General features: G+C 35.8%; 13 protein-coding genes and 1 long non-coding RNA gene across 17 annotated transcripts; 6 read left to right on the top strand and 8 right to left on the bottom strand.

The window, feature by feature from the left end:
- Window positions 1-5760: 5760 nt before the first annotated feature.
- On the top strand, window positions 5761-37934 carry LOC110379278 (attractin). Its single transcript, XM_064040114.1, has 27 exons — window positions 5761-6089; window positions 9842-10054; window positions 11579-11745; window positions 12079-12159; window positions 13176-13401; window positions 13776-13916; window positions 14600-14745; window positions 15211-15329; window positions 15966-16115; window positions 16644-16752; window positions 17197-17308; window positions 17768-17875; window positions 18712-19105; window positions 19410-19479; window positions 20008-20120; window positions 20632-20742; window positions 21308-21393; window positions 22131-22245; window positions 23829-24067; window positions 24303-24466; window positions 26096-26245; window positions 26787-27012; window positions 27181-27195; window positions 29585-29795; window positions 31812-31917; window positions 32673-32888; window positions 33780-37934. The coding sequence occupies exons 1-26, from the start codon at window positions 5857-5859 to the stop codon at window positions 32873-32875; spliced, it is 4008 nt and encodes a 1335-aa protein (XP_063896184.1). The 5' UTR covers window positions 5761-5856; the 3' UTR covers window positions 32876-32888; window positions 33780-37934.
- Window positions 37935-39589: 1655 nt separating this feature from the next.
- Window positions 39590-48020, top strand: LOC110379284 (serine/arginine repetitive matrix protein 5). Of its 2 annotated transcripts, none has more exons than XM_021338893.3 (14): window positions 39590-39770; window positions 40379-40527; window positions 40796-40881; window positions 41309-41390; window positions 41598-41679; window positions 41970-42141; window positions 42554-42779; window positions 43036-43276; window positions 43607-43802; window positions 44178-44319; window positions 45049-45843; window positions 45965-46014; window positions 47341-47404; window positions 47910-48020. In XM_021338893.3, the coding sequence occupies exons 2-14, from the start codon at window positions 40390-40392 to the stop codon at window positions 47994-47996; spliced, it is 2361 nt and encodes a 786-aa protein (XP_021194568.3). In that variant the 5' UTR covers window positions 39590-39770; window positions 40379-40389; the 3' UTR covers window positions 47997-48020. The 2 variants fall into 2 exon arrangements, with proteins under 2 accessions (XP_021194568.3, XP_021194567.3); XM_021338892.3 differs by having other exon boundaries at window positions 43604-43802.
- A 5674-nt stretch (window positions 48021-53694) lies between these two features.
- Window positions 53695-60497, bottom strand: LOC110379283 (vacuolar protein sorting-associated protein 16B). The gene is given in 12 exon segments (XM_064040086.1): window positions 53695-53926; window positions 55127-55252; window positions 56206-56361; window positions 56718-56807; window positions 57373-57509; window positions 57955-58105; window positions 58191-58218; window positions 58498-58634; window positions 58988-59066; window positions 59068-59176; window positions 59880-60027; window positions 60339-60497. Coding segments are annotated over 12 exon segments (1251 nt in total). The 5' UTR covers window positions 60408-60497; the 3' UTR covers window positions 53695-53905.
- Window positions 60498-63190: 2693 nt separating this feature from the next.
- LOC110379279 (facilitated trehalose transporter Tret1) lies at window positions 63191-67873 on the bottom strand. Its single transcript, XM_049849238.2, has 7 exons — window positions 67684-67873; window positions 67215-67370; window positions 66362-66560; window positions 65737-65930; window positions 65011-65390; window positions 64424-64535; window positions 63191-63499 (listed from the first exon to the last, which is right to left on the bottom strand). The coding sequence occupies exons 1-7, from the start codon at window positions 67724-67726 to the stop codon at window positions 63228-63230; spliced, it is 1356 nt and encodes a 451-aa protein (XP_049705195.2). The 5' UTR covers window positions 67727-67873; the 3' UTR covers window positions 63191-63227.
- Window positions 67874-72656: 4783 nt separating this feature from the next.
- On the top strand, window positions 72657-77618 carry LOC110379280 (facilitated trehalose transporter Tret1). Of its 2 annotated transcripts, none has more exons than XM_021338887.3 (7): window positions 72657-72794; window positions 73492-73647; window positions 74023-74225; window positions 74511-74697; window positions 75882-76258; window positions 76563-76674; window positions 77231-77618. In XM_021338887.3, exons 1-7 carry the CDS (start codon window positions 72743-72745, stop codon window positions 77521-77523), a joined length of 1380 nt encoding a protein of 459 aa, XP_021194562.3. In that variant the 5' UTR covers window positions 72657-72742; the 3' UTR covers window positions 77524-77618. The 2 variants fall into 2 exon arrangements, with proteins under 2 accessions (XP_021194562.3, XP_063896155.1); XM_064040085.1 differs by lacking the exon at window positions 72657-72794 and adding an exon at window positions 72844-72992.
- Window positions 77619-79841: 2223 nt separating this feature from the next.
- On the bottom strand, window positions 79842-90861 carry LOC110379286 (facilitated trehalose transporter Tret1). Its single transcript, XM_049849235.2, has 7 exons — window positions 90720-90861; window positions 86339-86494; window positions 85653-85858; window positions 83966-84152; window positions 82675-83063; window positions 82201-82309; window positions 79842-81306 (listed from the first exon to the last, which is right to left on the bottom strand). Exons 1-7 carry the CDS (start codon window positions 90772-90774, stop codon window positions 81005-81007), a joined length of 1404 nt encoding a protein of 467 aa, XP_049705192.2. The 5' UTR covers window positions 90775-90861; the 3' UTR covers window positions 79842-81004.
- A 7896-nt stretch (window positions 90862-98757) lies between these two features.
- Window positions 98758-104742, bottom strand: LOC110379287 (facilitated trehalose transporter Tret1). Its single transcript, XM_064039969.1, has 6 exons — window positions 104489-104742; window positions 103213-103403; window positions 101005-101263; window positions 100582-100711; window positions 100203-100314; window positions 98758-99785 (listed from the first exon to the last, which is right to left on the bottom strand). Exons 1-6 carry the CDS (start codon window positions 104740-104742, stop codon window positions 99517-99519), a joined length of 1215 nt encoding a protein of 404 aa, XP_063896039.1. The 3' UTR covers window positions 98758-99516.
- Window positions 104743-108497: 3755 nt separating this feature from the next.
- LOC110379292 (facilitated trehalose transporter Tret1) lies at window positions 108498-113144 on the bottom strand. Its single transcript, XM_064040031.1, has 7 exons — window positions 112948-113144; window positions 112493-112648; window positions 111935-112133; window positions 110723-110916; window positions 110059-110447; window positions 109688-109799; window positions 108498-109324 (listed from the first exon to the last, which is right to left on the bottom strand). The coding sequence occupies exons 1-7, from the start codon at window positions 113024-113026 to the stop codon at window positions 109059-109061; spliced, it is 1395 nt and encodes a 464-aa protein (XP_063896101.1). The 5' UTR covers window positions 113027-113144; the 3' UTR covers window positions 108498-109058.
- Window positions 113145-117690: 4546 nt separating this feature from the next.
- On the bottom strand, window positions 117691-118946 carry LOC110379288 (uncharacterized). Its single transcript, XM_021338898.3, has one exon. It carries the CDS (start codon window positions 118789-118791, stop codon window positions 117910-117912), a length of 882 nt encoding a protein of 293 aa, XP_021194573.1. The 5' UTR covers window positions 118792-118946; the 3' UTR covers window positions 117691-117909.
- A 627-nt stretch (window positions 118947-119573) lies between these two features.
- LOC110379291 (uncharacterized) lies at window positions 119574-120788 on the bottom strand. Of its 2 annotated transcripts, none has more exons than XM_021338900.3 (2): window positions 119968-120788; window positions 119574-119746 (listed from the first exon to the last, which is right to left on the bottom strand). In XM_021338900.3, exons 1-2 carry the CDS (start codon window positions 120581-120583, stop codon window positions 119598-119600), a joined length of 765 nt encoding a protein of 254 aa, XP_021194575.1. In that variant the 5' UTR covers window positions 120584-120788; the 3' UTR covers window positions 119574-119597. The 2 variants fall into 2 exon arrangements, with proteins under 2 accessions (XP_021194575.1, XP_021194576.1); XM_021338901.3 differs by having other exon boundaries at window positions 120040-120785.
- Window positions 120789-121360: 572 nt separating this feature from the next.
- On the top strand, window positions 121361-123043 carry LOC110379282 (small ribosomal subunit protein mS25). The gene is made up of 2 exons (XM_021338889.3): window positions 121361-121778; window positions 122526-123043. Exons 1-2 carry the CDS (start codon window positions 121457-121459, stop codon window positions 122705-122707), a joined length of 504 nt encoding a protein of 167 aa, XP_021194564.1. The 5' UTR covers window positions 121361-121456; the 3' UTR covers window positions 122708-123043.
- A 121-nt stretch (window positions 123044-123164) lies between these two features.
- LOC110379285 (ornithine carbamoyltransferase) lies at window positions 123165-128452 on the bottom strand. Its single transcript, XM_021338894.3, has 7 exons — window positions 128283-128452; window positions 127682-127811; window positions 127077-127225; window positions 126347-126500; window positions 125763-125888; window positions 124461-124634; window positions 123165-123790 (listed from the first exon to the last, which is right to left on the bottom strand). The coding sequence occupies exons 1-7, from the start codon at window positions 128390-128392 to the stop codon at window positions 123614-123616; spliced, it is 1020 nt and encodes a 339-aa protein (XP_021194569.1). The 5' UTR covers window positions 128393-128452; the 3' UTR covers window positions 123165-123613.
- A 14777-nt stretch (window positions 128453-143229) lies between these two features.
- On the top strand, window positions 143230-220019 carry LOC110379294 (octopamine receptor 1). Its single transcript, XM_049849237.2, has 5 exons — window positions 143230-143313; window positions 197851-198289; window positions 208243-208471; window positions 214316-214499; window positions 219089-220019. Exons 2-5 carry the CDS (start codon window positions 197890-197892, stop codon window positions 219650-219652), a joined length of 1377 nt encoding a protein of 458 aa, XP_049705194.2. The 5' UTR covers window positions 143230-143313; window positions 197851-197889; the 3' UTR covers window positions 219653-220019.
- On the top strand, window positions 165816-167022 carry LOC135118363 (uncharacterized). The gene is made up of 2 exons (XR_010277537.1): window positions 165816-166563; window positions 166720-167022. It is a non-coding gene; the product is annotated as an uncharacterized LOC135118363 (long non-coding RNA).
- Window positions 220020-228069: the final 8050 nt, after the last annotated feature.

The following is a 228069-nucleotide window of genomic DNA, read 5'->3' as shown; positions in this document are numbered from 1 at the left end:
AACACAGAGTTTTCAAAATAAGGTCATCAAAAACAAAAAAGTTTCATTTTATCTTAAAAGAAGCATTACGAATTTTAGTGGATTATTTTATTGAATTCTTTTGGTAGCTAAAATTACCATTAAAAAATCAAAAACTTGCATCAACTTACAAAAATCTGTATCTTAACCAATCAATCACAGTAGACCTAGATTTGTTTATCTCCAGAAAAGGTCATCAACCTATATACATAAAAAATAAGTCACTGACCCAATGACCTAACTTAACAATTTAGATGCACTAGCCAATTCAACAAAACGAGGGTCAAAGCATTTAGTTGCGCATGAGTGGACCCTGAAAATGTACCAAATTACCACTATTATTGATGAATTGTGTGATGGGGTCGTAAACCTCAATCTGAATTGATTTATGACAGTGGTTTTGTCAATTCAGAAGGTTGTGCAGCATACTAATGTATTGATTAAGCGGAGTTGAGTGCAGAATCAAAATAAATACCCTATACCTAGGCATACTTTTGACCTTTCTACTTATAGGCAGGTAAGGAATTGGGAAGAAGAAAGAAAGCAAATATCCTTAAAATTCGTAGTCAAAAATATTGGTAGATAGATAGTAGTAGTACATAGGCAATCCTGAAACAGAGTTCAAAACTCCAATTAGACGTGTCTATTTGTTAATAACCCTTGTAAACCCTTACTTTAATAAGTAGATATAAGTAATAAGTATACCTAAATACGAATCTGTCCGGCTTTCACGCTAACACTACTCTAGTCAAATCATTTATTTATATATATCAAAGTTCCCACTAAAATACCTATATAACACATTATTTCTTAAAATCTACTAATTACGTAGATAGCTTGAGGAAAGACACCCACTACTCTTATCACTAGAGACGCGAGTGAAACCTCAAAGAAACACCTAGTTCCTCTACAATAATCATTCAACCCTAAAACCTACAACTATACAGGAATCTATTCACCCGCTTCATCCTCACGTCACCATCTAACCCGTCCCCCGGTGCATATTTAGCACAAAAACAACAATTAAATGTACCCAACAAACGTCAGACACGCGAACATGCTTCTGTAATACGAAAATTACGGGCAGGTGACCGCTTTTGGTTCTAGTTTGTGTAAAAACTATTTTTCTAACTAAGTACTTAGCGAGTGCATCAAACTTTATAGTTCTGTGTAGGATGTAGGTATGTGTGTTGCCAAGTCATGGTATGAATGTAATAACAATTATATAAAATATATTCTTTTATATTGATATAATTATAATAAAGAGGAAAAATCAATTTTGTTAGCACTCTTAAGTCTCCAAACCAACTGCTTTAAAAAATTATTTCACTGTCGGAAGATGCATTATCCCTGAGTAGCATAGGCAAGAGTCTACATATATGTATTTTATCTAGATACTGGCAATAGTTTCCATAAGACGCGAGTGAAACCACGGGAGAACGGCTAAGGAGTTTTAATATAAAAATAACTATCCATATCTACTTATAGAGGTAAATAACTTTACCTAAGCCCAAAATTAAATAACATTTATAATCAATTTGACTAACCGATAAAATCAAAATTAAACCTCATTAAACAGCAATTAAGTACAATTTTCATCTATAACCTTCCACATACCCGCCAAAACGAGCAGCCATATTGAAAAAAAAAAACTTCAATAACACTAAAAACGCAAAGAGTATTAGTATTTCCAACGAAAATGGTAACATTTCAGCTAATGTTCGGGGTACATGCAATGATAACTAAGGCACGTTAATTTTTAGGGTTAAAAACGTATAATTGAAACTATTTGAGTGCTTTTTAACTCCATTTTTGTTAATTATTGTATGGTTTAGGCAATTATGGCCTCGAATTATTCCTTGACCTGAAAAACACGGTAATTTCATGGAAACCTTCATGATTAAACTTTTACAGTTATGTCATAAATATTTTTAGGTGGAAAATTGTTATGTAAGTGTAATTAGTCACGGGAAAACCACGAATAGGTCCATAACTCATCTATACTTCTATACTTATATAATAAAGACTAACATTTTTTATTTGTTTGTTGGTACCCTGGTTCCGAAACTGCAGAAGCGATTTGAAAAATTATATCACAGTTAGAAAGCTACATATTCCCTAGTAGGTACGCGGGGGAAACGGGAAAACAGCTAGTTCTTTATAAATCTATTTTGAGGTCAACTTATACACCTAGGTAAGGATAAAACCTAGGTGTCCTAAATATTACCTACCTTCCTAAAAATAACTAAAACAAATAATAATACAGAAAGGTTTGTATGGATTTCGGACGATTCTATAAAACCTTATAAACTTCAAAATGATGATGATGGACCCATTTATTTATATGGAGAATACCGTTAGGCTCGATTACTGAAATCCATCATTACTTTTTTATCTGTAGGCAAAGTTAACAGTTATAATTTTAATAAATGGCTGAAACCATAATTGAGGAGCTATTATTTATTTATGGCCATCATTCAAAAAGTTTCAATTAAAAATTCAGTTGATTAAAACCAGAAAAAAAGTTTAAAAAGTCGATAAAAGCTAAAGATTAATTTAAAGAAATGGATGAAATGATGATCTTAACTTGTACATAAATATTGCAATCTTCCGCTAAAGTTTTATGTCTTTAACATTAGCTATTCATCATCTGCCTAGCCTTTTCCCATTTATGTTGGGGTCGGCTCCCAGTCTAACTGAATTCAGCTGAGTACCAGAGTTTTACAAGGAACGACTGATTAACTGACCTCCTCAACCCAGTTACCCGGGCTTCCCAATACCCCTATGTAAGACTGGTTGTCAGATTGGCTTCTACTACCTGTAACGACTGCCAAAGATGTTCAAATGACAGCCGGGACCTACAGTTTATCGTGCCGTCTGATCATACAAACTTATTCTAGGTACGTCTATTATATTAGCTAATAATAACGGCTAAAACAAAAGGTCGCAACATATTTAGTTCATTAACTAAAATATCAAAATGACCTTTTAGTTTAGGTTAAAGCTGGAAGTACTTATGTCGGAATCCCTCTATTGCGGGGACCTATTCTAAAGTCCTTAAGTCGAGCGCTCGATAAATATTAAGATTAGATAGAATGCATAGTCCTGGTAAGGGCTAAGCATGAGCGATTGCTAGTAGGCGAACTCTTTCCTGCATGAGAAAATCCGGAGACGAGAAGAAACAGCAATTCGCGAAAGTATCTAGCTTCAAAATGGACAGTCAGGAAACAAAACAGCTAGTTACGAAAGGGCCAGCTTCTACATCCCGGTAATTGAGTCGTAATTTTAGAAAAAATAACTAGCCTTAAAGGTCCTGTATTTAATGTGAGTAAATATTATAGTATCTCAATATATAGATAGGTGCGAGCAACGAGGGCAAGAGAGGCGTCGGAAAAAATTATGACTGTAATGGTAAACTTAGGTACTTACGGGAGTGAATCGGCATCATCTCTGTCGAGCGGCTATTCTGGCTGCTATAGACAGAGTGGAGCACAAAAACAGCCAACCTTCAGGAATGAGGAGGTAGGTACTGAAAGAAAAAGAAATAAAAGTTTTACATCTTAAACTGACTTTTCACTTTACAAGCCACCAAATAAATAGGCACTACTAAGGTACCTATCAACTCTCATGTGAATATTACTATTGGTCTTGCTACAAAAAAGCTAAACAGTCTTTTGACACGTGTCTTTGGGAAATTCTCCATAAAATTTTTTCAACACCTGACGAACGTCTCTTTAACCTTTTTGTAGTAAGACCAATATGAGCTTAACCTACCTAGATGAATAAATATCACACGATATCAACATTATGACTTGACTCCTAGCTGAATAAATATCACACAATATATCGTAAACTACTCGAATAGCCCCCGTCCACCACGGCGGGTGGCAAGCGACACGCGACGCGCGCGTTAGCATCACATATCCATGTCACAGCATATCTGATGGTCTACCTGCTTTTTAACGGGTTTTTGGCGGATTTTTATCGTTAACGCCACTCTGGGCTGTTCGTGCTATTATTAGAATTTGATATTTTCAAGCGATTATGTTAGGTAGGTAGTGTTTTAAATGGTGCATTTTGGAAAATTAGATCGAATAAATAATTATTAGACGGAACACGAGTACGGTCAATGAGATAGAACAGCAATTCTACGAAAAAGAGGAGAGGAGGTCCAATAGAAGCCTTCAGAACTTTTCTTAAGATTTAATTCCAATTCCTTCATATTTAAGTAGAAAACACGTTGTTAAATAGATTAAACTTTCGATACCTCTTTGTGGGTTATTACAAGTAATCCTAAATCCTCTTGTTTGTACCTATTGTAGGGAGTAACTTACTAAAGAGTAAATATACTTAGTTCTAAATTCATATAAATATTTAGAAAGCTTACTTACCCATTTTTCCTCAACGCGATTCTCGTTTATAAAGAAAAATAAAAACTTTAAATTCAAGTAGGTAGGGTACCTAGGTACTTCTAAGACAACGTACCTACCCATCTTATTTGAATTTTAGTTCGTGCCAACATTAGCACACTATAGAAGCCATTCATTTTAATTTAAGTGCAGCAACATTCAACTAATTAGGTGCCGCACTTACGAAAACAAACAAAGAAAAATCGCAGTTGAAAAATAAAAATCTCCACAAAAGAATTTGCTGTCATTCATCTTTTCTTCGCAAGCCAAGTAAAAAGTAATGGACGAATGTTTTTTATCTTCAGTGAGAAACTCGCCGAAGATAAAAAGTGACACAATTATTAATGAAAAAAGTAGCAAGACTGAAGAAACTACACCTTGTAAATGAATTTTTAAGTAAAAGTTGAGAATAATTTTGACGAGTAGCGCCATCTATTACACTTTTACAGAACTTTTTGATTATGTTTCAGTATATTGGTAACAGATGGCGCGCAAGTACCTGTGTACATAAAATATGTAAATATTTTTATTTTAAAATGACATTATAATTTACTATTTGGTATTCATTTATTTTCTTACAAATTTTTAAATTATTATGGCCAGCTCATACTCGAAATGCCACCACCTGCATCAAAACAGTGAACGCATCCGTAATTCGTTTATTCCCAGCTATACCTAATGTCAATTTGGTGTTACCACTATTATAATTTTTACCCCAAAGCTACCAATTTATGCAAAAATATGGGGAGTTATTGGGTGTTATATCACTGGAGTAAAAAAAAGGAAATATACATTATGATATATTTTCAATCATATCGTATATTTATTTTTATTTTTCGTAATCCTTATAGTATATACGGCTAATCAAATAAAGTACATTTTCTTCGGTAGTCAGTGCTTAATGAGTGCAGCTGGGCTTATTCCGCCACTGACTTCTGCGCGACCAATTTTAGACCGATTTGCCTGCAGTATTTTTTTGCTTTCAGTGCTTTTTGAAGACTTTTTTATTTTATTGTGAAAAGTTATTTATATTTAGTGGATGAATACACCTTTCTCCTGACAAATACTGTGCTAAGCTTCGCATCAAAAACAGTTAAGTCAGGCGATATAATCTCGCACATAGAGGCATACCATCCATCTGTCCGTCTTTTCCCACTGTCGTCATTCCAGTAGTCTCCTGATCCACTCTGGCTATGTGTCGCTTTATTGTACTACTTACAAACATACAGGTCAAACTGAGAACCTTCTTTTTTGAAGTCGGTTAAAAATAGGACATGATAACATTTCACCAAATGTTAACTGTTTTAGTTCAGGTAGTTTATCTTTCATAGTATGACAACCCCAAATTTAGTACCGTACGAAACTACGCGACGTCGAAACCGCTTTTACGTCCGCGCTAATAAAACTCGTTGAAAATGCATACATCAAAATGGTAGAATCGCTACAAATGTTTTTATTTCTATTTAAATCTAAATACAGACGAAAATGTTCATGGTTCTCGCCATTCCTGTGTTCAGTGCTCATAGTGTTATTGTTCTGTGATGGTGTCCTGTCTAAGTGTGGTGATCATACTTGTGTAAACGGTGTGTGTAAAAATGATATGTGCGTGTGTTACGAGGGTTGGCAGGGTCCCGAGTGTCAGTACTGCGGCGGCAAAGTCAAGTAAGGGTCTTAACTGTCCACTAAACGGTCGTGATACATTTTGGTTTGTCTAGTTCACTGACCTCTTTTTGAGGCGCGCCTTACTGGCTCGTAAGTAGAATTTGCAAGAGAAAGCCCGCGAGGATTATCCAATTATACACTTTGGCTTCTTTCCTCCATCCCGAGCGGCGCTCTGAAGGTCGAAGTCGGCGTTACGACATGGAAATGGATATTGTTATCGAGTTGTTTTCTCTGACCAACAATTGTAAGACTAACCTTTAGAATGTTGCATTCGGATTTCAAAAGGACAATTCAGGGGCGAATTTGCGCAAAATACACCACAGATTACACAAACATTGTTGTAGATTAGTTTTAATTATATCATCTGGAGGAAAAACTCATTATTTCCTGATATCAATTATTTATTTACAGTTTTTTTTCCTTAAATCAGCTGTGTTTCGTTAACCTTTTAATTTGTAGGTTATCAGAGCAGTTAGTTGCGTTTTGTCTTTGATTGATGACTAATGAAAAGAGGTTGTATATGTGATTATCATTTGATTGAATCTTACTTGACTATAAAGATAATACAGTTCTTATTATAGCAATAGTTAGTAGAAAATAAAGAAACACTTTTTAAAATGACTTGATAGTATGAAGTTGATGATAGTAAAGCGAATGCTTGTTTTACATAACATTTGTTGGAAATTATTCCATGTAAACATGACTGAGAGTAAATAGGTATAATGTGCATTCATAATCTTTATTTGTGTCGCACAATGTAGGCTTTATAGCTATTTTAAACTTACTTGTGATGTAAAAGATAGTCTGGTTTAATTATAGAACCTTTAAGACGCAACTGGAGGTTATAATAATGATTATGAAAAGCCACCTCTGTTACGCTAGGCCATCATCATCTGCCTAGCCTTTTTTAAGAACTATGTTGGGATTGGCTTCTAGTCTAACTGGATGAAGCAGAGTACCAGTGTTTTACATGGAGCAATTGCCTGTCTGCCCTCCTCAACCCAGTTACCCTTGCAAACACTCCTTGGCAAGACTCGTTGTAAGACTTACTGGCTTCTGATTACCTGTAATGACTGCTAAAGATGTTCAATGACCTCGCTTCTTGTTTGTTTGACTGATTCTCTTGAATGATTAAGTCTTACTTCAGATTTCTCAGTTTAGAAATATTCTAAATAAACTTAATACCTTACCGATCACCTATATTCTAAGCTGTCTGATTATTGTTTGCTTTTGCTTGCTAAGTTATCCAAAGAATATTTAATGGAACGGGTACTAAAAGTCTGGTAGCAATATAGGTAGTTAAGTAAACCAATTTGACACATTATGTTAGTATAGTATTATAAACCAGTCTTACCTGAGGGAATTGGGTTGCCCAAGTAACTGGGATGAGGAGCTCCAATAGACAGTAGTTTCTTGTAAAACACTGGTACTCAGCTGCATCCAGATAGACTGGAAGCCTACCCCAACTTAGTTGGGAAAAACACTAGTCAGATGGGGATGATAATGGTTAATGGTAGTATGATATTTTTTTATCTAAGCCCAATAAGGCTGTAACCTAAGGATCTTACGATTTTTAGTTATTAGGTATTTTTTAAGTATGCCTGCAAACAAGGAAAATGAACCCAATACAAACAACATCTTTAAAAAGGCTTGTTGCTATCAATATTTTAGTCAGAATGATAATAAGCTTTGGGCCACTGGGCTTTGGCAAAGGTCACCAGAAAAACAGGTATATCTTGAAAAGCTTTCTTGCAAAGTACAGTAAACTGCACATCAGTGGTAACTGTCATGCACCTTAACTCAATAGTAATAAGTACGATTTTCCTATAAAACTGTTACCACTGACCTGAAGTTGACTGTACAAGAATTAACATTATTAAGAAAATTGATGATAAAAACCTTTTTGAAAAACTGAAGGAAGATAACAACCAGGATGTTGATTACATTGTAAACAATAATTAATTATTAATGTTGGTTCGCCTTGAAACTCACGTTGCCATAAATAAATAATGAGTAACTGGTGAAAATACCAGTTGTATCATTTATGCATACTTTTAATCTTTAAATATGTTAATTTTGATCCAAAAGTTTTATTTATGTATGGAAATTAATTACGGTGACACACTCTGATAAAATGTTTTGAGAATATACCTATTACAGTTTTTAAAATTAAGTGGTATGAAGCTATACATATCATTTAATACACTTTTCAACTTTATTTAGTGTGGAGAATATGGAACCGAATGTACGAAGCAATATTCCAAAGCATACTTAATTTTTTTTACATAAAATTCTTGAAAATGTTATTTTCACATATATTTTAGACCATCTATAAAATTCTGTGTAGGTACATACCTCATTTACAAAGTTTCTATGATTTTTCATCTTAGGTATTGTTTTTATTATTATCAATTTTTGTTTTTATGAGATAATTTGATTCATTTTCCACCATAACTTCCACATTGGAAATTTAAATCTAGTATTGTTTTTCACAATGTTATTTAAACAATACCATGCTTTTATCGCCAGCAATCAGTTCAAAAAAAATTGTTTTTGTTTAATTCATGTGAACTAGTGACAAAATTTATGTTCACATGATGTTTCAGATTTACATAATTAATCTCTTTGATAATGGTCAGTGACCATAATTATGTGTCTATCAAAGCTTTTGATGATCATAATATTGTTTATTTATAACAATAAGGATGTCAGGTTTTTTATTAACAGTTAATGTATGATTTTACCTTATAGCAGGTCAATATACTCATGACCTTTCTGAGTAGGTAATTGATCAACTGTTATGGCTTGTCTAAGTTGCATTTAAAAATCTTACTCTAGTATGCAATTTATGATCCTAATAACCAGTTTAAATTTTTCCTTTTTTTTATTTTTGTAAATACGTACATGTAGATTTAATTTGTAATATATTGAATTTCTAAGTTGGTATGTGCTTTCTAATTATACCTTGGACACCAACGGCTGATAAAAAGGTGAAGGAAAACATCTCGAGGAAACTTGGATAGTCTGAAATCACCAACCCGCATTGAGCAAGCGTGGTGATTAATACTCAATCCTTCTCCGTGTGAGAGGAGGCCTGTGCCCAGCAGTGGGACAGTAAAAAGGCTGTAACAGAACAGATATTGAATAACAACTAAAACCAAAAAAAAGTATTATCCTTATCTCATTAATTTTTAAAACTGGTGGTCAGTTTTGCTAATTGACCTTTTCCTGGATTGAGTCATACTATATTAAGTGGCAATTAACCAGACAAATATGAGCTGGAACTTTTAATTAATTTGGCTCTCTATCTAGGTACATACAGTTTGACTCAATAGAAAGGCACATGGTTGCCTCAACCACTAAAAAAGCCAGTAAGGAAAACTTCAATGAGATTCTTTTATCAGGGTGCTTATTTTAGCAATAATGCTGTTGACAACCATTTACAAACCGAGAACGGAAAAGGTATCCACAAAGGTACTTCTGCCTCTCTTCGTTACAGCCTTTTACATGTTTTAGTCCTAATGCTGAGCTACGGCTACCTTTCACACAACAATTAAGCATTAGTCACCATGCCTGCTCAATGCGGGTTGGTGATTTCAAACTTTATAGGTTTCCTCAGATGTTTTCTTTCACCTTTTCATTATCGTAACTGGCCTATTTTTTCTCAAGTTGGAGTTACCAACATATGATTTAAAGAAAATTAAGGTTTTAATTCTGTTTGATTTTAACAAAATTCTTTCCACATTTTTCAGTTTAACGTCCCCAACGGGCTACATAACGGACGGGCCGGGTAACTACAGCGTGAGCACACAATGTTCCTGGTTGCTCACGCCGCCACGTCTGGGTCCCACGCCGCCACCCCTGCGGGTGCGCCTCGAGAGCTTCGCCACCGAGTGCGGGTGGGACCACCTGTATGTGTACGACGGTGATAGTGTGAGAGCTGAGAAACTGCTCGCTGTGTTCAGGTGAGGGAATTTCGACCTTAAGTTGTAGGTGGTAAGGTTCATATTATAGGCAAAAGGCAGGTAGATAGAATATTGGGGACTGTTGTGAGACAGACCAAGCTTGTTTAAGCTGTGTTCAGATGAGGGACCTTTTTTTATGGGAAATCATCAAATGACCCCTCCTTCTGTGGGTTAGCAGCGTGAGGGAGTGTTAGACTGTCACTGACTAAAACCCATCATGTTCCATCTTAAGCCCTGTATGGCCGATGGAAATCTTTCGAACAATACCGCAGCTCCGGTAGGCCTTAGCCCTGGTTTGCCCCGCGGGGGTTGCTGACTCTCCTTGAGTTCCCTCAAGGACCGTAAGTTGGGGGTGATAAGGTTGAGTTTTGAATGCAGCTGGTTCTTGTCTAAGATATATGGCATGGCACAGATGATAGAAGGTAACTTCTGCTACCGAGGGCGGGTGGAACCATCTGTATGTGTACGACGGTGATAGTGTGAGAGCTGAGAAACTGCTCGCTGTGTTCAGGTGAGGGTATTTCGACCTTAAGTTGTAGGTGGTAGGGTTCATATTATAGGCAATAGGCAGGTAGTTAGAATATTGGGAACTGTTGTGAGCAAAACCAAAAACAGCCAAATCGGTCCAGCCATTCTCGAGTTTTAATCAGACTAACGAACACCAATGCATTTTTATTATAGCAGATGAGGAAGTAACTAGTTAATTCCACATTTAGGTTTTTAGCCTAATATCAACCATCATCAGACTATTCACTATCATATATACAAAATATACAGAACTGACAAAGCTTCGATGTTTTTTAGGCAAAAACCATTGTATTAAAATTCTGAGTACACATGGGCTATCTATAATCTATTTTTTAACTGCCCTATTCAGTTCTGTTTGGTAAAAATACTATGTAGCTAAATGAATCAAGTATGTGTCAGAGTTCAGTGACAATTTCAATAGATTACATTGTTATTTCAAAGAATTTTAGCTTTCCAACAATTTTCCTTGTTTTATATTGACTCATTCGATCAATAAAATGCGACATGCGAAACAAGTTTGTAACCCCATGTATTCATTTACATAGCCCTTTTTCCGACTATGTTGGGTTTGGATTATGTGTAATCTTATGTATTTTGATTCAAAAATATAAGTCGCCGAAATGCAAGTGTGTAGGATCCGAGGAAAAATAATTAATCTGCTCTGATAATAAAGAAGGCGTTCTTTCAAACCCGCCCATTTGTAACATCATAAACCGTTGACACACGTCTCAAAAGACCCGAAAGCCTCGTTAGTCCTTTTAGGAGCTCCTTGCGTCCATATGCCTTTCTTTTATTTTTTTGGGCAATCATCAAATGATCCCTCTCCGCTGTGGGCTAGCAGCGTGAGGGAGTGTCAGACTCTTTCTTACTGACTAATGCCCGCCATGTTCCTTCTTAAGCCCTTTATGTACCAGACCCGCGGTAACTCTTTCGAACAATCCCGCAGCCCTTTATATCAATATGTTTTGTATTAAATGACCTTCTCTTAAATTTCAGTGGTGTACTAGAAAATGGAGAGTCCAGTTGGACTAGGCAAGTGATAGCGCGTTCAGGCAGCGCGTTGCTGCATTTCTTCAGTGATGATGCATATGCCATGGAGGGGTTCAACGTGACGTATGCAGCTTATTCCTGCCCTTCCAATGATCATCGGACTAATTGTTCTAGTAAGTATTATTTTATTATTGTGACTGGTCGATAATCTGGTGGCCAAGAGCAAAATAACAAGGGATGTCCCTGTCGATTGATTTGGGTTCAGGGATTGCACAACAACTTTAATATACAGAAACCATGTAAAACGTTGATAGATGCCTTAACTAAAGTTTCTCCATGTGGAAACCGCCTTAGTGAGTTACAGAACAAAAATAATAATATAAAGAAAATAATTTAAGAGTCTGAAGGTCCCGTAATCTACGAATCTTGTATCGATCTTCAAGAACCTGAAATTCAAAGCTTCTTGTCTTTCTTTGAGTCTAACAATAAAAATTGATATTTTTCAGATCATGGTGAATGTGAAGATGGGTCGTGTAGATGTGAACCAGAGTGGACAGGGGTAGCCTGTGATCAGCCTTTATGTCCAGGTAAATACGCCATCATATGCAACCAGTCTAACCCCAATATACTGAAACGTTACTTAACTTTAAGTCCCTTTATCACAGCTATTTATGTAAGTGATAAAATTCAGTGACATTTCAAAATTCTGCAGAAATTACAGAATTTTGAAAGCTAGATGATTTGTTATAGTAGTTAGCTTTAACCCAGATAAGAGGTAGAAGCTGATGTACAAGCTACATTGTAGCCAAGTTTCATCAAAGTTGTTCATCTGTGAAAACAAACATACACACTCATAATTACTGTGAAAAATGGCTCATATTACATATAATGCAGACCATAACAAAACCAAATGTGAATAAATAATTAACATTTGTTTTACATTTAAGCATATCTTGACAGCTATCTGTCAACGCAATACAGAGCTATGATAAATGATCACTTGATTACAATGTGTAGTCAAATATATGAGTCGGATGTGCAGTGCATGCAACTTGCATGCATGAAGCATGTTAATATATAGTGTTAGATTGCGTTAATTGGATAATTAGCGTCATTGATACTTGTTAAGTAGATTAGTAGTTTTATTGATTGTCTATCTGATATGTCTGGGTTTTGTCTATGAGTTAGCTCGACGAAACAATTCTGGATGTAGGCTAACGGTTCAAAACTGATGACATTTTTTTTAATGTAACTTTAAGTGACTAACTTTCCTGAAAAGATAGGTAACAATCTGTCATATAGGTATAAGAAATAGTTTTTATTTTTTTCCTACTTATGTGTATAAAACTGGCTTTCGGATTAACTAACTGATACTACTGGTCTAGAATATTTTATACATGGAAGTACCTAACTTTTGGTAGTTCTTTAAAAACTTCAGACTTATTCTTCATTCATGAATGAACCTATATGGTTGTTTAATTTTGTACGCCTATCCTAGGTTTAACATGTAAGGGCCTAATATTTTTTATAAAATATATTTTAACCAAATAAATTATCAACTTTAGCCAAGGCATTTTGAACTCATAAGATTTTTTTACCACAGAGGAATGCAACGCAGCATACGGCGGCGGTACCTGCACTGCCACCGGCTGCGTGTGCTCCGCGCTCCGTCGCGGAACTTCATGCGCTCGCGACGCGTGGCGCGCGGGCTGGGCGGCCGCGCGGACCGGCGGAGCGCCGCCCGTCGCCGCGCATGCGTTACTGCAGTATGGCGACGATCTACTCAGAGTAGGAGGGGAGACGTTCGCGCATTCTGAGTTTTTATACAAGTATGTAATAGTGATGGAACATCTAAAACCTGTACTATGTTAGAGGATATATAAAATTGACGGCTATGATATCAAAATAAATATCCAAAACAATTGTCGATCAAAGGATCACAGGACAGGTTTACGTTTTTATCATTTTTGAACAGGCACCATAGTTCATGAATATGTCTTTGAAATTATACATATTTATTTAGTTACTGGTTTCAGCCCGCGGTTTTACCCTCGTTCTGAGGGAGGTACTTCCCGCAAAGTATATTAAAATTCATGATATTCATAAATTCCGTAAAGAGAAAAAAAAAGCATGCATACTTTCAAGTTTATAATATACTTCCGTATATATCCCAATATTTACATACTTTTATTCTTATTCCCAGATATAAGACGGCAGAACAAGAATGGGAGGTGTTACCTACATACGAGAGTCCGGCAGCACGGTTCGCGCATTCCGCCGTGTTATACGGACACGAACTCATAGTGTATGGAGGGGTCGTTATATCTGATGAGCCGGAGAGGGGGTAAGTGGTACATTAAACTGGTTTTATCCTGTTAATTTATATAGTTATCGGCACGAATCTTGAGCTCTGACCTTCACCTGCGCAAAAGTAATTTATTGGGTCCCTTTTGTGGTGTGAAGTGAGGCGCGGGGCGGGCTAAAGCGGTGATTGAACCGCAATGCATCGCGTCATAGCCGTCACTCGGGATTGGTTCTTTGCTAACAAATCACTTCTGCGCAGATGTAGGTCAGATCTCAAGATTCGTGCCGATAACTATACTTCATTTGAGTAGACACTACAGTCCCAACGGAGCCCTCCAGGGCCAAGGCCTGTCGGGGCTGTTCGAAAGAGTTACCGCGGCTCTGGTACATAAAGGGCTTAAGAAGGAACGTGATGGGTTTTAGTCAGTAAGAGTCTGACACTCATTTGATGCATCATCATCCCCAGAGCCTTTTCCCAACTATGTTGAGGTCGGCTCCTAGTCTAACCGGATGCAGCTGAGTGCCAGTGTTTCCAAGGAGCGACTTCCTATCTGACCTTCTCAACCCAGTTACCCGGGCAACCTAATACCCCTTGGTAAAGCTGGTTGTCAGACATCTTCTGAGTAATTTGTGTCCTTTATTTTAGGGTTATATAAAAGACTAATTACTTTATTTAATTCATCATGTCTATTATGGCTTAATATTTTTTTCATTTTGTTCCAGTGGCGGTCTAGCAGGTTTAGAAGGTCGTGCCGGTGAGGTGACGAACGAGATCTGGCGAGTTCGCCTCAACAGTGAGAGGCCGCAGTGGCATAATGCTACGCCTGTCACCTGTTCGCCTCATAGACAACCGCCGTTGAAGCATTGTGGTGAGATATCTTGGGCATACATACGTACGGTAGACTGCACATCAATGGTAACTGTCATGCACCTTAACTCAATAGTAATGAGTACGACTTTCCTATAAAACTGTTACCACCGACCTGAAGTTGACTGTACTAAGATGGGAAATAAGGAAACCATTTTGTGTATGGACTGAAAGGGAGTGGCAAACTCAGATACCATACATTTTGCTGACGTTGCTTAGTTTTTATCCCAAGCCTCTAAAATATTGCGTTCGAATAAACAAACAGTTGGCAAACAGTGTGTTGCAGAGTTCTGAATACGAAGCAAAGCACTTGTTTCCAGTAATATTCCTGTTTATCAACTAGTGCTCAACAAAATATTTTCCATAAAAACTTAGTTGTAAACTATATTCTTCTAGTAAAGTTAAATAGTCCCTATACACAAAACTTATTTAATGTTTTTTCTACATACATAAGTTTTCATTTCAGGAGGTCTCCACGTATCTGGTCACACAGCAGTACTGGTGTATTTAGGTGCTACAAAGAAGCCAGTAATGTTGGTGTTCTTCGGACATTCGCCGCATTACGGATATCTACATCTTGTGCAGGTTTGTAATAATACTAATTAAATCATTTTAAGCTTGTGAAAAAAGAGTTGAGTAATTGATGACTCATTCATAACATAAAAAAAAAAAAAAACACAAAAAAAAACGCACGCATAACGGGCCTACCTCGCTTAGCATGATGCTGCCATTCTATCCCAGCGGCAGTCGAAACTAACGTTATGACGTCAAACAATTGATTAAATAAATAAAAATATAATATTGTAGCGAGTCAAATTTATCGAAGCTAGCATTGGTAGCCCCGTGTTCTAAGCGAGTCGTCGCCGCCCGCATCGTAAAATACGCGCCTGAACTGGTTATAACCAGCGCTCGCCTTTCCCTTTCTGTCGGTTAAAAAAATACAGAAAATACTATTTTAGTATTATTTGTTGTCTTATTTTGAGGGTGTTTCACAGAAAGATCGCGGAGGCCCAAAACTTGCTACGCTATCACTGACGCCATATCTTTTTACATATAAAAATGAATTGCTGTTCGCTAGTCTGACTAAAACTCGAGAATGGCTGGACCTATTTAGCTTATTTTGGTTTAAAATGTTCCTAGTGGTCCAGGCAGGGAGGTTTAAACGATACGAAGTTTGCCGGATCAGCTGATAAAGTATCTATCTATCTATCTATATTCCAGGAGTACTACGTAGACGAGGGTGTATGGTCGGTGGCAGGCACGCGCGGCTGGGCGGCTCGCGCGGGCTTCGCGCACGCGGCGGCGTGGGACCCGCTCTCACGGAGAGTCTACGTGCACGGGGGCCTGGTGTCCGAGTCTGAGGCTACACAGGTATGAAGGCTGGGAACTTTATGTCGGCAGAGCAAAGTGTGCTAATAATATTACATTATAGTACCTATCAGCCACGGAGTAAGGAAAGATGACCAGAGATGCCATAATACAGGTAGGTCAGGTGCCTTCTTCTAGGTCAAATTCGAATTGTGTTCTTGAAGCAAATACAGTTACGAGTGAACTAACAAGGCGTTCTGGTGCTTTGAAACATCTGTCAACGATTTTTGGTATTATAAAAAATGGTTGAGTCTAAAGAAGGCGAATAAGGGTGAGGACAGTAATGTTCCTTGTCCGACGATTAAATTTAGACAGTATTGCATAAGTGATAAGGTTCAATGTAGTCTCCATATTGCTGGAAGAAGTCTAAAACTACACAATGCTCTTACTGCAAACTGTCATGTTGCCAATGTAAACTACATCTTAAAGTCCAATACTTAAGGTCCATAATATTAAAATAATATTATTTTACTATCCATAATACCTTAATTCTTTATAGTTTTACTTATACAATGTTTTATATTATTTTAGGCGCCTTCAGCATCGTTATTTGAGTACGACCCGGAGCTAAGACTGTGGCGCCCTCTGCAATCTGCGCCTACGCCTAGATATTTACATTCTGCTACTTTTATTACTCCAGGTTTGTACAGAATAGTATTATTAATTTCGTTGTGAGTACTTTAGACATGATTAAAAGACGGATACTTTGTTTTAAAATAAAATTGTGAAAATTTGACAAACTAATAAACGCAAATTGATGACTCAACTTTCACTGCACCATTATATACTTTGATAATCTCAGGTTTACCATTTTTAAATCAATGTAAGCATTGAAAAATTGCAATAACTTTAAGTAAATCATTTTAACTGAGAACAATTTTATCCCAGTATTTTGATAAAAAATACATTTTGTCCCTGATTTTCCAGAGATTTTTATCTACCTATTTCCCAAAAAGGAGGAGGTTCTCAATTCGCATTCTTTTTTATGTTTGGTCGCGTATAAATCCGTCGTTTTAAGACAAGAAATATTGAAAAAAAAATAACTGTAAAACAATTCTAAAATATAACCGTACTATTATTGCAGGTGTAATGTTAGTGTTCGGCGGTAACGCACACAACGACAGCGCGGCCGCGTTGGTGTCCAACCCCGCTGCTTCCAAGTGTTATTCTGCCGGAGCACTGCTGTATGATGTTAGGTGAGGATAACTGGGAATATAGTATGAATATATTATCTTTACTTATGTTATAAATTCGAAAATAAGTAAGTTGGTCATGCTTTCACGTTAAAGCTACTCTGCAATATATTGGAATGAAGGTACAAAGATGGTCTAGTTTAGAGCCTGAACAGGATTTTTACCTGGTTGAGGGAAGCGGTTACCCGGGATGTTGGTGAAATCAAATCTTGGCGAAATCTCAGGGAACAGCTAATAAGAAATTGATTTTACCGTTCAAATGTTGATGTTGGGTGTTTCGTAAAAAAACGTAGGTTGTGATTTGAGAGAATTTGAGCGTGTCGTTAATTCTTCATAATGATAATTTTTCATCATTGCTATAGCTGGTTTTTCATTATAATATAAGACATGTTTTTAATTAAAAAATAGAAGGTTCTCAATTCGACAGATATTTTTACAATAATACTATTACCTCATGTACAGATGCGGCACGTGGTCGGCGGCGGCGTCGCTGGGCGGCGGTGCCCGCGCGGCGCACGCGGCGGCGCCCATCAGCACCAAGGACAGGCGGGCCGTACTCATACATGCCGGGTATGTAATATTTTACAAAAAAAACCGGCAAGTGCGAGTCAGACTCGCGCACGTAAGGTTCCGTACCATCCAAACTAATATTCTATATATATACATATTTATGGATATCGAGCAAAATTAGCAAAAAAATCACGTTTGTTGTATGAGAGCCCCCCGAAATACCTATTTATTCTATTCTAATTTTCAGTATTTGTTGTTATACCTGTAACAGAAATACATCATCTGTGAAAATTTCAACTCTTTAACTATCACGGTTCATGAGATACAGCCTGGTGACAGACAGACAGACGGACAGAGGAGAGAAAACAATAGGGTCCCGTTTTACCCTTTGGGTACGGAATCAGAACCCTAAAAAGCATGCGGTGTTCGCCTGTAAATAGGTTATGCATTTAGCTTGTAACTTATTTACATTTATCAATTTTTCCTTTACTTAATGTAGTAACTGTTGGCATCCCAAATAAAAAAATAAATAAAAATATGTATCAACCGATATCGGGCACAGTGTCCAAGGTACGCCGGTGCTGCTTGTTGTTGGGATTGTTCGAAAGAGTTACCGCGGCCCTAGGACATAAAAGGCTAACGAAAGACCATGATTGATCCAGTCGCCTAACGAGAGCGAGGGCCAAGTCTTCAGGCCCGTTGGCCGCAATTGTTATTATTTAAAAAATGCGATCCTGATAAAGAATATGGCCGCGCTCAAATGCTCCCGACCTCTCGCGAGCACTCTCGACCCTTGGGCGCAAGCGTGTCATCTTGGCCACTTTCGCGTGAGCTCGTGCGTCTTCTCTCGAGCGCTCGTATTATGAATAATTAATTTTACTGATTTCTCCCCACAGTTTCGACGGTCGCCTCCGTTCCGACTCGTTAGTATTCGAGGCGGGTGAGGGATGTACTCGACACACGAGCGAGGCGGCCTGCCTCACCGCCGCGCATCATACTGCTGTAGCCTGCGTGTGGCGGCAGAGGGATAGGGCTTGTTTACCTGTAAGTATATTCGAGGCGGGTGAGGGATGTACTCGACACACGAGCGAGGCGGCCTGCCTCACCGCCGCGCATCATACTGCTGTAGCCTGCGTGTGGCGGCAGAGGGATAGGGCTTGTTTACCTGTAAGTATATTCGAGGCGGGTGAGGGATGTACTCGACACACGAGCGAGGCGGCCTGCCTCACCGCCGCGCATCATACTGCTGTAGCCTGCGTGTGGCGGCAGAGGGATAGGGCTTGTTTACCTGTAAGTATATTCGAGGCGGGTGAGGGATGTACTCGACACACGAGCGAGGCGGCCTGTGTCATTTTATATCTTGCAACAAAAAAAAAATACCCACACTGTTCAAGGACAGTTAATCACATTCGCCCTAAAATGGATTCTATAGAAATACTATCCAAAAAGTGCTTTATTTTGGTTTTACATCAAAAGTCAAACAAACAAATACTTTTTGCAAATAACTTCCAATCTACCGAAAACAAATCCAAGTCCAAATCGCCTCCTAATCAATTAACATGACCTATGTTTTGACCGATGTTATTTGTTACAGCTAGAAGAAGTGGGTTGGAAGGAGTCGTTCGACGGCACGGTGAAGGCGTGTCTAACAGAACCTAGGTTTGGTAAGGGTAAGCATGGTACTATACTATCTCTTCTTCTAGTTTTTGACTGGTGATATAAAACGGCCAGTTACCTCAACATTATACTTAGGCACTTCTTATGACGTATCCTGGCTGTCATTTGCTCAAATATGCAGAAGCTAGAGAGTATGAAGTCTAAGCAAGAGGGGTCGGGATGCTTAGTTAACTGGGCTGAAGAGGTAAATTGGGAAGAGGCTAGTTAAATGATGATTACACAGTAGGTACATCTAGAATGCGATACTCTTATCGCCAAATCTAATCTTAAAACATTAAGGGAGCCAAATTAGATTTGAATATCAATCAAATGGGATTCATTACTGAACTTGGGAATGTCAGGTTTCTGAATACCATGTAACTGTAGTGAGATGACTAATAGATTCAGCTAAAGAAAATACTTAGATGTAGCTTATTATTTTTAAATTTTATATAGGCTCACGTTTGAACACCATTTCACTGGATATTTAGCGACGACGTTGTTTTAATCATAATCCAAATTATAATTACTTACAGATGAACGTCGTTGTTCGCAAGCATCGTCTTGCGCGGCGTGCACGGCTGCCCGCTGCGCGTGGTGCGGCGCCTGCCATCCTTCAGCCATGTATTGTGTCAGACATACACATCAGGTATTAAAGTTAATCTTAATTGCTTTGATTGAGTAGGTACAGGTGCTATAAAATAGGTACAGCATATCTATCAGCCCTTTTGAGCATTATGTATAATATAATTTAGGCCCTGTTAAGCATTGGTAAGTAATTACAGAGTATAAGTATACAAATAATAAATTGGCAAAATATTATAATGAAAGCTACAACATGTGTGTAGTAAATTCCCTGAGTCGCTTGAGTTTTTTGTTAGCTTCTGTGAACTGCTGGACATTAGGAACATTCTGTGAGCTTCTAGACAGATTGAGATATGTACTGTATATGTATATCTTTTTCATACTTGTGTATTTCTGCCTTACTGACATAACAGCGTAATACCTTCTTTACCTTATTGATAGAAGGTACTAGAACTCACATATATATCGCTACCGATCATAACCTTGTATATCAATTTTGTAATCTTTATTTTACCACCGTCGTCCTACCCACAAATTATTTCCCAACATCACAAAATGTCCGTTTTATCTACCAGATGGCGTTATCAATAGAAGAATGCGGATCGGACAGCGAGTCGCCGCGGGAGGCTTGCGGCCGGTACCACTCCTGCGCAGCCTGTTTGGCGCATCAGCATCATCATACACATGTACGTAGTTTTCGTTTATACAAACAAAACCGTTTATGGCGACATCGTTTAGTCTAAACTTTAGTACGAAATACCGGTTAAACTGACCAAAATCACAGGTCCTGGCTGAAAGCTATATGATGCTATACCTGTCACTGGTTATTACAATTAACCATTTTTATGACTGAATGTGAGTAGTATCTTCGATGTTGTTATAACAGATTTTGACTGTATTTAGATTTATATGTAGTGGTGAAATTAACATATAAAAAGTTATTGTACCTACAGTATTTTTGGAAATATGTTTTTTTTCAATAGCAGTTTTACTATTCAAACTAACTTCTAGATTAACTTACACAATTCCAGAAACCTTTTTCTTTTGTATCTTTATTTACATCAAATTTAAAAAAATATGACTCGATATTTGTAGACATTATTATTGTTAAGAACTTTAGATGCATTGCACCATGTGATTGTGTTAATCAAAACCCTAACCAGCCGTCAAATCAGTTTAAAGTTATTATTACTTATGTATAAGGTATATCTCTTTTATTGGACCTTATGAAATATGTTTTTTGTTCATTAGGGATCTGAAGAATTAAGTCAGCGGGCGTGTTTTTGGGATTACGACACGATAAAATGTAAACCAGTGAATTCGTCCGAAGATATTAGGTAAGTCAATAGTTCATCATCTATTATAATATTTATTCTAAATCCTGTAAAACCTTACGAGTTTTAATTCAAAATTGTGTTTGCATTGAATTTTCATAGTTGCTCAGCTTAGCGCAATTTTATTCGGTGTTGCGCTATTTAGCGCAATTTTTGCGCAATAGTCCCTGTTCATAAATTTTGTTCAACATGCACTTCTGTATACAATACTAGCTGGTGCCCGCGACTTCGTCTGCGCAGGTTTAGTATTTCGAACAATATGTTTACAAATTGTAGCCTATGTGTAATTCTGATGTATAAGCTATATTATTGTAAAGTTTCATTAAAATCCATTCAGTAGTTTTTGCGTGAAAGAGTAACAAACATCCATACATCCATACATACAAACTTTCGCGTTTATAATATTAGTAGGATGTAATATATGCTGGACTTAACGCTAGTATATCACTACACAGTATAAAACAAAGTCGCTTTTTCTGTCCCTATATCCCTTTTGTACGCTTAAATCTTCAAAACTACGCAACCAATTTTCATGGGGTTTTTTAAATAGATAGAGTGATTAAAGAGGAAGGTATATATGTATAATAATATAATATGCATTAAATAGTGGGGAAATACTACTATCCCGAGCGAAACCGGGGCGGCTCGCTAGTCCTAAATAAAAAATAATATATAAAGCTATATAAAGACATAATATAAAATAAAGATAAACATAATATAAAGCTATATTTATCGTACAGAAGCGTAGCAGCGGCGGGTCCGTGCAGCGCGCCGTGCTCCACGTTCCAGACGTGTGCCAACTGCACCGCCGAGGAGTGCATCTGGTGTGCCTCCGCCGGACGATGTGTGGATAAGGTATGTTATATTATGTACTTGTGTTAATACTACTATCACTACATCAGTGGTAACTGTCATGCACCTTAATGCAATAGTAATAAGTACGATTTTCCTATAAAACTATTACCACTGATCTGAAGTTGACTGTACTATATGATGCTTTAGTTAAAATTACTAGAAAACTTTGTTGTCCTTAAAAAATAGTCCAAAAAATGTGCGGAGCGTGTTTTGTACTTTAAAAGGGCATATCTCCATACCCAGACCTGCTAGTGCATCTTTATGTTTTGTACTTTGATTACATATTAAATAATCTAATCTAAAAAAATATATACATATATTTCATCTTGAGAGGATAAAAAATAATAATTTGCAGACTGACAGTGAAAAAAAAACCATACTCTATCGGCAAGATTTTAACAGCAATAACCTTTGTGCAATTAAGGCGTTATATTAAACTAGCTTTCCGCCCGCGGCTTCGCCCGCGTGGAATTCGGTTATATTGCGGTATAAATCACAACTATAAGAAAACTTCTCATTCCCACGGAAAAATCTAAGAAGCGCGATGTAACGCTGGATACGATTAGTTGTTAAACCAAAACTGAATGGTACACTGTATTATACGTTTTCCCTTGTGGAGCAAAAACATGCAGATTTTGGGCACTGGAAACCTGGGAACACGCTACATAGAGCTGACCATGCGAAAAACAATGTTTTTCTAAGTGTACTCCAGCAACCCTTAGAGTTTGGCCTTGTGCTTTATTAATGGTCATTGCAAATGAAACCCTTATAGGAAATTGTAGTCTTTTAAATTGAAATGGGAGGTCTGTTGGAATAATCGGAATCCGAGGAATGAGTACACTTTCACCCTTTGCTGCGCCAGTTAAAATAGTGGCTATAATAATGTTCCGCCCAAGCTGAGTGACACGCAGCCTGGTACCATTACACAGTCTAGGGGCATCGAGATTACGCATGAGCATCACCGGAACACCTAGTTTTAGTTTTAATTTATGAGAAGGCACCCCAGATAATTCCAAAGAATTTAAAAACTCCACAGGATATGAGGCACTATGAAAGTACATGTAAAAAAAAACAGTTTAGACGATTAAACAAATTGTACATCATCCCTTGGGAATTCCTCATTTTCGGGGATTCATTATCGTATCATTTAGCTTCTAAATTTACATGTTTATATTCGTTTGCAATATATTACCTTGTTTTAAACGACACACAGCGCCATCTACAATCCATCCATCAAGCAAACAATATTTTTGTTTTAACTCGGGAATATCTATTTTTTCGGGATAAAAAGTACCCTATTATTTAATCCGGACTTCTAACTTTACGTCTGCAAAATTTCAAAGCAATCGGTTCAGTAGTTACGGCGTGAAAGCGGAACAAACAAACAAACAAACTCACTTTCCGATTTATAATATTAGTAAGGATTAGCCTCAATTGGCCGCGAGGTTAAGGAACGGCTTCCTCTTCTAGTGGAAGCTGTAGCATACTTAGTCTTTTGTTACAAATAAATAACTATATATGTTACTCAAATCTGTGTTACAAATTCTATAATACAATACAAAAAAACTTTCTCACCATCACAGAACGCATACGGCGCCTCCTTCCCCCTCGGCGGCTGCCGCGCGTGGTCTACCTCCGGCGGCGGCGGCGCCGCGGGCACGTGCGGCGCGGCGCGCGGCTGCGGCGCGCACGTGTCGTGCGCCGCGTGCCGCGCCGAGCCCGCCTGCGGCTGGTGCGACGACGGCGCCGGCGGCGGCAGGGGCCTGTGCCTCCCTGGTGGGGCTAGGAGACCGCATGCGCCTAGAGTCTGTGCTCAACATCGGTCAGTTGTGTTTCGTTTGTCCCACTGTCTTATAGCATGCACCAGATTTTTTTTTAACGACGTCAAAAATCATCAAATGACCTCTCCCGCTGTGGATTAGCAGCGGTGAGGGAGTGTCAGACTCTTACTGACTAAAAACCGTCGTGTTCCGTCGTAGGCCTTTTATGTACCAGGGCCGCGGTAACTCTTTCGAACAACCCGCAGACACCTGACTTAACATGAGTTTTGTTTCTAGGTGGCACTTCACAGCATGTCCGGCATGCCAGTGCAATGGACACTCGGTATGTGATGCTGCAGCGCGTTGTATGCAGCCGTGCGCCGGCCGCACGGTGGGCGAGCACTGCGACGTGTGTGCTGCCGGACACTGGGGGAACCCGCTCAATGGGGGAGTGTGTCAACGTAAGTATCACTCGGTATGCGATGCTGCAGCCGTGCGCCGGCCGCACGGTGGGCGAGCACTGCGACGTGTGCTGCCGGACACTGGGGAACCCGCTCAATGGGGAGTGTGTCAACGTAAGTATCACTCGGTATGCGATGCTGCAGCCGTGCGCCGGCCGCACGGTGGGCGAGCACTGCGACGTGTGCTGCCGGACACTGGGGAACCCGCTCAATGGGGAGTGTGTCAACGTAAGTATCACTCGGTATGCGATGCTGCAGCCGTGCGCCGGCCGCACGGTGGGCGAGCACTGCGACGTGTGCTGCCGGACACTGGGGGAACCCGCTCAATGGGGGAGTGTGTCAACGTAAGTATCACTCGGTATGCGATGCTGCAGCCGTGCGCCGGCCGCACGGTGGGCGAGCACTGCGACGTGTGTGCTGCCGGACACTGGGGGAACCCGCTCAATGGGGGAGTGTGTCAACGTAAGTATCACTCGGTATGCGATGCTGCAGCCGTGCGCCGGCCGCACGGTGGGCGAGCACTGCGACGTGTGCTGCCGGACACTGGGGAACCCGCTCAATGGGGGAGTGTGTCAACGTAAGTATCACTCGGTATGCGATGCTGCAGCCGTGCGCCGGCCGCACGGTGGGCGAGCACTGCGACGTGTGTGCTGCCGGACACTGGGGGAACCCGCTCAATGGGGGAGTGTGTCAACGTAAGTATCACTCGGTATGCGATGCTGCAGCCGTGCGCCGGCCGCACGGTGGGCGAGCACTGCGACGTGTGCTGCCGGACACTGGGGAACCCGCTCAATGGGGAGTGTGTCAACGTAAGTATCACTCGGTATGCGATGCTGCAGCCGTGCGCCGGCCGCACGGTGGGCGAGCACTGCGACGTGTGCTGCCGGACACTGGGGAACCCGCTCAATGGGGGAGTGTGTCAACGTAAGTATCACTCGGTATGCGATGCTGCAGCCGTGCGCCGGCCGCACGGTGGGCGAGCACTGCGACGTGTGTGCTGCCGGACACTGGGGGAACCCGCTCAATGGGGGAGTGTGTCAACGTAAGTATCACTCGGTATGCGATGCTGCAGCCGTGCGCCGGCCGCACGGTGGGCGAGCACTGCGACGTGTGCTGCCGGACACTGGGGAACCCGCTCAATGGGGGAGTGTGTCAACGTAAGTATCACTCGGTATGCGATGCTGCAGCCGTGCGCCGGCCGCACGGTGGGCGAGCACTGCGACGTGTGTGCTGCCGGACACTGGGGGAACCCGCTCAATGGGGGAGTGTGTCAACGTAAGTATCAGTTAAACTGTAGGTCCCGGCTGTCATTGAACATCCTTGACTGTCGTTACGGGTAGGTCTGACACCAGTCTAACCAAGGGGTATCAGGTTGCCCGGGTAACTGGGTTGATGAGGTCAGATATGCAGTCACTCCTTGTAAAGCACTGGTACTCATCTGAATCCGGTAAGACTGGAAGCCGACCCCAACATAGTTGGGAAAAGGCTCAGGAGATGATGGATATACCTGGAGCTCGGCACTTAGGTATACCGATAAGATCGGAGTGTGTCAAATCACGGATAAAGATCATTCTCAGCTCAAAACTACCACTATCTTCAACCATCTAACATAATCCCCCTCTCTTCCAGCATGTGAATGCAACGCGCAAGCGGTAGCCTGCGCCCCCGACACGGGCCGCTGTTACTGCAGTACTAAAGGACTGGCGGGCGACCGATGCGACAAATGCGACAACACCAACCATTATCACGCCGATATATATAATAAGGGGGCTTGTTATTGTGAGTATTGTGTATTATATTGCTCGCTAAAGTAATAGACTCAAATTAAAATTTAAAAATGTTTATTTAATTGTATGTATTAGGCTTATAAATCAGTACTTTTTGGACATCAAAAAAATGTCCACCTGTCACTATTTCCTGTGTTTTTGCTGGGAACTTTCGAACTCTCTTATACATATACTCTTCTTATGTACTGTCTTATGTACTTTCGCATGAACTCTCCTATTTACTCCTCTTATGTAGGTACCCTTTTTATGTACTCCCTTATTATGCACGCCTTTTATTTACTCCTTTTATGAATCACTAACTATATTCTGCTAGATTAAGCAATAGTAGTTACATACTATAGTTAATGTGTCCTATTTTTTATAATTTAGTTTAATCTTATGTAATTTTTGTCACCTGATTGCCAAGAAAGGTTGTGTTTTTTTTAAATTATATTTTTAGTAGTTAATAGCCTCACTAAGTGCATCAGATTATTATATCTGTAACGTAAGTGATTGAAATGAATAAATAATTAAATCCCCCATTTTCTCCCCAGATGATTTAGCAGTAGACTACCAATTCACCTTCAACCTATCAAAAAAGGAAGACCGTCATCTTTCTGCCATAAACTTCCGCAACGCGCCGGTGAAGCCGGACGTGGACGCGGACTTCAGCATCACGTGCTCCGCGCATGCGCGCATGAACCTCACCGTGCGGACTCGCAGCGACGTCGCCGAGAGGACGCTGTTTAGCGACGTCAATTGTACCAACTTTAGATATAAGTAAGTGTTTTTTAATTATTATTAGCTTCCGCCGAGATAACTGCTTCCTACAGATAGTCGGATGGTGACAAAAACTTCTGTTCATCATAGAGAAAACAGCATCATTCTGCCGAATTCCGAAATGCCCCGGTGAAGCCGGATGGTGACAAAAACTGTTTTTAGACACAGGATATTCTTTTTTAGGTACACCAATTTTACATGTTTGATCTTATATCGACACAGTTAAAGTATTTAGGTGACATAAGGTAGGTAGGTATTGTTCATGATAAAGACCGACTTTCGGCCATAAACTTCCGCAACGCGCCGGTGAAGCCGGACGTGGACGCGGACTTCAGCATCACGTGCTCCGCGCATGCGCGCATGAACCTCACCGTGCGGACTCGCAGCGACGTCGCCGAGAGGACGCTGTTTAGCGACGTCAATTGTACTAATTTTAGATATAAGTAAGTGTTTTATAATTATTATTACCTTTCACCAGCGTCCCGAAACCGGATGGTGATAAAAACTTACTCATCATAAAGAAGATTTTGTCATATACTTCACCTTCTTAGCGACGTTAATCGCACTAATTTTAGATATAAGTAAGTTTTATTTAATCAATACTAGCTTCCGCCCGCGGCTTCACCCGTGCCCGGAGATAACTGCTTCCCGTAGCCGGATGGTGACAAAAACTGTTCGTTAGGTTATTAGGTACAAAAATTTTACATTTTTGATCTCATATCTAGTTAAAGTAAGTGACATAAGGTAGGTATTATTCATTATAAAGTAGACTCTCGGCCATAAACTTCCGCAACGCGCCGGTGAAGCCGGACGTGGACGCGGACTTCAGCATCACGTGCTCCGCGCATGCGCGCATGAACCTCACCGTGCGGACTCGCAGCGACGTCGCCGAGAGGACGCTGTTTAGCGACGTCAATTGTACCAACTTTAGATATAAGTAAGTGTTTTTTTAATTATTATTACCTTTCACCCGCACCCCGAAACCGGATGATGATGAAAACTTACTCATCATAAAGAAGATTCTGTCATATACTTCATCACCTTAGCGACGTTCACTGTACCAACTTTAGATATAAGTAAGTTTTATTAAATTATTATTAGCTTCCGCCCGTGGTTTCACCTGCATCCAGATACCTATAGCTGCTTCCTGTAGCCGGATGGTGACAAAAACTGTTCGTTAGGTTATTAGGTACAGCAATTTTACCATTTTTGATCTCATATCTAGTTAAAGTAAGTGACCTATGGTAGGTATTGGTTCATTATAAAGAAGACTTTCGGCCATAAACTTCCGCAACGCGCCGGTGAAGCCGGACGTGGACGCGGACTTCAGCATCACGTGCTCCGCGCATGCGCGCATGAACCTCACCGTGCGGACTCGCAGCGACGTCGCCGAGAGGACGCTGTTTAGCGACGTCAATTGTACCAACTTTAGATATAAGTAAGTGTTATTTAATTATTATTAGCTTCTGCCCGTGGTTTATAACTGTTTTTCATAGCCGGATGGTGACAAAAACTGCTTTTTCCATCATAAAGAAGACTTACTAGCTTCCGCCCGTGGTTTCACTTGCGTCCAGATACCTATAGCTGCTTCCCGTAGCCGGATGGTGACAAAAACTGTTGTTAGATAGTTAGCTATTCTTTATTAGGTACACCAAAATTGGTGATCAACATTTTTGATCTCATCTCTAGTTAAAGTAGGTGACATAAGGTAGGTTTTATTCATTATAAAGAAGACTTTCGGCCATAAACTTCCGCAACGCGCCGGTGAAGCCGGACGTGGACGCGGACTTCAGCATCACGTGCTCCGCGCATGCGCGCATGAACCTCACCGTGCGGACTCGCAGCGACGTCGCCGAGAGGACGCTGTTTAGCGACGTCAATTGTACCAACTTTAGATATAAGTAAGTGTTTTATAATTATTATTACCTTTCGCCGGCTGTTTATAACTGCTTCCTGTAGCCGGATGGTGACAAAAACTGTGGTTCATCATAAAGAAGACGGCATCTTTCTGCCATAAAAAGTAAGATTTTTAATTTAGTTCATCGTCAACATAAACGACTTTTCTTTAAAAAAAAAAACACAGTAAATAGTTCTGTTAAAGACGTTTATGTTGTCGCTGAACTTGGGGTTAACTAATTGTACCTCGATGGTGCTTAAAGGTTAGAATTATATGTATGTGATAGTTCAATTTTATTTGTCACTTAAAAAACAGATTTATTACAAACCTATAGTTTTAATTCTAATGGAAATTAGACATCCTGTAATAAACACATTGTGCGACATTATCTTCAAAATGATTATGTTTATTTAAACTTAAGTATGTGCCAACAAAGTTCCAAAATAAATGAACCAATTTCAACATGGTTTACTAAACTAATAATATCGATCATTTGTTTTTTTTCGCAGGAATTACATGATATTTTTCACATGCTCTAATTATAAGGTTTTCACTTTTTTTTTCTTTTTTTTCACTCGAAAGTTTAGTACATACAATTTTTTTTTAATACAATATACTTATAAAACACTAACACTAAATATAAGCTGATTATATGTCCCTATTTTGGTTCGTCAGGTTCGCAAAGTCCGACCACGCTTTCGGTGTCGAAGACAACGTGACACTTACGACGTTTTTCGTCTACGTCTACGACTTCCGGCCGCCATTGTGGATCCAGATATCTTTCTCTCAATACCCGAAGTTGAATTTACAACAATTCTTCATCACTTTCTCTTCGTGTTTTCTACTTTTGTTGCTCGTGGCGGCCGCTTTGTGGAAGATTAAGCAGGTTAGTGGGTTTTTTAAATTATATGTTCATATATCTTATCTTATAAGGGTGCTTACATAAAGAAACAGGTTGCCGGTACAGACAAACCTGTACGGGTAGGTACCGATCAGTGCAGGTATAATATTTCAATACAATCCTATTGACTCACTTATAAAGAAACAGGTTACCTGTTTACCTGTTTCATTAGAATATTATACCTGCACTGATCAGTACCTACCCGTACAGATTTGTCTGTACCGGAAACCTGTTTCTTTATGTAAGCACCCTTATCTAGTATCATTATCTCCCGAGCCTTTTCCCAACTATGTTGGGGTCGGCTTCCACTCTAACCGGATTCAGCGTACCAAGTACCACCCAAGTAGCATTTGGGGTTCTATATAAGATGTCTAGTCGTTCACATGTACTCTACAAGCTGTGTATGTCAGCTGTACATGAGCTGTATAGCTTGCTATAATGCTTTTATTGAACCAGTTTGGGCACAAATTAGACAGCCTTAAGTTCACTATGGCTGTACATTAGAAGTATAATAGCATTATAATAGCAGTTTAAGTAGTAACATCGGACTTAAGGCTGACTTAAGGCACTATATGGAACGCAGTGTGAACCATTCAACGTGCATGAGTGTAATAAAGAGTAATAAGTGGCTAAATACACAGCCTTCACAGTTAAAATCGGACAAAAGTACTCCAGTAAGCTACCTTAAATTCACTTGTGTCCTAAATTATTTCCACATTTTAATATATTAGTTTGTCAATTTTAAAAGGAGTGCATGGATTCGGGGCAAACTAACTCCGGCGGATTATTATTATAATATAACACGCAGTAGTACCTGTTTTATATACTATATCATGTTAATGCCATGGGAATGCAACTTTATCGTGAAATGTATACATATTGACAATTAAAATTTTCACGCGCCTCTGTAAAAACGCTTTATTCATTTTGAAATATTTAAAACTGGCTGAGAGGAAAATTTGCATCTTCAGTTTTTTATATTTTATTGGCATTATAATTATACTACGGTAATTAATTTTAACATGAAACCAAAACTCATTCGCTCAATCTGCGTATTTTGTGATAAATCTGCATTAATCTTGTAGATTTATTTGGTAAATATTTTAGGTTACGTAGAACAAAATGGTGGAAATGAAATACGGCTATGTGAACTGTTATATAGCCCTTCTAACAGCTTACAGTCCACATGTGAATCATTTAAACACCTCTGTACAGGTAGTAAAAAAAAGGTTATTTTAAGTATCACAAACAAGTCCTAATACAGCTACTGGCTGTATATCAGTCTCAGACAAGTAGACATAACAGCCTTTGGCTTTATAAATGACCAGAAGTGTTTTATTAAAATGCTAGCTCTATAACATCGAACAAGTAGGCCGTTAAACAGCGGTTGCCGTATCTCTACCCTACTATAATGCTCTTAGTCAGAAAGCTGACTAAAGGATAGTTGTTAGAGTATTATAACACCCATAACCGTATAAAAGTATTACTCTACACTCCTGTAAGTCCCTTAGACAGGCATAGGTGTAATTAATTACAATAATGCAGCTTATACATCACGAGTGAACTGTAGTAATGCTTTAAGTTCACATTGGAACTAAATGTGTACTCTTAAATGGAACAAAATGCTACTTGGGCAGTGTTTTACAAGGAGCGACTGCCTTTCTGACTTCCTCAACCCAGTTACCCCAGTACTCCTTGTTAAGACTGGTAGTGAACTTTACTGAATGTGGTGTGATAATTAATGAGGTGTTATTAATAATGTAGACTATAACTGATCGACAGTCATTTTATTCCTTTGCATCTACATAATGAAAACCTCTCATATTTGAATGTGTTCCTTAACGGAAATTAGTAAAATAAATAAGTGTTAACTATAAAACATATACCGTCGTACTTTCAAACACTTTTTTAGACAAGTATTCAAGGTTTTGTAGTAAGGCTGATATCGTTTAAATCTAATTCCTAGAGTATTGTCAGTAAAACCTATTCTTATTCTTTCAGAAATACGACATGTACAGAAGACGACAGCGACTGTTCGTCGAGATGGAGCAGATGGCGTCGCGGCCCTTCAGCCAAGTCTGCGTCGAGCTTGAGAAGGGTGGGGCAGGTTCGTACTAGTTTGTACACATTTGTATATATTCCGTTCAGAAATACGACATGTACAGAAGACGACAGCGACTGTTCGTCGAGATGGAGCAGATGGCGTCGCGGCCCTTCAGCCAAGTCTGCGTCGAGCTTGAGAAGGGTGGGGCAGGTTCGTACTAGTTTGTACACATTTGTATATATTCCGTTCAGAAATACGACATGTACAGAAGACGACAGCGACTGTTCGTGGAGATGGAGCAGATGGCGTCGCGGCCCTTCAGCCAAGTGTGCGTCGAGCTTGAGAAGGGTGGGGCAGGTTCGTACTTGTTTGTACACATTTGTGTATTTACTATCATATTGAGACTGTACTTTTGTCACATATCAATAATATTTGCGAATGTGGGCACATTCGCCAAAAAAATGTTATTGAAATATATTCTTTTAGATATACTTTTCAATGGTGTTGCCACTAAAGAATTACACAGTATTTTTTTTTTGAGAATGCCTGATTCAAATGCTTGCCGTAATAGCATTGTTCATACGACGAATAAGTGTCCATAAAATATGTTACAAAACCCCGGTCCGACCCACGAAGGTAACATTAAGTATTTGCTCGAGTTTCCATTGATGGAAATATCTTAACGATCCCATCGAAAAAAAAACTAAATAAAAAGAACTTCTAACGAATAATTGCGAAAATCATGTGTCGAAAAGATGGCGCTCATTTCGAATTTGTATACAACATGAATCTTAAGTGGACCTTACTTTTCATTTCAGGTTCAGGAGTACCAGCCCCCGTAGCACTAGAACCCTGCCGCTCCGGGCGGGCCGCAGTCCTCTCCCTGCTGGTCCGGCTACCGACAGGCGGCACGGGGCGGGCGCCGCCGCTGGGCGGGCTGGCGGTGGCGTCGGCGCTGGTGACGCTGGGCCACCACGCGCCGCATCAGGCGGTGCAGGCTAAACGTCCGCGCCATCACTGACCGAGCCGCACAGGTAACATATATTGTAAAATCATAACTTATCTTTTAATTTTCTCTTCCCTATCGCATCTCTCTAAGGTTTGCTGTTAGAGAACCCAGTTCTGGGTTAAACCCGGCTTTGTGTGTCTTTTAAATGATTTGTGTACAATAAAGAATAATAATAATAACTGATTTATCTAACAGTGCTAGTAAATACAACAAACTTTAGTAGTTACACATACAATAAAAGAACATAATAGAAATGAGCAAAGACGCCAGTCCATTCGCGTCCACATCGGTGAAAATCAGCGCCGCGACTCTGTCTTGCATAGGGCTGCTGTATAATATGTTGAGCGAGGACCATTTCGCGTGATTGTGACGCATATTTTCCCCCCATTTTTTTATTACCATGTTTTTTATGTATATTTGCTGGTTCTGTTTTGTGTTTGATGCGTCACAAACGCGAATAAATGTTTGACTTTGAGTCCCTGTGATCCAACCTCCCACCCATCAAACAAGCATTAGTCAGTCCCACTGGCCACGCAATGCCCTAAGTATGTGGGAGCTGCTGCGTAGTCTGTGCCTAAGTGAGCCGCATCGCTTACGGATAATTAAATTGCGCAGAAATCTACTCCGGCAAACCCTGACGCTACCTATAGAGCCTGCTATGTGCCCACCCGATCACTAATGTCATTTTTTTTGTCTAGCTTGTAGCCAAAAAAATATAACCAGCTTTACCAAAGCGTACCATGTTACTTAATTGAGGAATTGTGTCGAGTGGCAGATTTTCCATTTAAGTGGACTGGTTCTGATATGCTGGCAAGTCGACCCATAGGTACAATCTTGGAAGGTTTTATATAGGAGTAGCTTAAATTAGATTCATATTTTTCGTTAAAATAACACTTTTATTATTTCCTTGTTACAGATACGGACACCGATGTATATAGACAATGTATGTATTGAACTTTGTACATAGGACACTAGTAGTGCATTGCTCAAAGTGTAACATTATATAAATAATACTCAGTTATTCTATCGTTTGTATGACTTAATGCCCAGTTGGACAAACACGCGTGATCTAGCCATTTTTATATGTAGCGACACAAATTTTGTTAAAAAAATATCGATTCAGATAAATCGGATTTTTATCGATACTAAAAATCGATTTTATAAATATTATAAACTTGATAAATATGACTGTAGTATCTTAAGCAAACGTGTTCTCGTGCTTAAACAAAATAAATAAAGACTGCTGAAATATATCGATAAACTAACATTATAAATCAAAATACAATATCGATAAAAAATTCCCCAACACTATTGTTTAACAAAATTTGTATCACTACAAAAGCCACGCTACAAAAATCATCGACAAAGTTGTTTTTTGTATAAAATGATACTAATTAAAAAACATAGTAGTCTTAAGTACCTAACCACACTTCCATATATGAAAGTTGCCAAAATACTCTAATTTGTATCACTTTTGAACGTTCCACGTTTAGGAAGCTAGTTGCAGTTTGTATTGGAAATTAACTGTTAAAAATATTATGATTTGGATATGTGGAGAGAAGATTTTTGGGTATCACAAATAATTATTGCACTGGTTAACATAACGTCCATATTAAAAATAAAAATTGGTTATGACAGAATTTCTGTTAAATATGTAAGTAGATTTAGTTTTATCACGTCAAATTATGTGACTATTTCAGATTCTTTTATCTTACTATTTAAAAATATTTTCTTATGAACTCACTTGTTTTCACGTTTATGTAATCGTACACCTAAGTTGGTAATCGTAAAAAGGGTTGGTAATCGTAAAATACATAAATATCTTAGCAACTTTTCACTAAACTTTTTTAGGCAAACATATTAAAATAATTTACAGTGCGTGTGAGGTATTTATGCGTCTTAACTTAGCTCTTTTGGCTGTGCAATAGAGATTTTATGAATAAAATTGTTTACTGTACAGCCTATCAGTTAACTCAAACTCTACAACATACTTCGGCACTAGTATATGTTTAATTAAAATGCCATCTTCTCTCCACATATCCTAATCATAATGCTTCGAAATTTCGGACCGGGTTCTTAGATTTAGAGATCATTGCATTTTCTAATTTATATTTCGTAATTTTATTTTTAAGGGCTTATAAATGCTGATGTGTTTTGCCAATATGTTGATGAAATTATTTATTTAAAAAAAGCAGCTTGTTCGAAATGTGTGGATGATAAAAAGGAAGTATAAAAAAATAATGAAGAATGAAAATATTATTTTAAATACCTGAAATTAATGTATTATTTGGCAACTTATTGAAATTCACTATTTCTTTTCTATGTAAATGGTGGGGTAGGCAGCTTTAGATTAAAAAATGTTAAATTACTTTTTATCCCATTTTTTTGCCATAAAGGCCACACTTTACTTTTCTAAATATTTATGTTTTGGCAGCTTACAAACATCCAATTAGGTATATTCTAGAGAGCAAAAGACCTGAGATATAAGGTATTAAGGCATTTATTTCGCCAAATTGTACAGCCATCATTTGAGAACCAAATCTGGAGTAAAATTATAAATAACAACTTGGCAAAACACACCAGTTAAATCGATATTAGTCCTAGTGTTGTCGCGTTGTCGATAAAATATCGATGACTTGTAATTTATATGATATTTATTTTCTCAATTTAATGTTTTAGCTAGCAAATTGAATGCTTGCAAGATTATATTAAAATGCGGCGTTTTGGAGGGTGATGTCGATCAAAATGAAATATAAATATTATCATTTATACACTAATATATTTATTAATTATTTAATTAATAAAAATGAAATACTGTTATACCTGCAATAACTGAATCAAATGCAAAATATTTTTAGTCGAAATGGGGAAGAAAATCTTCATACACTTAATTATTTCCTTTAGCAGATAAATTGAAAAATTATTGACATCATCCTACAAAATAACCACAAGATAAAAGACAAGTTTTTCACGTTAAAAAAACATATTTTGTCGTAGTAATTTTTTTATAATAGTTTTTGTAATGCGTTGGTCAGTGTTGAATGTTTGAAAACAACGATGTAATATATGCGTATCATCACAATTTATTGTTGGTTTAGAAGTTATACTTAATATCCTTTTTAGTTTAGAAAACCACTTCGGTTTAAAATTTTCGATTTGCTCATCTGTTGGCAGCTATGTTGAATAAGAATAGGTAATGCAAGAGAAAATTAGACGTATTAAAATATTTGTTAATTTTGGGGGGGCAATACCGCAAATGCCAGTGAACCACGACTTTATTCCTGTAACTCAGCATGTCTGTTTGTTTGTCGCGCTCTCACGCCAAAAATACTTAACTGATTTTAGTGAAATTCGGTAAACAGCTGCTCAGGGCCGGCGAAAGAACATAGGGTTCTTTGGGTGCAAAATGGATTCAAATTGTCAATTCAAAAATCCAGTTCATAACTTCTAAACCAACAATAAAATAATAATAAATAAGTAACATTATCTATACGTAAAGTCACTACTACATATATAATAATTAGATGTAAATAGTGTCGCTTGATATAAGATTACGGATATTCATATTTTTATTACGACTGACATGTAAATTATGTAAAATATAATGTATTTTATGTTTGTTTGTGTGAACGCATTTAGTTGGTGAATGTTGTGTTGGGTTTTACAAGAAAAAACTTAATAATACACGTAGGTATTCAAATATTAGTAACCAACTTCCCAAAAATAAGGTTCTTATTCAGCAAAAATATTTGAGCAGCATTCCTGTTAAATAATAGAGTGAAGGAGATAGATCTCACCAACAAGACTATGCCCACCTTATTATAAAACGTAGTTTTATGCAGTAGCGGAATTAGTGCTAGGTTTAGTCCATTAACTTAGTTCAGGTAGTTTAAACCTAGAACTAAAGCTGGTAATTTTCAAGACCACGTTTTATAATGGGATGGACTGAGTTTTAAGTTTCTATTAAACTCAATAATATACAAGAAACTGTCTTTGCAATATGATTGAAAATATTTTTTGTGGGGTTTTTCGATTTTGGGATCACCCCAAACTGAATTCGAAGTTCGAAGGGCTGAAATGTTATAATTTTACAGGTGACATTTTTAGCATCGATAGCAAAGATTTTTTTTTTCAAATGTTGTATAGTGATCTAGACACAACATTCACACACATTTTTGTATTATAGCCTTAGATGTAAAAGACGTATTTTATCTAAATAATAATAATTATTGATAATATGAGCTAACTTTGTACGCAACTTAATAAATCGTTTTTAGTCCAACATAAATATTTTTATGCCTTATTTAGTATTAATTAGTTATGATAGTTAATATCATCGCGAATTTGTAAAAAGTATCGATATTCTGAATATTAAATAAATAATAAGTGTAATATTTTTTTCTGCTTCTTTTTTTACTTTTTTATTGCAGCAATGAATTAATATTATGGTCATTTTGAAAAAAACATGGCGACCTATTGTTTTTAAATTAAATACTAATGAAATAAATAATTAACAGTCAAAATGATCTCAGTGTTTAAACAGAATTTTTCTTTTAATGGATAATTTGAATTGTTAATTTATTAAACTCAGTGGCAAAATGTTTTCACAGGCGAAATATTTAATTTTTATAAGAAAATTCAAAATGAAATAATGTTCTATTACCTCGAATATATTGTTTTTACCTAGCTGAGTAAATAAAGCTCTCTATTGCATGCCATTAAATAAAGCTCGCTTGGTAAATAAGTATGTAGTCAATAAATATTTCGCCTGTGCAAAATTATTTCTATGACTGAAGTTGTACAAAATACATAATGGAAAATAACAGAATTTTGTGAAACTAAGTTTAACACGGGTTATTGTAATCATGCGAACACGTAATCGTCAAATAAAATCGTAATCTCAAAATAAAGTTGGTAATCGTAAAAATGACGAAATATTTTTTCGTAAAAAGTTTGTAAAAAACAAAGTGCTTGATTTTTGTTTAATATTGAATTGTAATAACTCGTGTTAGAATTTTAGTAAATATAAATGGTATTTTACAATGGTAAATTCATGTAATATGACTTTTTTTTTTTAAATAAACACGACAGAGTTGCTATTTTAATTTTCTATGAAAATCGTATGATTTTAACATGTTATGTTGAACATGCATTTATTTAAATGTAATAATAAAATCTCACTTATTGATAATGTTTGAATAATTTAGATATTGACAATTTAATTTGAACTGTTTTAAAAATTTAAATCTTTCATTGAAGTGAATCATTGTTGTTTAAATTCTAGTTTTATTTTTTAAAACATATGTTTTTTTTCCTTTGCTTTAAGTAATTATTTATACCTAAATATATATAGTATTGTACACTTAAGTGAATTTCAGTGTTAAACAATTATTTTTTAAGATTTATTTCAGTTAATAAAAAGATTTAAATTATTAAAACAGTATTTATTTATTTGTTGGTTTTATTCAATTTCTTTGACAGCTAAAATTATTAAACTTCAACATTTTCTATTACCTAATGAACTATAGGTACTTATTAATGATTTGAGTATATAAAGACAGCAATATTTTATAACTAACAAAATATGATTGATATAAATGTCTTCGTCTAAACATTGATTCAAGACACAATAGCCTTTACGAGTAAACAGATTTTTTGATGAAATCATGACAGTTCTGGGCGCATTCCGTGCATGTACGGTAGACCGCACATCAGTGGTAACTGTCATGCACCGTAACTCAATAGTAATAAGTACGATTTTCCTATAAAACTGTTACCACTGACCTGAAGTTGACTGTACTTTCAACTAAAGTCCATTAACACAAAATTACAAAACACCGAACACTCGAATAAATAAGAAATGTAAAAGCTGTATTTCAATGTAGGTAAAGCTGCATTTCAGTTTTTTTTTGTAATTGTCTTTATTATTTTCTGTAGTCATGTCAGCTACTTATCTGATTGTGTAATGGACTTTGGTCGTCAACCGTACATGCGTTTGCTACTGTAAAAACAACATGCAAAAGATTTGCTATCGCTAACAAAACAATTACTAAACAACTATGTTAAACAGAATACTTGAATTGCTCTTAACTCTGAGATCCTATTATCAAAACAAGGCTTAAAAACGCTCTTTGTAAGCCACTAGATATCTACTCGCCTCATTAAAAATATTTACAAACTCATTTTATTTTTCTATCTAGTCTTTTTTGACAAGAATTATTATTTCCACACTGATAAAAAATAATAAAACTAACAATGAAATAATTGCATTATACATAATACAAATATAATCTAGGCTAAGGTTAAGATGTAAATATATGAAAATAAATTATTATTTGTAATTCGAAATAAAAATATCAAGCAGAATGTTTTTTGTTTATTTTTTTATAAGAAAATCTGCCTATTAAGTACTTAATAGTGATTTGAACAATATTTTCACACACATCCACCTGCCGAGCCTTTTTCCCAACTGTGTTGGGGTCGGCTTCCAGTCTAACCGGATGTAGCTGAGTACCAGTGTTTTACAAGCAGCGACTGCCCTATCTGACCTCCTCAACCCAGTTACCCGGGCAACCCAATACCCTTTGGTGAGACTGGTGTCAGACTTACTGGCATCTGATTACCGGTTACGACTGCCAAGGATGTTCGATGCAGCAAGGATGTGCAAGATTTTGCAGTAGGACCTTCTTGAAGAGTAGTTATAAAACTCTTTGCAATCCTCCTCCGTCAGAGTGACAATGTGTCAGTTTTGTAGGACATGTAAACAGCCGTTAATCCTACCGCTGATATAATTTTGATATATTTTTACGTGAAAGTAATGTAGTATTGTCACATTTTTGTTATAATATATTGCGTTTTTATTTATATTATTATGTGCTATTGCAGTTTTATGTTTCTATAGTAAATGGTGAGTTTTATTTTGTGTTGTGTTGTAAGATATGTTGGCTGAGGAAACCTAGTTGATTGAGCCAGAATAAGGGTCTGATCAGGTCCTTTAATGATAAGAACATCTACCGAACATGTTGACGGATAAAACAGTTCCCATTTTAGTCTGTAACTGGTTCACTTAAACTTTTCGTTTAGCAAGGACACACCATAAGAGCCCAGAGTTAGTAATTAGCACAAGTTTTAGAGATCCACATATAAGTGATATTTATCAATGCCAAGGACTTTTTGTGCGCCATACCTATGTGCCTTACTGCTACTTAGATACAATGCCCTCTGGAGTCGTAGTTTCACTGATCATAAAGTCCTTCACCGGTCCCTCATTGCACCATGAGAACTCCAAAAACCTGAAAGAAAGAATCAATTCATATAAATTATTCCCAAGAGACTCATCTGCCTATCTTTTTTCCGACTATAGTGGGGTCGGCTTCCAGTTCAACTGGAAGCAGCTGAGTACCAGTGCTTTCATGGAGCAACTGTCTGTCTGACCAACAGGCAGACTGAACAGTGGTGATGGTCTTACCAGAGGTCCCAGTAGTCTTCAACAGTCTATACTCTTTCTATCCCCAGCTAAACCAATCATGTGCCGCTTGTTACTGCTGTGGGTGTTTCTGATAAGCCTGGTGGTGGCCATACCTGAGGAGCATCAGTATTGCGCCGTCAGATACCGAAGACTTTGCCAGGGGAAGGGAAGACATGTTGCTTGCCAGTTTCCTGATGTAAGCTTCACCTGTTATCCGTCCCGTGGGAACTACTTTACGTTACTGGCCTAACCAATAGCCAAGAGTAGACTTTAGAGCCTTAGAACCTTACCAAACTATAGAGACTGAACGTCGTCAGCTCTGTTGGCCCCCATTGGCAAAGATGCGAGACCCCCTATACGGGCCCTCTTAAGAATAGCCACTCTTGGTATAATGGTACCTAATCTATAACCGGTCATGCATGTAAATGTTGGTGTGCTTAGTGTGTAAATTATGATGATTTCAGTCGGGCCCCGGACCGTCCTGCGAGCGCTACACACAAATTAAATTTACAAATGATTTAAAGCACTTCATTACACATTACCTCAACAGGTTGGTAACTATTATTAAAGTTTCAGTACCTAGACTAAAAGATTTGCCCTGCCATTTTTTGTTTTTGCTATTTTGTCGCCATCATTACCATGTAGAACAATCCAGTGCCATATGCAGTTAAATCTGTTGATTATTCACCAGACTTGGTAAATGATACACCTATTGATTTCTGACACTTACGCGAATATTAGACATTTAAATAAAACTACTTTTACGGATTTTATCGCGGACGTTTCGGATCCTTTACAGATCCGTGACCATGGATGCTGTAAAGGATCCGAAACGTCGGGATTAAATAATATAATATAACCGCGATAAAATCCGTAAAAGTAGTTTTATTTAAATGATACACCTAACTAATGATTTATGATCGTATAGAGATAAGTAGGTACCTATCTTACTGCTTATATGCTTTTGAATTTGTCAGACGTCGCCAACGCATCGCTGCCGGCAATGAAAGAGTCCGCGGTGGCGTGCACCTACCAAAACCTCAAGTTATGATGCTAGTGGTAAGTCAATCATTATTCAACATTAGTAGAATTTCGTCTCTTTCAGAGTTAGCCTCGTAGGCCAAACTTTGATTGGAAGTGTTACACGTCCCAGCTTAATAGGTTTTTAAGCTTAGGTTCAGGCGTTCGTTGGGCATTGTGAGGCACAGTTAGACTATTATTTTTAATTATTGTATAGCGTGATGTTCATAAAAGTTCGTGTTACAGGAATGGGATCGAGAGCTAGCTGTTTTAGCGCAAAGGCTAGCTGACCAGTGTCACTTCGTCCATGACGATTGTAGAGCCACAGGTACAATACCAATTATTTAATTTTAGTAACAGATATAAACTCTATTGCAGCGAAGATAGGCAGCATTTATTCCATATCTTAAACTGGGCTCACCAACACTCTTGCCCAGCGCGGTGAGTATGGTCAAATGCCCCCTAACTAAAAATAAACTATTTCAAGGCCTTGGTCCAACAGTGGCCGTCTTTTGACTGACTATAACCCATATTTTTTTAATCTATTACCCGCATTTTCCCACAAAGGAATGAAACAGAAACTCCTTAAGAAATCTAAAGCCTCCTTTTATCTTCCAGTCCGCTACCCATACGCGGGTCAGACTGTAGGCGAGGTCCGATGGCGCCGCTCCAGCGAGTCTGACGAGCTGAGCGCGCAACGGGCGATACGCCGCGTGCTCGACGCGTGGTGGGGAGAGAGGAGGCGGGTTCAGCCCAAACAGCTGACTGCGCCTTTTAGACTTACTGCCAAGTAATTTTGTAGTTTAACTCTGTAGTTGTAATCGTATTCAAGCGTTATCCCAACTGTAATAAGGTCGACTTCCAGACTAACCAGAGTCGGACAGATAACAGTGTTTTACATAGACCGACTGCCTGTCTGCCAACTAAATTACCCTTGTAATCTAATATCTATTGGTGAGACTGTTTGTCAGACTTTCTGGATTTTCACTACCCGATAAACGGGGCCCACAACTTAACGTGCCTATCGAAATACGGAGGCCACCCATCCACAGAACGAGCGACGGCACTAAGCGTTGCTTAACCTTCTGATCGATCGACTTTATTTTATACCCGTATTTCCTGAGATTTTAATTCCATCACCAGCAGTACATATTTATCTACTTCCACAGCAAACATCTACCTTTTATCCAAATACTTTGCAGAGGAACAGTATGGGGCCACTTCAGCCAACTAGCTGTATGGAATCTCCAAGCGGTCGGTTGTGGGGCCGTCCGTCACGGGGCTCACCAGTCGCGTCTACTCCTCGTGTGTGACTTCTCTCACACCAATATGCTGGGCCAGAGAACTCTGGTGTCAGGGTCCTTAGCACCCTGTCCTATTCACACGCAAAGAAGGCCTAGGACAGCATACCCTTTGCTTTGTGCACCGGTAATTTCGTACCCTTACTGTATATAGAAATAGTAAAAAAACTGATATTTAGATGGGTTTGGTCATCATCATCTGACGACCTTTTTCCCAACTATGTTGGGGTCGGCTTCCACTCTAACCAGATGAAGTTAACACACGCACATGGGTGGGTATTTTGCTTTGGTACATGCGCGAGTCGCTAGACCCGCATATCATGCGCAAACTACTTGCACCGTGTAGATGCACCCTTGATGACTCCATTCCAACTCCATTCTAGGTACGTCATCCTGTACCCGCGGAACCTGAAGAAATGGAACTCGAAGACAATTATGATGACGAGAATGAAGATGTGGAGGAGATAGCTGACATAGCAGAAGTAGGGGATGCCCCAACGCAAACCCCCTGGTCGCAACCCAGGACTGAAAGAAGACCAAAGTCCAAAAGTTCGAAAAAGAAATCTACAACAATCAGAGAGTTTCCTGCAGAGACTAGGAAGCTTGATACTAAAGTATTTAGAGGTACGATAATCTTAGAGTCCTAAAAATTCGTGCCTCGTCTTTCGTAAAGAAATATATACAATTTTACTGATAAATTAAGCATTAAATGTAACACCATATACCTACATCTAATGCCAAATTTGATTCGGTAAAGATAGCCTAAGACTAAGACAGCCAAAGTTCAAGCCAATATCGAATAAGTACTGAAGTACCTACATCTCTATACGTTCTTATTGAACTAGCCATTTCAAAGGCCCCTCATCTCATTTTAAGCCCATTCTAAAACTGTAATTGAGTCTATTTAAATGTAGCCCTATTACGTAATTACATTCCCTTCCCTTCTTATAGTAGCATATCAAACAAGTTCTACGCCATCAAAGGATTCAATAGTCCAGAAGTTAGACCGTGAGTTGGAGCAGAAATCTCGAAATAAAGTGAACGTCAATGTGAATTTCAAACAAGCTCACGCCACGTTTGACAGTAACCAGTTTGACACCCTCGTGAGGAGTGACTGGAGGACTAGGAAGAGGAACTTTGGGCAATGGCGGTCAGTATGAAAGCACTCTAATTCCACTAAAATGGCGTGGAGAAGCAAGAGACAAGCAATAGATTTGATCAGGAATACCTACTACCGAATGGGTCAGACTGAGTAACAGAATTCCATTGGTTGTTTAATGTCTTCTCCGATCTGCTCCACTTTGGTGAAGTCTGGGTCTTGTAGCACTGCTGGGAAATGGGGCTCTTTTTTCTCTCTTTTTATGAGGCACTTTTGACTACTCGAGTCCTGCTTGCCTTGCTATAACTTGGTAAATATCCTTGACGTCGATCACATTGGAAATATTTTTCAAAGAAAAAGAAATCTTTCTTCATAGATTTCTTTCTTAGTAGCGAATTTACAGAACTATGCTTTTACATTTTTCAGTCAAAGCCATGAAAATGCAGAGAACTTAGAAGAAGTGATACCTTTAACAGTTCCACACACTGATACGGAAACTCTTGAACCGACGATAGCTGAAGTGTATCGCCCCACAATGAGGGAGATGGAAATGGAAAATGAAAGGACTGTACGTCGATTCTATAAAATTCGAACAACAACTCGCATCTCACTTCACTTTTCACTTCGCTATTCACTCTCACTTGACATTCGGTTCAAATCTCATACTTTATCTGTCAAAATCTCTAGTTTAATTTAGTTCAACTCGCAAACACGCTCGAAAGTGTAGCGCTAGTGTAGTAACTCACGGCGGATTCAGATGTGAAGTTTAGAGTGAAGCTTATAGAATCACACTGCAGAGCATGTTAGTAAAGATTAGCATTTGTCAACTTCATCCTAAGTATTCTTAAGGATTATTTTTATAGTCATCAGACTTTTTATGGTCCCACTGCAGGCCACAGGCCTCTTCTCATACAAAGATCGTCACCATATTTGCACAAAACCGATTAAAAACTTCGAAGTCGTTGTTGATGTTTTCCTTCACGTTTCCTCAGTTATTGGTTTCCAAGATATAGGTAGTCATCGAAGAGCACGTTAATGTCGGCCCTGCGCCTGATCTCTTTCCGGTAGTGTCGGATTGCCGTCCCCTTGCCGGCTATGAGAGTGAATTAATCGAGAGTGCACCTGTGTCTGCGCAAATGCTTGTGCACTGTAATATGTCCTACGCAACTGGCTGATCTCTTTATATGAAAACAGCCGCCGTGGCCGACAATCGGCTAGTACGCATTTAGTAAAGATTACTGCCAATGAACATCTCATGGTTTTCCTATTTCAATTAATTTATTGTTTGATGTTACAGATACCGCGCACTGTGGTAGAAATTTATCGGCCCACCATCAGTGAAGACGCCACTGAACGCGAACGCGAACGTGAACAGGAACGCGATCATGATCCTGAGACCGTACAGGAACGTGAAAATGAACCCATATCAGAACCTGAACCCGTTCAAGAGCATGAACCCGTACACGAGCCTGAAGGCGAATCTGTAATCGAACGTGAACGCGAACGCGAACCCGCACACGAACGTGTACCCGTACACGGAAGGGAACGTGGACGATTACCGGAACAAGAACGGGAACGTCAACCTGCTCATGATCGGGAGCGTGGACGAGTACCGGAAAGTGAACCCGTCCACGATCGGGAGCGTGGACGAGTGCCGGAAAGTGAACCAGTCCGCGATCGGGAGCGTGGACGAATGCCAGAACGTGAACCTGTCCACGATCGGGAGCGTGGACGAGTGCCGGAACGTGAACCCGTCCACGATCGGGAGATTGGACGAGTATCAGAACAAGGACGTGGACGACTACCCGACCAAGAACGGGAACCCGTACGCGAACGTGGACGAATACCGGAACCAGAACGTGAGCGTGAAACCGTCCACGATAGAGTGCGTGGACGAGTCCCCGAACCGGAACGTGAACCCGTCCACGATCGGGAGCGTGGTCGAGTTCCGGAACAAGAACGTGAAAGTGAACCCGTACACGAAAGTGAACCCGTTCACGATCGGGAGCGTGGTCGAGTTCCAGAACAAGAACGCGAACCCGATCAGGAGCATGAACAAGAAACTGAACGGGAACACGAAACTGAACATGACGTAAGTATAGATTTTCTATTACACGACAGTGTGTGAGCAGCCTTGCTAAGGGGGTAGCCGGTTTGAGGAGGTCAGATAGCCTCTATGTACAGAGGCTTATAAATTTCGTTTTTTTTTTCAGGAAACCAATTTCCGTCCCCGGTGGAGACAGACCAGGTTAAGGCCACAACGGTAAGATTTTTCAAGACACCTAATTATTTTTGAAGAATTTGGTTTCCGTACCTGTTGTCTATTCCCTCTGGTTACAACCACGTCCCAAGGAGACTTCTTCTTTCTAAAGTTATACCTAGACGATTTCTACATTTATATTGACTGAGTAGTTTTGGTGCAGTTATTTTGCCATTTTATTATAATTTAAGTACTTACTATTATTTATTTATTGCAAAAATGTATACAGTTACAGAAATGCATCCTTATCCTAGGTATACATTACCCTGTTAGGGCGCAGCAAATTAACTTAAAACTATCTCAACACAACATATATATACTGTTTAATTCTTAACTTACATCTAAAGGGATAATATAGTTATTTATTTACATTACAATTGTGACTTAATAATTAAATACATACATAAATATGTATATATATATATATACACTCTTTTGCAAAAAAACGGGCACCTATGCGAAATCTTAGTTTTAAGGACTTTACGTGTATTTCAAAGGGTTTTAATGATTGCAGTATGTTTCTAGCACCAATAGGATTAGCCAAGCATGCGTGAGAGTGTATTCTAAATTTGAATTTTGTACAATTACTAAGAAATTGGTTAAACCTTGTTTTGTACTGATTGCTGGCAGAAAGTTCGTCGGTGTTTTGAAAAGTTTTGAAGTGATTTTCAGAAAAATGATAATGCAGTTTTAATTAGTGATTAATGTACCTTTCGGTTAGATCAAAACATTTTTGAAAAACTATGCGTATTTGATAAAATGTTCACCTGCTCTGTATGGACTACACTGATGATTGATGGCAATGTTAAGAGTTTCGGTATTTTAGTGTAAGCGTTCTATTGTTTAGATATTTTACCCACTTATTTTAAAATATCGCTTTATCATAAATAAACACTATTGAGAGGAGTATCAGTACCTTGGGCTGCGACAAAACCAATTTAAAGTAAGCAGTGCCGATTACAACTCGTCTCCTATCGGACTTTGACATTTTTAAAAGTCTTGAAATTCTACAAAATACAGAAAATAGCGCATATACTGTGAGCACGAGGTCTTAAGGTCTCGTAATCACTGATTTTAAACAACCTCGTATCTTGGGAAACTCCGTAGACCTCTGAAGATCAGATGTAGTTATTTATCACTTTAAGTCTCTATCTTCTAGGTATTTGGTTAGGTTGTGGTTGGTAGCTTTAATTAATCACTGGACTGTCACTGCCTTATTGTTGTTAACTTTACAGTTATCAATAAAAAGATTTTCTCAAATACTAAGGACTGGTAGCTAGTTCTAAAGATTGTTTTAAAAATCTTCTATTGAAATCATTTTTTTCTCAGGCCGGGTGCAAACGCTCTTCTGTCGTTCTCATCCACCAGCAAACCTCCTAAAAAAGAATTAATCGTAAGTCGAATTTATTATTTACCTAGGTAGGCATAGAGAGATCTTTATAAAAATAATTTGTCCTCACTCAAGTAGATATTAGGTATCCGCTTAGAGATACAATATGGGGAACGGAGCGGAGAAGTTTAGCGAAAAATAAATATGACCGGTTGCCCGGGTAAACTGGGTTGAAGGGGTCAGATACGCAGTCGCTCCTTGTAAAACACTGGTACTCAGCTGAATCCAGTTAGACTGGAAGCCGACCCCAACATAGTTGCGATAAGGCTAGGCAGGTAATGGTGGAATATGACTGTACCACATAAGAATAAAGACGCCTAAAACCTGACCGACTAACCATTACATGCAGAAATGTCCATTAAAGTTAAAACTTCTTTAAATCTATTGCTCACCTACTCTTTCTTTGTCAACAAGATAAAAAGTGTTAGCAATAGTAATTTAATGAAGCTTTACTTTTAATGGGTCTTTCTGCTACCGACGGTAAAAGCTTACCCATTTTTTGTTACAGGCATCACTAAATTTAGACAAAGAGGATATCGACCAGTTATTTCGTGACACTGGCTTCAACGTTAACTGGAGAAAGCATACCACGTGATTTACAATATACACACATTTTTTTAACTATTTCGTTTTATTGTAGTTTGTTATGACCAGAAGTGATGATTGAGTAGACCAGAAGAAACATCACAATACGTCATACCTACTGTTGGAATTTCGCTTTTGGCCCGGTTGTTCGAAGCTTGGTTACGTCAAGGTTAGGGTTAAATTCTAGTTACAGTAAAAATAACAGGGTTTAAATTCAAAAAGCGTTGTTCAACGTAAAAATTTCATAATAAAAATGTCAAATTAACCGTGGTCAAAATTGACATCGGTCAAATTTTAACTTTAACTTTACCGTGACGTACGAACAACCGGGCCTTAGGGAATATCATCAAATGATCCCTCACGCTGTGGGTTACCAGCGTGAGAGAGTGTCAGACTCTTACTGACAAAAACCCCCTTCATAAGCTCTTTATGTACCAGGGCGACGGTAACTCCTTCGAACAATCCCGCAGCCCCCGGCAGGTGGAATTTCTCCTCAAAAATACTTTCGTTGGACATATCCACCTCCACTCCAAAATGTTTTGCCATATCCAGCCACTAAGGAAGTTTTCCTAGTCTGCAGATTATCGATAGGTAAATAGTCATGAGATTTAAGACTTACCTGCTCTGGTACAAGAAGGGATCTAGAAAGCACAAGGGTAGATTTTACTATTTTAGTGAGTAAGAGAGTCCTTTCTGCTTGACCCAGAGCGGAAAGGATCGTTTGGAGACATTACTTAAAATACTTTAAAACCTCATTACACAATAACTGATTTGATCTATGCCAAGAGTCTACAATAGTCTTTGAATTTCTATCAGCTGTCAACATTCCAAAATTATTATTCTTGTAGACAGCTGATTTTTAATCTACTTTATTCATTAAATTCCCAAAGTACATTGCTATATACTCAATTAAATTTATGCATACCATTAAAACCTTTATTAATTAAATTTATCAACAGTTTAAATTTTAAAATCATGACGTGAGAGCTTACTGTGCAATTAAGATATATATTTTTACGTCGAATAGGTGCTTCAACAACAGTTGTTGTTAGCAGTTATGAGTTGTTGTTGCTAGCAGTGATGAACTGTTGTTGGCAGTGATGTGTTGTTGTTGTTGTAGCGGTAATAATGCATGTTGTCGTTTCTTACGTTGCATCTGTTGCATCTGGCTTTGCATCTGGTGTCTACACTTGTGCGGTTTTGATGATGTTTGTGAAGACTGTGATAGCGACTAGGTGCACATGAACTCTAATAAGTGCCAATAAACACAAAATGACTGCAAAAGTATACACACAGAGACCTTTGCCACATTCATATTTTTGGGACAGAAGAAAAGACTTTAGAAATGATTTTTCGGGACAAATCTCTCGGTGACAATGAGTGTTTTTTTACCGACTTCCCAGAAAAGGAAGCTCTCAATTTGACCGTGTATTTTCGTGGTGTTAATTGTATAAAATGTTTTTCTTCCTGAAAGTGTTTTTTTTTCTAGTAGATATACCTACATACCTATTGTGTAATAATGGTGCAAGAAGAATAACCACCTTGGACAGCAAAAATATTATTTTCATGAAAATCCCCAAATATACAACTACCTAGGCAGCTTCTGTTAGCGGTGTCATTCGCTTCTTGAGATAGGTACTACTTTCTACACCCGGATAAAAAGTAGCTTACATGTTGTAATGATGCCAAGTGTTATCGAAATCCATTGAGTAGTTTAAGTGCGAAAGAATAATAAACACACACACTTCCTTACAAATGCGTTTATAATATGAGATGTTCCTTCTTGTGCTGCGGGATTGTTCGAAAGAGTTACCGCGGCCCTGGTACATAAAAGGCCTACGACGGAACACGACGGTTTTAGTCAGTAGGAGTCTGACTCCCTCACCGCTGCTAATCCACAGCGGGACTCATTTGATGATTTTTGACGTTGTTAAAAAAAAGATGTTCCTTCTCAGGTGATATAATAAAACCAGATATCAACAAAATAAAATAATTTATTGAATGATCAATCATCAATGCCCTTCACACCACAGCAATAACATTTCCAACAGGTGCAATTACATTCAATACCACACAAATGAAACGCATATGCAAAGCATGTAAAACAGAAGATGCATCTAAGACTTCCGCAGAAATTGCAACAGCACATCAAAATTATCCCATAGACGTGAAGATTGCATTACGGAGCAAAATCCTTGGATCACCGTTGTGGTAGGAGACTGGTAACTCTGGTTTTGAAGGAATCATTTGTAGACTGGCTGAAATATGATGAATTGGAGAATAATATTTGGGTAATAAGCCCCAGCGTGTTGTTTTGGTGTATTTCTGTCAATGTCAATTGTCACACCTTTTTAAACAATGCTTAGTAGGGGTCAGAAATTGAAGAAGTTGTTAAAACTTTTTAATGCAATGGACTTCTTTGATTTGCTAAGACATTGATTAAAAGTAGAGCGAGTCCCCAGTGCTCCAGAAATCACTTATTTTCTCACACATGCGAGTGGCAATATGCTAGAGTTAGGTAGGTACCTACGGATGTTCTGTGTAAGTTTACTTGCTTATTGGGCAATTTATATAATACTACTTATTTATATACTTAATACTATTAGACATGTTAGAATAATTAATAACAATTTTACTATGAGCTAGGTATCATAATGGTAAAACCCAAGGCATTAATAAAATAAATAGGCAGTGTTACTGTTTACAATTTTCCCAATATGGTAACTCATAATTGAAATACCTATTGTGACGATCCGAAATTGGGATAACCCAAGCCACTTAGGTACGTCAGTATTAATATTATAGACTCATAAGTACCTAAGTCTGTCTGTCTGTCTGATAACAAATTGAACCAATTTTGATGAAAGGGATAGTCTTGTCATCTCAAGTGCTACCTACCTAATTTCATGCTTGCTACGGAAAGACTTTCCTTAGCAATAGCAACTGTTTTACTAGATCCTGTCACCAAATATAATTACAATAAATATGTATTTTAGCTATCTATTCCGGCAAAAGATGTATTAGTCAGAAATGCAGATACATATCTACCTATTTACTAGGAAAAGGAAATTCATAACCTAAGTACGTAGCTTACCTGTCTGTTATCATATTTACCTAGTTCACAAGATAATACTGATAAGTGAACAAAATTACGTAATGGTTAGATACTAGCACAAACAAATGAATGCGTCACCAGGTATCGTTTTCAAGTGATTCTACAATACATAAAATGTTCGTAACGAATGAATATTGTCTGAGTCAGTTGATCACTGCACAGGTGAACTGTTGTTCTGTGCAAAATAGGTCTAACAAAACTGTGCAAAATTGCCGAATATTGGGGAGTGAGAACTGTGCAGAATATACCAAATATTTTTAGTATTTTTTGGACGTTTTCTGAAGATAATTTTGTGGTAAAAAATGTGTTGTTCGTGCAGCTGTGACTGTGGTTCTTGTGGCAAGATTTTGAGATGTCTCCTATGTGTGACGTGCTTCGTCTTCCTGTTGAGAATGTGTGGCGTTGAAGTGGACGAAGGCTGTTGCTGTGGCGAAGATTCACAATAGTACCTACTTACCTCTATTTATCTGTAATTAAATGTTTAAGTTTTACTGTTTATTTTGGTTTTATTTTATCTTACTTGTGGGGGATCTATTTTATGATAAGGGGCGATATTTTTTTATAATGCAGTGTTATGAAGAAGCCTACGCCCAATTTACCTAATTATATAGTTCATAAAGCATTGTTCCTATTTAATATTCTCAAGACAGCTCTTTGATTATAGATATAGGAAAGCAAACTTGATAACAGATAGGTACACTAAGACCTAACTTACTTAAACAATTGAATCTTACTTTCGTTGAAGGCCGTGTGTATGTACCCACCTAAGTAGGTACTTTATTTGCGACGAGTTCAAAGACATCAGTTTCCTCAATGTTTTCCTTATCCTAACATAACAGACTTTAGAGTAGTCAGGTGCGGTGACTGCGGACAGCGGTGATAATATTTGTTAATTTACGATGTAAGTATTTAAATTACCTTTTTTTGTGTGGGCTGAGGAACATTAGTTAGTTAAATGATTTAATTCATTACTATGCTTAACTATGAAGGCTATTAAGTACCTACATTCTATTGTTATCAACTTGTTGAATGATAATTTAATTGCTTACTTAGGTAAAAAGTTAGGTAACTGTTGGAGGTAGAATCGGGCTTCGCCCCAGCCTGGGAATGAAATTAATCAATTTATGATTGTAATAACTTTTGTTACTAATTTGGGGAAATTAATTACATGGTTACTTAGAAGTCTCATATTTAAATAGGTATAATACCTACATACTTTCTTATTTCTTACCTACCTTTATGTTTTCAAGTATTTTATATATCTGCATCGTACCTAACTACCAAAGTCCCAATATCTATCTGTCTATCGATTTCCTATTATGATGCGTAGGTACCTATAGATAGGTCAGATACCTTATCTGATAACTGCTGTAGCAATCTAGGCCGGTACTTATATAAAATATAGCTAATAGTCAAAAGTATGTCATTGACTATCGTTATGCCTGTTTCGCATCTCTGACCTCGAGTGGCTGGCTATGGTCCAGTGGTTACAAACGTTAGGCTATCCTTACTTATCTAATTTTATAGATATTATGCGAAAAATGGGATGAGAGGGGAAGAGGAAAAGAAACTGGAGAAAGAAGGGATCATTACGTTACGCTTTCATGCTTAAACGGTTATGTGCCTAGCCCTTTTCCAACTATGTTTGGGCTTTCAGACTAACCAAATGCAGCAGGGTAGGTAGGAAGCAGTGTTTTACTGGACTGACTCGCTGTGTGAGCTTCGCATCCCAGTTACCCTGACATTCCTGATTACCCGTAGACGGCTTTCTGACTGTCAAAGATGAACAAAAGACTCGTCATGACAAGATAGTCACCCATCCACAAACAGACCTCGCCAAGTGTTGCTTAACCTTGCGGCTGTTAGGCCGAAGCTCCTTATCACTCTAGTCACGTAAATAAATAAAACACAAAAATGATTCACTAACAAAAATGGAAATCAACATTGAAGCATTTTCCTTTATCTTATGACTCATGGAGAGTGACACACTGTATTGACACTTAAGTATGTGAACGCCATAGGGTCGATTTTATCTGTATGTATTTTGTTTGAGTTCGGCCTGTGTTGTTAATTTGTCACAGGGTTTTGCGAAGGTGATTCACTATAGCCCTAAAGATACGTACAAATGTTATAAACTCGCCGATTCCAGCGGTTTTTCCTGTTCTGAGAGAACTACCTCTTTAGCCTTCCTGGATAAATGGCTTTTTCCGACGTTAAAATCATCAATGACCCTCCCGCTGTGGGTTAGCAGCGGTGAGGGAGTGTCAGACTCTTACTGACTAAAAACCGTCGTGTTCCGTCATAGGCCTTTTATGTACCAGGGCCGCGGTATCTCTTTCGAACAACCCGCAGCCCCGGCTGGATAAATGGCTTGCTTTAAGAATATGGATAGGGACAGGCCTGGGTTCATCCTCAAGATTAAGATTTGGTATAGATCACAGTCGATGGTACCTTATATTAAATGGTTTGAGGTTTTAAAGCAAACAAAAGATTAAAATTGTATTTCCTTTATTTTAGGTGTATTTTGAGTGAATATTTTTCATATAAATATGTATAATATTTGTAGTAAATAACTAAGTATACTATTGAAATAAATTCATAAGTAGTCTCATAATTAGTTCAATCATAACAACTAAAATAAGCGTAGGTATATACGTTTTTACATTTACAACTTGGAGTAAATTCTTCAATATTTAATCTTATAAACTAAGAAATATTATAGGTACCAGTTTATACAAATAGATACAAAAACTTAAAATACAGTCATGTTTCTTCTCTTCGGCGCGATGAGATTCACTTTACTGCTAATTCTTCCATTTTATTGACTGAAACAAAGAAAAACAATTTAAGAAATACATGACTCATACACAAAACAATTTATTAATTAAAATACTTTGAAAATCAACCACGAAATGAGTACTAATCGGTAAATTAATCGATCTACAAGTTACTCAGTTACATTTGATTACAAATCTGCTAACGCTATTTGGGTGAAGGTAAGAAACGTTATTTGATATTTACCAAACTTAATAAGATATGAGGCGTGGTCTTATCATTCACGGTAATAAATGTACTGCAAAGATAATTTTTCGATGTCTTTGTTTAACTCCGTTTTTTTTTTTACAATAAGACAAAATATGATGCTTGAAAGATGAAATGACAAAAAGTGTATGGTATATGAAGAGTGACATAAAATAGAAGCTAAAAAAACTTGTTTACAAAAAAAATCGCTGTATGTACTTCCCAGTATAATCATACACACCAATGACTGCATTTCGGATGGCATGTTAAACTGTAGGTCCCGGCTGTCATTGAACATCCTTGGCAGTCGCTACGGGTAGTCAGAAGCTAGTAAGTCTGACACCAGTCTAACCGAGGGTATTGGGTTGTCTGGGTAACTGGGTTGAGGGGTCAGATAGGGCAGTCGCTCCTTGTAGAGCACTGGTACTCAGGTACATCCGGTTAGACTGGAAGCCGACCCCAACATAGTTTGGGAAAAGGTTCGGAGGATGAGGATATGCGAAAAAGGTCCGGGTTGGGGTTCAGATAGGGCAGTCGCCTTTGCAGTGGGTTAGACTGGAAGCCGGCCCCAACATAGATGGGAAAAAGGCTCGGAGGATGATGACGGAGGATGATTGCATTGACCTCAACTGGCAACAGGGAACAGGTTTAGATAAACATATGTGATGTAATAAGGGTCGCAACTCGCAGGGTGTTAGGAAAGGGGCTGCGGGATTGTTTTTAAAGAGTTACCGCGGCCCTGGTACATACATATATTGATATGGATAACGTTATGTATTAGTTTATAAGTATTGTTATGTACTTTATATGTGTATTTGTATTTTATGGGCCCTTTGCCTGAAATAGAAGAATAAATAAATAAAAAATAATTAAGAAGGGACATGGTGGCCATAGTGGGTTTTAAAGTCAAAATTAGAGTGAGAGTCTGAAACTCCCTCACGCTGCACCCACAGCGGGAGGTCATTTGATGATTTCCCATAAAAAAGGGTGATAATAAGACTCACGTTATCTCTAAGAGTGTTGTCAGCCAGTATATACTCCTCGGACTGGGGACTGAGCGTCATCTTGTAGTTGGTGAGCGCTGCACGATCCTTCTGCTTCGCTAGAGTTTCTATTACTACTGAGTGGATCTGGGAACAATAGAATAAAATCATGTATACATATTTTTTTATATATTCCTTTATTTGACACATAATCGGCATCGGGAACATGGTCTGTTTTCTGCCGTTAGAACTTAAATTACCTACTACATACATAGTATTCAGATAAAGTAGATTTTACTTTCCTTAATTTTTTTTTCAGTTTTGCAGTGAAGGACAATGCTAGTAATGTGACGTTTAACAAAGACCTGAAATGGCTTATACTTACTAATGTTATAAATGTGAACGCAACTAATGTAACTATAGGTCTGTGCGCTTTTATGCCAAAATCACTGAACAGAGCCTGGTAGGAAAGTACATAGGATACCTGTTCGATCCGTGTTCAAAAAGTAATTACCTGGGAAACACCTAGTAGTCTATAATTGAAAACAGAAATAACTTTACCACATTTTCTTTGTTTTCTTTGACATATTTACCTTATAAATATGCGCGAGGCGCAGTCGGTCGTCGCTGCTGGCTACTCTGTTGACACAAGTAGCGAGTAGCTGCGTGCTCCCGCGCAGCTCGTGAAGCCGCGCTACTAGCGACTCTATGGGGATGTTCGACGATACTGTTGTACGTACATCAGGGACTAACGAGGCAACGGGCAAACCGATGACGATGAAATTTGGTGGGGATGTAGCTTAGAAATTGGAGAAGGATGTGGGGTACTTTTTATCCGGCTGCGGGAAGTTGTTTCTACTGGAAGCGAGTGGAACCACGGGGAACACTTAACAGACCATAACTCGAGAACTGCTGAACTGCTGAACTGCTGAACTGCTGAACTGTGGGGTGGTAGTCTAGTACTGCTAGAAGGATTTAAGATACTTCTTATCCGGCTGCGGGAAGTAGTTACCTCAGAGCGTGAGTTAAATCATGGGACACCTAAAAGTCTATATTTCATATTAAAAAACATATAGAAATTAAAAATGACAGCTATTTACCTTATAAATATGCGCGAGGCGGAGTCGGTCGTCGCTGCTGGCTACTCTGTTGACACAAGTAGCGAGTAGCTGCGTGCTCCCGCGCAGCTCGTGAAGCCGCGCTACTAGCGACTCTATGGGGATGTTCGACGATACTGTGGTGCGGCCGAACCAGTCCTGTAAATGTGAAAATCATATAAAATAGAAAATAGAAGACCTACAAAGGGAGAGTTGCACCATGTATTTGTTTTCTATACTACTACATTTAACAAATTATTTACACGTATTATCTAAAATAAAATTTATTAAAATAATAACAAAAAAAAAAACAAAAATCATTTATTCAAAATAGGCTGATAAACAGCACTTTTCGAACGTCAGGATAACATGAGACAGCCCCAAAACCCTTCACCACTGCCTATGAGGTATTACTATGTGTTGACAAATAATACCATGTTATCACCAGAAGTGTACTTGCAGCAAATTGCTCAAAATTAAATAGAGCAACAACGCACCATTAATTAATGACTTACTTTTTTAGTAAACAGAGATTCTACAATATCCCATTTCCCGGCTTTGGCGTGAACATTCAGAACTACCCAGTCGTATTGTAGGGGAGTTATCTGTAACAATAACAATTGAAATATAATGAAAGAAAACAGTACGGAAACGAGAGAATTTAGAACGTTATTTTCCCGCATTAAAAATTATGTATTAGTCTAAATTAAGTTACAATTGTCTCTTCCAGACCACGGAACTATAGAGTCCCAGATTTTTGGTAGGCGAACGTGGGGCCGAAGCCAACACGCTGAAGCCCTTTTGAGACAACATTAATGGAGTGGTGACACAAAACCATTATTGGGGGTAAACATTATTATTAAGATTTTTAGTACTGTACTAATTTGCGCATTATTATATTTATACACTCACTGTTGTTTATGTAATGTAAATTTTATTATTTGGTAGAGGTATGATAAAATCTTTTTTGCACTGATTTTGTGATTTGTGAAGTACCTGTATTAACTTCTGTCTTTCATAGTAAGATTCGTCAACCAATTTAAACTACTTACCTAAATGCAAACCCAAACTATGACTTAATTATGAATATTAAAAAATTGTCTGCAACAATTTATGAGCATAACATGAAACTATATATATCATTATATTTAATATCTGATTGATTGTTACCTGATGTCTTTGGCAAAGCGTGAGAGGTGACATCGCGTTCCCCGCGCCCTCGTGCCAATGGTGACTACAATTATGTGCAAGCCACTGTATCACTGATGTGTACTTCAAGTCTGGTTTGTTTATGTGTTTCTGCCATTCTGAAATATTATAATTTTAGTCAAATTTTACTTGGATAAAAAATCTATACTTCTGCTTCTATTATTAGAATCTAGGTATGTTAATATAATCTATAGGTACTAATATAATAAAGAGGCAACAATTATTTGTTTGTACTAAAGGCTCCGAAACCAAGAACCTATTTGATAAATTCTTTTACATTTAGGAAGTACATAGAGTACTTTTTTGTTTGTATGCTACAGGATCCAGGACTACTGAATCGATTTGGCAAATTCTTTCACTGTTAGAAAACAAGCTATTCCCAAATAGCATAGGCTATATTTTGTCCAGGCATTGGAAAACGTTCACCCGAGACGTTGGTGAAACCGCGGAAAACAACTATTATTGTAGTATATACATACTTACATAGTTTTGGAGTAATACCTAACACAAAATCCCAAAAAAAAAATAATGAGAATTACATACCCAACAACTTGATATAATCCGCGACCATTTTAGCCTGATGTTGGTCAACTCCGGGTTGGTTGAAATGGTTGGCCAACAAATTGGACAACTTTCTGAATAGCACATCTATATTGTTGCCTTGAGTCTTCACTGCATGTTGGAACTGGTACATCTAGAATAAAAAATATAGGTAAGAAATTGAGTCTGGATTTTTGCCTGGAAAATTGGTAGAATGCTTGCTTTTGGTGGATACTTACAGCTGCCTCTGGACTTCTGCCCAACATTCTGAAATTCAAGAAATAAGGGAAAGTTAAAAACATTTGATAGGTACCTACATATTTTTATCACGGACAAAGACTCATTATGATGATTTAATATTAACCTTATTATCATCAATGAAAGACATAATTTTATTAGTGTGACTTTGTAAACAAGAAAGGATAAACCTATTTGAGGCAATAACTACTGTAGGATCCAAATAAGAAGAAAAATAATATGGACAGACAGCATTGTAATCTGGACATATTTACATGTATGTATTTTTTTACTATATAATTTACATACGTGAGCAAATCAGTGAGTTCAGTAATTTTCCCTTCATTTTGTAAGAAGGCAATGTAGTGGTTTAATGCAACTGGTCTTGATGATAGCAGCTCATATACTAGCTTCTTATTTAATGTTTGTATTAGGAAAAGCACCACCTGAAAATAAAATAAGGAACTTTTTAGCAATAAATATTGCCTTACAAAAGTTGTGTCGTTTCATAAGAGCCTGCAAAGCCTATTTGAAAAAAAAAACAATTTGATTTTGATTGATTGATTTTTATTTTGAAAATAAAAACAATTTGTGCGTGTATTTGGAACTAAGGCAATCAGGGATTTTGATCGCTTTATTTTGAAATAATTTTTTTTTCAACTGATATTGGATTGCATACTCATCTTAATATCTACATATCACGAAAACAGGAATTATTTCAGCTTCCCCAGTAATCCTTCTTAGATAAAGAATTATTCAAATCGGTTTAGTAGCTTTGGAGCGTTCAGACAAATCTTACAGTAAGCACAGCATTCCCATCTCCGATAGCCAACGCTCCATCAAGCAGCTCAGTCTTACTCTTCATGCTGCGATGCACGTAAGGAACAGCTTCTACCCAGCGTCAGTCTCTTGAGAGTCATGGCTACCGTCTCCACTGGTTCCAGCTTTGTTTCCTTTGATGGGTCCTTGCCGGATTGTGCTAGGAGGACTGGAATGGTAAGGAAGTATCATTTAGTGTCAAAAGTGACATCATCCTCCGAGCCTTAACCCCAACTATGTTGGGGTCGGCTTCCAGTCTAACTGGATGTAGCTGAGTACCAGTGCTTTACAAGGAGCGATGCCCTATCTGACCCCCTCAACCCAGTTACCCGGGCAATCCAATAACCCTTGGTTAGACTGGTGTCAGTCTTACTGGCTTCTGTTAATGACATATAAGGTACACTAAAAGACCTTGGTGAAAGTTTCTATTTCAAACTTCATAACCATTTTATTGCTGAAAACTACTGTTCGAGTTAACCTGTGTCCCAAGGGAACTACTAATTGAATGTGAAAGTAACTATGTCTGTCACCCTCTAATGCTAAAACTAGTGAAACAATTTAAATAAAATTAGGTACACAGACAAGACACAAGCCTACGAAGAGACTTAGGTTAATTTCCATCAACAGGCAGTAGCTTTCTTGGGACGCAAGAATAACCAACCATTTCATGACCCTTGAGTTTGTTTCGGCGTTTCTTCGCAGAGATCAGTCAGTTAGGAAAAGCTGACCGCAGCGTTCTTAAAATGACATGTAAAAGTGATGTAATGTCCAACTTGCAAAATAAACTATTTCATTTCATTTCCATGGGAAAAAGCTAGTTCTTAAAAGTAGGTATTTCATCAAAATCTATTCAGCAGTTTTTATTTACTTACTGAGATCTAAAACTTTAGATGACACCAGGCTGTTGAGAGGGACGGCAGCTGACTTGACAGTGGTGATGTTCACATTGCTAAAGATGCTTTCTTCCTTCTGTCCCGGGTAAGAATTCTGACCAATGGCCAGAATCTCTTGCGTAGATAACTGGAATTAAAATAATAGCGATTTCGAAATAGTCATTGTAGTTTAAGATTTGTACTAGCTTCTGCTTGTGTTTTACCTGAGATTCAATGGAGCTGTGATGTTGAAATATAAATATTGTTTTGAAGCTATAAACGATCAGCAAACTAAGGCATAATAGAACATTCCTATAAAAAGTTCGATCCACTTATTGAATTATTTTGAAACTATCATTCGTAGAGCATTTTTATCTTCTACAGTATAAAATAATAATCAGAAAACTACAAGTTTCTAAACTGGGTTACAAAAATTCTTAGCATAAAGTTTTTACTTACAACATCATCATCAAAACTAAAAGCTTTGGCCTTTGTTTCACTGGTATTCCAATAGTCATCGTCTTCCATTGTTTTTTAATTATATTCTCGATTTATTTCTATCCAGTAATAAATAAACACAGTGGTTTTGATTTGTTTCTCTGTCAAACTGTCAAGTCAAAAATGGTGACATTGACACATTTGCCGTTTGCGTTTCGTTGCATCATTTCTGATATTCATGTTGCATAAAACATAAGTATCTGACATTTATGCATTAAATTACATAAACCAAACTTGTTCATTTTTGGATGCATTTGTCTAGCTAGTATTATTTATTTTAGTTAGATACAACTTTGAATGCCATGAACGTAAACTCACCAATACTATTGCATCCTCTGGTGGAATAATGTTTCCAGTAATAGGGCAATAAAAATGAGAACCAAAAGTTATAAAAACATTTAATATCACAGTTTATATACTCCCTTATATACTTTCCCTAAAAATCCCTTATGTACTATCTCTTCCCTATGTATCTACTACTATCCCTATGTACTTATTCCCTCCACTCCCTTACGTACCTATTCCTTTAATATTTCCCTATGTACTCCTTATCTTCGGCTGGACCTAACTACTGCCCAACATCTTTTGAATCTCCAACAAACTCTTCCCTTTAGTATCAGGTACAAAAACAACTCTAAAGAAGAAGGCTATTGCGCAAGCGCCCGCATATATCCAGAAAATGGCTGCAGGGCCAATGGCGGCCAGCTTGTAACCAAATGTAGTAGATACCATGAAACCGAACAACCAGCCAACAGTCATTGTAAAGGTTGAAGCGAAACTTCTGCAATCGTCTGTGAACATCTCCCCGATCAACGTGCTGGGAATTATGCCGAAACCTGGGAAAAGAATAAGTTGTTTAGACTTCTTGCTAAAGCGGAGTGAGTATGAGAGGCACCCTGAAAGTAACGCTAGTGATAGAAAAAATGAAAGGTCAGCGTTTGTCTGTCGTGGCATGACGGGTATGTGATGAGAAGGTGTAAAGTGCGAAACACCAAGATTTGGTTAAAATTGATGGGAAAAGGTTTTTTTGAGATAGTGAAAAAAAAATCACTAAATGTTTCCAACTGATAAATGAGAATGCTAATAGAATATGGTTTGCCATTTGATTAAAAAAAATCCCCATTTATTTTCCCCATCTTTCGAGAGTTCCCATGTCGTAGGTATTTCAGGGTCTATAAATTGGGCACTCTGGGATATTTAATTAATTATTCTGAAAAGAACACAATCATGATTTCAATAAAAATAATAAGGGAAAACACATATTCAAAAAGAAAATTACCTACGCATTGAAAAAACAGATAATGCATGATAAATAGATAATTCTGATACATTATAATGATATGCTTATTATCTTCACATGTGAATATCATACTTGTATAATCAAGGACTTCCCAAAAAGGAGGAGGTTTAGAATTTAATAGTTCGGATGTTTGTTTCAGATTGTAGGTAACGCAAGTAATTAATCCCTCTCTGTGTGAGAGTAGGCCTGTGCCATAAAAAAAGGCTGATGATGATGATGATGTAGTGAAAATATTGTGAGAATGCTAATCCAGCAATAAATAACATTTCAACGTTTTTTAAGGTGAAAAATTAGAGGTTATGAAGGAGATGAGCAAAAGAATAGGTCATGTCGAAGATAATTAATATACTTACCACTGAAAAGGCAATGAAATACACCATCAATGAAACTAAAGAGAGCCATTAAAGGTTGTCTACAGCCGGATGATGAGTTTCATACAAGTAGAAGTAAGTTCCAATAGCCAGCTGAAATACACCAAGAAAAAAACAATAAAGATGGCATATAGCTCACTCATAAGTGTCTTATGCAGATCAATTACCTCTTTGATCTCCCCAACGTAGTTCTTGGGGAACACTATGTCCCTTGGTAACTGGCTTTCATTCTTTTCCTGCCATTTGACTATATTCATCAGAAATCTTTTAAAATAATATTGACCTTATTGGCTCAATGGTCACCACGCCGGACTATTGTTCCCGGGTAACTGTTGGTCCCGGGATGGTTACCGATACGATCTACATATGTCTGATGAGCATGTTTGTATGCTGCGGTCTGGGTATCATAATAAGTATTTATCTACATTTAGAAATCCCGTTTAAATAATTAGGAAACATAAAAATTTAAATAGCTAAGCAAATACGGAACACGGAATCAATTATACTTCTTTGACCGATTGTTCTGATATACAGATTAGGATAAGTGATAAAACATTATGTAAAAATTCCATATAAAGACGGGCTCATATAGGTTGGCGAAGATCATTTATTTGCCTATCTATGCATGCTATGCATGCAGCTAAGTGCCAAACTCTAACTTACTAAAGCTTGCTTATCTCAGGAACTACTAGTCCGAATTCAGAATTCATTGAAGTTATTTGAAATATTTTATTTATTTATTTTATTATTTTTATTTATACCTTTAATTCAGGCAACTAAGGCCCATTTATTGAAGTAGGCTATACCTAGACTGATTGTCTGGGTTCTCAAAATTGTACGCTGGCAGTAGCTAGTGTTTTATTAATTGTAGTCAGTGATTAAAGGAATGAAAACTTCACAGACGTGAATACACGCCTTTAGACAGCAGAATATTATCAAGATGTTGATAAAGATGACAGCTTCTGCACACGATGTATTTTATTAATTAGGGTTTTGGTTGATCAGAACAAAACAGATAAGCTGAAACTACCATCTTTCGTATACGAAAAGGAATTTCAGATGCAGAATGGCTTTCATCACGATGTTAATGCATATGGAGCCGTGGCATTGTCTACAAAGTTCAAAATAAAAAAACCAATATGTACAAAAAATATATTTAATATCACAGCTATTCAGTATTCATTTACCACCTAACATCTTCTGTATTTCTAAGAAACTCTTTCCTTTGGTTTCGGGTACAAACACGACACTAAAGAAGAACGTAAAAGCGCATGCGACTGCATATATCCAGAAAACAACTGCTGGGCCCCAGGCTGCTAGGATGTACCCAAACGTTGAGGAGACTGCGAAGCCAAACAACCAGCCAACGGTGACGGTGAAAGTGGAAGCGAAACTTCTGCAGTTGTCTGTGAACATCTCCCCGATAAACGTGTTGGGGATGATGCCGAAACCTGCAAAGAAGAAAAAATACATTGTAGGTTTTTCAAATTAGACTGGAGTCTGGACATTGGTAATTTGAAACGCCAATGATGAGACAACTGAGAATTTGTCATCAAATCATCATTCTTTAGCCTTTATAGTCGTCGTTACAGACGAAAACAGTCCACCACTGGACAAAGGCCTCTCCTAAGCTGGTTTGCCCACAGTCACCGCACTGAGCGTGTTGGAAAGCCCATTGGTGCTAATGTGGTGGTTATACCGCCACCAGTAGATGGTCAGTGTCTCGTATGCTATTTGGCAGGCACCACGGGTTGGAAATTAAAGCAGTACGACGGTGGCTCGCCCTTATACAAAAGTTACCCTCTTTGCAGCCTTATCCTCTTTCCCAGGTTATCCTTTTGATTAATCTCAATCATCACCCGAAAATCTACGCGATAATTATGTCTTGACGTATTTTTATCTGGTACGATTGGCTTTATCAAATAGATGCATTAACACTCAATTTTGATAAGTAGCTAATCCTGTATACTGATAGATTAAAATATTTTCTGCACACAGTGCGATTTTTCCAGATTCTAATCGGAACGGTGGCTTATTCCACCTTCAATATTACATGATAGTGGTTCAGATTAAATATTAGGAGGAGATCCCACGGAATTTTTCCAGTTACAATATTCGTGAATACTTTGGATATTTTTAGTACGATTAGACTAGAAGAAATATTTCTGTATGAAACAGTCAGTATACCAGCCGAATCTCGCCTTTCTGTAACTAGCATTATTATGTACTCAATGATTTTGAATGACATTCTTTCACTTTAGGTAAATAAGTATTAATACTGAGAAGGGACCTTAAGCGGGTGGACCTTGTGAGTGGACCTTATGACTGGAACTTAAGAAGGCTGATAAAAGTGATGGAAACTAAATAATACTTACCGCTGAAGTAGGCAATGAAGTAAAGCATCAAGGATACTAGAGACAGCCACTGTATGCTGTCCACAGCTGGATGATCCGTGTTGTACATGTAGAAGTACGTTCCTAGAGCAACCTGAAACAGAACATCATAAAGATATATAAAAGACTGGCTACCAACAGCGTCCCAAGGAAGTAACTACTAGGCACACCAAGGTTAAAAGTATACATAACCTTCCTTGATGCATGAGCTATCTTACTAAGGATGAGAGACTATTTTAAACGAAAATAATTTTTCAAAATCGTTTTTGAAGTGAGAGTTCTGTTTACATAAAGAATTTCATCAGCTTTAGATTATTCAGAATAGATATTTCTAAACTTAGATCAACAGGAGCTATATCTACTGTTATTTAGTAGGATAACAATCTTCTAGAAGTCAAATCAGTATGATCTTGTTTGTCTTATTGGGGCTGATAACGTAAAAAATGGGCCGGACCTATTAATTGTTTAGCACAATTATCAAATCTAATTGCACAAACATTACCTCTATCTAATCTTACAGCTAAAAATAAACTCTTTAACAAAACATATGAATGTAAAGATAAACTTACCAAACTTATTGAACAAGCAGCCGTAGACACTAACAACAAAATTCGTCTTCCACTTCTATCTACAAGTACCGGAGCAATACTTGCTGCAAATACTTGAGTAACTCCAATAATAATTGTTGATATATGAGCTTCAATATTCGATCCAGTTAATTCAAATATGAGAGTCACGAATGAAATGATAGCCATAACACCACTTGCTTGTTGACAAATGTTCAAAACTATGATGATGAATAGGGCTTTTCTGTTAGTTTTGAGTGTGAACATTTCTGTAAGCTGTTCGAAGTTGGACATTGGTTTTTCATTGGCAGCTGCAACTACGTCATCTATGTCTCCTTTTCTGCCAAGTGATGTTAGGATAGCCATCGCTTCTTCTTTGTTTCCTGAAAATATAGTTTCATTTTAGAGCACACTGTCTTAGAATATTGCTATTTTGTGGAGTATATTTCGTAGTAGGCTGACGAGCTAAGTTATTAAGTTCTAAGTTATTTAAATATCATCTTGGACATCAATGACTGAGTAGTAGTGAATAAAGGAAAGATTTTGAGAAAACCTTATCGGCAATTCTTGCCTTGAGCATGCGTGATGATTAACGCTCATTCAGTAGAATATATATGTTCGATAGGTTCTGTTTGGCGCGGCTTTTTTAAGAGTTCGGCTACGTTGTGGAGTCTATAAAAATCTCGGTAGTCGGTATCTCATATTATATCAAAAATGTATATGTCTTACCAGCCATGACTTGATACGTAGCAGTTTCAGGTACGATAAAAAATATTCCAGCCAGATAAAGGACGCATAGCATTGCGGAGATCCAATTGGTCCAAGCATATGAGACAAATGGAGCTATTGAATACACAATCAGTATACCAAATGTATTGGAAAACCCTGTTAGAGTCAGCAAGGTGCCTCGGATTTTTGTAGACCTGAAATTGTAGAAATCATGATTTAGACGCACCTACAATAATACTATATTTCGTAGAAAAGTGGGATCATTTTCGTAACGTATTAAATTATTGTCTTTATGTTTGAGATTGAAGGAGTTTGTCATTTGCAGGTTTTGGGTGTAGAAACGGTATATTCAGGTAGATATTCAGACATGGAGGAAATAAATAATATTCTTTATACATTAGATAATATACAGTAGAATTTAATAGAACAATATTAAAAAATACAATATAAATCAATAGAAATGAAAGCATAACCAATGGGCCGATTTAAATGAATATTGGAACTCAGATTGTCTTAAGAAAGGACATAGACTATTCATATGGCTGTTTGCTTGAATGAAGTTCACCCAGAATGTGGGTGCAACCATGGAAAATAGTATGTGATACAGTCAGAAAAAAATACTCACGCCAACTCTCCAAGGTAGACTAGATTGGTTACAAATAAGATTCCGCAGCCGATTCCAGAAACTATTCTGCCTATATAAATCATAGATATGTGGACTGTGAATCCAAATATTACGAAGCACACCAAAAACATGGTTCCTCCGAGGAACAAGCAGGGCTTTCTGCCTATCACGTTACCCAGGTATCCTGAGATGTAGGGACCTGGAACATTTAAAATTAAAGAATTAGACTTTGGATTTTTTATATGTAAAGAGAACAGATTTGGTAATGGGACGTAGGGATGTCTTCTAATTGTTTTTCTTTCAAAAGGTAATGAAAATTATACACTAAGTTTAAGAAAACACTCCGTTTCATATTCATTTGCTCCCGATTCTCGTGGTTTGGGTATGTAACGAAGAGGATTGAAACACATGCCACAAAGAGTTTAAACGATGAAGAGGGACAGGAAGACAGAAGAAAAGGTGGTTTTCTCCTCATCGTACCACCAGCTCACTGGTATTACAACAAGGAATTTCAATTTCTCTTCATACAAACCACTGATAGAAATTTTAATATACCACCATGAAATATACTCCACTTACATTTTCTTCTATTGGTCTAGTAGTTCACGAGTATGGCTTCTCCAAGTAAAGGCATGAGAATAAGGGAAAGAATGTTATAGGATAACTGATTGAGAGAAATGGAAGCGGAAGACATATTGGACCTCAAATAAAATTGGAAACAGGACAGGAAGAAGAAGAAGACTTGAAACGGAACGGAATGATCTTTAATATGATGACTGACAGAGATACATTCTGTGAAACTCCAAATAAAACTACTAAAAGAACGAGGAAGAAGATGAATTTTATGTCTTACCTGTGAGGGTCCCAACGAATGTTATAGACACGACCCATGATGCTTCAGCATCGCTGATGACGCGATCCAGAGGCGTCTCTTCAATATTCTGCAGTTTGGATATGATTGGTGCAGTCCAGCCCATGGATATACCAACTATTATCTGCCCTAAGTATACTGTAATAAGATACGTTTTTGTCTGAATGATGCATTTTTTTGGTTTGTACTGTACTGACAATTTTTTATATACTTTTTAATTGAATTTATATTTTTTTCATTTAGAGGTGTTTTGTGTTTTTTTTGGACATTCGCGTTATTTATTTTAAAAAAACCCTCATGAAGTACACATTTTATTTCATTTGTATATAGGCATTGATTATTTTGTATGGATAGCTTTGACACAGAACTAAGACTTACGTAACTAACTAACGTACTATAACAGTTTTCGGATTTCATTTATCGTTTAAATAAACGAAAAATAAGTACTTACCACATGCTGCAATGGCAAATTGTCTTCCTAATTCACAATTCATTTTGATTTACTTAAATTATTTCACTGTACACTAAATAAATTACTTATAAAGTATTTTTTATAATATCATTATTTTGTAAAGATACTTAAATATAAATTGGCAGTGTTTCAGTTATTACTGTCTATACCTAATGAGTTAATCAAAACATTTCACGAATCTTATATTTATTATGAATCAAGCAATTGTAATTATAGATTGCGGGTTAGGGTTCTGTAGTACAAAAATAAAAACGATGTATCTTATCTACATCGGCTTGCAAATTCAACGGAATAATCCATTGGCGGCGGCGTCGTTTACAGTGTTAATTAAATAATGACCTACATTTTTTATATAAAACTAGCTTCCTCCTGCGGTTTCACCCGCGTCCCGAGACAACTGCTTACTGTAGCCGGATGGTCTACTTATGCCCCATGTTCTTCTCCCGGGTCTATGCTACCTTCCCTCTTCAGCTTTAACAGTTCAGCCATTATTGAGTTATAAGTAGTGTAACTCACACGACTTTTTTACATAGATTAATTTGTAGTATCTTGTGCTTTCTTCACATAAGCATAAAAACTTTTAAAATTAAATTAATAATGTTTGTATGGCACCGTAAGATATACAACTTAAAAGTATTTTAAATATGTACGGAACCACTTGTTATAAGTATCCTTTACTGATTACACTTGATACAAGATTAGGATAATCGATAAAAAAATATCATTATGTAAAGATCTCGATACTGATATTGTCTGCAAAATAAATGTCTTCTTTTCTTCCTAGTCTGTAGTGTAGGTCCACTACCTACTGGCGAATAAACACCAAAATGTATCTTAATATGGCACTGCTTATAAAGCTTTTTTTTATAGCCTTTTTATCGTCCCACTGCTGGGCCTCCTCTCTCACGGAGAAGGATTGAGTGTTAATCACCACGCTTGCTCAATGCGGGTCGGTGATTTCAGACTTTACAGTCCAGGTTTCCTCAAGATGTTTTCCTTCACCTTTTTATCAGCCATTGGTGTCTAAGATATTCTTAGAAAGTGTTAAAATAAAATAATTTTATTTCAGGTAAAACCCATAGAAAGTTTTAACTGTCGTAACAATAACATTATATTTCATCATATTCCAGTAAGTACCTACTCCTAGAAGGAAGTCTATTTATTTATTTATACCTACCCTAAAGGCTCAGAAACTACGGAATTGATAAAAAAATCATTTCACTGCAGGAAAGCTATCCTATCTGGACATGTTCCGGACAGATAGAGGTCCATTTTTATATGAATATATTAGGATGTTTTACCAGTCATACCAAGGGGTATCGGGTTGCCCGGGTAACTGGGTTGAGGAGGTCAGACAGGCAATCGCTTTGTGTAAAACACTGGTACTCAGCTGCGTCCGGTTAGACTGGAAGCCGACCCCAACATAGTTGGGAAAAGACTATTCAGCTGACGAGTAAGTTAGGGAGTTTAGAGCTTACGCCTAGAAAGCCTTGTAGTTGCAGAAGAATTTTTTTCATAATGCAGTTGAAATAAAAGTTAATCAATCGTAATTAACAATGAAAATTACCTACCACAACATTGTTTAGCTAAAAGATAAGTGACTTAAACGCCAATCACCAAAGGTGTGGTGTGAGGTGATAAAACTTTAATGCCTACTGTTTTTTTAATATGTAGGTGATCGTGTGATTTTAACTTTTTCTTACAAATCGGTTCATACAAAATCAAAATCAAAACTTATTTATTCAAACTTGGCTGCAAAACAGCACTTTTCGAACGTCAGAAAAAAATTACATAAGACAGTCCCCAAAACGCCCACCCTTCACGTTCTTACGTTATACGTTCTTCGCATTTCACTTTTCCATTCAAAATTATTTCTTCATTCTTTCAGTTACCTCCTTTTAACGAATGGGGGACTATATGCTTTAACATTGTTTAATACTAGCCGTTTTCCCCCCGGTCTTAAATGCATCCCGTGGGAACTACTGCACGTACCGGAATAAAATATAGCCTATGTATTCGGGAAGAGTGTATCTTTCTAACCGTCAAAGAATTTTTCAAATTGATTCAGCGGCTTCGGAGCCTCAAGGGTACAAACAAATAAAAATGTCTTTCCTTTTTTGTGTATAGATTTCGATATTTCTACAAAAAATGATTATAGAAGTAGCTAGCAAGGTGATTGATCTTGGCAAAATAATCCGATATATTTGCAAAATAATGATTTAGCAAAATTATCCAATAATGACTGACGTCTAAACATAAGAGTTGATAAAAATATAAATATAGACTTGTTAAGTAATTTAAAATGTCGATTCATGGGCTAGAAAAATAATATAATCATGATATTTTTTCACACGATACTAGTATGCATTAATGTTGAAAACTTACTCTGTCATGAAATACGTTGCGATACGTCATAAATGACAGAGTTATTTTCTAAGGGTGTGTCGTACGTGAGCAAATCAATGCGAAGCGATCCGGTGCGAATTTAAATGGACGCTGCAATGTACTGTAAAAATCGAGTGTATGCCGTTTTCGCTCACATAATTATAAGAGCACTACGCGTAGCGAAACTGAGCGTACAGGAACTACGAATTTCGAGCATCAAAAATCTGCCACTCGCTTCGCGTTGCCAATTCGCTCATGGCTCGTATTACATGCGAAACTCGACAGCAACCATAGGATCCACTCACATAAAATGAGCTGAAAATCTGCTAGTGTGAAACTGCTGTGTGCTTTCTACGTGAGCGAAAACAACAACGTAACGTAGGACGCACCCTTACATATTAAGTAATCTGTCATATATGACGAAACTTAACGTATTTCATGACAGAGTATTTTTTAATATTAGTGTAGACTAGTTCCGTGTGAAAAATTATCATAATTTGTATTTATAGTAATCGACAATATTGTCTTGACAAAAATACCTAACTAAGTGGTACTTGTTTGAGTTTTTTTTTTCAATCAAAATCTGTCCGAATCTTACTCATTTCCTGGTTGTCAAAACCTTGAAAACAAAAGCTTAGGGGCTAAAAATAAACATGTAGGTATTCATAGATTTTATCAATAATTAATGGTAGGTATGATTAAGATAATAAATAATATTGACGTTTTAAAATCCCAAATTATTAAATATTACACAATAATTGCGAAATATTTTGAAATACTTATTAAATGCTTTAGCCATTTAGGACATTTGTACTCTGTGTTTATCCAATAGATAAAAAACCCAACTTCGTTTTTACTAGGTAAAGATAAGGGAGGATAAAATAGCTCAAAGTTCGAAGGATGCACCTTGCCTTCTAAGGGAAAAACCCAAAATGTATCATTCTTGGAAATACAAATATATGTCTTGATAAAAAATATTTTTTTGATAAAATTTTCCGCATTTTACTTTAATATAATCGTAAAAAAATATTTTATCAATAAATAATCATTTTGCAATTAGAGAACTTTTAGTATACTAATTTCCCCTCTTTTTTAAATATTTTTTTAATCGCTACTACAATAATTATAATCAATCTGTCTATCTGTATGTCTACATCTATAGATAGTACTATCATAAGGTACTGTATCATTATTACGTTTATATCAACGCAAATATTTTTTTCTGAACTTTGATAAAAATGCTTGTATTGAATCATAATGTCGTAGTAATTTTATGTATTTAATCTATTAGTATATCTGTCGATAATGATTTGATATGGTGATTTAAAGAAGAGGATCATGTAAATAGGTATATTTTTAATCTTTCATCTGATTCACTGCCTATTTGGATGAAGACATCTTCAGATACTAAGGTTGGCTCATTGCAGATGTCCGATTTCGAAATGCGATTAAAAAATGTTCTTTATTTGCATTTGTTTACTGACTGTATATTCTTTTGTTTATTTTTTTACTTAAAATTAAACCTATATTTACATAAAAAAGAACACTTAAACAAATAAAGGAACGTCGAAAAATTGGTCCTCATCGCTGTCAGTCTATCCAATAGGCTTAGGCGTAGTAGGCCCAATTGGCTGGAGGCGTAGGCGCGTTGTATGACAATGTCTAAAATCGCTGTAAAACAAAAACCAGCCTTTGAGTCACGAGCAAGTGTCAACAAAGCGCTTAGGAATGAAAAAATATCCTTCCCACATCATCAAGTACGTTCGGGTGACCGCTATCTAAGTAGATCATTATATTACTGAGATCAGCAAATATAATCTAGATAGATTAAGGCTTACACTCCACTAGAGCGGAGCGGCGAGAAAATGTTATAAGTGCCATTCCACTGAGTGCGCAGACACGAGATTTTTGCATAATTCTGCTACGCTTTTCTTTCACGATGTCAAAAATCATCAAATGACCCCTCCTGCTGTGGGTTAGCGGCGGTGAGGGAGTGTCAGACTCTTACTGACTAAAAACCGTCGTGTTCCGTCGTAGGCCTTTTATGTACCAGGGCCGCGGAAACTCGCGCGAACAATCCCGCAGCCCCGGCTCTACTCTACGCTTTGGTGGATTCTGGGTCTAACTAATACAAATATTAATACAGATTACTGTGAGTTACCAGAGTTAAGAAGACTTGCTTATTTTTGTAGCTATATAAACATAATTTGGTTTATTTCGGAAATGCATACAGGATTGTTACAGGGTGTTGGTCTTTAGGAGTGATCCTTAGTAATATTTTATAAATGCAAAGTCTGAGTAAAATTACTGAATTATCGATTGGAATGCACTCAATACTTAACAATAATGTAGATGGACTAGAACCTGAGAAAGGCTAGATTTGCCTTGTTGGGAGAAGTGGTTTCCCGAGACGTGAGTGGAGCTGAGGGGATCATCTAGTTAGCCCATATTTTACTCTGGTACGGGAGGATGCAATACCGCGCGAAACAGCAGCAATTTCAAGATTAACCGAATGTAACCTACTGTATAAGATGCATCGTTAAGTAAATGTGATAATACTTACCTTTATGCAATAGTTAAACTTGAGATAATCAGCTCAGTCGTCGAGGTGGACTATGTGCGAACAACCAGACAATAGTTATTGTGTTAAACGATGTTCAAGTGGGCCCATCCTATTTTGAGGCAGTATATTGCCATAATTACTGGTAAGTTGCTGATTTTAAAGATTTTATCTGCCGTGTTAGGCGGCTGAGGATTTGGTAGGGATCATAAATAAATGAGTTTATCAGGTCTCCTGAGGGAACGTTAAGATGGTGGGTCCCGGCTGCCGTTTTAAAACTATAGGATGTCAGAAGCCACTAAGTCTGACAACCAGTCTCATCAAGGGGTATCATGTTGTGCAGGTAAAAGAAGAGGTTAGATAGGCAGACTAAGCGAACTATCCTACTAATATTATAAACGCGAAAGTTTGTATGTATGGATGTATGGATGTTTGTTACTCTTTCACGCAAAAACTACTGAATGGATAATGTAACTTTACAATAATATAGCTTATACATCAGAATAACACATAGGCTACAATTTGTAAACATATTGTTCGAAATACTAAACCTGCGCAGACGAAGTCGCGGGCACCAGCTATAAGTTATATTTTTATTATGTACAGCCATTACATAATCTAATCCTGCTGTGCCATAATCCAAAATCGTCCTTAGCTATAACCCTACTGTAACACCTAGTCAAAAAACTTGTGTTACGAACGAAATAAATGATATGAGTATATGATCTCCAACATAGTTAAGAAAACGGCTAGGCAGGTGATGTACGAGTAGCTATAACACCAGCAGTAAATAAAATTAGGATAAATTAATGTTATCTAAAGTGTTGTGGTGATCTTTCCAGCAAACCTAACCTTCATATGTATGGGCTTAAGTGCGGGATGGTCGTCACCCGTGTTACTGAAGCTGAAGAATGAAACGCAAACGGTTCTTCCAAGACCTATCACTGAAGAAGAAGGATCCTGGATAGTCTCCATAGGAGCCGTCAGTTCTCTTACTCGTAAGTGTTCTTTTATCTAATGTAATTAGTATCTATTTAGACCTAACATTTCTGTAAGATATTTGAAGCTTGACATCAGTTTTCCTAGAAATGTCAATTCTCTATCAGGACCTTCTGTCCTTTTCAAGTGTGTTTTTGCAGTAGGTCCGTACTCAAAGCTTGTGACTATGACTATAATTTGAGGGGCCCTGGATGTCAAAACCGGCATAGCTTTGCAGGATTGCTTGAAAGAATTGAACCCAGAAGGCTCCAGAAGAACTTGGAAGGGTTTTAGTCCATACCAACATAATAATTAGTTCGACATGTTGTTTATCATCTTGAAGGTCAAAGTCAAACCAATAGCAATTTTATATAAAAAAGTTCGTCAATTTTCAGTGTACCTCGCAATAGGAGTCCTTATGGACCGTCTAGGCCGTAGAACATGCATCATCATCGGCTGCATCCCTCGAATGGTGATGTGCTTCTCTCTGCTCTTTGCCACTGAAGTCTGGGTTTTATTCCTGGGTAAAGTCATGGATGGTTTTTCTAATGTCTTCATTATTGGAGTTGTTCCCACTTATTCTTCGGAGATTGCTAGTGTGAGTATCTTTTTTTGGTGTGATATTTATTTATTTATGTTCATTTTTGAAATAAGAGACATAAAGTCGGTCTCATCTAAGCTTTAACATTTAGTCTGCTTATGGCTCCGCAAATAGAAGTTTAACAATACAGCCAGGACTCCAAAAGTCAATCTTTTTCGATATCGTTGCAAAGTTTGTTACGTGTGAGATGAAGCCAGATAGGAAAGTATGGAAAAGTAAGACATGCAATGAGGATGACATTTTTCGCATCACCTTTTTGAACAGTATTCTATCATTTTTCAGAAAGAATGCAGAGGAGCTCTTGGCTCGATCTCTCAAGTGGCTTCAGGTTTGGGTATACTGATAGTCCTCAGCATTGGGCCATTTCTATCTTACTACAACTTACACGTTATCTATGCCTGTATTGTGGTCTTTACCAGCGCCCCATTGTGGTTCATTCCGGAAACTCCCTACTACTTGTATTCTAGAGGTAAGATTTATGTAATTAACTTTGTGGCAGTAATTTGGGTACAGCAAGGAGTGCCGTGTGCAGACCAATTTTAATCTTCTGTATCTCAAATCATGATCATTAATGTGACATGATTAATTGTTTCTACAATATATGTAATTATGTCTCAATAATAATGACGCAAAAAATATTAAAGTAAATGTCTGTTCCATAGGTATAGTTATAGTAATTTTTTTGACTGCCTCGTTGGTCTAGTCTAGCTGACGCAAGCGCGGCTGTTGAACACACGGTCTCGGGTTCGATTCCCGGGTCGGGCTGCACAAATCGTGGGTTAAGAACTAGAGTAGCGTAAGGGCAAAAATACAAAAAAATTTTTTTTTCACCATTCGTTTATTTAATCCCCATATTTTTATGTGCCAAAAAACTGGAACGATGTAGTGTGTTGATTGCTTAGTACAACAATAACGTATATAAAAAAAAGATATTTGTTTATTGCCAAAATGAAGTGTTTCTACTTACAATGATCTTGACATTATTTTCTCAAAAAAATTACGAGCACAACGATCGTAACTCGATTTACAGAGCGAATAAGACACCAAAATATGCCTTGAATGTAATCGCTTAAATAACGTATCTTGCCATACGTTAATAGCGCGAAAGTTTGATTATGTAGGCTTAGTTTGTTTCGTGCCAAATAAACGTAAAGTACCGTTACTGTCCTTGTTTCGTAAGCTTCCGTAATTTTTCTTCCTGCCAAAAAAACGAAAGGGTGGGATACGCTACTATGGCACTAATTTATGGAACAGCTAAAATGACGTATGTCAACCAGTTTTTGAAAAATAAATTTTATTAAAATGAAACCGTATTTTGATTGACCAAAAAGTTACATTATTCTGTAGCCGATAAATAAAGTTTTATTATTAGTAAAAATCAGATATCTAACTACTATAGATTTACCCCACAAAAAGGGCTATAAGATAACAGTAGGTAAATTTGAGTTGTTTTCGGGCTCTCCTGAGAAGTTGTCATTTTGGCCTTACGCTACTCTAGTTCTTAACCCTCGAAATGCTTGTGCACTATAATAAGTCCTGCGCAGCTGGCTGATCTCGTTACTTGAGAACAGCCGCCGTGGCCGAAATCGGCCGTGGACGCCATTATGGTAATTTTTAACGAAGCAGTTAAATTGTACTGCCTTCTTATTTCAGGAAAGAAAGAAGAATCTCTAAAAGTCCTTAAATACCTTCGAGGGTCAGAAGAATTAGCCAAAGAGGAACTCAAACTGTATTCCTTAAACCAGACCAAATTATCAAAGAGAGAGATTTTCAAGGACAAGACGACTCTGAAGACTTTAGGCAAAGTGATATTTTTGGGTATTTACCAAGAAGTCATTGGTTATAATGCTGTTATGTTTTACATGCAGACAATATTAGAATCTACGCATACAACTGTAGGAGATGATGTGGCTTCGGTTATCAATGGATGCATACAGCTGATTGCTTGTTTTTGCACTATTTTGGTGACTGACCGGTTTGGGAGGAAGCCTATATTGATATCTACTTTATTTGGAATGGCTCTCGGTATGGTAAGGATGAATGCTTCTTATAGATACTAGCTACTAGAATCCATACGGGTATAAATTTGTATCTAGAGTTATAGATGATATAAATTCGTTCAAATGATTATCTATTAGTATCATCCGCTTGGAAACCAGTTGTAAAGATTTTGCGTTTGTCGCGCATATTATAACGAAAAGATTTGGTTTCATAATATTGTGTAATGAAGTTAATTAGTACCTACATTACTTCCTAATGAATCACTGTCTATTCATATCTATTGTAGACGCCAGTAGATATCTTAATTGAAAGGATAAACTTCTGATTTTGCAGATTGGATTGGGCGCCTTCTTTCAGTTGAAAGCAGAGGGGGTGGAAATTACTGGACTCTTGAACTTCTTACCTCTGCTATCCATGATGCTTGTAGTTTTCTGCTTTAGTGCAGGTAAGCTCTATTGAAATGTCTATTTTTGAGTTGCATTGAATTTTTACGATAACCTAACCATTTTCAGTTGTCAAATCATCGATATAACCAATGTGTGGCAAATATGCGGCTGGTTATGGTTTGGTTATCGTTATAAATGTTGCAACTAGGTCTTGGTTTTGTTTATTATGTAGTATTTATTGATGCACTTTTATTTCATCACTTTAAATATTCAGAGGTACTAAAGACATCAAAGTGTCTTCTTTCCTTGAGTGTTCTTCATCAGCTTTCTAATCAACTATAATCTAATCTAAAGTTTAATGAGCTGTGGCTTTTATTATCTGACTATCATTACTGTGATTTCCTTTTCATAATCTATATTATGGCGAACTTCCATCAAAAACGTGATTGTATCGGCACGAGTCCACTTTGCAATTTCGCGGATATTTTAGGAATTCGCTAGCAATTTTTTACTATTTGCTAGAGCGAGCAGACCAGAAGAAACATTTGTTACCTTCATAGTGTCGCTCATTGATAGAATCTCGCCTATAACTTTCAAGTTTATCCTTTCTTGCAGGAATTGGCTCAATACTATGGACTGTAGTAGCAGAACTCTTCGATGGTCCTGCTAGAGCGATTGGCACATCTACAAGCATTGGTGTAGCCACGCTCTTTCTATTCTTCTGCACGAAGTACTTCGCTTTCATCACCAATGCCATAGGACCTGCGAACACATACTGGATCTTCAGCGGTAACTGCATTATAAATGCACTTTTTGTGCTGTTTTTCATTCCGGAGACTAAGGGAAAGACTTTTGTGGAAATTCAAGAGGAGTTGGGTAAGAAAATTGTGAAGAATTCAAAGACGTAAGGATTTTTTTTCGGCGGAAAATAAATGGTGTATATTTTACGGACTTGTAGTGCAGAGTACTTATATCAAGTAAGAATAAAAGAAAACGCTAGTCATCCAACATTTTTTATTTACATTGTGATCATCAGTCATTCTTTTATTATCTAAAACATGTTTGGTATAAATAAATAAAGGTATATTGAAATTAACAAAGGTATATCTTGAGTCTGGTCAGCAGTTGCATCACACTGCGTGATTCGAAATGATTCTTTTGAACTTAATTTATTATATTACTAGCTGTTGCCCGCAACTTCGTCTGCGTGGGCAATATAGAATAGTCAAAATACTACTTATCCCGTAGGTGCATTCTTTCACGTGACAGTATAATTAGGATTAGCACTTAGCAGTAGCATAGATGTCATAGGTGTCATTGAACATCATTGGCAGTCGTTACGGGTAGTCAGAAGCCAGTAAGTCTGACACCAGTCTAACCAAGGGGTATCGGGTTGCCCGGGTTACTGGGTTGAGGAGGTCAGATAGGCAGTCGCTTCTTGTAAAGCACTGGTACTCAGCTGAATCCGGTTAGACTGGAAGCCGACCCCAACATGATTGGGAAAAAGGCTCGAAGGATGATGACTTAGCAGTAGCATAGATTCATTGATCAAGGTTGTGTTGTGGATGTGACCATTTATCTAAACGAAAGAAGTAAATTTTGTGACGTTGTGAATATCTCTGGATCTAGTCAGCCAATTTGGAAAATTATTACGTATGGTGCGTAAGTAATTTTCACAGGAAACAGCTACAATCTATGTCTATATACTTTGAGTCTGACAAAGCTGTCATTTGTAAATTTTCTGCAGCTGCTGCGACTAATCAGAAGCCAGAAAGTCTGTCAGTCTTACCATGGATATCGTCTTGTGTAGTTGACTGGATTGAAGATAGGTAGATAGGTAGTCGCTCCAAGCAAAATATTGGTACTCAAACAGATTCGGTGACTGGAAGCCAACACCAACATAGTTGGGGAATAGCTGGATGGATGATAAAATGAGTCATCATCATCAGCAGGCGCATAGGGTAGGATAGTTTCACTTACTCACTATGGTAAGGCTGACCCCACATTAGGCGTGCGCAATCCTCGGGCGTGTGAGTAGCGCGGGCGTCGCGAGCGCGCTGCGTGAACGTCGCGTTTTGCTGCCCTGCGGCATGTGTGAAGAGTGCAAGCGACGCGCTCGCGGCAAGCACGCGGCGCTCAAGTTGCGTATTTACCCTTCGCCCGCTATCCCCGCCGCTCGCTAAACGCCTTAGCAGTTAAACGTCAAGAGGGCGCGTGCGCCGCGAGCGCCCTGCAAACGCCGCAGGGCAGCAAAACGCGACGCTCATGCAACGCGCTCGCGACGCACGCGCGGCACCCGCGCTACTCACACGCCCGAGGATCGCGCACGCCTAATGTGGTGGCCTAAGCCGGGACTCCACCGAAATGTTTGCATTAGTTCACGAATAGGCAAAATGTACGTATCTGTGAGAGTCCACTTCATGTGTTCGTACTTGAAACCTGCAGTTTTGCCAAGATTTTAAAAATGTGCGCTCGCAATTTGTCATTTCTTGGTGGAGCCAGCAAATCAAAAGAAACATAAGTGTTGTATACTGTGCGTCACTACCGCACACCGGGAAAATTTCGCTCTTGCGGAGGACGTATATTTTGTGTCACACGTAAACAGGACGACAGTAAGTATCCACCGAAACACTTTCAAAGATCTGATGAATGAACAAATCAGACCTGACTTGGTCACCTGGGGCCAATCAGAGCTCTATGAAGCGATAATACGCTTTGGCTCCTACTGTTATTGTGGTTTCTGAAAATTTATTCACCTCATTCAAGGATGAATGTAATTCTGATGGCGACGTTGGCAGATCAACTCTTTTGACTTCTCGAATAGGATACCATTGGTTTTTATGCTATGCACACCTGCAATGCATTCTGGATTAGGATAGGATATAGGTGGATAGGATTTGCAACAGAGAACAATTCTGTCTTTAGATTTGTGATTAAATGACATCAAACGTAGTTTTATATAAAAGGTATTTTTTTAGACTTGGCTCGGGTCGTACTGAGACTGTTCGTAATCGTGAACAGTGTAAGAAGTGTATGAGAAGTTGAAAGTAAGCATGTCTCTGGTATGCGGCGCGTAATTTGTACGTTTTCAGACGCATAAAGCATTTTACGTGTGTATGGTATTAAATAAAGAAAGCTCCCATTTCTTATCTGCATTTGTATCTGTTCTTGTTTTTAAAGCTACAGAATCCTACATTACCTACCTCACGCTTAGCGGCGCTTGCGAGAGATAGATCCTCATTTCTTCTAGGATTAAGTTTACATATTTTGCATCAGAAAAAATAATTAAGGTCTACTTAATACTACTCACTCAAAGTAATTTGTTTTAAGGCCAGCACATTAGTGGAAGATAAGCTAAACTATGTTTATGAAAAAATCCTGATATGAACTCCATCTGTAACTTTAAACGATAATTAATTGTTCCACTAAAGTCATCATTTTTGACATAATGTTCAAAAAATAATTTAGATGGCACCGTTTTAAATTTGGCTGAGAATTAATTTTCTTTTCATCAAGGTAATAATTATAGTTGGATTTTGATGTGGCACGGCAAACTGACAAACACTATTGAAATGTCTATCGAAAAATTACACTACGTGTTAAAATATGGTGAATTACGGAAAATACACAACTCCATCTGTTGAAATAATAATCCTCTATAAAGAATGTATGGTAATATTGTCATTTACCATCTCGCTCCTTTGACTAATTTGATGTATTTTATTTACCACAGATTTAGCACAGATGGAGCTACTTTAACCTTGGCTAAACAAAATTTTCATTTTTTTTTTCTTCCGAAGTTACTTATAAAGGTGTGATTTTCTGTGTAAAGATTAATAATAGGCCGATCAACTAATATAAGTACAACATTCAAATGTACAGTTTTGACAAATAGATTGCGTGTAGTAATATTTTACATCTTGAATTCACAAAATTTATCATATCTTTTGATAAAGTGAATCGATTTCGATGAAACAAAAACTAAATAATACCCCAAGTTACGTAGAATTTTTGTATATAAGCATTGTCTGCATTTAATTCGTAGATTTTACGTGAATCCCGAACGAACAAACAGACAAACAGACAAAAATTACAAAAATGATGGAAATGGGTTCTGTTAGTTATTCTTTAACATGCTGGCTATTTTTTTTGTCAATTTCTTCAATGTACAAAAATTACTTTTCTACAGATTTATTATATGTATGTATAGATATGTATATTATCTATCTTATTCGTAGATAGTACATTCATAGGGCTTGTCTTACACTATATATATAAGGCTTAAGATTCACTGAACAGAACAGTCTTTTATATCACACAAATTAACACAAAATTCATTCATATATACACACAAAATTACAAACTATTTCTTACCAAAAATTACAATAATTAACAATCACTATTACCCTTTTTCTCCTTTTTATCCCCCCTCAAAATGTCCTGTATTTCCGAAAAGCTTTTGCCTTTCGTCTCAGGTATACAAAACATGATGAATACACATAACAATATGCAATTTACACTGAATATCCAATATGTGGTTGCTGGACCAATGACATAGGAGACTATGGCGAAGTATTTCGTGGTTAAGAAGACGAATAAGGTTCCTGCAACCATGGCTATTGACATGCCTACCCCTCTGGAACGGTCGTCGAAAAGTTCAGCGTTGATCACCCAGATTAGGGAGCCGATACCTGAAAAATAACGAGGATATTGTAGAGAGCATAATTGTAAATTTTTGTTGTGTTAATATAGCTTCTGATTATTACAGGTATTTTTCTGGAAATATAACCGAACTTTTACAACATAACATTACAAATGCTGAATTAACCTTCTATATCTGTCGCTCTTTATCAGGCTTTCACGTCAAAAATACTGAATCGCTCTCATTGAAATTTGATATAATACATATTGTTTAGATCCTGAGAAAGTATGTACAGGTTTTTTTTCATCCGAGTGTGAAAAGTAGTTTCCTCGGGACGCAGGCAAAGCCACAGACAACAGCTTGTGTTCAAAGAAAATATTTGAAGAGCTCATAAGAACACACGGGAGTGTAATGAACTCTTCATCTATACCCTCTGTGACCTCTCCTAAAACGCATTTCAGAGACAATACGAGGTCAAAACGCATTTGTCAACCGATTGAGCGTTCTTCATTGAGAAAAATATCTATCCATTAATGAACAGAGCTATTGACGCGTAACTTTGCAAATTGTTCAACCGTGACTTGAATGCAGTAGATAAACTATGAGACCATTTACTTATAAGAAGGTACATTAAGGATACTATTCATCTGCTGAACCCGGTTGGCTAATAGTCTATTTTGAAGGTATATAGCAAATCAAACTTTTTAGTCGGCCTGATACCGGCCCGATATCTGATCGTATAACGATATGCGCCATACTGATTTCAGCTTCAGATTTCATTTTTTAAATCTATCAGCCGACTTGGTTTGCAGTGTGCAAAGGCTCAAATGGCTAGCCTTTTCCCACGCACATGGATATATGGACTATCTAATAGGTACTGAATGTTTCAAATCGGACTTGTCTGTTTTATAATATTAGTAGGGATCCTTTAAGTATATTTTACCTGCACTATAACAGTAGACCACCAGTATAAGCGATATTAAAGGCACGTAGTTTAAGAAGCCAGTCACTTCTCCTCCCTCTTTCAGCTTGAAGAATGTTCCGAGGCCGAGCTGAAATTACAGAAGACAATTAATTTTATATTTTCAATTAATATTTAATGTTCAAATGATTTGAATTTAATATAATAAATTTAATTTTATTATATTAAATTCAAAGTCATATTGTGAGAGACACATGATTTATGGCAAACAGCAACATCATTTGCGCTAGGTATACCTAATAACTGATAATCTTTTATGTCTTATAGGAGATCTTGAAAGCTTTAAAACATGTATTTCATCATCATCATCGTCTCAGCCACAGTGCGTCCATTATTATACATAGGCCATTGATTCCGACAAGGACATATTGAAAGTTGAAAGGACTTTTGTAACATCACCTGACCACCTCATTGTTGTAATAATAATATACGTACCATCCCCAACCCCATGCCAACACAAGTGATAGTCAAAATGGGTTTCCTCCCAAACCTGTCAGTGACAGCCGTTGTACAAAAACTAGCAAACAGTTGGATCAGCCCAATCGTCACTGACGCAATTTCTGGTCTCACTGACGTTTGCGTAGACTCCAAAACCGTTTGCAGATAGAAGGTCACAGCATTAAAACCTACGAACTGTGCTCCAAAACCCAGTATCAGTACTAGGGTTAAGGATTTTAGGAATAATCTGTTGGTGAATATGTCCCTTTTAGAGGTTTTTGTATTGTTAGTTTCTGAAGCCATTTCGTATTCTTTTAGTTCCTCGTTTGCTAGTGATTCTGAGCCTCGGAGGAAGGTGAGGACTTTTACTGCTTCTGTTTTGTGACCTGTGAAAGAAGATGGTTTAATTAGTTTTCTTTTGTCCTTGAAGAGATTGTGGGTAAGTGGCAGAAGTATCATGGGTCGATCAATTATAAGGTTAAGCAATGCTGGACGTGGTCGGCTCGTAGAGAGGATCGACTATCTCATGAATATGATTTTTCCGTCTTTCAAAAGGCACGTTAAATTCTGGCGCTGTCATTTCAATATCTCCTTCAGTCCTTACAGTAAGCCAGAAAGTCTGACAAAAGTATTGCATACCTACAATTATAATTAAGTTCTATGAAAGAAAGGCAAATCTTTATTAGTTAATGCATCTTTAGACTCATAAATTAGACAGAAGAATTTTCTAGATATAGTCACGTTTTGATACAATGATATGTACTAGGACGTGTTGAACATAAACAGTAGTTAGTAATTGTTCACGTGTAACTAATTTGTTTTCGTTACCATACACTTTCATTAATTAATCTAATATGTTATCCAGTTTAATATAATTTTCAACTATAATTTTGCAAAGTATATCTTAACTTATTAAAGTTCGTCCCACCCAGACTATTTGCAATTTTAATGCAATATATTTTCTCCCAATGTCATATAGTACTTTTTTAAGAAAACACAGGACGCTTGGAATGAGCTTTTAAGTCACAAATAAAGAAGTAACTTAACGATATGGAAATAAAGTTGAAATTAAATATGTATTTCAAAAATGATGGGCACTTTTTGGATAATCAGCTTTATTTCAAGTATCTATAGATTATATACTCTGAGGTTTATATTATTTATAAAAAGTACCTTACCATCCCATGCTAGCCCTTAAATGAAACCATCAAAATATTTGTAGACCACAAAGGATATTGAACCCAATAGACAATCCAGTAACATACAAAATCACTTAACATGAACATACCTCTAGAATACAACGAATACGGTCCATCAGGTAACATAAACAGCGGTATTGTAGTAAATATGATGAATCCCGTGAAGATGATGTTCAGCATTTTGTAAGAGATGAAGGGTCCCATAGATAGCATGGTGACAACGCCGAAGGAACACATGATTTGTAGTATGGTGCCAAGGCTGCCCCGGATTTCTTTCTGAAATTGGTAATTGAAGATTGATAAAATTTTGGTTGAAATAAATGTGATGATTGATCATTAAGTTTTATCTTTATTAAGTTATTTTATTATAAAAATTATAAGCTCGAAGGTTTTTAAGAAATTATGTAGGAATGTTTGTAAATAAATTTAACACGAAAAATGTAAAAGTAGCTTGAGATTGATATGAAGATACGTTTAATTAAAAACTTTGGAAAACAGGATAATGCACCTACGTAGTTACGGTAGCAGAGTTTTTTCAACTCAGTCTTAAAATTTCCGTGAACACACCCAACCAATTTAATACACGTTGTATTTGCATTTTAATTATGCTTTTTGCCGAATTAACCTAAAACTTAATCTATATAAATAAAAATGAATTGTTGTTCGTTAGTCTGATTAAAACTCGAGAACGGCTGGGCCGATTGAGCTGATTTTGGTTTTAAAATGTTATCGTAGTCCAGGGTAGGTCTAAACGGTGAGCAAATAAGAAAAAAATAAAAAATGTATTGTGTAAAATATGCCTCCAATAATTAGGCGGTACGAAGTTCGCCGGGTCAGCTAGTTAGTAATATAAATTGATGAGTACTCTTTTTTTACGCATGTTACTTAAAATAGTTGGTATTTTTGTTCGTTAGTTTAAGATCATAACATAGTATTTTCCTTGTTTTTGTAAACAGTTCACGTTTATTATGGTTAACCACATATTATCATAGTTTTTACTATGAGACCGCAAATCATATAAAATGCAAATCATTCAAGAAACTATTTTTAAAATGGTTTTACCATTCTAGGCAAGTATTAACATCCTTGTTACTCGTTAGAATCAACAATAGTCGTGGTGGCCTAGTGGGTAAAGGACCAACCTCAAGTATGAGGGCGCGGGTTCGATCCCAGGTCAGGCAAGTACCAATGCAACTTTTCTAAGTTTGTATGTACTTTCTAAGTATTTCTTAGACACAATTGACTGTGTTTCGGATGGCACGTTAAACTGTAGGTCCCGGCTGTCATTGAACATCCTTGGCAGTCGTTACGGGTAGTCAGAAGCCAGTAAGTCTGACACCAGTCCAACCAAGGGGTATCAGGTTGCCCGGGTAACTGGGTTGAGGAGGTCAGATAGGCAGTCGCTTCTTGTAAAGCACTGGTACCCAGCTGAATCCGGTTAGACTGGAAGCCGACCCCAACATGATTGGGAAAAAGGCTCGGAGGATGATGATCTTACTCGTTAGAATCTTACGGCAAAATAGCTTTAGCGATTGAAATATATTTTGTTGTGTAAAAATGTAGGTACAACCTAAGAGAGAGTCATACTACACTTTTGGTCACTAGTATGGTTTTCCTTTTGCTCTAATGGCTGAACAAAAAGAAATAAAATTTTCCTTAAATATGTACATCCGCGTACCTCCCTGATGTCTCATGATGCAAACAAAATCACATGCGTAACTTAGGTAATTGATTAAAAACCTCAGTATTTCCATACAATATTTTCCAAAAACTTACACTAGCAATTTCCGAAGCATACATAGGCAATAGAGTAAAGATCCCAGCATCAGCTACGCCAATGAGAGCTCTCCCCAGTAACAGCATCCACACTTCAGTGGCGTATATGAAGACGAAGCCAGCCACAAACTTGGGTAGGGAGACGAGGATCAGACATGGTTTCCTACCCATTCTGTCTATTAGGACTCCTCCGATGAATAGGTTGGCTGGAAAAGTAAAGAAAATGGATAAGCATTGAGTAGAGTAGTGTAATTTTTTTACTTTTACTTCCTCATCATCACTGGAGCTGGTCTAATTTCCTTTTTCCTCTTCACTCTAAAGGCAAAAAGAAGTTTTATCGTCGAAGCCAACTCTGTGTGTACCTTTATATGTAAGTCTTTATATGTACTTACTCGCAGCCCCACTCAGGAAACGAACCCGAGACCTCGTGCAAAGCATCGTATACAAACGGGATAGTTTATGTCATTTTTTTTTTGATAATCGTGAATTCAATCAAACTTTTTAGTCGCTTTGGTAAAAACACCTGATCGTTGTTAAGTCTTCCATTCATCTTCATACTGATTTATGAGCCCAAACCAACTATCGACCAACTGAAAGTCTGTAGTGTGGGCGCGCTCTTAGTGCCATAAGTACAAAAGTCGGCCATCACCTAAGTCAGAATAATTATCATAATAAAGGAGTCTCACCTACAATCCCCGTCAAGAACCCAATGGACACGATCCATGACCCTTCCTCAGCAGTGACAGGCCTTAGCAGGATAGTCTGGTCCTTGTCAGCTATCTTCACGAGGACTGGTGATGGCCATGCCAGGCCTAGTCCAGTGCTTAGCACGCTCAGGTTCACTGGAATGGAAAAGTTGGGCACTTTAACTTAAGCTTTATCACTGTTTGAAGAACGTTGTGCTATGAGGCACAAATCTTTCTTCGATACATTATTGTGCTGAAGAGTTGGTTTGAACTAGCAAATTCCAAAACTTGAACTGATTTGAAAAAATCTTTTAGTGCTAGATATCCCAATATAAGGTTCCTTACTCTTTATCTAGAAGCTCAAAGTAAGTATTTTCTTTTGTGGCATAGTTCCTTTCACCCACGTTCTGTACGAACTTCGCACACCCGGATAAAAGTGGTCTTCTTCGATAAATGTACCTTTTTATAGATTAGCAATTTCAACTAAATAAACATACCTTCTCCAAAATAAGGTAACCAAACATTTGTATTTGCCAAATAAATAGTTGCCTTATCATCATTCTCATAAATCGCTTACCAATGCTAAATATATCAATTATCTAATCCAAAAATGGGCCATTCAGTACTAAAATGCACGAAACCAAATGTGTTTTTTCCTGTCACCAGCCTTTACACAGGTACTGATGTGTGTGTATTGACACAATGAAACCAGGGGCCCAATTCTCCTAAGTTAATAATGTCAAAATTGAATAGAAATTGAATCGCAATAGCAGTTTTAACCATATCGAGCATTCTGCTACTAATATAAGACCAATCGTATTCCATCGAAATTCGATGGGTTTGCGATTGGTCTGCTATTTTGGTGATTTTGGTCTATACGGTAGTTTGCTCTACAATCACATTGCAATCGTAAATCATTTGCAGATAAAATGATTCATTATTGAATGACAGAAAAAGATAAAAACGTTTATTTCAAAGAAAAAAATGCGGAATGCCATCGTAATTGAGTCGGGATTGGATCTCAGTCGAAACTGAATCGTATGTCACTTACGTAAAATAGCGGAATCGTGCCAATGGTTGTCAGTGTGTGCGTGCCGAAGATACACAGTATGTTATGTCAAGGCCAAAACATACCTCTAGTTGTTAGATGAGTCTTTTGTTTTCATTTATCAATCGGTATTTAGTTATGACAGACAGAGTTAATTTGGCATTTATAATATTAAGTACGGATGTTTCCTCTTACCTCTCAGGTATAAATGTGGATTTGATTCTAGGTTAGGAAAGTACCAATGCAACTTTTCTAAGTCTGTATTTTCTTTCTAAGTATTTTTTGGACACCAATGACTGTGTTTCGGAGGGCACGTTAAACGACCAGTCTTAACAAAGGTATTGGGTTATCCGGGTAACTGGGTTGAGGAGGTCAAAAACTCTGGCACTCATCTGCATCCAGTTATACTAGAAGCCAACCCCAAGGTTTTCGGGAAAAGGCTCGGGAGATGATAAATAAATATTTAAATTGGATCAAACTATTGATAGAGAAAGTGTGAATATAGACACAAAGAGCTACATTCATATCGATAATACTAATACAACAGGTGACTAAAGACTATAAACCATTATATTGTGTTTCAATTCAAGCTTTGTTCTAGGTGATATCATCATCCTCCTGCGCTTATCCCAATTTTTTTTGGGGGCAAAAGGTAATTTGAACATCTTTGGCAGTCGTTACGGGTAGGCAGAATCCAGTAAGTCTGAGGACCAGTCTTACCAAGGAGTATTGGATTGCCCGGTAAATGGGTTGCAGAGGTCAAATAGGCAGTCGCTCCTTGTAAAACACTAGTACTCAGCTGTATACGGTTAGACTGGAAGCCGACCCCAACATAATTGGGAAAAGGCTAGGTGGATGATATTGCAAAAGGTTTTGGCACATGTTTTACAGTTCTAGGTGACATCACCATAAATAATTTGACCAGTTGAAATTTCGATAATGACCCCTTTTATGGGTGTTAAACAACCATTGTAAAAACCATGGTGATGATGATAAGGTACCGAAAAATGCACGTGGTTTGACATAAATAGATGAAATGATTGTTCCAAATTGTTCACTTCCTATAATTTGCAACATAAAGCTAAAGTGTGTTGGTTCTTTGTATTCCTTTGTGGACGATGTAACTTTAGATCAAGATCACATCCTTGTTACGTCCTGACTTCAATTTCTTTGGTCCATTGCATCCTTATTAATATTATGAATGCGAAAGTTACTCGGTCTATCTGACGCGCTTTCACACTGAGACCATCGATTTCAATATTTGGTACACAGATGTTCTAGCTAGAGCCTAAGAAAGGGCGTAGGCTACTTTTTAATCGAATGCGGAAGAGTTCCCTTTGGGAATACGGGTGGTATCAGATTGAAAAGTTAAGTATATTTTAAAATTCATTGACAGGACATAAATTGACCTTCGAGAAGACAGATTTTTGGGTCCTATTAGAAATAAATGAGGGTGGTTTATGTTCGGCAGTGGATGATGATGAAAGCAAAATCAGTAAACGTTTATTTAATTTAGCGATTAGTCTGTGCTGTAAGTTAAATTACGTTTTATAAGCTGAACAAATAAGTTTTATTAAGCCGGTTTACTCAATCGACAGATGTGACCTACTGCCTTATTTTTTTATCTTATTTAAAGATTAGCTATGTTTAAGGTAAATCTTTTTATTAGTGCCTAATGGCATGAGTTTCTTTGCTGTTGTGTATATTTATATAGCTAAGTGTTACAAGTTCATATCCCGGAATGTTAATATTTGCATGATGTTGAAGATAATTTTTATCAATGAATCGAATAAAATAAGAAAAAACCGGCCAAGTGCGAGTTGAACTCGCGCACGAAGGGTTCCGTACCGATTTATAAAATGGACAAATCACGTTTGTTGCATGGGAGCCCCCCAAAATATTTATTTAATTCTAGTTTACATTATCTGTGAAAATATCAGCTCTCGTAACTATCACGGTTCATGAGATACAGACTGGTGACAGACGGACCGACGGACGGACGGACGGAGGAGCAAAAACAATAGGGTCCCGTTTTACCCTTTGGTTACGGAACCCTAAAAAGGAGTAATAAGTAAAGTAGTTGAGCATAAAAAGATGGCGAAGTAGTTCGAGAATCTGCCTGTCACGCTGGAGGTCGCGGGTCCGAGTCCCGTTTAAATCAACATTAGTCAAAGAAACCTCCGATCAAATTATCGACCGTCTTAAACTTTTGGAGGGTTCTTAGCTAGGCCTTATTACCCGCGGTTACCCAATGACTATTAAGAAGGAAAACATGTCCATAAGGAAATCTAGTACTCAGTCAACGAAAGTGCGCATTGAATTGAGGAAGAGAATTTCTCTACAAACCACTCCTCTTCCTTATGAGATGCGTACCTAAATGGGAAAGTTCTTGTCCTTTACTTATTCATGGTTTGTACAAACCTATGTATATTAATTCGCTTAGGTACGTAAAAGTAGTTGATTCCAACACTTAAAAAAATAAAGCTATTTCTAAAATACCTATTTTGTTTAAACTTTTAAGCTACCTCTCGAACAAGTATTTGAACCACTTTTAATATTTCATAATAATTTCTGGCACTTATTAAGAAACGGCTCACCTTTCCATTAAATAACTATTTCACTTTTCTTATAATTTTATAACTTACGGCCTAGTGGGTAAAAAACCAACCTCTCAAGTACGAGTGTGGGTTCGATTCCAGGACAGAAAAGTACCATTGTAACTTTTCTAAGTTTGTACCTATGTACTTTCTAAGTATATCTTGGACACCGATAACCCTGTTTTGAAGGGCGCGATAAACTAGCTACACGGTAGGAAAAATATATTTCTACGATATTTACCACATACTGTGTATCCTAAAGTAAACAATAGCAAACTTAAATACTTATCTAGGAATTGTACGTTTCCCTTACTTTCTGCTATGGTTCAAACAATTTTTTTCTAATCAAAGAACTCCTTAATTTAACATCAAAAAGTTCTACTCATTTAAACTGCTTATTACAATATTGATTTACTTTCATTTAGTCATTGATACTTAATCTCCTCCTATTTTATCCCTTACTGTTCATACGATTCATAAAAGACATAAACTCCTCGAATAACCATTTCCATTCCCATCAAAGCAAACCTACAACACTACAAACTAGGCCAAATCAAAACAAAACAAAAAAATCTTACCTCTAACCATCAACCAACCATTAACATTGCTACATACCTCCTTGCGTAACAAAACCTTATAAAACTTTTAAAAACACACATAGACACAAAAAAACAAGCCATTTTTAAACACACACACGTAAAACAAAAACACAAATTTTTAGTTAAAACATACCTACCAATAATGACTATAGCATACTGCCTTAACACAGGATTTTCGTAAAATTTCAACATTATATGCCTCTAAATAATTCACTTGACATTCGGGTAAGTCCGTAAGTCTCAACGATTTGATACGAATGAGTATCGTACTATGCAACTCGTTTGTAATGAGTGGGGGTATATGGTACCTATGTTAGATGGTTTTCTACGCGGAGTAAGGAAAGATGAGAGATGGCAATGCAGGTAGGTCAGGCCTTTTTCTAGGTCTAATTTGTACGGTGGGCATGAAAAAAATGTTCAGTAACGTACGAGTGAAATAATGAGACCTTCGGATTCTTTGAGACGATTGATTATGTTTACTGTTGGAATACGCAACTAGAATCAAACCTATTTATAATTTTGGACGTTCATAAGTGCTTGTAAAGGCCTAAATGAAATAAATGATTTGACTTTCATTTTTGGTAGTACAAAAAATGGTCAGTTCCAAAGGCGTAAGAGGACAGAGACAGTAAGGTTCCTCGTTTACCGCTTACCCGCAATTTGTTATGATACTTTCTTAGAAGATTTTTAGTTATGGGACCTCCGGTAGTTATTTTGTTCTCCGTAGTTTTCTATGAGTGGGCCATGGATTGTAGTAATCACAGGATATGATGAGGGCAATAGAATAATACAATTTGTGATGTGTAAAAGGAAAATTAAATTGAAACAGGAAAATCTTATGATTGATCGTGTATCGTTATAAATGATGTATTAAGTTATTATTTATTTAAATCTTTTGAAGGTAAAACTGTTTAATGACTTATTGATCGGGAGAATTAGCAAATAAAGATACTTGTACTCTGAAAAATCGGGAGCCACCTGACATTTTTCTGAATAAGATATAAAAAAATGGTAACAGGTAAGCAATGTTATTTTAATGATGCAATTAATTGATAAAATATTCAGGAAACATATAGGTACTAAACGAATTCATCAATATTTTTTCCTTATCCAGTGATTTATTACAACCGGTCTATGAGAACGACCTTTGGTATAAATATCACTAAGAAATTGAATATTTATTGCTTATTTAAGATTATTACTAATTAGGATAACACCTAAACTCTCTTTCATTTTAAATGCGAATATTAACTAGACTAATTAGTGTTACTAAGGAAAACAAAAGATGCAGGTGGACTACTAATATAAATAATAATAGATTTTGAAAGACCGTCGTAAAATTTAGCTTGGGGAATTACCAAACCACATGGTGAATTTATTAAACAAGCGAAAATATAAGTTTTTACAAAACAGGTAGTTGTTGTGGAAAATTGAACGTCTCGTTAATAAGCTTTCTGCCAGAGTTTTCACATCTAGATACAAAGTCACCCTTTTCCTTTCTTAGGCTATAGACTAAATCTGTGTGTACTATATAAGTCAATCGGTTCAGTAACTTGGCATAAAATCGCGGCAGACAGTCTAGAGTTGATTTCGCATTTATAGTACCTAGGTATTAGTATTTAAAGTTATAATAATAACTCTTTATTTCTTTCTCTTCATAAAGTTACCTTAAAAAGCAGGCAAAGTTGCTTACAGAATATAAAAACTTAACATTGTGAGAGACTGGTGCCTATGGTAGGTATGTGAATACCTGTAATAACGTTACCAGGCCTCTCCCCGGTTGGTAGCATTCAGATTATTGAGAATATACAAGATATTTGTTACATGGCAAGCAGGGTGGTAACGAAGAGTGATATACCATATTAGTTATAAGTCAGTAAGACAGATTGGCAGAGTCGCTTTTGCATTCAAACTATTAGTTATTATAGTCATACAACGTTTGACCGTGACTTCACACCAATCTATAGACAACAAGGTTGTATGAAGGCTGTAATTGACCATTGATTTAATGACAAGCAATATTTGTTTGGCCAATTTTTTTTAACAGTACAGTTAATTCTATCTTTTTAAGAGGGCTATCACAAATTTTCGCGAATTTAAACGTTTTATACGAGTTTTGATGCTTTGGATATAGTCACAATAAAAAAACAAAAATAAGATTCAGAAAGTTTGATCATTTATCTTGAAAGTGTATTAAATAAATATTTTAATTTGTCCACGTACATCCGTAAAATCTTTGTCTCTGCAAAGGATGTTTCATAAAATGTTGCTTTTGGGTATCTTTTGATGCTTCGGTACTCCGAGGATATAGCAATTTAACCATTTATAAAAATGTTCAAGATACAACTATATCTTGTACTTGGAAGTGCTTAAATCAATTTATTACAATTCATACAGTATTACACCAAAAATAATTCTATAAAACTGAGAGTTACTGACAATTTTCCGTACGAAACTATATTTTTTATCTATGAAAGTATAATCCAAATTCAAATAAAAAACATTTAATAATTAAGGTGGTATTGTTATAAAGCTTGAAAAAAAATTGGTCTATTTAAAAGTAAAACAATATTTTAAAATAATTTTTGTTTGCAATGCAAAATCAATATAAATCTTGTGACGCGCGGTGTTCAACTTTAGTCAGCGCCAGGCGCTTACCGAGGAGGGACGTATCGCTCGCTGTTGCGCCGCGTAAACTCGCCGGAGTTCGAAAATATAGCGCAACCTACGCATCTAACACGTTTTGATACTAGTGAGTTTTATTTTATTTATTAGTTATAATGATCTGATTGAAATGTAATATACATAAGTATTAGGCCATGATATTCTAATTCGAAAATGTTATAGATTGGGTTCTCTTTTTTTGATGTTGGTTATAAAGAAATATGTACGTAAATGTCATCGTCGTTAGTTTCGCTGTTGCATAATAATGTAATTGGACTTCTTTGATTCTTGCAGGATAATGAAAGCATATTTAATTCAGACTATCAGACTCAATTGAATACCAGTACAAATAATATGGTAAGTATTTTTTGTCACCCGCAAAAGGTATACGTGACATATTTGTTTTAATAAACTATCTACATTCCTAGTTTTCATTGTTGCAGGAAAATGAAGATACAATACATGGAAGACGAATTATAGATTTTAGTTTTTTTTATAAATCAATTACTTATAATTGATAAACATGGTGAAAAGTTTGGTTGTCGATTAAATAATTTAAAAATTGTAAACGATTACTTGTTTATTGTAACTCAATCGAGCTATTCTAGGTTATAAAATTCATCGGTACAAATAATATTTCATAAACTATAAAAACAATAAATTATTTCGGAAAAAAGTGGCAAAGTCTCAAGTTTGTTTGTGCCGCGTGGCGGTCCGCAGGTGTGCGTTGCGTATTTCACTAGACGCACACATGCGCAAGTGCTGCCGGCTATCGACTAATTTACCTACAACTGAGCAATTCGATTTTGTAATAGCGCTCTTAAGTATATGTATAAAATTTGTATAATCTTAGAACTGTTTTTAGGGTTCCGTACCCAAAGGGTAAAACGGGACCCTATTGTTTTCGCTCCTCTGTCCGTCCGTCCGTCTGTCACCAGGAACATCATGAATCTCATCATCATGATGTCTCATGAACCGTGATATTTAGAAAGCGGAAATTTTCACAGGTGATGTATTTTTATTGCTGCTATAACTACAAATATGTACTGAAAACTAGAATTTAATAAATATTTTGAGGGGCTCCCATACAACAAACGTGATTTTTTGTCCGTTTTATAAATAATGGTAAGGAACCCTTCGTGCGCGAGTCCGACACGCACTTGGCCAGTTTTATAGGTTGTAACCTCCTCCAATGATAAGTAAGTAATATAGGTGCATATGTATAAAGAAACAGATGTAAATTATTCTAGCAAACTTTTGACTTATTTAGTTAAGTATTTTCTAAATAAGAGATTCGTCACACTAGCAACACTTATTCATTTTTAAAAATATATTTAGTTTTACACTTAAAATAACAATATTGTTTTCCAAAAATTGTACACAATAGGTAAGTACTTATTGTATTTCCAAAAATAAACCGAAAATATAAAAATATACTTATTTGTCTTCAGACTAAATTATGCGAAACATAGCTTGTTGTAATACAATTTTTGACTTACAAAACTACACACTGGTGCATTTTCCGCAGTTTTTAGCTTCAGCCGAGTGTTTTAACGTCATTATTATTGTGCATCGGAGGGTACGTTAATGTCGGTCCTGCGCCTGATCTGTCTCCGCGAGTGTCGGATTGCCGTCCCATCGGGCTATGAGAGTGAAGGAATAGTGAGTGCACCCGTGTCTGCGCAAATGCTTGTGCACTACAATATGTCCTGCGCAGTCGGCTAATCTCCTTACACGAGAAAAGCCGCCGTAGCCGACAATTGGCTAGGAGGACATCATCATTATTGTACCGGCAGTTGCCAATTGTTTTCTCGTATATACCGAAAAGTGTCTCTCGGAAAAAACAGTACGGAAAATCAGCCAGTGTGAAAATGTTGTTGACTAATTGAAAGTATTCGATTTATTACGTAAATCATTGTCATTCAAATACCACTTATTTTCAAGTTAATAACAATATGATAAGGCACACCGCTTATTGAATGTCTGACGTAGTTGGAAAATGTCCTGACTGTTGTTATTTTCTAATCTATGTAAACAAATACTTCAAATTGAAAATATAGGCAATTAGGCGTATCTTAACACCATACTCCATGAAAGTGACTTTGCGAGATTATTGGGTAAATTCACACACACACACATCATCATCCTCCGAGCCTTTTTCCCAACCAAGTTGGGGTCGGCTTCCAGTCTAACCGAATTCAGCTGAGTACCAGTGCTTTACACATCAAATTCACACACACACAAACATTCATTATTAGGGTTAGGTACCCAAAGGGTAAAACGGGACCCTATTGTTTTCGCTCCTCTGTCCGTCCGTCCGCCCGTCTGTCTGTCACCAGGCTGTATCTCATGAACCGTGATAGATAGAGATTACAGCTGATGTATTTTCGTTGCCGCTATAAAAACAAATACTGAAAACTAGAATTCAATAAATAATATTTTGGGGGGCTCCCATACAACGAACGTGATTTTTTTGTCCGTTTTATACATAATGGTACGGAACCCTTCGTGCGCGAGTCCGACTCGCACTTGGTCAGTTTTATAATATGACTGTGAAAGTAAAAGCATGTTATCTTACATTTTTACACACTTAAGTAAAAAAAAGGATTGAAAACGATCTATCCTTCAAGTGCAAGACAGATTCCAAGGTGACAAAGACGAATGATAGACAAGATAAATTGTACCTCCTGCAATCCGACAAGTGCAATTTGCAGTAAAACCATGCATTTTATAAAGTGCAACTAATGTTTTAAAAAGTCGCTAAGTTACCGCTAGAGAATTGCTTGAAAATTCAAATTCTTGAGAATTTGGCGACGATATTATACTGGTAGAAACGGATTTAAATAAGTACACACATAGTACAAACTGAGGAAGGATACACAACTTTATGGTTTTTTAGATTACCTGCTCTTTAGCCGGTTGCAGGAAGAAGGTTCTCTTGGGTGAAACCGCGACCTAGACCTTATAAAACTGGAGAGTTTTTGGTAGAAAGTGTTTATAATTTGGAACTACCTTCTGACCGGCGGGATGGCCCATTTTTGCAGAAAGGCAACTTTTTATCTGCGTGCTTAACAAATGACTGAAAATGCTGACAACTTATAGTTTTATGTAAACAATAATTTTAACCATTCCATAGAGAAAAGTGAATACACAAAAACAGAACAGATCAGCATTTATAATAAGCAATAAGTACCTAAAGATATTTTTTGCCAAGGATAAGCTGAGCTCAGATTGCAGAAAGACTTTAATTTCCACTTTAGCAAAAACTTACAAATCCAGGCTATTGCAATCCTCATTAAAATCGATATAAAAATAACCAAGAAATGGAAACGTCTTACAACCGCCCCAGATCGCTGCGTTGAGATGAATAAAAAAATATTGTACCGAGGGCTTTCAGTATCTTCTTGTAGTTAAGGTATGAATTAAACAAGGCTAGAACTTTTCATATTTATATGAGAAACTAGGGCTTATAAACAATAATAGTATGTTTTTGTGTAAAAATTTTTTTTCATAATTTTCCTCATGTTTATTTCGTACAAGCCGTTTTCCCGCGGTTCCACCCGCGTCCTGTGGGAACTACTGCACGGATGAGGATCAAATATAGCCTGTTACTCAGTAAAACTGTGGCTTTCTTATAGTGAAAGTAGTTTTTATTTCGGTTCAGTGGTTGCGGAGCTAGTTAGACCACAAAGTAAAAAAAAATATTTCTTGATTATGATAGTATAGATAAGGAAAATTCCCTAATATACCTATATATTTTTTGTAAGAAATACCAGATCTTGAGTAAGTATATGTTTTAAAGTCTGCGTCGAATCTGCGAAGAGACTGCGTCATACCATATCTTCGAACTTAGAATAATCTTATTGTCTTTACTGAGAAAAACGGTCATAATACAGTTCACCTTTAGACCAATAAAAGTTAGTGCTCTTAGCGCATATAACAAACTTATTAATTTCGTTGCATAAATAAATAAAATAAAACATATTTTGTTACTAAAATACTCCTTGTTTGCACGGGCGACTGTTTTTAAGTACCAACCTAATCACACAAAAGGGCAACATAGGTACTTATATAATATCCATATTAATCTATGTTTAAGTACATATTTTATTGCTACTATAGTAAAAGTTATTTACTTTTTAGCACTTGAACCAAAATTAAACAAACAAATAATATTTGCAATATTCAATATTATTCAAGCAATAACTAAGATATATGAAAAGTTTACTTCTCGAAATAGTTTTATTTGTTTGTTTTATTTATTTTAAAGTTTACACTAATATTTGCAAGTCGTTTGTCGTCAATGTTTGTACTAAGTAACTTTTGTCCAAGTTGCAACAAAGTCAATGTCAAGTTATTTATTCTTATTGGTTTATTTGTATTTTCACAAGAATGTTACCTACATATATTATGGTACCTATGTACATGATACACGTAATATGTATTACTAATTTAACTCCTAAACATCAGAGATATTTACCAAAAAGTCGAAGTTTTTCGGTATACGAGTTTGAAGATGATCTCATTCCATGCAGGAATGCAAGATGAGCGTTACGAATTAACTAACGAAGCGTCCGGTTTATTCGACATATCTGTCGAAGATTTTAGGTTTTACAAAAATGGGTGCATTCTAAAGAAGCGTCCCCCGAACACCCGCATTTTGGCAAAGCGAGTTTCTTAGAACATTTTACGTTATTGGAATATCCGCTAGTCATTTCTCCATGTCTCATTCATACTCAAAGGAAAGCAATATTTCATTTTATTGTTTCGAAGGCTTTTCCTTTATAATATTGTATTTTAGCAGTATGAATCCTTATAATGTATCATATAGCGTTCTTTTATAGGCGCATTAACAGGTCCTGAGAATACTTTTAACATTGATTTTGTATGTTATATTTGCTTTAGAGCCTCTAAGTTTTCTTAACTTTTCTTCTAGGTACGTATATAAGAAAGTTAGGAGTTGTTTGACAAAATTATACCTACTTTATTAGGCATGTACACTATACAATATTTTTTCGTGAAAAATTCCTTTATCACATAAGGTAGAAGGATAGCCTAACTACAATAATTATAAAGTTATTACTTTTTTGTCAGCGCCTACAAAAAAGGTCGTTTCAATATTCGCACATTCAGTACAAACATAATTTTATATCAAGCATTTTTATCGGAACGCCTGCAGTAAAATTGATAGCAATTTTGAAAAAAAATAAATGAACAGGTTACAAATTAAAAACATTAGTAACAAATACTCGATTTATTTATATTTACCTATATTTACAGGATGATGGGGAGTACATATATTTTACTTAATAATACACTGGTACTTGGCCATAGAGGTTAGTCTGAAAACCGACCCAAACATAGTCGAGAAAAAACTTTCACACTACGATTTTCACTTATATCTACATTTTAATTTAGAATTCTTAACACGCAATAGTTTATACATTTAGTAACTCACATAATATAGCTGTTTAAAATACAATGGAAAACAATAAAATATGAACACATAAAGTTTTAATGTCTTGAGAAAACTTTCATAGTTTCATATATGCTAAGTAAAGAAATACTACGAATACTAATAACTGCAGAATGTATGATAATTTAAATACAAAACTTCTGCAACTTTGCTTTGCCAAACAAAGAGTATATTTAACATAAACTAATTATAAATAACTGTGTTTTAATAGCCTAAGAAAGGGAATAAATATGTGCTTATTAACAACATTTTCAAAGTACCTACATATTTTGGACATTGCACTCATATATTAATACTAGCTTCTGCCAGCGGTTTCACCCGCATCCAAACATTAACAAATAGGCTCAAAAACTACTGGACCGTTTTTAAAAATTCTTTCACCATTCGAAAGCTACATTATTCACGACTAACATAGGCTATATTTTATCCCGGTACGGGCAGTAGTTACCAAGGGACGCGGGTGAAACCGCGGGAAAACGGCTAGTAGATTATAAAGGCGAAATCATACACTTATACTCTAAATACGAAAGTCAGTTTGTTCGTTTCTCTATGCCAAAAGTGCTGAAGGAATTGAGATAAAATCCGCCTAAAATATAGATGGTAGAAGACGGATATGGGCAAGTCTCCTTTCAGTAAACTATGGATTTTCTTGCCCGTTCTTCTCCATCAAAAGCTACTTTCGGAATAGGCAACTAAAATCAAACTAATTTGTATTTGACTTTTTTCCATATAAGTAGGAAAAGCTGAAGCTAAGCTTAGCTTACAAACATTTTGATTGTTTTGTTACAAATCAATCACCCACTCAAAATCTGCTGAATCTCACTCAAAGTCCTGCCCTTAGTCTCAGGAACAAACTTGTAAGTGAACAAGCAAGCCAGGACACAGGAGAGAGAGAATACGAGGAACGTGACGTCACCGCCGATGCTGTTCAGCATGGAGTTGAAGCTGGTGGCGATGAGGAAGCCGATGAGCCAAGCGGTGGTCATGGAGATGGCGGAGCCAGGACTTCTGGCGTTGCCCTTGAACATCTCACCGACGAGGGCGAAGGGCATTGTGCCGAAACCTGGAAAGGGAGAGGTGATATGAGTATGGGGACCACTTATTGTGCTTAAAGAGATGGTATGAGAGTAGTAACTACCTACATAGGTATATTATTGTGGTGAAAGTAATCTCTAAGTCTGCTAATAGGTCTTAGAGAAATGGTTAGAAGTATGAATTTAATTAATGCTTATTGGCTAGCTTTTAAAGATTACAGTCTTAATTAAAATCAGGAGTTTTAGTCTTCGTGACTCTTCTTATATCATTTTGCTTTGCAAGTGACAGCTGTGAAAAGTGAAGTCTTTAAGAGATTCGGGAATTACTGTAATCTGACATAATTAACACATGAGCCGCAAAAGTAAGGCAGTTATTCAAATGTAGGAAAAACAATTAGATTGTACATCACCACGCCTTTTTCATTGTAAAACTTATAATCTCTTACCACTTTCATAAGAGAAGAAGTACATAATTAGAGCCATGAGTGGCAGCCATCTGATGTCAGAAATGATGGAACTCTGTATCCGATCCAAATAGAAATATATGCCGAGGATAAACTGAAAATAAATAAATCATCCTCCTTAACTTCATAGTTGTACAAATGTATTTGTTTGTAACGTCTTTATGTTAGAACTGTTGTACCGATTGAGATAAAATTGGGTATGGAGATACACAAGTGGGACGCTGGAGATGGGCATAGGCATACGTTTATCTGGGTGAATTTATTGAAACGAAAAAGTCTGTTTATGTTGTTGTGACAGTTCGAGAGGCAAAGTGCGGCACCTTAACTCCATAAATATAGAAGTTTCGATATTCTTACTAACCAAGCTGACAGCACAAAAAGCTGTTGAAGTTAGAAGCAAGATTCTTCTTCCAGCTCTCTCCACTAACGTTGGAGCTATCAAACTGGATAGCAGACGCGTTGCACCTACCAGGATTGTGGCTAGATCTGGCCTGAAAGAAAATATAATTTTAGAAGAAGCGTGTAATAGGAAGCAGCCCGTGATTCTGATGAATCCCATTTAAGCCACTACAAGAAGACACAACTAAGTACTAGTACCAAAAATAGTTTTGATACAAAACTAAACCTCTCTGAGACCAATAGCTTTTAGATAGCAAAGTTAAGCTTTTTCCACAATACAGTTTATGTTTCCGTTCGAGCTTTACTTATACGCATTGGTACGAAAGTCCAACTCACGCCTAACGGATAGTTGAAAAAGAATCTTTTAGCACACAGCAAAACTCACCGTATCGAAGACCCAGCCAATTGAAATATGGTGGTAACAAAAAACAGCACGGCTGCCACTCCGCTCATCTGCTGAAGAGTTAGCAGACTAAACGTGATGATCAGGGACGTTCTATTGGACTTCACAGTGAATATCTTCACCCAGGACTTCCAACTGTGGCCATCATTGGGGTCCAAGTCCTGAACTGACTCGAAGACGTTTTCTAAGTCATCCAGTCGGCCGAGGAGTCGGAGTGTTGATTTGGTTTCTGTTTCTTTACCTGGAGAAATGAATAGGGGTTATTTTGATGCATGGTGAAGTTAGATGTATAATTATAAAAACCAGTATATATAGAACGTGATAGGAAAGGCCTGTATTCAATAGTAAACCAATACCTAATTCAAAATTCAAAAATCATTCTTTTTTAGTTTTGGGTGGACGACAAAAATTTTACAAAAATGTGTTTTTCAGGCACAGTCGTCAACAAATACATACTATAGTGACATTCAGAATATGCAAATAAATAGTAAATCTGTGTAGTATGTACCTACCAATCAATCATATCAATATATATCTAATGCGTCCTTCCTTATATTTGTCAACATTCTGCATAGTTGTTTAAAAGATCATAGAAGTAGATTATACGTTCAGTCAGTCAAACTAACCTATGTATATGGGTACAGAAATCTCGACAACACCGGTGACAACTACTGTCCGGTAACTACACGGAACTCGAAAAACGTAGGACACTAAATCTTTTTCCTAGAAAAGTCTATAAATCATTGAGACAGGAAAATGTGGTCACAAACAGGAACTTAGCAGGCAAATACTTTTAGTTTCGCTTGAATGGATAAGAAATTTGTTATTTAGTCCTTTTTGTAGACAAAAGAAAGCCTCTAAGATCTTATTTAGGTATTTCCCTACTGAAACCAAATGTTAACTTTGCCTGTTTTCTACTGATGAGTATTACAAGAAAAAATATCTACCTATTTATTTACCACGATTCGGTAACAGTTGAATAATGACAACAATTTTGTTGATATAAATAGTATAGTAGGTGTGAAAATAAAATAATTTCACGATAAGATTATCAATGTGACATAATTATTTTAAGCACTCAACACACGATTACTCACATAGAAAAGAGAATAAAACAAGCCTTTCAGAAATAAATGACAGTAAAAATAATAAAAATGTTCGCTCCAACTGTGATATTTCACGGCGCTTACATTCATAGCACATCTCTACCCCACTTTTAATAAAAGTGATGTAAATGTGGCCGGTGTTTTTCTATGCATTTTTTTGCATGCTTTTCTATCAAACTGCTAGATTGATTTTGACAGCTGAAGATAATAATTTGTCATCATTAGGTAGGTTTGGCAATTAACAGGAGTTACCGCGAGGCGCCTGGGGTTCATGTCCGGTCTTCGGCTATCAATAGTCTCTCAACCTTGCCTGCTTACCCGACGAGAGTAAAAAAGGAACCTAATCTAACTAATCTTAAACCTATACCATTTAAAATTGAAAACGTATAGGCAGCTACATACAAATCTCAAAAGAAAAAACTCAGTAATTATGTTAGGTACCACTTTAAAGCTTAGACTAATGTTAGAAGCACTAAATCTAGACACAAGAAAAAACCACATTAAAAACCTTTAAAGTAATCCTGAAAAACTTAATCTTGAACTTAAGTATAAGTTTCTACTTTCTTTTACTTTTTGAAAAATGTGGATTACTCAGACCTAAAGTAATGGGTTAATAATCCCGATATTAAGTTACGTTGCACTTGGAAAGCTATAAAAAATGTAACCTTTAGTTTCTTTTTTGTTTTAGTTGCTGAAATACGGGTCGGATATTTTTTTTGATAAAGCAGTGAAATTGGAGCTAACCGGCTGTTGCAAACTTGCGGTCTTGCATGCGGAACTCAATACATACCTACATAGTTGCATTTCTGACTATTCAAATATTTAGACAATATAATACTCGTATGTATGCTGAACCTGGATATATGTTAATTTGCAATTTGGATTTACATCGATTTTAAACTTCTATATTTCAGAAATACTGAGGTCAGCATTTCCTAATTAAACTGATTATCCCTAAGAAAAGTGTCTGAAATAATCTCAGAGGTCTTTTGAAGTCCGGATAATGTCGTAGTTTCGCTGAGGGACGCTAGTTTACTAATTATGGTTTAATGTAGAATTATATAGTAACAGCTGTATAACATACCTTTCAAGGCATAATAAACAGGAGACTCCGGTATAAACAATATACCGATCACATGAACTATGTTAATGACCAGAGCTATATACCCAGTTGCTTGATAAGACACGTAAGGTCCTATACTGTAGGCTGCTAGGGTCCCGAATATGCCAACAATGGATGTAGATGTTAGGAGTATGCCTCGGATATTTGTGGACCTGGAAATAGCAGTACAGAATGTGAAAAATATTTTAAAATGTTTTACAGGAAATGTATATATAATTCGCAGGTGTATATTTTCGTCGTGGTGGCCTAGTGGGTAAAGGACCAACCTCTCAAGTATGAGGGCGCGGGTTCGATCCCAGGTCAGGCAAGTACCAATGCAACTTTTCTAAGTTTGTATGTACTTTCTAAGTATATCTTAGACACCATTGGCTGTGTTTCGGATGGCACGTTAAACTGTAGGTCCCGGCTGTCATTGAACATCCTTGACAGTCGTTACGGGTAGTCAGAAGCCAGTAAGTCTGACACCAGTCTAACCAAGGAGTATCGGGTTGCCCGGGTAACTGGGTTGAGGAGGTCAGATAGGCAGTCGCTTCTTGTAAAGCACTGGTACTCAGCTGAATCCGGTTAGACTGGAAGCCGACCCTAACATGATTGGGAAAAGGCTCGGAGGATGATGAGGTGTATATCTTAATATATTCCGAATGTAGAACCATTTTATCGGTGGGATATATAATTATGACTAAAAATTTGGAGGTGTATTACATAGTTCATCATTATCGTCATCATCTCAGCCATAGGACGTCCACTGCTTAACATAGGCCTAACCCTTAGATCTCCACAGATACCTATTGGAGGCTACCTGCATCCAGCGTCTTCCGGCGACCTTTATAAGGTCTACACTACATAGTTATGTTCAAAGTATTCGTAGAACCAATTTTAATAATCGAATAAATCTGTATAAAACTTTTCCATGTGGTTGCTATAAGCAGCCGTTGTCCTAAACTGAACTTATCAGAAAAGAACTCAGAATCAGGCAAGGGTTAGGCGACATCTCGCCTACGTCAAATCTGGCCCGCGGGCGAGATAATGAAGAAGGTCTCGCCCGAATACCTACATGTTCATGTCTGACCCAATTTGTCGCCTAGACAATTAACTGGGAATCAAGTGGTTACTGAGGTAGATTATAATTAAATTTCTTAACGCACTAGGAATATGTATTTAACTTAGTTTTGATTCTTAACCGACTTCCCAAAAAGGGTTGTTTGGTTATAATACTTATGCAATCTCCCCGACATACACCAAGTTACTGACTGTCACCATCCCCATCCCCAATCCGCTGATGATTCTAACAGCATACACCATGGCGATGTTACGAGTGGTGATGATGAGGATGATGGCGAGAAGGTTCAATAGCCCGCCTAGAAGGAGGCATGGTTTCCGTCCTATTATGTTGGATAGGTAGCTTGGGATGTATGGACCTGAAAAAGTAGATATGGATTTTGGAGTAGAAAGTTGTAAGAAAGTCCAGTTTATCTTTGTTAACCAGAACATGTTCGATTTATAACTTGATATCAACTGTTATGCAGAGTTTACACGAAGCCAGTTATGCTGGCCCCAGTCCTGCGGAGGTCACTGGCTAGAAAATAGACGGGCACTCTATTTTCGCCAATGCTTGAAAAACTGAGGCAAATTCCAAGCCAGCGATGGTTGCCAGTCTTATTGGCTGCCAGTGTTGGCTTCGTGTAAACTATGCTTAATAGTTAGGTACTTTTCTAGTAAATAAAAATATAAAAATGAGTAAATGAGTTATTGTTAACCTTTATATGAATTGAAGTACATCCAAATTGGTGCAGCTATTTTTGGAGATAGCTATGTTTTGCTACAATATTTATATGCAAAACAAAAGAGTTCGTTTGAACATGTTAATTTGAGGAAGTACTGGACCGATTTGGAAAAATAATTCCATTTATCGTTAATATATTTACATGGTAAACTAAGGAAAAACAGCAGTGAAACTTATAACAACTCTTGTTTTTCGTTAATCACTCTTTAAACTCACCAACAATAGCACCAATATACAACAAGGATCCTATACAGGACACCTGGAAGTCAGTCACCACCTCAGGGAGCGGTGACTGCTGAGGATCCTGCAACTTGGGGATGATGGGAGCTGACCAGCCAACGCTGTAGCCGTCTATGAACTGGCCTATGTTTACTGAAAGGAAAAAAGGTATAAAGTTTGTAAAACTTTGAAAAACTTCGTAAAGTATAAAGAGGAAAAACATTTTGTTGGTTTGTATCCTAAGACTCCGAAACTGCTGAATCTATTTCAAATATTCTTTCACTGTTGGAAAGCTACATTATCCCCGAGTAACGTACTATATTTTATCTGGTTACGGGAAATAGTCGCCGCGGAAGTCGGGTGAAACGGAGTGAAACCGCGGGAAACTGCTGGTTCTGAAGTGTAAGCTACATTCCTGCCAAGTTTCATCAAAATTCATTCAGTAGTTTTTGCACGAAAAAGGAACAAACATCCATACTTACTTTAGCGTTTATAATATATATACGAAATATGTTATCTCATTCAGCACGTGAACACATGACAGACATAATAACACTCTCTTTCATAACATAAGAAAGGATTTATTTTCAGTCGCAAGTAAAATAAAAATGAAATTTAATAATGTTGGAACTTAAGACTTTATATTTAGCTGCTTAACAGATGTTGAAAGCGTCAGGCGACAGATTGTGACTACGTGTCTTAAAATTTCGATATTATTTAGTCGAATATTATCCAATTTCAAATATAATTTTGAAAGAAAAACCTTCAAAATAAGCTTGTTTTTTCGCGGTTTAGTTTTTCTTCTCTTGATAGGTTTTGTTACGCCAAGCATGTTACGCAAATAATTATATTCACTAAGCTCGGGTATTTTAAATTGTAAAATAACTCTTGATGGGTTCATCGTCAAGTCATTCATCAATCTTAAACCTTTATACCCCCCGGTGTTACAAGTTTGACGTGTGTGTTTGTTTGTGTAACTTTGTAATGGGACCTCACGAACGGATGGACCGATTTTAATTCTGACATAACAAAATATTGGCAGGAAATTATTCATGCAGTTAAAATACCATTTCGGTCTGGTTCTTTGTTTCAATTATTTCACAATATCAAATTGAATATTAAAAGGTTTCAGCTTTATAAATTGCTGCACTGCAAACTTTATTTATTTATTTATTTATTTATGTAACATGGAAGACTTACAGCTAAAATAACTAGAAATAACACAAGTTTAGTTAACATGGAGCCAATGACAAGTCTTCACTTATAGCAATAGTGTAACAATTGTAAAAAGAATGAGCAAACTGAGCATGCACAGGTTTTATAAAAATAAAATATGTAACTTATTGCCAACCAGTCAAATAACCAGGCTAAAATAAAATAAAGTAACATAAATTAAAAAATTTAAAAATAATACAAGAACAATGGTAGGAACAAAAACAAAATATAGGAATTATCGATATATACAATAGTTTAAATATTTACCTAACCGTTATTTATTTAACAATAGCATTTATTTACATCAATTTTCGCTGTTCCGTAATAATTTAATTACTAGGTTAGATTAATAGTTAATGAAACATATTTTGTTTTGAAACGCAGCCTAGTAAATTATTCATGTACAGCCTTACGTATAAACGTGAATTAAATATAAGTAATACTTAAGGGCTGTTTAAGAAAATTCTTACTTATAAACGTTGCTTAAGCATGTCTTAAATAAAACAGCAATATACAAAAGGGGAAACATTTGATTGTTTGTTTGTGCCCGGCTTGTAAAGGCTCCGGAACTACTGAACCGATTTGAAAAAAGTTTTCATTGTTGGAAACCTATACTCTTCGCAAATAACATAGGGTGTATTTTATCCCGGTACGAGAGGAAGATCTCCGGGAAATGCGGGAAAACAAACATACATGTATAAACGTAAAATAATAGAATTAATAACTTTGTTCAGTGAGAAGGGTGGCTGTTTGATTGAACGGCTATTTCGACCATTTGGCTGCAGCTGATCTACAACAGTGAAATTGTCATTTATCCACTTATTACCTACTGGGTCTGAATATAACGAGCATAATATGGTAGGTATAATTTATTTCAGTAACTTAGTTAATTGGAAAATAATAGAAAATTAACTTACCACAGGCCACTATTAAAATCTGTGTCTTCAAATACGAATCCATTATTTACTGTCACAAAATCTAAATACTGACAAAATCACTAATTTATTTTTCATGAGTTTTTTATTTATTTATTTAACTATGAAATGGTAAATCTATTTTTAATGTAATTGGAAGATTAATCACTCTACGGAAGGATGTGAACGAAGTTATTTTATTTATTGCTACAGTTTATTAATAACTACTACAACACACAAAAAAAAACTTCTAGTCAAGTTTTCATAAGTAATTATGAGTTTTTAAGAATAGAATAGATTATTTGCTAAGAATGCAGCAGCTTAAATGCACTTTAATAAAATTATCATTTAAAAGAACTCGAGTGACCTAACACAAAATATTCTTCTTCGCTCCACTAATGATCAAATATTAATTATCCGACTGAGACAGAAATAATGTGAACAAAAGGAAAAATTAGAGTATAAAGAATTGCACACACGCATACTTATTTATTCTACACAGGTTACCTATACCAGTTTTAACCCGTTGAACAACAACTTCGATCTCTAAATAATTTTTACTAATTACTATTCCAAATACTTAAACAATGTTATTTTTGTTTATTAAAACATTTTTTATCGTGTTTTAGCGGCATCGTGCCACCAATATCTTTTTATGTAGGTACAAAACGACTACTTCAATAAGTGAAGTTTATACTAAGATTTTGAAGAATTAGCATTTAACTTTGCTATCTCTTTAACGAAAATTTCATGTACCTACTACTAAAAAAATATGTTACCTTATAGAAAAAGTTGCACTTGGTCGCGTGGGTGAAACTGGGAGAAACAGCTAGTACCTAATATCATTCATTAGACTGTGTATTCCAGTGTTAAATTAAACTTGAACGTAAAATTAATTGGACTAAATACCAAATTATACTAAGAAATTACTTCCTTTATATTTCCTTTCAGATATGAAAAAACTCGTTTGCAGATAAGACAAGTTCTGTTACGTTTTTGTTAACGTAAACACCGAAGTTATATTTAGTAATTACACGTAATAAGGAGTTAAGATAAGAAAACATCCTAAACAAATAATAATAATTAAACGTTTATTTTAATTATGCACTCATTATTTATGCAAATCTATCATCCAAACTCACACAAATATTTTAAAATTAAATAAATCATTATTTACAGATACTATTTCAAACAAACTATTTACATGAATTGATTTAAAACTAACACTAATATAATTAAATGCAATATTGATAGTTTAACTAATAAATACATTCATGACGTCAATTTCACTCTATCATCACATCGATCTTTTTCTATCTACACTAATATTATAAAGCTGAAGAGTTGGTTTGCTTGAACGCGCTAATCAGAAACTACAGAACCGATTATAAAATTTTTTTCAGTGTTAGATAGCCCATTTATCAAGAAAGACTATAGGCTACATAGGCTTTTTATCCGGGTTCGTGCAGAATCCCGTAGGATGTGGGTGAAACCGCATAAACTGATACTGATTCTGGCTGAGTTTGTCTGCTTGAAACTGGACCGCTTTAAAAACTCTTCCAATGTTAGATAGCCCATTTATCATAAGTGGTTGGACTACTTTTTATCCAGATGCCTGTACAAGTTAACACACGACACGAGTCAAACCACTACAGCAGCTTAAACTTATCTTAAAATCAACTCAACATCTCTTGAATTTCATGCAACGTTTTTCCCTTCGTCTCCGGCAGACAGAAGAAAGTGAACATAAAGGCTAGGATACACGATCCTCCGAACAGCCAGAATGTCACATCTCCTCCGAGGACGTCCACCATGGTTGTGAAACTGGTGGTGAGTCCGAAGCCTACCAGCCATGTCATGGTGATGGCGAGAGCAGACCCATTGGAGCGCACGTTGGCTCGGAACATCTCGCCAACTATGGCGTTGGGGATTGTGCCGAAACCTGTGAAGAAGAATAGTTAGTGAATGAACTGTGTTATACCTAGATGAACTATGTAGCGGTGTTTAATAGTATAGTAGTGTGTGTAGTTTTCAAAATAGGATAAATTATTGAAAGAGTGTTTTTTTTTAATATTGGTTCTCAAACGTCCTTAACCAAAACTCTTAGAATTACGTTTAAACGTTATTAGTATTCAGCTACATCAGGTGAGACTGGACGATGACCCCAACATACGCAGTTAGTAAGAGGCTAGGCAGAATATTTACAGCAAGTTACGTCATTCTTCTTTAATTAAGATAATTTATAACTGAATTACACGAGCATTCTTCAGATAATATAAATTATGTATTGTTATTTTGAGCTCACCTGCTTCATAACAGAAGAAGTAGATTATAAGAGAGACCAGAGGCAGCCAGCCAATAGAAGGTAACACAGGACTTTCTATCCTATCCAGATGAAAGTACACTCCCAGAATAGACTGTGGACAAAGTAAAATGCGTTAATAAATAAGAAAAACAAAATGATGGACTTTATTAAGTCACTAGTGCATATTGTATCGCAGACACCACCACATAAATCGTCTGCAATAGACGAAAAGGCCGTTATAGTGCATATTAGAAAGTCTTCAGAACTGATTTTGCAGTCTATTTATATGGTTCTTGGTAGGGGAATTTAAATTATTATCTTGGAAAAAAAAACATAATTATTTGAGGGTCTACAATAAACAGACCACTTACCAAACTAAAAGCGCAAGCAGCCATAGAAATCAGCAGCAAGATCCTTCTTCCTTTACTCTCAATCAACAAAGGAGCTATGAAACTGGAGAGCAACCTCGTCACTCCAATGATAATAGTAGCTAAATCAGGCTTTATAGAAGACCCAGCTAACTCAAATATATTAGTCGAGAAGAACAGAACAACTGCCACTCCACTGGTCTGCTGAAATGCTCCCAACATAAACGTAATGAACAAAGACCATCGGTTAGACTTGATGGTAAAAATCTCGACCCAGTCTTTGATCTTGCTGGAAGTTTCCCCCTTGGGCTTTGCGTAGGTGTCTATAACTTTTTCTATGTCTCCACTTCGGCCTAGCATGTTCAGGATTTTTGCGGCTTTGATGTCATCATCTGGAAAATAAGAAAATAGAATATAAATCAGTATAGAAGGCACCATATGGCCCAGATCTTGGTTCCGTTCTGCTGGTCTCTGCTTTGGTGGAGACGGTGCCTCATAGTGTGGGTAATGAATCTAATATTCTTTATGTATATCACAAATCTTCATACCACTTTATTCAACAGTGATGCATTTTCTGTCTGATTAGATCATATCAACCACCTCATTGACATTAAATAAGTTGATAATATCGATACGGTCATACTTTTAATTCGATAGTAATACTAACCTTTCATGGCATAATACACAGGTGATTCAGGCACCAAAAATATGATGCTCAGTAAATGGACCAAGCACATCCCTAGTGCTATGTATCCCGTCCCTACGTATGACACAAAGGGACCTATGGCATAGACAAGTAGAGTACCAGTGATGCCCATTATGGATGTCGATGTTAATAGGATTCCTCGAATGTTAGTGGAGCTGGAACATAGAAGAAAAATGTTATTTATTTACCTAGCCTAAGTCCAAATATATTGGGGTTAGTTTCGTGTCTGCGTGCCAATATTTTATGGAACTAGGTAATAAAAATGGTACCTAGCAATTTTTTTTTTGGCAAAGTGGCGAAGACTTTGGATGATTTTTGCAGATTTATTATGACCCAACTGTAACGGAAAATCTCATGAAATGGTTTGGTAAAATTCATGGATCGTTTGTAGAGGTTAAGTTAGAATATGCAGTCAGCGGTCAGAATATGGAAGCAAAGGTGACATTTGACAGGGATTAGATAACCTACGACAGAGAACAATGGCCAATAACCAAATATCGAGTATGAAAGTTATCACAAAGTTATTAATTAACATCAAAAGACAGATGCTATCTTTGATGAAAGTCTGAATTACCAGTTCCTACATAATAAAGATTTTGATTAGATTATAATTAATTAGAGAACACGAGAAAGTCACGCTTGAAAAGAAATGAGTATCTTTTGTTGGTATTTTTGTTCTGTTAATGTCTTTGGACATTTTAGACTGGTAGCAGACTGCTATCGGGTTTCGAATCAGATAAGAATCGTGGATGGATGGATAGAGAGGGAGAGAAAGGCCGAAGTGAATGGATAGGTAATCGTGTGAGAGATGATATAAATAAGAAGAAAGTGAATGTTAGTACGACAAGTGATGGACTGGCGGGACCAAATAAAATTAGAAACAAGGCAGAAGCGACGGGGACAGGCGGGGTCAAATAAAATCAAGAACAAGGCAGAAAGAAGAAAAATAACGATAAAATTACATAAATATTATTCTTTCTCTAACAAAGAGATATAATGATGATGATCAATTAAAGTTTGGTTAGAGCTGAAGGATATTTTGAAACAGTTACCGCGGCCTTGATACACCAAGAGGCTTCAGAAGAAACGTGCGTCAGTAAAAGTCTGACACCTTTCACTGGATCCACAGCTGGAATCATCTGATGATTACTCAACTCAAAAAAAGTTACTCACGCAATTTCACCAACATAAACAATATTGCAGACTATAGTGATCCCCATGCCTAGACCACTGACGATCCTGACGGCGTATATCATGGCGATGTTTGTCGTGGTGACCACCAGAATATAGGCGATGACGTTCAGAACTCCACCGATGATTAGACATGGTTTTCTACCCACCATGTTTGATAGGATACTGGTTACGTAAGGTCCTGGAAAAAGAAGTGTGATGTTGTTGGGTCTGGTAAAGATGATGTGGTTTTTGTTAACGACTCTACACTTTCTAGTCTGGAGAAGGTATATGGGACATGTTAATATATTAAGGAGTTGTCTGGAATAATACAGAAAAGAATCTCGTGTACCTATTTTAGTTGGTGTTGATAGTATGAGATAATACAGGTACTGAACATTATACAAAGACATGCTGTGAAGTGTTAAATAGATGTTCTTTTCGTCACATAAATTATGTATTTTTTATCGTAACTATTTTTTAAAATTAACTTCTGGGACAAAATTAGAGTATCTTTGAGACGAAATCTTATGTAGGTACAATGTCTTAATCGAAACTTACCCACAACTGAGCCAATATACAGTAAGGATCCTATTGATGAGATCTGCAAATCTGTTGGTATTATATCCAAGGGGCTGGTCTCCAAGTCTTGGAGCTTGGGAAGTATTGGTGCTGACCAGCCAACACTCCATCCTACTATTAGCTGGCCTACGCTAACTGGAGAAGAAAAAAATATAAGAGGAAAATGCAAAGGAAAGGTTTGTCATTCGCGTAAGCATAATAACCCCAGCGTGCTAATAAAACTGTCGTTCGATAGTTGGACCGACGGTTAGCTAAGATTATTGAAGGTAATCGTAAATCCAACGAATTATTGACCAGCTAAAATTTTTCAGAGCGCGGGCACTTTTTGGGATACTTCTTGTCACTACTTGTAATCTGGGTGCGGAATATAGCTTTTACAAGAAACGGCTCAAAACCGCGAGAAACAGATAACTAATAAAAATAAGGCAACTTACTGCAAGCCATAATAATTAACTGCTTCGTTTTTGAATTCTCCATTTTGAGACTTTTGTAATAATATTTTCTTTCTTCCATCTAAACTTAAGTAATCCGTACTTCAAATAATTCAATTATAAGCACATTATTTTTTGCCAATTGAACAGTTTTGGGTGACTTTATCTTAGTAAATGGTTGAATATCGGAAGCAAACTGCCTTCTATAATAGATGTTGATGCCAATAATATAATCTAGGTATTGATTATCGTGATTTGCCTGATCACAATCAACTTATTCAATACTCGTGTCAATTAATTGTATAATTAAGCTAGATAAATACATGCGACTATGCCCAAAAATAATAGCAATAAAGGCGCGGCACCATCGCTGTGCACGCTGTGCACGGACACGCGGCGCATTTTAGCTGCGTGTATTCATTTGTTTGACAACGTGGGTCTACGTTTCCACTGAAGTACACGAATATGACCCACGACTATGTATAGCATGGCACGGCGCACGTGTAGACCCACGCTGACAGCGTTGAGCTACGTAACCGTTTACAACAACTGCTCTGCGATAACCGAGCTGTACATAGTCGTGGGTCTAATTCGTGTACTCCAGTGGATACGTAGACCCACGTTGACAGCGTTGAGCTATGTAACCGCCTATTCGAGCAAGCCACGCGTGTATCAATGACGTCAATTCATGCGTAGCCTCTCCGTGGGTTGCAGTGGACACAACCACATACATTTTCTTACAGAGCGAAGCTTAATACACGTGCGTAGCCTCTCCGTGCACCGCGGTGGGACCGCGCCTTAAAACTAGGTATCTTTGTTGGAATATCTTAATATTAGAAACCCTCTGTACAAATTCACTTTGCAGTTTTTTTGTTACCTCTTAAACGTGAATTGTCAAACCAAACGAACGGATGTATATTTGGTAATTTTGATATTTACTTCTATCTCAATTTACTTTCATGTACCTACATAAATATACTTTTCACATGACTCAATCAAAAATCGCTGATGCATCAAAAAGATGTCATATCCCGCCTAATATTTAAGAACAAACAAACAAACGATAAATTAGGTATGAACTTTAAAATCAATGCAACACTTGCAATCAAACGGATTACATCGTCCTTAGTCACAAATCAGTGCATCAATCGGTCGAATACAAAATTTGGAGTCATTGACATAGGAAGATAAGAAATATTTACTGTCAAATGAAAGTGATAGCATAATACTTATATCATCATCATCATTGTCGTCATTCCCGTGCCCTTTACCCAAAGACCTTAACCCGGGTTACCACTATTTCTCATTTGTGGTCGGCGCAGCATGTCTTCCTCTTCCACAATATTTATTATTACTTCTCTCTGTCGGAGGTAGTTTCACTAGTGAATTCGACTACGTCTTTCACACAATCCTTCTATCTTCTCTTTGGTCTTCCACTATCTTTGTATCCTTACACTTCATCACATTATACAAGTACAGATGCGATTAGAAATAAAATTAATACGGTCTCATAGGAAAAGAAAATCAACTCCAAAAAAGAGTTGTCTACATACCTACTTATGTATCCTGAGTATGCATACATGTTAAAATCTATGTTTATGTTTATATGTGCCTTGTAATAAATGGAAGGCCTTGTAAAGCAGGACACTATTACTTACCTTAATAGTTGATTTTTAGTCTATAATATAAACTGGATAGGTACAGGGACTACAAATAAACAAAACTAACAAGATAATTAAAACTTCTCAAGATGAACGAACAACTTGTTCGTTTTATAAAAATAACAGGTAATCTATTTCCAGTTCGTAGAGTAAGACTACAAGACGTTTTGAACAAAGTCACCCAAATTATACAATTTTATTTATTTCATTTTTCATATAAATTAGATACCTAATTCATATGCATCTTTCAGGGGAAACATCTGTACTGAGCAAAAACTATTATACAGTCAATCCTACCAAACTCTGAAAAATACCTCTGATTTCTTCAATCAAAACCCATCACCCAAAATCATCAAAAACTTTATTTGGGGTTCCGGGTTGGTGTAATTCCTTCTTCTTCCAGAGTTATTTATAGACATCAGCCTTTCAGCCATATCATCTTTCACACAACCCATCTATCGATTCTTTGGCAATCCCTTTTCTCTATATCTCTATCCACGTTCTTAAAATTTTAGGACTTCGCAAAAACTAAGAATTCGGGCCCTGATTATACCAACCATTCTTTGAACGATCTTTTTTGACAATGGCTACCTAAAAAGGTACCTTAACATAACTCTCTTTACAGGGTAAATGTCCTCAAATATATCCATCAAGAATAAGAATTAACTTTGTTAATACGCCCTCCAAAAACTCGTTAGAAAGTTGCTAATAAATCTAGCGATAATAACTCAATATATTAAATCAGAATTCACTTATCGTTCTAATAAATCAACGTGGCTATAAGTCATTATTGAAAACAAATTATTACCAAATTGAAATTAAATATATCAAGTTTTGTAGAACAGCTGTTTAATAGAAATGGTTGGTTATATTTTCAAAATGGGAGAGCAGCTGTTTCCGGCATCAAAACAATTTTGAACCTCAGGGTTTTAAATGTGGGATACCTACCACGTGTGTGCATACAAATGTTTCTTTTGGTCGTCTTGCTCCTTGAAAATGTAGGTTCGAAAAACCTTCGTACAAAAACATGCTAGCCAGTACGGGTAGATAAATATTTTTGCAAAAAAAATTGCCTGGGGTCGATTTTTGTGCGAGTTTCTGTATTTCTGTGATCTAGACCTACACAGTTCCATATATTTTTTTTCAACTATACTGGCCGACGGGGTCGAAAAGTGCTGGAGTGGAGACCACAGATTAGCAAGCGCAGCGTAGGACGTCCACCAACAAGGTGAAAGGTCGCCGGAAGACGCTCGATCGTGGAGATCTAAGGAGGAGGCCTATGTTCAGCAGTGGACGTCCTACGGCTGAGATGATGATGATGATGATGATGAAGCAGGTCAAACAAACAAACATTCAGAAATAACTACCTATATCAGCCTTGATTTTCTATGACTAGATTGCCACGGCTACATCAAAAGGTGCGTGATAGTTTATCATAGATAATGATCATAGATTTTTGACTATCTGTGTAGGTTTGTCAAGGGCACCTATTGATATTGCGATTGTGGATCAATCTATGATTTGCCCTGCCATGATATCGCCAAGTGGTTGTTCCCCGCGGCTTCCGACGCGTCACGGGAGGTGAACCACTACCCGCAACTGGATAACAAGTTAGCTTTCCTCGATAAATTAGACATCTAATAGTACTGCAAGAGTTTTTCAATTTGGAGCAGTAATTCCTAAGATTACCGCGCTCAAGCAAACAAACTCTTGTTAACCACTAAAACCTCTTTCAATATTAATCTACCTCATATCAAATAGTGCAGTAGCTTGAACCACTGAACCAATAAACCATTTATTTTACCAACAGATAAATTTACATACTACGGGATCCCCAATTTTCGGCCTAACAACAGTAGGTAGGTACCATCGGCTTCAAAACAGTCCCAAGTTAATTTTCACACCACATTAGACCGAGGATCATAACTTGCAAACAAGATAGATTGCCAATCATACTTGCACAATGGTCCACGTTAGAACTTGTGGTAGATTTCTGACGAACGGCAGAACTTTGTGGAATCGATTTAATGGAATTTTGGCCATTACATTACGTTTACAGCTAACTTTTCTATGTGTTGTAAGTTCAAATTCGAAGCAAAGAACGATTTTTTTGCGAACATGATGTATGCCGAGCAAGAAATGTGAGATTTAGAATTTTATCTCCAACAAAGAACTTTTTAAAAGGTTTTCAAGTTCTTGTATAGCTGAAATATGTCTTAGACTCCTGCGAAATGTCTGCCTGCAATAAATATGAAAATAGAACTCATAATTCATACTACATACGCCCCGTGGTTCAACAAATCTTTTGGTCCTCGACCCCTCACTTCAAACAAATATTACCTGACTTTTTTTTGATTGTCCTTAACGGGATACTTCATAGATAATTTTGCTTATAAGAACAAAGATAATATTCGGATGTTACTCAATGAATCCTTGATCATGGAATGCTACCTTCAGTAAGGCCAAGTAAGCCATGGCGATAATATTTGGAGTTTCCTCACTTGTAGTCACAACCTACTCCATATAGAAAAAAATGGAAGATACCATTAATATTAAAACACTTACAAATGACCCAAATCTTCATCAAATGCCAATCGGATCTCTTCTTTTCTCAGAACCAAAACCTCTGCAAAAAAATCTGCATGCATTAGAAGTCACGTAAAACACCTAGCGAAAGTTGTCCTGTATGTCCTACTACAGGGCAAAAACCTTGTCATAGAGAGAATAAATGATCATAATATATCAAAGCACGCTCATGCGTTGACATTTTCGTAGCTGATTATGATACGAACATTAATTTAGCGGGATAAATTATGTGGTTCGTTTACTTCATAAAATAGCTATAGAAAATCGGGCCAATTATTTATACTTGAAAGGTAAGGCAGAGGTGTGTTATGTCTTTGGGAGAAATGTGCCTACCTCATTCATCACATTAAAATGAGCCTAATTTTTTTTGGAGTTCGTCAAATGTTAGAATAAAAAGTCGTGTTTTTTTAGCTAAGCATCCCATTGATATTATTTAAGTGCATAACAGGCTAATACTGAAATAAAAATAATAGCTTTTTTTAATTATTTATTTTTCACGAGGTTCTCAATAAATTATATTTAGCATTGAAACGGATGTCATATTATTCCTTTTAAACTTGGAAGGAACACGCTATATTAAAATCCGTCGTCATTTAAATTAGATACGAATAAAACTCGCCAATGTTTTGAAACGTAGATCAGTTATTTCACAAAATATGTAGACAACAATATATTATTCCATAACTATTAAAAATAAATTGAAATAAAATTGGAATATCTATTTTCGTCGAGCAGGGTTACCGGGGCAGTAGCAAGGTTTTGGGCACATCGATTTTGGTCCTTTTTGTGGACATGTTGACTTTGGTGATCTTGGACAGCAGCCTCCTCCACCATTCCCACCATTTCCATTCCCACCGTTGCTGCTACCATTGCTACCACCGTTACCATTACCACCCGGCCTGTTGCACGCCTGCTTCATCTTCATCATGAGATCATTGATCTGATTCGTAAGCTGGCCAACGGTGTTACACATCTGTTCCACAACGTGAAATGAGGGCATGCTGCTTCCCATTTGATATACGCCTACATCTCCTTGAACGTCTTCTTGTGTTGATGAGCATCCTGAAGGACATCGATTGGTGATTGCTTCGCTTAGGCAAGCGTCAGAAGAAGACATTGGTGATATGTCGCCGCCGTAATTATTATTATTACTACACGGAGGCTGTGGTTGAGGCGAGGGGCACGAGGGTCGTAACTGCGGACTACTGAACTGCGGGGTAGTGTATGTCTTGCAATCATTGCCACATTTGCTGAGTGGGCAAGGAGGTGGTGGTCGCACCACGCGGCCTTTCCCGGCGTCGTTAATAGGGCACTGCATGTTGTCACATTTGGGGGGCCTGTTTGCTGGGCACATGGAATTGGTGCAGCTGTATGGCTGATCCGTTCGGAATTCTTTGGGCATACTCGTCTTGCAGTCGGGACAGGGGCATGTTACTTTGATTATACCGGCCTTTATGTCCTTGATCTTGCCAGGGGTGTAGTTCAGGCAGTTGTAGTGCACCCAACTTTGGCACGCACCTTGGCATTGTAAGCCGTTCTTATGCGTCACAGGTCCTAAGCATATCTTACATGGATTTTTCACTTTGTTGCATTTTGACATTGTGATTAGAAACTTCTTGAGCCTTTTTTGAAAACAGTTACCATGGTTGATATGTTAGGTTTCCGTTTTAATAGATTCTTTCATATTTATCTCGGCATGGTGAATTTTAGAAATGTGTTATGATGTTGTCATCTTAGATTTTTTCTTTATGCAGATGTCTGTCAGATTAAATCTGTCATATTTTAAGTAAATCTTGGCCTTTTTACGGCACAAAGATTTATTCCCAATAGGCTGTATTTATGGTGTAGTAGGACCTTTTAATCTTTTATGTAGGTATTCCGTTGAATTCCGTCCCAGCATTTCCAAAAACATAACTGGAATTCTTCCCTTCTACGATCGTTTTTGTAGACATGATGATAATAAGCTAAAAAGCTCTACAAATGAAGATTATGCTCATTCAAAAATAATCAAAACCTTTACTTTCGAGTACCTTAAATAATTCCCATCACCATTTTTGCGATCGATCTTACGCTTTCTAAAAACACGTCCAATACAGCTGACTACACTTGAAGGTAGGTAGGCACCTATGGTTGCCAAACGCTTTGCCGCACAGAATCGTATCGAAAGTTTTCTGCAAGTTTTTAAATAATTATGTTTATATTAATTATGCCTAATATGCCTACCTACCTACCTACTTATTTTTATATGTATATCAATAATTAAAATACAATTATATGTTTAATAAATAGATGTCTACAGAATTCCTAAAACCTGTAGGTATGTATCATGAAATAGTTGTGCCTGAATTGTGTTGAGCTACATGAAATAATAAGACTTCAACATCAGTTTACATAGCTTATTATTGGTTAAGATGTATCCATTATTTTGCACATAAGGTCTCTGAGTTGAACAGAAAGTTGGCCGACAGTTCCGCACATTTCTTGGAGGGCAGTTACCATCGACTGCTGGTTTCTTGGCGAGCGAGTCGACTCAGATGAGGGCTTTTGATCAGCACCTGCAAAATGGACCTATTTGTTTTAAACTATTTCCTGAACAACTCTGTTAAATGACATAGAAAAAGAGAGGGAGTTACCCCAGTACACCTTGGACGATAAATAGTTAGTTAAAGGAATAGAAGGGTAGCTGAAAATCGACATAAATCACGTGCATTTCATAACGATGTTCCGCAGCAACGCCTGACTGGGCTGATGATGGTGGCCCTGTAATTTTACTTACGTCTTACTGAATTTTGTGATGTTCGCGTTGAACAGGAACCGCAGGAGGGAGACTTTCCATCGTTCTTCTTACCTCTTTTTCTTGAAAAAAACCTCCCTTTTGGAGATTGGCGTCGTTTTGGCGAAAGTGATGGACACGGCGAAGGTATTGTAGATATGTCTGGGTATGAATCCCGTGGACTTGGCGAACTCGGGTATACTGTGACCGGGGAATCAACTGCATCAGCCATCTCGTCTATTTCTCTGGTACTGGTGGAACAGTTTGGCTTCTTACACACAAAACGGTCAGTTTTCCTGTTTCTGAGTTTTGAGGGACACTCTGCTGAGTCGCATTTTTGAGGTCTGTTAGCGGGACATTCGTTGCTTTTACAAGAGAAAGGAGGATTGGTCAGAAACTCTTTTTTTTGCTTGGTATCACAGTCAGGGCAGGGGCACGTCACTTTTATTATACCAGCTTTGATGTCCGCTATTTTTCCTGGCGTGTAGTGGAGGCATTTGAAGTGGGCCCATTTCTTGCAAGCGCCCTGACATTGCAGCCCGTTCTTATTGGTTACTTGCTGCAGACAAAATTTGCAAGGATTCTTTACTTTGGCGCATTTGGGTTTTTTACTACTCATTGTATGTGTTTGCTAAACCTGTGACCAGTGTTTACTAAAACCACGGATTTCATTTTGGCTATTGCTGTTGATTACATTGCTGTTAGATGCAAACATCACATTATTGATTTGAGGTTTGAAAATTTGTGACCATTTTTCAGTCAGTTTTAAATCGATGACAGTTTTGATAGATTTTCGTTTGTGTTGTCAAAGAAATAGTCAGTGCTTATGAGGTGCACCCCCACTTCAAAATTCTTGTGCAAGTCACCTAACAAACAAGTTGCTTTTTCTACTATCTATGCCGAAGATATAATGGCAGTCTAGGTACCTACGAAGAATTTTGGAGTGGTGGGGTTGGTCCCATGTACCTACTTTTAGAAAATCCGGTAAATATTTTTCTTCGTGATATTTAAAATATTTGTAGGTACGCCAGAGCTTGGCCAGAGCGCAGATATTATGTGCAAAAAAGAATTATGAATACGATTAAGAATATCGTAATTAGTATTTTTTAATAAATTAGCTAAAATAAGCTAATAGCTAAAGCTGCACGCGACTGATAGCCCGTGACGTACAATGTACACTGAGCTGTGAAAACTGTGAGAGCGGCAGACCGACACATACTTACATCTGGCATGCTGCCTGGATGTTTGTATAATATAAAATGATCAGATATCTTATGTAATAATGCCGCTCTGGGCATCCGAGGCCGTACACCGCGTCCTTTAATCCGTTCCTAGCTTTACAGCTTACACTCGGTTAAATATTTGTTATCTGTAGTCGTGTGCCCGTCAATGTCAAAGATTGATTTTGACAATTCGTTCAGTGTTTGCATAATTTTGAGGTTATTTGCTTGTAGGTTATTTTTGTTAAAAAGAAAATTAAAATACTCAAAAAATGCCGTTCATGAAAGGGAAAGCTCCTATAAGGCGCACACTTAACTACTTAAACGCCGGCCGGCTGGTATTGAAGGATAAAATTAAGATATTCTCAGTGGCTTACAATATAATTGGGCAAAACAATCAGGGCGCCAAAGATTTCGTATTTTGGTATTTGCCGCAAATCCAGTACAAAAATCCGGACGTGCAAGTAGCTACGTTGAAGAATCTTACTCCTTCGCCATTTATTAAATGTTATTTTGAAGATGGGAGGAAAATTTTGGTTGATGTCGACAATAAGAGCAAAGAAGATATTTTAGAACATCTAATTAAAACTGTTGGTGAGTTTCAAACAGTTTGTTACAGCCGTTTATATCGTCCCACTGCTGGGCACAGGCCTCCTCTCACAGGGAGAAGGATTGAGCATTAATCACCACGCTTGCTCAATGCGGGTTGGCAACAACAGTTTGACTAAGTAAAAAATTTAATAACCATCAAAGGCCTATTTCTGATGTTAAAAATACATAGAAGTGTTGATGTTTCAGTCATTTTGAAACGAGTTTGTATCAGTTTTTTAGCTAGTTACCAGGTTGTGCCTTTATTAGATTAATATCGCATTTAGGTCAGTGGGTCGTCTTGGGGAACTTAATTTCGCCTTCAACACTGCATAAAAACTAATATTTCTGTCTCCATGATACCGTCTTATATCTATGTTGAATGATATATGTTAAATTACAGTCAGTTAGCCCGACAGTGAGCTATTTATTAGCTTGTGTTATGGGTGCTAACATAACTGATAAACTACAAATTGTTTAATTTATATTTATTAATAGATATGCCCAGACCACAGCCAAAACATGCACATCACATATAACCATACCGAGAATTAAACCAGGGCCGTTTGGCAATCTGTCATGGTGACTTTTGCGGGTTGTCCAAAACATTCATCATCATCATCATCTCAGCTATAGGATGTCCACTGCTGAACATAGGCCTCCCCCTTTGATCTCCACAGATACCTGTGGCCTCGACCTGCATCCAGCATCTTCCAAAACATTCATTAATAACTTAAACTTTTAAAATTACAGGTAAATCAAAGGCTGTATTAGAGCAAGAAGCGATAGCCGCAGAAAAGAAGGATAATCCAGCTAACTTCGGTATCGGTTGTGAGCGACCATGTATTTGTGAAATTTACGGACAAGTTCCATGTCCCGGTGTGGTACCGTTACCCAAATTCATGAGAGGGAAGTATAGGAATGCTACTGATTAGAGTAATTTAGAATAGATATTGAAAATGTTAATGTTAAAGCAATCTGTATCTTTAAGAAAAGCATTTATTTCTGTTTTTATTAATTACTAGCCGTTTTCCCGCGGTTTCACCCACATCCCGTGAGAGCTACTGCCCGGGATAAAATATAGCCTATGTTACTCGCATATAAAATAGCTTTCTAATGGTGAAACAATATTTAAAAACGGTCCAGTAGTTTTTGAATTTATCCATTACAACCAAACAAAGTTTTCGGTAAAGCTCCAAATTTCGTTCTGGATGTGGGATATTTTAAAAATGAAAGCAGAGTCATGAAATATATGATTTCAAACTGTAGATTTAAATAATAACTAAGATTTTTTTTGTTATCTCTTAACATTAACATCTTCAACACTGTAAAATAATGTAGATAAGTTGATAGTTGCAAGTTATAATTACATATTAATAAAACAATTTCAAAAATAATTGATTATCATTTTATTGACTTTGATCATCAAAATGCTGTATAGATTTGTCAATTTTACTTACTAATATGGAATACCTAATGTAGGCTTGGACAATACAGACACACACAGACTTTACAATATTCAACACAATACATTTGCTATAGTTTACACACCAAAATCAGGACTATGGATAAGTTGTAGGTTTTAAATATATTGAAATTTTCAAAAAAAGAAGATATATTTTGCAAAAGACAATAGGCTTTTAGAACACTACTTTGTTTGAGTGGATCCCTCAGTAGTTTAAGTTGTTCGTACTTTTTTTCTTTTTATTCTAGATTTACAGGATGGATTCAACAGTCAAAATCAATATGTGTAGGTAACTATTTTAAAACCCTCAAAATATACCAATCCAAGTCCAAAAACTGGCCATAGAACTCCACAAATTGCTCAAAACATGGACGAGTTAAAATCTATAATTCCTGACATGTGCAGCCATTAATGCAGCTGCTATATACTGCATATTGTGAAATGCATTAAAAGTCCTCGCGTTGCAGTTCCAAAATAAGAGATCGTCCACTTCCGCTCCCCGAGGACATGTGTGGAAGAATATCCAGCGGAACGCTGTCAGTTTGTTTATTTCCTGAAAAGAAAGACAAATTCTGGGCCTTTTCACAATAGCAGGTTGCGAGATGCTACTGGGTGGAGTGAGCGCGCAATCTCCACGGCACATTATTTTTGTTATTAGGCTCGCGTAATTGTGTAATTTTTAGGGTTCCGTACCAAGAGGGTAAAACGGGTCCCTATTGTTTTCGCTCCTCCGTCCGTCCGTTTGTCACCAGGCTGTATCACCCGTGATAGTTAGAGAGTTGAAATTTTAACGGATTATGTATTTCTGTTGCCGCTGTAACAACAAATACTGAAAACTAGAATAGAATAAATATTTTGGGGGGCTCCCATACAAAAAACTTGTTTTTTTCGCTAATTTTATAAATAATGGTACGGACCCCTACGTGCGCGAGTTCGGCTCGCAATTGGCTGTTTTTTTTTTTTAGTTATTTATATATAGCAAGATGCATTTGGAAATGCTGTCAAAATGCTGCCGTTTCCATAGAATGCATACCTATGGCATGCAAATTCTATGTCCTTTACTACAGCTCTCGTCATACAACTTTGCCGCTTTTAAGTCAGCCATTTTTTTACTCATCGATAAATTATTCAAGATTGTTTTTGATATTTTCTGTATTATAGGTATATTAAGACTAGAATAATTGTACATACATCATGGACAGGTCATATAGACACCAACTTACTTGCATATCCATCGCGAACTCATGAATCTTGTCCTTACTCGCGGTGGGTCCTGCGATGACGACGCATGCGTTCTTCAATGCTTCTTTGGCGTGCATGCACTGTTCTGTTTCTGTCGCAGTCTTAGCCGTCATTGCTTTACTAGCGTCCAGCAGGAGTGGAGTTACAGGGCATTCCTGGGGAAAACATGTAAAAGTGATTTGAGAACAAATTATGGAACTTCTAAATGAGGGGTCCATGATTCTGTCGTCACGCGATGAGGATGAAAGCCTGAGGATAGCGTGAAACTTCATCTGGAGCGGAAATTGCTCGCAATCTCCTTAAAGTTCCACTCAAAGGGATTCAGAAGGAAAATAGACGGGGTTTGAACCGATTTGCCAAAAAGGAGGAGGTTCTCAATTCGGATGTTTATATTTTACTAGCTGGTGCCCGCGACTTCGTCTGCGCAGGTTTAGTATTTCGAACAATATGTTTACAAATTGTAGCCTATGTGTTATTCTGATGTATAAGCTATATTAAAGTTTCATTAAAATCCATTCAGTAGTTTTGCGTGAAAGAGTAACAAACATCCATACATCCATACATACAAACTTTCGCGTTTATAATATTAGTAGGATATGTGTTATTCTGATGTATAAGCTATATTATTGTAAAGTTTCATTAAAATCCATTCAGTAGTTTTTGCGTGAAAGAGTAACAAACATCCATACATCCATACATACAAACTTTCGCATTTATAATACTAGCTGGTGCCCGCGACTTCGTCTGCGCAGGTTTAGTATTTCGAACAATATGTTTACAAATTGTAGCCTATGTGTTATTCTGATGTATAAGCTATATTATTGTAAAGTTTCATTAAAATCCATTCAGTAGTTTTTGCGTGAAAGAGTAACAAACATCCATACATCCATACATACAAACTTTCGCGTTTATAATATTAGTAGGATATGTGTTATTCTGATGTATAAGCTATATTATTGTAAAGTTTCATTAAAATCCATTCAGTAGTTTTTGCGTGAAAGAGTAACAAACATCCATACATACAAACTTTCGCATTTATAATACTAGCTGGTGCCCGCGACTTCGTCTGCGCAGGTTTAGTATTTCGAACAATATGTTTACAAATTGTAGCCTATGTGTTATTCTGATGTATAAGCTATATTATTGTGAAGTTTCATTAAAATCCATTCAGTAGTTTTTGCGTGAAAGAGTAACAAACATCCATACATCCATACATACAAACTTTCGCGTTTATAATTTTAGTAGGATTAGTAGGATAGGATTTCTCCGATTTCTAGACTTACATTACATCCACATTTAAACCGTATATTTGCTCCGAGCATTGGACAGAGAAGTAGGTACGAGTTCAGCACAGGATGAGGAGGCCCCACGTACGATAAATTCACCCCTTGCATTGAACCATATTCTTCCTGAAATTGAATATAATTTCTGGTGAGAACTAGTTTTGTTTGATTTTAACTATCGGCAGTTTTCCTGCTCCTGGTAGCTGTGGCTTCTGGTGCAGTTTCTTTTTTAAAGACATGCAAACTTATCCAAGTATTCTTTTACGTAAACAGGAGTGAGGTAGCTTTATGTTCTAAGTAGAATTTAATATTCATATTCCACAAGTAAGTTTTACAACAGAATACAACTTTATCATTCCCCTGCCCTTATCCCAATTTTATATTTGGAGAGGTGCAGCATGTCTTCTTTGCCTAAACCTTCCTATATGATGTCATCACACAAGTAATGCCCTTTGTCGCCTAGCGTCTTTCACAAACCTATGCCTCGGTTCTATGGTCGTCTTTTTCCTCTATATCCATCCACATTCATGCTGATACAGAAAAGAAAATATCTGATGGTTAATGTAGTAACAAAGAAGAGGTACCATAATAGACATGACGGTAGACAAGGACTGTATGGATGCGTGTGTCCTGGACATCATACACAGAACTGGCACTGATGACTTGTCTGCAAACCTCTGGATACACATGTGCGTTTTCGTCGACACAAATATTATGTCTGCCATGTCCGAGAATATTCTGAAAAAATAAAAGCGGATGGTGACAAAAAGTAAAGGGTTTAATTTACGTCCTCTCTAATTTTCAGCTTAATCGGTCCAGCCTTTCATACGTGACCAAGGGATATAGGGATTATCATCATCTTCCTGCCCTTATCCCAATTTTATTTGGGGTCGGCGCAGCATGTTTTCTTCTTCCATACTCTTCTATCAGCCGTCATCTCACAAGCAACATTCTTTCCTACCATATCTACTTTCACACAATCCATCCATCGTTTCTTTGGTCTTCCTCTTCCACTATATCCGTCCACGTTCATACTCATCACCTTCCTCACAACATGACTCTCATTCCTCCACATCACATGGCCATACCATGACAGCCGGTTTCCACGCAATTTTTCTGTTACCGGTGCCACTTTCAAACTTCCTCTTATATACTCATTCTTCACTCTATCCATTCGCGTAACACCACATATTCCTCTTACCTAACATTTTCATCTCTGCCGCATGCAATTGTCTTTCATTCGTCGCTTTTTATTATTTTTACATAAATGCATATAGATGTTACAGCACTATCAATTCCTGTTAATCCACTCACTTGCCATTATAATCATGTTCCCAAACTACTTGGTCAACTATGTTGACGTCGTTAGCCCCCAGAAGGGACGCAGCTTTTGAGACGGCCATATTTAGCATGGGTTCGTTGACCTCTGATAGAATCATCACCTTTGTGTTCGGTAATACATCCTGCAAGTTGAAACAGTCGTAATAAATATAATCATCGGCACGAATCTTGAGCGCTGACCTTCACCTACGCAGAAGTGATTTATTGGGTCTCTTTTGTGGTATGAAGTGAGGCACGGGGGCGGGGTAAAGCGGTGATTGGCCCGCAGCGCATCGCGTCCTAGCCGTCACTCGAGATTGGTTCTTTGCTAATAAATCACTTCTGCGCAGGTGACGGTCAGTGCTCAAGATTCGTGCCGATGATTATAATCAATACGAATTAAAGAAAATAGCTGGTCTTGAACTCGTGGGTCTGATTTCCAAAAAGTTGGATTTCCATATAAAATATCTGCGCTCAAAACTCTTGTGCAGAGAGTAGGTACAAGTACATTATCGAAAACTAGAAAATAGGGGATAGCTGTGCACGACAATTTACTAGTGTCAAACATTTCCCTATCTTGTTTATTTTGTCTTTTATACCAATTTCTTGTTATGTGTATCTCTCATCCGGCATTTTAAGTTCATGGCACTGAGCAGGATTTCTAAGACCATCTTGGCGTTCCACTGTTTGAAGCATATCAAATGTCTCGGTGGAAATACTCTTGTGAATCTGGAATGAAATTTATTATAAACACGCTATTTCCAAGGCTAGAAAGAAAGGCTTTACACTTTAAACTAAGAAAGGCTTTTTAATTTACCCTACCTCTATCGAATCTCTCTATCGCTTTAAGCATGGCTGTAAGAGAAACTTAAGCTGGCCGTTGTACATAAACTGTCTTTGTGATTTGTCAAGTGTGTGTGTTAAAGAATAAGAGAAATAAGAGGCCCGTGGGGCAATAAAAAGGCTGATGATGAATATCTCGGAATCTTCATCTCTTTTCCTTGGTTTGATATGATAAGCAGATGATGGTAAGCGCACCCGTTGCTACAAGTGCTTTAGGCAGTTGCAGTCTATACCTGGCTTCTAAATTGCATCTTTATGGTATTCTGTTGCCTTTATTTACACTGAAACTAGCCTAAACACAGGGTCTTCTTTCAAGCCCTTGTATCAAATATAATCACGGAGTAAATAGGTACTTACTCGATAGTATCACTGACAGAACGTTTGAAAAATGGTTGCTTTATCAAAGTTTTCAAACAAGTTGTAGTTTTATGAAGATCGAGGGAATGGGCACGGAAATTTATCGTCATTTTGATTAGGAATATAATTTCATAGATTGGGTGATAACTTGAAAGATTTGATATGACAGCTGAAAGGTTCATTGGTTGTATTTTTTTTTTGCCATAGATATTAGATAGGGGTATTAAAACCTCCTTTCTCGTAGTCTTGTTTTTTGTGTACACCTATTGTACCAGCTCAGCCATTTCAGCTCCTTGTTACTGTTACAGCCTTTTTATCGTCCCACTGCTGGGCACAGGCCTCCTCTCACATGGAGAAGGATTGAGCATTAATCACCACGCTTGCTCAATGCGGGTTGGTGATTTCAGACTTAATAGTCCAGGTTTCCTCAAGATGTTTTCCTTCACCTTTTTTATCAGCCATTGGTGTCTAAGTATACTTAGAAAGTACATACAAACTTAGAAAAGTTGCATTGGTACTTGCCTGACCCTGGAATCGAACCCACACCCTCATACTCGAAAGGTTGGTTCTTTACCCACTAGGCCACCACGACTTCCCTTCACGACTCCTTATAAATAGTTTTTTATTCATCATACAATTTCCAATTTTACCTGAAACCAATCCTAGAACTTTCGAACATTTATTCAATTCCGTAAAAAAATGACACCAAACAAAAAAAAAAAAACGCGTAAAAGCCGATTGTCAAAGGCGTTTCGAGTTTGTAGAATTCGTTAGCCATATAAACGTTAGGCTGGAACATTTTGTGCCAATGTACAGAGCTTGGGCAGAAGGTCAGGATGCTGATAGATATACATAGAGGTAAAAGAATATAGTGCTTGACTGCGCTAGAAGGTTACACAGAGAGATAACGTTCCAAGCCACCGAGCTTAATCTTTGTCAAGCTGTGGCTCGTAATTATTGGCTGCTCTTCAGCCATTTCATTCGATGCCTCGCGCGTTTGCAGTAATAATTTGTTCATAATGGAAGCGTTTTCCAGCGGTTTCATTCCCGTGGATTCAGCTCCATAAAGCTGGATGAAAGTTGCCTACAGTCTTCATCGATAAATGGACAAGCTAACACTAAAATAATTTCTCAAATCTGTTAATAGTCTCTGTGTTTTGCACTTTGCATTTGACTGCTTTGCAATCACTAGTAGCTAACTTCAACCAAGCAAAAATACTCAAGAGAACTACATAGACTTCTGAGTATTTAACTGTATAGTGACTTAACCGTTCAAAGTTTACGTCGTTAACGAAGCGACTCCGTCGATTCCATTCATCATGGCATTGTTCGGTATGCAATGTCAAACTGTTTGTTGTTCCCTGCTTCAATTTGGAAATGTTTCAACCGAAAATGTGCCAACGAACAGGGTCTATTTATTTGCCAGCCCTCTGAAGTACATAGTTAAGGTATCTCTTTGTTAAGGAAACTTATTGTGCCTAATAGCGGTTGGGTTAATAGTTGTTTACTTAATGTTGCTATTTGATAATAAGAAGCTTCCGCGTGTCGAAATAATTTATCTATTTTACAAAATTTGGTACTAAAGACTTCATAGTTCACAGCTGGATATATGCTATGTAAGGGGATTACATAAGGAGAATATATTAGGAAGTACGTAAGGGGAGTACATAATAAAGTATATAATAAGTACAAAAGAAAGTTTATAAGGGGAGTACATAAGGAAGTTCATGAGGGGAGTACCTTTATAACGTGAGTAGGTACATAAGGAAGTACATAAGGGGTGTACATAAGCAAGTTCATAAGGGGAGCACATAATAAAGTATATAAGGAAATACATAATAAAGTACATAAGGGGAACTACAAAAGGAAGATTGTAGATTAGAGAAGATAAAGGATTACATTATAGGAGTACCTACAAAAGGAAGTCCATAAGGGGAGTACATAATAAATTTAAATAAGTACACATATCCATTTGAACAGAGCCTTTATCTCTAAAAGAAACAGGTACATGAACGAGACCTAAACACATGGGATCGACGGGGACTTTTAATATTTTATTTGTAATGGTAAATCCACGCCCTCCACGAAAATTTGACTTTCCGGGAATTATTGCTACTGGACCACTACTTTTATGTTTAAATTGACCGGACTAGAATCACGGACGTACCCTTAATTCAGATCTGTCTCATCCCTAACAGGTACTGAAGTATGTGGGATAATATCTTTATAGGGCAACTTAAAAAAGTCCTAAAAGAGGCCAAAGAAATAAGGAATTACATACCAGTACTTTACCAAAACCCTAACCTTGTTTCTCAGCCAATAAAAATGGAATCAGCTGATTAAATAAAGGCCTGCAACACTCAAGACATAATATTACCTCAAATAAAGAACCGGAGTATTTCCCAGTATGAGATCCACGGAGGAAGGAAAGATAGCGGAGATGACATAAGGAAGGTAGGTCAGGCGCCTTCTTGTAGGTCAAGCAACGTACGGTCGGCGTGATCAGTTACTAGAACTAACGTGACGTTCGAGTTCCTTGACAAATCAGAGCCAATCAGTCAAAGATTGGTCTTGATAGATTGGTGATTTTATTTTGAAAATAATGGGTGGGTTTCATAGAAGGTGTGTAAGGGCGGAGATAGTAACGTTCCTCGTTCCCCGAACACCCGCATTTTGGCGCGCTACTTTCTGAAGAGATTTTGCGTTATGACATCTCTGCTAGTCATTTTGTTCTCCATGATCAGATCACATTGATAATCTTATTTTTCACTCAAGGTTTAGGCTTTGGGAGATGAAATTAGGGCCTGTTTCAATGTAAGAGGTTTCGATACGAAATTTATTAACAGGCGGTAACTAGACTTGGTATTGCGTGGGATTTAACTAAATCTAGTAGCTTGAATCTGTTAGTGGGTAGTCATATATAGCTACTAATCATAATCTAATATCTAGGTATAGGTATGTGGGTATTTCCGTACTAGGTAATATTATATTATTTGCCCGGCTTTCAAAAATTACTGAACCGGTTTGAATGTTTGATAAACACATAGTGTACCTAGAGCCTCGAAAAAGATATATTATAGGCTATTTCCTTTTTATTAGTAGAAGTAGGTGCTTAGTTCGGGTTCTGTGGTTCCTGAGAAGCACCTCCAAGTAAAAAAACTTTCAGCTTTTTAATCAAAGTTTATAATATCATTGTAGATACCAGAAACTTTATCCGAGGTTCAAGCTATTTTGGGCTATATTTCTTTAATTCCCAAATCGTCAAGAAGAACCTAATACGCCGTAATTCCGGAAGAAACGGATGCCTGTCCAATTTACAGTATTAAACGGTTTATATTATGGTATGAATGTTACAAGCTATCAATATAAAAAGATTAAAAAAAACTTACTTTTACCAGAGGTTTTACCTGGTTAATGAGAAACTTTCTTCCTGCATTCGGTTAACAACCATACCTACACACACACAGGCAAACTCACAAACACCCAGACACACACGCGTGCAAACACATACACATACAATTTCCATTAAATAATAATACCTAGTGTGATTATCTCTCATAAAAAGTTAGACAAAAGGATATACGGTTACAAAAAAGTGGGTCCTAATGGAGAAGAACCGTTCAGTTTGTGTAATCGGTAAGTAATCGTATGAAGAAATATAAATTCAATAACTTCTGAAGAAGATACTTGTAACAAGTAGGTATATACTTACATTTGAAGTCGCTGGGTGGCTTTTCCAAAACTTTCACAAAGCAACCCGTAGTCTGGAAGTTGGTGATTGATTCACCGTGCATCGGAGGGCACGTAAATGTCGGTCCTGCGATGTCCTGCACAGCTGGCTGATCTCCTTATATGAGAACAGCCGCCGTGGGTGAAATCGGCCGTGGACGCCATTAAATATGTAGGTACGTCGTCAGCAAAAATAAAATATTTGATTGCGCTCTATAGCCAAGTTTATACTCAGTGGCCGCCGAATTATTTTTGCTCTAAGAATAAAAAATATAAGGAAGCAGGCGTAACAATATAAATTGTCATTTCTTTCTTGCTTAGGAAATATTAGAATACTTATTTAATTTTTTTTTCCTTCTGACATAGATAAAAATACCTTGTTTGGTTTGTTTTTGTAAAAATTTTCCCTCAAAGGGTTTGGGAAAACTTTAAGACTTGGTTTTACGAAAGAGTTTCTTAAGTTATTATATGATCGTAGTGAATTAGAATATCATTGCGTAGATAATAGTTTTGTGAAACCTAGTAAATATGATGAACAGTTCAAATGTGGTTCATAATAACTTCTTCCTTAAAAATTATTCGCGCACAAAAGTTGCAATTACGCGGACATTTTAGAATGTTCAACCGTAATTAGTTACTGTTTACCTACAATGCAAATAGGTAAGTAGACTAGAACAAAAAAAAAATGTGCCGCATTTCTCAGGAATCTCGCTAAGTACAAAACACCCAGTTTTTTTTTCATCAAAACAAAATCACTTCATTCTGTATCAATATTTAATTTTCTCAAGATATTAAACGTAAGCTAAGTGAAAAAAAAGCAACTGCGCCATTTCATTATAAAAAAACATGTCACACAAAATTTATTTAATAAACCTATAAAAAATATTAACGTTAAAATATCACCGTTACCCAAAAATAGAATGTTTGGTACAAAAAGTAATTTTATCTGTTATGAGAAAACTAATATCTTTACATTACGCCACGCCACGACTTGACATAAATCAGCCGTCAATTTGCCATTAGCCATTCAGCGTTGGACATAAGAAAGAAGGAAGCATATTTACTTTCATTACTTTTGGGCCACAAATTATGAAGATATAGATGGTATTTTTCTTAAGAAGGAATACGTATATTTAGGTACCTATATCCACCTAGAGGACATATGTAATATATTTCTATTGTACCTACATCTGGTTTGGATATGTCACTCAATAGTATCAATAAACGGAAAAATTATAGTGGTTGTTTTAAAAACTTCTCCGCTCCGTTCCACCAAAGCTTTTCTTGTCATGTAACTTTGCATCTCCGAAGTTAGCCATTAGATGTTTCGTGTAAGTTGTGTTTTCTTTATACATTGTCCCTAACTTGATTTAAACAGAGCTACTCGATAAAAATCTTCATAATTTCTTTAACATAGCGTAACCAAAGTATAATTTTTCAGTAATTCATTTTCAAATATTTAATCTCCTACAACCGGGTGCTTCAGTAATTGAAATATTGCTGAAAGTGCCTACTTTTCATACTTTCGACAGATACTTAGGACGTTACAGGCTTATAGCCAGACTATCCACATTTAATTATGATAATTAATCATTTTAATCGCTTCTTAAACCGAGTTTGGAAAGGCATTATTCTTGTCTAGAAAGTTAATCAATTTAAGGTAAGTATTTATTATTTAATCGATACTAAATACTTAGTTGGAGATAGAGTTATTTTCATCTGGGGCTGGTGTAAAAGTTGGCAAGATGTTTAGAGTCGGGATTTCACCAGTGTATGTTTAAATATGTAAAAGTTAATCGATAAATTTTTGAATGAAAGGTTTAGACATCTGTGAGCTGTTTTTTTTTTCAGAAGTTATGAACACGGATACCACCATGACCTAGGTAAAAGTTGCCCAATATATAACTTGTAGAATATTCATATAGGTAAGTTACAATCAATTCTTCCTACAATATTTCATCGTCATCGATTCAAACATTTAATTTCAGCTCCTCAAGTGATTACTCAAAAATATAACAATAACAACTTGTAATTCCAAGGATTACGCTGCACAAACGCGAATTTCAAATGCAGCAAATTCTTCATTAAAAACTGACGAAAAAGTACAACTACAAAATTCACGTTTAAAATATGACTGTACGGAAATTTTACCAACCATTTCTGTAAATAAAACACAATAGAATTATTTTCAGCCACACTTTAGAGATGATGTACTGCTTTTCAAACACCACATCATAAATTGTTCACTGCCAGCCAACAGAACATATTATAATTGTATTCCACGTTGGAACATAAAATTCACAAATATAGAGCAAGTATTTTGTAGTGTAAAACTTTTGTTTCAAACGTTATTACGTGAAGGTATTTAACAAATAAAATATGTAAATAATTGTAATTACTAGGAACTGAAGGCTAGTAGGTAGGTTTCTGCCGTCATTTGAACATCTTTGGCAGCCGTCAAGGGTAGAAGTCTGACTACCAGTCTCACCTAGGGGTATTGGGTAAACCGGGTAACTGTCAGGTTGACAAGGTCAGACAGGCAGTCGCTCTTTGTAAAATACTGGTACTCAGCTGCATCCGATTAGACTGGAAGCCGACTCCAACATAGTTGAGAAAAAGACTAGTCAGATGAACAGATATTCTTTCTAATCCTGAACTAACTCAATATAAATCTGTCTGTTTTAAATTGGTTTAACGTTGTACGTTTTCACGGTAAACCGGTTAAACCAATTTAAAGTTTTCGTATCCACATAGATTGAATGCTTTGGCAGGACCTACGTTAGTTTTTATCCAGGTGCGTAAAAAGGTGATTTTACGGTCGGAGAGCAACTAGAAAGATCGTTATGTACCTAACTTTAAATAATAACATTTATGTCCTTGGCTTTTTACCCTGATAATATTGAGGTAATTTAACCGTGCAATTCCCTTATTAACGTCAATATTTTTGACCAGCTTCCGACCGAGGTTTCACCCGATTCCTGGAGTAATTTTACTCATACATATGAAAAGTAGGTAGTCCTTTCTCAAGACTATCTGTATACCGAACATAATTTAAATCGGATCAGTAGTTTAACCGTGAAAGTACGAAAGACAAACAGACAGTTAGTTTCACATTGACAATATTATTTAGTATGTATGGAAGTAAGAATCAGTAGGCAAAAGATACGTAGGTACTAACTCCATGCTTATGACTTTCTATACAAGGATATGCTATCATTGCTTAATTACAAACATACGAGTATTCACACTACATGTGACTTGCTAAATAATTACATCAGCCTGTACACGCAGGTTTAAAGTGACAGTTAAAGGGTGTTACGGCCTCATAAAGTTAAACTGACACTTGGAGATAACGAGGTTTGTGTATGACTTGTAACACAAGGGTATATGTCGTAATGTGAGCATGGGTTTGTAAAATTAAGTTGTGTCATGTAATACTGTTCCTAACATCAAAGCTACTTCTAGCACACAAGATAACCGATAGGTATCATAGAGTAAAAATCATAAAAACAATTTTGCTTAAAAGAGTAAGAAACATCCAAACTTTCACTTCATGATGTTAGTGTGGTGAATTTGGTTAGATATTATGAATTAACACAAATTTAAAGCTTTTTACTAATATATAAAAAAAAACTTTTAATAATATAGTCCCTGTGTAATTCAACAGATACATCAACTTCAACGCAATTGCATAAAAGGTATAGGTATAATGTATACCTAAAGCCGCGTACGCACGTACGAACAAATTTGTTGCGTTACATGATATGCAACAACTTGGTTCGCACGTGCGTACCACTATCGAACATCGAACACTCTGTTCGTCAAACATGTTCGCGGCGATCCTTGTAGTGTGTTCTGTATGGACGGTGTTCGAAGCGCTTTAATAACTTCACAATCGACCACTTCCAACGGCGCCGTCAAGGCTACTAAGATAGAGTTCACGACTGTTGTTCGCGAACTCGACCCGAACTATGTTTGCGTTCGTGTTCGAATATGCCGTCCATACGTACGAACCAAATGTTCGGGTCTGGTGTTTGTGTTCGCTATGTTCGTGTTCGTACGTGCGTACGCGCCTTTACACGCTTATCCTTAGAACATGATTTAGAAAATCGATATTTAAAGTGACAAAATATACAAACTCTAAACGTATTAAATTAACCACTTCTTGTTTTAAGTAATTACTACTTAAAGCCTTAAGTAGTGATTAAATTATTTTGACCTATAAACGTTGCTTAAGCATGTCTTAAGTAATGAACAGATAATGACATAAAAACATACTAATTTCTCAACACTACCGGAATGTTGGTAGCTTAAAAAAATATTTGTCATCAAAACGTTGTGTAATGGCAACAATGGCATCCGTAAAATATAAAATTAAAAAGTTGAGCTGTCAATAAACCGGAAATGAAAAATCAGCTGGTAAGAATCCAGCCATTTTGATAATTAGCGGGTTAAACAAGGGTGTGAGGCTACTTAATTTGACAGCTCATTTAAGACATTGCTAAGAAAATGATTTATTTCAGCCACGTTTATAAGAAAGATTTTTTCTTAAACATCTCTTAAGTATAACTTATTATTTTATAAGTAAGGCTGTTCTTCTTTTAAAGCTGGTTAAAAACTATCGCAACTAATCCAGATCACTTTACCTGTGTCCCAAAACCTGTAACACTACAACAAACAACCCAACTTTAATATTAGTAATTTTATAAGGATTTATGAAACACTGATCCATGGAGAACTAAATGATTAGCGGAGGTGCCATAACGGAAAATCGCCTGAGAAAGTAGCGCGCCAAAATGCGGGTGAGCGGGGGACGAGGAACGTTACTGTCTTCGCCGATATACGCCCTCTTTAGACCCGAACATTTTTTGTAGGGCCAAAAAAAACTTTACAAAATAATAGAACCGACTTCCAAAAACAGTCATAAGCATATTATGTAGTTGTTGCACTACTCGATCGTATAGTGCAAAGGTCTCGTCACCATACGAATAATATAAGCCCAAACAAGAGGTAGTTTACATATTCAGTTGTTGAGTTCCCTCGACTTTCTCTGGTCTCCATCATCAGGGCACTTCCAAACCTTCACTGCTGCAAAGGAAATTAAGAACGTCCTTTTTTGAAGTCGGTTAAAAATCGTTGACAGATGTCTCAAAGAACCCGAACGCTACTTTAGTTCACTCGTAACTGATCGTCTTGGTCATGCCCACCATACAAATTTGACCTAGACGAAGGCACCTGACCTACCTGCATTATGGCATCTCCGTTTCTCTTTGCTTACTCCGTGTGAAACACTGACAGAATTTCAGCCGTTGTATGAGCTGAAATCCGCCATGTTTTGAGCCCATAGTCTCGTGTGCTAGCGTATTAATTTAATACTAAACTTTAGTATAGGGATGGGAGAAATATGTCGATGATTTTGTAAAACTATTTAGTGTTATAGGTAAGTACTTACGTAGTATATATCCGGATGGGAGCGTTATGACCAGTGTTAAATGTTATTGATAAAGTCCCTGGTAGCCTATCAGGTACTTATCTGACAGTTAATGTTAAAGGCATCTCGAACATTATTAATTATATCTCTGCCACACTTAGTGAGTTGCTATGACAGAGTTTTAAGGAAGACATAAGATTACTTTTGAGTATTTAGAGGTAAATAAATTGCTATAACAGAACAAGAACTTTAAAAAATTAAGTACGTTGAGTTTCAGGAACACCTAGTTTTAGCTATTAAGTCAAATAACTCACCTAGTTTACCTTTGAAAGCCTCTAAAAATAAAACACTATCTCTTCCATTAAATAAACAATAAACGAATTTTAATAATGAATAAACTGAATTTATTGAATAAATAAATGTAGGACAAATAAACAATGTATTGAATGAAATAATTTTGCGAATACTTCAAAAGTTATTATTTAATTTTATAAATTGTTTCGTTATTTTCAACAAGTTGTACCTAAGTGTTTTTTGGATGAAAATAATCAGGAAACTTTTGTAAATATTTTTATTCTTCCATTAGCAGTCGATTTCCAATTGTAAGTTATAAAAAAGTTGTAATACATTAATCTACTTTTCAATATTATAAAGCTGGAGAGTTTGTTAACTACTGTTCCAATATTAAATAAATTATTTCATTATTGGATAGCCCATTATTAGTACAGAAAGCCTCTAGAGGAAGCTCGTAAGCATATAAACTTCAAGCATAGCAAAATAGACTTAGAGAATATTGCAGTCAGAAAATCTATTTACTTTTCCTCGTCAGTTTATCTATTTCGACAAGGTATAATAATATAGGTATGGATAGTTTGACAAAATGAATCATATACTATATCACTTCATATTTTTTATCGATAACCATAGGTACGCTACATCACTATTCAAACAACATATTGCAGCCGTGGTCGACCGCGTTTATAACCATTCAACAGTATAGCTAATTCAGGAATTCGCTTCAATTCCTACACATTGAGGCTCGTGGCAACATTTTGTGCAATGTATAGAAAGCAAAACGTTTGAGAGGCAACTGTTGATGAAAATTATTGAAATCTACCTACTATCTAATCGTAGTTGTAAAAACTGAATTCTTTTTGTAAGTTGTGGCTGAAATGATATTAAAAAAAATAGAAACAAAATCGACTTCCAAAAATATAAAATGAAAACGAAGAGTGAAAAAATATCGCTCTTAAAGTCGGTGTTTTGATAAGGATATATGGATATATGCCGATTTTAGATTGCTTAGCCAAGTAGGATGTGAAGAATTATACGTTTAAATATAATTTATAGAATTGCAGACCAAAATTACCTACTTATTTACTTTCTCGATTAAATTCAACTTATCAACGCCAATTTTTTCAGACAATACTTCTTTCTAACAAGTTTATTCACCTAAAACAACCAGCCATTACTGTTTATCATAACTGTCAACGATTTTAAGGGTCCAAGCCATTTTCTATTATATTCAAAACTGTATTCAATGAGTTTTTATTCAAACCCTCAATGAAGACCATGGAGACTGAAATGACTAGCGGAGGTGCCATAACGGAAAAACGCCTAAGAAAGTAGCGCGCCAAAATGCGGGTGAGCGGGGGACGAGGAACGTTACTGTTTTCGACCTTACACACTTTCTTTGGGTCCGAACATCTATATACATATATAAAAGAGTCGTGTTAGCTACACATTTTATAGCTCAAGAAAGGCTGAACCGATTAAGCTTAAAATTAGAGGGCATGTAGCTTAGACCCGGGAGAAGGATAAAAGATAGTTTTTGTAACCATACGGGACGCGGGTGAACCGCGGGCAGAAGCTAGTTTTTTATAATACCAATAATCGTTGACAGTTGTCTCAAAGAACCCGAACGCCTCGTTAGTTCACTTGTAACTGATCGTTTTGGTCTTATTTACCGCATGATTTTGACCTAGAAGGAGGCGCCTGACCTATCTGCATTACCACCTCTGCTCATCTTTCCTTACTCTGTGATGGAGACTCTGAATAGACTGAAAACAAGATGATTCAGCCTTTTTCAGAGAGCAGTTATTTTTCAGCGTGACAGCCTGAAATTGTCCAGGTCGTCTAGGGAAATCAGGCCATGTAATCGTAGTTAGAATGAAATTATTTAGACAGGAGATAATATTTAAACGGTTTTCAAGCACAGGTGGTAGTTGTGATTTGTTTTTGTTTGGGAAAAGCTTTTTTTTGGCTATTTTCGCAGATTCCTTAGGGATAAAATTCGTGATGAAAAGATGAGATGGATAAAACAGACAATCTTTCAGATTTTTAGACGTCGAGATGACGTAATAGTAAGATAATCTGCAAAAGTAAATAAAAATACTTCCCAGGTCCTACTAAACTTTTCGTTGTCCGGTGAAGAAATCAAACCCGCAACACAAAAGGCACCAATGGATGCAAATTACCACACCATCATATGTACGTGCCGCCATAAATATATTCATTATGATCTGTATTGGTGACCCATCCAAGACCTGACCGCAGCGAGAGTAGCTTAACCTTAATTGAACTATTATAGTTAAGATATGAGCCACTCTTACTCCGAAAGTTCTTATTACAGTTCAAATAGAACTGCAAAATAAATAACGAAGAAGGAAGTAGTATATCATAATTAATTAGTCGAAAATAATTAATTGGACGTAATTATAATGAGTTATTGTAAGACGGGGCTTAGTTAATATTAATGTAGAACTTTATCTGATAAGCCTTTGTTAATGGATACTGTAATTTTCGTTTTAATTGTTAATTTCTTTCTGGTGTGAAAATGACGGATATAAAATTATATTTTATGGTAATATTTTTAGAGCAATGATTATGAAAAACCATGCAAGTATATTTATGATTTTTTCTTCCCCTATATGGTTTATTCCCCATTTTTTTTTAAATGGCTGTAAAAATAATATTTTCGAAACGTAAGTGAAAACCACAGAAAACCTAAATAACCAAAAAAAAAATCAAAAATATCAAAAGCTCTACCAGAATAACAATGAAAAAGGATACCTGCATAAAAGTATAAAATTCCATAGACCACAGAATTCCCAACACGCACCAAAATATCACAGCAAAAGTCAGTCCAAAAAAAAAAGAAAACTTAGCTACGCATATACTATACGATATTTTGAAAAATGGGAGCATTTTTCACCAATCAAAAGACGACCAACGTAACAGTAGAAAATATATAGTTGTAGAGTACGGAGAACCAAATGACTAGCAGAGATGTCATAACGCAAAATCTACTAAGAAAGTAGCGCGCCAAAATGCAGGTGTTCGGGGGACAAGGAACGTTACTAGATTCGTCTTTACACGCATTCTATGGAACCTAATCATTATTTTCAAAATAAATCACAAATCAATCAAGACCAATCTTTAACTGATTGGTATATACGTAAGATGGATATATACGTAAGATCGATAACAACGTTAACGCGACGTTGGTCTGCAGACCACTTGGAAGGCCTCCAGGGACCACCAGTCGTCCGCGGACCACCGGTTAAGAACCACTGATCTAAAGCATCCAAAATTTTTGGATATTTTTGTTGCCTATTGCACTCGTGGTTACAGCGTGAGCTTCCTAACGAGTGTCCGATAGCGACTTCAAAACGTTATCGTTTGATTTGACAACGAGGCGTTTTAGTTCTAGTAATTTAACAGTGGGGTCCACTATGGCTAAAGCCTGCCGGGCCTACAGGATTGCTCTAAAATGTTTCCGCGGCTCTGGTATAAAGGGCTTAAGAAGGAACATGGTGGGTTTTAGTCAGTAAGAGTCTGACACTCCCTCTCGCTGCACCCACAGCAGGAGGGGTCATAAAAAAAGTAATTTTGACCTACAAAAATGTGAGTGACCTACCTTCCTTATAGCATCTCCGCTATCTTTCCTTCCTCCATGTTGTAGAGTGAAAAACGCGCGTTTTGCTCATCGGTTTTTTGTATTGAAATTCGTGAACAAAACAGTGAGAGAGCCAGGATTGCAGTTTCCCCGTTTGCTCGTACAAAGCTGAAATATTTTCCACCTGCTAACTGATTTCTTTCCAATTCGTTGCTTCGCGGTTTTTGTATTTGTATTTACAGCTGAGTGATATTTTTAACTGACTTTTGAAAAGAGGAGGATGAATATTGTTACTGATTTGTATGAATGATGAGAGAAGTCATTATCTAACGTAAGTATGTACTTAGTTATCATGGATAACTACCTATAAAAATAAAATTTTTGTGGTTACAGGTACCGACTGAATCATTGAAAGCTTTGCAAAAAAAATTGTCTCAATTTTTATAGAGACCTTTATACATCTTTTAGCCAAGACTGTAAATACTAAATACTAAGTAATTTGCAACCAATAAATGTTTATTTCTATACGTATTAGTTTTAAGTATTGTATCGTCAATTATTTATGTATTGTATTTTCTATGCCCTAGTGGCCTAATTAAAGGAACGAATAAATAAATGCATTGATCATATTCCATTTCAGTTCACACACAACTGCCAAGAACATTTCCATATCATCCAAGGCCATGGGGGTGAACACACAAACACACTTAATTACTCCCCTTATATCTAACTTTAGCAAAGCCTCGGGGTTATTTCGAAAGCAACCAGCTCGCGAAAACCACTTTCCATCAGCTTTCAACGTCAACCTTGAAAGTGCATCTAACAACATATAAACACGAAAACTTTGGATTGTTTAACAGTTATTTTATGACTAGTTTCTGCCTGTGGTTTTGTCTGCAGAACCGTGAATAGTGTCGATATAGGTGAGAAGTTTATTTTGTCTGAATTACCTCATGAAACTTTAGGATACTTATAAGCATGTACACATATTTTGAGATTTACCAGTTTATTAAAAACTAGTTTCCGTTAGCAGTAGCAGGCCCACGTCCCGTGAAAACTTCACCGCGTACCGTATAAAAAGTAACTTATAGCCTTTCTCGATAAATGTGCGGTCTAACACTGAAAATATAATCGTTAAAATGTCTAGTCTAATAGTTTCTGAGATTGGCTCGTTCAAACAATACCAGCTTTTTAAATATAAGAACCTACGAGTACACAAAATGTAAAAAAACCGGCCAAGTGCGAGTCGGTCTCGCGCACGAAGGGTTCCGTACCATTATGTATAAAATGGACAAAAAAATCACGTTCTTTGTATGGGAGCCACCCAATTTATTTAATTCTTGTTTTCAGTATTTGTTGTTATAGCGGCAACAAAAATACATCAACTGTGAAAATTTCAGCTCTCTAACTATCACGGTTCATGAGACAGCCTGGTGACAGACGGACGGACGGACGGACGGACGGACAGAGGAGCGAAAACAAAAGGGTTTGGGTACGGAATCCTAAAAATGGATCAGTTTGAAAACCTCCCCCTATTCGAAATCGTTTTAAAAGAAATCCGTTACATCACATGTAGATTGAAAACTTTTTTTCTATCTTATTTATTCACATTCCAAAACAAAACACAAAGTAATTTCAGGCAAACAAACCTAAGGTGAACGACATAGATTCTAAGCGTACAGAACTTTTGTTTCAGCCTGAAACTCGCTCCCATTGAGGGCAAGACTTCAGTAGCTATTCAGCAGCGAGAGAGAACGGATGTCACTCGAACGAAAATTTCTCGAAAATACGTGAACTTATAACTGTAAAATACATTTATAAATATAAAATAAATAAGTGTATTATATATTTTTTTCTAAAAAGTGTAAGTTGGATTGGTTGAAAAATAGTTTTTTTGATAAGTAGTGTTGTGTTGAGAAACAGTGTTGGAACTTTGTGAAAGTTTTGTGTTTAACTAGTTGAAATTAGACAGGGTGAGTTTAAATTGTGATTGATTAAGGTATGACTAATAGGTTTATAGTTTGATTAGATTTTGTATTGCTCAGTTAGCGTGTTAATGCTGAATTGGTGTTACATGACTGGTATATTAATTATTGTTAAGGACTTTTTGACGTATGGTTTTGATGCTGTGTGGTTTTTGGAAAAGTTAACAGAATTTATTCTTATTTGTTTATTATGAAGACTTTATTAATAACTGCTAAAAATCCTCAAAATTAACCAAGTAATCAATTATTTTAAAAGTACTTATTCTAGAGTGAATTCATAGAGCTATATTTATTAACGTAAGAACAATATTTTATATTCGTGATTGCGAGAGAAATCTGAAAGAACGAGAAATATTAATACTTATTAATAAATAATTATTAACTGACGACCTAAGAGATTTGGCATTGAAATTGACGAATTTAGCCTTCTTCGTATTATCTACAAATCGCGTATATTAAAAGATAGTGTGTGGCAATCACTAGGAACTTTTAATTTGAATATCGCCCCCACATTGACGTCAATTTTGATACATTTACGTTTGACTCCCTGAAGCAATTTCCTCGTAGTCAATACGTCAAACTTTTGATACGTCGGAAATAATAAAATTAATGTGAGAAGTAATAGCTGGCTGTTTTCTGTGGCTTTACTTGCTTTGTGAGGGAAATACTTCCCACAATGACTGGATAAAAAGTATTTTATATCCTTTTTCAGTTTGTGTCTATGTGGGGACTAAATTGCATTTAAATCGTTTTAGTATCTAATTTTGGTCTGAAGCGGTTGAGAGACAAATGAACTTTCACATTAATCGGTATTAGTAAGGATATGGGAAAATGGGGTTTCAGAGAGGTTTTGTATGTTTTTTTAGTATTAATACTTAGACAGATACATAGATGTGAATATATTTATGACAACTAGCTATACATATGTTTAGTTGCTTGAAGCTTTTAAGTAATAATAGGGCGACATTTACGTGTCTCGGAAGTCTTTACGGTGATGAGAAATCGACTAAAATATACGTTTGAGGTAACTGAAGTCCTTTTTGATGGTTTAAAGGTTATAGATCTCGAAGGCTTGTCCATTTTTATACTAGCAAGCCTATTAGCCTACATCTAAAACAAAATAAAATTCGTCAAAAATAGGTACATATATTACAGAGTAATATTTATCATTTCCTGTCTTAGAAGCTACGTTAGAAATATACCTTCATACTTCAAATAACTAATGTTCATGACTACAGGATCATGTTTCGTAATTGAGGGTCCTAGCTGTCATTTGTACATCTTTTGAAATCGATACGGGTATTCAGAAGCTAGTAAATGTCAATCAATCTTACCAAGGGATATCGAGTTGCTCGGGTAACTGTGTGTAGGAGGTCAGATAGACAGTCGCTCCATGTAAAACATTAGTGCTTAGTTATATCAATTTAGAGTAAGAGTATGCGGGATATTGCAAACTTTTAGTCGGCCGATAGTTTGTTTGGGCTCATAAATCAGCATGAAGATGAATGGTAGGATGCAGATTACAAAGATCAAGTATTTAATCGGTATGACACCGACTGAAAACTTTGATTGGAATCAAGATTTTCTACAACATTTCTTTTCTAACTATCGGTCAACTGTCGGCCGACCGTTTAGTCAATAATGTGCTGGCATTATTAAACTGGAAGCGGACTCTAACATATTTATTTATTTAATAGTTAAGGTACACACACATAATACAGACAATAAGAAAAAATAGAAAACATAGTACATAGGCACATAGCTTATTTCCTAAGAAAAAATATTTTTTTATATTTATTTTTGAAAAGGCAAAGCATATTTTTATTCCGGAAAAAAACAAGACGGTTTCTGGATTTTCCAAAAATGAAATATCAAACATAATTGCAACTGCCTCAAAATAAAAATCTTACCAGGAAAATAGCTTTACAAACTCTAGTTTGTGAAGCAAGTTACAAAGGCTTATATAATATTTAATAAAGTTTATACGTGCTGCAAATTCTTAGCTTTGTTTACTCAGCTTCTTGTTTCAGAATGGGGTTGTGTTTATATAAGTATAATTTAATTTCTTTGTTAGAATAACTTCAGGAATTTGACGGTACCTGGTTGCTATGTGCTTAAAAATTTGCTGGACTGGAGTAATGTGATTTTAGAAGTCGTCCGGCTATCCCTTTTCAAAGCAGATACAACTCAGAATCAAAGTTTTATAGAGACTAACTAGTTACTGGGGTTACGTCATAAATTACTCAATAGTTACCTACTGCGTATTGCGTTATAAGTAATTGTGATATAATAATGATTTTGACACAATAATAAAATTGAATAAGAAATTCTTCTTTCTGCCCTGTTCTCAAATTGTTTGGGGTCGTCGGAGCAATGATTTCCGCTTCCATTCCTCTCTGCCAGAGGTCATTCTAACATCCACTCCTTTCTTATTCATGTCTTTTTTCAGACAGTCAATCCATATTTCCATTTGTCTATCTCTCCATCCATCCACACTCCTACTTAACACACTGTTAATAGCATTAATATACCGAATTATGACTTAATTCAATTGCATTTAGAAATTAACCAGACTAAACCAATAAACCAGAAAATAACTTAACAATAAATAACGTCTCAAAAATAATTACAGCTTATCCAATACCCCAAGCGCACTCAAAGTAACTTGAAGTTATTTTTCTCCAAAAATAATAACACAAGATTCTCAAGTTACACTTAAGCTGAATCACCCAAGTTAAAACGACTTCACTTGTCTTTTATCTTGTAACTTAGCTTTACTTAATTAGCATAGTGGGTCTAATTTTATTTGGCCATAATTTTAAAGACGGACATTATCTCTTGGTATCATGTTTTTAGGATTCCGTAGGTGTAAAATGATCCATGTTCTAGTCATATGATTTTTTTCTGTAGAGTGTCACACTCATCATCCTCTGAGCCTTTTTCCCAACCATGTTAAGGTCGGCTTCCAGTCTAACTGGATTCAGCTGAGTACCAGTGCTTTACAAGGAGCGACTGCCTATCTGACCTCCTCAACCTAGTTACCCGGGCAACCCGATACCCCTTGGTTAGGCTGGTGTCAGACTTACTGGCTTCTTACTACCCGTAACGACTGCCAAGGATGTTCGATAAAAGCCGGGACCACAAGTTTAAAGTGCCATCCGAAACACAGTCAATGGTGTATAAGATATACTTAGTCAAGTGTCACACTAAGGAGACATTATTTTTCCAATTATTCCGTCATAACCCTTACCAATATTATGAATGTGAAAGTAATTTTGTGTGAAAACTACTAAAGCGATTTTAGCTTTCAATGCCAGAGAAGAACATAGGCTACTTTTAATCAGCTAGTTTATCAATAATTTTTCAAATCGTACCATCGTTTACAAAGACTGCTGTAATAATGCTCGCATTTCTCTAAAATCTTACCTCCAAGACAAATCTTATGTTATATTATTTCTCAATAGCTAAAAATCCATTTGTAATCTTCTGTATGAAATATAGTGGTATTTTTCATCGATACCTATTTTGTCAGCCTCCCACTCGAGTCCTGCAAAAATATAGCCGAGATAAGTACAAATTGACCTAGAGTTTACTCGATCAATCCATGCTTTTGGACAAGTCTGTACTAATACCTATATCATCTTTACTAATACTAGATGTTCCCTGCGGTTCCACTTGCGTCCCAAAGGCACAGGCCACCCCCAACTGAACGATAAAATAAAGTATGCCATATCTTTTCTCAGCACTAGATAGTCTACCAAATATCATTAAAATCGGTCCAGTAGTTTTGACTTGAAAGCGTGACAGTCAGAGATACTTTCGCATTTATAATATTACTAGCGACCCGCTCCGGCTTCGCACGGGATAACAGTATTCCCCTACTCATATAAACCTTCCACTTTAATCACTTTATCTATTAAAAAAGCGCATGAAAATCGGTTGCGTAGTTTTAAAAATTTAAGCGTACAAAGGGACATAGGGACAGAAAAAGCGACTTCGTTTTATACTATGTAGTGAAGTATGGATTGTACGAAGACAGAAAGAGCAACTTCTCATTTATAATTATGAACAAGGTAAGATTATTTAAAAACGGGGAGCTAAAAGCGAAAATAATCAGACTTTTACATTGATGAACTTAGCAAGGAAATAAGGACGGAATACCTACGGAACCTCCAACGCTCGCTACGATACACACTTTGGGGTTTTTTGTAAGAAACACTTTACTTTGTTATTTAACCCTCTTGTGCAATTAATTTCGTGAAAGATGCTACTTAGTAGCCGTTCTCAAAAGTGAGTTGTGTTTAAAATCTTGGTGATATTCAGAGAAAGATTATGCTTTGTGTAAACTTGGAGTTTTTTCCCATTCAATAGACTCAATCCTCACTGTCATTATGAATACAAATAGCGCTATCACGCCTAAATCACTGAACTGTTTAAATACATTTGATGAAGAAATAGTCTAGGGCCTGAGGATGGAAATAGGCTACTTTATACCTGGTTGTGAGAGTCAGTTCTCTCAGGATTCGGGTGAAACCGCGGTGACCAACTAGCTTCACTTATTACACTATTGGCGTTATCCGACTCTAGATAAAAACAAGTACATATTTACCTTAGTTATAGGCGATAACAAGTCAAATAATAATGTAGTAATAAGCCCCGCACCCACTCCAGTAAGGTTGCAACCAGTAAGGTTGCAAGAAATGCAACCAGTAAGGTTGCAAGAAATGTGGGTTAAAAAAAGAAAACTAAAATTGTCTTATTTCTATTTTTATAGAATCTTTGCTAGAATATTCAATTGAGATAAAGGGTGACCGATGGAGCAGGAAACTAAATGTTGACCTAAAATAGGATTTCGTTCTTAAAAAGACTGACGTGGGATAGACCCAGTAAGGACAATTGAGATAAAAATAGGAATAGAATCCTTGAGAATAATAGAATGAAACCACTGGCTATTATACTACAAAAACTAGTATTTTTTTTTAATCTACGGATTTAAGTAGGTACTTGCGAGTACTTGTATTTTTAGACCAGAACTTTTTAATGATAGCTAACATTATGTTTTAACGTATGTATGTATTATTAACGATAATATGTTTGGGCTCATAAATCAATATTTAAAAAAAATGCCAACTGCCGCACCTACTGTCGGATGACTGTTAAGTTTGCAGTGTACGGGTACTCTTAACACAGTGTGTATGGTGAATGTTTAACTATACGTTCCTCAAAAATCACTAAATTCGCGAAACCCATATGAAAATATACGTAAAATACATACTTAGTTGTCGTCACACAAAAATAAAAGGCAGTATTAAAGTAGGAAATCACAAAAGTGAAAATTAGGTCTTTCAGCAGCTGAGTACAAATTGCGCACAGGACACACACTCCTAATCACAGTCATTCTGTTGTCCTAATTAAGTCCTAATTACTTGTACCAAAGGATTCCATTCTAAAATCTTTATAGCGGGTGTACTCAACGACAATGAGAATTGCAACATTGATGTAGAACTAATCGAAAAAGGATTGGACTTTTGAGACTTAAAATGTAATTATCTAGTGTCTAATCTAGAATTGATTAGGTATAGTGTTAGATAATAGGTTTTAGTGTAGATTAGGTCTTTAAAAGTGTGCTTAGTATGGTTAGAGGGTTACTTTGCATAGTAATTTGATGTGAAGTTTACCTATAGTGTCTTGATAGAGGTTTGTTAAGACAGTTAAAAAATTTAATCGTTATCGTAGATATTAAAATATTTTTCATATTTTATTCTGTCCCTTATCCATACAAATGATCTGTAGCTATTTGTTCTTATAACATTTTTCATTTAATAATTATTTTCAAAAATACAAGACATTACCGAGTTTTTGAAAAAAAAATACCAAAGCACTGTGATAAAAAATATTATTTCAGATGAAACATTGCGTATTAGGTAATGAGAACAGAAGGATATTCGAGTATCATTGAAGTATTTTCTAAGAATTCAATTAACATAAAAGCTGAAATTAATCAAGCATTCATTTTTCTCTGAAATATATTTTGTTTGTCATTTATTTTTCAATTTTTACTCATTATTCATAAGGCTTACAGTATTGATTGGGTTTTAGTGAAAGAAGAATTGTACGTACCTACAATATACCTCTACATGTAGTTTTAAATCAAGTACTAAACTAAAACATAGACCAGGTAATCTTAAATATAATTTTATTTTGGGAAGGATTACCTTGGGTAGTCTCTTCCCCACAATGGGTAATGCCTCCGACCTCACCATGTTTTTGGCTGGCTGGCTATTGGCGTACTTATCTGTCATAGTATTTTTTTTATATGTATTCAAAACATACAAGAACGACGATTCCAGCATACCATATTTTCAATATATTATTTAACATGTCAAATCCCTTAGAGGGATATAATCGACCAGGCTTCCTTATCCCCTGGTAGGTACACGTATGAGCGAAATAAGAATTATTTATTAGGCAGTATTACACGTGGTTGTAACTGACATGAACACATTTCAGGATAAAATACCTGTTATATGTTATAAGCAGCTCAGGTATTAGTATAATAAAAAAACGGCGAAGTGCGAGTCGGATTCGCGCACGAAGGATTCCGCATTGTGTATAAAAAGGCCAAAATTCAGGGTTGTTTTGTAAGCCCCTTAAACTTCATTTTATTTAGGTTTCCATATTTGTTGACATAGTCACATTATCTCGGTTTATGAGATACAGACCTACAGCCTGGTGACAAAGCCTTCTTCCCTTTGGGTAGGAAAACCCTCAAAATATGTAATTTGATTACCCAAAAGTAAAATTAAAATAATTTGGCTTAATTCGTTATGTCAATGTACAAGAATATTAAACTACAAAGATATCCCAAAATTGTGTTTTCGCTCTGGCTCATGAATGAAATAGACTTAAGGAAAAAAAAGTATGCTATGGCACTGTTCCGAGGTAACAAATGTCTGATCCAGCTTATCAAATATTAAGGTTATATAACCCGAGGGTCAAGTTTACCGATGACCCCGAAGCCACAACCTTCCTATATTAGACACTAAGTTTTTTCTTTATTACATACGCGTGACTTTTTTTGTTGCTGAGCCCAAAACTTTATGAGGAAGATTAGTTTTTTTTTTATAATAAAAAAATATTTCTTGAGGAAAAAATATATTATAGTTAACTGAGGGTTACAATCACCGATTCGTCCGTTGTTTTTTGGTAAGAGACTGTTTGTCATAATTTATATTAGGCTAATATCAAAATTCATTCTTCAATCGCAAAAACACCGATTGGTTATAGTAATCCGTAGAAAATAAGATTTTAAATATAAAAAGTTCTTACGTTATGCGGGTTAAACCAAGCTCAGAAACTAGACTGTAATATAATGCAGGATTCCTCACATCCGCCTATTAAATACCAAAAAAAAAATCACAACAATAAACATTCAACCCTTAACTGCTCAAGGACACATTTGACCCTTAAGTACACTCTAACAGGCATATTTTACCCCCGTCAATACAGCCTTGATAAGTGACGATACCACCCCTCTTGACAGGGATAAAACACCCTAAATAAAAACCATTTATAAGCCAAATTCCTGTTATTTTTTGGCCATGTTTACCACCGTTTTGTCATTGTCTAAAAAGTATTGTGATTAGTTATAAAATCGGCTTGTTGTTGTAATTACCGGACTGCCGTAGCTTAGGTCCCGGGTTCGATTCCCGGTAGGTCGACATTTTTGAGATGAGCATGTTTGTTGGCTGTGGTCTGGGTGTTATAAGATATATTTATAAATTGTGTTAGCACATAATGCAAGTGTGTTAAAAAGTGTCCCGTTGTACCTATATTTATTTATTTAGAATTTTTTTAATTTAATCAAAGTTTTTAGTCGTTTGGTTGTTATGTGCGTACTACCTAACATTCATTTCCACACTTATGAAGCGACTGTCCAATCGGTTTAGATCATCCAACTATTTGATGTTGTGTCCGAGATAGGTCCCTTAGGAAATAGATCTTTTATAGGTTTCTCTTAATCCAAGTGCTTTAGTAAGTTCCCTTGGGACACGAAAGCCCTAGCATTCACTAGTTAATAGTAATCAACCTTTAACTACTTAAATAGTACTCAACAAAATCAGCCATTGTGACGAGGTATCACCAAATTCTAATTCCAGGACTATTTATTTAGGTTTCCCATATACATTTTGAACACAACTGTTCATTAAATCCAGTCTATTATTCTTTAAATGACCCATCCTTTTGTTATCCATTTCACATTTTACAATCGCTTAGGTTGTTCTAAACCTATACAAACACCTATCTTAGTACATGCCAACGGATTTTGGACTTTTTTTGTGGGCTCATAAGGTTGGGTTTCGCTTGGAGGTGCAAGCTTAACTGCTAAATGATTAATCTCTTTAGGGTAGATACAAAAGTATAGTAATCCGACTCGTATCCGATCTTTGTTGTTTGTCCCAACTATGTCGCAAAAGGATTAAGCCTCTAGCAAGTCTATTAGAAAGGTAGGCTTAGTACATTTTTCAATCAGCTTTCAAGATTAAATTGGAGTGTTTTCTTAAGTTTCCAGACTTTTACTAATTAGATTGAAACGGCTTTCAGTTTGTAATTTAATGACAAGAGTTATCCAATCTTTGCTAATTCTAATGACTTGTTTTTGGCACCCAATTGGGCCAACTAGAATATTTTATATGGATGACTTTATATGAGTTATATGTAGGTAGCTATTAAAAAGATGCATTTATACAGAAATCGTGTGATCTTTACGGCAAAAGGAAACAAAATGGATTCTCGCTTTTAGTAGTCAACATGTGCTCTTAATAGCAACTATTAGCACTCATTAATGGATTCCATGTGACTGTTAATGGCTGACATCAAAATGGTTTATCACGCACAAATAGATCTTTTGCAGGATAGGGGACATAAATTCTGTTGAGTGTATGTACAAAAGTAGCTTCTCATGCTTCCTTATTACCCGACCCAGGTAAAAAGAGATGTTTATTATTCTAAACAGAAACATTTTTGTTTGTTTGTTACCTAAAGCTTCCGAAACTACTGGACCGATTTGAAAAATTCTTTCGCTGTTGTTAAGTAAGATCGATTATTCCCGAGCAACATCTGTTTACGAGCGAAGTAAATAATATGTATATTATTATGTATAACTTTCTATTACTTGCTTGATTATATCTGTGTTGTTAATTCTTCTCCTCACTCCTTTTCTTATAGACTTTTGTGTATTTAAAAACTTTATGTAGGTAATGTAATATGTAAAAAAAATCTATCATTGTACATTCTGGACTTTCCTATCCTCACCTTTCAACACACATCTCTCTCTTATTAATAGTAGCCATAGGAAATATAGTTAAGGTCAGGTATCTTAAGTGGTATCATGTTACCCAGATATTGGGGGTTGTAGAGGTCAAAATCATATTGTAAAAGGGTAGTATCGTGTTTCCCAGGTAACTTTGAGAGGGTCAGATAGGCAATCAATCTATTTAAAATAATGGCACCCAGCTTGACATAAAATTAGCTGATATTTAGTTTCATTGATTATTAATAGTCTCTTGCCACCAAACACCACTCCCTCTCTCAATGAAACGTGGTTTTAAGAAGTACCGGCTTTAGTACTAGGTCTAGTCCTCTAATTTTATTCGGGATGGTGGTTTAAACGAGGTACAAAAGCTGGTACTTTTTAAAACCACGTTTTATTATAAGGTGGTGAGAGCCTATCAGGAACGCATCTGGCAGATAAAGTATAACTTTTGATTTCACTGGTTTTGGGATTGCACAGAAATTAAATGCAGCCTTTATCTGGAAGATAGCACTAACTATCAGTTAACTAACAGACCCTGTATCGGTAACCAGGCCTTAAGATGATTACTAAATTGAGAAAAAATATGTTCCTAGTAGTGTCAAAAATTCTTGAAAATATTTTCAATACAGATATACAGAATATGTATTTTGAAAGTACTTAGATGATTGTATGTACGGATTTAGATTCCAGAATCTCTTATACACTTTGAGAGAACTTCTGTGTGTACGCAAATACTCTTGTGAAATTCACAAGTACCTATAGCTTGGTGAACATGAATAGGCCTCCACTTGGATAACCTGCAAGCCGATTATACTTCAAGTTTATACAATCTTCCTGTAGTTTCAGGCGAAAATTCAGGACATAACTTTATGAAACTGGATAGGCGTTAGATTCGTAAATTGTTGTGAGGGAAGATTTTGAGCACGAATGTGGATACATGTAGATGAAAGGGATGATAAGAAAACAAGACGATATGGCTGGAAAGAATGTCACCTTGTGTGATGAAATAATACAGAGAAGTATTGAAGAAAACGACCCCAAATAAAAATATTGGAATAAGGATAGGAGGATGAATGTGTTGAACATACATAGCTTTTCCTATAATTATAAAGGAATCTATGGACCCATCAAACCGGAACGGCTAGACTGCTAATCGGCAGGAATAGATATGGTAGTGCGGCTTCCGCGGATGACTTCCTTAATTAAGAGGTCTATAACTATCCGAAGCATTTCCTATCTTACAAGTAGATATACCTCCATTATTCCATATTTCCATTTATTAATCTATACTATAATAACTATTAGCTTATAACTACAAGCTTCCGCCAACGGTTGCACCGTGAAAACTATTCAGGATCAAAAGTAGCCTATAGTCTTCTTCAACAAATAGGCTTTCTAAAAGAGAATGGATTTTACAGTTTGGTCCAGTAGTTTCTGATATAAATAGGTACAAGCAAACAAATCCTTGAGTTTGTGAAGTGTATTTTTTTATCACTAAATAAATCTAGCCATAAAAAATATAGTAATTATTTTTTTGGCGACTTTAAGTTAAAAAAACTATATTGGTAACTATGAAAATTGTATTGCATTGCAGTAGTCGCTTAGATACCAAAATCACCAGGTACCTACCTAAGATTTTGGTAGCCTAATGTATAAAGGTCCTTAAATCAAACAGTAAACTACAAGCATACAATTTGTTTGAGTAAGGTGCGCCATAAAATAATAGTCGTAAATATTATAGTCGATGTGGGATAATGGTACTTTAATAGCACTCTGAAGTACCATAGTGAGTAATAATAGATATCAAGAGAAATATTTTATGAAGATATATTGAATAGGTTATGTATCTTAGCTGTTAAAACATAATTTTTCGTTTCAATACGGCCTTTAAAGGTGAGTATAGACTACAACATTTACTTGTAACAGAACAACGAGCCGCTCTTTGAGATGTTCTAGTGTATCATCCTTTTACGAACAAAACATCGAGCACGCTCGCCTGTTTGTTACAAACCAGCGAGCATATTAATGTAACATTTCGTCGAGCGTATTGGTGTAACATTTCGTCGCAAAGTACAACGAAATAGTGGTAAATGCACACTCGCTGAGAGCATTTACCCGTAACATAACGCCGAGCATTCGCACGAACGTTACATTACATGGAAATGCTTTGGGAGCTTTTGCCTGTATTGTACCATTCGCTAGAATGTTACATTACACAGAAATGCTCCAGAAAATGTTGTAGTCTATACTCACCTTAAAATTTTGTTTGAAAATGGGACTTGACACTACTAAAAATATCGATTATGTATTTATTTATAAATATTTTAGTGTTGTATTGGCTTTTATATTTTTATGAATATCGTCGAAGTTGAAGGTTTATGATTTTAACATGAATGAGCTTTTATCTATTCTGTTATATTGAAATTATTATCGTTTATTTGAACTCAATTTTAAGTGTTTATGACTTTTTTATGACACAAAGTCATTGTGCCACGGCTTTTTTAGTTTAAATTCATATTACCTTAAATATTGACACGTCTGAAATAATTTTCATTGATTGATTTTAAGTATGTTAGAACCAAATGTTGCACTCGAAAAGATATACAATTTATTTTCAAACGCTTTTCGATGTTATGAATATGAAGAGTTTGTTTAAAGGCGATTATCTCAGGGATTTTACTGTACTACCTATTAACCCTTTGAATGTTATACTTATAAAGCTCATTTATCAAGAAAGGCTACACCCATGTAACCTGAACATAACCAAAGACTAAACAAAGTTGAAGTCAAAATTTTTTTATTGAAAGTAGGCTAGTTCTTAGCATTTTTTTACATCAAATTACAAAAGGACAGCTTCCCCCCCAAAAGCCACCTCTAAACCCAGTCGCTCACTATGATATGATTCCCTGAACCATGCCAGTAGAACAGCCAGCTGATTAGCTAATGTATTCTGACTGTCGGATTCCCCTAATCCAATTGGATAATGGACTAAGCTTTGCAGTTACGCCTATTACGATACTAGGCTCTGTAGCGTTCATTTGTTTAGGTACCAAAATAGATTTGTGTGCAAGCGTAAGTGATGTTTCAATTGGTTTGCGCTCTTACTGTTGTTAATTGTTTGCATGGTTATAAAAAAAAAACATATGTTATAACGGTTAGATTCCTATCTAAAATGTCTCATTATCAACGTCCACTACAAAATTGTTATCTCATGTTATTGTATGCATATAAAACATGCATACCGCTTGGTTTTTAGCTTCCTCCTTCATTTCAGAGATCTTCAGGAGACTTTGCCTTATGTACTCCTACTATTGTTATATGCTGTGCCCATATATGTGAAAGGGTCCATAATTGTGACATAAATTACCTTTATAGCCGCAATTGTAAACATTATAGTACGCATTAAAGTATTGAGTACTAGCTGGTGCCCGCGACTTCGTCTGCGCAGGTTTAGTATTTCGAACAATATGTTTACAAATTGTAGCCTATGTGTTATTCTGATGTATAAGCTATATTATTGTAAAGTTTCATTAAAATCCATTCAGTAGTTTTTGCGTGAAAGAGTAACAAACATCCATACATCCTACATCATGTATGGATGTATGGATGTATTCCATAAATCCATACATACAAACTTTCGCGTTTATAATATTAGTAGGATTGAAATAATGTTTCCCTCTCAAATGTTTTATTCCAATGACCATACGAAACATATACCTATTATAAAGTTTTAGAGGATGAGGAGAATTTTTTTCATTGATTCATTTGATGCACCAAAACTTTCGAACTAGATCAGTGAAAATTTTACGTATATGGTACTTATAGTTACACTAATAATTCTGTTTACTCATTTTGAGGGACAAATCTAAATACTATACAACGTATATTTGTTACCCTTGGGCACAAATAATTACACATTAATTACACATATCTTCTTCGCATTTGGCCGTGATTACTTCCCGGTTATCCGTCTTGAGATATCCCTGATGAGACACATAAGATGTATGGTGGGTTTAATCATATTGTGGGTCATTTTGGACCCAATTTGTTAAGATACGGGTCTTGGTAACTCGTTTTGGATTTTGTTATCCATTAGCCTTACATTTTGGTGGTGTATTTAGTTATGTAGTTAGCTAGTTTTTAGGTTGTTGACTATTTTTATTGCCGTTCAAAAAAGGGGGAGTCTTGAGGTTTCTGCTGTATTTGTTTTGCATATGATTTCTAGAACGGTACATGAAAAGTTGTTTTTTTACTTTTGAGTAATTTTTATCGACTCCTTAAATAGGAGGAGGTTTTCAATACCTATAATTTTGTATGTTTTATTTTTGTTTTTTGAAGTCGATTCAATTGCTTGTAGGTATACCTAGGTGTTTTTTTTATGAAGTCAAAATGATTTTTTGTAGTATTGCTATTTTCATCGGAAAGAAACGAGTGTAATAGTTACTTTATGCAGTAAATTCCGATCTGTAGAATTTTGTAATATTTTCATTATACCTAAGTTATCATAATTTTTCTGCCAAAAATATAATGAAAAATGTACAATTTTATATCCACTACTCTTGATCTTAAACGTCATAGTCACGTTCATCTTGCTAGTACCTAACTGCGGTAAGAAAATGGGTTTCTGTGGTCATTTTACACGTCTGCTGAAATGTAGGTCAGTTCAGACATAATGCAATTTTGTTTGCCGAACAAGATATTATGATACCTACTGTTGTTTCGTAAGAAGACTTCTTATCTTAATGCGAATGGGTAAAAGAAAATAGGAAAATACGTTGGAGTATTTTTTGATCGAAAATATAATTTTAGATAATGTACTGATTTTACACAAATCATGTAAAATTTGCATGCAAAGATTCTCTTTCAAAAATGAAGTCTATATACAAGTATCAGTACGAATATAAAATAAACTTGCAATGAACTTATAAAGACGATTTTAGAACCATTTTAAAAGTAGGTTTATAAAAATCATATTTTACCTATATATATTTCCGCGAAGCCAAAACTTCATGATATCGGTAGTGCTGTATTTTATTAACATTTACATGTAAATAAAATATTAGCAATTCCTAGAACTAACCTAAGCCAAAGCGAAGTAATAAATAGCATCCATTTGCCACGTGCGTTTACGAAGCTAGCGTTCATCAAACACGTTGTGAATATTTTACTCATTCGAAATGCGAAGCTGGCTTCGTGAATGCATCACGATCCATGTATTAATAGACTACTTTTTGGCGTTGCATTTGTATGCAGGTCATGCATATGCAGTTTCAATCAAGGGGTTAGAATTTTAGTGTTTTTTTCGGTGGAAAATAACGCTCTTTGGGATATATTGAGTTTTGTCACGAATATCGCTTTCATACGGGCGGATTTCTGTCTTAGGTGTGAATATGCACGACCCATTCCGAGCGAAAAAAAACTATTGCATGGTTTCAGGCAATAGTTGTCAATTGTTAGAGAGGTACCAGTTGTTGTCAATTGTTTGCTCGTATACGCGCAAAAACCTTACGAACCGAGCGTAGTCATTCGGAAAAACTTAGAAGAAAATCTGCCTGTATGAAAGCGCTGTAATACATAGCCTAGTAGTTAAAACACTAGTTTTTGTACGAGTGCCTGAGCTTAATTTCCTGGCAGGCCGGTACGAATGCAACAATAAAATACAGTTTATATGCAAGTCTTCTTAACCATGACATACAAAAGTTACGTTCGTAGCTTATTCTCACTTTTCAGTACTTTTCACCGCTTTTTATCCATTTACAACTATTACTAAAACTAAACTAATAATTAAGCTAACTACACCACCATTACAGAGTTCTAAAACCAATAGTTTTCCAACTGTAAAAGCCATTAATGTGTTACAAATGACTGTTAAAAGTTAAAGCAACAAGTTTGCGCCTAACATGATACGCTTGTCGCTATTTCAGTTCAAACCTGATTGAGTTAGCTCGATGTAATGGAATTATGGGCTGAACTAACCAGCTAGGTAACACGTGTAAAAAATAACTCTGGTTTTTAAACTGGTAGACGTAAAAATATGGTGTTATATAAGTTTGGTGAACCTGTATGTTTGTAATCTGTCTGGATCATAGCTACAGAACAGATAAACGAGATTTGAATCAGTTTTCTTTCTTGTACTAGCAGAACAAACCAAACTATAGTAACATTGTGTAGTGTTAATAAACAATGTGCAAGCTAAATAAATGATTTTTGATTGTGATTCTGTTTTTTATGACGATCTATAAAGAGGGTTGTTATATGTTTGACAGCTATGAGTCTGTTTGTGTGCAAGCTTTAAACGGCTGAGCAGATTTGGATGAACTCTCTAGAAGTGGTTCTTAAGCATATATTCTTCAAAATTGCTTCAGTCTCCATTACATCATTACCTACATATGTTGCCATCTCAGATACAAAATAGTAGATATGCCATATGGTAAAATAAAATTAAATCGGTTTACTAGTTTTGGCGAGCAAGCGCTACAAACATGTTGTAAATTAAAACTTACATTCACGTAACGATAAAATTTAATTATCAGCTTTGCGATAGATTGCAAGATCTGAAATATCCAATTCCAACTAATTAACACGTTTCTCTCTTATTTTCGAAGAAATTGAACTGTCAGCATTTATTTACAAACACTTCATTTTGTTCAGAGATATTTTTTCCAATCCCCCAGGTAGAATTTTCTAGAGAAAATCTATTTGGTGGAAATTTATGTATTTTTTCGTATTTGGTCTTAGGTATTCTTTTTCAAGTATCTAGGGGATAGAACAAATACAGATTTTTTCTCACAACGATTGGGTATTGAGATGCCAAGAATAAAATAAACTTACATATATTTTTTAACACTGAAATATTTGTACAAACGTACCTATGTTTTATTTATGAAAAATTGAGATTGGATTTTAGATTTTTGGTCATGTAAATATATGTGTAATATTTTGTGATTTGTTGTTTGGACTTAATATTATGTAAAGTCAAAGGGTCAGGCTGCCTTTTATTTATTTTTAGTCCTATCTACCTGTATAATAGTAGTATATTTAAATGATCTGATTCAGTTCAGATGTTTTACTCAACAATAAAGAAGAAAATTTCTATCCCCAGTATGACTAAGATAAAGGTACAGGTAAAAAGATGAAGAGACTGGAATAATTATCATTTGCTAGCTTACGCCCACAGTTTCCCCTCCTCCCATGGGGAATAAACACCACGGATAAAAGTAGTCCTTCTTCAATAAATGGAAGACCTAATATTGACAGAATTATGTAAATCCAAACAGTAATTCTTTAGATTAGCTCATTCAATATCAAAAAACTCTTCTGCTTTATAAGTTTAATCATCCTCCAAGCCTTTTTCCCAACTATGTTGGGGTCGGCTTCCAGTCTAACCAGATGTAGCTAAGTACCAGTGCGTTCCAGTAAGGAGCGACTGTCCTATTTGACCCCCTCAACTCAGTTACCCAGGCAACCCAATACCTCTTGGATTAGACTGGTGTCAGACTTACTGGCTTCTGACTACCCGTAACGACTGCCAAAGATTTATAAGTTTAATATAGATAACAAAAACTATTTTTCAGCCATGATCTTCACGGGTCATCCCTTTCGAAATGTCTAGAATACATTAACATTACTACAATATCAATTTAACAGTCCGATCATTCGATATAATGTGAATACGCGTATTGCCCTGAGGGTCTGGTCAGAATAGTCGGTGAATAATAACTGGGGTTAAGGTATGTGGTATATTGTAAGCGGGGATCGTAGGGTACAAGGAGTTTTAAGTTTAACAAAAATTATAGGGTGGTCTATGTTTGTGTATATCTGTCTGTGGTGGTGTGCTTTTGAGCTGATGTTTTTTATTTGAATGAAATGTTAAAAGTGCAAAAAAAAAATTAAACGATGTATTCGTTTAATTTTTTCAGTCTTTGAAGTAGTTCTAAAATCATCGGGTATCGAAGAATGTCACCAATCTTGCCATAGCTATACTACCTAATATGTATTATAAAACTGAGAGTGTGTTTGTTTGTTTAAACGTCTAATCTAATCTAATCTTAGGAATCACTGCTCCGATTTAAAAAAAAACATATAGGCATGAATAGAGGACTCCATCGAGACGCAACTGAAACCCGCTAGTAGAAGCTAATAGCTATATATAATACGTGTTGGCGGTGGATAGCTAATTAGACCTTTACAAAGCATAATATTGCTGAATTAGTATTCTAGCTTTTAACCCAACATGTTTTCACATTGGTTCAAGATTAGTTTCCATGACTTAATTAACATACTAATAAAGTATACAACTGTTTATTTGTGCATTACAGTTATTTGTTTCTTGCTCAAAATCAAATATGAAATTTCATCAAAAATCCATTCCCGCTTGCAATATAGCGTAGGTTCAACAGTTAACGTTCCAATGCGGTTTGCTATTGTACCGGCCTTTGTGTTTCGTGGACAATGGCAGAAAGCATATTCCTTTATACGTCTTGTAAATACAAATCTTTTGAAGCAAATATGTGATTTTTGCGGTTTTTGGGGCGTGAAAATCGTGAGTTTTGTGAGTATAGTTTGTTGTTTGAATGTGTAGTTTTGTGAAGATTTGCCTGAAGGAAAGTTGCCGCGAAAAATGGTGCCGAAAGTATTTATGCTGTCATCTAGCAGTATAAAATTTTTATTAGTCTTCATGTAGGTAAGCTGTCCTTAAGGTCTTATGATTTTTAACAACGTGTGCCCTTGTCCTTGAATACAGCTTAAATGGTTAATGCGCAGATATTTTCCTATCTAAGATAAACCCGTTTTATCCAGGATAAAAGCAGAGGTGCTTTTGATGGCTTGATTTAGGGGGAGTACCATAACTTTATCATTTGCCCTGTAATATTAAGTTTCACAACAACAGAGACCCCCTATCAATCATCGAATAATGCTTTCCCTTATCCAGTTCGATCCAGATTTCTCTCGTATATTTTTTTTATTACTTATCAAAGTGACGTCTAAAAGGTACTAAACAAAATCCATCATTCTTATCACATCTACTAGCATTGACGTAATACATTCTATTTTGCTTTCAATGGTACATTAGCCGATTTTTCCCGATAAGCAGGTTTCATGAACGTGCCAATGATTTGTATTCTACAAACGAACTTTACCGTATCGAGAGCCGCCTCACGGTCTAGTGAGATCAGTAGCATAATTTACCTGTCCAAGTCTTGACGTGGTGAAAAATGTTTATTTTACGTTTCATGGTGGGGATGAATGAGAATGTGGTGTTGCTTATGTGCTACTAATAAAAACCATTGCGGATAAAAAAGATGATTCTTTGTAGTTTTTCTTTCTCTCTGTAAAAGAGGTTACATTGAGACAATACAGAGACTCACATACGTAGGTAACAATTGCTTATGGAAACAAAGAAAAAAATAGCGTATTTGTATGACTAAGAATGAACGTTACATTGCTTGTTACATTATTACATTGAATAAGATAATCCAGATACAGTTTCAGAGTCTCATATACTGCATACCTTTAACTTACCGATTGTTTGACTGAAACCAGAATGGAGATCAGTAGTACTGCGCATATGATGATGATGATTACTTAAAAATAAACTGCCAGCCTACTAGCGGCCGACAGTGTATCGCTTTACCCCAAAATTATGGTCTGAGGTAGTTCTATCCAGTAGCAAGATATTATATAAAGATCTCTAAAGCTTAGAACTTGACGTTACATATCTTCTCCAAAATACTCCCAGGCATTAAATACAAGCCAAACCCACGACCTCAGCTGCTTCCAAGGCTTTATACTTGGAAATAAACACATTACAGGTTACCTCAGTGTACAAGGCAGACGTGTAAATGCAATTGATCTGTATACCATCAGGGTCCTTCTTGTGAGGCACGGCACGGATCAGATTACAGGCTTCTGGTGGATAATTTAGGCAGGAATCTTGTATTTGGTGGTTTGTTATGGAATGTATAAAGTGGTCGATGTTTGGATTAAGACATAAGTACTAAGTACCGATTTATCGTAATAAATATCTGTAAGTATCTATTTGGTTAATAGTGTAATAACGATAATATACCCACATCAAAATCGGTCCTGCTAAAACCTCGTCGCACAAAGGTAGAGAATAACCATTGATCAAGAGCGAATTTGTGATATTACAGCAATTGATTTTCTATGAAGCAGTTAAAATTTTATATCAGTACCGAACATCTGTTCAGCCGTTTTTAAACGGTTTTATTTAGCTCACACAGTTTGTTTTATTTATTTATTATTTATTCATTCTTGGGTCAAATTTAGTAATTCAAATTTCACCCTCTTCCTGTCAACCGATTAATCTGAAATTTTGTATACACCTTTAATTCCGATGACAATACAATATAGTAATATCAATAACATTGTAAATCCAATATGGCCGCCGGCACAAAATGGCGGATAACGTAGATTTTATCAATCCCATCAATATGGGTATCAAATGAAAGGGCTCAACAAGCAGAATACAATATACTATAAAAAATTGAAATCCAAGATGGCAGCCGCTACAAAATGGCGGATAACGTAGGTTCTATCAATCCCATCAATATGGGTATCAAATGAAAGTTTATTTATTTAGCTCACACAGTTTGTTTTATTTATTTATTATTTATTCATTCTTGGGTCAAATTTAGTAATTCAAATTTCACCCTCTTCCTGTCAACCGATTAATCTGAAATTTTGTATACACCTTTAATTCCGATGACAATACAATATAGTAATATCAATAACATTGTAAATCCAATATGGCCGCCGGCACAAAATGGCGGATAACGTAGATTTTATCAATCCCATCAATATGGGTATCAAATGAAAGGGCTCAACAAGCAGAATACAATATACTATAAAAAATTGAAATCCAAGATGGCAGCCGCTACAAAATGGCGGATAACGTAGGTTTTATCAATCCCATCAATATGGGTATCAAATGAAAGTTATCAACCAGTAGAATACAATGTACTATATAAAATTAAAATCCAAGATGGCGGCCTCTACAAAATGGCGGATAACGTAGGTTTTATCAATCCCATCAATATGGGTATCAAATGAAAGGGCTCAACAAGCAGAATACAATATACTATAAAAAATTGAAATCCAAGATGGCGGCCGCTACAAAATGGCGGATAACGTAGGTTTTATCAATCCCATCAATATGGGTATCAAATGAAAGGGCTTCACAAGTAGAAAACTGTCAGTAACTCCAGCGGGGCCCAACAGGGCCAAGGCCTGCCTGGGCTGCGAGATTGTTCGAAAGAGTTACCGCGGCCCTGGTACATAAAAGGCCTACGACGGAACAAAACGGTTCTTAGTCAAGAGTCTGGCACTCCCTAACCGCTGCTGACCCACAGCAGGAGAGTTCATGTGATGATTTTTGGGGTCGTTAAAAAAAAGTACCTGAAAGGGCTATGTATTGAGGAATTAGATTATAATAAATTGTCAGGTAAGAGACCGTGTAATAATGATGCACTAAATGAATTAGATAGAATGAGGAATATTCGGTAGGCATTTTCATTAAATACTAAAAACTAGAAAATAAAAATCGGTAAAAACTTTTAAGTTAAACGGTTTTATCTTATGTGCACTGAAAACTAGAAAATAAAAAAATAGTTACTTACCTGTCAACTTACGTAGGTGGTCCCGGTCATATTAGACTAAAATAAAAACGTGGGGCCCCTGTGAAATCCTACCTATGGCAAAGCATATCTTTATACTTTGGTAGATCATGAGCTACGGCTGATTATTGATTGTCAAAATCTCCAGTTACGATTACAGTAAGTCGATGCAATCCACACCTATTATACCTCTAGAAGAGAGTACTACAGCAATAGTTAATGGGCCCCACGTTTTTATTTTAGTCTAATATGACCGGGACCACCTACGTAAGTTGACAGGTAAGTAACTATTTTTTTATTTTCTAGTTTTCAGTGCACATAAGATAAAACCGTTTAACTTAAAAGTTTTTTTACCGATTTTTTATTAAGTTCATCTTAACCAGACAGACAGTCAGTTCAGTCTTTGTTTGTTTTATATTTTTGTCGTGATGAAAAAGTATACGCATAAAAATTACCAGGTTTATATAAGTAATCCATATCACCTGCCTCACATATAAAATATACCCACACATAAAACCCTTTGAAAAACTTATGAAAGGGCTACATAACTTGAATACATATTGAGCATATTTATTGCCGCACTAAAATGTAACTTAAAACTTTACGACACATTTTTCCACCTCATAACTTCAAAGATTACAGACCATTTTGAAAAAATATAATCCATGTTGGACATTAACATAACCATTCTAGCCTGAAAGAATATAAATCAACTGTAACATTATATTTTCAGAATTTTACAGACAGCGCAGACTTTTAGTCGGCCGATAAGTTAGTTTGAGATCGTAAATCAGTATGAAGATGAATGGTAGTACGCACATTACAAAGATCAGGTATTTAGCCGGTATCAGACCGACTGATTTTTTTTTCTCATCTTGAGGAAACCTGGACTATACAGTCTGAAATCACCAGCCCACATTGAACAAGTGTGGTGATTAATGCTCAATCCTTCTCCGTGTGAGAGGAGGCCTGTGCCCAGCAGTGGGACGATAAAAAGGCAGTAACAGTAAGATTTTCTGTACAAAAAAATTGCCAACCATCGGATCAACTGTCGGCCGACTGTTATTCTTATTATTATGAGTTTTTTTTGCTTTACCAAATGTAGGTATCTACCCAACATCGTATAATTTAATTATTTTATGTGGATTAATTCAATTAATCGGCTCAGTTGGTCCGCTTTTCCATTACATTGAATGCTCGTCGAAAATTTTTCCAAAAAAATTAACGCGAAGATACCGTTTTGTGTTAATTAAGCTTACATGTTTAATTAACGTTACATAAAACTACACATAAAATTGTAATACTGAAAGAATGCTATTAACAATTATTTTTATTATAACTGAGTTACCAACGTTGAACGCGGTTGTTCCATGGATGGGAAACCAACTATTTATTTATTTTATTTTATTTAGAATCTCCAACAAATTTATATTTAGTAAGCATATTTTTTTTACTTTTGGTAGTTGTTTGATAGATAGAAGCCAGAAAGTCTGACGACTATCCTTACCAAGGGCTAACAATTAGTGTTGATTATAGATAAAGGACATTGTTCAATTTTGGCCTAAGAACCGATGTGAATATAAATTATACTATAATTTTTATTTATTTTTATATTGTTTGAAACATATTTTAGTATTCCACGGACACTTCAAATAAATAAATTCCAAATAAAAAGTTGGGTCACAATTATTGATGCCTTATAAAATGTTTCCGTCAGCCAGTGCTGCCAGTTTCGGAAGTTTTCGCGATTTCGGTAAATACGGATCGAACTGAGAACCTCCTTTCCAAAGTCGGTTATTAAAATTAGTTGGTAACACTTTATTCACTTAAATACCTAAACTGACTAGCTAGAAAAAAACTAGTATTCTATATGTTTTAAGCGAAATCGAGAATTTCTAGCTTGACATTCGAGTAGGATTATAGTTTTCGTAATTGGCAACACTGGTGTACTTCAGTCAGTTTGCTAGAAGTCAGTTTGATTGCTTTGCGACTATCGTTTCTTTTGTGATTTTCTATGCGTTTCATGGTTTTATTCTAACAACTTTGGCTTGATTACGGACTCCGATTAGATTGCGTACTTGGTAGACTCGGCTGTGTGTAAAGGACTGGTTTTCCTGGCATTTTCGGATATTGCTCTGTCTGTGATCAAATTTAGTTGTATTATAATTACAACAATGGATGCAGAATATAGTATATTGTATAAATTGTGGATCTGCTGGAGGTTCTTTGGTATTAGAAAACGAAGATATACTTCGTTGCATACAACAATGGACTATTCCCCGTATGGTAAGTGGTCTACGAAAGTGTTTTTCTAATTTTGATAAGAATGTTACTACCTACTTATGTTTTCATAAGCACACAATTTCTCGGTTTTCAAATCAATTGGCACAATTGCAAGTTACTTGACATTTACTAATGTTTTATTGTGTTTATTTATTACAGGTTGAAGCTCATGACCTTATATGTACCTACGACGTGTTGGTCTGAAGCAGTCGAGCATAATAAGATGCAATGCACTGTTGGACGCAATTGTTGTGTACTTTGTAAGAAGCTCCTACCATCAGGCATTACTGTTGCAATTGTATCGTTGGGCGTAGAACAGTGGGCTGTTGTGCCCACATAATGACTATTATCTGGTACTTAAGCTGGGCGAGATACCAAAATTCAATTGGACCCCCTGCTCAGTTCTTAGATAATATATTATTAACAAATATTGATGATTAAAAACCTTTAATTGAATATAAATATTGTTTTTATTGCACATCCTCGAAAACCTCTTTCATTGTTATTGGTAAACCTTACTTTAACTGTTAAATTATTTTGTGTGGTAATGACATTTTTAGTATGGTCTGTGCCTTCTTGGTAATAGACCGCGGGTTCGATTCCCGCCTTATGGCATGTAGATAGCTAGGTAACTGTCTAATATAAAAGTACTAACAATCATTTAAATAAATAATTCTCCATCGTAATAATATCGATATTTTATGAATTGTGGTGAATGAAACTCTTCCATTTTGGATACTTATGCGTTTTATCACAAATCCAAAGTGGATTCACTATATATTAAGAAACGTAACGTTGAAAGCAAAAGCGTTTAGGTAGTTGTTTTTCATAAAAATTCTAAGCATTTATGAAAACTAGTCACACGCCCCGTCTTCGCACGGTGGCAATGTAAAACCTTGGTGTAAACCTCCCTCTTGACCTACTCTATCTATTAAAAAAAATTGCACCCAAATCCATTGCGTAGTTTTAAAGATCTAAAGCATTCATAGGGACAGACAGAAAATGCAACTTTATAAAATGATCATTGTCAAAGAATTATCTTAAACTTGACTAGGTTCTATCTATTTTCCTAGTATCTAGTAGAGTAGTCTTTCCTAGATCTAGAAGAGAACATATAGAGCTGTACATAGTATTGTTGATATTTTGTAAAGTGTAGTTTGATAATACTACTCTGATATTTCACGCAAGCTTGGTTATTTTTATTTATAACCTCAAAATATTAAATTTTTTCGTAATTATTTTAGTTTCCTGAAGTGTCCGTTCGTGAAAACTTATTTCATAGGATTCCATATAATTTTAAGAGTTTATAGAAGTCACTTTCCATTCGAACGGTTCTTAGGCAGAACATGTATGGAGCCGGAACAATGTCCTTTAATACCTATACAAACATTCTTTTTGGTAGGTATATGGCAAGGTTGAAAGGCAACACCAACATAGTAATGAAAAGACTAGCCGGATAATGATGAATATTTTGCACTAGCTTCCGCCCGCGGCTACCCCCGCGTCAAGTTCGGTTATATCGCGTTTCCAAGAGAACTCTACAAAAGTCCGGGATAAAAACTATCCTATGTTCTTTCTCAAGGTCAACTCTATCTCTGAACCAAATTTTATTAAAATCAGTTCAGTGGTTTAAACGTGAAAGCGTAACAGACAGACAGAATTACTTTCGCATTTATAATATTAGTAGGGATGAACAGAACAAAGCATAAAGCTTTCAATATTAAAACACACAAATCACAAAAAGAACAGAAATTAATAGATATAAAATTACTGTGAAACCTAATTAGCATATTAATTGTTCATACTTTATTATGCAAAGCTTTTAACAAAAGCCTAAGTACTTAATTTAATAAAAATTACGTCCGAAACATATTCATATTCTAGTACCACGGTTTATTTCATTATGTTTTAACGCTAATTATTTTAAGTACACAACACCACTTGAGTAAAAAACCATTAAAAATACACACTGAAAGTTTTAGTTGGCCGATAGTTTGTTTGGGCTCATAGATCAGTATAAAGTACATAGTATGGGTAGGTACGCACATTACAAAGATCAGGTATTTAGCCGGTATTAGACCGACTGAAAACTTTGTTTGGAATCTATATGCCAACCATGGGGTCAACTGTCGGCTGTCTGTTAAATCTGCTAGCATTTTAATTTAATAGACGGAAGGTTATGTTTAAAAATCATGTTCTTACCTCTATACTGGTGGGTCCCGGCTGTCATTTGAACCTCTTTGGCAGTCATTACCAAAGGGGTATTGCATTGCTCGGGTAACTGGGTTTTAACTTAGCCATAAGCTCTTCACAACGGCTGTTATAAAATGAAAAATCATCATCTCCCGAGCCTTTTCACAACTATGTTGGGGTCGGCTTCCAGTCTAAACAGATGCAGCTGAGTACCAGTGTTTTACAAAGCGACTGCCCTATCTGACCTCCTCAACCCAGTTACCCGGGCAACCCAATACCCCTTGGTAAGACTGGTTGTCAGACTTACTGGCTAAAATGAAAAATATATTTCAAAAACACCGTAATATTCTGTCCTACATAAATGATATGAATAAATATATTACACGTAGTTATCAAATATGATATCTCGGAAGCGCGCGCCTAAAAAGCGTAAAATCGCGTTACAAAGCGGTTCAGCACGGAAAATAATTGGATGTTGTATATTTTTTTATAAAATGGAGGACCTTTTTTAATGAAAGAGGGCTTGACGTGATCTAAATATGAAAACAGTTAATTTATGTCGGTTACATAATATTTTTTTATTAAGAAGTAATCAGTTTTTTAAAGCTTAGTACTTTATTATTTTAGCATAAAACCCCACATATCTATATAGAGGCTAATCTATCAAAGTTATAAGAACATCATCTGCCTAGCCTTTTCCCAACTATGTTGGGTTCGGTTTCCAGTCTAACCGGACGCAGCTGAGTACCAGTGTTTTACAAGGAGCGACTGCCTATCGGACCTCCTCAACCCAGTTACCCGGGCAACCCAATACCAGTACAAAATGCAGGATTTTTTTTTTAATATCGGCCCCCTACACATAGGACAGTCGGCTTATCTGTCTTAATGGACTCAATTTATCAAAAACCCCTCTTCGCCTCAAGAGATGCTTACCTAAGCGCTCACTCTTCATTTCAAAATGAAATACTCGGGGGACTTGTAAATAAAGAATATTGAGGGAAGGAAGAATAAAAACCAAAATAAAAATGTACAGCAAGAAGAAATTGCAAAACAATTTGTGGTTCTATCAGAATTAGCTTGTAAAAATAACTTAATACGGGGCGGAAATACTTAATTGATTTGGATTTAAGTACAGTCAACTTCAGGTCAGTGGTAACAGTTTTATAGGAAAATCGTACTTATTACTATTGAGTTAAGGTGCATGACAGTTACCACTGATGACAGTGCAGTCTACCGTACCTATTTCATAATATGTATTTCTGGGTTATTTAAAAAGCCAGCTGCTTTCCCGCGAGTTAAATATAGTCTATGTTACTCTTAGATAGTGTATAGCTACCCAACAGTGAAAGAATTGTTCTATGAAATGCCTTTGCCTCTATTCGATGTAAACAAACAAAACATTCAAATCATTCATCTTTATATATTAGTATAGATATATTAATTATTGGTTGCAAAAACATTCCAGAATACATAAAAAGCCATCAAAAACCAGCATTCAAACTAAATACGCTTTTACAAGCAAATGTTACCTAAACAATATTAAACGCATTATTAGATTTTACTGCAGCTTAATTCAATTAGTAAGCATTTAAGCTAGCCACAATAAATGCGCCTAGTTTCACAAAATCAGCCTGTTTAATGAAAATTTTAGTTAATAGCTCGGAAACTGGTTGAAAGACCAACCATGCATTTGATCATCTACTGAATTAAAGTTGGTAATTTTACCGCTGTTTGCACAAAGTTAGCGTTAATTTTTTACAGGAATTAACTGTTTATGTGTTATGAATGTTGTAGTGAAATGTCTTTTGATTAATTAGCTGGTTTTTTTTTATTTACATTAAAATTCGTTAAATTGCGCTGTTACTCGTTCCCGCTAATGGTTCCGTACAACGCATACAAAATACTTTTTTTCCATCAAAAGTCTGGAACCCTAAAGACAAGTAAAATAAACAAGTTTTTAAATATTGAATTGATGTATGGATGGTTGTCTTGCAAGAACTACTGAACAAATTGTGATGAAACCACGTTGAAATTTTCAATTCAAGTAAAGAATTATATTTTCAGCGCTGTCTTACCACGTTCATGAATATATCTGATTCAAGCTTCAACTAATTCTTAGTTTTCATTTTCCACTTAATATTTCTAGTACCTCTCAACGTTACATACAATATTAATTTTAATTACCAACACTGTTTTCAAAATAAATCATTGTTCGAATACAATGTGTCAGACCCAAAGAGCTTATGTGTAAAAACGAAGGGTCTGACCATCTCATCTTAAATGTATCACCACGTGAGAGGTGAGTATGTAGGTAGGCTGTATAAATTATCGCTCTCGACCCTTTTTTAAGGGAATATTTCAACAGTTCAGTTTTAAGGGCTGTCTGATATTGTGAAATTATTGTCTGAAGTTCTTTTTTATTTACGTACTATAATTATATGGCAGCAGAATCCTTTTCCGTGTGAAACGAGGCCTGAGCCCAGCAGTGGAACGATAAAAAGGCTGTAACTTTAACTATAATTATATACACGCTTAATAATTGGGTAAGACTGGGTTATATACAAAAAGTAGTAACAGCTAAGTATGTTTAGTTTTTTTTTTTAATTCAATCTTATGAAAAGCACAATTATGTTTCTTTTAAGAAGACAATATCAGCTATGTTGTCCCATTGTTTCTAAAAGGCCAAATACAGCGGCATACTTAAGTAATGTGTGTGTTTGTAGAATTAAAAAAGCAACTAGTATGACTATTTTCAAGACCATTCAAAGATCTATTTAAAAAATAACATCTTTGTCCTTGACAACACACAAAAAATCTAAAAGTCTGAATTTGTTGCAAAAAAATAATGAGTGCTAACTATATTTTTCTAAGATATTGTATCACAACTTTACCCACAAAAAAAAACATAAATAAAAATACGTCACTCTCCTTTATAAGTATAACTGAAATGACAGCCCCTTAGAATCTCATCCCTATTAGAGTGGACGCCACTTAAGGGTCTATTCCCAAATTAATGTGACCCGACTGTTACTTGTCAAGTGTAAATATTCATACGTTTTTAAGTGTCGGAATTTGGTTCTAATGTATTTATTATGTGGTGTTCATTTTGTTGTGAAGGGTCTTTGAACAATTTCTATTAGTTTTTTGAGACTTAAGTAGACTTGCTGATGGAAAATAACTGGTTTTTATTTATACATTGTTAACTGCTACCAATACTGATAATTATTTCAGTGTTACTAAATTTTGTGGCATAAACCATTACAACAGAAAAAAATAATAATTAAGGTTTCACTACAAGGTACTCGAAGGAACCACATTTTAAACATATACCGTCTTACCACAAAAACTTTTAAACGTCAGTTTATGCCTTGTCTAAAAAAATGACAAATTATGACGTTGACATATGGTTCATTTTGCAGCCAAAATTTTATTAGACAAGCGTAAAACAGGGTTTAAAGTTTTTGTAGTAAGGCCCATAGCAGTTAAGTTAGTTTGCATTTACAGTATGCAAATTTCTTACCCCTATTAGCGTAAATACAACTTTATATAACAACTAAAATTATAATGTACAATCACTTAACATAATAACATACCAGTAAAAAAAGAGATTTCTTTTTGTCTGCACTAAAGGGCCATCATTAAAAGCCAAAAAAAGGGAATTCCAAGATGTCGTATGTCAGCCCTCAACCCTCTACGCAATTGCTCATGAACATTGCTCTTTATTGCTATTTCGCTTTCCACGACCAAATCCTTCTTATCCTACAATCCGATTTAGTTATAGAATAAAAAAAAATACAGAAGACCCATGAACAAAAGAATAAGTATTTGAAATTATTTCGGTAGGGATTAATTTGCGAAAGTTGACCTGTCGGATTGGGTAGGTAAGGAAAGGCAAAAGGCTTATATATATTATATTTAATGGTAAATTAGATTTGTTTCAATAAGCCAATAGAGAGCGATGTTCGTCAAAAAAAATGGTATTTTTGATTAGGTAGTTCCTAAGATTAGTATACCTACCATTCTGCTACTGAATGAAACACATGTGTCCTCTGTTGAAATATAACAATTTCTTAGGTATAGTAGTGAATGGAGAGCTTGTCCAGTGATCTGTGTTCGTCCAATCTTGTAGATTGGTTGGGACTGACCGATCTTGATTTATGCAAGTACATACACCATCTGCCATCTTGTCCTGGTAGTCAGACAGTCACTGGGGTATATTATTTTATGTAAACACAAGCAAAGATAGGCAGGTAACCTTATCTTTTGAAAGTTTATGTATGTCTTATTATATATAATATAAGCCTATTGGAAATAATGTGGCTACTACACATTGTGCTTGCAAGAAATATTCCTTAACTTAGTAAACTTTTTTATGGACGTTTTGCTTCCATTAGTAAAAGCAGCATCTCTATCTCATATCTAAACATAATTTATTCTTTACCTACACCGCAAATAACGAAGCAAAATAAAACTTAAAACTTGTATGCGAAAAAGCCTAGCTGCATTTCCACATTGACCCGCAAAAATAAATTTCCCATACATTAAAATTTCAACAGTAACCACTTCAATAAATATCATTTTTGGACACTGATCTTCTGGAATTTTCTTTCCTACGAAATTCCGGGTACCCCAATCATTTTCGAATTACAATTCGATTGCCTAACGAATGATCGATAGAGCTTTCTTTAGTAGTCACCGACGTAATCAAATGTATTTTTATTGTTATTATTTTTGGATTGAGAGCGGAAGAGTGAATCGGAACGTTTGAAGAGGTATTTTATTTAAATAGCGATGGGATTATGTTATTTTTAGATCCCGTTTTTTGTGAATTGGGGGTAGAATATGTAAGCGATTAGTAGTTAGGCGAATAATATGTTATGTTGTAGGTGTGAATATTGAATAAAAGTGAAATGTGGCAATTAAACAAAAATGTCTTTCAACTGTTTAGGTATGTCATTAATAAGGCTTCTCAATTTAAGATTCTGGTGCTAAAAGGTAAACTTGGCCTCTCATATTTGATTCTGGAACTAAAAGATAACTTATAGGATCACTTCGATGTCCGTCCGTCTGTCTGTCACTGCCCGTTCTCTAATACAAATAATATTTTGGTCAAACTAATTTGTACAAATTGAATAAAATTAATATCAGTAAGTACCTAAAATAATACACACATGATCTAGGTATATTATCCATTCCACTAAAGTGAAGTACGTACACTTTTCTTCGGTTATAAATATCTTTTTTATAGACTCTCTATAAGAATTCTAGCACTAATAGTCTGAGAAATGCTAAGATAAATAACATCTGGCAGATATACGTTTTTGTGATCATTCAACTCCTACGCACAAAAACTTAATAGCCTTGTAAAAGTAAAACAATAGGACTGCTTTCTATTTCATTCAGATAAATGTAGGTACCTAGGTACCGATAGTGTAGTTTCATTAAATAAAAAATGAATAGTTTTAAAAACATGCTAGTCATGTATTGTCATCGGAACTCAGAGCGTATGCTAAATTTCATCCTAAGCGAAGATCAGGAACTGGGTCACATTAAGATTCCAAGATTTTCTTACATACATAATTAGTTACAGGTGAAGCTAATATTTTTATATTAAAAAAAATGCGTGTTAAAAATAATTAAGCTGTCGAAGAACTATAACATCGGTGGAGCTATTTACAGTATAGCAAGCAGACACCTAACATTCCAACTTGGACGATGTAAAAATTACACTTCCTGCAACAATTCTGCCTTCCGTAGAAAAAAAAACTTAAAAAACTTATTGACTCTTTTTCCAGTTTTTTTTTTTAATATCTTAAAATCGTAATTCAAAATTATCAATCGTTCTGATTCCTGATCTTTGTAATGTGCATATTACCATTCATCTTCATACTGAGGCCCCACAAACTACCGGCCGACTTAAAATTGGCAGTGTTAATCTAAAACTTAATTGAAAACTCCGATTTATGATAATGTCCTTTCCAAAAAAATCAGTTTTCAAAATAAAAAAAAACGAGCAAATTAAAAAAGCCTTCGAAAACGAGGGTAAGCGGATAATCCTTGTAACAGCGGATAAAGCAATACATTTCAGCGGCAATAAATAACGTACTTACTTGGTTGCCGCGTGAACGGAGCGAGAAATTAAAACGCGTGATACCCGCCTACTTGTAGGGCAAAGGGTAGAGTGTAGATGGGAAAGCTTTAGAGGCCAAATTCATAAAAAATACGATATAGTGCCTTTGAAGACAATAGTCAACATTAAAAGATCGATTTGGCCATTTTTAATCCACTAGAATGCTCGTATATCTAACTAACGCAGGCTCTTTTTATCCTGACGCAAGAAGTGGTTCCCGTATAACATGGACAAAACTTAATTTTTACATAATTTTAATTGGAATTTGTTTAAAAAATGATGTGCTTCCTTAGGCCATTGATTCGCCATTCCTGGTACAAGCTATATTACGCTCTTGACACATGTCCAAAAATCTGTAAGTTTTAAAATAAGTACATCATGAATAGAATGATAGATAGACAGATGTGGCAGAGGACTTTGTTTTCGCATATTTATGTAGTGAGAACTGCCTTGAGAACTGTAACTATTCTCAAATTATTTACACTATTGCTATTTCCTAGACCAATGCAACTTTTCTAAGTTTGTATGTACTTTCTAAGTATATCTTAGACACCAATGACTGTGTTTCGGATGGCACGTTAAACTGTAGGTCCCGGCTGTCATTGAACATCCTTGGCAGTCGTTACGGGTAGTCAGAAGCCAGTAAGTCTGACACCAGTCTAACCAAGGGGTATCGAGTTGCCCGGGTAACTGGGTTGAGGAGGTCAGATAGGCAGTCGCTCCTTGTAAAGCACTGGTACTCAGCTGAATCCGGTTAGACTGGAAGCCGACCCCAACATAGTTTGGGAAAAAGGCTCGGAGGATGATGCTATTTCCTAGATCCTTATAAACTTATCAAATATTTCAATTGACTCAGTCATTTTGATATAACAATTAAACAAACGCAAATTCCATTAATGTAGGTGAAATTATTTAAACCGCTTATTATAAAATCACACAAATTCTGACTATCCCAAATTCATTGTTCCCCAGTATATTTCGGAGAATCGTAAATATCATAATAGGTCTATCACATGGAGTAAGGAAGAATGAGCGGAGATGCCATAATGCAGGTAGGTCAGGCGCCTTCTACTAGGTCAAATACATACGGTGTACATGACGATCAGTTACGAGCGAACTAACGAGGCGTTCGAATTCTTTGGGTTATCTGTCAACGATTTTTGGTATTACAACAAATTGTCGGGTCCAGAGAAGGCGTTTAAGAACGAAGACAGTAACGTTCCTCGTCCCCCGCTCACCCGCATTTTGGCGCGCTACTTCATTTTTTTAACGACGTCAAATCTCATCACATGATCCCTCGCTGTGGGTTAGCAGCGGTGAGGGAGTGACTCTTACTGACTTAAAACCGTCGTGTTCCGTCGTAGGCCTTTTATGTACCAGGGCCGCGGTAACTCTTTCGATCAATCCCGCAGCTCTGGCAGATCCGATATGGCACCTCCGCTAGTCATTTTGTTCTCTATGGTCTATCAAGTTCCTTTGTCAGTGGTTTGTTGTCTATTATCTGACATTTACTAACCCACATTGTAGTATCGTAATTACTGTAATAGCTAATCAATATGTTATCTCACGGTAATCTGTATGTATGTCTATTGTAATAATGGTTTGACTAGAACAAGTCTTGTTTGTGTTAGTAACAATCTATATCTTACTGATATTGTAACTGTTACTGTTGCAGCCTTTTTATCGTCCCACTGCTGGGCACAGGCCTCCGCTCACACGGAGAAGGATTGAACATTAATCACCACGCTTGCTCAATGCGGGTTGGTGATTACAGACTTTATAGTCCAGGTTTCCTCAAGATATTTTCCTTCACCTTTATATTTATATACCTAGAAAGAACATACAAACTTAGAAAAGTTGCATTGGTACTTGCCTGACCTGGAATTGAACCCACGCCCTCATACTCGAGAGGTTGGTTCTTTACCCACTAGGCCACCACGACATTGTAAAGCTGGAGAGTTTGTGGGTAATCTTAGGAAGTACTGGTCCAATCCAGTGATAGCCCATTTATAGACTATAACTGAAGATTTTTTATTGGGTTGTGGAAATTAGTGGAATAGTATGAGCTTGATGGTAAGGTACAAGAAAAAAGGCTTTTCTGCTAAAACTTTGCATGACGTAGTTTCAATATGTTTTAAATTATGAATCACAGATTGAGTTTTTAAGTAAGAGCATCATATAAATATAATCTTTGTAAATTCAAGGTATTCCTCAGGCTTCATGTAAACTATGTTGAATTTTCCATATTATTTTAGAGAAACCTAACGTTATTTTACGGTATCAAATTATATCTAGACAAGACGTAACATCTTGAATCTTGTAGAAACGTTCACATTACACGGCTGTCCGCCAAAATTTGTAAAGGCGAGGTACCACTGATGTGCAGCACTGTAACACACACAAAGTTCGCGAACGAACGAGTCCCTTCGTAGGGAGTAGAAAGAGACCTTTCTTTTCTACTCCTTATAGCGAACAGTAACAAATGTGCGAACATTTGTAATTAAATTGCAACATTTGTGCACATACATGCTTACTTGCTGTCTACTCATGGTATTGGTGCAACCTCGTAATAATACATACAGGTTTTTTTTGTCTGATGCTGCGTGGAAAAAGAAACCATCTTTGTAATGATGAAAACCTAATTTATTATGTAGATTTTAAACTGCATATCTTTTGCTCTTCTTCTCAAAATTAAATATGTTTCTAAGATACTGGTACAATAGTTTTTATTACGGTGCTAATAGCTCTTTTGGGACGCAAGTGAAGACAGGAAAAACAGCCAGTTATAAACTTAATATATAAGTGCTTTAAGGAAAACAAAAGGACAATAAGTAAAGTGCGAACAGATTTATAGCTTTCAGTCTTAATTTCTTTGTTTTAGATTAATTGTCCTTTTATTAGGTCAAGGAATTGGACAGATAAGGAAATATGTTAATTTATATGCAAATTGGATTTTAGAAGTTATTTGTTTTACGCTTAATGTTTTGAGTGATTAGATAGCTTTGTAGGAAGACATATTGTTGAATAATAAATAAATTAAGCCTGATTCTAGTCGGCCTCATTTGATTTTCAAAACGGTTTATAAAGACCGCGTCCAAGACCGATTTCGGCGCCCAGCTGTGGGATTGTTCGAAAGAGATACCGCGGCCCTGGTACACAAAAGGCCTACGACGGAACACGACGGTTTTTAGTCAGTAAGTCTGACACTTCCTCACCGCTGCTAACCCACAGCGGGAGAGGTCATTTGATGATTTTTGACGTCGTTAAAAATGAAAAACGATTTCGGCCACCGCGCCTGTTCTCATATAAGGAGCTGCGCAAGACATGTATATATGTCTGAGATGAAGTATGTATAAGATATGTATGCACAAGTAAGTATTCCAAACAAAGAAAGGGTTCATATATTTGGAGTTTAATACTTGAGCCAAATATGAATAGACGTATTCAGGGTTTTAATACAATATAAGTCAAACATAAATAAACATGTAAAGAGGCACGTACAAACCATTTATAAAAACAGACGTTTAATATACAACCGCAGAAACTTCATAGACTTTTCTTTTGCGAAGAATATATACTTAATGTATATTATAGAATTTTCGTTTAAAGTAATGATTTTTTATTTTGTTTGGACTTTTATAAGTTGTTTAATAAAACAATTACATCAAACTTATATTTATCTATGAAATGCCTAAAGGTAATGATTTGAAAAAAAAAATCAAAACATAAAATCTTATACTTCAACAATAAGCCTAGAACCATCTCCTATGGCCGACAAATAGTACAGTGAAAATTGCATCCTAAGTGATTCCACCAGTCGTGAGATAATTGCGTACAAACATACACATGTCAAACTGAACTGAAACTGAAAACCTCTTTTTCTGAAGTCGATTAGAAATTGTGATAAATACGAATGCCAAGGTCTCAATTCTCATAAAATTTTTATAATTGTTCTTTACAATCTCAAAAATTAAAACAATCTCCCGGCCAATCACCCGGTTAGACTGGAAGCCGACCCCACCATGGTTAGGAAAAATTTAAGATGATGAATCTCTAATATTGACGTAACGTCTACAACCCAAAACAAAAATGTGAAAGACTGCCAAGTTCGATAATATGGGAATGCTTCGCCTATAAAAGAAGTGAGATCTGAATAAGTACCAAGTTCCATACACATACCTCAGTTAAAAATAGTTACTTTTTAATGATGTCACTTGGCAAGTTTTCATACACCTTGTTATAAACCTACTAAACGCAATGAATCAAGTATTTAATTTTCTATTAAAACTTGCCAAGTAATCATCATTAAAAAGTAACTATTTTTAACTGAGGTATGTCTATGGAACTTGGTACTTATTCAGATCTCACTTCTTTTATAGGCGAAGCATTCCCATATTATCGAACTTGGCAGTCTTTCACATTTTTGTTTTGGGTGGGATTTCATTTATTTTTGTAAGGTTGTTTATTTTGTTTTTTTCTTATGATGAAGTTAGTTAAAGAAATGTCTAATTTTTACTATTTTTTAGATTTTTTAATACGCACTATGTTTATTACAAAGAAATGAACTAGATTACTTAAATGGACTAGATTTACCAACTGACTGACATGACATGTTATCATATATTATGTTCGTGGATCAAAGTTACACATTCGTTATTTCGAAAGTGATTCACACTTGGCCGTTTTCAGATTTTTACTTTACTTTGACTAAATACAAACCTTTGTACCATTCGAAGATATATTATATAAATATAGATAAATTTAGTTCGTTTTAGTTCCTTAGGGGTATAAATTTACACCGGGTATAAAACACCTTCATTATTTTGAAACCGACTCACACTTGGCCATTTTCAGATTTTTCCCTTTACCTTGACATAAAGACCTACCTCCATGCCAAATTTCAAGTCAATACGACCATTGGAAGTGGTCTAGGTTTTTGATGAGTGAGTCAGTGAATAAGTGAATAAGTGTATAGTAAAAATAGCGATTTTCTGACGTCAATATCTCAAGACCTACAATAGGTATATTAATGAAATTTTGTATTTTAGATAAGTGAGGGGGTCTCAACAGATACTAGAAATTTGATAGGCGTAAATAAAATAGATTTTGAGTTACAGGGGGGTCGAATTTGGCCCGAAATGGTTCGTGTAATATAACCCACGGCCGGTGTGTCGCTTTTTTTGCTCGAACTTGGCGGACACACTGCCGTGTGTCTAGATAACATTACCAAATATCGTCAGTGAGGTACCATCCTAAAGTAATTTCGTCGTCCTTTGAACTAGTAAGTCTTGGGATCCATTAGATATCAATTTTCCACCCCCTAACATTTTTCCATAAGATTCAGTAAGCTGTTTATTTTAATAACTTAAAAAACTTACATACAGATAAGGACGTCTTTTTTGAAGTCGGTTAAAAAGTAAAATATAAGAATGTCAAGATCACAATTCAATTAATGAATCACTTACACTACTAACGTAATATTAACACTACTGCAATGGTGACAAAATCTATCCTATGCCCTTCTCCCGGGTCCAACCTACCTCTCCCCTAAATTTCATCTTAAACAGTTCAGTCATTCTTGATCTAAATATAGTGAAACTAACACAACTTTTTTTTGTATGTATATTGTATAGACTACCAAAATATCATCAGTGAGGTACCATCCTAAAGTAATTTCGTCGCCCTTTGAACCAGTAAGTCTTGGGATCCATTAGATATCAATTTTCCACCCCCTAACATTTTTCCTTAAGATTCCGTAAGCTGTTTATAGTCGTGGTGGCCTAGTGGGCAAAGAACCAACCTCTCGAGTATGAGGGCGCGGGTTCGATTCCAGGTCAGGCAAGTACCAATGCAACTTTTCTAAGTTTGTATGTACTTTCTAAGTATATCTTAGACACCAATGACTGTGTTTCGGATGGCACGTTAAACTGTAGGTCCCGGCTGTCATTGAACATCCTTGGCAGTCGTTACGGGTAGTCAGAAGCCAGTAAGTCTGACACCAGTCTAACCAAGGGGTATCGGGTTGCCCGGGTAACTGGGTTGAGGAGGTCAGATAGGCAGTCGCTTCTTGTAAAGCACTGGTACTCAGCTGAATCCGGTTAGACTGGAAGCCGACCCCAACATAGTTTGGGAAAAAGGCTCGGAGGATGGATGGATGATTCCGTAAGCTGTTTATTTTAATAACTTAAATAAACTTACATACAGGTCATAATGAGGACCTCTTTTTTTGAAGTCGGTTAAAAAAGTAAAATATAAAAATGTTAAGATCACAATTCAATACTTAATGAATCACTTACACTACTGTCATATTTACACTACTGCAATGGTGACAAAAAATATCCTATGTCCTTCTCCCGGGTCCAACTAATCCCTGCCTAACTTTCATCTTAAGCTGTACAGCCATTCTTGAGTTATGTGTAGTGTAACTGACACAACTTTTAATATAGATATGTAGATATTATAAAATATCCTCAGTGAGGTTCTACCCTAAAGTAATTTCGTCGCCCTTTGAACCAGTAAGTCTTGGGATCCATTAGATATCAATTTTCCACCCCCTAACATTTTTCCATAAGATTCAGTAAGCTGTTTTTCGAAGGCGTTTGTTCACAAATAATGCTTCTTTGGAAAGTACGCTTTGAGACGTATAATGGGGTTTTTCTATACGTTATGAGATGACTCGTTTGGATTTTCTATAGGCTAATATATTTCTTTGTTAGAAAGATTTCTTAATATGGTGTAAAAAGTAGTGAGCGATCATAAAATAAACTGTTTGCTACAGTAAAATTAAAAGAAAAAAATTTTTGCCATTAAAGTAGGGCTTTTTTAAAAATATATATTTAACTAGAGAAACCAAATAACCTGTTTTTTGCTTTTGAAATAATTAAACTTATGCAACATTTTATCTGGGTGATAATATCATGAATTTCAAAACACAAAGTTTTTCCTAGTTTTGTGTTAACGAGAGAAATTTTCGTCTTTATATTTCTAAAATTCTTCAAGTAACTTGTCCTCCAACAACTTAAAAATAAGTAGATTATCTTAAAAATACATACTAAAGTAACTCGTAGCATGAAATCCGCTACGGCGTAGCGTTATCTTCGTAGCACCAGCTACGTCGTAGCAGCAACAATGGCTCTGTTTGAAATTTTCATCATTTTACGAAATCGGTTTTGGAAAACTTTTTGAGAATATTATAAGAAAAGACTGCTACTTAATTATTTTAAGAAAATAGATACTTATGTATGGATGTTAATTAATTAAGCAATGTTAATTAAACAGTATTATTAAGAATAGCGACAGGTGTTAACAATTTGACTTCCCGACTTATACAAAATGGTATCATACCGTCTTTTTTACTAGGAAAATAAAGCTTTCGCCCGAAAAAATGTTTAGTAATTTGCTAATTAGTTTCTCACCTTATAATTAAGGTTTCATTTAAGGATGTAAATAGCTGGTTTTTCGAAGTTTTCCGGGGAAACTTATTCCAGTAATTGGACAAAATACATCCCTTGTTATTGGCTTATAGTCTTACTTTCCACCAGTGAAAGATTTTTTCAAATTAGTTTAGTAGTTTTGGATCTTTAACGGCCAGTTTCTTCATCAAAAGTAAAAGTCAAAGTAATGTCTAAAGTAAAAGTAACGGTCAAATTCATTCGGTCAAACTAATTTGAAAAAATCTTTCACTGGTGGAAAGTACTTTTGCTTGAGACATTACTTTGACTTTTACTTTGGCTTTTACTTTTGATGAAGAAACTGGCTGTAAGTGTAGCACACAAAAAATAAATTCTTTAAATTAAACTACTTTTATAGATTATATCGCGGTTATATTAATATTATTTAATCCCGATATTTCGGGTCCTTCACACCATCCAGACATTACCGCTACAAAATATATAAAAGTAGTTTTATTTAAATGTTTAATATTCGCGTAAATATCAGAAATCAATATAAAAATTCTTGTTAAAGTTGATGTTCTTGAACTTGTGAATAAATTCTTGTCTAATAAATACACAACACTAATCACATTACAATATCCTATGTTCAGATCAACTAAATGATAATTGTGGACACAAGGTATAAGTTTCGTCCTGTATTTAGGTCAACCCCTGCCACTTGGTTCGCTCGTTACCCTATTTTCCGTGACAGCCTCCCTAAGGGTTAAGATATTAGATTATACCAAGATTAGCTATCAGACTGATCTGAATATTGCAGAAGAATTTGCTGAGAGCTTAACTATTATTTGAAAGGGTAACTAAACTTAATTTTAGGATTAGAAGTTTAATTTCGTGGTGTTAAAAGACATATTCTAGTGGAATATTATTTAGTCTTTAAATGCAAGAAATTATTCCTTTTTTCGGAAAATTCGGCTTTTAACTTCTGAACTTTAAGAGCACACTTCAATTTTTAGTCGGCCGATAGTTTGTTTGGGCTCATAAATCAGTATGGAAATTAATGGTAGTACGCACATAATAACGATCAGGTATTTGGCATCATACTGACTTAAATTTTGATTCAATGCACAATTTCCCTTAAAAAATATTTTTTCCAGGCCAATATCAAGTTATCTGTCTGCCGTAGGTACCTAACCAGGCCCGCAGTAGGTACTCCAAAATCTCTGTTTCTGTTTCCAAGATTATTTGGAAATGGTTTTATCTTACCAATCTACATAACAATATAAGAAGAAAAAGGCCCTAGTTCAATTGCATCAAACTAAGATTGCAAGCAACCAATTCCTAGCACCTACTGTTATTTGACAAGACAACACGCAATAATCTGAAACACAGGCAAAGCCGCAGGCACTAACAAGTTTACAAACAATTGTTCACAAACGTATGTATGACGGCAATTTATGCATACCTGAAACATACAACCTACAAGGGAAATCCTACCTTATGTACTTGGATTTAAGGTTCATATTTGAGTGTGTAAAAAAGCGGTTAACGGGTAACTTGTGTTGTACATTATTCAAGATTTGAGAACTCTTTAGGTTTACTTCAAAAATTGTGCTTATGTTTTTTGTTTATTTGCCTCTTTTGCTGTTAGAAAAGTGAGGAAATTAAGCTCCACTGTTACGTAAATGACAAATAAAAATTAACAGTTAAAGTTGGTCGAAAAATACATGTACAGTAAAATCCGTTTATTATGACTTCGCTTATATTGACCAACCGCTTGTTGTGATGTAATTGCACTTGAAGTTTGGGTTTCACATAAAATTCTCTAAAAAAGTCGGATATTATGACTTCGCTTACGCTTTAACAAAAATCGTCACAATAACCGACTGACCTGCATCCTACCTTCAACAATAATCGGGAGAGTAATGCGTTATCCGACGACATGTTCTAATTCAGAGAAAAATTTTTGTCTTTTTGTCTAGTTAAATAAATACATACGTATGTACGAAATGGGGAAATATTTTTTATTTTCTATGAAATGCTTTGTATGACGTCCGTTTAATATGAAGTTTTTGTAAAGTCCCTTCGATGTCACTATAAACGGATTCAACTGTATGTATAACATACTGTATTTACCCGAAAACTTCACAGAGCTTTTTCATATGCATCTACTATGGACTCCAGGTTAGGCCACCTAACTCCATACGAAGTTTCATCTCTATTTGTCTTACCTTTTTAGCATGCCGAACAAACTCCCTTTCATATATTATTATTTTATAATAAATTATTTCGACTTAATATTGGCAGGTATCGAACATTATAGAAAGGCTTAGCGCACCTATCACCTTATCAAAATTCAGGCACGTGTGTCGGAAACTGTCAACAGTACAAAACAATTCGAAACATTGATATGTACAAAAGAACGAATAGAATTGTTCATTGAAAATTGAATGTTGTGGGGTTACTCGTGCCGGTCCGAACAACTACATAGTACGAACTGCATATGTACAGGGACGGATTTCAACAATTTAGGGGCCCCAGCAAAGAAAATGGGCCCGAATATTGTTTGAGAGAACCCCGCAACCCCGAAGATTGATTTGTCTATTCTAAGGTAGCTTTACGTAACTTCCTAAAAACATTTATTTGTGTTTGTGTAGGTTCTAAATAAGAAGAATGTGCCATGTGAAGATATAAAAAAATATACATTATTACTTTACACAGGCACTCGCACAAGGAGGCCTGTATACTTGCCAAATTCTCTGTTTACATGGCCATCGTTAGATTAATCATAGAGTTAGTAACGTTTTATAAAGAAGAACTAATGATTAGGTATACCTCAGGCACCTAATATCCCTAGACGCTTGGGGCCCAAGCTCCATTGCACTCCACCAAATCCGGTCCTGTACAAAAAGAGATTGGTATTTCCCTGTGAAAAGGTCAGCTAACGCAACTGGTGTTAGGAAAATATCATACACGTATTATTTTGCTTTTCGAAAAGAAATTTTCAATTCAAATGTTTATATTGACAGAATGTGCGATATGGATATCTGAGATACGTTTTATTTGTATTTCACTATCTGTTACGCTTGGTTCCACCCGACTCCCAAGATAAAAAAACTTGCTTATGTTCTATCTCATTGAATATCCTTGAATGTACTTTTAAAACAGTTGAGTAGTTTTGGTCTAAAAGTGCACGCAACACAGACAAATGCTGTTACTTTAATTGTAAGTGTTAGACAATGTGTTCATCACATAAATATGCCACTCTAAACTTGGCTACTAGTGACAGAACGATAATAAAAAAATATGTGAATTAACAAGGCAACAACTATCTTCAGAATACTCAAGTCATTAGCAATTATGTTAGTTCGTACATTTTGACTATTACGTAGTCACTAAAATCCAACTTTGGAACGTCGAAAATAGAATGTTTTCTTGTACATCTCTGTTCGTATTTTCGTCTTGAACATGTTTCTTAATTAAGGACTATTTCTGGCACAAGCTGCCTCGCTTCTCATAACGAAGACATGAGCAAACATTGCTGCTCAGTACAATTTCCGATGTCAGATAGCGCCGATTAATATTCCAGTTTTCTCCTTAAGAGCACTGTCACATAAGCGGATTTTCCGTCCGTTTTTTGTGTGTGGCACAATCTGAGAATAAATACTTTCACATTAGTGGATTCTCAGCTTAGTTTTTTACTCTCGACACACTCCCAGGGGAAAAAATCCTGTCGTATGGTTTTACAGTGCTTTCACGCTTGTCTATCATAAAGCATTCCTGCGACAAGATTTTACCGCGCAGATTGTGTAGCGTGCGTATACCTACGCGCGGCAAGATCCGCTAGTGCGAGAGCTCTCTAAGATCGCTTTAAATAGAATAAAGTCTGATGATGATATGAGTACTTGATGATAGGTACAGTATTGCTGATTAAACTCTTGACAAATATCAGGTGCGAATGCACACATTGCTGCTTTGTTCAACAATCCGATATGCGGGCATGAATACATAAGCATGTAAGTATGTGTTCAACAGCTGTTAAATGCAGAATCACACCCTGATCGAACTCTCATGTAGATGATGGATTGTTTGACTGTTTTTCTTTGTAACAATTGAATCTGTCGAAAGGTTTTAATATTACAAAATATTTTTTTTTCCAAGTTTGCTTCCTAATCAGAGAAACAACTGGGCCAATTTTGAAAATTATTAAGTGTTATAGGTAGTGCATTTTTTGAGTGTGTGAAGCCGTTTTCACGGGCCGCGAGGAAAAAATATCTTATAAGTGCACCATCGAGCACTGATGATAATATTCCACATAGGTAGGAGATTAGTGCGTTCAAACCACTTTATGATATTGATTTCTGACACTTACGCGAATATTAGTCATTTAAATAAAACTCTTTTTACGGATTTTATGATATCAATATACATAATAGAATATCCTAGGAATAGAAAACTACAGACAGACAGTTTTTAACAAAACATTAAAATAGTAGCAATAACGTAACCCGATCGGTTCAACATTAAACTTAGTTTACAGACGGCCCGGTTTCACAAACTCCCTCAACCAATGTTGGTGGGTAATTGAATAAAACTTCAGAACTACTGTTGCGCTTTCGAAATAACTTTGCTGGATATAAGTTTATTTATAAAGAGTTTGAGTTTAAAATAAATATGAGGTTTCTTTACTAAATTGAAGTGAATTGTGAGATTTTTATTTGATTTTGATTGTAGAACTTTAAACTTTGGTATCCTGAAGTATTAGAACTAATATGAGGTGGGGGTGACAGATGAAAATCGTGAGGTAAAAAACTTAACAATCTATCTTCTAGGACAAGTTTGTCGAAAGTGCCTTGACCGTAAAACTGCTATTATTTTTGATAATTTTGTATTTTATGAATTTTAACAAATTAGTACCTGAGTAGATTTTACGTTGACTGTAGTAGCGACGAATGAGATTTTGAAGGTAAAAATAATAAGCTTTAAAGCTGTTCTTATTCTACTATAAATTGAAATTCTCCCTTTAATATAACTATAGTCATTTCTTTTACGAATGAAGTTCCGACGTTAAAAAGTGTAAAATATTCATAAATTCATCCACATTGCAGCGAATGCACTGCACTGCAGCCTAATTCACATTTATATAAATGCACACGCGGTCGTTAGAGAACTGCAGACAAAAATTCTACCAAAATTATAATGTTCGTCTGAATTTTGAAGTAGGTAATTTTGTGAAAGCTAAAAATTTATGTTTTTCAAAATTGAAATTCAAAATTTGCAACCAGACTATGGATACAAACTCTTTTGTTTGTAAAGATTCGTCTGTAAAGCTTGGTTTTGTCTTTTATGCTGTTACGTGTATTCGTAATAGATCGATATCTATTCCTGAATGAATCCTAAAAGAAATAAGTAATTTCATCGTAATATGGTTGAACCTATGTAGACGAATAAAGCCAGGTTGAGAGATGGTTGTGGCCTCCTTTTTTCCCCTGTGCACGAAGCAGTGCTCTCGGATGATGATACCACCTGAAATAAGTTTAAGATTGGGTTATAATTGGGTTGTCCGGGTAACTGGGTTGAGGGGGTCAGATAGGCAGTCGCTTCTTGTACAGCACTGGTACTCAGCAGAATAATGTTTGACTGGAAACCGACCCCAACATAGTTGGGAACAAGGCTCGGAGAATGATGATTGGGTTATGATTTTTAGGCATTAACGCCGACAACAGCGTGGGTAGAACCTACCTATCTCTTAGGTAATAGACTATAATATACATCTGGTTTTATGTGAAGCCGATACTTGAACGAACGCCAACTCAGTCCAAAGGTTACATTATGTAAGCTTTGTTATTTTGTAATTTAGTTGGTGTTGTATAGTTCTATGGATGGGTAGTTTTGAATGGTGTATTTTACTGCCTAGAAAATTGGCTAACAAATATGTTTTAAAGACTAGGTTCAATGAGCAGTTTCATGGGAAATATATCGCGGACTCGTGTAAAAAGTAGTCTATAGCCTTAGTTACTTGTGCTTTCTTGTTTCTAACTACTCGTAACGACTACCAATTTTTCAGTTTTTGATATATATGTACTATCTCTAGATAGATTAGTTATAAGTATGTAATTGGGTTAACCTGTAATGGTAAATGTATTTAGATAAGTAGGATAATTAAAATATTTCTAGCTAATGCTTTTTGTAACTATGTCTCACGAGCTTAGGTATTTCTTTACAATAAATATGATCGATAAGATAAACTTTCGTCAGTTAGTATATAGAAACTGGTCTAATAATAAAGTAAGGTCAAAATAATATTCAAGTAAAGGTTAATAAAGTATATGTCAGTTACTTTTAGCGACAGGAATAACAACTTCAGGATAATTATTGGGAAATAACGAAGATATTGGATGACATATAAAAATGTTATTAATGACGTAGGCTCTACATTTTATGTATATTTATTAGGATTTTCTTTTGTATAAAATTCAGGGCCAAAAAAACGTAGTCGTACGTCGTATAGGTTTTCCTTACTTTCTTCATCTTTATTTCTTTTCTCAAACCTCGTTGGGTCGACTTCTAGCCTACCTAGACACATAGAGTGAATTATTTTCTGAGATCCTCAACCCCAGTTACCCAGGCAATGTATTTTAGGATATAAGGATTTTTTTAACATTAGGATGTTAAGTTTAACGTTTGTGTTTTTTAAAAATTATTATCATTTTCGTTGTCGAGCAATTTTAAGAACTTTGAGTTGTTTAGCAACTCTTGATGAAGATCGTACGACCAACAGATTTAACAGAGGCGGATAGCTATCCTCTAAAGGCAACACACAGTGCAGGTAGCAGAAACAGCACCAGCCTGCCTACGGGCATACCTGCTCTCGAACGTTTTCCTACTTGTACATATATGCCGGGGACATAACCGTTCTGTATAAACCCGGACGTTACACCGCCGGCACTATACGTAGTGATTCAACTGATTTAACTGCCTCGCTGATCCACCTGCGAAAGCGCGGCTGCTGTGTACGAGATCTCGTGTTCGATTCCCAGAGTCGAAACGAAATCATTTTGTGGGTTTTTCAAACTTTTTACAAAGCAACCCGGAAATTGGTGATTGATACACCCGTGCATCGGAGAGCACGTAAATGTCGGTCCTGTACCTGCTCTCTCTCCGTTCATGTCGGATTGCCGACCCATCTCGGTATGAGAGTGTAGTAGTGAGTGCACCTGTGTTTGCGCAAATACTTGTGCACTATAATATGTCCTGCGCAGTTGGCTGATCTCCTTACATGAGAACAGCCGCCGTGGCCGATATTCTGCTAGGTGGATATCATAATCATCATTTTTCTTTTAAATACATATATTTGTAGCATAAAAAGTGCTAGTCTTATTAAGCCAATGTCAAAACGCGCCTACATCTAAATTAGGTCTTGGCAATGATAAATGGTTCCTATAACCTGTATTAGGTACTAATAATAATCGATTTGAGACCTATTTTGTGCCTAACTACCATCAATCATGTTTCGATTCGCGTTTTTTAGGTCTAAGATTTTTATTGGATTTTATAGGTTAGGTTAAATTAGTGTCTATTTATGTAATAGGTAAGGTTAATTAATAAGCTTAGAACGTCAATAATCTTAAGAAACGTGAAAGTACCTATTAATTTATTAGTGTGTATTTTTCATTTTTGTAGTTATAAAATACCGAAATTTTTCAAAAGTGTGATAATAAGTCACAGTTTTCAGAACTACACTAAGAAAACCTAAAAAACACAACACAAATAAAAGACACAATAAAATGCTCTATCAAAAGGTATTCTTATACAAAAATGCAATTAAAATCCCATCACGAATTTCTTACATTCTTTCACCAATAAAGAATCGAAAATAACCTCATAAACCTATTTCAACAAAAAACACGATTTTCTCACCATTTTCTTTGCATTGAAAAAACACTGCGAGACAGAAAAAGTACATCAAGGTAAATAAAAAGCCACTATTGTTAACCATTTCTCTATTTAAGATGAGTGCCACTGGTAGCGGGAAATTCAATATAAAATAGATTTTTATATTCTACTGAAAATTCTTGAAATTTCTTACATTGCAAATGCAATCCGATAATTCTATACTGATACAGTTTGTTTGTTTGTTTGAACGCGGTAAACTCAGGAACTACTGGTCCGATTTGAAAAAATCTTTCAGTGTTAGATAGACCATTTATTGAGAAAGGCTACTTTGTATCTCGGTTCGTGGAGTAGTTCCCACGGGACGCTGGTGAAACCGCACGGAACAGCTAGTATTATTATATTTTGAATTAAAAAGTTTATCGGATCACATTTACAAATTGTAGTTAACTTAGATAAAGCATCAAAAATCCATCTTTTATTTGAATTCCCCGCTACCAGTTAAGCATTTACCTTAAGTACTTTCTTTTGCACGCCTACTATTCATTCATTCTCTCTTTGTAATTTCTCTTTTGTGTAAAACAAAAAAGTTTTTAGTGTTACGCGACAGTCTTTATAAATGGCAGGTAGTGTAATTATTTTTAATTTTATACCTTTCTACCTTGGATGTTTAATGGTCTAGTTTTATATTATTATCTTTATGGAAGAAAACTTTTTAAGTGGTCGTGTCGTTAAATTGTTTTAATTAGTGTGTCGTTTTATTAAGGTTTTATGTTCTTTTTATGTCAGTGAAGTAGTTGTGGCTCAGTTGTTAAAATACCTGGCTCTAAGGTAAGAGTATGTGCGTTCGATTCCAGACCAGACAAGTCACAATGTAACTTTTCTAAGTTAGGTATATAAACAGGACAGGCAAAATCGGGTCCAAGATATGCTTCAAAAGTACACATAATTTAGAAAAGTTACAGTGTCAAATATCTGCCTGACCTGGAATCGAACCTGCGCCTTTGTAATCATAGCTGAAGCTTTAATGATTGGGCCACCCTGACTCCACTCTTTGAGGAGAAGACATTGAATAGAATTTAGGAATTTCATTTCGCAGCCCTTTACCACACACTACATTATTTTTAACAAGGTACAGAGTACGTCCTCTTTAGTACCTACCTTTAGGAAACCCAGAATACTAAAAATAAACCAACCAAATCTTACTACCTAAGAAAACGCTACATAATAAAAGTCAGAATACATAATTCACTACAACTCAGTACACAAAATGTTCTGACGTAAGATTCCGCCATATTTGTTTCTGACGCGGAGAACTAAATGACTACCGGAGATGTCATAACGCAAAATCTCCTAAGAAATGAGCGCTCCAAAATGCAAGTGTTTGATAGACGAAGAACGTTACTAGCTCAGCCCTTATACGCCTTCTTTGGAACCCGATCATTTTTATTTATTAGCTTCACTTGTAACTAACTACCTATGTATGTAAGAAAATCTTGGAATCTTAATTTGACCCACTCCCCAGTATTCGATTAGGATGAAATTTTGCACACGATCTCAGTTCTGATGACAATACATGACTAGCGTTTTTTAGTTTTTTTTTTTTACTATTTTTAAAACCAATCTTTGAAAGATTAGTCTTGATATTTCAAGGAACCTGAATGTCTATTTACTTGTAGTAACTATTCGTTTTAATCACGCCTGTCGAACGTTACTTGACCTACAGGAAGGCGCCTGACCTACAGAAAGGCGCCTGACCTACCTGCCTTATGGCATCTCCACTATTTCCTTACTCCGTGTTCTAAACACATATGCGTACCTTTGAGACGTACGTCATTCCAGCCTGCTCGTAAACCCAGCCAACTGACAAATGAACATATCAACGAGAATCTCTACTAATATTAGAATGACGTATGTTTGTTTATTTGTGTCCTTTATATAGAAAAAGATTGCCTTGTTTTATTTAAGGTCCCTATTATTCTTGATTAGCATGTCTTGTCTTTATTTTATCCGAGTACTATTAAACAAAAAAAGAATCATTAAACGCAATTAATGATTCTATCATTCGTTGTTTTTCGATTAGGGATTGTTGATATAGGTCATTATAATAAGGTCATATATATATCATATATATATAGGTCATATATATATCATATATATATAGGTCATATAAATAAGGTTATTATAATCATACTAGCTTCCGCCAGCGGCTTCGCTAGCGTAGTGTGTTGATAAAAAGTAGCCTATGTGTTAATCCAGGGTAACCTACGTACATACCAAATTTTAATCAAATCGGTCCAGCCGTTTTCGCGTGATTGAATAACAAACATACATCCATACATTTTCACAAACTTTATGATCTGATCATATGACAATCTACAATCGCAAAACAATGAATGAATCGGCAATCGTAATCCAAGGTAAATACATTGTATTCAGAACAAAACTAATTATTTCCTAGCTAACATCTCACGTACTAAAGGGTGTTTAAAAATAAATGACCTCTAAAGGTCAAGGTCAAATATATTCTATTAACTTAGCAAGTATTTTAATTGTCTCTTCTTGCGTACACAAAATGCACAAGAAGTACCTTAGAATAAAATAAAACAGAATAAAGAAATATACATTCATGCAAAACAAGAAAGAATAGCTCTACAAATGAGCCAAGAAAATAAAGTATTATCATGTTTCTAAGATATAACGCGCCATTAACATACATTTCAACGTTATTATGTCTTCAATATCAACAAGTTATTTGGCCATAAAAACAACCTTATTCGTGAATAAACAAAAGTTTCTGAAACCGCGATATCTGTTGCAAACACGAACGTATGGAAGAAAAAGTTTTTTCCATTTCATTTTTGCATGTTATTAGTTATATATCTGGCTATATTAATGTTATAAAGCTGGCGATTTTGTTTTTTTGTTGGTACACGCTAATCTTAGGACCTACTAGTATGATTTGAAAAAAAAATTGAGTTAAATAGCCTAAATCAAGGAAGGATATAGGCTACTTTTTTATCCAGGTGAGCGAAGTTGAACTAAAACTTAGCTCTGTTTATTTTTCACATAGGTCTTATATTGTATCTTTATTAAACTGACTCAGATAAAATATTGCTCCGCAGTGTGGTTAACATAGCCACATTTTTTATATCTGTATATATTTTTGTAAATAATACCATGATTTATTTGCCCAAGTTTTCTGGGTAAAACGTGATTCGTATATTTATTGGGTAAAAGAATCCAATCCTTCAACCTACTGGTGTATTGGAAATAAATAATGCTTTTCGTCTATCTATACGAAATATATTTCCCAACATTTGCAGATGTGGTTTAGGTATTTGGTGTACGATTTCTATTGAAATAATGACCAGTCTGATTTTGAACGTGCAAAAATATTAATGGAACACATTTGCCACTGGTCTTTTATTTTATAACTGGCTGTTCCCTTGGGATCCCTATGTCTTTTCTCAGGTTCAAGATTGTCTGTGTAACATAATTTTAATATTATTCGGTTCAATATATTATCCTAAAAGTCGCAGAGACAAACGGAGTTATAATAATATTTATTTTAGTATAGATAAATATGATAAAGTTACATATCACTGGACAGATCACATCAAACTAAGCCCAAAAAGAACCGATCGATCCTTGCATATAACCGTAACCCTACTTCTCAAGGGTTTCGGGGTACATAACCTCGTTTCTCTCATAAATATCTGCCGACGACACGTGCGAGTACGTGCGAGCGATAACACGCTTATTAGGTACATATTGCTACTAACTCCGTGGGCTCGGCGAATTTGCTGCCAATGTGCGTTGGTAACTGTGATTTTGTTTTTTAGCCAACTACGGTGGATAGAGGTTATATTTTTTTGTGTGTCTTCAAATAAAAAATCAAAAAGGTTTAATTTACATGATTTTACAGCGTTATACAGTAGGTGGCGCCACTCTTTTACATCTTGCAAGTGTACATAATAATTAATTAATAACTTACATGAACAAAAAAGCAATTTTCATGAAAATCGCGATTGCAAAAATACATATAAAATAATCTATGATGCCCACATTCTTCTACCTAGATTTGCAGAGGATGACACGTGCGAGTACGTGCGAGCGATAACACGCTTATTAGGTACATATTGCTACTAACTCCGTGGGCTCGGTGAATTTGCTGCCAATGTGCGTTAGTAACTGTGATTTTGTTTTTATCCAACTTCGATAAAGAGGAGTTCTGATTTTGTATATTTTTATTGTTTGTCTAAGTGCTCAAAAAAGCAATTTTCATGAAAATCGCGATTGAAAAAATAATAATTTAAAGAATCAAAATATAACATCAATTTTTTTATAAAAAAAACCTATTTAGTTCAAGATGACCACAATCTTAAACTCACATTCCAAAGGAGATTAGCTACCTTTCCAAAATTTGAATGAGCTCAGTAGAACCAATTAAAAATTAACATTAATATTCAGTATTGAAGCAAAAGCTTTTTCTAACTAACTGCCCACGTAGTAAAGGGTGGTTGAAAATAAATGACCTTGTGAGGTCAAGGTCAAGGTCAAATTTATTGTATTAACTCAGCAAGTATAATGCTTTCTTTCATTATCTCTTCTTGGGTACAAAAACGCATTTCGAGTTATTTAGCAAATGTTGAAATTAAATGGGTTTGGTTGCATGAAATAAGAATAAAAGCTGGTGAAAGAAATAACTAAGTATTTTCTGGATGGTTAAAAATGTAATTAGGTAGGTACTGAATGAGACTTTTGGTAAAACCTTTAAATAGTTTTTTATTTATTTTACTTTTATAAATGAAAATATATGTAGATGTGTTTGTTACTCTAATCACTCAAAAACTACTGACTAGATTTTGATGAAACTTGACAGTGACATAACTTAGGTATAGGAGTATAAAATTTATGAGAATAATATCATAGGCTGCTTTTTAATTTATGTGTGGTGCAGGAAATCGCGGTGGCGGAAGTTAGTGTTAATAATGAATAGTTTTTGCTACCCCTTATTAATATTGTAACTGTCCTAACTTAATCATATAGGTAATTTCAATGCAAAATGTGATTAATTTTTTATTAGGTATTGAACTGAAAATGTGGTAGATCAAGCTATTTTATGGGTATCGTCTTGATTTGCAAAGTTTTTCGGAGGGTACCATAAACTGTAGGTTCCCGCTGTCATTTGAACATCTTTGGCAGTAAGTCTGGTAACCAGTCATACCGGGTGGTAGGTCATAGTGGGTTGAGGAGGTCGGATAGGCAGTCATTCTTTGTAAAACACTGGTACTCAGCTGCATGCGGTTAAACTGGAAGCCGATCCCATCGTAGTTGGTAAAAGGCTACGCAGATGATGTTTTGACTTGGAACATTATTGCGTCAAACAAATAGTAGGTACTATATAAATTGAAGATAAAAAATATATTTCTGAAAGTAAGAGATAAATGAATTTCAACTTATACAGAGCACATCTTAAAAAGAAAAACTTTCGTAATGGAATTCCCAACTTTATATTCTTGCGACGAATATCAGAATAAGAGGATATTCTTGTACAATATATCCTAATTAAGTTAAGTCGTGGATATCGAGATTGACAATTAGATTTGAAACTTATAGGTACGACTGTATCAATTAGATTCTGAATTTACGCAAAAGTTTGTAGGTAATAACTACTTATGTATCTAACTGTATTTAAATACCTGGTCTTCATTTGCTTATAAATATAACCTTATGTCACATGAATATTATAAAAACCGCAGATCACCTTCTTCACGATTTTACAAAAAAAAATGACTTTTTTTTAAAGAAACCAGTGATAAGTCACAATCACAATTACATATTGTTATAACGATTTAAAAATATTGTTAATACATTGAAATATAGTGAATTTTACAGGCATATATTTGTAACCACCTATATATCGGAATAACGTAAAGCTATTTTTTTGACAATACAATTTAGTTTTTTTTCCCGAAGGATAACAGATGATTAAACTTTTTATATGCACGTAATAGCATAAACTTTTCTCCAAAAATATTCAAAAATGAATCTACATAAACTACACTATCCTTTAAGTCTGTAATCAAAAAAATATTCTTTCTAAACAACGTATAATATTACAGTCAGTAAAAAGTAAATTTTTTTGCTTTTCAAAAGGGCAACGCTTGAAATAGGCCCACGTTTTAACTCAGTACTGAAATAAGACGCAGAATACTAATCTGGGCTAATATATTTATATACAAAAGTCGACTAATGTAGGACTGACTAGAATATTATATTATTCATTTAATATTATTTACGGTTATTTTAGTATGTGGGTTTTTATTAAGAAATATATATTTTGCGGTTTGACATTTAAAGTTCATTTTAAATAATGTATTATAAGAATATTTATATTTGATTCTAATATTAACTGTTACATTGTATTTCTATTCTAAGAAAAGTGTATAGAAATTCTGGATTATTTTATTTATAAGTTGATTATGGAACAATTTGCCGCCTGAGCTGAGGAGCTGCCAAACTGTTGCTTTATTTAAACGGAAGTTGAAGGAACATTATTTGTCCTTATCATCATAGACGCATATAGTATTTAGTGTATTTATATATATATATATATTTTATATATATATTACATATGTATTTAGGTTAATGTTAGTATTTATTTTTTAGTTATAGCTTCTTTCTTTTTTACACACTATCTGCATCTCTTCTTATTCTAACTCTCCCATAACGGGCCAGCTGGAAGAAATTTCTCTTGAAATAAGCTGTGCCTATGTACTATATGTTCTATCTTTCTTCTTTTCTGTATTCTGTGTGTGTATCTGTGTACATGAACTATTAAATAAATAAATAAATAAATTATTAGAACTGCTGATACATATTTGATTTCTATGTTATTGTAATTATTTATTTCCAAGATTTCATATACAGGTTACTTAATTAATAAAATAAATGCAATCACGTGTAGGTTATAGCGTGTTTGGTTGTGTAAATACAAACGCTGTACGAATGCTCCCTCTGCACGAATCCTACCTGCTTTCTTATTAAATATTTTTATTTTAAACAGCTATACCTATGTATTACTTTATTTATCACAGTGTATAAATGTAATAAACTCTTTAAATGATTAATACGCTTGCGAAATTAGCTCTGATTGGACGAATAATTAAAGTGGGACTTCAAATAATTATGTACCTCTACTTAAGAATACATTTTCTTGAAACACTTAAAGTATTTTAATTAACTTTATATTGCTAGACTTAAATAGTAGACTGACAATCAAATATCTTTTAGTCTAATATTGAAACACCACATTTTTTAATAAGACGTAAGTAAGTCTGACGCCAGTCTAACCAAGGGGTATCGGGTTGTCCGGGTAACTGGGTTGAGGTGGTCAGATATGCAGTCGCTACTTGTAAAGCACTGGTACTAAGTTGAATCCGGTTAGACTAAAAGCCGACCCCAACATAGTTGGGAAAAAGGCTCTGAGGATGATGACACTTTTTAATAAGAGTTTTAAGTAGCAAAATTCTTGCCAAAAACTTAACCTTACTTAGTTTTTATACATATGTAGTGTGTTAAGTTTTTGTATTACAAATAAGTATGGAGAAACATTATTAAAATTTATTGAATAATTACTCTATGCTGGTTTTCACACCTAGTTGTCTCTTGTTACAGAAAATGCGAGACCAAAGAACGCAAAAAGAACGGGCGTAGATGATCTCCCCACCAGACATAGAACCAACAATATGGAACAGAACGGACACCACAGAACTAACAATAGAAAACGCCAAAGAAGAAAGATACAACCTAACGAACACTTTCTACAACGTCATTACAAGAATAGATGAGAAAGAAGAATGTAACACCACGGTCAATTCTTCTGTAGGGGCGACCTGTGGCGAACAAACGTATGACTGCTTCGAAATAAGTGTGGTTATTATTCTGTGTTTGCTTATAGTGGTGACTGTGATTGGTAATACGTTGATTATTTCTGCTGTTGTGACGACTAAACGGTTGAGGACGGTGACGAATTGTTTTGTGACGAGTTTGGCGGTCGCTGATTTGTTGGTGGGGATTTTTGTGATGCCGCCTGCTATTGCTGTGCATATAAGTGGTGAGTTTTAGTTTAATTTATATTGTGTTAGCTGAAGGTTTTCTCGAGTCCAGAAGAAACTACTTCTTGTAATCGAATAGGTAGGGGGTAAAAGTCCTCTATCCTAGTTTTAACCTCCCCACCAATTTTCAGCTAAATCGGTTCCGCTGTTCATGAGCTGTAAATCATGAAAATAACAGATTTTACTTTCTATAAACCTAGATTTGGCTTAGTTATATAGTTTTGTTATATAAAGCCGGGTATCCACTTAGGTTCGCCGTGGTTTGCGAACACTGCGTGCTCCGCGAACGTGAACGTGTACAGTGTACACACTTAGGCTGCAACATCAGTGAACAAACTGCGCTCCCCTTTGAGTTCGCGCAAAAAACCGCTTCCAGTGCGCTCCACCGTGCTCCGATCGTGCTCCAGTCGCGCTCCGCGATCACGACGTATCCATAATGTTTGGTTTGCGGAGCGGGCGCGTTCGCGAACCACGGCGAACCTAAGTGGATACCCGGCTTAATGTTCAGGAATACCAAAAAAAACTTTCGCTGAAGATAAATCTACTTATTTAATTTCTAACAAAAACTAAACAGAAATCTGTCTGTGAACTTAATAAACCACAAAAGAAGGAATATTTATGAAAACAAAACAACTGAAGAACTTTCCTTTTCTTTTCAAGATAAACAAAAAACGATAAGTTTTTATTTTCTTTAAAAAACTTCTGAAAAAATTAATCACAATGAAAAAAATTATAATATCAAACGCCTTCAGGATTTAGGAAGACTGAGATATAAAGGTGACAATTAGCATTTTAATCAAATTCAGGTCTATATAATAGTAAAATAAAATCTAGACAAAGACTCGATTAGAATACTATACAAATGCTATGAAAATTGCCTTAATTGATCCAATTTGCGTCTTATCCATAAAGAAGTAAGGTTCAAATTACATCAACATAGAATACATTTAATATGACGTGTGAAAAACCCGTGACGAAACCTTTTTAGGTCGTATTATTGAACACCCTTTAGCTTTTCACACCACAGCGAACAATTCTTTTGTTAGAATCTTAGCATAAAATGTTATAAAATAGGCACCGTTTTTCTGCTAAAGACATGATATGGCACAACCTTTATTTAATAGGAATATGTACATATAATAAATGCGAAAGTACCTAACTCTGTCTGTCTGTTTCGTTAGCACTATTTATTATAAAAATAAGACTTTAGCCTTTCTTAAGTTTTTGAATTAGCGTTAGGGAAGCATTTGAATGAGCTATGACACTTTTTACAATGCGAACCAATAGCTCCTGTGATATGCACGTTCCAGCGATTATACAAACTCTTCAGCTTCATAATACTTAACATAATTTATTAGTATTAATAATAATATGAGTGACATTACCAGTCATCAAGACCAATCCTGATTACAAGTTCCTTTTTGTAACTTCAACACTAAAATCATAGAAGAAAAAAAACAAAAGAACCTCTCTCTAACATATCAGGATATATTACGGAACTCTCACAAAAAAGTAAGGACAATATATCAGATTTATTACTTTCGCTCTTTTGACGGATAGATCTGTGGGTAGGCCAATAACCGTTCTTTTATCTTTTAGAGTACTTTTTGTCTTCGAAAAGGACCACTGATTTGTGTGACCCAAGGGTCGCGGAGTCTATACTTTAGAGTAGCCGCACACTGCAAACTTTAAGTCGGCCGATAGTTTGTTTGTGCTGATAAATCAGTATGAAGATGAATGGTAGTAAGTACGCACATTACAAAGATCAGGTATTTAGTCGGTATCAGACCGACGGAGAACTTTTATTAGAATTAAGATTTGTCGACGTTTATTTATTAAATTACAATTTACATTTTAATTAGATAGTCCTATTCTAGGAAAAAACTTAAAACTAAAAAGCTTTCTTCAATTTACTTTTCAAAAAAATGTTTGGCAACCATTGGGTCAACTATCGCCCGACTATTTAGTCTACAGAGTGTGGGTATCTAAGTGTCCAATAATTCTTTAAGAAAGTGCTGTAAAAGATAAGGAAATAATTTCAGAAATGTCGTAAAAGTTCAGGAAATAATCTTGCTGTGAGGAAATTGTTTGAAGCTTAAGGTGTATGTAACAATATTATGTGTAACGGCTTTCCTGGATTTGAATCATATATTCATGGTAAAGTTCATGAGGTTGAGCAATCCTGGGTAAGTTTTGCCAAACAAACAAAAGAACTATATCTAGAACATGACCATTTTGCTGAATTTTAGAATCATCTCTTGCCTTACGTTTTTCTAATGTTGGGGGATCGGATTCTGTTGTAACAAGATTTAGCTGATTATCACTGTTTTACATGGAGCGACTGTCTATCTGACCTCCTTTACCTAGACAACCTAGACTTTTTCGCTTCTCCGGCTATTTGTTGCCAACAAAAAAGTAAAAAAATATACATACAGGAATTTATTTATTTATTTATTGGACCTCCAACAAAGAATATACACATCACATTCTTAAAACTAAGACAGCTTAATCTAGCATGTGTATTCCTTTAATTACAGGAGGACACATCATGCATACAATTTTTTATAAGTACAAAATAATACTTTCATTTATTTATGAACATGCATAAAACAGTACAAAGATATTAGGTATATGATATAATAGTGAAGATTGTATTTATTTATACGTTAAATTATTCAAAATTAATATTAATCTATATTATTTAGCTTACTTAGATTTATTTTATATTTGATTGCTGAATTATTAAATATGTCAATCTCGTTTGCATGTTTCTTAGAATGAATTTTATTCAGTGCGCAAAATTTGTCAACTTATAGTTAAATAAGTTTTATAGTTACGTATATTTTTATTTAGTTGTGTTTTAGTACAAAAAAGATAGTTATTGATAACGAAAGATGTTTATTTTGTAACCGCTTTTTTGCACTGCTTAAAATTCATTCCTGTATATGCGTACGAAAAATAAATCTTAACCAACCAAAACAGAATTCCCATCTAATCCAATGATATCCTTGGTTGTAACGAAACGATCAAGTAAATGTGTTTGTCGATAAGACGTGATATTTGCTTACTGCCAACTCGATATGTTTCCTAAACGCTAAGAGTCACTTTTACCCTCTTAACTTAATGGTGGGTTTTTGAGATCTAATTTTGTTGCCAATGGTACTTACAGGTGTATCGAGTGAGGTAAATAATTAGGGGGAAGTCCTTATTTAATATTGAGGAAGTAACTCTGCCTGTCTGTATGTCCGGCTTTCAAGGCAAATCTATTTAACTGGTTGATATGACATTTTTGGTACATACATAGATAGCCTAGACCAAAGACTGTGGAACCATGACTATGGCTTTATACTCTATGGCCTAGAGCTTGAAAAAGGATATAGGCTGCTTTTAAAGTTAATGTGGGAGGTGGTTCCCTTGAAGCGCGAATGGAACCAGCTAGAACAAAAATATAATAAATGTACAGATTTTTAATGTAGAAGAACTTTAGTTTACCATATTTTTTGTGCATAATATAACATTCATTACTTGCATAAAATATCCAAATAATATTAATATTTCATCACTAAAATATATACATCTAGCAACTCCGATAAAATGTAATGAAAGTTACATAAAATACTAACCCCTTTTTCACAGTCGATTATGAAACGATAATGTGCCAAAACTAACATAAAGGTTTATCGCTAAACATTATTTGATAATTGAATAGTCAGTTTAAATTGTTATCCAATAACTTGATAGGTTCTAATAAAAGTTTAAAGCTAGAATAACCTACAAGTCTATACTTAGTTAGTAATAGGGTATTACATGCATTTTTGAAATATATCTTAAATAAATTCTTTAGTCTTAATATATCTCTAAAAATTAAAAATATTTTTTTTTCTCACGTTATGTACGAATATAAATTAATTGTTTTATCATAATTTCAAATTTCGCACGTATTTCGCGAAAACGCGGCACACAACGGACGCCATGATTGTTTTTTGGTCATGACGTCATTACGTTAGTAAAAAACTACAGCTGTCAGTAATACATATTTTGATATGTATTGAAAATTTTAACTGACACTTTTGTTTATTACCGTAATGACGTCATTAGCATGGCGGCGACATTTCGTAGTGTTCAAAGACAGATAAAAAAACCTAAAAACTTTAAACTGCAATAAAAAATATATTTATGTACCTTACGAAGTGAAACTAACATTTCCCGATTGCTTTTCCTCTAAACAATCATTGTAATACACTTTTAATTTTTTTCTCATCTAGACTAAAATACCCTATTCTGGGTAGGAGGTGAACTATCTAAAGTAAAATAAATAGCTATTTATTTGTTTATTAAAGTTTATTTTAAAAGAAAATAACTTTCTAATGGTGAAAAGTTTTTAAATAGTTGCTTGAAAATAAAATCAAGAAAAGGATTACAGAAAGAAACACAACCGTTTCTTTCTGACCGCTTTAAAAGAAAGAATAAAAAATTGGTGACACAACACAAGACATACATACACATAGAAAATATAAAAGTAACACAAGGTTTGCGCAATTACATTAGATTAGTTATAGTTATTATATTTGTATGGAAAAGTACATTATTACGTTTTATTACAAAGTAAATGAAATTCTTGAAAACGAAGCTTAAAATGTGGTAAATGAACAAGACAGCAGCCGTCGAGCAAATACAGCATAAAATTAATTAATGAAGCCGAACCAGTAATTACACGAACTCATCAAATTAAAATATAACGAATTGATTTGAAATCTCTATTATTTCATTATTTCTGTCTTTTAGCCGCACACTGGCGACTAAACAGTCGACCGACAGTAGCAAAAATGATCATCTCCCGAGCCTTTTCCCAACTATGTTGGGGTCGGCTTCCAGTCTAACCGGATGAGGTACCGACTGCCTATCTGACCTCCTCAACCCTGTTGCCCGGGCGACCCAATACCCCTTGGATAGACTGGTATCAGACTTACTGGCTTCTGACTACCCGTAAAGAATGCCAAGGATGTTCAATGACAGCCGGGACGTACAGTATAACGTGCCATCCGAAACAAAGCCATTGATGTCGAAGATTATACTTAGAAAGTACATACATAGAAAAGTTGCGTTGGTAATCGCCTCACCCGGAATCGAATACAAATTGTCGGCCGACTGTTTAGTCTTCAGTGTGCTGGTATTCTTAATGAAAGCTTGAATCTTTAATTATTCTCTTCCTTATGTATATTGACATTGTTCTCTCAAGGGAAAATAATTAATTTGTTTGTTTACATTTAATTTATTTAAGCTTGCTATATCGTGGTACGATTTGTCTTGTTTTTGGATTAATTTTGAAGTTAATTTGAATTTCAGGAGCTCACGCTATTGTCTTTTCTTAGGCTCAGTTGTTCCATCGACATCATCTTTCTGTCCATATCTCTATATACACGATAAATTGGCTGTCCCTGGCTGTCATTTAAACATCTTTGGCAGTCTTGCTAAGGAGTATCGGGTTACCCAGGTTGAGAGGATCAGATAGACAGTCGCTTGTAAAGCATTGGTATTCAGCTGCATCCGATTAGACTGGAAGCCGACCCCAACATAGTTGGAAAAAGGCTATTTGGACGGCTTTATAATGTTTTCATTATCCATCTTCTTTCTAGTATTCTTTTATAGTTGTAAATAATGACTAAGCTACTTAATCGCACTGGGCGTTTTTATGTTCTAGTGCTTAGCTGTAATTGTGTCCATTTGTAAGCACTTAACCTACAAAACTGTTCTTGTAAGTTTTCTTGGGGCTCGGTTTTGGCTAATTGCCGTTTCGTTTTGTAATGTTAATGGTAGGTACTGTTATTCTGAGGGCTAGGTTTACAGGCAAATGTTTTTATAGGTACTTATATTTTTTACTAGCTTTTGCCCGCAACTTCGTTCGCGTGGAATAGTGACTACCAGCAGATTTTTGATTTGACCAATAGATGGCGCTATATGTCCGGAATATATATATTTTTTTTGTCCTATGTCCTTTCTCAAGTTTCTAACTACGTCTGTACCAAATTTCACACAAATCGGTTCAGTAGTTTAGGCGTGAAGAAAAGACAGACAGACAGACAGACAGACAGACAGACATAGTTACTTTCGCATTTATAATATTAGTTTGGATTTAGAGATAAAGAAGTTCAAGGTTTTTTGTGTCTTTTGTCTTAAATGTAGGCGTGTAAGGTTTTGTGAGTTTTTTTTTCGTTATTTGCCGAATAGGTATGTACGGTAGACTGCACATCAGTGGTAACTGTCATGCACCTTAACTCAATAATAATAAGTACGATTGTCGTATAAAACTGTTACCACTGACCTGAAGTTGACTGTACTTGTAAATTATTCGTAAAGATTTATGAAGTTGACATTACCTATTTGTATCGGGTATAAAGCAAAATAATCATTATTGATTAGTAAGCAATGGTTTTTTAATCATTTGATGATAATGATGACCTTTGGGTGACAAATATAACAGAACTAAAGTATTATCATAAAATGTACCAATTTACACTAAAAACCTTCTTTATAAAAAAATCACAGTCACCCGAATTGTCATTAAATATTCCTCTGATCTTACCAATATTCACTTGTCTTGCCGAACTAACTTTATCGACATTTCGTACATTAACGTACCTCCGAAACCCGCATACATTTTATATAACCCTCAAATTATGGCCAATTTCAGCGTCCCGATACCTATTGAAAAAAGTTTTCCAAAGAAAAAGAAAGTATCCTAAGGTACTTTTCTTTACAACAAAATTCCCTAAAAGCCTATCGAAGAATTTGATTATTGTTGACCCACGAAAATAGGGTCTTTTTAACAAATGATTGATGGCTGATTTTTAGTATAAGTTATTATAATTGCTATTTTTTAGGGTTCCGCACGCGATGAAAAAAGGAACCCTATTTGTAACCTTTCGCTGTCCATCGTCACAACAATGTATCTCAAGAACCGCTAGACAGTTGAAATTTTCGCATTGATGTAGGTATTATTGTTGCCGCTATATCAAAAAACATACTACATGAAAATAAGTGTTTTAAGGTCCTCTCATACAAGTTATAATGATAAAAATTGTACGGTACCCTTCGTTCCCGAATCCAACTCATACTTAGCCAGTTTTTTTTCATAAAACGTTTCGTGTACCTTTTTGAGGGTTAACAGTAATCCAGTCGACATTTTTGTTAGTAAAATGAAATATTTTTGTTAAGCCTGAAATGCGTGGTTAATGGAATATAATAACGAGGCTTCATCAAATTGGATTTTATACGTTTTCATAATTATTTGATACTCAAATTAATGTTAACATTTCATTTTTACGTTAAAATTTTTCGTTAATAGAGGCAAAGTAAATAAATAGTTATTAGGTAATTGAACATGACGTGATGTGTAGGTATAATTAACGTCAATATTATATTTGGGCGTTTTTAAATTGATATGAAAAAAATATTACTAGGTGTTCCCGAAGTTTCCTCCACAGGAAAACTACCTCCCACAGCCGATCAAAAACTAGCCTATGTCCTTTCACAATGTCTAGACTATCTTTGTACCTAATTTAATTTAAATCAGTTCCCTAGTTCAGCATGAATGTCAAACATATAGAATTAAGTACTCGAATTATTGGTGAACATAGCTAACCATAAGTTCCGTTTTAATATCAGAAATCCTTAAAATATAACTGATAATATCCATAACAATCTCACAGTCTTATCATACTTACAAGAAATTCTTTATTTTTCATATGAAACCGAAAATCCCGACCCCAAAGTAAAAATTGAATTTGTCCACATCTAAAATCTCTTTGAAGAAACTGAAGCTTTTATTTTTACCTGATCGGTAACAAAAATGGGCCCTCTTGGGTACATTTTTTTCTATTAATCTTTTACTATGTAAAACTTTGTCCAACATATTGAAAAGGATTTTTATTTGATAGCAGGAATGTGGTGACTTTACGCTACGTAAAAGAAAAGTGTTTGTATTTTTGAGTAGTTGGTGACTTAGCTATGGTGAATAATTGATTATTATTTTTTGGGCGATCTAGTAAGTTTAGTATAATTGTTTATCGTGTGCTCAGTCTTTTCCCAAGTATGTTGGGGTAGTTTCCAGTCTAACCAGATACAGCTGAGTATCAGTGAATTACAAGAAGCGACTGCCTATCTGACCTCCTCAATCCAGTTACCTACGCTTGCCAAAGATGTTCGGATAACAGCCGGGATTAACCAATGTAACGTGCGTTCTGAAACACGGAAGAACTCGTCATGACAAGATGGTCACCCATCCAAAGACTGATCGCGGCAAGCATTACTTAACAATAAGATCCCACTATACCATAGCCACGACCTCCTCAACAAAGTTAAAACAAACTATTAGGTACTTACAATCCTTTCCTAAAAGCCTGTCACTCTTCACGTGCTCTTTAAAAATATGATTGAGCGCCCTCTTAACACAGAAAAAATACAAATAAAAAAACGAGCTAACCTAATGACCACTCGACAAAGAATTTCCCTCCAAAATCGAGCACATTGTTACTCGAAATGACACAAATATATTTCCACGTTAATGATACGTTCAAGCGTCCCGTTTTTTATGTAACGCAGTGTAACTTAATTTGATTGACACATACGAGTGTCGAGAATTGATGCAAATGTATTTTTTTATTATATTTTTATTGGAAGAGGTTCAAATAGGTTACATATAGAATATTTTTTTATGCACTTATGTGTAATCAGTTCGCGTATGTAGTATTTTTTTTTCATATATAGTAGCTTATGCAGTGAAACTTTGCCCATCCCGTTTATTTTTTTTTTGTTAACATTCGTTCTGATAACGGGAAAGGAGGGAAATAAACAAATCAAAAATCATGAAAATCGGTATAGCTGTTTTCAAGGTCATACCTATATTAAAATAGTATTACATTTACTTGTTTCAAACATAGTATAACGACATTTCAGTAGGTACTGTCTACTAATTTCAGTTTCGACCACGTACGGAGAGATCTTAACCTAACTTTTCAGCATTATAATAAAGTTCAGATTTCATGCACAGCTTTGAAGAAAATATCGTCACGTAAAACTATGTTAAAACACCCGAAGATATAAAATGAACATAGACTGTTTTCTTCTTACATAAGAATTTGTACATTTGAATATGTATTGTGTTGATAGGCATTACATTATATGTTTTATCTATAACGTAACATAACTGTAAAGGTAATTTTATTTTATTTTAAGACGTGTGTTCAACGTTAGATAAAATGGAAGGAGTGCGTTTAAAATGTTATTATGTTAGATAATGTTCTGTGAAGTATAATTTGGATTCCCAGCTTTCATATTTAGTCCAAATCAATTGAGAGATTTATACTTAGACTCTTTAATCTTTTCCACGGATTAAAGATATAAAGATAAGCAACATAAACAATAAAATTCTCATTTGTCCACAAAATACTGCATCGGAAAAAACAAAGAAAAGTGTATTTTGTTGTTACTTAGCGCATGATTAAAAAGCAAATTGTACGTGAATAATATTTTTTTATGAATGAGTTCAATTTTGATCCACAAGGATCAAGAAACAAATGTAACGATATTATTTCAAGAGCTAGTTACGAAATGTACCCATTGCATAATTTGGTTAAAATATCTACAATTCTACATTAAGATCATCTGTCTAGGCTTTCTCAATTATATTGGGGTTGGCATCCAGGCTAACTAGATATTGCTTAATATTAGTGTACCTATGTGAGCGAGCGTACATTTTAAACAAAGTCACTTCCTATTCGTGCAGCCCGTTACATCTTGGTTAGAGGGGTATCCATCTACCTTTGTACATCTAGTCGTAATTTTGTGCACTGTACCTAACAATGTTTTGATGTAACAATTGTAGGTGAACCATTAAATAAATAAATAAATAAATCTACATAATCAACCAACTAAATCCAACCATTGTTCACAGGTAAATGGGAGCTCGGTTGGATACTCTGCGACATCTGGATAAGTCTGGACATCCTCCTCTGCACTGCCTCCATCCTATCCTTATGTGCCATCAGTGTGGACCGCTACCTAGCTGTCACCAGGCCTCTTACGTATTCTAGAAGAAGAAGATCCAAGAAGCTGGCTTTGACCATGATATTCTTTGTCTGGATCGCCGCTGGAGCTATTACTTGTCCACCTATGTTTGGTTGGTAAGTAAAATTTTAACCGTCTTTCCACAAAAACTTTTAAACGTCAGTTTAAGGCTTGTCTAAAAAAATGTCAAATTATGACGTTGACATATGGTTCATTTTGCAGCCACAATTTTTTTAGACAAGTATAAAACAGACGTTAAAGTTTTTGTAGTAAGGCCATAAATGTTTTAACTAGTGTGATCTTTCATAAGAGCCTGCAAAGATCTGTTAGATATAAAAATATTTGACATACATACAATAACAGAATAAACGGCACCACTCTCAAACAGATTAATTACTTATTAATTGTTTACTTGACAATGTAAAATCACTTGATTATTCGATTTGTAGATTAGTCGTATAAAAATATCAAAAAACAAAAAACGTCTTCACGTATGTGGCTCAATTATTATCGTGAAGTGGATCCATCTATTGGCAGGACATTTCTCATTACAACCATTAAAGCTGTCAGCGTTTGAAAATCATTATTTTGACCTATCAACAGGTTACAACTGATAGATGAAAACCTCAAAATCTGGGCATAAACAAATAATATCAACAAAAACAATGCCTGTATTGTTATTTATGTAGGACATATTTGAATAATAAAACAGCTTATGATTGGATAGGAGTTACACCTCGTTAGACGCATTGATGCGTAAATAATATAATTTGTACGTTCATATATCATAGGTAACATACCTACATTATTTATATGTATGTGAATGGTACCATCTGTCGTATCCGTATTTCGGTGGGAAACCAGAAAATGGGTCATTTCTATGTCAAAATATGTATGTTTAATAGAAACATATTTACCAATGAATACCTATGTGTTTGTATGCTTTCACTGGAACCCGCGGGACCGATCTAGACATGATTATTGTATGCCAGTCAACTAAGAGGTCGAATATGATCATGTCAACTTGAGGCTACTTTTGATCCGAGTCCGAAAAAATATAAAGTAAATGTGAATTAAGTAAACCCGAAATTCGAAATATTTGTGAATCTTATTATTATTTGTGTTTCTTTTGCCAAAAGATCAATTTTAATACACAAATTATGTAAATATATGTATTTTCCTTTAAATGTTATTCGGTGTTCAGTCAGTATCTTTAAATTCACTTGATTATTTAAATTTCTGTTTGGTACATAATTTGATATTCCAATTTTGCTTCACAAAAATATAAATAAATGTTGTGAAAAATCCAATCAAAAATCCAAAAGTAGGTAGATTTTTCCCGAATACAGCACTAAATATTGGTAGATATAATAGTTGAAAGTGTGTCTGCTAGGGGTCCTAGATTTTGAAAATGGGAAAAGTTATTAAGTATTTGATGCCGGCTTGTTCTCCGTGGTTTCATTTCCCGCAATCGGGTATAGAGTAGCTTATGTTCATTATCGTGCTCTCTCTTTAGGTCAAATCAAATCAAATAATTTATTTCATTTAGGCATTTACAAGCTCTTGTATGAACGTCGAAAATTATAAATAAGGTTGATTCTAGTTATACTATTGTTCAGTACTTTTGACAAAAAGCGACAGACATAGTTATTTGGCTAATATTTTTACCTTCTTTTCATACCATCCTATCATAATGTTTCAAATAGATTCACCTCTCAACATTTCCTTGCTTCAACAGAACTAACATTACGTTATGCAAGTCTCCGAAAATTCGGAAACCCCTCGGAAATATCGCCAAGCTAGAATTGCACATTTCCGAGCGTAAATTGTCAAGCGTTTGTGACCTTATTCCTAGCACAGTTACTGTAGTCACAAATGGGAATAACAGAACTATAGTAATAGAATACTTGAGTTCATATGTGAGAATATATATGTATACTAGCGACCCGCCCCGGCTTCGCACGGGATAACAGTATTTCCCCACTATTTAATGTATGTTATTATACATATAAACCTTCCTCTTCAATCACTCTATCTATTGAAAAAACCGCATGGAAATCGGTTGTGTAGTTTTGAAGATTTAAGCGTACATAGGGACAGAAAAAGCGACTGTTTTATACTATGTAGTGATGATGAAGTACAGTTAAGCGTAAATACCCTTGCTTTTACCAAAATGTTATATGAGGTCGGTGCTGCATGATTTCTCCTTCCATATTCTTCTATTTGTCGCAAATATTATGACTCTAATATGCAAAATGTGAATGAAATCATTTTCTAATTAGTTAACGAGATATCTTTCAATTTTGATAGACTTCTCTTTGATGGTTAAATGAAATAGATTGGTGCATTTCAAACTTCCACGGTTTTGCAATTTGCAGTAATGTTAATATAGCCATGCATTTTGTGTATAATTACCGTTCTACTACACCATTTTGCTATTAAAGTGTATCCGTATTGAACCACATTTTTTCTTAAATTTGCCTTTTTTAAAGATAAATTAAAGGATCAACGAAAGGCTTCTAAAAGGTGCGAAAGGTAAACTAAACACGGTCCCCAGTCCCTATATAGGCACAGTCCCTTCTTAGGCAGTTGTCAGTACATTTTCCTACCCTACCCTTACACGGGTGAGAGAGCAACCATTCATGCGTTTAAGGTCTAGCTGGACCCATAATGTTGCCATCAATTTACATTGGCGAGCAATCAATTTGGGACGCTTAAGAAAAATCTTGAAAAAAAAGGAGCTTTGGATTCAATACCTAATATTAAGGATTTCAGTTGTGACTAGAAAAAGTGGTTTTCACAATGTTTTTTGTGTTTAGTTCCGGGACGGTAGGAGTGTATGTTCCGGTTTTGAAGAAAAAAACAGGCCAATTGCAAGTTGAATTTGATACGAAGGGTTACATACCATTTATCTATCCATCATCCATCATCAGCCTATCGCAGTCCACTGCTGGACATAGGCCTCTCCAAGTGCACGCCACTGAGATCGATTTTCGGCTTCTCGCATCCAGCTCCTGCCAGCCGTCTTGCGCAAGTCATCACTCCACCGTGCCTGAGGACGTCCTACATTTATCTATAAAACGGCCAAAAAATCACCTCTATTGTAGGGAAGTCCCCTAAATAAATAAAAAAATCGTTTATTTACAATATGTGTACCTTTGACTACTCCCAGCAAAAACACATAGGAAGCGGTGAAGGGTTTTGGGGGCTGTCTGTTGTAATCCTGACGTTAAAAAAGTGCTGTCGTGCAGTTTGAATAAATTATTTTTGATTTTGATTTTATCACGGTTCGTGAGATACAGCCTATTGAAAGACGCATAGCAAAGTCCCGTTTTATCCTTTGGATACGGAACACCAAAAAAGGCGGAGATGTCGATGGGTAGTTTTTAATCAATCAAAGCAATATACAATACGTGTCAGGTGCCGTGCGCAAGACAACGTGACAAGGGACAATCATTGACAGCTGTCAGTTGACTTTGACATTACGATGCGTTTATTATTTCTGCTATATTCTCGCAAGGATCTGGGTGTATGAATCTATGTGTTTACGATCCAAAATGCTGGGCTTTTTTAGGGATTTTGAAAATATTTATAGATATAGAAACCGTTATAGTTATCGGCACGAATCTTGAGCTCTGACCTACATCTGCGCAGAAGTGATTTATTAGCAAAGAACCAATCCCGAGTATCGGCTATGACGCGATGCACTGCGGGCCAATCACCGTTTTAGCTCGCCCCCGCGCCTCACTTCATACAACAAAAGGGACCCAATAAATTACTTCTGCGCAGGTGAAGGTCAGAGCTCAAGATTCGTGCGGATAGCTATACCCAAAATACCTACATACTTATCTACTACATATTTTTATAATGTGAGTTTTCTCAGGACTATAGACCCAATTACGACTTAATTAAAACAATCACTTAGAAAGAGGATTTTTGGTGCTATTAGAAGTAATACTTATACCCAAATTACCAAGATGGTCAGTCAAAATTAAATTGATTGATAAACCAATTTTCAATGACCTATTTTTAATATTAAAACCACTTCGCAACTGCGTTTATTTTCTCCCCGTAACCACTAGCACCATTTAATTAAAGCTTTAACCACTGACCATATGTGGAGTGTGTTATTATGGAAAACCATGGTTATGTCACTTTTATAAACATATAATTTAACTAGCCGGTGATTTTCGCGTTCCGTGGGAGTTACCTGCACTCAAAAAAAATGTGGCTTGTGTTCTTTCTTATGGTCTAAACATCTTAAAGTACCAAATTTTATTGAAATCGGTGCATTCGTTTTGGCGCTAAACCGTGACAAACAGTATATTATTACATATTACCTGGTAAGGATTATCCGACATGATGCAACAAGTAAAAAATATTTAACAAAAAAAAAATAAGTCAACTTGAAATATTTTCCAAAAATATTCTCCTAAGACTGAACCCTGAAAACCGCATCAAAATCGGTTCACCCAAACGAGAGATGACCGTGAAAACAAACATACATAAGGGTTAAAATGAGAACCTCCTTTCCTTGAATTCGGTTAAAAATGAATGGACCCTACATCCCTACAATCACTTAACCGCGTTTACTAATGAGGTAACTGTTGCCTTAAATCAGAGTACTTTACATAAATATTTTGTTGATTCTTATTTCTTAGTGGCGTGTCGATGGCAATCTAAATTGTGTCGGCATAGAACTGTAACGACTAGCACTACGAGACACGCAAACTAAGATTTAGAATGGAACTGAATAGTTTTTTCTATTTATGCGATTCTTTTTTTTGTAGGAGATAAAGAGTACCCTACAGTTGGCAGTCGTTACGGGTAGTCAGAAGCCAGTAAGTCTGACACCATTCTAACCAAGGGTATCGGGTTGCCCGGGTAACTGGGTTGAGGAGGTCAGATAGGCAGTCGCTTCTTGTAAAGCACTGGTACTCAGCTGAATCCGGTTAGACTGGAAGCCGACCCCGACATGATTGGGAAAAAGGCTCGGAGGATGATGATGAAAGAGTACCCTAGTGTACATACCTAAAAACTTTTAGGCCGATTGTTTGTTTAGGCTCATAAATCAGTATGAAGATGGATTATAGTTATACGCACATTACAAAGATCAGGTATTTAGCCGGTATCAGACCAACAGAAAACTTAGATTTTCTTGAAAATAGAATGTACTAGTTGGCCGACAGTTGACCGATGGTAGGCAACTACCATCGGTCAACTGTCGGCCAACTATTTAGGATGCAGTGTGCGGGTATACTAGGAGAAGCGTTTTAGACACGCAAAGCATGTTTCTTAAAGAGAATAGAATAGTTTTGTTTCTATTTATACGATTTTGTTGTTTTTCTTGAAGATATAATGGGAGTATTTTTCTAGATATTATAAGCAGGGGTGTAACTTTCGTGCTAGATAAACATGTCTTGCGTTATATTTATTCAATAGAGGTATAATAAAACACATTAGGTATTGTAACTAGCTCAACGTTGCTATTGTTTTCTTTCTGGTTGATATTATAGTACTACCGATGCCCGAATAAAAATTTGCCTATGATGTATATTCTGTACTTATTATCCTTAATATATATAGCGTATGCATATAATATGTATAATGATCTATCGGGGCTGCGGGATTATCCGAAAGAGTCTCCGCAGCTCTGGTACGCAAATGTATCCAGATTGAACATGGTAGGTTTTAGTCATTAAAAGTCTGACACTCCCTCACGCTGCACTCACAGTGGGAGTTGGGAGGAGTCATTTGCTGATTTGTCATAAAGAAGGGTACCTATGTGTCTCTTACAATCCAAAAACTACAACATTTGTAATATTAGTAGGGTGTCTTTTAAATAATAAAATTCCCTTAACCCTTGTGTATGAAGCGCAGATCCACACGAGACACAATTGATTTTCTATTGTTTTATAATTAGCGGCATTCTAGCAGTTAAATCATTTTTTGTCTCCCAGGTATGAACCAGACCACAATCAGAACGGGAACTGCCGCTACAATCAGAACCCTGGCTACGTGGTGTTCTCTGCCATGGGGTCGTTCTTCCTACCTATGGCTGTCATGGTGTATGTGTATGCCAGAATCTCCTGTGTCGTGGCGAGGAGACACCAGCAGCTGGCTAGCAGTACTAAGTGTAGTAAGGTTTGTATTTGTTTATTAACTCATTTATGAAGATTGGTTGTACAGCTGAATTTTTTGATCGTTAGAATTTACAAAAGACACCAAAACGCCTGCTGATTACTTATTTCTATGTTATCTGCCTGAGAAGAAGAGGCGACAAACTCCCTCGAAAAAGATTAGGTATATGAATTCTAAGCTAAACTAGACTAAATTGCGAGCATAGGTACTGAACTTTTAAAGAAATTCTAATGCGATTTAAAAATAACAATTTTTGTGAGTAACATCTACAGAAGTAACATCGAAGAGTGAAAATACACAATTCACACTATTATAAACCGTTTATGTACTATCATAGTTTCTGATAACACCACATGAACACAAAAATAACTACTCACCAACTAAAACAATATTTCGGCATAAGCTACCGTCACTCCTTACCCAGTCAACCACTCGAAATTACCTCAAAATCACTCCTGATTGGTGGAAGGTAAATACCCCAAGACAACCATTGAAGTTTCAGTTGACACCATGTCATTAAAAAAAACGAGAAAAAGATGCGAACACGAAACGTCCTCGAAATTCGGTGTTCCGTTCCGAAAGCAGTTTCTATTTCAAAAACTGTTTTTAGATTGGCAATTTCAATCCTTTTGATGGCTTGACGCGGTTGCAAAACGATTGGGCTCTGAGTTCTAGGTGTGATTCTCGGGGCTAGATTTTTGTGCACGCTATTGTAAATTTAGGTCGTTGAAAATGCACGCGAAATGATAATTTTGGTCCGGTTTGGAGTCGGTTCATCTATGTACCTAAGATAAATAATAATATTGTTAAAGTTTGCACGCCAAATGGCAAAATGTGGCTAAGCATATCATAACTATTTGCAACATAATATTATAGTCTATACTATTGTTAGAGATTCAAACTGTTATATTTAAAGGTACTATGTATTTTTTTACGTTTCACTTTTAAATATTGCATATGATATAGATGCAATAGATAGCTAATGAATTCGAAAAGTAATGGATACAAAAATAGTTTTAATGAAAAGTTTACAGCTGTAATTAAATAATATATATTTTTTAGAGGATACAAAAAGTTACCAGAAACCCCTTTTTTGTTTCCGTATATTTTCCTCAAAATCAAAAAAAAAACAACAACCAAGAAATCTCTAAACACTAGCAATAAACGAGCTTCCCACATTCAGAGAAAAGCAAGGTTTTCAAAAAGAAAAAGGCACCTCAAAATCAGATGTTTTTCATCCATGCAATTTCCACAAGGCAGCTGTTATTTCTACCCGACACACCTACCACACAGTCTCACGTTGCCTTTGATCCCCGAGGGCTGAATCCCGTATCCAATAAGCCTCATATACTTGGAAAAAACATGCCAAGTGCGAGTCGGAATCTTGTAGGAGGGTTCCGTACTTAATTTATTTATTTATAACACTTTATTCACATTTTGCACAACGGCGTACTTAACTATTATTATTTATATTTACTTACTTATATAGGACTTATTTATTTACGAATGTTTGTATCCACATATAATAAAGAAAGACGACAGGAAAGAATGAATTTATATAGGTAATGCTTATTTTAACGTGGAAATGAAGTCTAAAAAAGATTTAACAATTGATTTATTTAACTGTCTGCTATTATGGACTTGTTTTGGCTTGTGGCTTGTAACAGATAGATAGACAGTGGAATTTCGGGGTGTTACCAGTCTAATTGATCCGATTGGTCGATAAATAATTGCTGACATGGCAGACGATCTATACCACCAATAGATGTAAAAAAATTGGCGACTTCAATCGAAAATTTCTTTTGATTAAGTCGGCCAATCCATTCTACTTAATATGTAGATTAAGGCTCGATAAAAAAACATCCTTAGTATTAGGGTCCCTGTTTTAACCCTTTTAATACTGAACCCTAAAACGTAGTATTTAGTATAGGTATACCTACACTGCGTTCTGTGTCAATACGTTCCCAGACTTCTAAAATGAAAGTTTCAAGTTTAAGAAAATAGTCTTTAACGGCGTTGCAAAACGTAGTGACAATATATTTTGCTAAAAACGATGTCTGGGATAATCGAAAGTTTGAGTTAAAATGGTAGCATATTGTTGAGATTAGTCTAGTTTATTTTTAGTAGTTAAGCTTTTAGGATTTTGGATTAAAACTAAAGTAGGCAGGCATAAACGTATTGAAAATGTGTACAGAAAAATAGATAGGTATCAATATTTATGTTTTCTCTCAAGAAAGCAGATGAGCCATAGGCACTTGTGTGCGTACTCAACGCTCCCGAGACGCAACAAAGACAATATCTATGTGCATAAGTTACACAGACGAATATAACCCACGAGCTTTCGTGAGAAACAACATATATTGTAAAAATTATAATTCTCATATCGATATAAATATAAATAGAGCAAAAATTTCAAAAGTAGGTCGATGAAAACAATAATAAAGATACCGTTGACAAAGATTGTTTTACATAGCCAGTCAAATAACGTAGGTAAACAAGAATATTCAACGTTCTAATGGAAGAAAAACAAGCGAATCTTAATCGCAGCTTAGTGAAGGAAATAAGTTGTTTTCATAACCCAAATAAAATATAGGTTGCTACTTGATAAACATCTGTTGCTGTATATATTTATATTAGGTTTATATTATATTAGACTTATTACAATTGTAAACTTATATATGTGAAAGTATTTGTAAATAAGTTGTTGATGTGCCTAAATAAATAAATAAATAAATAGGTGTTTTTCCGTGGTTTTGAATGAACTTTTTCCCGTACCGGGATAAAATATAGCCCATGTTACTCAGGAATAGTGTAGCTTTCCAACAGTGAAAGAATTTTTCAAATCGGTTTAGTAGTTTCGAAGCCTTTACAGTAAAAAATCCTCTTTATCGTATTAGTTTAGGCAGACTACTTAGCTGATTCTCTTCAAGAATTTTTCAAAACGTTTCGGTAGTCCTTAGGATGCAAACAAAACAAAAAAGTATTTCCTTAGTATAGATTTATATAGGTAGATAAACATATATTGCTGTATATATTAATGTTATGTAAGTTTGTACGTTTATTTTGTCGTTGTTTACTTTAAGTTAGCTTTGGCTATGTTTGCGGAAATGTTGCAATCCTCTAGAGATGGGTTAGAATATTTACTGGTCTCTAAGAAAATATAAACGTGGAAACTTTTGCTTTTAGAATTATATACAAGTATCATTTAATAAGTAAGACTATTTTACTGTACGTCTATCATCTGAAAATACTAAGTACTTAAAAAAGAAACAAAATTAAAAAAGAGCGCACCAGGAAAACTATTGAGAAGTTGCAACGCAATTAAGTTATTAGATATTTTGAACAAAAATCTTAGCCTTTTAACTTGAACAAACTTAATGTTACGTATCACAGAGGAGCACTTATTTTCGTAACATTTCTTTAAACTAGTTAACGTCACATTGTATTATATCCAAAAATAAATTCGTTCATAAAAGCTTGTGTAACCCAATCCTTATAACGGAATTAAAAATAAAAACGCTTTAAAAAGCTATTATTTGCCTTATTCAAAGCTCATGATATTTCGAAATAACTCTTTCGCAATGTTGGCCCTTTCGGAATAATGCCTTGTGACGTCATAGATTCAGAATTTGAAGGTATTCTATATTTTAATGGGGTGTTATGAACTAGGGGTCGGTTACATAACCTTAAATGTACTGTATGGTTTGGTAACTGTATGGTTTAAAAAAATATGTACCTAATCTGTATTTTTATACTACATAGGTGCCTATATCTATAGGTACTAATATAATAAGAAGAAACCTTTTTTGCTGTTTGTTTGTACCGTAAAGACTCCGGCACTACTAGATCGATTTGAAAAATTCTTTCCCTGATGAGAAGCTAGAGTATCCGCTAGCAACATAGGTAATATTTTATCCGCGGACAGTACTTTCTATTTCTATGGTAGTTACGCGGTTGAAACTGCGGGAAAACAGCTAGTTAGTTAAAATAGAAGTAAATTTTTAGCTATGAAAAAAACTTGTTAGTTGTAGTTACTTTTTTATACGACATTATATTTTGAAATTAAAAATGGTTAAAAATGGAGTGTAAAAACACAACTCCCATCTTCCGTCATACTTCAAAAATATTACTTCGCGCTTAATTACAAAGAAAACACGACGTAATGAAAAACTAAGGAACTTGAGAAAAATATTTAGGTAACCTCAATTTTTATCAAAGTGGAAAAATAGGTAAAGTAGCTCCAAATAATAAAGTAGGAAGCTTTTATAAAGAAAACGTTGACGACCACATTATTCCTTAAGCTAAAGAATATCTTAAGATAGAAAAAATACTTTTACCACGAAAATGAAATATTTACACTAAAATTTTTAGGTTTGACTTTTATAACGAACCGGTGACTGGTACTTCAATATTTAGTCTATCTAATGATAAAAGTTCTTTGTATAACTGACTTCAAAAAATGATGGTTTCAACTCTACACCTAAAACACCTAACAGCAAAAAAATTTATATAAGCTGAAAAAATCCAACCATAATTTTATTCCCAAAAATACACTTGCAGACAAAAAACCTAACCAACCCTATTTGTTTCAGAAAGGAAAACTGTCCTGCATACGAACAGAATCCGAATCCGGTTCCGACAAGATGTCGTTACGACAATCGGCTTCCAAACAGACTTCTAAAAACTCCACACAACCGAGCGACTGTTCCTCTCAAGACCACAAATGTCCTTGCTGCTTCAGACCCGAAAAGAAGAAAAAATACAGAAATAAAGAAAAAGAGTCTAGATTCTACAATAATGACGTGACTTTCAAAGCCAATTTTAAGTATAAAAACACGACTAGACGAACTCATTCTATGAAAGAACATGTTGAGAATAATAGGGTATCTTCTTTGAGAAGGGAGACCAAAACTGCTCAAACGTTAAGTCTGGTTGTTGGCGGTTTTGTGGCTTGCTGGCTGCCATTTTTCCTATATTACCTTCTTACTCCTTTCATACCTACGAACTACGTGAACCCAGTACTTATGTATATACTCACATGGCTAGGGTGGTTTAACTCAGCGATCAACCCATTCATATATGCTTTTTACTCACCTGATTTCAGAGTAGCATTTTGGAGGCTTACCATACGAAAATGTAAGAGAAATAAACGTTAATACAAGTTATTTTTTCGATAGTAATAGCTACTTATAGTTTATGTTGTACCATATAAATGGGATTCAGTGAATGGGATATAAAGATTTGATACAGACTGATAAGTTTCTTTTACTGCTGATGAGCAATCGATATTCGATCCTATTTCAAAGGATTAAGGTTTAATTTTATGTGTAGTGTGTCTGCTTGTTTATCTTGAAATACGGATTCTTGAATAAATAGCAATAATACTCTATTTGCATTATTATTTGATTTCTTTTGTTCGATGTTTCGACAGCTTTCGGTATTGTATCGATTTCAAATGTAATTTGATGTTTGCTCCATTTTCATATAAACGATTATTTACGCCATTTCTTTGTGATTAAACTAATATTTCTGCATAACTTTGAGTTCAGTTAATTTCTTAAATAGGTAGTCTATTACTTGGTTTCTATTTTTTTCATATTTTTTATTCTTTCGCTTATCTAGTTCCAACATACAGACAATGTCACGACCATGAGCTAGTAAATCATAAACAAGACACTACAAAATAAATAATTTTCCCGCCAACACTTTATTTATGGGCCTAAAATCACAGAAGAGGTTCGAAATAAAACAACAAAAACCTTTTTAGAACTTCTTCAAGAAATAATGTTCAAGAGTCTACGCCTCATCTATCAAAATTATACTATGAAAATATGGTGTACATTTATAACCATTTCAAATGAATAAAAATGTGGTAAAATACGCTTTTTTTTGTGACTTTATTTCGCTTCTTGATCAACGAGCATCTCGGTATTTGTGTCAAATGTATTTTTTTTTGGTTAGATAATATTTAATGAAAATGTTTCTGATAAGGTCTTTTTGAGATTATTTTGCTATAATTTTTGTTTTGTTATGGTTTGAACCACCTAGATTCAATAATTTGTAGTTCATTATTTCCATGAATCTTAACAAAAAAAATACGCATAAAAACGACGATTCATACAGTCTTAACTTAAGGAGAATAAATAAGTTTGTAGCTGTCCCAATTTTATTGTCCCCGAGTGTACAAGAGGTATCATAAAAATGCAGTTTATAATTTTGTTCGCTATTTCTGCACTGGAATTTGCTAATATTGTCACATTATGAAGCTAAGGCTGATTCGTTGAAATTAATATTTTATTTAAAAAAACTAGCATAGGTAATATAAAATCACTTAGATGTAATTAGATAATATATAAGTAATACATAACGGTTTGTAAATAAAATGGTTTTGTACAAGAGTTATAACAATTGTAATGATAAAATAATATGATTATAGTAAGTATGTAATATGTCATTGATCACCCATGGAAACATCGATCTCATAGATTTAGTTAAGTACATGTAAAAAACATTGTAACAATATACCTGTATAATAATTATTGAAAAAACACTATCACGCATCAATTAATAAGGTAGTAAAGATATATGGCCTTACTACAAAAACTTAAACATCTGATTTACACTTGTCTAAAAAAATTGTGGCTGCAAAATGAACCATATGTCAACGTCATAATCTGACATATTTTTAGACAAGTCTTAAAATGACGTTTAAAAGTTTTTGTGGTAAGACGGTTAAGGTAGAATTCCGTGGGTCGCGGCTGACGCAGCCGCGCGCGGCCTACGACAGTCATCGGCCGCGCGCGACAATAGTCAGCTATGAAAATGTATGGCCGCGACCCACGGAATTCTACCTATATCTTATTTACATAAGTCATCGTCTGCCTAGACGTTTCCCCGACTATGTTGGGGTTGGCTTCCAGTCCAGTACCAGTGCTTTACAAGAAGCGACTGCGTATCTGACCTCCTCAACCCAGTTACCCGGGCAACCCACTTATCACATAAGTAACATAAAAAATATTTTTTTGGGTTATTGTTAGTAACTTACGAAAAATGGGGAACATTTTTGAAAAATAATGCTTATATTCCAAAATCCATTTGTACGTTTTTCTGTAAAACATCTGAAATATAAATGTTAATAATTTGTAACAAAATAGTTTGTTCAGCTTTCACAGGAAAATAAGACCAGTTTATTTATTGTGAAATAATGGCATGGAAACAATTTGAAAGATGATACAGAAATGAGAACATCCATTTATGATTTTGTTCAGTTCTATTTAAAATATGTTAAGTTGACTTGCTCGAGGGATTTATTTCAATGTTAAACTAACGACGTGTCCCGGTTTTGCCTGGGGTATTTTGAATATAATGGTGGAAGACTGTTCAAAACCTATTAAGAGAAAGATTAGATCTATGACGTTATCATCGCTTTCATTTCCATTGAAAACTATAAAAAAATAACAGAGTACTAGGTGGTACAAGTTACTTCATTCATAGTTTTTATTTTTATTTCTATTAGCGTGTGTGTTTTTTTTCATTTTACCATATGGCTTTATCACCTTTAAAATCTGTTGGTTAAAAATAAAATGCCAAAATTAGCCTGTTGTGAGTGAAAATAGCCAAAACTTTCAGAAAAGCTCTCCCGGTAAATAATTAAAATCCCGGTAAAAAATAGTGAACAAAACAAAAAAAAAAAATAACACGACCATTTACAAAATTACGTTGCATTTATAAAATTAAAAATACCTTGTGTTCCAGTGTCCATGCCATGCTAAAGTATTTCCAGTTAATAAAAATATTTTTACGAAACTACCTCGACTATTAATAAAATGTGAAAAACCGGCCAAGTGCGAGTCGGACTCGCTCGCGATTGGTTCCGCCACTTAATTAATTACCGTTGCCTAGTTTTCAGCATTTTTTGTTATAGTACCAGAAATACTTGTATTCAGAAAGGCTAATGAATCAGAGACAGACACTGAAATCTTATTAACAGGGTCCCGTTTTACCCTTTGGGTACGGAATAATAAAAAAATCTATGTTACTTATCATCCCGATACGGTAATAGGTTTCGAACTAAATCGTTGTAACAGAATTACAAAAAAAAAAACTCCAGAAAATAAATTCAATAATTGAAAAGAATAAAAACAAAAGAACATCAAATATTTGCGACCAGATTTTATATTCATACAGACGAAATAAAAGAAAATGTTACTTCTCTAGAATAAAAATTTAACTTCGATAAACCGTTTATGACAAAAATCTTGTATTAACCCAGATATCCTGGGGGTATCGTGGAAATTTCTTCATGTTCTCTAATAATCGTAAAATGTTAGATTTCTGCAAATATTTATTTATGTATTTCATGTCTGAAAGTTTCATGGATACGAATAAAATTGGTTGCTGTAAAAATGTATAGCCCGAATGACTGTAGTACCTAAATACCTCGAAGACAGTGCTAGTTTCTTAGAACTTTTTAACCGTCAAGATTTTTAGTAGGTCGTCTATTGATGAAACATTTGACACAGGCCACGCCTCTTTTTTTAACGAAACAGAAATCATGAATTCACCCCTCCCGCTGTGGGTTAGCAGCGGTGAAGGAGTGTCAGTATCTTACTGACTAAAAACCGTCGTGTTCCGTCGTAGGCCTTTTATGTACCAGGACCGCGGTAACTCTTTCGAACAATCCCGCAGCAATCCCCAGGAGTTTGGAAGTCGGTAGTTGAAGCCAATATCCCCGACTCTTAGATAATAGATATTATTATTTTCTTTGTCAGATGTCATCAAAATATTTGTCACGGCTTGAGAGATTAAACCTGCAGCTCACTCGATGAGAATCAGACATATGAGACAGTATGAAAATATTGACATGTCGCTCGGTCCTTCATCAATCACTTTACATAAGTTCCATTCATACTATTCATGTAGGTATAGTTACCGGCACGTATATTGAGCTCTCGGCGGAAGAGTGGGGATCGCTTTGCGCACTGTACACAAAAGGCAATAAACCAATAAATCGCTTCTGCGCAGGTGAAGGTCAGGGCTCAATATCCGTGCCGATAACTATATATTATATAACCAGTGACCGAGAAGTTGAGTGGGTAAGGTTATCATCAGTGGTGACTGTTCAAAGTCATTTTAACCAGAAGCAATGTAAAACGTTAATTGCCTCTTTCACAATATCAAATTAATTTAGGTACTTACAGCAACATAAATCCTTGAAAAGCCAACTAAACAAAACTTAATCATATTCATTTAGGGCAGCAATTTATAACTCTGAAAGCTAGGCCTGGCCTATAATGAAACTTTAATTTTTTTCGCTGAATCGAAAGCATTAATTTCACTTGACAGTTGGATGATTTGCAGAAACAACGGAATTCTGATTTACGGCCGGCATTTTTCTTTTATGAACAAACTAAAAACCGGCCAGGTACGAGTCGGAATCGCGCACGAAGGGTTCCGTACCATTATTTATAAAACGGACAAAAAATCGCGTTTATTGTATGGGAGCCCCCCAAAATGTTTATTTAATTCTAGTTTTCAGTATTTGTTGTTATAGTGGCAACAAAAATACATCATCTGTGAAAATTTCAACTCTCTAACTATCATGAGATACAGCCTGGTGACAGACGGACGGATGGACAGAGGAGCGAAAACAATAGGGTCCCGTTTTACCCTTAGGGTACGGAACCCCAAAAATGGTCCAAAGTTGTTATTAATTGTTGTAAATCGAGATCATTTGTGTCAAAATCGTCTGAAAGCGTACACGTTTAATGAACGGAAATTATTGTCATTCATAAAATTTTATGCTACCTATTTGCTATTGGCGAATCATTTCATTGAAAATATTTGTGGATTTTAATTGAGATTCGGTTTATTTTGGACAACAAACTATTTATAGAATTTTCCTGCGAATTCACCTGTGTAGCGGAACTAATTTTTGTTTTGGATAAAAGCTATTCCGATCATCATATGCCTAGCCTTTTCCTAACTATGTATGTCGGCATCATAACAGATAACAGCAGTGTACCAAGGAGAACTATTCCCAATAGCTGGGCAACACTCTTTTCTTTTGAAAGACTGGCTGTCAAACTTCCTTAGACTGGACTCCAGCATATTTAGTTGGGAAATGGCTAGGCAGATGATGATGATGATTTTTATTCATGGTGAATTTATTCGATAATTTTGAAAAAGTTTTCACTTAAAAGCACCAATTGATATTTGATATTTTACGATAGGCGATCCGTACCAATGGACAAAAACAATGAGGAAAGACTAAAAGTAATTAAAGGTATGTTTCCTATTTAATGAATGTTACACACACATACAAAGGCTTTGTTGTGTGAATCGTTAATTAACTTAAAAGCGACATTTGTTAATCAATGTAAATTCCTGTGGTTTTTACCGTTCAGTCAAACAAATGGTTTCGTAGAAAAACATTCGTATTTTTTTGGTTGAATTTGTGAAATGTTTCATTAACTGTTTTTTTTTCTTTTGTTTTTATTGACTTACATTATTTTGTAATTTGATTCTATTTAGCAGTCGTTACGGGTAGTCAGAAGCCAGTAACTATGACAACCAGTCTTAACAAGGGGTATTGGGTTCGGGTAACTGGGTTGAAAAGGTCACATAGGCAGTCACTCCTTGTAAAGCACTGGTACTCAGCAGCATCAGGTTAGACTGGAAGCCGACCCCAACACAGTTGGGAAAAGGCTAGACAGATGATGATTCTGGTAATATGCAATAATTGGCAAAGAGACGATTGATGATGATTTTCATTTATGGATTATTCCATCCATAAATGAATCATGAAAATATGTTGCTGCCAGAACAATTTTGTTATTGTTGTTAAAAATATGCAAGCCAAAAAATAAAGACCACTAAAAGCCAATATACGGAGTACATTGGAAAATGCCAGAAAAACCTTCCTGACCAAATTAAATACTGTTTTATGAAATTCTGTAAAATGGAAGAAGATTTTAAAATATTCAAATAGGTAAGATTTTTATCACAGTGTTGATTTTGCTCACAAACGGTCGATTAAGCTTTGTTGAGTCTGCTCAATTATTGCTGCTGCATAAGCTGGGAATAAGTGCTAAGAGCGCGCGCAAACTACAAACTTTTGGTCAGCCGATAGCTGTTTTGGGCGCATAAGTCAATATGAAGATGAATAGATGTACACACGTAACAACGATTAGGTACTTGACTTGGATTGTATGTAATTATTTTAAATTTTTGTACACACATAATAAAGAAATCATCATGTATCATGTATGACCGACAGACCGACTAAGAACTAAGAATGAATGAATTCTTAATATTTTTTTTACCAACGATCCGACAGTCGATCGACTAAGTTTGTAGTGTGCGCTAGCTCTTAATCACTTAATGATATGAAATCCTTGTGTTCCACAATCATCATTGTCATTATGATTATGTCCCATTATCAGCCATTATCGATAAGAATATTCTTGTAATTACGCAAAAAAAAATGTTCATGCCACCGAATCATTTAGACTAGTGTTAGATTGATTAATATTAAAATAATGTATACGTAAACAGTCGTTTAGGATTGCGAATTTTGTGATAAAACATCTCAGAAATAAAGAATTTAATGAAAATTATGGTTATATTATTTCTTCAGTCTTTAAAGTGTCTAAATATACGTTCTTAGGTCGGAAATACACGGACCGCTTGAAGCAGTCAGGGGCGACAGCTTCAAGCTGTCGACTGCACTGACTGCAGTTCTACGGACGCACATACACGAAACGCTTGAGCAGTTGCAACTGATTCGGGCAGTCGACAGCTTGAACTGGTCGCCCCTGACTGCTTTTAAGCGGTCCGTGTATTACCGGCCTTAAACCATTTGGAATTTAATGAAGAAAAATATTTGACGATCTGATGCATACTCAGTGGTTTAATGAAACAAAAACGTATGTACTGAATTTAAAGGTTCGACCTATATTTTAGAGGTAGGTAAGTAGTAGGCAGGTACATGGGATTATCAAGATAATAACAAAAAGGATAAAAATGAGTAAGTATAAAATATGTCGAGGTAAGTATAGCATCAAGGTAGTCAAAATAATACTTACGAAATATGTCTACTTGTCAAAAAATATATTAAGAAAGTATTTTGCCATAAACGGAATTGAATGACATTTTGTTGACAAACCCACTTATTAAGGCTAGCCAATTAAAAAAAAAATACTTTAAAAAATAACTTATTTTACTAATTTTGTAACTTTAAAAAATAGCGTATTTTACTCTACCAAATTATAACCAAGACCTAAAGAGCTTAGTAAAATTGAGTTTACAGAAAATATCGTTAACCTAAGCCAATTTTTATTAAGCAATTCGCGTTATGTAGACAAAAGGTATTTTTCGTCAATATTTCAATGTAATTTTGGAAATAAGGGCACAAAAATATTCCTACTTTTTTGATAACAGTACCTCGCTGATTTTTGTAATAACTTTTTAGTAACTTTGAATAACTTTTTAATAGGTCTAGATACAAAATAAGTAATGTCACTATCGTAACTGTTATAGTAGTTATTACCATCGGGGAATCATCACCAGTGTCACAATATGTCTTGCAAAACAAAAGAGCATCTGTAGGTATGCGTTGAGCCGTTTTACGTAAAAAAATAAAGTAACAAACAAAAAAACACTTTTGCTCTTACTACAAAAACATAAACATGTGTCTAAGAATTGTCTAAAAAAAGAGTGGCTGCAAAATGGACTTTATTTAAACGTCATAATCTGACATTTTTTTCGACAAGTCTTAAACTGACGTTTAAAAGTTTTTGTGGTAAGACGGTTTAAGTTTACAATGTAACAAAATGCGAAATAAGGATTCTTTCTTAGCTTTATGTATAAATACTTCATTTACATAATTTTATTCAATTCTGAAGGAACTTTGACATTTACAATGTTTTCCCAATAGCTCTTTGAGGAAACCTTATCCTTCAAAGCCTTTGATTTTAATATATTTTCTTTACTTTTTCCAGTTATTTTATTTAATGCAACAAATTCTATTATTCTGTTAGTTACCTTTGTATGTAGTGTTTTTGAATAAGTAATGGCCTAAAAAAGCTCTGCTTGCAATAGATAATCCTTCGTGGAATTTTTTTTAGTTATTCTGTAGTTTTGAAAAATCGTTTTGTGGCATACTTTATTTAACACTAGTACCTACTTCTTCATCAACTACTTTTCTTTCAAAGTGCTACAAATTAAATACCTAAAATATAGGCAATCAGAAACACTTTATTAAATATGGACCCCTCGTAAAAATAAATATCTATACCTGCTCATATTGCAAAGCTAAAGAGTTTGTCCGCATGTTTCAACGACCGTATATCGGGAACTATTGGCCTGATTCAAAAAAATACTTCAGTTTTACATAGTTCATTTATTGAGGTAAGCTTAAGAGGCTTTCCATCCAGCTACTTGCAGTAGTTCCCACAGGACGCGGTCAAAACCGCTGGCAGAAGCCAGTTAACCAATAAAAAAATACCTAAACTTCAAAGTCTAATAATCACTTTGAATATTTGTTTAGATCAAAAATATTTATCCGATACTT

This window comes from Helicoverpa armigera, chromosome 21 (assembly GCF_030705265.1).
Source record: "Helicoverpa armigera isolate CAAS_96S chromosome 21, ASM3070526v1, whole genome shotgun sequence".
NCBI classification, from domain to species: Eukaryota; Metazoa; Arthropoda; class Insecta; order Lepidoptera; family Noctuidae; genus Helicoverpa; species Helicoverpa armigera.
The sequence above is the reverse complement of the archived record's forward strand: the minus strand, read 5'-3'. Positions and strand labels throughout refer to the sequence as shown.

Coding starts and splice junctions, on each gene's coding strand:
- LOC110379284 (XM_021338892.3), top strand. CDS start 40,390: ATGTGCCGCTTGTTACTGCTGTGGGTGTTTCTGATAAGCCTGGTGGTG. Junction 41,680..41,969: donor TGACGATTGTAGAGCCACAG/GTACAATACCAA, acceptor TTTATCTTCCAG/TCCGCTACCCATACGCGGGT. Junction 47,405..47,909: donor CTCCTAAAAAAGAATTAATC/GTAAGTCGAATT, acceptor TTTTTGTTACAG/GCATCACTAAATTTAGACAA.
- LOC110379282 (XM_021338889.3), top strand. CDS start 121,457: ATGCCGTTCATGAAAGGGAAAGCTCCTATAAGGCGCACACTTAACTAC. Junction 121,779..122,525: donor ACATCTAATTAAAACTGTTG/GTGAGTTTCAAA, acceptor TTAAAATTACAG/GTAAATCAAAGGCTGTATTA.
- LOC110379288 (XM_021338898.3), bottom strand. CDS start 118,791: ATGTCAAAATGCAACAAAGTGAAAAATCCATGTAAGATATGCTTAGGA.
- LOC110379280 (XM_064040085.1), top strand. CDS start 72,935: ATGTCAGAAGCCACTAAGTCTGACAACCAGTCTCATCAAGGGGTATCA. Junction 74,698..75,881: donor CTACTACTTGTATTCTAGAG/GTAAGATTTATG, acceptor TTCTTATTTCAG/GAAAGAAAGAAGAATCTCTA. Junction 76,675..77,230: donor AGTTTTCTGCTTTAGTGCAG/GTAAGCTCTATT, acceptor CCTTTCTTGCAG/GAATTGGCTCAATACTATGG.
- LOC110379292 (XM_064040031.1), bottom strand. CDS start 113,026: ATGGAAGAAAGAAAATATTATTACAAAAGTCTCAAAATGGAGAATTCA. Junction 110,917..111,934: donor GTTTATGTTGGTGAAATTGC/GTGAGTAACTTT, acceptor TCTATGTTCCAG/CTCCACTAACATTCGAGGAA. Junction 110,448..110,722: donor TGTGTATTATGCCATGAAAG/GTTAGTATTACT, acceptor CTTATTTTCCAG/ATGATGACATCAAAGCCGCA.
- LOC110379285 (XM_021338894.3), bottom strand. CDS start 128,392: ATGACGATAAATTTCCGTGCCCATTCCCTCGATCTTCATAAAACTACA. Junction 125,889..126,346: donor CTACCGTCATGTCTATTATG/GTACCTCTTCTT, acceptor ATTCAATTTCAG/GAAGAATATGGTTCAATGCA. Junction 124,635..125,762: donor GGTTTAAATGTGGATGTAAT/GTAAGTCTAGAA, acceptor TGTTTTCCCCAG/GAATGCCCTGTAACTCCACT.
- LOC110379291 (XM_021338900.3), bottom strand. CDS start 120,583: ATGAGTAGTAAAAAACCCAAATGCGCCAAAGTAAAGAATCCTTGCAAA. Junction 119,747..119,967: donor ATCACAAAATTCAGTAAGAC/GTAAGTAAAATT, acceptor TCCATTTTGCAG/GTGCTGATCAAAAGCCCTCA.
- LOC110379286 (XM_049849235.2), bottom strand. CDS start 90,774: ATGTTGAAATTTTACGAAAATCCTGTGTTAAGGCAGTATGCTATAGTC. Junction 84,153..85,652: donor ATGCTTCGGAAATTGCTAGT/GTAAGTTTTTGG, acceptor TACCAATTTCAG/AAAGAAATCCGGGGCAGCCT. Junction 82,310..82,674: donor TTGGCATGGGGTTGGGGATG/GTACGTATATTA, acceptor CTGTAATTTCAG/CTCGGCCTCGGAACATTCTT.
- LOC110379278 (XM_064040114.1), top strand. CDS start 5,857: ATGGTAGAATCGCTACAAATGTTTTTATTTCTATTTAAATCTAAATAC. Junction 16,116..16,643: donor CCGAGTCTGAGGCTACACAG/GTATGAAGGCTG, acceptor ATATTATTTTAG/GCGCCTTCAGCATCGTTATT. Junction 17,309..17,767: donor GCACTGCTGTATGATGTTAG/GTGAGGATAACT, acceptor CCTCATGTACAG/ATGCGGCACGTGGTCGGCGG.
- LOC110379287 (XM_064039969.1), bottom strand. CDS start 104,742: ATGTTCTGGTTAACAAAGATAAACTGGACTTTCTTACAACTTTCTACT. Junction 101,264..103,212: donor TGTTTATTATGCCTTGAAAG/GTATGTTATACA, acceptor TCATTTCTCCAG/GTAAAGAAACAGAAACCAAA. Junction 100,712..101,004: donor TTGGCTGGGTCTTCGATACG/GTGAGTTTTGCT, acceptor ATTTTCTTTCAG/GCCAGATCTAGCCACAATCC.
- LOC110379279 (XM_049849238.2), bottom strand. CDS start 67,726: ATGAATTGTGAATTAGGAAGACAATTTGCCATTGCAGCATGTG. Junction 67,371..67,683: donor ATTTGCCATTGCAGCATGTG/GTAAGTACTTAT, acceptor ATCTTATTACAG/TATACTTAGGGCAGATAATA. Junction 63,500..64,423: donor CTTCATTGCCTACTTCAGCG/GTAAGTATTATT, acceptor TCTTCTTTGCAG/GTTTCGGCATCATCCCCAAC.
- LOC110379294 (XM_049849237.2), top strand. CDS start 197,890: ATGATCTCCCCACCAGACATAGAACCAACAATATGGAACAGAACGGAC. Junction 198,290..208,242: donor TATTGCTGTGCATATAAGTG/GTGAGTTTTAGT, acceptor CATTGTTCACAG/GTAAATGGGAGCTCGGTTGG. Junction 208,472..214,315: donor TGTCCACCTATGTTTGGTTG/GTAAGTAAAATT, acceptor TTTGTCTCCCAG/GTATGAACCAGACCACAATC.